The 288,358-nt window shown below is 35.9% G+C and overlaps 7 protein-coding genes and 1 long non-coding RNA gene across 20 annotated transcripts; 7 read left to right on the forward strand and 1 right to left on the reverse strand.

Annotated features, from left to right (window-relative positions):
• The first annotated feature begins 59,100 nt into the window (after nt 1-59,100).
• LOC127835461 (uncharacterized) lies at nt 59,101-62,499 on the forward strand. Its single transcript, XM_052361910.1, has 2 exons — nt 59,101-60,438; nt 60,641-62,499. The coding sequence occupies exons 1-2, from the start codon at nt 59,278-59,280 to the stop codon at nt 60,674-60,676; spliced, it is 1,197 nt and encodes a 398-aa protein (XP_052217870.1). The 5' UTR covers nt 59,101-59,277; the 3' UTR covers nt 60,677-62,499.
• A 5,995-nt stretch (nt 62,500-68,494) lies between these two features.
• On the forward strand, nt 68,495-125,777 carry LOC127833248 (importin-5-like). Of its 7 annotated transcripts, XM_052358405.1 has the most exons (35): nt 68,495-68,706; nt 78,949-79,029; nt 80,004-80,196; nt 82,101-82,203; nt 85,126-85,327; nt 87,214-87,339; nt 88,138-88,258; nt 88,692-88,886; nt 89,260-89,384; nt 92,303-92,392; nt 92,530-92,703; nt 96,739-96,839; nt 97,185-97,249; nt 97,370-97,422; nt 97,483-97,542; nt 98,143-98,202; nt 98,263-98,382; nt 98,503-98,562; nt 98,623-98,682; nt 98,743-98,862; nt 98,923-99,063; nt 99,286-99,366; nt 101,016-101,099; nt 102,045-102,177; nt 103,644-103,705; nt 105,654-105,810; nt 106,533-106,705; nt 108,417-108,528; nt 110,109-110,164; nt 113,884-114,006; nt 114,570-114,644; nt 117,079-117,223; nt 119,381-119,609; nt 120,291-120,432; nt 120,732-125,777. In XM_052358405.1, exons 1-35 carry the CDS (start codon nt 68,572-68,574, stop codon nt 120,825-120,827), a joined length of 4,053 nt encoding a protein of 1,350 aa, XP_052214365.1. In that variant the 5' UTR covers nt 68,495-68,571; the 3' UTR covers nt 120,828-125,777. The 7 variants fall into 7 exon arrangements, with proteins under 7 accessions (XP_052214365.1, XP_052214369.1, XP_052214367.1 ...); XM_052358409.1 differs by lacking the exons at nt 97,370-97,422; nt 97,483-97,542; nt 98,143-98,202; ... (4 more) ...; nt 98,923-99,063; nt 99,286-99,366 and adding an exon at nt 97,310-97,362 and having other exon boundaries at nt 68,508-68,706; XM_052358407.1 differs by lacking the exons at nt 97,483-97,542; nt 98,143-98,202; nt 98,263-98,382; ... (3 more) ...; nt 98,923-99,063; nt 99,286-99,366 and having other exon boundaries at nt 68,508-68,706.
• LOC127833251 (uncharacterized) lies at nt 92,813-94,783 on the forward strand. Its single transcript, XR_008027279.1, has 3 exons — nt 92,813-92,871; nt 93,765-93,884; nt 94,365-94,783. It is a non-coding gene; the product is annotated as an uncharacterized LOC127833251 (long non-coding RNA).
• A 4,826-nt stretch (nt 125,778-130,603) lies between the features above and the next one.
• LOC127833250 (cAMP-dependent protein kinase catalytic subunit PRKX-like) lies at nt 130,604-205,435 on the forward strand. Of its 4 annotated transcripts, XR_008027277.1 has the most exons (10): nt 130,604-131,010; nt 150,527-150,695; nt 152,586-152,849; nt 170,483-170,602; nt 173,076-173,171; nt 185,669-185,726; nt 188,252-188,329; nt 192,161-192,223; nt 196,095-202,492; nt 203,484-205,435. XR_008027277.1 is itself a non-coding variant. In XM_052358413.1 (9 exons), exons 1-9 carry the CDS (start codon nt 130,890-130,892, stop codon nt 196,218-196,220), a joined length of 1,095 nt encoding a protein of 364 aa, XP_052214373.1. In that variant the 5' UTR covers nt 130,604-130,889; the 3' UTR covers nt 196,221-205,435. The 4 variants fall into 4 exon arrangements, 3 of the variants coding, with proteins under 3 accessions (XP_052214373.1, XP_052214374.1, XP_052214375.1); XM_052358413.1 differs by having other exon boundaries at nt 196,095-205,435; XM_052358415.1 differs by lacking the exons at nt 130,604-131,010; nt 203,484-205,435 and adding an exon at nt 150,043-150,288 and having other exon boundaries at nt 196,095-201,160.
• Nucleotides 205,436-206,826: 1,391 nt separating this feature from the next.
• On the reverse strand, nt 206,827-232,737 carry LOC127833249 (PCI domain-containing protein 2-like). The gene is made up of 14 exons (XM_052358412.1): nt 232,669-232,737; nt 228,312-228,353; nt 227,458-227,579; nt 226,572-226,637; nt 226,045-226,141; nt 219,963-220,066; nt 217,608-217,683; nt 216,902-216,996; nt 215,773-215,819; nt 215,405-215,505; nt 213,841-213,914; nt 211,735-211,860; nt 210,457-210,580; nt 206,827-209,180 (listed from the first exon to the last, which is right to left on the reverse strand). The coding sequence occupies exons 1-14, from the start codon at nt 232,702-232,704 to the stop codon at nt 209,091-209,093; spliced, it is 1,200 nt and encodes a 399-aa protein (XP_052214372.1). The 5' UTR covers nt 232,705-232,737; the 3' UTR covers nt 206,827-209,090.
• Nucleotides 232,738-257,266: 24,529 nt separating this feature from the next.
• On the forward strand, nt 257,267-266,546 carry LOC127835385 (2'-5'-oligoadenylate synthase 1-like). Of its 4 annotated transcripts, none has more exons than XM_052361780.1 (11): nt 257,267-257,370; nt 257,659-257,798; nt 260,588-260,668; nt 260,929-261,093; nt 261,595-261,790; nt 262,178-262,335; nt 263,661-263,808; nt 264,044-264,163; nt 264,636-264,802; nt 264,906-265,105; nt 265,821-266,546. In XM_052361780.1, the coding sequence occupies exons 3-11, from the start codon at nt 260,645-260,647 to the stop codon at nt 265,972-265,974; spliced, it is 1,332 nt and encodes a 443-aa protein (XP_052217740.1). In that variant the 5' UTR covers nt 257,267-257,370; nt 257,659-257,798; nt 260,588-260,644; the 3' UTR covers nt 265,975-266,546. The 4 variants fall into 4 exon arrangements, with proteins under 4 accessions (XP_052217740.1, XP_052217743.1, XP_052217741.1 ...); XM_052361783.1 differs by having other exon boundaries at nt 257,270-257,336; XM_052361781.1 differs by lacking the exon at nt 257,267-257,370 and adding an exon at nt 257,425-257,520.
• A 9,324-nt stretch (nt 266,547-275,870) lies between these two features.
• LOC127835646 (uncharacterized) lies at nt 275,871-277,199 on the forward strand. The gene has a single exon (XM_052362082.1). It carries the CDS (start codon nt 275,871-275,873, stop codon nt 277,197-277,199), a length of 1,329 nt encoding a protein of 442 aa, XP_052218042.1.
• Nucleotides 277,200-278,116: 917 nt separating this feature from the next.
• On the forward strand, nt 278,117-279,451 carry LOC127835647 (uncharacterized). Its single transcript, XM_052362085.1, has one exon. It carries the CDS (start codon nt 278,117-278,119, stop codon nt 279,449-279,451), a length of 1,335 nt encoding a protein of 444 aa, XP_052218045.1.
• The last annotated feature ends 8,907 nt before the right edge of the window (nt 279,452-288,358 follow it).

Below are 288,358 nucleotides of genomic sequence, written 5' to 3' on the forward strand. Positions count from 1 at the left end.
ATCGATGCCGAGTTCGAATCCGGGTCATGTGTATCGGAGCCTATTTCACTTGTCGAATCTTTAGTTCAGGTGTGTGCAAAAACATGGTCACCAGGTCAAGTATCGACAATTAGTTAACCTGAATCTCAGGTGAGCGCTACAGGGCCATCATGACCCTCTTGTTCCTTTTTGTTCCATTTTATGCGTTTTGTTGTTTTACGATCTCCGTAATTGATATAGCCTTATTGCCAACAATTTTGCTTATTATGAAAATCGCTTATAAGCTTCTTATCAAACAGTACTTTTTTACGTTCTAACCTAAAAGCGCCTTAAAAAACTGCAAAACTATTTTACTTCATTGAAATCTCAATCAGGCACCTCTCTCTCTCTCCATATATGTAGTTAATACTGAAGTTTGTTATGGTAGCCATATGTAATGGTGTGTCGTAAATAAACAATAACATGTAAGTTTTCAAGATATATATATATAAATAAGGTAGGTATCTTTTGACACGGGAAAATCACCTTCATAAACATTTTTAAGCCATTAAGTGCCTAAATGGCGGTCGATTTTCATAAACTATGTACCATTTTGTTGGGGAAGGTTGCCTCGTGACGAAAAATGACCACGAACGGCTACTTGCCAACATAAACTAAAAAAAAAAATTCTCAACTCGTAAAAATGCTTGGTCGGCTCTCGTCTGATCGAACGTTCAGTGCCGATTTTTACAAGAGTTAGTATCGAAATTCCCAAGCTTCAGATTTTTTTTGTTGAAAATTATGAATTAATGTTGTTTTATGACATATTGATAGTGTTTAAGTGACTTGGCCACGCGCCCAACACCTGTGGCTGCTACTAATGACAATTTGTACCCTAACACCGGTTGACTTGAACATGCGTTATAAAATGTTGAATTGTGATTCGTCAACTTGTATTCTGTACAATTGTATATTGTACAGTTGTTAGATGATGACTTGTAGCAGATTTCTAAAACCGATCGTTCAACTTAGAAAATATTCAACATGCTAATGTAGTTTGTCATCAACTTACTTTCAGATGGATCTATTATATTTTATTTATTATTATGACTACAATATTAGGTACATGAATATGTAGACTTTATATATGTCTTCATTTTCAGATCTGTAGTTTAAGAAGTTACATGGTTGTTTTTTAAACATTTAAACATTTTGTAGAATCGGAACATACAGCATTTTACACTCTACAATTGTACAAAACAGATATTAAAATGTTGCATTTTAAAAATTCTCTGTTAAACAAATGAGCTGCATATTCAACACGTGCAACATTTCTGGTGATGAATAATATTGGCGGTCTTTCCCTTCCATATTAAATCGCTAAAGACATCAAACAATTGCGTACAACAAATATAAGATCATGCATGTTAAAAAATGTTGGCTTCTTGCCGACGTAATAGATAAAATTGCATTTTTCCACAAGAAATGAAGCCAATGCTAAGAAGATGGCGCTAATGATAGGAGGTGGTGCCAATGCACAATGTATCAATTAATAGTCGAATCGCAATGACATTTTTTATTTTTTACCTTATTTTTCAACGTACAAACGAAGGCCCAAATCTTTACAGAACATAAACAAATTCTATAATAAATAAAATGTAGTTTTCTAATATATAAGTTATCATTTCAATTAGAAAGTCACCAACATGAATTAAACATATTGTACAATATATACCAACAAATTGTAATACTAATACAACCAATAACTAAATTCTCAATAATATCAAAATAGTTCATCGACAGGAATTTTTGTATACAGTTTGATAATTCACGAAATAAATGTAAGATAAAACTTCTTATTGAAACGATGATTTGTGACCCTTAATCTAAATGCCCAATTTACTAAAAGGCCAATGTTCACGACTCTTAATTGAGCTAATATATATTTTGTTTTCCCACTATCAACTCCAAAAATTGAAGATAGCTCGGTCTTTTTCCGTTAACTTTTTTGTATAATACATGTTAAATGTTCTTATTCAAAAGACGAACGTTAAAACCATCAAGGCATTAAAAGAAAATTACTTTTTTATGTCCCCCAGTCTATACTGCGGGACATATTGTTTTTGCCCTGTCTGTTTGATGGTTTGTTTGTTTGTTTGCGTCAAACTTTACCCTTGGTCATAACTTTTGCAATATTGAAGATAGCAACTTGATATTTGACATGAATGTGTATCTCATGCAGCTGCACATTTTGAATGGTGAAAGGTCAAGGTCAATGGTCAAATATATGGGGGGGGGGCATTGTGTTTCACAAACACATCTTGTTCTAGTTAAAAACGCACGCGATTTAAATGTGCTGAAGTCGTCAACTTACAAAAAAAAAAAGTAAGTCCTGTAAACATAATAGAAACCATTACACAAAATTTGTTACTTTAAAATACCTATAAACGTGCATTGGCGCCACCTCATATTTTGAGCGCCACCTCCATGACATTGGCTCCATCTCTTTTTGAAAAAAAAATGCAAATTTATCTATTAGATCAACTAAAAGCCGATGGTTTTGTGCATGCATTAACTGGTAAATGTTCAAAGCAATCGTTCTATGTAATGAGCGATTTAATTGGCTAGGAATGTTCTCGTCACACAGGCAAAAGACATCGATTTGCTTTTACGAATTCTACCATGCCACAATGTATAAAGGTCCTCACGTTTCCAAATGGGTTATGATTGTATGTTTTTGTTCATTTGTTGATGAATTTTTATCTTCGGTTAATCGCAATACATTGGTCGATTTTTTAAATAATGCAAAATATGTTGAAAAAATAACACCCTATAAAATTATCCGTTACATTTCAAAACATCCGGGCCTGAGAGCACCCTCGGAAGTAGTATTGGTTCATTATTAACGCATGTATTGATTAGTGTATAAAGTACCAATAATTAAATAAGAATGTGCATATTGTATGGTAGAGAACTTTATCGAGAGAAGAAGTTTAAAAAATACGGCGAATTAAAAGAGGACAGGCAAGACAAATGATAATAGATGAAGAAAAGAAGGAAAAGGAACAGATTAAACGTGACTAACGGTACGCAAAATAACGACAGATCAACGTTGTCAGAGTGAATTCTCCAAGAATGAGTCAGTAGCATGAGCACAATCATACAGGTGGATCGGAACGACTAAGCAACATATCGGAATGGGTCAATATAGATGAGTTTCCCCATGGTGTACATCAAAAAATGTTATGGAAATGTCAGATGATAAATGTTCAACATCACGGTTAAAGGTATGTGATGACGTATAAAAACATACTTAAATTTCATCGATGATCATATTCAAAGTTTTGAAAATACATTGTTTTGGTCAATGCCCCGGCCTTGTTCGGTGGAAAAAAAATCTCATTTTGAACCGGCAACTTTGGACAATTAATAGCGTACACTCAATTTGGACCTTACAGACCTACAGCTGGACCGCTGTTAGAGATGTTTACCAATCACGAGCTTATCTTATCCTCTATGCTTATTTTCTCAAATGTGTTTGACAGGTCCATCTGATTTGGTTATCAATAAAGTCAACATGTCTGAATTAGTGCTTTTTGTTTTGATTCAACAAAAATCAAGAACTATAATCGGGGGACCATGATTCTCGATAATATATGTCGGCTGCTGCAATTCGTTAACGAAGGGTCGTCTTTTATTGCCAGGAAATGTCCTTTTTTGCCGTGTACCAGCGCGGGATCACACTATGACTTCACTGAATACATTTTACTCTTACTGACGCATGTAGGCTATCTGGTGCAAATATTTATGTTTTGAATGCTTTTCAGATTATGAATCTCTATTTTTGCTAAATGTAAATATTAAAATATGACAAAATTGGCTTAAAATTTTACATACAACAAATTTACTTTAATTTGTTTATGTTGCTGACACATACTGATAAGTAAACCTACATGTTTACACCTGTTTTATTATTTTATGCAAAACAATGAATGGTTGCTGGTCCTCAAATACCTGTGAATAGACTTACTTTGTAATGAGCTTGATCTTAAAAAGAATCCTATATCAAAGCTGACCCATTTAAATATAATTATCTGATTAGCACTGCCATCGGTAGATTAAATGAGTCACCGTTTTAAGTACTAACGGATGAAATGTTGTTGTGTTGTAAAAAAGTGCAGTTGCGGATAACATTTATACATGAGCCACTGTCCTGTTCATATAATCACACCTCTTTACTTTATACTCATAGGACTTTGAACATAGTTAGTACAATTGCGTTTTCGATAAATCGTAAATCTGATAATTACATCTTTTATACTTTGAATACAAACAACGGGGTCGAGGCAGTTATTCGAAGTATAGCTTCGTTTCGTTTAACACGATTTGCATTATTACCATTCAACTGTTTTCAATCACATGGATGGTGTGCTTCAAGCATTTGTAAGATTTCGGTTGATTATTTACCCATTTATGCGTAGTGGACTCTCCCATCCTGCTAAATTGGATCAATTTATTTCCAAAATTAGGGATGTTTAGTATATTTATTTCTATATTTAGAATATTTCTTCCAGAAATTTATTTAAGCAAACAGCGCAGACCCTGATGAGACGCCGCATCATGCGCCGTCTCATCTGGGTCTACGCTGTTTGCTAAGGCCTTTTTTCTAGACGCTAGGCATGAATGGGTTTACCCACCGAAAGACGGAGCATATAATAAAAATATGCTGTAATTGTCATGCTAAATCGCTTCAATGTACTTTTTTATAAGAGATGACTCCATAATACGAAATTCAAGACGACCTTGCTATTTTACTGAAATGTGTTGATATACAAAACGCATTTATCGTCGTATGACCAATGTTACACAAGTTCCACTTAAAATTCAAGTCTAAAATATATTGTTACATGGCTGAACATTGATACTTGTGCGTGTCTGAATCACCAGATTGGACTATGTCAACCTCGCTGATGTCTTGATGCAAATAATATTACACGTATTTTTATATGGATGGTTTTGGTAAGTACATACATCAAACTAGACGCAATATAAAAATTCATTGCATTCGATTTACAAGTACATATTTCTATAACTTTACCCCATGCGTTTGCATCCTCATACAAATTGAATTTTGCGTAAACAGAAAATGCTTCTTTCAATCAACATTTATTTATGCATATATCACCAACATAAACACACTATATAACATGCGCGTCAATTGCTTGCTCATTCAAAGTGTCCGATGTGTTTTGATATCATTGTTATACAATCATGGTTTGTTTTAAAATAACCGATATCTCTCCTGAAAGGCGGAATAAGTGCCAAACTGATAAATTGTTGTGCTTACGTAGTAACGACATTGCATACATCCTCCATGCAAGGTATATCCTATTTTCCAGTTCGTAACAATGACCTATCATAGCCAATGTAGTCTCAATGTGAACTTTGCAACTAACCGTCTCAGAGATAAAGCAATTTTTCAGTTTATCGAAGTCAGAAGTTGCTTATCTCGAAGCTCCAGCTTGCGGAAAGTTAAATATTGAAAGTAGAAAAGAAATGGTATCAAATCCACAACATCTAGATTCAAATACGACAATTTTAATTTTATATTCGATCCCGCTTGAATGTGGTTATGCAGTTCAAATCGTAACAACCAAGGAATGCCGTTCCTCTTGTTGTAGCAAAAGACTAAACTTACTGCTATATTAAAGTTCCGAAAACGGAAAATAAGTGATAAACGTTGGAATATTATATTAAATCGAATGTCGTTGGCGATCAATTGAAATTTGTAGAGTAGTTGGCGTTATAATGCGTTCGGCGCTGTTAAATAAATCGGCTGCTTCGTGACACTATCCATTGCAATAAAGGAATGTCGGAAAGCGTATGTTATTGAAAATCATGCCCGAGCTAATGGACGATTCATACATTTGTTAAATCTGTTCAGTGACTGTCTGGTTTTTCTCAATGCACGAAGAAGCAACCAGTGAAACCGAAACGGACAAAAACATATCGGCCACCATATTACATTCCTGAGCACGTTGTGGGACAGTATCTGCAAATTCTTTGAAATTTTGTGAGCAAGCATTCAGTAATGACCTAAACTCAGCTAGACCAGCCTCATCCATTTTTTACTTTTGTTTCAAAAGAATACGGATTACATTGATTAAGTGGTAAACAACTTGCGAAACAATTAACTCGCTATGACGTATTGATATCCGTATCGTGAAAGCATGTGGTAGTCATGTCGTAATCGTACCTCTGAGGTACAATTGCAATCTTACCCCAATGTTGTCCATAGTTATTGCATTCAGACATATCAGCCGCGTTTCTGTTAATCCGTCGATTCTCTTAATCAATTTGTTATATTCGTGCGTTTGAATTTTGTCTTCAAACAGGTTGACTCCTGCAATTGTATAGTGCGGACAGTAACGCTTCTGCAACAAACGTTTAAGAGTTCTGTGGCAATATATTACACATTGTTCGAGATTGGCATGTCTCCACAAGTCTAGAGGGAAATCTTCTACTGTGACGAACAAAGCCGTTTTGAAATGAAATGTGCTCAGTCGACCCACTACCTATGGTGGAAACAGTTATTTGCCAAATTAATGTTTGTCACTGCATATGCTTTTAAATGTATTTCGTTCAAATCAAATATTATAAGTCGCACAATGAGGTTTGTGGTAATTCTCCATTGTGTTAATCCTGTAGTGGTTCAAGAGTGCAATTTAACAAGCATCGTGTATGTTTTACTGCTCTTTTCAACGGTGCAATAAGTGACACTTTTAGGAGAAAAATGACTGTGGCACAAAAAAGACACCTGCCAGTTCGGCCTTTGCTAATGTTTCCGGTTTTGGCCAATGTTCAGGCCTTGGTCGTTGGACAAAACTCTCATATTGAAACTGCAACTTTTGACAATGGATAGCAAACACATGATCTTGACCAAACATATTAAGAGCTGGTCCACTGAAAGAGATACCCACCACCCACGAGCAGTCCGTGTCATCTCTCATTAACGAGCATACACAATCGAATCGTTTCTTGTTACCATATGCTGGACAGAAGAAGCTGATGGTTCTTGTTCTCCATAAATTCAATATCTCTGAAGTTAAATTCAGTATATCTGAAGAAGTGCTTTTCGCATTAACTTAACATTCGGCAAGAACTGGAATTGGAAGACAATCTTCATTTTTTTCATAATTAATTGTAGACTGTAGCATTGCGTTAACGAAGCGTCGTCTTTGATTGCCGTGAAATTTAATTTATTTGCCTGGTTCTCTGTGATAGTTAAAGAAACGCACATTGATTTACGACAACAAAAGAAGTCGATGTCAGAGAGCATCCCCACTGTAGTTGAACTTTCATTCTGAAAATATATGCTTGACAGTTTAACATAATCGAATTAAGTTCGTCAAACAGTATGTGGACACATCTTCTGAGATGTGAGAAAGAGGCGAGAATTTAAGCTATCTTGAGGGAATGAGTTAGTCAACCAATCAAATTTTGCGTAACATGTAAAAATATTCTGTAGGTATATATATAGCTGGCCAAAGCGAGCTTTTACTGTGTTGATTACTTCCCATTGTATACCGATCAACATGGACGACCATATGGAACACTTTGGTTGGTTGGCTAACTCGTTGCCACGAGTTAGCTACGTCGATCCGTCGAGATAGATAAAATTTTCTTCCTCTTTAGTTTAATCTTTTATTTACTGCACCGCTTTTTTTAATTACAATCCTCTTTTATTTAGTTGTGCATTCCTCTTTTTCTTTCTCGTGGCCTCGACTAGTAACTCGAGGTCAAGACATAGCTAACTCGACGAGGTAGTAAGTCGTGGCATCGATTTCCTAAGTCGAGGTCACGAGAAAGAAAAAAAAGAGGAGTGCAATTTAAAAAAAGAGGAGTGAATATCACCTCTATGCCACCATAATTTTACCATACCACATCTGGCGTTGAAATTGTGGCTACTGCTATAAGGAGCACTTTTTATGTGTTAACTTAATTATACGAAATATTTTACGAAATATTCGTTAATTTTGAGTTTTAAAGGGTCTTTAAGAGCAAGATAGGCACTAAGCAACAAAGAACACGTACATTTAATTCACAAAGCCGATAACATGTCACATTATGTGGATAGAGCTTCCTTGTTTGTCCTTACAAAACAAATCCTGAGTTCCGCTGATAACTTTCAATCAGTTAAAGAGTGAACATATGCATAATCATACATTACAGTCTTCATAAAAAATATTGAAAGCATGTTTACTAGAAACTCGTACTTATTTATACATTTAAAAAATTACGTGTTTTACTGTTTGCTTTCTAATTTTATTATCTTCATTTGCATATGTTCACTGTCAGTAGTTGAATTACTGTGTCTAGTTTCAAAATAATTGAAGCATCTGTGATGCTGTTCATTTGTACGTATATATCAAGCTCTGCAGTTAACTATAACATGCAAATGTATTCGATATTTATTGCAAAACGTGTGATATATTTGTCATTTAAACATGTTTTTGATAATGCGTTATTCTGTTCAGAGCAAAAAAAAAAAACAAGTTCATTTTTTGTATTGATTAACTATCGTGAATGGTGTATTAAACATTCCCTTTCTTCATTATACTGCCATGAATTTAATTATATTAACATTTTTATGAATAGTGTTTCTCGAAATTAAAGGTAACTATAGTAACTCTTGGTTGGTCAATTGAGACCTATGAGCCGAGGAAGTGAAGTTGTTATGTAAACGACTTGGTTTTAGATTCGTCCACAAAGTAAGCATTTACATATTGTAATATATTTATCATTATTCATATATCATTTAACTAACACAGTGAGAACATCGAATAAAATATAAGCAATTTAACTAATTTTTATTCACACTGGGTCTATTTAACGATTGGATTTTGGTAAAATATTTTGATGGTCTTTCCATTGTTTAATTCGAGTTATGCATGACATATTTAAATGAGTTACACTCTTCGTTCTTTATTCATGTTCACATCATTCAGCCTTAACAAATGCACTTAAGTTGTTCGGTATTGCATTATTTAAGACGCAACTCATTTTTCAAAATTAATCGCAAGTTTGAAATGAACACAAGCCCTTCACGTTTATAAAGATTGTGTCTTAACGCACGGGTCGAGATATGTGTGCACTTTTTATAATCCTATTTGTTTTATAGAGGAAACTTAGACAACATGACAAAACATGGCCCTTTTTGACGTTCTGAAGCATAGAAAGTTTGATGAAAATGTTAAAGGGAACTGAATATAAAGACAATTTGCAATCACCATCATATTAAATGAATATTGTTGGAATATTTAATACCTATCTCACTAAGAATATAATTTCATGATGAAATTCAAAACTTTTGATGTTTGACACCATATAAAAATTCAAAATATACAATAAGATAATTTATTAAAATAAATTAAAAATAAATATGCGAGAAATACTTTTTACTCACGAATTAAGGTAGTCATAAAGATAGCCCGGTTGATCCGTACTTTGTTGTTTATTACTTGTTACCCTAGCAGTTCACACGGTGTCAACAACTCTGACCTAAACATAGGTATAGAACACTAATGCGCTTTTTCGGCGTAGCTGTTTAACCCAGCTTTTCACCTTAAATGACTTTTACATAACGCCAGCAGACACGCATGAATATATTCGAATATTTCATAGACTGATTCGAGATAAAAACCTCTGAACTTTCGCTACTTCACTGTTTCTGTGCTCAGCGTAAAAGATGTAAAACTGTTCAAGGTAAGGAATACCGGACTACCCAATGTATGTTCAAACGACATTTATTGAAGCCCAGTTACAATTACGCGCTTAAATCCATCTCACAGAATTTCAGGGTCAGTACTCGTTCAATAAATCGTCCGGGGAATATATAATTGACTATCGATAACACAGTTTTGTTTTTAAGATTAGAAAACAAACATTACCGAAATAGTATAGTGTCACGATAAGAGGAAAATCGTTTAATTATCCAAACACAAATGTTTGCCGTACTCGGTCAGCACGTGTGGATATCGTTCCTGAACGTCAGGATAGGCTGCCCTTGTTTACAAGTTTGATATTTTGAATTCAATTTTGTATCGAAAAGCATTGTTCTAAAATGTGCCATTTACAATTCGCAATGAGATTTTTAATGACCCTCATCATGCGAAAATGGGTCTTATTCCATGCGCCCATAATATATAATATAATATATATATAGCCCACTCAGCCTGCGCAACAATCAGTCTGGTCAGGAGATACATAATGAGACCATAACACATTAAGTGTTGTTATAGCGAACAGCATCGCCTCCTACCAGACTCCGCAAATGCACAGGTTGGGCTGAAGATACGCTGGCCGAAACACATAAGACCCACTTTCGCATGACGCGGCTATGAAAGTGTGATTTAAATGTGTCAAAGAAAACTGCGTGTAAATTAAATATTAACATACGATATATTTCGATGGTGAAGAAATACACTCATAATACGGCATGTGAGGACACAAATGATGTGCACTCCCGTAGTATAATTTTTATCTACTTACACTAATGTGTGGTTTGACCATGATAACACACTTTTCATGCGGTAAATATGCGACTAGCAAGTGACAAACACAAAAGTTGAACTTTTGTTTTCAATTTAATTATTTAGAAACGTAAACTGCAAACTTTTTTAAAGTCGGTTATTACGCCGAATACCTTTTAAAAAGATATTTCTTGTTATATTTAGTTGTTTTTATATACGGTTTTAGCGATTATAAAGCGTTTTTGTTGTTGTCTATAGTATACCTGTAGTAATGGTACTAATTAGTGGACTCATGTTGAACGTCTTCTTAATTGAGAACTGTGAATAGAAAGCAAACTTAACCTTCTACTATTGCGTTGTTAGCACCCGTGAATACAAAAGATCGCCCTTATCTGTTGAGAACAAAAGAACGTTTCCCAGACTTATCAAATTTAACCCCGCTGTAGTAGCATGCACCATGAAAGAAGTTACGCAACATCCCACTATATTTGTTTATCAGCAGAAGTTTTATTTTCAGTTTTATATTAATAAACTCAGATTATGAATGACCTGTGCTGAGCAAAAATACTATGTCATTAAGACGCAGCAGATAGTGGACTATTTTAATCATTCATAAACATTCTCTTCTGCGACACGTAAAATAAAAAACGTTGTTTATTGATTTCTCTTATATATACGTTCCGTTCAAAATTATTCCATTGAACATGATATTCACATTATGTTTCCATTTGTGAAATAATATAGTTGAAGAACTCAAACCTCTTGCAAAAACTATACAACTCTTTCCCGCGCGGTTGCGGCGGATGCAGCAATTATGAGGTTTATCGTACTTCAGAGCGAAATGTTTGGTACTAACATTACTTGTTCGCAAGCGAACAACTAAAAATGATAAACTGCATTATCTGCATTTCTTTCTTGATTTTTTAAGTTCGAATTTGTCTAGGTTATCAGGGTGCAGGATCATGTAACTTTGTGGGAACAGGTAAGTTGTGTTTTTTCGAATATTTTTTTTAACATTTTTTCTTAAGAATTTCAACTAGTGCATAAAAGACAGATTTTAATGCTGCTTATGACTTTGTGAAATACATCAGAATTACTTTATATAATTAGCATATTTTAGTCTCCATGTGGCCACAAATGTGGTAGATTGTAAGTTTGAGTTCAATGTTAAATGAGCATTTCAGTTCCTCGGCAAGGATGCAAGCTGAAGCACTCAGAGGTGAAACATCTGGCAATTTGGCAGTATTGCAATTTGTATTTATCATTATTTTTGAAGGGTATGGTTAACTATCGTTATTTAAGCGCTTTATAAATTATATGCCATACAATATACCATATTCATACACCAAATCATCACATTGACCTATCGTGTCTCGGCAAAATATTAGAAACATCAGAATTTCACGTCTTTTACATTATTATTTTTGTATATTTTATGATCATTATACTTATATCTCAACAGTTTACAAAATTTGATATAGCTACTTTTAACAATTTACTGTCTGTGTTCATTTACAAACTGATCATTTAATATTATTTTTAATATAACACTGTGATAACGAACGATTAGGCGTCATGGCGAAAGTGTTGAATGGAGAACCGGGCGCTTGTAAAACGATGATTTAATAGATTTGGCTAATTAATACAAATTATTTATATGTGTTTCCTTTGTTCCGGTATAATATGATAAAGCATTAGTTGGGCGATATTGCTATCTGTCAAACCTCAAACAATTGTGTGGTTCAAATGCATTTCCTCGGTTTTACACTAACCTCACCTCGGATGAAACATTAACCTGTTTTTAAGCTGCATGGCGGCAAAGGTGCAATATACGTGTTAGCAGCCGGAAACGGAAGCTCAGATGACGACTGCAACACAGAAGGCTATGAGAATAGCATCTACACTAGTGGCATATTTGGTGTCGCTTGGGACCATAGCGCCTGGATATGCCGAGCCGTGTTTCGCCGCACTAGCCAATACATTGAAGGGAAGTCTGTTCGAAAATGTGTAATATTCAGATTGCATTTGGATCGGTTCATTGACGAATACCACAACTAAAACATTTTATCTAATACATGATTGGGGGTTTTCTGAGCCTGTGGACCACACATGCAATCGTGACGATCTTAAGCGACTTACATAATTAGATTTAATGATACATAATCTTTACAATTATTTGAAATACGCATTTAAGTGTCCCAACTTTTCTGACATAATTATAAAAATTCAAATGTTGACGAATAACAAGGAGGTAAAAAATTAATAGCACCGCAGATTGAACTCGTTACCAAACCACTCAGAACCATAGACATGAATATTCACCTGTTACAAATATTATCTCGTAAGGTCAACAGTGTTGTTTGTTTATTCTAACATAGCATACATTCCTTCTTAAGAATCCAGTTACTTTACTAGTACAATACTATGTATTTGTTGACGAATATGATGCCAATACCAATAAATGATGAATTTTACCTGCTGGTGGGCATATTTTATAGGCATAAGATAATATCCTTTGAAAACGTAATTAAATGTTTATGCCTATATATATATATATATATATATATATATATATATATATATATATATATATATATATATATATATATATATATATTTATTTATTTATCTCTAGAGTTTGACTTCGTTGTTGCTTTGCTGTGCCCTATAAATCGTGGAATATGTTTGTGTTTTTGCTTTGCATCACGGCTGTTCTTGAATGTTAATTGTTTCATCAATAATTTATCATGGTGAGATGTACAAGAATTACTTGTAAGGACATCCAGATTGGACACATTACAATACACTGAGGCGAGGTTGAATGGAGTACACCGCAATGATATGTCGTCCACAAGATTTTCGGATTCTCTTATTTTTTGTGTCGATATTTTTTGTTGTTTATTGTACGTTGTGGTAAAGTAACTGTCTGTCAAGCAATGTGCATAACAGTAGCCAAATGAAATGTTATATTCTCTTTTACGTGAATCACTGGTTAAGTTACGGTTTATTGGACATTTCTGCACTAATAAGGAAAGAAAATTCATGGACATCTCTTGGAAAACAAAATCTATTCAAGACGCCAACCCAAGTCGTGAACAAGTGGGTTATTTTAATAAATGATATAAATAACATGACTTGATTTCTGTCTTGTTCATAGGTAAGTTGGTAAGACTTGTGCTTTATGCTTATAAACCAGTTTTTTCCACATTGTCATCCAATGCAGTCTAGAGCCTCATTACGATCAATGGTTGCAATGCGACAGCCAACTGCGTCAAGCGTTTGGAGCACGTCCATGCACGTGTTAAAAGCGGAGCTCAGTCAAGCCTAAGCTGACGTCACCATTGGGCACACTTATCACACTTCTGTCACGACGATCGCTGGTTACCGACACGAATTCTTAGCAGGAGTGGGACCCGCTTGGAACATGGACCCTTACATTCAGGAATGGGTATTATTATGTTTTACATGTCGGCAACACAGATTGTATATTTTTCAAAGGTTGTGGACATAATGCTTCATAGATAATACAAATGCTACATTATGTTAACTGTGAATGTTTGATTATTAATATATTAGCATCAATATCTTAATATAAGGATAAAAATCTAAATCTAAAATTATAAATGGATGATATAATTAATCTTATTAGTGCTTTATACTATATAAAACGCATAATATACATGTTTGGAGGTTTCTATCTTTACAACCGATTACGATTTCTTGACCAAAATGAAGAGAACCATACGTTTATTTTTCTGAAATTGCTCTTAATAGCTATTAATATCGGTGTAGTTGTTGCTGTTAAGTCGTTCGTATACTGTTAAACATATTTTCAGAAAATAGAATCATCCAAAGGGACATACAACTTCAAATATGTTAAATTACATTTAATTGTTATTATAACAGACCAAATGCATTTTAACTATATTTACCTCTAAATCACATTAAACACATTAATTAATTGTATTCAACATTACCTTACCTGAAACATACTTAAGAAAATGTGTGTCCTTGTAATTGTCCTTATGACATCTTGTAGATTTAGGAAAGCTTGAAGATTGGGATCGGGGGATGTTCGGCAAAGGAGATACATGTACTGTACAGGAAAGTACAACAGGTAGAGTTAACATTAATATGAAAGCTGCATTTACCTCTTATATTTCGCTCCTTGCATACATGTGTTGTCCTAATTGTTTAGGGACACGACAACAGATTCGTAAAACAAACAAAAAATAATCAATTATAAACAACATTCACGCTTTGCAGTAATTTCAACCAAACTGAAATCAAATGTGTCTGTAGACATAGCCACGCATATTTACATAAGTACGTAGTTTAGTTATGTCACAAATCGTTATTTAAAAAAATTAAATGTCCAAAATCATTATGTACCAATCTCAAATTGATCATTGCAATTATTTGTTTAGTGGCTTTTAGCCTAAAAGCAACATTGTTTTTCACAAAAGGCCGTCGTTTTCATATTCGGGTTTATGTGTTAATATAAAAAAAACAATATCCTTATAGTTAACTAGTGAATATAATAAATATAGTTATAAAAAGTATAGCATATTCGCGATAGGATTGGTCGTTTGGTTTTATATCTTCGAACAACAAATTAACTGAAAAGCCAATATTTTGTCTCAGCATAGTTAAAAAGCAGCTGTAACATAATTTCCCTGTAGTTAAAGACATCAACTTTTCAAATCTGATTCATAATATTTGTGTTAAAAAAAACACAATTCATATATTAGCATATGCACACGTAAACAAACTGTGATCAACAGTAGCTGTTAACATGATCGGTATGTAGAATTGTGTTAACGAGCTCAATGATGTTTTAAGAAATCCAAATGTTAACATGTTAGGAATGTGAATCGTTAATTGCATATTCAAAGTCGTGTCTTTCGTTTATTCATAAATATTCGGGTTCATAACTCGAACATACATCTTTACACTATTATAAGAATGATGTTATATAATAAGATGTTATATTGATATTAATATATTTATGCTTGTCTCTGTTTTTCATTCCTATATAAATAGTCATTTACTGTTCCGTCTTTAAATAAACACGTCACTGTCTAGTGTTTGAAATGTATTATATCAAAATATTAAAGAAAGAGAGTTTTAGTGAAATCATGATTATTACATTTCATTTTATCAGTTTTGGCAATTAACAAAGTCAAAACGTATTCAGTTATTGTATTAAGTTTTTATGGGGTATTTTTTTTATGCAAGCAAGCTTTTACAATATAGTTTAAAATGAACATGTCATCAGAAATACGTCATATTTTTATCGTTGAACACCAAGGGACAAACATTATGACGAACGCTGACTTACTTTCAAGTGGACACACGGAATGGCATACAATTAATAACTTTCAGGTCGACACACGGAGGGACACATGATGACTTAATATCGAGTTGACCCACGAAGGGACACACTATGACTTTATTTCGAGTGGACACACGGAGAAACACACGATGGCTTACTTTCGAGTGGACAAACGGAGAAAACACACGATGACATACTTAAGAGTGCACTCGCGATGACTTACTTAAGAGTGGACTCACGATGACTTACTTAAGACTGGACTCACGATGACTTACTTAAGATTGGACTCACGATGACTTACTCAAGAGTGGACTCACGATGACTAACTTAAGAGTGGACTCGCGATAACTTACTTAAGAGTGGACTTACGATGACCTTCGTGAGACTGGACTCACGATGACTTACTTAAAAGTGGAAACAGGATAATTTACTTAAGAGTGAACCCACAGAGGGGCACACGATGGCTTACTTAAGAGTGACCACACAGAGGAACACACGATGACTTACTTAAGAGTGGACACATGATGACTTACATAAGAGTGGACACACGATTACTAATTTAAGAGTGAGCAGAGGTTGATTTACTTAATAGTTGACATACAGAGGTAGACAAGATTATTTACTTTTCAATGGACAAACAGAGGGTCATATGATGAATAACTTAAGAAGGGACACAGGATGGCTAACTTAAGAGTGGACACACGATTAATAACTAAAACGTGGATACAAGATGATTTACTTAAGAATGACCACACACAGGTACACACGGGTGGACACAGAGGGAAACAGGGTGGCTTACTTTCCAGTGAACACACAGAGGGACACACGATGACTTACTTTGGAGGGGACGCACAGCGGGACAAATGACGATTTACTTTCCAGTGCACACACAGGGACATACGACGACTTACTTTTGAGTGGACACACAGATGGACACACGATGACCTTCTTTCCAGTGCACACACAGAGGGACACACGATGACTTAGATGTACAGTGGACACAATATTACTTAGTTTAGAGTGGATACACAGAGAGTCAAACGATGACCAAGTTTAGAGAGGACAAGCAGAAGAACACACGATTACTTATTTTCGAGTGGACACGATGACAAACTGTCCAGTGGACACAGGATGTCTTACTTTATAGTACACATTCAGAGAGACACAGGATGACTAACATATCAGTGCAAGTGGAAGGGACACAGGTTGACTACCTTTAAAGTGGGCTTAAGGAGGGACACACACGATGACTTACGTTCGATTGGACACACAGAAGTACAGACGATGACTTGCTTTCTAGTGGATACATAGAAGGACACAAGATGCCTTAGTTTAAAGTGGACACACGGAGGGACATACGATGGCTTACGTAAGAGTGGACACAGTGGGACGTACGATGACTTACTTTTGAGTGGACACACAGAATATGACACGATGCCTTAGTTAAGAGTAGACACACAAAGGGACACATTATGACTTACTTTCCAGATGAACATGATGACTTACTTAAGAGTGCATATATAGAGGGACACATGATGATTTACTTACTAGTGGATCCGCCGAGGGACACCCGAGGGCTTACATTAGATCGGACACAAGGAAGGACACACGACGACTTACTGTAGAGTGGACATACAGAGGAACAAACGATGACTTACTTTCCCTCGGACGAACGGATGGACACACGATGACTTACTTAGAGTGGACACACGTACGGACACACAGAGGGACGCTAATAGGGACTCACGATGACTAACTATCCTGTGGTCACACAGCAGGGGAACACTTACTTTCCAGTGAACCCACGGCGGAACACTCGATGACTTACTTTCCAGTGGGCACACGGAGGGACACACGATTACTCACTTTCAAGTGAAAACACGCAGGGACTTACGATGACTAACTTTCCCTCGGACCCACGGAGGAACTCACGATGACTTACTCAAGGATGGACACACAGAATGAGATACAAAGAGACTTATTTGCCAGTGGACACACAGAAGGACAAACGATGACTTACTTTTCAGTGAACCCGCGGCGGCACACTCTATGACATACTTTAGACAGACACACGAAGGGTCGAACGTTTGCTTACTTTAGAGTGGACACACAGAGGGACACACGATGACTTCCTTTCCAGTGGAGCCGCGGCGAGACACTCGATGACATACTTTAGAACGACACACGGAGGGTCGCACGATGACTTACTTTTGAGTGGAAACACAGAGGGACACAATGTGGCTTACTTTCCCTCGGACACACGGAGAGAGACACGATGACTTACTTCCAGTGGAAACACGAAGGGATTTATGATGACTAACTTTCCTTCGGATACACGGAGGGACTCACGATGAATTACTAAAGAATGGACACACAGAAGGAGACACAAAAAGAAGAATTATTTTCCAGTGGACACACATAAGGACACACGATGAAATACTTTTCAGTGGACCCGCGGCGGGACACTATGACATACTTTAGAAAGAGACACGGAGGGTCGCACGATGGCTAACTTTAGAGCGGACACATAAAGGGACACACGATTACTTACTTTCCAGTGTACCCGCGGCGAGACACTCGATGACATACTTTAGAAAGACACACGGAGGGTCGCACGATGACTTACATTACTTTTGAGTGGACACACAAAGGGACACAAGATGACTTAATTTCCTTCGTACACACGGAGGGGCACAGGGTGACTTACTTAAGAGTGTACACACAGATGGACAAACATAGGGACTCACGATGACTGACATTCCAGTGGACAAACAGAGGAACACACGATGACTTACTTTCCAATGGATATACAGTTTGACAAACGATGACGTACTGACCAGAAGAAACACAGAGGAAAGACGATGACTTACTCAAGAGTGTGCACGCGGAGGAACACACAGAGAGTCTTAAGAGTGGACAAACAGAGGGACACACAGAGAGACTCACTCAGGATGACTTACTTTCACTCTGACACAATGAGAGACTCGCGATGACTTACTTAATAGTGGACACACGGAGAGCCATACAAAGAGACTCACGATGACTTCCTTTCCAGTGGACACACTGAGAGACTCACGATGACTTACTTAAGAGTGGACATACAGAGGGACACACAAAGAGACTCACGATGACTTCATTTCAAGTGGATACACGGAGAGACTCACGATGACCTACTTAAGAATGGACAGACGGAGGGACACATAAAAAACTCACAATGACTTTCTTCCCAGTGGACAAACGGAAGGACACACGATTACTTACTTTCCAGTGCAAACACGGTGGGACTCACGATGATTTACTTTCCCCCGGACACACGGAGGGACTCACGATGACTTACTTTCATCAAACACACGGAGAGACTCACGATGACTTACTTTCCAGTGGAAACACGGAGGGACTCACGATGACATACTTAAGAGTGGACACGCGGAGGGACTCACGATGACTTACTTAAGAGTGGACACACGGAGAGTCTCACGATGACTTACTTAAGAATGGACACACGGAGGGACTCATGATGACTAACTTTCTAGTTGAAACACGGAAGGACTCACGATGACTTACTTAAGACTGGACACACGGAGAGACTCACTATGACTTATTTAAGAGTGGAAACACGGAGGGACACACGATGACTTACTTTTAGTGGAAACACGCAGGGACTCACGATGACTTACTTTCCCTCGAATACAAGGTGGGACTCACAGAAGGAGACACAAAGAGAATTATTTTCAAGTGGACACACAGAGGGTCACACGATGACTTACTTTTCAGTGGACCCGCGGCGGGACACTCTATGGCATACTTTAGAAAGACACACGGAGGGTCGCACGATGGCTGACTTTTAAACGGACACATAGAGGGACACACGATGACTTACTTTCCAGTGGACCCGCGGCGAGACGTTCGATGAAATACTTTAGAAAGATACGCGGAGGGTCGCACGATGACTTACTTTTGAGTGGATACACAGAGGGACATAACACGACTTACTTTGGACACAAGGAGGGGCACACGATGATTTACTTTCCAGTAGAAACACTGAGGGACTCGCGATGACTTACTTAAGAGTGGACACACGGAGGGACTCAAGATGTCTTACTTAAGAGTGGACACACGAAGAGACTCACGATGACTTACTTAAGAGTGTACCCACGAAGGGACTCATGATGACAAACTTTCTAGTGTAAACACGGAGGGACTCACGATAATAAGTAGAATATGTGTATGAATCTGACTATTTACAGATCCCATAACATATAAATCGAACCATGTTTGTTGCTTGCCATTTTAACCAGGAATGTGGACATCGTTCTTTCTTATTTAGGTTGACTTGGAGACCGTCTGTCCCGAGACGCACTTTTACTGAAGGTTATTTATATTGTAAGCGAATTGTTTATAACTAAAAGCACTGTATTGGGTTAATGAACACATATATTTTATAAATCCATAGGTATGGCACAATTATCTTCGTTATTCTGATTGTTAGTTGCATTTTTCACAAAAAATTGTCATGTCATTTCTCCACTGTCCGCCATCTTGGAATGCTGACTTATGGGTACTTCTTGCATAGCAACACATTGCTGTGTTTAAATTTATATCGCAAGACCTATTTGTAGGCATTAGGTAAGAAATCTACGCTATTATTAGCATGTGTAAGGTTAACTTTTAGTTCATAAAGTCTGTTTTAAATAAGTCGATCATTTAAAGTCTGTTAAATGTTTAAATATCGGTTTCCATGCTAGCGTTCCATGATTGGTCACAGCCGTTAGTGTGACCAGTTTTCAGTCATACCGTGACCAATATGTGGTCACAGTGACCAACTTTGGGTCACAGTGACCAATATTCGGTCACAGTGACCGATTTCTGGTCATAGATGGAACACCGAGGGTATATAAAGTGACCAAATTTCGGTCATAGGGATTCATTCTAGTTCAACATCTTAAAGAGGTAACATCTATAGCGTTTTTCTTTAAAAGTAATATGACAGTTTTACAGTAGCAACGATTGTACTGAGAAATTTAAATAGTCATACATAGAGTAATCCCAGTTTTTGATGTTATTAATAATTTTCAACGAGAAGCGTCATTGAATCTTAGCTATAAAGTACTAGATATATTTAAATGGTGTACAGTTATATATTTGTTAGAGTACGCTACCGTATTTAAGTAAATTGAAAACAGACTGTTTTAATACAGGACGTTCATGTCTAAGAATTGTACAGTTCGTAAATATATTTGAAGTCTTTATTTGCATGTCCGTGCGAATTTGTGAACGCTATGGTTTAATAAAATGGTTGAAAATTTGGAACGAGACTTGCGTTAGTCAATCGTCTAGTTGTCACAACGGAACGCAACAATATTGAAGTTTGTCATTAACTACTTTATATTGATAAATGTAGACATTTGATCTACACAGCTCCAGTAAAAAAACAAGAATAAAATTAAAGAAAGAAAAAAAGTAACCCTCAACTGAGCTCGAACCACTGGCCCCGGAGTAAAAGTCTATAACTTAGACCACTCTCCCATCCTCGCTCATACAATGAGTGATGAATTGTATACTAAATATTATATAAAGAAGTGAAACTCCAGCTGCTGGAGCAGTATTCAATTCTCATTTTAAACAATTAGTTGGTCCTTTATTTAAGACAAGTGACAAATTTCCAAAACAGTATGAAACAGCACAATACGAAACAACATACACACATAGAAGAATAAAGCTGGGGTCCCCGCCTTGCAACGGTCAACGCAAAGCATTGGGGTTTAAACCGGTTTTAGAGCGCTCAACCTTACACTTTGACAAGCAATATTCATGATACAAGTGTAAATAAAATTTGAACTCATAGCATTGCAACTTAAATTAAACAATAATAAAAGGGAATTAAAACGCATTCAATTTAATTACCATTTAATTTCACAATGGTAGGAAGGAGACCAGAGCAACGGAGTTACAACTAATTGAGGAACAGCAATTGTATTAGTAGTATCACAACATTATCCAAATTATTAAATCGTTTAGCTTTTCAACGCTTTATAATTTTCAGATTTTTAAATCATCAAAAGATGCATATAGTGGATATTTTAGTAAATGTTCATTATTACTGTTTCCTCACAAATATCATAACTACAACTAAAATTTGCGAACCTGAAACATTTTTTTTTAATTTTGTCAACTAACCGAAACGTAAAAATGCCCATTTAATGGACATTGATACAGTATAACGGTTATCACATGGTTGAACGTGTAGCGTAATTCAAAGGGATAGTTTCTTTTATTAAAAAAGTCATTTTGTATTATTGACTAGTGTTAATTATACTGAAAGATGAAGACAAACATTAAGTGACAGTCTACCATTTGTGATTTTCTACTATATATAGCTGGTTAAATTACTGAAAACGAACCCATATACAGTTTAATTTAATGATCAGGGACAAGAACTTATTTGGTTAGTACAAGTGATATTGAACGGCAGAAACAGCCCTGTACAAGTGGCTTAAAAAGTAAATATCAAGACGTGTTAAGTCGGTCAATCGTATGCAAATAATACAAATACGTTATTATCAGTTAATTAATAACAAAATATATTTTTTAAAGAGACTTCTACTATAGTCACAGCTTTCGAAAAAAACTACCAAGTGCAGGTAACGGCCGCACTCAATCTTCCAACGTATCTTAAGTACCTAATAATTAAATGTTTTATTACTTTACTTTGCAAATCATACTCAAAGGAACACTTTTTCAGTTTACTTTGTACACAGAAAAACGGAACAAAATTTATAACTATATTCTTCAAAAAAGTTTTTGTAAATATTGCCAGGTATCTTTTGTTTGATTGCTTTGTGATTTATTTGTTCTTTGAGATTTCTTGTGGGATGTAAGGCCTGGTATATTGATACTTCTAGTGTCTAAGTTAAGTATTTTAATATTTGTTTAGTGCTTCCTTAGTGTTTCAAAGACATGGGTGTTTACTTAATTCTTTAATATATTGCTTTTATATGTAATTTACTCGGGAAAGTCCTTTTATTAGACGCAACTGGTTGTAAAATGTTAACTTCACATCAGTTGAAGTGTTTGTTATCCAAAAATGACATTTTAAAAGCTAAATATTTATGCTTTCACACGAACACTTCATGTCACTTGATATTGCACAGCCAGTAATTAAAATGTGTCTACCGAGCTGAACACTTTTAATATATAGCTCTAGTATATTTATGAAAAATGAGGCAGTTTTCCCATATACAAAAAGAAATACAACCGTAGATATTTTACATTCAACCACGACTCTTACAAAGAATGAAAATATTTGTGGTAAATATCCCAACAAACAATGTTGTGAAAGTTTTTAGGGCAATCCTTGTGTGTATTTTGAGAGTTGTTGTTTTTGAAAACTTGAACAACAAATCATGTCTGATTTATGCTATTGCAATTAGAGTTCAATTCGTATGCATGAACTACAAAACCTTCAGTTATTAGCACAATTATCAACACTTAGCAAAAATAATTTCTCAAACAAATCATGGTCCGAGCTTTTGAACACGGTTATTGACGCTCTATTTGAGAGAGCAATTTATTTCAATATTCGGAACTACCCGGTATTTTCAAAATATAACGATTGTTCCCTTTTTGATAATGTGTGTTTGATGTCCTGTAAACTTGCCCTGAACGCAACGGGATTTTCATAGTAATAAATATGCATCAACTGCGCATTTGATACTCTAAGTATATTTTCTTTACCTTTTCTGCATTGATTTCACAACATTGTATTAATTCATAAAATTATAGTGAAATACTCTTAAAATGCATTGACGCATGTTTATTTTATGGTAAATATTCATTTATTTCCCTTAAGTGTAATACAACTGTGTTAGTATAACACATGTTCTATTAAGTGAAGTTCACAACAGAAACTTATGTTTTGTCAATTTGCTTATCATTTGTATAAGATAGCGTTATTTGTTACAATATTACTATTGTATTTATCAATAATTTATAATGGTGTCCAATTGATCATTTCCGCATTGTTCATGAACAAATCTGATATCGTTTTGAATTGAATATGTATTGACGAGACGAAAATTCGCGTGTGAATTTTATTTCGAATGAAAGGCTTGGAGTGTAAATTAATACCGTTCTCATTCATAGCCTTTAAAGTAGAAGCACATTATTTATAAATGCATAGTAGAAGCTCAGTTATTTATTATATTCGTACGTTACCGTAGTTAATAAGATGTTTGGACGGCTTTGTGTGTTTACTCGATTGAGCTCTCACCGTGATGGCAGAAGGTCCCGGCTTCAAGTCTCCGTCTTGATGCACACTTTGTACCACCCGGCGCCGTAATTATTCCAATGACTTTAGGGATGGCAACACATATTTGAAATTGTAAATATTCTAAATCGAAACACTATTCGCATACAATTTCTGCATTCGAATACCTGTTCATTTACATGTTCCATCGTGCATCAGGCGTCTTTATTTCCAACTTTTTATGAAACTTGTTCAGAACAAGTTTTACAATTATATACGGCTCCCGTTCGAGACGAAACTGGGTTACGTTTGATATCAACATGGTCACCAGGTAGAATGAAATACAAATCATGTGAACACTCAACATTATTTGACATCTTAATGAAATTTCCTTCAGGACATTTGTTCCAGTTATATCTCGGCAAAGTTTGAAATTTGAATTACTACTACTACTACTACTACTACTACTACTACTACTACTACTACTACTACTACTACTACTACTACTACTACTACTACTACTACTACTACTACTACTACTACTACTACTACTACTACTACTACTACTACTACTACTACTACGACTACTACTACTACTACTATTACTACTACTACTACTACTACTACTACTACTACTACTACTACTACTACTACTACTACTACTACTACTACTACTACTATTACGACTACTACGACTACTACGACTACAACTACTACTACTACTACTACTACTACTACTACTACTACTACTACTACTACTTCTACTACTACTACTACTACTACTACTACTACTACTACCACTACTACTACTACTACTACTACCACTACTACTACTACTACTACTACTACTACTACTACTACTACTACTACTACTACTACTACTACTACTACTACTACTTCTACTACTACTACTACTTCTACTACTACTTCTACTACTACTACTCCACTCATATTACTACTTCCAATACTATTACTACTTCTGCTGCTACGATAACTATTACTTCTTTTCCTACTCCTACTCCTACTTCTACTTCGACGAAGACGACTTTTACTACTACTACGGCGAGTGTTGTGTCATTTCACTTATGCTGTATCTTTTATTTAAATTTGCATACGTGAGGAAAAGATATTTCTACAATATGTGATCACTTTAATTTGTTGACATTTTCAATGATGTCCTTTTAATGTATTCTTTTAGATAATCCCATAATCAGACATACAATTAAGTCTTTTCAAATTCAATCCACAGTTTATGCATCTATATAGAACACATTATATATTGAATGAATATATATATCGTGTAGGCTTGTAGTGAAGGAGGTGAAAATATGTCCATTCACCAACACAGTCCTGTGATAATACCAAAACGTCTAATCAATGACATCAAAGTAAACAAAACTCACCTGTAATTGTGAATATGTTATAAAAGTGTTATATTAATCGAAGTAAAAATAACGAATCAAATGTGTAATATCACATACTTGTCGCGAATGTTCCATTTACCCAAAACAAACAAAATCACATCATCATTGAGCCTGTATATAAACAGTACGTAGACGCATTTGTTTATCGAAGTTTTTGGTATTATGCATTGGTATTATGCATTTAAAAAGACTTAACATGGAAGTTTATAACACTCATATAAGTATATACAACTGACCCACGGCACTCGTAACAACTACAACTACAACTACAACTACAATTGTGCACGAAGGATATGAACAGCAAATGCGTTTGTGTTTGTTTATCATCAAAGTTAAACTATTTCTTGCTTCAATTATCTAAAGCGATTGAAGAGACTGCACTTCGTTAACGAAATGCTGCAGTCTGCAATTAATAGATAATAATATACTATAATGCTATATTATAAAGTTACTATAATGTAACATCCGCGTCAACTGCTTTTTGATGCTCTCTTTTCTAATTGTTTTGACTAACTTGTTCAATTAGCATGGCCTTGTTTTCGATGTAATGAAATCTGCGGCAAGTCGGCACAAGTGCCAATTTGCTGCATTTGGGTGATTACGTAATTGGAGAGAGAATGCATACATTTTCCATGCCACATGTATCAATTTTTCCTGTTCGTAACAATGACCTATCATAATCAAAGTAACCTCAATGTGACCGTGGTTCGCAGTATGTTTTCTGAAACGACTGTTCAATGAAATGCCCTCAGAGTTAAACCAATTCCCCAGTTTAATTAAAGCTAGTAGTTGCAGGTATCGAAGGTTCAGCTGTTTGAACGTTATATATTGAAGGTAGAAAAGAAATGGTATCACATCCACAGAAGTTAGATTGGAAAATAAACATTCAGATAGCTTCGACGGCCTTTTAGCTATTTTGTGCAGTTCAAATTGTAACAACCAAGGAATGCAGTTCCTTTCATTGTAACATAACACTAAGCTCACTGCTGTATTTTTCAGAAATTCCGAAAAAGATGAAGACATGTGAAACGTTGGAATATCGTTTGAAATCCAATGACGTGCACGCTCAATTGAAATGTGAAGAGTGGTCAGCGTAATCATGCGTTGAGCCTTGTTCAATAAATCGACTCGAAATCGTCCGTTGCAATAAAGGAATGTCGCAAAGCGCACGTAATTTCAAATCAGGCCCGACCTAATGGACGATTCGTACATTCGGCAAATCTCTTCAGTGACTGTCTTTTATTCATCAATACACGAAGAAGCACCCACTGTATCCGAAACAGATATGAACATATCGGCCAGCATGTTAAATTCGGGAACAAAGTCTTGTGAAACATCTGCAACAGCTTTTAAATTTTGTGAGAATGTCTTAAAAGTAGCTAGGGCAATCTTATTCGTATTAGGTACGTTTGAATAAACAAACAATATGGAAAGGCTGTATGAAGCTCTAAACAAAAGGCCAAACCAGGAACTCGCTATGCTATATTGATTTTTCTTATTTCGAAGCGATACGGCTTTTATGTCGTTGGTACATCTTAAACGTACGCTTGTTATCTAATTCAAATGCTGTCCATAGTTATTGTATAAAGACAATCCAATTGCGTGTCTATGAATCCGTCGATTCTCTTGATTAAGTTGTTATATTCGTGCGTTTGAATTTTCTCTTCAAACAGGTTGACTCCTTCAATGGTATAGTGCGGACAGTAACGCTTCTGCAGAAAACGTTTAAGTGTTCTGATACAATATATTACACATTGTCCGATATTGTCATCTGTCCACGACTCTGGTGAGAAATGGTCAACTGTAAAGAGTAAAGCCGTTTTGAAATGAAATGAAATGTGCTCAGTCAATTTCCTTCCGATGGGGCAAACAGTACTTTGCGAATAATTTTTGTCACTACATATGCTTTTATCTGAATTTCGTTCAAATGAAACAAGAGAAGCTTTTCAATGAAGTTTGTAGAAAATCTCCACTGTGTTAATCATGCAATGCTTCTAGAGTGCAATTTCACAAGCATCGTTCCTGTTCTACTGCTCTCGTCAAATGCAAAATTATTGCCACTTTTAGTCGGCCCATTTGGCACCAAAAAGACACCTTTCACTCTTGCCTCTGCTATGGTTTTTCGGTTTTGGGCAGTGCCCTGGTCTTGGTCGGTTATAAACATTCTCACATTCATACGGCACCTATGGACAATACAAAGCGAACACATTATCTGATTTAAACATTTGTACAGCTGGACCGCTTAAAGAGATGTCACCCAACCCAGAAAGATCGCTTATAAAAATGTCCTCCTCCGGTTCAAAATGTTCATGTTCTTTCTTCAACAATATTGCGCCATCCACATTACTCATTCTTGTAATATTGGTTGACAGGAGCACCTGATGTTTCTTGTTTACAATAAATGTACCATCTCCAATGTAGTTATCTTTGGATTGTGCTAAATGGCCTGCAACAATCGGAATTGGAATACCATTATTCCAATAATTAATTGTTGACTGCAGCATTACGGTAATGAAGTGTCGTCGTTTATTGCCAGGAAATTTGATTTATTTGCCTGGAACTCAGGTATGGTTAAACAAACGCACCTTGATTCATCCACTTTAAGATTGTCATAGTCAGAATATATCCAATGTGTAGTTGTACCTTCACCTCTGACGGCCAAAACAATACATTTCCCGACAGTCACCACAAGTCTTAAACAAAGTCGAATAAATTTTCTCATTCAGCAATGTGACACGTCTTCTAAAAGTCACTACGTCCTCTGACACGCTGATATCATCTATGACAGTGGAAAGTGCAATCGACTTCATTCTGCACGCATCCGTAATATAATTATGCCTTTTAAGGTTTACCTGTATGTAAGAAAGAACTCGACGCGAATCAACGATCATTGTACACATTCAAGGCCAATAACTTCGCCAAAAATCAATGGACCACTACGAAACTCACACTTAATCTATGTTTTTTTTTTATATAGAAATCCTGATGATATTAAGGCCAATTTAGAAGGTACACTCTTTTAACTCTCCCTTTGCATTACAACTACATGTTTTAAGCACTGAGTTATTGGGCTAATCCAGAAACACCTTAGTTCCTGACACCTGCACCAAATCACAACACGTTTAAGTCAATAGGGGGCACAATCAAATGTTAATAAACATATATCATTTACTTCAACACCAATACATTTGTCTGAAATAGATATTGGCAACGCCACTACTAGTAAAATATCTGACGGTTATATTCTGGCTGCAACAATGCCTATCCAAACTGAATAACATGACTGCACGTCTAATTACACTTTTCTATTTATGGTAGACAAGTCTTGCAAGATTATGATATCCATCCTGACCTGTTGACATTCTGGACAGCCATACAGTGGGGTTATGGATATTGTTCCAGGATTAATCCCTGTATAATCCCTAAAAAATAACCCTTCTTCAGCCGATTTTTAGGGATTATTCCGTTTTCACCCCGTTTCATCCGAATTTATCTGTATTAAACCTTTTCCAGCGGTTTTTAGGGATAAATTGCGATGAATTAAGCCCTTAAATGGATGAATTTATCGCAAGAGATGAATTCAGCGCAATTTAGCGCTAGAGATGAATTCATCTCTTGAAGGGATTAATTAATCTCTACGTATGCGCAGTCGATGTCAGCAGGGAATACGGATGAAAAGGCGGAGTTAATCACTGCCGTAAACGAGTAGGAGGGGCGTGGACAACTATTTTTAGATGAGGATTTAATTTGGTCGGTTTAATGCATAATACAATTTATTAATTGTCTACCAGTGCACATTTAGGTATCATTGGCCATCGTACACTTGTCTATTTTGATCAAAATTCTTTCTTTTGCGAACACCCGGGCAGCCGAGGTAAATTGGACCTACTTTGGCTCAAAATTAATAATTTTCCACTGAAAGGGCACGTTATGTAGTCGTAAAGACTCAGCGACGACCTGTAAATAAACTCTGAATTACAAACACACACATGCATAATACAATGTATAAGCTGCATACAACATAGTGTTTGATAGCCTTAAATACACGTGATTTTTAAACTCAACAAAGAATTTGTTTGTAGTAACACCGAATAATCGAAAACGAAACTGTGTGTGTTTTTAACACGGTACAAGTTGGATTATACGTAATATTTGCCGTGCTGCAACAAAGATTCGTGTCGGCAACCGATATTTCAGTCCAGTGATAAAGATGACACATCTTATCGTTATAATCTTATCTTTACATGTGCCGGCATGTGGTGTCACAGGCATACCAGAAAACGCTTAATCAAAAATTGTTTCGTACATCAGCCACCCCACAACCCATATTCTTTAAAATCAGTGAATTGATTCAGTTGGTCGGCAGGTTTTTTTGTACATCATTTTTATAATTTTACTGTAAAATGATTAAGAAAACACCTATATTGTACCTCATAAAATGCTATAAAACTATAATATTGAAGTAAACATTAATCCGGTGAAGTACACCGGATTAATGTTTACCGACATTTTTTATACAGATTTGATATAAATATTATAGAGTTGAACAAAAATATTCATTAAGCCCTGTTTTCCCGGCACACGCGCTGGACATACACCTTTAAAAAACGCTATACCAATTTCAGTACTTGTGCACTGAATTGATTGTAAACAATGACGGTTGAAATCCGTGCGTGGGAATTTTTCTGGTAACCAAGAGCGACATCAACGTTCATGGAACCTTTCAATCATAAATGTATATGCGTAGGGTGTCAAAACCAGCATCACCGGATGTAAAATCTATTTCCAACCTGGCATATTATCCGCAGCTATGTGCACCCGCCAATTAGTTTAAAATGGATTCCTAACCGGTAAGTCGATTGCATAACATCAGAACATAATATCCTTTACAAAAAGGGCGCTATGCTGCTTAATAGTACATGTTTATTGCAAAACCATGAAGCTCCCCACATATAATGTCGCAGTTTATAACAATAAAAGTTATGTTTCATCTTTTGTAATGTAGCTTGAGATTTTGTATCTTTGAAAAGAATGAAAGAGGTATATATTTAAACAGAGGAAACGTTCTTTAAACCATTCATATCAATGGTATATTCATTCACGTCAGAAAGTTCGCGTATTACCTTCTTACATGGGTATGAGCTGTGTTGGTCATTTGGAAGTCATGTCCCAAAATGTGTTTAAAAGGAAGTAAAGTTCCAAAAAGAGGGGTGAAAACTATAGTTTTTGGCAATAAATTATTTATCAGAGATCAAACGGCGTCAGGAAAAAGAAATAATCATGATTTTAGTTATATTTTACCGCACACGTGCGTCAATACTGTGTATTATAAGAGATAATGATATTTGTACATCCCATTTCTCGAATGTCACGTAAGAAGACAACAGATTTGTAGACGGTTTTCCTTCAATAAGTTTTTTATCCCTTGATCGGTGTAGAAGGATGAATCTTGCAGATAATAGCAGCTTCTTTTAACAAGGAAATGTTTCACAATTGTAAATTAATAATATTTAAGCAACTTAACGTGATCGATGGACGTTGGGGTCGTCCTGTGTGCACTTTGGGTACCGGCGGGGATCAGTTTATTCAAATCGTAACATTTGATTTTAGGTATATACTTTCCGTCGAATTGTTATGAATATATTTTATAATTTTCACATGCCACACATGTGCATGTTAAGTATTAATAATGATATGCCCTACATAATTTAAATAGTATCGTTTCAGTTCTTTAGACATCTGAACAAGGATGTTATCCCGTCTACAGTCGTCTCGAGATTAATCAACTGAGCGGTGCCATTGAGGTCGATCTACGTTGAACATGGATAACATACGGGCGTCAGAAGAATTGTTTTTTTTGCATTTAAATGTCGAAGTCCTGTCAAATACAAGCAGTCACCCCTATTATGTATTTGGGATGTTATTTGTACGATAATGATAATGATGTTGATAGGATGATGATGATATTGTTGATAAAGATGAGGAGAATTCAATAGTATTTTGAGAATACATAATAATAAATGTACTCATAATTATGAGTGAATTGTCACACGTAACAATGTTTAACAGTTTATTTACACAAATTGTTTGCAGTAAAAAGGTGTGATGATGATCAAAGATTTATAAATAAACAAAGATTAGTGTTATTGGGTGTTCACGCCCGGCGACGAGATTTCAATCGTCTTATCGTGATTATCTGAGTCACAGACATAAACACACTTAATTCACATTGGGGACGTGGTCTCCCTTGAAGAGAAGTGTATTCAAAATGTTAATTGTCTTGCTAATATTATTTTTACGTAATAAACGAAACTAAAATAAATATATTTGTTTTCTTTTTTATAGTTTATTCTAAAATTAACACTTGAATTGGAAAAATTAATACATAAATATATCAGTTTAGGAAATATAGAGAACATCACCAGAACAGTTTAATATAAATTAGTTTCTTTTCGGCCATAGCTTTTTATATTTCCTCTAAATGTTCCAACTTGAAATGTTAATTTAGAAATATTTAAGTTTAAGGCAAAGGCGGATATGTACTTTTCAATAAGAAAAACATGCATCGGTAATGAATATCTCCGAGACTGTTCACGTTAAAAAAAATCTTAGTCTTGTACATTGTATATTACCTTTAAAATGATATGTAAAACAGACGTATTTATATGCTTTTAAATTGTCTAACTTCGCCGATAATCTCGCAAAGTATTTTGAGATTACTTTTATACTTATTCTTGATTCATTATTTCCAAAAAGAAATAATTAAATTAAGGCAAATGAAAGGTGTACTTGTTAAAAAGCTAAATCGGCCTAAGATACCATTCTTACGTTTCATTACTTTATATTGGTTCAGAGATTCATGTTTTGAAATCTATTATGTTTAATTTTAAAATCACGTTTGATTTATCAACGCTGCTATTAATATCGAAACTGTTTCATGTTTAAAATGTGTTCAGTTCTATTGTGCGAAGTTATAAAATGTTGTGTATTGGAATTAAGCAGGCAAACTCGCTGCAGAAGCGAACGATAACGCCAGATAACAGAGTGAGACTACCGGCTGCTTGATGTCACGTGATATTGATCTCGTTTTCGTTGCGCGAATTTCATATACTTTCTATTGGTCCGAATTGATGTTTCCCATCTGTGTTTGTTTATAGATCGTTGCTTTAATACATTAAAGTACTGAGCATGCGTAGGGCTGAAAAGGCGGAGTTATTATCGCGAGTAACAGCTCGCGATAATAACTCCGACCTTTCAGCCCTACGCATGCGCAGTCTTAGCAAAAGCTCACATTCTAAACTCCGCCTTTTAACCCGTACGCATTCGCAGAGTGCTAGCATCGCTAACAATCCCAAATAATCCGTTTTCAACCCCAAAATTCCCTACAAAACCCTAGAAGGGATTGATAGGGATTAATCCCTAAAAAACCCCGGATTCTTAGAGATTAATCCCCAAGAGTATTCATCCCTAAGCAACCCCTTATTTGCGGAACAAAATCCCTAACCCCACTGTATTTAATCATCCGTATATTAGCTCTATTTGTTAACTGCTCTTTTCATTTTGTTATATCAGAGACAAGTTTGGATATTGTTAATTTGCCAATAAGTGACCAAGTGCAATTAAATTGTCTTCTTTCTTATATTTTAAATACATTATTATTCAGACAGATGTTAATGATCAGATTATAAAAATGTTTTACCGCAGTTTCATACAATATTTGAATACATGAAAGCCTAATGAAAATCTAGATAGACTTATGTTCGACACTAACACATTTCCAATAGATCATTTTTAATCAAACTGAAATGTCCTATAATAATTACTGAGGCTGTGAGACTCATGCCAGGCACAAGAACTCAATATTTCTTCAGCATTGGCCTTTCATGTCCTTAAACTACTGGAACGACTCTTTCCACAATATTCCCCTCAATCACAATGCTTTTATGAACACATTCTGTTTTCTTTGAGATCTTTTCATCATTTTTAGTGTCTAGACCAGAGACTGGCAATGTCTTCTGGTGGCAATATAAATCACCAATAAAGCACATTACTTCTCGGTAGCCCGGCATGTTATACCTGGCATCATGTCAGTATGTTAGCAACTACATGTAAACATTCATCTGATAATCAATCATTTAGATACCATTTTAATGGCCATGCCTAATGCTTTCCTGAAGAATACATGTGACCCTATCCATAATTTCTTTACTAATATTCTAAAGGAGTACTTTTCCTTATCAAAGTTTCATTAAAGGTTGTTCCTATTTTTGCAATTTAAAGTTTCAATTTGCCTAAAAGCATAATATATATGATAAAGAACAATAAATATATATTATTAAGAACAAGAGCTTCTGTGAAAATGCGAAATATTCTTAATTAATACCATATGTATTTATTAATTTATATACTTAATACTTCCAGGCAAAGAGAATAAGTTGCTAAGAGCAACTAAACAAAGGATCGTTCAAACATAACCAACCTTGTGCGAATTTATTCCACTATCCACCATTTCCGAATTCAAATTTTATGTTTTTAAGGTTTTTTTCATTGTTTTTACTAAAAGTTATCGTGTCTTGCTTTACAATTTTGATTCATTGTGTTTGGCAATGGTCAAATTGTTCATAATTGATGCTTTTAATTTCAGCTGTTGATTTCTTCTCAGTTATAACTTGTGACAAATTGTGCTCCTAAATTTTTACATCATGATGATTCATAGTAAAACATTCAGTGGCTTCCTTAGGTGTAGGAACTTAAACTTCCTCTCTGCCAACCATCACATTTCTATTACCAGTAATGACTGCAAGTCCTTAGTCTTTCCTTGGTTGTCTTGGTCAGTAGATAATTTCAATACCTGGTTAGACTTGTCTATTTCATCTGTCAGTTCTTTACTGCTTTAAGTCTCATCTAGACGTCTTGTATCAATAAAAGTGTTAACTACCTCCATAACACTCTCCCTTTCCTTGCATTGACAGCTACCATTTTTAGTACCTCCATTTTTGGAAGGTATGACATTTGTACATATCATTAGTGCCTTCCTTGACTGCATTTTCATTTCCAAGATTATGGTTATTCATTTCACCGTCTTCTATCATGTCTATCAGTGCCCTGTTGCTTTAGCAACCAAATTCCTAAGATTCCTAGTTTATTCTTATGCAAATTATTTGTTACAAACGAAAGTGTGTAGTTCTGATCCTTTGCCAACAAAGCAAATTGTAAGCCATTAAATCTGTCATGTTTATTCCAGAATAAATCACTAATCCACAGGAAAAAATAATAAGTTATTCAATTAATTCTTAATAAACCTAAACGATTCAGCCCTAAACAATTCAGTTATTCCCTCAGCACATATCATACAATAACCACTGTTGCTTGTGCCAGAAGAAAACAGTCTAACGGATACGTTTCAGAACAAAACTACACTTATTGATCGCGCTGCGTTTGTGTACATTTAATAATACATCTAAGATTTCATTTCATCCTGTATTATCACTGGAGCACGTCATATTGTCCGTTTAATTTGATATCAGCAAGCGCTCCGACAATATCCTCACGCTGGCTGCGTTCAATAGACGATGTATCACTTTTTACAGAGATTTCATTATTTTCCATGCACGAACATGGATTTTATTGGTCATCAAAAGAAAACGAATATATATATATGCGGGCAAATCTCTGCCAATCTCTCTTGACAAACTAGCAGAGAGAAATAAATAGAAATATGAGAATGGAATGAACTGCCACAGTAAGAATATTAATCCTTATTCAGAAATAGTTTTATCTCTGTTAAAAAGTTCATATAGATGGGATTTCGATAGGTTACTAAGTCCATTATAACTACAAAGGTTTATGAGCTTGTAAGATTAAAGGACAGCTTTGCTATTTAATAACCATAAGCACAAATTAAATGTGTTAGTTGCTAAGAACTTCAACATTTCATTTGATACTTACATTAAGGACTTAATTTACGGATTATCATATGAAACCACAAATAAGATAGAGACATTGGACGAGGTTAATGACCATCTGTTAAAAATGGCGTTTAACAAAACCTTAACAATCATTTTGTTTTGGTTGCATTCAGACAAATGTTCACAAAAATATAATTAAGGGGAATTTTAAAGCATTCAATACTTAATGATAGAAACCTATTTCAGAACAGGCCATAAAGTGTTGATCAACTATCATGAGAGTAAAACATGCATGAATTATACTTGTGAACTATTTTAACAAAACAGCCAAAGTCAAACTCTATTGAAATACAAGGGGACTCCTACAAGCAAATTATCTGCTGAGCTGATAGTTAACATCGAATGCCAATTTATCACATGAAATTGTCTTAAAATACCAAGATTGATCTTCACGATTTAAGCTGGCTCCTGCATACTAGAGATAAGCCAATAACCTTGTTGACTGTGGCTAATCTTACCATTCCAAAAGTGTCTTTTTAACCCAACATGGACCCTACAAAGTGAATTACCCATATAAATTCAACAGATTTGGAACCAAACTTGAGTAATGAAACTTGTGACTAATATTGTTCATATTTTTCAAAAACCTCGCAAGTCACTCCTTGAAACATTTTCTGCCAAAATACAAAAAATGATATCCAATCACAAGGCAAAGTTTTAGGCAGGTAAGAAAACCCTGCATCTGATTTGGTCAACCACCAGTATTAAATATTTTACACTTAAAAGATTACATAGTAATTACAACATGCAAATGGGGCTAGTCATGACATACCAGCATTGGTATGTTTGTTAATTAATCCAATAATTGGTAAAGATTTGAATTGGAAGTTATTAATTTGAAAACAAATGACAAAGACAGATAAACATTTTAACAAGCCTACCATATTGTCACAAAATAAGCTTGTTCATAAGGTCGGGATTAGATTGATCAAGTAAATAAAAAAATACATATATAGATGTTTTATAGCATACAACAATAATTTGGTAATTGAACTTTGTTAAGATGATATGCCCACAAAGATTATCACCATATTACATATATTTATAGGATTTTAAATATTTTAGTTAATGAGTAGACAAAGGTAATTTGGCCTGTTTTGTATACTTCAAATACTGGACGAAAAACTGGAACATATGTGAGATATCGTAGTAAGACATTTTCAGAGCATATTTCTAATTTAGGGAAAATATATGTTACTTCAAGAGTAACGTCAAGAGTGTTTACCAGTTTCCAACTTGGCCAAGATATGATTGGGACAAATGTTCTGACCAAGTTTCATGAAGATTGGGCAATAAATGTGGCTTCAAGAGTCGTCACAGTGCATTAGGAACAATAGACAAAAGATGATCACAAAGCTCAACTCATTTTACACAAAAATGATGGGATACATAAAATAGCAGGTATGTGTTTATCAGAGGTAACTTTTTTGTCTGTGTAAGAAAACCTGAACCACTCGCCAATGCTCTGTGGTAAAGGCTCTGTGGTGAAGGCTATGTGGTCAAGGCTCTGAAGTCAATGATATAAGGTCAAGGCTATGTGGTCTAGGCTATCTGGTCTACGCTCTGTGGTCGAGGCTCCGTGGTCAAGGCTCTGTGGTCAAGGTTCTCTGGTCTTGGTTTGCTAAGCCTTGGTTAAAAAAACGAATCTGCTCTGGACAGTAATCTTGCATTCTCTATGTATTCAAAACTCCATTACCGAACAGCTTATAACAGTATATGGCATATTATAAATTTGAATGCAAGGATTTGCCAGATCATTGCATACTTTGATTGACCTGAATCACTCGCCAAGGCTCTGTGGTAAAGGCTCTGTGGTGAAGGCTATGTGGTCAATGCTCTGTAGTCAATACTATAAGGTCAAGGCTATGTGGTCTAGGCTATCTGGTCTAGGCTCTGTGGTCGAGGCTCCGTGGTCAAGGCTCTGTGGTCAAGGCTCTGTGGTCAAGGCTCTGTGGTCAAGGCTCTGGTCTTGGTTTGCTAAGCCTTGGTTAAACAAACGTATCTGAATTTGAATGCAAGGGTTTGCCAGATCACTGCATACTTTGATGGTATAAAATAAATGCATGTATTAATATCTCAATAATTGTTTTGATTACCTTTGCAAAATTTTCTATTAAAACTATGTCTTTTTTAGTATTACAGTGATTATCACCCCCACCCCCCTTGGTTACTATCAGGAATACACAAAAAACTGCAATCCCAGCAAAAGGATGATCATTATTAATTTACAAACAAACTGTAAAAAATGCTCAACAAAATTCTTGTCAGTTACTGAGATTCTATTGATTCGAGGATTTAATCACTGATCTAGACAGATTATACAAGGGCCAATGTGACAAATACTTTACCTAATCTATAAACGTTTTGAATAGCGGGTCACATTTGATTGTGTAGTGTGGCTTGTGTAAATGGCTTTCAGACTGCTAGTCAAATAAACAGCTCTTCATTACAATCAGTTGTATTCTCTTTGAAATGTGAGAAAATAATCTCCAATCTGCCAGCATTTCCAATTTGCTTTTTTGGGCATTTATTTGCATTGCATTAGAGATAAGGATGTGTTTTTTTTACATTCAGAGAAACTTACAAATTGCATGATTTTGTAAAATAGTGGCTAAAATGATCATGTAAACTAATCATACAGAAAAAAACTTAACTTTCAGTACTTGTAGAAATCAGTTTCACTGGCATGATAGTATTTAAAATACACATTTATGAATTATGAAATCAGATCAGTTATCATTTAATATTTTCTATATTGAAAACAGTAAGAATTATTTTTTATTATTTTAATTATAAATATCTGAAAATATCTATATAATTTACTTTTATTTGGCAAAGAAACATGAGGAAAAGCATGACACCTGTGTAGGGGTGATTTCTTAGGAAGACAAAAAGACATGTCTCAATATAAGCATCTCTAAATATAACTATTATTATTGACATAGTTTGGCAATATGAACCCGACACTTGCTTTTATGCATTGAATTTATTAACCCTTTACCACTGAAAAATTTATTTTGATGCATTTGTAGTCATTTTGAAAGTAACATTTAATTAAATACCTTTCTTACTAAACTCAAGTTTTGAAGGCTTTATTTCCAACCCTTCGTTACTGATTAGTAGCAAACAGCATAAAACCTGAACAGACTGCGAGTTACTCGTAGGCTGTTCTGGTTTTATGCTGGTTGATAAAGCCATGTTCACTTTGCTTCTGATCGGGGAAAGGGTAAAGGTACTGTTTATGATTAATATAGTGTTTTCCATACTGGAAGCAATTTTTATTTATTGAAAAATACCTCACCAAGTATACTGTTTTTGCATCATTAAAATCCTTGAACATGCACATTAACAATACTGAAAGCAAACAAAGGAAAAAATCCAAGCGTATAATTAATTTTAATAGAATTTACAAGAGCTAGGTTAATGTTTTCGAGCAAACTTCCAGGAAAATACTCTTATTGACATCAAAGCAATATAAAAGTCAGAGCCAGGCAGTGAGTAAATCCGCACGACTTACAATGCCATTCCTTATGAAGTAAATGTCTATTAGAACTTCAAATGAAATTATGTATGTAGATGTATTAACACATCACCATAAAATTAATTGACAGTTCATCAATATACATAATTAATTTTACTTCAAAGTACAAATAACTGGGAAACAATTATTCTGACTTCAACAAATGTTTCTTCCAAATGTTGTTTTTTAACATTGTCTTATTTTTGCTAATTTAAGATAAAGACTTTACGATCATGCCTTTCATAGTTTGAATTATTTAATCAAGGCAAGAGAGCCAATGTCTAAAACTTGACCTGGAGACCTAGTTTTTGACCCCAGGTGACTCAGTTTCCGACTTGGTTTCGATTTTTTTATGATAAACATTATGACAAAGATTCGTCAAGTTTGAGGGATAAACGTGATGTAGCATCTCTAGTCACGTAACCGAATTCAAACTCTTAATGTTTCCACAATGAACCATGTTTTATCAACATCGGAAATAATCTTTAAAGTATTAATGAGCTCGATATTTTCACGATAAACATGCTGACAAAGATTCGTCAAGTTTGATGGATAAACGTGATGTAGCATCTCTAGTCACGTAACCGAATTTAAACTCTAAATGTTGCCACAATGAACCATGTTTCATCAACATCGGAAATAATCTTTAACGTGTTTATGAGCTCAAACTTGACAAAACATGATGTCAGACATAGTTACCACAATAGCTTACCATGATGGTCCGATTTAAAAAGAGCTTTTCTCTATGAGCAGAAGCTAAATCGTTACACTACCAAAATTAGGCCTTTGAATTTGGATGGTAGTTTTAAAGCATGTATGCCAATAATAAATTTTTGCTAAATTATTAATAGTGTTATAATCGTCTGACTTTGATTGATGATATTATTATAACTATTTATTAAACTCTCTAGTGAAAAAACAAACAGTTTCATTTTTTACCCATTTTTACTTAATAAAACTAAGTCTTCAAGTTAATTAATATTCTATGATATTGGGCCCTAAAGTCCCTTTAAAGTCCCTATAAACTTTTTCCGATACCAGGCCTAAGCGTTAGTTAGTCGTCATCCGGAAACCATTTTACTGCTTCCGGTCACTGTGACCTTGAACTTTAAACTTGTGACCTGATTATCAATGGGGATCATCTGCCAGTCATGATCAATGAAAATATGAACTTTCCTGATCCCAGTCCGAAGAGTTCTTGAGTTATCATCCAGAAACCATTTTACAATTTCGAGTCACTGTAACCTTGACCTTTGACCAAATTACCTGAAAATCAATAGGAGTCATCTGCCAGTCATGATCAATGTCCCTATGAACTTGCCTGCTCCCAGGCTTAAGCGTTGTGAAGTTATCATCCGGAAACCATTTTAATGTTTCGAGTCACTGTGACCTTGACCTTTGACCGAGTGACCTGAAAATCAATATGGGTCATCTGTCAGTCATGACCAATGTCGCTATGAACTTTCCTGATCCCAGGCTTAAGCGTTCTTGAGTCATCATCCAGAAACCATTTTACTGCTTCGTGTCACTGTGACCTTGAACTTAGACCTAGTGACCTGAAAATCAATAGAGGTCATCTGTCAGGCATGACCACTGGCCCAATGAACTTTCCTGATCCCAGGCTTAAGCGTTCTTGAGTTATCAACCGGAAACTATTTTACTGTTTCGAGTCACTGTGACCTTGAACTTTGACCTAGTGACCTGTAAAACAATAGGGTCATCTGACGGTCATGAACAATTTCCTTATGAACTTTCCTGATACCAGACCTAAGCGTTCTTGAATCATCATCCAGAAACCATTTTACTGCTTCGAGTCACTGTAAGCTTGACCTTTGACCTAGTGACCTGAAAATCAAAAGGGGTCATCTGACGTTCATGACCAATGTCCCTATGAACTTTCCTGATACCAGGCTTAAGCGTTCTTGAGTAATCTTCCGGAAACCATTTTACTGCTTCCGGTCACCGTGACCTTGAACTTTAACCTAGTGACCTGATAATCAATAGGGGTCATCTGCCAGTCATGATCAATGTTCCTATGATCTTTCCTGATTCTAGGCCTAAGCGTTCTTGAGTTATCATCCGGAAACCATTTTACTGTTTCGAGTCGCTGTAATCTCGACCTTTGACCAAGTGACCTGAAAACCAATAGGAGTCATCTGCTAGTCACGATCAATGTACCTATAACTTTCCTGATTCAAGGCTTAAGCATTTTTGAGTGATCATCCGAAAACCATTTTACTGTTTCGAGTCACTGCGACCTTGACCATTGACTTAGTGTCCTGAAAATTAATTAGGGTCATCTGCCTGTCATGATCAATGTACCTATGAACTTTCCTGATCCCAGGCCTAAGCGTTCTTGAGCTATCATCCGGAAACTATTTTACAGTTTTCAAATCACTGTAACCTTGACCTTTGGCCTAGTGACCTGAAAATCAATAGGGGTCATTTGCCAGTTATGATCAAGGTACCTATGAACTTTCCTCATCCCAGACCTAAGCGTACTTGAGTAATCATACGGAAACCATTTTACTGTTTCGTGTCACTTGGACCTTGGTTTTCGAGTAACTGTGACCTTGACCTTTGACCTAGTGACCTTAAAATCAATAGGGATCATCTGCCAGCCATGGTCAATGTACCTATGAACTTTCCTGATCCCAGATCTAAGCGTTCTGTAGTTATCCGGAAACCATTTGGTTGACGGACCGACCGACGGACCGACTGACATGTACAAAACATTATACCTCTCTTTTCGAAGACACCCTCATAACCATACCTTTTCTTAAAGAGCATTCCAAGCCCAATTGATTTAAACAATAAAAAAGATAGGTCAGTTGGTATGTAAGAAAGAACTCGACGCGAAAATCAACGGTCAGTGTTTTAAGGCCATGTTTTTACCAGCGTCTCTCCAGTTGATGAGGGTTTCCGGCCATCTGTCAAAGTCTCCAACCTAAAAGCAAAACACTAAATTTGTCGTATACAACAATGTTTTTCCTACCACATTTACACATAATTATTAAGAAAGAAGAGCACCGACTAGCGGGTGCAGACCGCTCATCTATTTATATTTTAAAGGTGATGGGACCCTTCTCAATACTTCAATCAAAAAGGGGGAGGGGTGGGGATGGAGAGGGATGTATAGTGTGAGGGTGTGGTCATTTATTACATTATCTTTCAAAAATGAAAAAAAATGAAAACAAAATGTACGGGATGAATTCTTGGGTGGAATGGTTGGACTGTCTTTCAAAAATAAAATAATAAAAATAAATATCTCTGTTTTTTAAAACCATGTTAAAAAAAAAATGTTTTGTCGGGGGGGGGAGGGGGGGGGGGAGGAGGGAGGGATTGAGAGGGGGTTATAGTGTTGGGTGTGGTCATTTATTAGATGATCTTTCAAAAATAAGACAAAAATGGAAAACAACCAGAAGTATCGTTGAAAACGATGGATACTCCCCCTATACAGTCAAGTTACCATTACCGGATCAGTAACGTTATTAAGATGTTCTGGTGAAAAGCAATAAATGTTTTCAGACTTCTTTTACCTCGGTTTGATTAAATATTACCTTTGCTTACTGATTAAGCACATGGTCTTATTTTTTTAACGGAGACGAAATGTATTTGTGATACTTTTTTTGCCGCTGAATTAATGCATTAACGGATCTGTTGTAGCCATAACGGATCACGTGACTGAAACCACTCAGGGGCATCTAACACGCTATTTCAACTGTCGAAACATGAAATGTGTTGTTTACAATGACCAAGTTACATTGCCAGTTAAAACTATACTTATTTATATTTACTATATGTGTTCTTGTATCCACACTTTACGCATGGTGTACTTGTGTGAATTATCTGTTGAAAATCCTAAAAACATCGAAAAGATATGGGCATTTTTTAAACCATGTAAATTGTTTGAATCATATCTAATCATCGATATTGAACATGGAGCATAAATAAAACATTAAAATTGAGATCATTTATTGTAAGAATCAACAAGATTTGATTATCACGTTTGATCCGTTATTGCCCTAATTCTTCATTTCATTTAAGGTGTTGCAAAATCTTAAACACGAATCAAAACTGAAATGGACTTTTGCAGGAAGAAAGACTACTTAATGGCCTTTAAATTAATACGTAAACTTTTTTCTTTCCAACAGGGTTGTAGCATGTGGCCGTGAAAAATGACGGAAGTCAACAAAGTCGTATATACATGTCAGGAAAACATGCCAAAATGTTTGACAAAGAGTAGTTCCAATTGAGACTCAATCAATGCGTTTTAAAGAACAGGCCTTGAAGATGCTGTGTGCAAAATATCATCTAAAATGTCAACTATTTATCGCGATACGCAGTCTTGAACATCAAAGTGATCCGTTATGGGTAATGATCCGGTAATGGTAACATGACTGTATGACATTGACCTTGACCCCAACCTAATCAAAAGGTAGAGGTCCATGCAAGGTACCTACATGCTAAATATGTAAGATATCGGTAAAATACTGATGAGCAGCAAACAGCATAAAACCTGAACAGACTTCGAGTTGCATTTAGCCATTTTAGTGGGAAAAGAAACCAAGTTGTCTATAATTAACCTTAATTTACCTTATTTGTGAGGACACCATTATTTCCAAAATCATGATAAAAGATGTGTTTTCCAACGTGGGTATCCACAGCGATGTGCGGGTCGTCTAGATGTAGATGTCCCTGTCAAAGTAGACGTCTGTCGCCCAGCCGCCCAAGCCAAACTGACTCGGATTGCACAGGCTAATCTCGGATGACACTTTTCCCACGTGCATTAAGCCCCATTTTCCCAGAAAACAATATACCCCCGATCATTCATAAATTAATCTGTTCAGTGCGGTATATGCTTTATTGAATATTTTACTAGTCCAGTTTCTGAAGAGTCAGTGGACAATGTGTTACAACGAAAACTAGTAAACCTTTACGCCAATTTCTGTAAGATCACCAGCTGGCAACATATCATATCTGGCTTTAGTGCGCTGGCTTTAACCACCTTGTTATATTTGGACTCCTGGAAATCGTTCTCGATCAAGATGTTTTTCAGAGACATATTTCTGATCCAGGCCTGTTGGGCGACATGGAGGGCACCATACTGCTTCAATGCAAGTCAGAGTTGTGGAACTTGGTATGTCACCTCACACAGTGACATTGACTATATGTGTGAAGTTTCTATTTAATACCTGTAGTAGAACTAGTAAAATAAAGATGTTGTACAGTAATCTTAACCTGAGCATAACATAGACCTTGACAACAAAGCCGACATGTAGGTGAGTAGTTAAGCTCAAACTTATTATTGAAAAGTCAAGCTATAAAAGGTCATTTTATACCTGTTTTTTTTCTGGCAGCGATCGAAAATCGAAACAGGCTTTATAAAACAAACGCGGCCCAGCCTGAGAAATCAAACATGTTAATATTTGCCTAATAGCTAGAATGATATTGGTGCTGGTGACCTTATAGAAGTTTATGTAGAAAGGTTTACACAGTCAAGTTGAGCATAAGTAGAAACAAACTTTTGACACGATAAAGTTTGATAAATAACACTCAAGCTATGACAAGATAATGCCACATGTGGTAAATCTGCTTGTCAAGACACGCAACCGCAAACAATGTTTTATCGATGAATATTGGCAAATAAATCAGACAGATACTTCATTTTAATGCTGTGTCATCTTTGAAAAGCTGTGATTCGGCGCGTAGAGCCGTAGATTTATATAGGGGTTGGTTCTTCAATCGTTGTTGGTTTATACTAGTTCACTCTGTATCCTTTTGAAATTAACAGGAAAATCACGTGCCTACGATTGCTTTTTTATCAGCGTAAACTATGATGACTTTGAATTTGAATTTTTAGATTGAACATTCACCAAGTAGTTCAAGCTAAATCACTCAACCATTTGTATGCTTTGGAAACAAGTGGGTCAATAATGTTGTGCACACAAATAACACATAAGGCTAATAAATACAAATAAAAGCAAATTAACAAAAGAAAAACTTTGTATTGAAGCGTTTCTGAACTTCAATATCACAATTTTGTAGTCTAAGATTGTGAACAGAAGAATTGTGCCAACTAAGGCAGAAAGGATTTGTTTGTAACAACATTGCTTAAAAGAACTTGCATTTTTCAGAAAATTTCATAAAATTACTTTGACCTATTTGTTTTAACATAAGGCTCAGCACTTGATTGAGTGGTTTAATAACATATTCCTTCTATTAATATTGGAAAATATGCATGTGCTGTGTTAGAATATTAAATATACAGTGTTTTGCTGGTCAGACACAGGGCGTTATTCTGACATTCAGTTTTCTTGTGATCAAGAATATTATAACCTTGAAAATGTCAAGTGTTGATGACAAATCTTTTGCTTGTCTGAGTAATCGCATTTTCATATAAAATGACAAAGATCCAATAAATCAATGGTTCATGTAAGCTCTTACGTTTTCGAGGCACTCTTGGAAAATTCAACAAACCTTGCAAATATTTTCTTAAGACACTTGAAGCATCAATAAACAATGCCTAAAAGCCCACACAAAACTCATAAAACAGATTAATCACGGTACAAATAACCAAAAGATATTTTGAAATGTTTACAAAACGTTTTTAACTTCAATGTAGTGCTATCTTAAGTATAAGTGTTATGATGGAGAACATAAATATACAAGAAGTATCGTTGAAAACGATGGATGCTCCCCTTATATTTGTCCTTGACCTTGACCCCAGTGACCTCAAACCTCATCAAAAGGTAGAGGTCCATGCAAGGTACCTACATGCCAAATATGTAAGAGATTGGTAAAATATTGAAGGCGCTAAAAGAAACTGTAACCAAAGTGTGACCTTGAGAAAATCTATAATTAGCCTCAGTGACCTTGACCCCAGTGACCTCAAACCTCATCAAAAGGTTTTTGTCCAAGCAAGGTACCTACATGCAAAATATGTAAGAGATCGGTAAAATATTGAAGGAGCTATGAGAAACTGTAACACAAAGTGTGACGGAAACCTTGAGGAAATATATTATTAGCCTGGGTGACATTGACCCCAGTGACCTTAAACCTCATCAAAAGGTAGAGGTCCATGCAAGGTACCTACATGCCAAATACGGGGACCATAAAAATATTTTTTTTGGGGGGGAGGGGATTCTGTCTGTGGTGGGGCGTGGGAGATGGTTAGGGTGGAGTCTATTGTGGTATGTCAGTTAAGTGTTGTTTTTTCAAATGATGAATCAAATGTGATTATAAATAAAGAAGTTATGGTAATTTTAGCAAAATTTAATACTTCAACCTTGAGAGTCAACTTCAGTCAAGGTCATTCAAAGGTCAATGCCAAATTCAACTTGCCAGGAACAGTTAGGTTAGGGATTTTGTTCCGGGATTAATCTCTTAAGAATCCCTAAAAAATAACCCTCATTCAGTCGATTTTTATGAATTAATCCGTTTTCACCCCGTTTCATCCGAATTCATCTCTATTAGGGATTAATTGCGATGAATTAATCTCTCTAAGGGATGAATTCATGTCTAGAGATGAATTAATCCCTACTATAGATGAATTCAGCGCAAGGGATTACCTATAGGTAAATCCTTGAAAAGTCGGACGACTTTAAAAGTCGGACAATTGACAGTGAAACACATTATAAACCATCCAGTAACAGACTTGTAAATCCCCAGTAACATGCATTTAGTGACACCTAGTCACTCACTTTGAATAATACATTTGTACAGTAAACAAATCTACATCATTTATGTCAACACAAAACCAACGATGTTGCACACACAGTTTATGACGATAAGCACATGATTGTTTCTACAAAGCGTGCAATTTGAATGCTAAGGTTTGTTCAGTGATTGTCATTGCTCTACGGCGATACGATTGTACATGCATTAAGATATTGTTTTAATGTTAAAGGAGATAATATTAATAATTATATGGAGAATATCGGGAAAATAATTGTGTATTTGAAGAAATTTAAAGTGTCCGACACTTAACTCATATTTTGTATTGCAGTTAAAACACAGGCATGCGAATTTTTTTTTTTGAAATAAGCATGTCTCAACAGACCTCTTTTATGTTACACTTATATTCACTTATGCACACGTTTTATGTTCATATTCAGAACATAAAGTAACTTAAATTAATGTGTTATTATTATTATTATTAGTAGTAGTATCTAATAACAAAGAAATAACAAACAAAATATCGAGATATATAGCGAATTATTACTATGAAATAAAAGCCAGTAACTTTCTCCCTAATATGGCTAGAAAGTGAGCGGAATAAAAAATAATAATACAAGTAATAAAGCGTACCAAACGACGAAAAAAACCTGCCTCGGCATGGACGTCGCCATCATGTCTGTCACGTGATTACCCTGTCTGATATATGCCAATGATCAACGAACAATATATGGCTTTCTTACAAGTTTTTTATCTGAACTATATATTTTCTCAACTTCAGCAGGGCTCAACATTAATGGTTGTCCTATTACGGTTGGGTGCCGGCAATTTATTTAAAAACCTAGTCGTCTGGTCCGGCTGTTCCGGGCAAGTAGATATTCAAAGTACTTGCCTGGCAAGTCAAGTTAGTTATCAGTTGAACATCGAGCCCTGAACAGTTTTGCATGACAATTATAATGTTCCTTCTTGATATTATTCATACTTTATATAACGTATAATAATTTTTCGAGAGCAAAAAAGTCTAATATGATTTCATGTTTTTCATACCTCATTACAGAAAAGTAAGATTCAAGGTGCTACAAATACAAAATGAAGTCTGCACTGACACAAAGACATGTCTCGAGACCAGCCATAAAGCTGAAGCTGTTCAATACAGCATTTTTCCCCTATTGTTTTATGATAATGAAAGCAAGGCCTGAACATTAGCTGATTTATAGCCAATGAACAATTGGAGTGTATATATAATTGTGTATTAAAGAAAATGAAGAAAATGTCATCAACAAGGGTTTACTATACACAATTGAACAACACAAATGGTAATTATATTAATATTAAATATCCATTGTATGTTTTGCGTTTTTGATAAATTGTATTACTTTAGTTGTTTTTATGCTCCCGAGAGGGTGGCAGTGGCATATAGCAGTACTTTGAACTGTCAGTCAGTCAGTCTTTCCGTCCGTCCCAAAACTTTAACATTGCCCATAACTTTTGCAATATTGAAGATAGCAACTTGATATTTGGCATGCATACGTGCATCTCATGGAGCTGCATATTTAGAGTGGTGAAAGGTGAAGGTCAGGGTTTCCTTCAAGGTCAAAGGTCAAATATATGGCTTCGAAGCGGCGCAGTAGGGGCAGTATTGTGTTTCTGACAAACACAATACTTGTTTTTCATTTTTATAGTAATTGTCTAATGCGAGTTATACTTGAAAATACATACCATATACATATGGTACTATAAAATTATTACTGGTATACATAATTAGGGATCTTTTGTAATTTGAAGACTATAAATTTAAATTGGGTGTAAACAGTATTCGTGTTAGAAAAAAAAGTTAATCATTTAATAATGGCAGTGGCAAGCCCTACGGCCCCGTACGACTAGCCAATAGGCTAGCCGTATGGCCCCGAACGGCCAGCCTATAGGCTAGTCGTACGGCTCTGTACGTATAGCCTTTCCTTTAGAGACTGTCTAGCCGTACTTCTTAATGAAGTATAGAATTATCATTCGGTGCTGTTAATCAGTAATAAGATTGTTTAAGCTCATAAAAGTATACAAATTCCTCATCTGTTTCAGCTTCCTTTCATGAAATACGGTTTCTAATTTGATTCTTTAATTAGTCGACATTCCTAAGTAAGGAATGAAAACTGTTTTAAAGAGTTGCAACATTGATATTATGAAATTCAATGACGGAAGCCGCCAAAGGGATGTCTTAGAAATTGAGTTACACAAATAATTTAATTATCATTTAGACTGTTAGACAATTGATTAATAGATGGTTTCATACATATTTCAAGTAGCGTTGTATTACATATTCTTTATTGATTATACAGTATAGATAACATATTTCAAGTATCGTCAACACATATAGAAGGTAGAACGGATAATCATTTTCAACATGAGCAATAAAGTGCGTAGATGTATAAACGAGGCGGGTAATCAAGTGAAATTTGTATAATTTCTCGTGCATCGCGCTAAGTGGTTCTTTTCAGTTACATGATTTAAGATATGAGCAACCTCATGTGTCATACATGCAAAAAACGAAGACACGGATAAGCCTGTGTATTCACACTGTCTAATCAGCGTCGTTTCACGTAAATTTTCCTTTTATTTGTTTTGTTATAAACTTTTCTGATTGTGATGTCGCAATTTTCATTGACTTAGTTAAGATTATTTACTATATATTTAATGTATGCATTTGATACAGGAGTTTTCCTCGCTTCATTGGAAAGAGGCCCTAACCTATGGATTTTGGGAAGAAATTGCTCATTTAGGGAAAAATTCTCTCTAAAATTACTGCTTTGGGAAATGAAAAAGCTGATGTAAGTTAGGATTTTGGGGAAAACTGCATGCTTTACAAGAAATTTTCATTTGGGAAGGGGCCTTTTATAGGCCCCTGTTATAAAAGGCTGAAAACCCCTGTGATATGTGCATGTACAATGTGTATTTATATACAGTACAGGCACCGTGTACTTAAACAAATGCCACTCGACGCGGTGTTCATTTCACTATGTTCGCTTACCAATATGAACCCCACAATGGGTGTTCAGATCAAATGTCGCGGGGGCTGTTTTCGATAAGGCGAAAACTGCGAATCACCGCGGACCCATAATATCTACCGCAGTGTCCATTGTGTCCGCTAAAAATAATAATTGAACATAAAAGTATTGTATTGATCCCTTTCATTTAAAAGTGATAATGAATAATGTATTTCACACCCATGCTCATGACAGTGTTTTCTGTCTCTTTAAACGCCGCGTATAAAAGAAAACAGTGTTCGCACCTAGCTGTAAGAAACCGCACCTGGAAGAGTGATAATTGCGTGTTTGATTATGCAATTCACAGTTTGAAGCCATTGAGAACTCATACCTGATTGCAGTAATCGTATTATCCAGAGTCTCTTGATTCCCCGATACATACATGCCAACCGTCTCAATCGCATACATGCAACTTCTCCCATCTTTATCCATTACTCGATAATGCCATATATGCCCGATTTTCATTTTTAAAAGCAAATTTAATATGGGTGTGTAATATAGACGATAATATTGACAAGAATGTAAACAACACAAACGTTAGCAATTTTGGAAAGTATCAAATGAATTTCAGCATATGATTCTATTTAAAAAACTTGATGGAAAAGGCATCCAATCGGGCCAACGTGCGTAAATAACTTAAATTGGTTTGGCGCATAGTGTACAGTTCGTGTTCTGTTACAAATTTTAGCCACAAATTAATACATGTATATGCCCATGAGATTTTCGTGTCCAGTTTTTGTCTTCACAAAAAGCGCGCGAAAAAATAGGCATGAGTTTACTTATTTATACACACAAAACTGCAAAGAGCAGACAACATTTGAAAAGCTTCGTTGCGAATTTCAATTTAAGTATCGGGGTATCTCGCAAATGATTTAGAATTGGCATTGCACATAAAGTGCCGTGTACAGTTCATGAATATTCTTGGACAACGACCAATGAACAGCCTCATCTATATTTAGATTTCATTCAACATGTATATGGCATTTTCTGGAAATCGGGAGAAAAATAAAGCGATATTTCGATAATAAACCAACTTTAAAAAAAATAATTTGTCATTATTATTTATATTTTGTGTTGTCTCTGTACGTTTGTTTGGTTCTCATTTGTTTTCAGCAAATCTTGTATTCGATATCATAAACGAGAATTACTTCGATATTTTAAATGACATGTGCAACCATTGTTTTGACAGAAGACACGTGTTTATATGAAGTTTGTGTTTCGAATACATAGGGTATTGGATTTTCGGTGCTTGTTTGGGTAATAAAACAAAGACGCATTCTGCGGTTTTCTATAGGCCTTTTGTACTGACCACCCACCCCACGAAATGTCACCCATCGGGAAAAGAGAACACAGCGGACAGGCGTTTTTGTTTAAGTACACGGTGCCTGTACTATACTCCATTACTGTGAAATAAATTTACCTGTCCATACCTAAAACAAATGTACTGATTATCTTGCAGAACGTTCATGTAGCGAAAAACAATCATCATTTAATCACCCTGCGTGGTAGCACACAATTTTAAGTACATGCATTAGCATGTTTTCTAATGATGCGTGGAATAGAAATCTGCACATAGATCAATAAATAATCGGTATATTTTTGTTATGACAGCTGTACGACTAGACAGTTCCTATATATGAAATGTGCGGCTAGCCTATTGGCTAGTTTTACTGGGCCGTACGACTAGCCAGTCTTTAATAATATGCTCAGGTATTAAAATATAATTGTAAATCAATTAGGGTCTACTTTATTTGTACACTAGTGATCAGTCCAAATTTACTGGATATGACCACTAGAGCTATTTCCATTTGTTTATAATGTAAGGAAAAAAAGTTTGGCTTGAAATGAATTACATTTCTCATCCATTTTAAGCTCTACTATTATTATTAAATATATATAGTGGAGCTATCCTACTCAATCCGGCGTCGGCGTTCCCGTAAGCGTTGTAATATTAGTTTTCCTACCACCTCAAATTTTTCCTATGTCCCTTGACATATTGCTTTTGTATTTTGCATACTTTTTTACAAACATGATCCCAACCTATTAACAAGAGCAGACAACTGTATCAAGCATATGGTAAGAATTGTGGCCCTTTGTTCACTAAGAACATGCATCTTATTGATAAATCTATGTTAAAATTTGCGTACCACCTCAAATATTTTCTATGTAACTTGACATATTGCTTTCATATTTTACATACTTCTTAACCAACATGACCCCAATCTATAAACAGAAGCAGACAACTGTAACACGCATTGTGTAAAATTTATGACCATTTTTCCACATAGAATATGCAAATTATTGATAAATCATTAAATATAAGTTTGCGTACCACCTCAAATGTTTTCTATGTTCATTAACATATTGCTTTCATATTTTGCATACTTCTTTACTAACATGACCACATTACTAACATGACCACAATCTATAGACAAGAGCAGACAACTGTATCAAGCATTTTCTAAGAATTATGTTCCCTTTTTTAAACTGAGAAAATTCAAATTTGGTTAAGTTTTGTGTTTAGGTTCACTTTATTCCTAAAGTATCAATGCTATTGCTTTCCTACTTGCAACACTAACAAACAATCATAAGGGGACAGTGCAGGCAAAGTTATGTAACTCTGACTGTCATTTTGACAGAATTATGGCCCCTGTTATACTTTAATCTGCCAATATTGCTGGGAGTTGGATTATTGCAACTAATATATGAGCAAGACTGGGCTAGAATTTGTTAATGCACTTTGTTGGCGATAACTAGTATACTATATAGTGTAAATAACGTGCAAAAATGAGAATTAATGGTGGAAATTGAGTATTCCCATTTTTTGTTTAAACAATTGAGTACAAAGTGATTTAATTAAAGACTTGAGATGATGTGAATCATTGTTGTAAAAGCATGGTTGGAAATGCCTGTTTACTCCTGTTTTTCCTTTGATAAGATATTTGAAACTTGTTCTGTTCCTATGCAGTGTTTATTATGCGGTGACATGATACATTGTTTTTGTGTGGATATACAGATATTTATGGCTTTAATAGATCTTTACCGGAAAAGCACGAGTTTAGAAAAACCCCACTTATCATCCCCGGTACAAACAACGCTGGTCCATTAAATCAACCATGATAGCTTACTTATAACAATTGATAAGGTGTGTGATTTTGAAAGGATTATAAATGGGTCATGTTTATTTGTACCAGCAGATCAGTGTGTTTTTCCAAAAAGTTGCTTTTTCCGGGATACATTATATTGAAGAGATATAAACACAATAGCATCTTATTGATCACATGCTTATACATGTAAAATGGAAGGCACATATGAACTGAATTTCAATTTTTATACCAAAGTACAAAGTACAAAGTAAATGTCCATGTTGGTGGGTTGAGCCATTGTACAAATGGCTCGTGTCCTTAGGAGATTTAGTGAGTTAAAGTTGTTTAAAAACATGTTTGTAATTATTTAAATGGTAGGTTTCACTTTGAAGAGGATTTTGGTTATAAAAATGTCAATGTTGAATTAAAACGTTCAGTATGTTGCAGGCTACCTCAATATTATGGCCTTTAAATGTTACCATTTCCCTGTATTTAAACAAGTAGATTATCAGATAACCCCAAGATAGTGCATCACAAGTAGTTCATTTCAGCATTTTATTTGGAACCCTACGGTGCCCTGTCTGTGGTCCCAAATCACTGAATCGCTGGCCCCAAGCAACAAATCAACTACAAAATCTGTGTATTTTAAGCTTCGGCAATGAGCTGTTTAATCTCTCTAAAAATGGTCTTTAATACAGCTGGTATTGGTCAGCTTTTTTATTCCCTTTTAATTTCCCATGGAACAACTAGCTTTCATGTTCAAATTTGATTTCAAATGAATTACAATATGTGAACAGTCTTTTAATGGAAATCCATTTTTATTTGTCAAGCAACAATACATTTCCAGTGTCAAACAATGTGACACAGCCTTAGGGAATACCAACTTTGACTCTGCCTCATAATTGTAAACAAAATACAATTTCTGAAGAAAAAAAACGCTTTCAAACACAGGAATTAGTTATATGTTAATTTTTACGTGCATTCACTGCATTGTGCAATGTGATCAGTCAATCAATACAAATCACATAAATATATACATCATACAGGCCTTTTCCTGACCATTTTGAGAAAAAAAAAATGAAATTTCGGGATTGGAAATGTTGTGGAGCAAAAAGTCCATATGCCGGTAGCTCTTTATTAGAATTAAAATTTGAAGAACAAAATGATATTAATTATAGTTATAATTTGTTAGATGGAAATTAAACATAAAATTAAGACATAATAATCAATATTACACCTCAGGGATATTGGTCCTTCTATATCTATATGACTGGTTTCAGTCTGTAAAATGCGATATAGAAACCTATAGGGGTCATATGTCATCCTATGGTTACAGCCCTTGTTTCTAATTTCTTACAGTGCATCATTATGTTCTTTTCTTTAACCATTGGTGAGAATTCAATGAAACACTCTAAGAAATAAACATTGTGCGACTTATAATCTCTTTCAACTTTGTGCAAATTAGTCCCATCCATTTGCATACTATTAATAAAAGTAAATTAGAGATTTTTCTTAGGGATTATTTGGGGCAAAAATTACTGTATGATGTTCAATGATCAGACATGCCTCAGGAAACTTTTTTGGTGTACGGAAGAAACCTCCTTCGGAAGAAACCCCCTGCCCGAAAAACGGCATAGCGGAACAAACTCCCTTTCATATTTTGCATACGCGGAATAAACCCCCTCGCTAGTTTTGCATATGCGGAATTTACCCCCTTCCATAGCGGAATTAACCCCCTTCCATAGCGGAACAAACCCCCTTCCATAAAGAAAGAATATGCACGTTTTTGTAAAATATTTTGTAAATACGCTAGCTATTCTTACGACACAGGAGCAGTAAGTCCGATCCTAATAAAAAGACGAATGCTTCGGTTATTGTAGGAAAATATGTACGTAATATTGTCGTCACGATCGGCGCGGGGCGCTAATTTGTCGTTGCTGCATTTTATTAAATTTGTCTTCAATGTAAAAAAAATTCTTGCTTATTTTGGGTTATAACACATGATTCTAATATTTCTTTTACTTTGGATGGCTCTGAAATTAAATGTGACGAGGAAGTCAAACTTTTGGGTGTCACCATAGACTTCCGGCTTAATTTTGATACTCATATTTCCAATATTTGTAGAAAAGCATCAAGACAATTAAATGTGTTAAAAAGACTAGGGAACAAACTATGTAAATTAGGGAAGATAAACATATATTACTCATTTATTATGTCAAATTGTAATAATTGTCCGTTAACATGGCATTTCTGTGGCAAAGTCAACACTAACAAAATTGAAAAAATACAAGAGCGCGCACTTCGTTTCATCTACTCGGATTATACTTCTACCTATTGTGAACTATTATCCAAATCTAAATTACCATCTTTGAATGTACGTCGCTTAAGATCTATAGCTTTAGAATCTTTCAAAATAATAAATAGAGAGACACCTTCATACTTACATGACCTGTTAACTGTTAAACAGTCTTCATATTCTTTCAGGTACTCCAATACTGCTGTTATACCTAAGGTAAGGACCACAAGATACGGCATGAGCTCTTTCCGCTTCAGCGCGGCCAGGCTTTGGAATTCTCTACCGCAAAACATCAGAGACCAATCGAACTACAGTTGCTTCCGAAGTCTGGTCAGCGCATGGCGTGGAGAGAGTTGCGCTTGTTCTTGCTGTTCCGCAGCTTCATAGCCTTATTTATTTACTAAATTTAGTTGTATTTCTGTTTGCATTTAGTTTTATTTGTACTGCTTTTTATTTATTTTTGCTTGCATTTCCCTTGTTTTCTTCTATTTGCTTTGTATGTGTAGTTATCATCCCTTTCCAGTCTCTATAACCCTAAGAGCGTTAGTCCTTTTGTTTTTGCCTAAATTGTGTGCATGTATTTGCTGCTTTTTATGTTTTAACTATGAAATATATTCTAATTTGTGTTATGCACTTGTGAGGAAGTTGCTGATCAGTTCTTTCCAAATCTGATTTGGGGGATATATGTTTTTTAGAATTGTCTTATTTGTCGCACTTTTGTGCTTATTTTCCTATTCAGTTTCTTATTTATTTTGTTTTCTTGCAGTTTTTAGACCTAGGTCAAGATCAGCAACTTCAACACAAATTTTAATTTAATGTATTATTTCTGCCAATTGTATTTGTGATGTTTGTAGTCTGCCAGCTCTTTAAATTTTGTCTCCGCATGAATATATTTGTTTTAAATACCTCATGTCATAATAGTCTATAGGATTGATTATGTATCATTTAATGCTGATGTTTGTTTTAAATATGCATGTTATTTATTGTTATTATTGTAAATGTCGGTTAATAGCTATTCATAGCTAATGTTTCTTTGTTACACATGTACCGACTTAAAATAAAATTTGATTTGATTTAATTTGATTTGATTTGAACTGCCGGTACACTTCTTTAATCAGCACAAAGCAGTTTGGAAATAAATTTAATTAAACAGACGAATTAACAACTTGTGAACTAACGACCGGTACACTCCTTTAATCAGTTTTCCACAACTTCTTTTAAAGTGATATTATGCGCGTTTTTCACTGTCGAATTGTCAGAACGAAAGTACGGTTTATATTCCAATGCATTATTTTCTCTTTCCTGGATATTGTTTTGATATGTTGATGCTTCATTTACAAGTATTAGTATATATGAACAGAAAACACCAAAAAATAAACAACGTTTGCGATACACACTCATAAAGTTTAAAACATAGCATATGCTGCTAGATGCGCATAACACGTTAATAATGGATTTTTTGGATACCACTTCGGAAGGGGTTTATTCCGCCTGTCTAAAAACTTGATGGGGGTTTGTTCCGCTATGGCGTTTTTAGGGAAGGGGTTTCTTTCGCTATGGAAGGGGGTTTGTTCCGTGTATGCAAAATATGAAAGGGGTGTGTTCCGCTATGCCGTTTTTAGGGAAGGGCGTTTCTTCCGAAGGGGGTTTATTCCGGTAATCAACTTTTTTATTTCATTTTTATCTTTACATTACTTGTACACAGATCATTCACCAAATCTATTATTTAGAAAAGTAATACAAGTGTAGCATTTACACAGAACTATTGCAGTCAATTTTGCCATACAATTATTCGCGTTTGCATAATCATGTTGTTCACCGGAAAATAATGAATGGTACTTCATCTAATGTTTAAAATTAACATTTGGTGCAAATATTATCATCTTTTTTTCATAGCAAAAGAAGTATACCCAGATTTATACAAGTGATATGGCTAGTTCTTATTAATACAATGTATCACTGTGCATAATTGCTGCCATGTTTTAAAATACACATTTTGTTGTGTTTTAGAGCACACAGTGATTTATTTTATTGTGAAACCAAGCCACATTTGTAACAATACATTACACATGTTTTTATTTTCATGATGAATTACAGTATGCATTTTGAAAATTACACTGAAGAAGCTCCAATTTACAATAATTCATACACAGAGGAATCAAATATTACCAGTAATGTAAAATGTATTTGATGTTGAATAGTTTACTACAATCTTTTTTTTTTTAAGTTATTGTCAAAATTAAGGCATAGATGTATACCCTGTCAATAATTATGCTACAGGAAATGGTCCTTAGCCAAGAGGTATGAAAGTGTAGGACCCTTCTCACTGTTGTGGGTATTGTTAGAACAACGTGTCATAGTGAGAAGAGAAGCCCCAGTTCCCTTTCTTATTGTTATAACATTATGTTTATAATTTCACTGTCTAGGTGTCAATTAAATTGGTGTTAGATGAGAATATTTAAACCAAGTTAAAATAAAGTTACTTCATTGCAAATTGCAACCAAACGTATACAGCTAATCTTCAAAATAATGCTTAACTAAAACATATGTTGACAATTACAATGATCATGTTAATTTAGTATCAAATTTACTTTAACATGCGATATTTCAGATCATATTGAATGTACAGTGATATTAGAATAGTGTAAGAATAAGATAAGTCGGTTATTGTCTACACAAGGTTTTTTTATTATTTGACCTAGTGACCTAGTTTTTGACCCCAGGTGATTCAAATACAATCCCAACCCAGATTTCATCAAGATAAACATTCTTATCAAATTGTATAAAGATTGGGTGAAAACTTTGACCTCTATTGTCTACACAAGGTTTTTCTATTATTTGTCCTAGTGACCTACTTTTTGACCCCAGATGTCCCAAATACAATCCATACCCAGATTTTATCAAGATAAACATTCTGACCAAATTTGATAAAGATTGGATGAAAACTGTGACCTCTATTGTCTATACAAGGTTTTTCTATTATTTGACCTAGTGACCTAGTTTTTGACCTAGTGACCTAGTTTTTGACACCCATCAACCCTGATTGACGAAAAAAGAAAAGTTCTAAATTACCGTATTTTTTTACAATTATTAGTTTATATTGATTAAAATATCACGACTGGTATATTACATTACTTGAAAAAAGTTGTTAAGTTTTCATATTTTCAGTATATTCGGTAATACATTTTACTGGGTATGTCTACCAGGTAACTACCAGTTAACTATAAATAACGCAAGTAGATTGATCATCATCGTCACGTGGTAAACCCAGGAATGCAAAGTGTGCATGCGTAGTGAATTGTATATATTTTATATATAAAATGATCAATCTACTTGCGTTATTTATAGTGTGTATATAGTTATGTCTCATATTTTCGCGATGTACTTTCGATTTCACATCGCGAAATGTTATTACCGAATATACTAAAAATATTAACTTTTTTCAAGTAATGTAATATTCGTGATAAAGTCGTGATATTTGAATCAATATAAACTAATAATTGTAAAAAAAATAAATAATGTATTTTAAAACTTTTCTTTTTCCGTCAATCGCGGTTGACAGTCCCTTTAAACAGCTGTGCCGAAAAAATATACCCGCCCATAGCATGAGCATGGATGGTCGAGTGGTCTAAGCTGGAGACTTTTTACTCCAGGACTACAGGTGTCAGTGGTTCGAGCCCTGTTGAAAGTTACTTTTTTTCCTTTTTTTAATTGTATTGTTGTTGTTGTTTTTTTACTGGAGATTTTTAGGTTTAAATTCATAAATATAGAGCATTTAATGACAAGTTTCAATACATGCCAAAATCTGTGAAAAGGCCCCTTTAACGAATTATTCCACATCGTCGATTGTTATTTTTTAAATCGCTGTTTTATTATCATAACAATACAGTTTTAATACCAGTTTCTTATTGCAGTGACAGACGCAACCAAAGCAGCTGCCACTTAATATGCGATTTGACACCTTTGAGACGTCGGAATTCCGATGTTTGCCGAACTGTTAAAACTTTAATATTGATAACGAGTTGACGAATAGGATGAAGGCCAGGTACACAGCTTTATGTTTTACATCCTATTTAATAGTTCAGCGGTGTATCGTGACATGTATAGATGTGCATATAAAATATCATGTAGCAGTTTGTTTATGATAAATACGACGAGCAATTACATGGAAGTTATGAATATATGTAGCAAATAAGTTATGTCTGTTAACAAGGGAGCGCAGTGGGAGATGTCGTTGTTAATTTCTTCTGTGATGGACGACATCGGTGTCAATGAGGAAGTAATTGTGCTCAGAAGAAATGTCCACTCGTTCAGAGAGAAAGTCATTTCTGTGATTTATGAAACACTCATGTATCCCAAATCAGAATGGACTATCTATAGTGTGGGAAGTCAGGTCGAAGGATCTACCACCGATGGAATGTGTTCAGATATTGACCAGTTACAGGTCCATAACAATAAAAACGTGTGTTTAACTGAAGCCGATTACAAAGAAAATAAGAAGAACGTTCTTGTCGTTAAAGACGAACGATGTTCACCTCAATGCTGTCTGTTACAATTGTTGATTAAAATTCGAGATAATGCTCCTAGACCAGCATCCTGGAAAAATTCTGAAGACGTCGGTGCAGCTAAAGAACAATTCAGAGACACTGAATACGCTGAGTACGTGACAGGACAAATGCTTATGTCAAATTTGATAGAGAGACTCAACATTATAGAAAAATTAAAGATTAGAACGAGGGAAGTTTCGTACAGTGGTCCAGCAATAAATCTCGGACTCAAACATGATTTCGTATACGCAATAACGTGTCCAAATATTCCGAATTGTTGCAAAGTAATATTCGACCGACCTAGACCTGGGCACTGGCCGAAACAGGAAACCTTGAAAAAACTGAAAGAACTGTGCATATTTCTCGTTCCAAATGGACCGCCCAGTCTTGGTAATCCTTGTTTATTTCATCGGGATCAGAGGTGTGGATTGATGACAGTGAAAGGACAACCTAATTCACTAAGAGGTTCTCTTCTGTGGCGATATACAACGAACTTATCAGAAAAATGCCTCATGTTTGATCTAAATATTGTGCAAATGAAGGCTTATGTCGTCACAAAAATGATAAGAAAGGAGTGTTTTGCTCCAATTATAGGTGATTCGTTAAGCACCTTTCACTTAAAGACAGCCTTACTGTTCACAGTTGAACTTTTTCCGCCAGTTATCTGGACGGAACCGTGTCTATTAGTTTGTGTAATGAAATGCCTTTTAACTCTGAAACGGTTTTTAAACCGTCGATACTGTCCTCATTATACAATATCCGGAGTCAACTTATTTTCCGAGAAATTATCGACGCACGAATATAAAAAAATGGTAATAACAATCAATACGATTATATCTGACAACTTGAAATGCATGTTTGAAATGAAAATCGATAATATTGGCGAGAGATTAAATCAGTATTGTTATTTACCACAAACAATTATAGAAGACTCTCTAGTTTTGCCAAAGTTTAGGACAATACCACACATGGTTGTATTATTGAATCAATGTTTTTTCTTTTACATGGATGCAGCCTGTGAAATTAATTTCACATTCGATGAACAGATGAAATTAGATCTGATCGATTGTGCCCGGAAACTTCAGATCGCTGCAGAAGAAGATATCAATCGCCCAGAACTCAGCATGTTTTCTCATATAATGTACTCGTTCTTGGCGTCATTGGGTGCGTCTTCATGTCTAGAAAAAAAACAGAAGATCTCTAAGTGCATTTCTGACTGGTACCAATCATCAATTAGTTCGAATCTGATTTGCAATAGATTAAAATATGCGTCATTTCTTTATTGTAGCAATTCAAACAACAAAGCTGCAATCCAATTGGATAGAATCGGTAGGAATGTTACACCCAACATGGTGCAAAGTTCGGTGCCTTGCTCACGTAACATGTCAGCAAGTAAGCAAAACAATGTCGACTTATCAATTTCTTTGGCAGAACTAATAAGAAACACTGCCATGTGTGTATATTTCACGAAGCAAGAGATAGACTGCATTCTGTGGTTATTGAAATTTGAAATGTTTCGAACTTTGACCCCAGCTGATAAGGAGATAAGAGATTCCAATATTCATTTAAGATACATGGACCTGGCGGTTGTGGATTCTATACCATTCCTGTATTACCTTCAATATTTAACGTTCAGAAAGTTGGGCAATCAAGAAAGACGAAAACGAGCTTTACAAAAACTCAAAAGCTATCAAGTGTCCGAATTATATTATGCTACCGTAGATAACCGTTATATTCACGGTCACTTCGAAACCACTTCGAATATGCTTGGTCATTGTTTTGAACTAGAAGGCCAAGTCTATGATGCAATTCAGACGTACAAAATATCTTTGAAATATCGTTGCCTCAATAATGCAGCATCCTGGCACATATTCAGACTTCTCTTTACTATATACCACTCAGCACAATACCAACGATAGACATATTAATGTATTGGCAGTGTGCTAGCAAATGCGTAAAGCGCAAAATAAGTTTACATTTTTTGACACGACACAACTTTGAGGTTTGTCTTAAAATTGATAGATTTTAAATCATGTATTAAAAGGGACCTTTTCACGTTTTGGTGAATTGATAAAATTGAAAAAAATGTTTCAGGTTTGCAAATATTCGTTGTAGTTATGAAATTTGCGAGGATACACTAATACCGAACATTTACCATGCTCTAAAATATCCATTTGACGATTTTAATACATGAAAATTATAAAGCGTCACAATCGCAAACGATTGAACATTAAAATATAAGAAGTTTAAAATTCACTGCGCACTATATGGGAACGGATGGCCGAGTGGTTTAATTGTAATACTTTTACTCTGGACAGTGGTCAGTGATTCGAGCCCAGTTATTATCTTTTTGTTTTTCAAATTTTATTTTTGTTATTTACTGAAGCTATTTAGTTCCAATGTTACATTTATCAATGCCAAGCATTTAATGACAATACTTCAGTACACGCCAAAATCTGTTAAAAGGTCCCTTTAAGTTTCACTATAAAAACATTATACTTTTGTGACTGAACTCGTGATAATTACACAAAGTTCAAAATATTAGTCATCCAATTTATTATCAGATACAAATGAACCTTCAAATTCAGAGCGATAAAATATATTATCCACATTTTGTATTGCTATCTGATAACGTTTTTTGCGTTCTTCAGTAAATTAATTAATTCGAAGAAATCGACGTTCTTGGGCGCGTTGATTATTTGGAAACTAATGCAAAGTACATGTGTAGAGTCAATTTATAGCTCCGACGAGGACACATGTTTGTGCAATGTCCATGTTATTTGCTTTTAAAATAATGACCTTTTGTTTAATCAATGAGGTAAAAGTATACGGAATGTATTTTTATGTGCATGTATAAAAATGCTAGTTCACAATTGTTGATTATGGTATAGTATGGTTTCGATCACATGAACTTCTTAACCGCAATCTCTAATACGATAATGTTTTTCGAACTTTGAAAGATGTATACTCTTGTTACACATAATCTATTATTAAAGAAATAATCGACGGGTAACCGTTGGTTATTGCGGTAATAACCAACGGTATGAAGTTCCGATGCGTAGAATTTAAACCACGAGGGCGTAGCCCGAGTGGTTTAATGATAACAAGCATCGGAACGACATACCGTTGGTTATTACCGCAATAATCAACGCTTACACGTCGATTATTTCGATTCTAACACGATTTCATTAATAAATTATCCGCGATTTAAAGGTTATAAATGTGAATTATCAATCTCTTGCACGACGGTTACATTACATTCACCTCTGTGTTGGGCTCAGAACGGACTATTGTTATGAATCCGCCTCATTCATGTCATGATCATACCAAGCGTTCATCATTGAGGTTACAGTATACTAAACAATCTCTTGCACGACGGTTACATTGCATTCACTGCATTAAAGAAAACCATCTCATACCATGATATCTTATATCAGTCTTTATTCATTATTATAAAATTGATATGGTTTCTTGATGTTAAGAAACCAACATACATACACCCTTCGAAGCAATTCCTAACGTCACTCAATAAACATTATGTTCAATTGTTGACATTTGTAAAGTGCGTGAAATGATTCCATCTGCGTAAATGGGGCAATAAAATAGTTCCAAAGAGTTGCATTAAAACTCGCAAGTTTTTGCACGATTTATCGTACATTTAAAGGTCATATTTCTTAATTTAATGCATGCGATCTTAAATATCCAATCAAATATACATTTAATGCGTTTGTTCGGTTTTAGCTATTTTATAGACAAAATGGCGTGCTGAGCCTTTCGCAGAGTTGTATGTGAGAGCAAGGAACGACAACTCTGCGTGGAGATTGGTGAATTATATTAAACGAACGTCCTCCACTTTTCCGCGAAAACGTGACGTCGCCACAACAATGACGATCAAATGACGTCGTCTGCATTCATAAACAGTGCGCGGACAATCAAAGTGACGTCATACTTATCTCCGTTGGTATATCGGGGTAATAACCAACGGTATGGAGTTCCGATGCGTAGGAATTAAACCACGAGGGCGTAGCCCGAGTGGTTTTATAACAAGCATCGGAACGACATACCGTTGGTTATTACCGCAATAACCAACGGTTACCCGTCGATTATTTCGATTCCAACACGATTTCATTCATATGTTATCCGCGATTTAAAGGTTATAAACGAGAATTATATTAACCTCTTTTCCGCGAAAACGTGACGTCATCCTAACTATGACAATCAAATGACGTCGTCTTCATTCATAAACAGTGCGCGTACAATCAAAGTGACGTCATACTTATCCCCGTTGGTATATCGGGGTAATAACCCACGGTAGTTTTCCTTCTTTGTATATAGAAAACAAGTTACGTGCCGTGGTAGAATTAAGTAATAATCGACGGGTAAGCGTTGGTTATTGCGGTAACAACCAACGGTATGGAGTTCCGATGCGTAGGAATTAAACCACGAGGGCGTAGCCCGAGTGGTTTGATAACAAGCATCGGAACGAAATACCGTTTGTTATTCCCGCAATAACCAACGCTTACACGTAGATTATTTCGATTCTAACACGATTCATTAATTAGTTATCCGCGATTTAACGGTTATAAAAGAGAATTATATTAACCGAATGTCCTCCAATTTTCCGCGAAATCGCGACGTCACCACAACAATCAAAATCAAATGACGTCGTCTTCATATAAAAAACAGTGTGCGGACAATCAAAGTGACGTCATGCTTATATCCGTTGGTATATCGTGGTAATAACCAACGGTAGTTTTTCTTCTCTGTATATAGAAAACAAGTCACGTGCCGTGGTAGAATCTGTATTCATCTGCCAACTTGGATGGATTAAAAATACGTCGCTTTTTGATCACGTTCGGTGTGACCAGTGGACTGGACGCACAACATATATGTGAACCTTAGCGACCAGAGCAGACGACAGCTAAAATTCGTCCATTGCTTTTACCTGTTTTTAGCATAGGTGCAACGCAGCTATGCTTAAGGTATAAGCTACATTTCGAAAACCCACATCGATCGGTTGACCATTATAAAGCCTTACCTGATCAAAAATCAGACGAAATATCTATTTAATTTAGTATATGGTAATTCTTACATTTTTTTTAAACGTTTTTCTAACGTTTTCTTCCAAGAATATTGCTGACACCGTTTAAGTGAATTTTTCTAAGACCGTTTTACGTGAAAAAAAACCTTCTAAGAAACTAAAACAAATTTCCTTCGTAAAACAATTCTGTTCTTGATGATAGTGACCTCACACCTAATTTCTATTTTCTTTGTTTACTGTTCTGTGAGAGGTCAAATATTTACATAACTGAATTCATAAGGCCCTGGTTTAAAGATATGTAACATTTCATCGGTTAAAGAAATTAAAACATATTCTCAGCAGGAAGTGGGGCATAAAGCACTTTTATTCTTTGAAAATGTGTAAAAAATGGCGGAGTACGATGAATGTTTTCTAATTTATGACATGGATTCTGACCTGCCTTTCTATGGATTTGATGAAGTAGAGTTTGAAAGTAATAGAGATGTGTTAATTGAAGTTAAAATGATTTAGTTTGCGCCAGAAATTAACGTTACGAGTAGAGCTAACGGTTTAAATGTGGCATCGGATTTAATGGATTCGCGCGAATTCTGGACGAGTGTTGTGTCTGTAAAATATTAAATGGAAAGCTGTTAATGTATCAAGTCGGAAAAGAAAACGGATGGTTGCATAATGGTATGCGTGAAATAATGTAATTCTACGTATTTATTTTCATAGTTATGTCATTTTGTAACCATTCACATTCGTCACTATTTGGAATTCCTGTTTTTAAAAATAGAACATTATGGTAGCAACAACAAGGGGGGGGGGGCGACTCGTGATGTCAGCAATCGTTAAGGCTGTACTCTCTAAACAAATCATCATATTTTCCTCGAAGGCATGTTATACACTTTAGACTGTTGTTCTGGTTTTATCGTTTGTTGATATTGATAGGGTAAGCATAGGTGTATACTACTAAATCCCTGAAATAGGATAAAGTTGGATATTAAAGTAAAAAATGGCACTGCAAAAGGTTACAATCCACTAGAAAACGGCCGAAAAAAAGGCGCCAAAACAGTCGATTTTGATTTTAGTCGAATTCTTTTTTGGTTTGAACATGACATATCTTTTTTATTGCTTAAATCGATTCAGCTGAGAATGCCCGTCAAGAAAAGGTATGGTTATGGGGGTCTCTATGTGCAAAATGTTGTATTTATTTTCGCTCAAAGTTGTCGCTTTTACATCGAAACATATAAGGAAACTATTTAGTATATTTTGACCTAAACATTTACTTCAGCAGCAACTTCCCTGTATCTTGCAACTATGCTTTCAGCGCCATCGGCGCTCTCGTTAGTACTGTGATACCGATTCTGTCTGGTTCAATTCCGCTACATGGCGATGTGAACCGCCGCGGGGGACTACCTTGGAGATCTCCCAGACGAGATAACTGACAAAAAGATGACAATGTATAATTAAAGTATACTTATACAACTTGATAAATACTAACAAAAAAGAACAAAATGAAAGTACGAGACATCACTCTGAAATTTTAAAGCACTTTTGATATTAAACTTCAAATTGAATCATTCAGTACATGTATTACTTTACACAACTCTCACAAAAGCTTTTGCTCGTTAATAAGGGAGAACATATTATCATATTATAAATTCTAAGTTGTAAAAAGAGCATAACTTTGTGTATTCAATAGGGGAAAATTAAAACACATACAATAACATATAACAAGGAACGATTGCATGCATTGAATGATGAAAGTTAAAAAGTATACAAGTTATCCGTTAGGACAAGTTATAGACATTGTTAGTTTAAAAAAAAAATAACTTGTGGAGAGGGTCATGAAAGGCCAACGTCTACAAAATAAATCTTTTTACAAATAAAAATATCATGGCATATAATAACGGATACAACTAGCGATACAGAGAAATTAGTTGATATTAAAAATAATTGTATAGTTTGGGTCCTGTATGTTTGGTCCTTTGGTGTTTAAATATTACGTCATCATAGCGCAGTTGGCTAAAGGCGTGTTTTTGTGTGAATAAAAATAGATTTAAATATAAATCTTTCAAGCACATTTTGAACAAGAAGTGCAGTATGAAATAGTTTGTGTAAGGTAACTTAGCCCTACCCATATCTGAAAAGTGTTCAACTTTGCTTTGTACGTTGATAATCACGCTTCTAACAGTAAGCAACATCCAGAGTAAACATTCTCCCTATTAATACATACCAACCTTTTTATCAGGAATCTCAGTAAACTGTAATAGACACTGATTCAGGGCATTTGGCGAACCGGCTAAACCAAATAAGAATCTATCACTGTTGACCACATTCATTCTACTCTGCGGCGACATTTAGTCCAGCCCTGGACCAACAGCAAATGCCCAAGTATATCCGGGAGATTTAAACGACATCCGTGTAACGAGAGAACACACAGACGCCATTTGTTGTGATGGCTGTAATATATGGAACCATCGTTCGTGCCTCGAACTGTGCTCTGCTGATTACGACCTTCTAACAAAACACTCACATATACAATGGCTATGCTGCGATTGCGAAGCCATTCTCCAGCTTTACATTCAGGAGTATCGAATTGAGCTCAAATATTTACGAACCGCTGTCAAATATTGATTGTGCAATAGACCCATTCACGTCGGGCTCCTTAATCAGCCCCCCCCCCCCTGCAATCGAGCAGCCCAACAGTAAATCAAGGCAAAAAAGCTCTACTTCCACTACCCAGTCAACAACTAACAGCTCGTCCTTGTTCTTCGTCTCTCAGAAACGGAGCCTACGCATCATGAACATCAACTGTCGTAGCCTTTGCGGTTCAAAGGCTCAGAACGTAAAGCTGCTCTCTACTACATAAAACTGACATAGTCTGTGGCACAGAGTCATGGATAAAAGATTTAAAACTAGGCATGGCAACATCGACAGATGGCATACAATCCAGCGACGTTTTCCCCTCTCACTATACGGTATACAGAAACGAATTTAACCAACGCGTCTTTAATCAAATCAACTGCCAACTCCCCGGTATATCATATCATGACATTGTTTTAGCTGACTCTCACACAAATCGTTGTATATAAAACAGAAACCGAAAGGATGCTTCACTTTCCTAACGGCAAATTGGGACCAACTGAAGGCCGACGTCACCGACATAACCAGACAGGTAGTACATCTCTACAAAACAACGACAGCGCCCTACATCTGCAGGATACATTCATATCCAAACTTCCGTCAGCCATTCAGTCCAACATGTTTAATGAAAACTTCGAATAACTTCGCTCAATAGATCACCAAAAACATCAACGTACGTATATATGCTTATAATATGTTAAATGTCTAGTAACAACGCTGTAACAGTTTTATATATGTTTTCTATACTCAAAATATTTGTTTAAACCTCTTATTTATTTTCAAGAAATTTAGTGGATATTTTATTCTTTTTTCTTAAATTATCTGACTTTTAAGCAGACTTATCTAATCTGTTTAAATTACCATATCTGATGTTATAATGTCATTCTATATATTTTATGTATGTTTATCTTATTTAATTACAAATTGGTTGCAGTCTTTCAGCTTTTATACACTTGTTTTCTTTATTCATCATATTTTATAGTCGGTTGTACAAGCTGTCTAGCTTATGTTTGTTGTTTTATTTTACTTGCCGACTTAAAATAAATCTTATCTTATCAAACGTCAGCTGAATGCAACGCGAAAATCTACAAAAAGGCAAGACACTCTAATTATTGGGTTACCTATTGAAAGAACCCAAGAGAGCGATACGCAAAGCTGAACAACAAAAAATATCAACAAAATTAGAGGAGGGCCTCCAAAACAGCATCTCAAAACGCTAAGTGGATAACCACGAAGTACCGTTTGGGCATTCTATAACCGTTTTGTACCATACTCAATGTCAACAGTACGGTGGTGCTTTTGGAAATTCACGAGAACAGACAAAATGGCTGGCCAGTCGGATCAGAAACAATTTGAGTCTCTTTTACAGACTCTTATGAACCCTGATAATGAAACAAGGACGAAAACAGAAGTATGTATACATACCTTATCGATTTATATAAATAAACGTAAAGGACATTCTGAAAAATAAGAGGAATTTAGCTTTCTTTAGTTGATTGCATTCGGAAGCCTCGGATATATTCCTCATTTTTTGACAGGTCCACGTGAGATCTATTTTGAACGTTTCATTTAAATGCGGGTTGGAAAGGCGGACTTGGTCTGAGACCTGGGAGCTTGATTTGTAAATGCATATTTTTTATATTTTATGTTACTTTTATCTCTAATAAGTAAAGAATTTCATATTCTCAAAATGAGAAAACATTTTTTTAAACAAATATGTCTATATGATCAAAAATATTAATCGTGTACTTCGCTTAACAGCTTTAGAAATAATATGATTATAGGTGCTACCTAATTTACGGGCAAAAGGTTTTTAAGTTTTTTTGATAACCATGTATTTTTAATAAATATATGGACATGATTGTGTTCAAAATATTATAATTTGTTGCAATAATTAAGTAATGCATCCAAAAAAATCAATCTTAAAACGAGTTACATGTTCCAAGCTTACAGATCTAGCATCTGATACTTTTTTTGTTTTCTAGCCATAGGAATTTATAGCTGGTTTGGTGTCTGTGGTATAGTGGATGGAGTGTCCGCTTACTGGCTTAGTCACTGGGAGGTCTCTGTATTGATCCCTTAAGTGGGTAATTTATACCAAATTATGCGACTATCGACCGCTAACTCATATTGTGCGTATTTGGTATAAATTATAATAATAATAATGTTTAATAAATACGCACAATATCTATGAGTTAGCGGTCGATAGTCGCATAATTCGGTATAAATAATAATAATGTTCAATGTCAAATATCTCTAAAAGCAACAGACGTAAGGTGTCTTCTGATTGGCCAACACTCAAGGGTCGGTAAAAATTGTACGTCGAAGTACATTACTCTTTCTACCTAGTAGGTCTTGTAGACTTTCGACGTCATGGTACATCATATAGAAACTAAGTACTGGTCCTATCCAGGAAACAGTTTGTTTCATCAAATGTCTCAATTCAACTTGACAGCTTGCTAAAGGGGTTATGGAGGTTTCGGTAAATGACAAGTTCGGTAAATTGATTTATATAGTAAAAGCCGTGGAGGTTTCGGTAAATTGATTTTATAGAGGAGGTATACCTACAACGAGGTGTTAATGACACCTATTATCGGCTTACAATAACATTAGGGGCATTTATTTGCAAACTGTGGATTAATTTTGATGTACATTAATTGAGTTGTTTGGCACTAATTAATTTATCTGTTTAAATGTACGGACTTGATTTTATCAAATTAGAGATGTTTGCAAAGTGTTATTATTAATTATCCAGGCTTGCAACCTATTGATATTCTAATCGATGGAGGTAAATTATATATTAAAAGTTTATCTTTAGGTCATGATCGTTTTGTATTTTATATATGTTTTTAAACAATTAGTTGATAAAAACCTTAATTAAAGCGTATCAGTTAAAAAAATATAATAATGTGGCTCTTACAAGAGGTGGCCTCCACGTGGCAAGAGCTGGGCAACATATTCATTATGTTAGCAAACTACCTCATGTTTATATAATGGTTAAGTTTCGATGGTTTAAAATACTAAGATCAAATATGTTTGTTTCTTATATAAATAAATTTCTTGCTTCTTTTTCCTACAATCAGGTCAGCACATAAGGTATTATTCTTAAAATAATCTAGATATGTATGTTAAGATCGTGAACATGCTTTAACACTGGTGGCCGAGTTTTTACATACACGACCAGTAACTTTCAAACTGTGAAATAAACAAACGTTTTCCTTCTTTAATCATGTTTACCAAAAATACTGGTGGTGACATCAAAGGATGTTTATTTGTGGTAAAAATAACATTATTATGTAATTGGGTAATTATAAAATTATAATGGCCATTGTCAAATAAGAAATGATCATCAGCCACATCAATGCCCTGGGACCATCCACAGCGGTCCACCACATGCTCGCTGACGACGAGTCTTGAACGATGAACGACTGATATGGTTGAAATGTAACATTAAATTGAATTGTGTCGTACATGTATCTCATTTGTATTAGAAATGTAATTAAATTAAATCAGCATGCGGAAAATCTGAATGATAATAATGTGTCGTATTAATATTGTAGTGTGTCAAAAATGTATCTTATTAATATGTGATTACTCCCTCATTATTGTTTTAAATGACATGAAATATTCAAATATATATATTGCATCCATGTTTTACTTGTTGCTAAATAAAACGGATTACAAAGAAATCAGTTATTATTTTTTATTGAACCGATTTGTTTAGGCAAAAAATGATATCAGTTATTTTGGCCGTAAAACCCATTGTTCCAGTACAGTAGCCAGGTGCCTGTGTATTAAGTTGATAAGATAATGATCATCACAGCAGCTTGCTATTACACAGTGTATTCATTCTGCTGGCGTTGTGTTAGATGTCATTTTTATCAGTTTTCAATTATGTGTACCTCTTCGCTTAACTCAACGTTCAATGGCACGCGCACTTAACATAATTATAAAACATAACGCGTATCATTATATCACTTTTTATTAATTACGTACACATATTAAATTTTATATATTGTTTTTTTTTCTTGTGTTTTTCTCAACCAGAAAGAAATAATAAAACATATAAATAAATATAAAATTCAACATAAAATCATTTTTATTAAATCATATTTTACAAGAAACTTTTTAAAATAGCATTAAACTTAATTGAAGAGCTTACATTGATTCCGCCATAAATCATTACTTCTTATTACTATTATGTTATTTAAATAAAAGCACCAATTAAAAAAACAACAGTATTGCGTTATTTAAATCGTAAAATTAACCAAAAATTTCCTAACAGAATTCGTTTTTCAGAGGTAGCTCATTCATTTCCCTTAATTCTTTACCTTAGGCATAGCATTAATTACTCAACTCAAAATTAATCCACAGTTTGCAAATAAATGCCTCTAATGTTATTGTAAGCCGATAATAGGTGTCATTAACACCTCGTTGTAGGTATACCTCCTCTATAAAATCAATTTACCGAAACCTCCACGGCTTTTACTATATAAATCAATTTACCGAACTTGTCATTTACCGAAACCTCCAGCACCCTGCTAAAGCAGTTGCATTTAGCATACAGTACACTGATTTAACATAATCAAATTCATGTGATGTGTCAAATCAATTTTGATTGACAAATTTGACAGGATTTTTTTTAATCCAATAAGTTTTAGACTGTCAAATAACACACACTACGTATTGAAAGCCATACTTGGAGCTTTCGTCTGTATATCACTTGCTTCATCAGAAGAATGATTTCTACTGTTGGGAAACGTTTACACCACTAATTGTCTTCTTATTTATTATCAATGTATAATTATGTGTAACAGAATAACAACATACTTGTTTTGCAATTAAAATATTTAATAAATACAGGTATCTTGCGCAGGTTTCTAAATTTCTTTCGCAAACTATTGTTGAATAGTTTAAATTTTGTCGCCACTAAAAAACTAGCCATTTTGTAGCAATTCTAAAATCACAGTCTAAACTGCATACACTTAGCTCTATGGTTACAATTTGAATGCAAATATTAGAATGCATCATGTTATATCATCCATATTTTTTAATTTAAACATTCAAATAACACATAACACAGTACATATCTAAAAAGGTATGTGGTATTGTGTGGAGATACAAAACACTTCACATCATTTATTTGCCCATAAAATAATAGTTACAAAATAAGTAAAACTAAAACACTGTCATCAACCTACATTTCAAGAATATTTACGTATATGAAATTACAAAGTGGTGTTATTGTATTACCTTTTACAAAATAACATTGCTGGTTTTGTACTAGCCATAAAACATTTATCATGGATTAACAAGTAACAACCAATTTATTAATTACACAATAGAACGAAAATCATATTAATTGCATTATGCATTTACTAAACAAGCTATTTGCTACTGTTTAGAATTACACTATCTTACTAAAAATGATCACTGGTACTTAGTGCTTTTACATACTTGTGGTAAGTTTTTGTATTACTAGTTTGATAATTATCGGCAGACACTTGTCGATATACAGACAAAATTTGCATGGGAACTTTCATATTTTTTCAGCATAATTGCCTTCAAATTGTTAATTTAACAACCCTTTGACATTGTTTGCACATCTGATCTTATTATACCATAGCTGATTTTTGTTTATAGATAGACATATATAGACTTTTCAAAGTTCTATAAAAGTTCACACATGTTCCATCCAAGTAAACAAACAGAACCAATAAAGATCACCATAAATAATAACTGTGTGTATAGCTTGGAAGTTTTGATAGTTCAGAAATCCCTCCTTTGTTGATTTCTGTAAACCAAAACTGTCAGTTTTGCTGGATAGAATGACTTGTATGATGTCCAGCTCTTGCCTTGGCAGAACAGCTTCTAAAAACAGAAAACCAACAAATATCTTAAAATTTGATCAATAATGCAGACAATTTATAAATGTCTTGTTTTTGTTGATTTCGAATCTGGAAGATTTTTTTACGTAAGATTGTGGTACGAAAATCCAACGGTATCGGATTTTGTGGTTTTAGGCCTAAACTAATTATAGTGATATGTAACCTTTCGGGATATTGGTATAGTGCGAGCAGACGAGGTGTAAATACGTTAAAAATTAAAGCTAAAAGACTAAAAAGTTAGATTGAAATATCTTTAAATTTTGTGAATAAATGTGTTTCTGGTGGATAACAACGACAACTTACCAGAATATTGCTCATGATCACACGTTAAACTTCTTTCTGAGAGCGAATGGAAAATGCGTCACAAATTCTGACAAATAAACAGTAGGGTGTTGTTATTGAAATACCGCGAGAATACTGGAAGAATAGAGATGCCAACTATAATGTTTAAAACAAATATTTTTTTACAAGCGTTTGTGATTTGTCAGGATAATAATAACAATAAGATATCGAAAAGACCAAAGCAAATAAATTCGACAGAAATCTGAGATTCGGCAATATATTAAAGACGGGTTATGTTTTCCTAAATTGTGTTTGGTAAGGACTGTCACTATATGTAGTGAACCAGTCTTTGGCTTATACCCACTGAAGAAGAGCATTCAGGGGAGATAATTGAGTAATGACTTAATTCTGGAACGTTTGCGAAGAAAAACAAATAATGCGAGAATATTTAGTGCGATTCGCTACACAATTATGATGTCATTGATATAACTTTTCCTGAGGTATGTATGTACATGCGATTTAGCATATGTCAAAGTGTTTTTGATTTGTTTAAGTTCATAAATAGCATCGCGAAAATATATGTCGCGTGGCAAATTTTTTTGAGACGTATCCATATGAGGTATTCTTATGTAATTTTATGTATAAATTCCCATATGTATGAACGGTCAACGCCCGCTTTGCGGGCTTTTGCCCGTATAAATAACATCATATGCTGTACGTGGTTCTTTGAAAGATGAAACTAAATACTGAAAGCCTGTTTGTCAGTATTTTAAAAGAAAATTGTTACATGTGCATAATGTAACATAAAACCATTGCAGTTTTCACGCTCACTTATTTTACCCTAACAAGACTTTTGCTACAATACAAACTCGAAGTTTAAAAATGTTACTGTGGTTAAAATCAACAAAATATAAGATAGAAGTTTTATACACCATAAGTTATGTTGCACAAAAGCAAATAATACTTGAAATTTCCTACTGAAGTAAAAATCACTCCCAAACACAACATCTTTCAGTTTTGCTATGGGTTAGTGACCGGTCTAAGTCATTTTGTTAAAAAAGTGACTGTTAACAATTGTCTTAATGCTGTATTGTGCTGATATGTTTTTCTAGGATTGAGCCTTTATTTGTGTGTAAACTGTTAACATATGAACACTTACAAAATATACGTTTTGTTTTGTATTTTCACAATTTAAAGGGAATAGGCTGTAACCAAAAAAAAAACTCCCTGTTCCACTAAGAGGAACATAAATATTAATGACTGCATGTTTACTCATATCACAGCAAACTTACCTGTACTCAGGTAGCCTGTTAGCTTTCCATAGGCGCATCCAGAGTCGGACTGAGCGAGTGCTTCCGTGGCGGGGAAGGCGATGTGTATTCGCTAAAACGCTCGGCGTTCCGCCTAGTTAGATAATACCCGCGGCGTGTATTACTTTAGCCTAATCCATCAATGCAGACAATTTTCATTCTTATCAGGACACCGCCACGCAACACCGCCGTAGCAGTGAGCTACTGTGCATGCCAAAAAATAAAAAGATTGTAATTAAACATTGTTTAAATACTGTGGCTAATAAACTGAATCGTATCCATAACTGTTTACGGCTTTTCTTATGTTCACATTTATCCGATAATCCAATATAATTACAACATCACTTAAGAAAAAATAATCTTAAACATTTATGACGATAAATATGTTTGAAGATTTCATAAACACAACCTGGGCCCGTATTCACCAAACAATTCTTAGACTTAAGTCTAAGAATAAAGAAAATTCTTTAAATTAGAATATTCAAGAATTTCTTTAATTTTGAGTCAAACTCTGCAGTAAACATCTCTATCTATATTATTTTTCATATAGAACATTTTGTTAATGACATAATCACCAGTGGAGGCCTGTATATGTTCAAACACTGAACACATTTGTCTTGGTTCTAAGTCTATTCTTTATTCTTAAGTCTAAGAATCGGTTGGTGAATACTGACCCATATGCAGGCCATTTTTCAGAAGTGTAAAGAGTACAGTGCATTATGGGACACAGCTTTTATTGGACGAGTGAATTTAAATTTAGATTAAATGCAATACAATAAAAATGTACAAAAAATGTTTTATTGCATCATACGCAGTAGACTATGTAAAAGCGTGCTTCCTGGGGACTCCCTGATAAAGGGCAGGGCCCTCACACTACTTTGGGGGAAGGGGTCCGCAGCCCTTAGGAGGGGGAATTTTTGTGGCGTTTCCCTTTTTGGGGGATTTTTTACTTACTCTCTCATTATTTCATTTGTACATGTTTGCACTATATTCATTGTATTTTTCATAATTTAGTATGTTTGAAAAGATTAAATTGAAATAGAATTGAGATATAATAATCATTAGACACATCTTTCTACCCCCAAAAGGGGAAAAAAGTATACTTTTCAGGTGGGGGACTGCTGCTGGGGAAAAAAGTATACTTTTCAGGTGGGGGACTGCTGCTGAAATTCGGCGGCAGATTTGATAGATTGAGGGCCCTCTAACAAAACTTATATTAATGGTCGATCCCGGCTTTAAGTAGAGAGTTAACCCTGTACACTTGTTATGACTACCGTAACACGTTATTTTGCGACACCTAAGATTCACTTACCATTAGTTGTAAGACGGCAACCGCGGTAATCTATGTAAGAAAAGGTTTTAACGTTCATGTCGTTGTTTAACTTTGGCTTTACGGGTGGGGATGGGAGTTCCTCGGATAAGAAAAGAAAAGGGAAGGTGGAAAGTAAGAGAAAGTATGAGGAAAAAAGAACAAGAAAATTTCTCCAGAAATGGCGTGAAAATTACAAATAGATGAAGATAGTCATAAGTAGATGAATATTGAATTCATTAGCATTAGTAAGGCAAGCTATTAAGAATGATTAAATCATAATTGCGCATCTCCACACACAAGAAAATGCAAGTTTAATGATAAATCAGGGGTTTTTCTGCCTACCGTAGGTTTCCACGTATAGCGCGCCCCGTGTAAAGCGCGCAGGCTGTTTTTTAAATGCAAAAATGGAGAAAAAATATTATAAGACAATTAAACCAACAAATCCGACCGAAAATGGCCGCCATTTTACTATTGCACAATCCAATAATCCGGGGCATTGGAAAGCTTAATTAAGCATCTAAAATAGGAAGCGTCATTATGATTAGGAGCATGGGTTGCATAGCACTATACTTTTCTGACAATTTTGTAATTTTCTAGCAAAAGATAAACAGTCCACGTGCATTTCGTGAAAAACATGAGAAAATAAGAATAAGTGTACATCGTGTGATTTTTCCTCGGGGAAAGCATGGGCATTACCGGTAAATTTGAATGTCGCATGGGAGACAGGGATACAGTTGTTGAGGTACACCACTATTGAACGTTCAATATTTATACACACAAAATGCAATTGCATATCTTCACGTCCTCAAGTGTCAATTAGTGTCTCAAATGTCAATTAGCGTCTTAACAAGTCGTGGCACATATTACTCAATAACATCTGCCAATTACGAAGTGCAAAATGACCTCCTTTCACACCTACCGTTACCTGCAAAAAAGACCTCGTTCGCACCTACCCTTGCCTGCTCTCCGGAATGTCGACAGCAATCCCCATCGGAATTCATCAATAAAGAAGTGTAAAAACACAAACAAAGAAATGTCCGCAAGTTTATTCAAACATATTTATTTTTGACCAAAACTTCTTCTACCGCATTCATATCTACCAGTAGCGACTTCTTGTTGTTTCGACAATGGCCCCTCAGTCTGTACGATTATATGGTGGTAGTTTTCTGGAAAAAAACATGGCGGCCATTTTGATTATTTACGATTACACAACATATTTTTTACCAATTTAGCAGCCAGAATAGCGTTGTATCAATGTATAGCGCGCACCAGCTTTTTAATTTGAATTTTGGAGGTAAAACACTGCGCGCTATATGTGGAAACCTACGGTACTTTGGGAAAAGGAGTCTGACCAAATTGGGAATTTTTTATCAACAAAATTGCCCATTTTGGAAATTTTTGTATCGTGAAACGGCTCATTTTGGGAAAAAAATTGAATTAATCATGCTTAAATAAGTCTGTTGTTTAACAATTTTCTTTATATAAACACATGCAAAACAAACACTGCCCAAACACAAGTTACAGCAACATTTTTGGCAGAGCTAAAATAGAGCCATGGGTATTTCATTTCATACTTTAATGTATTAAATGACGATTGAACTACAGCTTTCTTACAAGGCTCTGAGCATTCAGTTGCAGATTTTGTGATTGACGGCCCTGGCATTACTTCTGTTGCTGTTACATTTTGCTGCGTATCGTCCGAGCCTGTCTGTTCAGGGTTACTCGCGGCAGTAATTTCGGAAGATTCTGAGCGTTTCTAAAACATTGATGATATCGTTACACATCCTTTAGCGTCTATTTTTCGTGTTTTTTTTTAATGTAATATTTACTATTGTGCGAAGCCATGATTGAAAATAAGCGTCTACAGATATGGTATAGAATGTGTATTGTGCGGCTCTATATACTCTTTTGTATAATGCGGAACAGTTCGAACGTCATCGCTGAGAGTAAATGCATCTGGCAAATACACCATAAAATCTGTGTCACTAAAGGTTTTATTACGCCGCGAATGAAGGGAAGTCACTCTTTCGATATAAATTATGTTTACTTTTTACGATTTTGGAAGATTTTATTTTTTTGGAATTGGGAAAAATGCAATCAAAATTCGATTGGGAATGGGTCCGTTTGCTTTGGGAATGCCTCCGTTTCCCGGAGGTGCAGACAGTGCTGAAAAACCCCTGTAAATATAAAGGTTTTGATAATGCTTGGGTCAGGGCACATGAAAGATTGGTCAGGGCTAGTAGGTTCTGCATTTACTAGCCCGAATGGGTTAGTTGAAAAAAAAGTTAGTGTTAAGCCCTGCATCTTTGTATCGGATTGCCGAATTTCAGATTTCCAGTTTGCATAGTCATTTTTTGCCAATTCCCATTTTTATTATTTCGGTTATTTACAATTTATCCTAATTTGCGGAATGCATATTTCCGAAAAATTGTGTTTATGTACTTGTAATAAATGTAATTTTATTTGAAAATCAGGAAGTCAAACAAAGTTAAATTGATCGTAATCTCGTTAAACACGGTGTTTTCTCCGCGTTGCCCAATGCCGACGGCCGCCTCGTTGGCTTATCAATTTGCTGATTGTTAACCTCTGAGACCCCAATCATGCAAACTCCGCGTATCGCGGGACGTTCTTAATCTACCTCCATAAGCGTGCCCGCCGAGTAGCGAGGAAAATTGGGGAAAACGCATAGACTGTACTGTATCTGGTCCGTCAACAATTATATAAGCATTAGGGGCTTGCTTGGCAAAGTTCTTCTGCTGTTGATAATCAATTTAACATTTATGGACAAAACATATGTTAAATATAAAAAGAAAATGCAAAAATGTTGTAGTTCTTGTTCATCATATTTTTTTCAATTGCAGGAGGTATATGAGAAGCTTCCAATTGCCCAGAAGGTGACTTTCCTGGTCACTTCTTTGAGAAGTGCTGACAATGCTATTGAGGTAAGTGCTGTAAATGAGCTGATGTTAATAAAATTGTTTAAAGAAAATGGACCATGCTCTGTGGAAAGAGTGTTAAATGCATGCGCGTAAAGTGTCATCCCAGATAAGCCTGTGCAGACTGCACAGGCTAATCTGGGACGGCACTTGACGCACATGCATTAAACCCTTTTTCACAGAGCAAGGCCCTAATATAATATTATAATGCTTTCACTAAGAACCATGATACTGGACCTGATCAACCTTTTTTATAAAAATGTTTATGAACAAAGGACTGCTTTTTGAAGCTTAAGTAAAACTAAACATCAATCCCCTTATAAAGCCTCCCTCTTACTTGAAACTAAATAAAACATCTCATAGTACATACTTCTGAGAGGAACAATGCTTATATATTATAGCGAATAATGTCTGATAGTTAAAGAATTGTTTATTTGTAGTTGTAGTCAGCAATGTAATTTTAAATATCACATCTCTTCTTGTTTAATGTTTAACGTGAGCATGAATGGCAAATTCAATTTTCCAAAATCCATTGTCCTGGTTGGTCACGAGCACAAAGTTTTAAGTAAAACATTGACATGACTGAATTTCGATTTAAACTTGTCAACCAGCAAAATAAGACAACATAATTTTTCAGTATTTATTTTAGATAACTAAGCTCTATCAGTATGTTAGCAGTACTCCAGCTTGGCCTAAATGTAAGGGCGCAGCAAGTTCACAGCATGGTCCCACACTGCTCTTTCAGAAATTTGTGATTTTTATTGTCTAACATGTTTTCTTGATTAGAGAAACAATGATTTGAATGAAATGCATTAAATATGCAATATAAAATATAAACATATACATGAAACAAATGCTGTAATGAAAATGGGCCACAGAAATATTATGAAACAGAGCATCCTACCTTTTTTATATGGCGCATTGTTAATCAATTTAATAGATATTTACTTAAAATGCCTCCATCTGCATGTGTTCCACAGATCAGAACATTGGCGGCAGTGTTGCTAAGGAGACTGTTCACCAACGATTTCTCAGAATGGTGGCCAAAGCTGCCCCCAGAGATTCAGGAGGGTCTGAAGAAAGAACTCATGAATGCCATTCAAGAGGAGTTAACTCCCCCTGTGAAACGCAAAATCTGTGATGCAGCAGCTGAGTTGTCTCGAAATCTCATAGGTAATAATTGCAGCTCCCTCACACTACTTTGGGGGAAGGGGTCTGCAGCCCTTAGGAGGGGGAATTTTCGTGGCGTTTCCCTGTTTGGGGGATTTTTTTTACTTACTCTCTCATTATTACATTTGTACATGTTTGCACTATATTCATTGCATTTTTCATAATTTAGTATGTTTGCAAAGATTAAATTGAAATAGAATTGAGATATAATTATCATGAGACACATCTTTCTATTAAAAAAAAAACCCAAAAAAACAAACTTTTTTTTAGGGGGAATTTTTATCCCCAAAAGGGAAAAAAAATAATATACTTTTCAGGTGGGGACAAATTCGGCGGCAGATTTTATAGATTGAGGGCCCTGAATTGTGTGTCGACTCTTGAGTTAAAATATCTCATAGTAACTGTAATAATTGTGTGTCGACTCTTGAGTTAAATATCTCATAGTAACTGTAATAATTGTGTGTCGACTCTTGAGTTAAAATATCTCATAGTACATGTAATAATGTGTGTCGACTCTTAAGTTAAAATATCTCATAGTAACTGTAATAATTGTGTGTCAACTCTTGAGTTAAAATATCTCATAGTAACTGTTATAATTGTGTGTCGACTCTTGAGTTAAAATATCTCATAGTAACTGTAATAATTGAGTGTCGACTCTTGAGTTAAAATATCTCATAGTAACTGTAATAATTGTGTGTCAACTCTTGAGTTAAAATATCTCATAGTAACTGTAATAATTGTGTGTCAACTCTTGAGTTAAAATATCTCATAGTAACTGTAATAATTGTGTGTCGAGTCTTGAGTTAAAATATCTCATAGTAACTGTAATAATTGTGTGTCGACTCTTGAGTTAAAATATCTCATAGTAACTGTAATAATTGTGTGTCGACTCTTGAGTTAAAATATCTCATAGTAACTGTATTAATTGTGTGTCAACTCTTGAGTTAAAATATCTCATAGTAACTGTAATAATTGTGTGTCAACTCTTGAGTTAAAATATCTCATAGTAACTGTAATAACTGTGTGTCGACTCTTGAGTTAAAATATCTCATAGTAACTGTAATAACTGTGTGTCGACTCTTGAGTTAAAATATCTCATAGTAACTGTAATAATTGTGTGTCAACTCTTGAGTTAAAATATCTCATAGTAACTGTAATAATTGTGTGTCAACTCTTGAGTTAAAATATCTCATAGTAACTGTAATAATTGTGTGTCAACTCTTGAGTTAAAATATCTCATAGTAACTGTAATAATTGTGTGTCGACTCTTGAGTTAAAATATCTCATAGTAACTGTAATAATTGTGTGTCAACTCTTGAGCTCAGCACAACGTACACTTTGCCACTGTTTGGTTACCCAGTGATTGTCATCAGGTAAACTTGAATGGCTGTTGACACTTAATTCTATTTTAAAACACTACACAATCATTATTACAATTATCTTTACCACTGTCATGCCTGGATATCAACTTTAAATCTTCAAATTGATTCATATCTGTGGCAAACACTTGTGTATATGAAATTCTTAACATTTGTTGGAGCAAATAACGGTTTTCTGGTGTTTTTTTACGAAACGCTTTCAGATATTTAGCTAGCAGACTTTTGGTAAGTGAGTCTACCTACATGATGTACAGATAAAGTGTCCGTTTTGTTTGGGCCCATTGATTTTTAGCGAAGTTATGGGATTTGGACTTATCCATTTTCTCTAAAATAGCTGCTGTGCCGCTTCAAAGCGCAGTAGGGGGCATTGTGAACAATTATAACATGTATGATTCTGTGCATAAGTAAGAAACCAATCTCTGCGATCGTCAGACGAGTATAAATTAAATTTCTGTAGACTAAAAATATTCAACTATATCTTTATTTGCTTTCCAAGTGTGTTTCCTATTTGGACAAGTTGTATTTCAGATGATGATAACGCCCAGCAGTGGACAGATTTCTTGAAGTTCATGTTTGACTGTGCAAACAATGAAGACCCCAGTCTTAAAGAAAGTGCTTTGCATATATTTAGGTACAGTAGAACATTATGTCCTTGAGTGTTGACTGTGCAATATATTTTGCGCTTCCAATATTTTAGATCCTTTAATAGGTTCTAAATATGCACATCTGAACTGACATTATATGCAAATGTGTTAAGCTTAGTTTCTTACAACTAATATAATATACATAATATAAAAAGTTTTAGCTCTTCTGAGCACATTTATATAGTTAATAACTTTTATTATACGCCCGTTTTAAGCTCACCTGAGCTCATGGTGAGCTTTTGGGATCGCCTTTTGTCCGTCATCCGTCCGTCGTGCCTGCGTCGTCAACATTTTGCCTTGTGAACACTCTAGAGGCCACATTTCTTGTGTGATCTTCAGGAAGCTTGGTCAGAACATTTGTCCTAATGATACCTCGACTGAGTTCGAAACTGGGTCATACTGGGTCAAAAACTAGGTCACTAGGTCAAAAAAATAAAAACCTTGTGAACACTGTAGAAGTCACATTTGATGCCCAATCTTCATGTAACTTTGTCAAAATGTTTGTCTTAATAATATGTTGGTTGAGTTAAAAAATTGTTCCGGTCCGTTGAAAAACATGGCCAACAGGGGGCGGGGCAGTATTCCTTGTATGGCTATAGATAAACTTTGTGAACACTCTAGAAGTCACAATTTTTGCCCAATCATCATGAAACTTGGTCAAAAGATTGGTTTTATTGATATCTTGGATGAGTTTGAAAATAGTCCAGATCGGTGAAAAAACATGGCCACCAGGGGGCGGGGCAGTTTTCTCTATATGTGTATAGTGAAAACATGTAAACACTCTAGAGGCCACATTTATTGTCCAATCTTCATGAACTTTGGTCAGAAGATTGGTCTGTATGATATCTTGGCTGAGTTCGAAAATGGTTACGTTTGCTTGAAAAACATGGCTGCCAAGGGGCGGGGTATTTTTCCTTATATGGCTATATATGGCTATAGTAAAATCTTGTTAACACTCTAGAGGCCACATTTATTGTCCGATCTTCATGAAACTTGGTCAGAAGATTCATCCCAATAGTATCTTGGACGAGTTCGAAAATGGTTTTGGTTGCTTAAAAAATATGGCCACATTTATTTTCCGATCTTCATGAAACTTGGTCAGAAGATTTGTCGTAATGATATCTTAGATGAGTTCGAAAATGGTTTTGGTTGCTTAAAAAATATGGCCACCAGGGGGCGGGGCATTTTTCCTAATATGGCTATATATCATGCTTTGGTAAAACCTTGTTAACACTCTAGAGGTCACATTTATTGTCCCATCATCATGAAGCTTGGTCAGATGATTTGTCCCAATGATATCTTGGATGAGTTCGAAAATGGTTCCGGTTGGTGGAAAAACATGGCCACCAAGGGGGCGTGGCATTTTTCCTTATATAGCTATAGTTAAACCTTGTTAACACTCTAGAAGCCATATTTATTGTACGATCGTCATGAAACTTTGTCAGAAGTTTTGTCCCAATGATATTTTGGACAAGTTCGAAAATGGTTCAAGTTGCTTGAAAAACATGGCCACCAGTGGTCGGGGCATTTTTCCTTATATGGACTTATGAATCTTCATGAAACTTTGTCAGTATATTTGTTTAAATGATATCTTAGATGTGTATGAAAATGGTTCTGGTCTGTTGAAAAAATGTGGCTGCAAGGGTGTTAATTATTCATGAAAGTTGGTAAGAACATTTTGTTCTAATGACATCTTGGGCTGCACAGAACAGGTCAGTTCCTTTGAATCTCAGGTGAGCGACTTTGGGCCTTTCAGGCTCTCTTGTTTAAAAACGGGACGTATTATAGTTTCACCCTTGGCGGGCGGGCGGCGGATGGGTGGCGTTCACAGCAGTGTCCGCTCTCTAATTCAAATAGTTTTCATCCGATCTTCACCAAACTTGGTCAGAAGTTGTGTCTAGACAATATCTAGGTCAAGTTCGAATATGGGTCATGCTGGGTCAAAAACTAGGTCACGGGGTCACTTAGTGCATTTCAAGGATTAAGCATGGTGTCCGCTCTCTAATTGAAGTAGTTTTCACCCGATCTTCACCAAATTGGTCAGAAGTTGTGTCTAGATGATATGTAGGTCAAGTTCAAATATGGCTCATGCCGGGTCAAAAACTAGGTCAAGAGGTTACTTAGTGCATTTCAAGCATTTAGCATGGTGTCCGCTCTCTAATCGAAGTAGTTTTCATCTGATCTTCACCAAATTTAGTCAGATGTTACATCTAAATGATATCTAGGTCAAGTTCAAATATGGGTCATGCCGGGTCAATAACTAGGTCTTGAGGTCACTTAGTGCATTTCAAGAATAGAGCATGGTGTCCAAAACCTTCGAACGGGCGTATCTTGTGACAGTTTGGCACTCTTGTAAAAATCTCTGAAACTGCAAGGGTCAGGGGTTTAGTATTTGGTGTGTAAGATTTTATAGTGCATCCCCACCCATCAAGTATGTTTAAACATGCCTCAGGGTCGGAACTGACCACACCTTAGGGGCCACATGTTATACAAAGACTTGCATAGCAAACGACTTAACAAAATCTCAGAAACAACAAGTTCAAGATCTTAAATATTTGGTATGCTACATCAAATAAGTTGGCCGTGGCGTAATGGACATGGATGTCTGCCTAGCGATCGGGAGGTCACGGGTTCGATCCCCACTCGGGGAGCGTTCTCTAGATCTTCCCCAAAGACACCAAGTACTGGTTATAGGCCAAGGAAACAGACTCGAGAGCGTTACTATTAGCCTGAGGCTTTCGCTGCAATCAAGCTAAAATAAATAGGTTTAAACTTAATAGAGGTCCTCTAAAAGGTTGGTTCAAATCATGCCCCTGGGTTAAAAACTTTCTACGCCATCAATCTAATCTAGTGAGTTATCTATGGTCATCTTTTACTAATACTCACTCTATTCTTGCCCACCATACCAGCGTGGTGCCAGGTATATTCGGTGACCAGCAGACCCACTACCTCGATGTGATACGGCAGATGCTGCACCAGAGCCTGGCCTTCCAGGACAGTCCCGCCGTCTGCTTCGAGGCCGTCAGGGCCACCACAGCATTCCTCATCAACAATGAGGGAGACTCCCAGATTGTGTCACACTTCAGAGACCTGCTGCCAGGAGTCATTCATGTATGTACATGGGGATAATGTTTTTTTATAACCATTTTGACCAAAATCAGTAACTAGAATCTTTGAACATATTTATAAAGTGAATTGGTTCATTAACCTTCAATAATATCTGTTTCAAAACTTAAAACATATTAAATTTATACCATCACTTGGGATATTGTTAACTGGATTTTAAGAACAAATTTGAAATTTAAGCCAAGAGCATTTAGAAAATAAGTTTAGAAAAAGCGCTGTGTGTTTTTTTTCCTCGTGAAATGAGGTCATCAATGCATAAACATTGTTTACATTACCTAAGTGAATCTACAATTTTGATAAGGATCCTTGAAATAATTATTCATTTTTTATCTCTTTAATATATCTGTTTTGTGTTTTGTATGGCACCTGAATTTCATTTAGTTTTGTTATCCCCTGCCATAGGCGATGGGATATTGTTTTGGCGTCAATCCGTCTGTCCGTCCATCGGTCCAGCACTTTTGTGACTGGAGCCATATCTTGGAAGTGCTTTGGCGGATTTTATTGAAACTTGGTATGAGTATATATTTGGAAAAGAGGATAATGCACACCTAGTGGCGATGTACACCATCTGTTAATAACAGAGTTGTGGCCCTTTGTATCTTGAAAAAATGCTCACTTTTGTGTCCGGAGCCATATCTTGGAAGTGCTTTGGCGGATTTCATTGAAACTTGGTATGAGTATATATATGGATAAGAGGATGATCCAGGCCAAATGGCATTGCACACCATCTGTTTATAACGGAGTTATGGCCCTTTGGATCTTGAAGAAATGGAGTTATGGACATATTGATCTTGAAGAAGTGCTTTTTAATATAAGCTCGGAGCTTTATCCCCATTAACACATGAGCCAGAGCAATGAAACTTGCCATAGTTGTTCTCAATCATCTGGGGGTGCTTTACATTCAACATCCATAATCTTAGGGGCTAAGGTCAAGTTCACAAATTGAGGTCAAAGGTCAAATTTTTTATGAATTATTCATTATTTAGTCATTCCTTTACAATGCATCAAGTGATTCTGTAATAACTGACCACAATTGTTCTCCATTATCTAGCTGCGTGTCAAATATAAGATCCAGGTTGCTAGGGTCATGGTCAAAGTCACACACAAAGGTCAAAATCACAAATGTTGATGAAATATGCCTTATTTGGTAAGGATTCTACCATACTAAAATGGATTTTCAAAATGTCCTGATGTCATCGTTCTCAATTATCAGGCACAACCCTTCACTTATACCTTTTCTTTTAGTTCTACACCCATCCATAAGCAAAATTTATTTGGTGGGGGATATCAATTCAACGAATTTGCTTGTTGTCATTTTCAAACTTGTTCTTATATCAATTACAAAGTCAGAATTACTTTTGAATAGGTCTCTTGCTAGGAATACTTTAGCAATTAAACATGCCAATAGTATAACTTGGTCAGAGGATAAATGTGTGTATGTCTATACACATTTACATTTTATCATTTGGTAATTCAACATAAACCAGTCTTGCAGGCTCAATTGGCAGAGCGGTGGACTACAAATCCAAACCTCACAGGTTTTATCCCCAGCCCGGCCACATAACTTGTGTTGGAATAAGTAATACATTCCTTTTAAAGGCCATTCTCCCTACCTCTGATTCAAGTTTGTCAGTTGTCAGTTACTGGCATAAGTACACCAACTATTCCAGGAAAAGTGTTAGTAAAGTGACCACTGGGAAATGACTTACATTCTTTAGAAAATTGCTAAAAATCCAAGTAAAACAAACTAAGAAATAATTAAACATCAAAATTGCTGTGCTGCATTTTATAGAAATACTTATTTGATATGTTGTGTTGCTATGCTGTATGTTCAGGGTATTACATACAGTATGTTTTGTTCACTATTTCAGGCTGTATCAGAAAGTGTTAATCAACAGGAAGACGACGGTATTCTAAAATGTTTAATTGAACTCGCAGAGAATGTCCCAAAGTTTTTGCGTCCCCAAGTAGAGAATGTGATCACATTTTGTATGAAGGTAAGCCATTTTTAGATACTAAATATCCACATATAGATATGAACCAGGCATGTGTCTTATCTTGCATTTAAGTATGTATATGCATTAAAATGGATATATATTTAATAGTGAATGAAGAGACCTTTTGATTTGTAAGTATGTTTACAATTATCAAACGTAAAATACTTGTTTAAGGAAAGCTGTAAATTTTCTAATCTTTGTCAAACAAACTCAGTTTTCTTAGGATGAAATAGACTGTTAATACATGAATATGATTTATCACTGAAAAGTATTCCATTAACATGACAATAAATTGTTCATTTGCCTTGAATTTTCTAAATATATCAATTAACTTTTGCAATTTAATGACTATCCCTTGTATAGATATTTGCCATGATCTAATGTCAAGAAGGGAAGTTGTGGGTAACTTAAAATGCGCTTGGTACAGGTTCACTACTTCTTAAAGATAAACTTTTAAGCTTGCCAAAGAAAAATGTGAGATGGTTAATTGACCACCGTTATGTAAATGAAAAGGACAAGTTTAAGTTATATCAAGCAAACAATAAACCTTGCTCTGTGAAAACAGCTTAATGCATGTGCATGGGCTTATCAGGGACAACACTTTCCCCCTTTCCGGTATTAATTAGTTCTTTACTTAGCGAAAATCCAGTTTTTGCAGAAAGTGTCGTCCCTGATTAGCCTGTGTGGACTGCGCTTGCTAATCTGGGATGAAACTTGAGGCACTTGCATTAAGCCCCATTTGCCAGAACACGGGCTCAAACCACAATGTAACAATCATTACATTTTTCTGTTCTACAGGTATTGTCCGACACAAATCTTGAAGACTCCTGGAGACAGCTGGGACTGGAGGCCATCGTGTCCCTGGCTGAGACTGCCCCAGGCATGGTGCGCAAGTGTGCTAAACTACTTCCCATGCTTGGTATGTGTGCAATGTGTGTATTTCAAGATTGAAAGGCCTTTCATGTCTACAGCAGCATTAGTGAGGACTTATATAGTAATATATTTGTAGAAAACAATGCAATACATTTGAAAAAAAGAGTAAGATAGGAGACTTCAATCAGTATTCACAGTGTCGTGATGCTAGTGGTAGCCTTTTCTACTTTTCTTACTACGGGTACTGGATACGGTTATCCGAATACCTATTTTGGATACAATGCCCATACTTAAATTTAATATGGAAATTACTTTTATTCTCATTTGTTAAGTATTTGTTAGCAAAAAAAAACCCCATGAATTTCCCAATTTAATACAAAATGCCGCATTTTTCCCACTTCAAATGGCTTCGACCCCATTCCACAAAAAGTGAAAAATCCTTCACCATGACCTCCATTTAACCGATGTTAATGTTGCAGTGCCCCAGGTGCTGGCTATGATGGTGGACCTGGAGGACGAGGAGGACTGGGCGGTCAGTGATGAGGTAGAAAACGAGGATGATGATAGCAACGCTGTTGCTGGAGAGAGTGCTCTGGACCGGCTGTGCTGTGCCCTGACTGGTGTCACCATGCTGCAGCATATCCTGGCCAACATACCACAGATGTTACAGAACAGTAGGAGACTTTAGACAAGGCTATTTTTTCTTCATTTCAGCAGTCTGAGAAAAAGTTTATAAAATATTACTGGCCGCTAGGTTTGGTATCTCATAACTTATTCTTGACCTAATTCCAAATGTTTACTACATGTGTTCAAAAAGTTTGTCCATATTTTATTGAGAATATCTGAATCCAAGGCCTGTACCATCAGGCATATTGTGCAAATTTAATAAAAAGTTTGCAACAGCTTTAATGCAAATGGTAATTAAATTGAAATATTTTTTTCTCTTTTATTAAATTGACTTGTGATGCTAGGAGGTTAATTATGTTCACTTAACATTTATATGAAGAATAATGGGCAAAGTTTAAGTTCCTCTTAACTATGCCGTAGGTGACTGGCGGTACCGTCATGCAGCCCTGATGGCTATATCAGCATGTGGGGAGGGCTGCCATGCTCAGATGGAGACCATGCTAGGCAACGTCCTTGACTGTGTGCTGCCCTTCCTTAAAGATCCAGTGAGTGATGACATGTGCTTCATCCTTTAGTTTACTGTATTTTACATTGACCTCCAGTGCCTTCCCCAGGAATTTTTTCAGGCGCCCCGGGGCCGATCGGGGTGGGTTCGGGAGGGGTGTCCCCTCTATACGTTGATTTTTTATTTATTTAACGTGTCAATTCACGTTCTGTGGTGCGTTATAACTCAAAGAAAAACAGCGTCAAAAGACGTCATTTGGTGCGCTATGACTCTTAAAAAAAATCCCCCAGTCATTTAAAAATCTATTTTTTTATATTGTTTAATTGTTTTAAAACTTTTCCGCACAGATAGTAAAATCCCGCCTCGAACGATTCCCCAATACATCCGTTTCAACCCGACTCTATTCCTGTATACTTACTATTTTTCAAGTTTCTATTTATTACCCGATAATCCCGTTTATTCCGTTGTTATCAATCTCTTTCTAGTAAATATTTACGATAAAAGCTTTCAGTTATTTCTTTAACACAAACCTTGCCATTTTTTAAGTGACTATTTATAGATTTGATGAAATATTGCCTCTGAATATGCCTCTGAATATGCGTCAATCCCCTGACCTGTTGTGTGCTTGTTAAAACGCTCAATACACGCCATTTGTATGCAATAGACGCGACGTTGTACATGCTGCATAATTTTCGCGCTCTTTTTAATTGAGAAAAAGATTCGGCACAAAATAAATTTGCACTGCTAATTTGAAGCAAAAATATTTAACGTTGCGGTAACATTTACATTCGGAAGTGTGTTTCGGATTAAAAACGCGTTAACATCGACTTACGGGAATGGGTTTCGGATTACAAATTGAATTATTTCCATTTGAGATTTCAACAAATATTAACCGTTGCGTTATAAATTCAACGATAATTTGTTTAAACACTTGACGAGTCGAATAAATGTTTTGACGGAATAATGCATGAAATTCACGTTGTCCACGAGGATCACGGCCGGTTGCCATCATCAGCCTTCTTACTATCGATTATCGGACGAAACATTTACAAGTGTGCGTAATTAATTCAACGAAAATTTGTTAAAGCGCATTACGTGTCGAATAAATGTCAGAAAAACGAGGTGAATCAGTTCTATAAATGGACATGTTGAAATATACATGTACTGGAATTAAATAAATTGTTATCACATAATTGTAACCGGGAGTCATTTGCACAACTTACTCGCTATAATAATTAATTGTTTACCACTTGCAATTAATTTCTCGTATTAATTATGAGTCATAGGTAACACTTGTTTACAGTAAAAAAGGTGTGATGATGATGCCCGAAACCGTCTTTAATGTTCTCTACTGTACTAATTACCGGTTTTATATTACTCAAATGGTACAACTTCTTGCTAATCAAGCTGCGATAAACTCTTACTTCATGCCCGACGTCAATCAAAAATAATGGTCGATAGTTAACCCCGCCCTCATAAGCATTCGCGTAACCGATTGGACGATGAACTTCACAGTTTGACGACTGGAAAGTTACCAGATGCATCCTTGTCAGCATTTAAATGACCGTGTAATGTGGCTAGAATAATCGATACGCGCGTCATGCTATTCTCTTATCAGTGGATTACTCATTACCCCATGTGGTGTTTATGGCGATTACTTGTGAAAGTAGGTACCGAGTGCTCATTTAAAACAGGAAATATTGATACACTGATAGGGAAACCTTGATTTTTTTGGACAATCTCCACTTCCTTTTACTGAAGAATACACTGATCGGAAAATTTCAAGCGCCCCCGGGACTCTGATTTCGAAATTCAAGCGCCCCGGCAAAGGGCGCTTAAATGGCCTGGGGAAGACCCTGACCTCATACAATGCCCCCACTAGTTCAACAGTATATTGTGAACGTAGAGTGTAAACATGTTTTAACTGTAAATTATTTCAGTATTTGATGCAATATTGAGCACTCAACTTTTGGTATATTTTGTTGATAATATATTAAGTTCTATGATGTCTTTTTATACGCCCGTTTTAAAAAACGGGACGTATTATAGTTTCACCTTGGCGGCGGGCAGGCGGTGTCCACAGCAGTGTTCTTCTAATTCAAATAGTTTTCATCTGATCTTCACCAAACTTGGTCAGAAGTTTTATCTTGACAATATCTGGGTCAAGTTCAAATATGGGTTATGCCGGGTCAAAAACTAGGTCACAGGGTCACTTAGTGCATTTCAAGCATTTAGCATGGTGTCCGCTCTCTAATTGAAGTAGTTTTTATCTGATCTTCACCAAACTTGGTCAGAAGTTGTATCTGGACAATATCTAGGTCAGGTTCGAATATGGGTCATGCCGGGTCAAAAACTAGGTCACGGGGTCACTTAGTGCATTTCAAGCATTTAGCATGGTGTCCGCTCTGTAATGGAAGTAGTTTTCATCTGATAATCACCATACTTGGTCAGAAGTTGTGTCTAGACAATATCTAGGTCAAGTTCGAATATGGGTCATGCAGGGTCAAAAACTAGGTCACAGGGTCACTTAGTGCATTTCAAGCATTTAGCATGGTGTCCGCTCTCTAATTGAAGTAGTTTTCATCTGATCTTCTCCAAATTTGGTCAGAAGTTGTGTCTAGATGATATGTAGGTCAGGTATAAATATGGGTCATGGTAAGGTTATCAAGTTGTCCAAAACTTTCAAACGGGGTATCTTGTGACAGTTTGGCACTCTTGTTTATATTGTATAATTTAATTCTATCATCAAAAACTGAGATATATCAACGGTCTGAATCTAAAAAAAATAAGCGGATGATGCACAAGTGCTTCAACAAGAACACTTTGATAAACCATGCATGCTCTTGGGTTTAATTAAATGTTATCAAATCCCTGTCTGACTATGAATTATTCCATACATTTTCAGGACTCAATTTATATTACCTCTCTATTATTGCTCACATGTCATCCATATTTCAGCATCCTCGTGTCAGATATGCAGCCTGTAATGCAGTGGGTCAGTTGTCAACAGATTTTGGGCCAAACTTTCAGAAGAAGTTCCATAGCAGAGTAATACATACTAGCATCATATTTGTTATTATCTTCTTTATTTGTAATATATTGTACATTTTGGTATTTCCTACCTGTGTTGTTAGATTTTATCACAAACTAGCATAATTTGTAACAGTCCCTACCTCTATTGTCAGATCGTCTCAGAGCTGCTCCTGGTGATGGATGATGACGCCCATCCCCGGGTTCAGACTCACGGCGCGGCGGCGCTGGTCAACTTCAGTGAAGACTGCCCCAAGTCAATCCTGGTCGTCTACATCAATGACATCATGGACAAGCTGGAGAAAGTGCTCTCCAATAAGATGAAAGAGGTGAGCACAGAGTGGATGAAAGAGGTGAGCACAGAGTGGATGAAAGAGGTGAGCACAGATTGGATGAAAGAGGTGAGCACAGAGTGGATAAAAGAGGTGAGCACAGAGTGGATGAAAGAGGTGAGCACAGAGTGGATGAAAGAGGTGAGCACAGAGTGGATGAATGAGGTGAGCACAGAGTGGATGAAAGAGGTTAGCACAGAGTGGATGAAAGAGGTGAGCACAGAGTGGATGAAAGAGGTGAGCACAGAGTGGATGAAAGAGGTGAGCACAGACAGGATGAAAGAGGTGAGCACAGAGTGGATGAAAGACAGGGCTTTTCATCCTTATATAACAGAGGCCGATATTCGGCTCCTTCCCAATTCTAAAAAGCCTTATTTTTTCCCAACTCTGGCTGAAAGACTTCCCAAAAAAAACGATTGAAATTCCCCTGAAAATCAAAAAAATAAACACAGCGGATAGTGTTTTGTAGCCAAGTTACTATTCGGTATAGTTTTACTGGTCTTGTAGATGATTGTAATTTCATTGAAAGCTTCCACGAGCGATAAACAAAGATGAAGGTTTATTTTGCGTAATTGTTGTCTGGTATCGATTTTTTCGCTACCAGTTCAGTTCAGGTATTTCCCCACTACCGCTAAGCCGAATTTTAATTGTATTTGTGTACCAGTCTAGAACGGAATATTGCGTAGTATGGGTTTTATTGTCGGTTTTTGTACGAGGGCCGCAAGGGAGGTCACCAGTGTTATCGCTGAATTTTCAGTTTGAAAATGTCACATAATGGTAAATATTACCTAAAATCAACTGCTGTTACCTGTTGAAAAGTTTATCTGTTTGAAAATATAGCTGGCCAATCTTTGAAAAGAACATTTCCAGGTCATTAATTCATAACAAAAATAAAGTTCAAACCATTATTGTGACTGTTTAAAATTGATTAAATGATTTACCTGTGATGAAATGCTTTAAAAGTTTTTTTCCCAAAATGGCCATTTATCGCGCTTAAATTTCCCAATTTGCAAGGCTAGGGCTTCTTCCCAATTTCCAGATGAAAAGCCCTGAAAGAGGTGAGCACAGAGTGGATGAATGAGGTGAGCACAGAGTGGATGAATGAGGTGAGCACAGAGTGGATGAATGAGGTGAGCACAGAGTGGATGAATGAGGTGAGCACAGAGTGGATGAAAGAGGTGAGCACAGAGTGGATGAAAGAGGTGAGCACAGAGTGAAAGAAAGAAGTGCGCACAGAGTGGATGAAAGAGGTGAGCACAGAGTGGATGAAAGAGGTGAGCACAGAGTGGATGAATGAGGTGAGCACAGAGTGGATGAAAGAGGTTAGCACAGAGTGGATGAAAGAGGTGTGCACAGAGAAGATGAAAGAGGTGAGCACAGAGTGGATGAAAGAGGTGAGCACAGAGTGGATGAAAGAGGTGCGCACAGAGTGGATGAAAGAGGTGAGCACAGAGTGGATGAATGAGGTGAGCACAGAGTGGATGAATGAAGTGAGCACAGAGTGGATGAAAGAGGTGAGCACAGAGTGGATGAAAGAGGTTAGCACAGAGTGGATGAAAGAGGTGAGCACAGAGTGGATGAAAGAGGTGAGCACAGAGTGGATGAAAGAGGTGAGCACAGAGTGGATGAATGAGGTGAGCACAGAGTGGATGAATGAGGTGAGCACAGAGTGGATGCTTGTTGGAGAATGATAACAATAGCTGTGCTAGCAGGTTTCCTTTCCTCTTAAAACATTTAACACTTTCTATAGTAGAACCTGTTCTTTGGCATTGTGGTATAATTTTTAAAAATAATGCAGATTTCCTTAAATGCCTAAAATATGGTTATTATCACTTTTATCCCCCAAATGAAAGATTTTTCTCACAATGTGAGTACATGTCCTAGAAAGAATTTGTGTAGAAAATCATTCCTGTCTCACAGTGACCTTTACCTTATTGTAACTCTGTTAAATTCATCTGCAATTGTTAGGTTACCCTTTCATACAATATTAAAAGTTTGTATGTTTAGTTTGATGTATACCTACCGAGCAATAGACCGTCATTAGTGTCAGTGACTGTTCAGTGCAAGCAATCCTGTCTAGTATATTGCTCTCACTTTTCAAATAAGTTTAAAGCAAACCTGGATTATACATGATGCATACTTCCCTGGGCTACAGAGAGACTGGAGTCTCACTGACTGTACCCGCTAGATAGTATCTGACACAGCTCTAAAAGAATTATTGATATATTACAATATTTAAGTATTGTACATGATGCAGACCTTACTGGGCTACAGAGAGACTGGAGTCTCACTGACTGTACCCGCTAGATAGTATCTGACACAGCTCTAAAAAAATTATTGATATATTACAATATTTAAGTATTGTACATGATGAAGACCTTACTGGGCTACAGAGAGACTGGAGTCTCACTGACTGTTCCCGCTAGATAGTATCTGATACAATAAGCTCTTATTTTTATGCCCCCGGTAGGGTGGCATTTAGCAGTTCAACTGTCCGTCAGTCAGTATGTCAGTATGTGTGTATGTCAGTCTGTCCGTCCGTCCGAAAAAAACTTTAACATTGGCCATTACGTTTTCACTATTGAAGATAGCAACTTGATATTTGGCATGCATGTGTATCTCATGGAGCTGAACATTTTGAGTGGTGAAAGGTGAAGGTCATCCTTCAAGGTCAAATGTCAAATATATGGCGTCTGTCCGTCCGAAAACTTTAACATTGGCCATAACTTTTTCAATATTGAAGATAGCAACTTGATATTTGGCAGCATGTGTATCTCATGAAGCTGCACATGAGTGGTGGAAGTTCAAGGTCAAGGTCATCCTTCAAGGTCAAAGGTCAAAAAAAATAAATTCAAAGCGGCGTTCTCATGAAGCTGCACATTTTGAGTGGTGGAAGTTCAAGGTCAAGGTCATCCTTCAATGTCAAGGTCATCCTTCAAGGTCAAAGGTAAAAAAATAAATAATCAAAGCGGCGCAATAGGGGGCATTGTGTTTCTGACAAACACATCTCTTGTTTATTTTATTATTCTTTTCTTTAATTTATTGTAACAAGTTTATTCAGTCATGATCCATCACAATACAAATTTACATTACTGAAGTACTGGGTCCCCCTTTTTTTCTAATCATCAAAACTGCTACATAATTTACATTGTTTTTGCAGTTTCATGTGCCCTGGTAATGCTTTGAATAACATTTGGTCAGGACTTGAATTAAATTAATCAATACAATGTAATATGTTTTTGATACCAGCCCAATCGTATTGACCATAAATATGTGAGGGGCAAAATGATACAAATTGTGGCCACATGATACTGAATGATAATTGAGAGGACATTTTCATGGTTCCACGTAGTATGGCCATCATTTTATGATTGGTAGTTCTGTAAGGGATTTAATGTATAATGTATGATAATTTTGTTTCAACCTATACAAAAGAAAAAAGAGAAAAAATCTCATATACGCACTCATATTAGCCAATTGCATTGCTTAGAGCATATAAATGGACAACCATTGTAATTCCTGAACATTTTGATTTCATGTTTTAATCCATGTAATGTGTTCATTCTCACCGACATGGTTTGTAATATTGTTGAGGTCATAAAAAAGAATCAATTTGAAGCGTACAGTTGTATATTCATATATAAGCAGATACCCATTTTATCTATAATATCATCTTTTCCACATGTGACAATTGTTTGTAAGATATCAATGTATATGTTTTAGTCTACCAATATTTAACACATTTCAATGATGGTTTTGTCCTGTCTTATGTGACCAATATTTGAGCTGTGCTCATGGAAAACTGGGCCCAATGTATAAGCGTAAAGTGTCGTCCCAGATTAGTCTGTACAGCCCACACATTTTCGGCCTACACTTGATTTTTGTGTGGAAGAAACCTCTTTGAAAGTGTCCTGCCTGATCAGCATGTGCTGACTTAACAGGCTAATCTGGAGGGACACTTTATGCATATCTTTAAACTTTAAGCCCAGTTTTGCCAGAACGAGGCTCATGTGATGACTGTTATATTGTCAGCTGATGGAGAAGGGAACCAAGATGGTTCTGGAGCAGATGGTCACAACTCTTGCGTCTGTAGCCGACACAGCGGAGGAGAAGTTCATCACATACTATGACAGGTACTGAACTGGTGGACAGTGGCCTAAACTCTTTATCAAGCAAAATCTTGATTTATAGAAACTTGGCTTACTGTAAATACAAATTATATAGAAACTTGGGTTACAAATTGTACCTACACCTTTGTGCAAAATTAAAAGTAATATAAAATGTGTACTGTACAAGAAAATGCCAACAATTTCCTGTCAGTTGAACATATTTAAGTTAAACTTTAATCAACGTTGAGTAATTTCTGTACATCTTACTTAAAATCATATACTGATATACCGGTATATAATAGATGTATTATTGAAATGCCTTAAATGAACAAAAAATCTTCATCACTGAGTATGGGTATGCTATTTTAGGTTCATGCCATGCCTGAAGTACATTGTACAGCACGCAGACAACACAGAGTACAAGCTGTTGAGAGGCAAGACCATAGAATGTATTAGCCTAATAGGGCTGGCTGTAGGCAGAGATAAGGTGAGAGGCAAGACCATAGAATGTATAAGCCTAATAGGGCTGGCTGTAGGCAGGGATAAGGTGAGAGGCAAGACCATAGAATGTATAAGCCTAATAGGGCTGGCTGTAGGCAGGGATAAGGTGAGAGGCAAAACCATAGAATGTATAAGCCTAATAGGACTGGCTGTAGGCAGGGATAAGGTGAGAGGCAAGACCATAGAATGTATAAGCCTAATAGGGCTGGCTGTAGGCAGGGATAAGGTGAGAGGCAAGACCATAGAATGTATAAGCCTAATAGGACTGGCTGTAGGCAGGGATAAGGTGAGAGGCAAGACCATAGAATGTATTAGCCTAATAGGGCTGGCTGTAGGCAGGGATAAGGTGAGAGGCAAGACCATAGAATGTATTAGCCTAATAGGGCTGGCTGTAGGCAGGGATAAGGTGAGAGGCAAAACCATAGAATGTATAAGCCTAATAGGACTGGCTGTAGGCAGGGATAAGGTGAGAGGCAAGACCATAGAATGTATTAGCCTAATAGGGCTGGCTGTAGGCAGGGATAAGGTGAGAGGCAAGACCATAGAATGTATTAGCCTAATAGGGCTGGCTGTAGGCAGGGATAAGGTGAGAGGCAAAACCATAGAATGTATAAGCCTAATAGGACTGGCTGTAGGCAGGGATAAGGTGAGAGGCAAGACCATAGAATGTATTAGCCTAATAGGGCTGGCTGTAGGCAGGGATAAGGTGAGAGGCAAGACCATAGAATGTATTAGCCTAATAGGACTGGCTGTAGGCAGAGATAAGGTGAGAGGCAAGACCATAGAATGTATTAGCCTAATAGGGCTGGCTGTAGGCAGGGATAAGGTGAGAGGCAAGACCATAGAATGTACAAGCCTAATAGGGCTGGCTGTAGGCAGGGATAAGGTGAGAGGCAAGACCATAGAATGTATAAGCCTAATAGGACTGGCTGTAGGCAGAGATAAGGTGAGAGGCAAGACCATAGAATGTATAAGCCTAATAGGGCTGGCTGTAGGCAGAGATAAGGTGAGAGGCAAGACCATAGAATGTATAAGCCTAATAGGGCTGGCTGTAGGCAGAGATAAGGTGAGAGGCAAGACCATAGAATGTATTAGCCTAATAGGGCTGGCTGTAGGCAGGGATAAGGTGAGAGGCAAGACCATAGAATGTACAAGCCTAATAGGGCTGGCTGTAGGCAGGGATAAGGTGAGAGGCAAGACCATAGAATGTATAAGCCTAATAGGGCTGGCTGTAGGCAGGGATAAGGTGAGAGGCAAGACCATAGAATGTATAAGCCTAATAAGGCTGGCTGTAGGCAGGGATAAGGTGAGAGGCAAGACCATAGAATGTACAAGCCTAATAGGGCTGGCTGTAGGCAGGGATAAGGTGAGAGGCAAGACCATAGAATGTATAAGCCTAATAGGGCTGGCTGTAGGCAGGGATAAGGTGAGAGGCAAGACCATAGAATGTACAAGCCTAATAGGGCTGGCTGTAGGCAGGGATAAGGTGAGAGGCAAGACCATAGAATGTATAAGCCTAATAGGGCTGGCTGTAGGCAGAGATAAGGTGAGAGGCAAGACCATAGAATGTATAAGCCTAATAGGACTGGCTGTAGGCAGAGATAAGGTGAGAGGCAAGACCAAGCTGTTGAGAGGCAAGACCATAGAATGTATAAGCCTAATAGGGCTGGCTGTAGGCAGAGATAAGGTGAGAGGCAAGACCATAGAATGTATAAGCCTAATAGGGCTGGCTGTAGGCAGAGATAAGGTGAGGGGCAAGACCAAGCTGTTGAGAGGCAAGACCATAGAATGTATAAGCCTAATAGGACTGGCTGTAGGCAGAGATAAGGTGAGAGGCAAGACCAAGCTGTTGAGAGGCAAGACCATAGAATGTATAAGCCTAATAGGACTGGCTGTAGGCAGGGATAAGGTGAGAGGCAAGACCATAGAATGTATAAGCCTAATAGGACTGGCTGTAGGCAGAGATAAGGTGAGAGGCAAGACCAAGCTGTTGAGAGGCAAGACCATAGAATGTATAAGCCTAATAGGGCTGGCTGTAGGCAGAGATAAGGTGAGAGGCAAGACCAAGCTGTTGAGAGGCAAGACCATAGAATGTATAAGCCTAATAGAGCTGGCTGTAGGCAGGGATAAGGTGAGAGGAAAGACCATAGAATGTATAAGCCTAATAGGGCTGGCTGTAGGCAGGGATAAGGTGAGAAGACGTGTAGCAGGGCTCAAACAATTTATGACCCACATCATGCTAAAATTGATCTTATGCGCAATTATGTGGCCATCATTTGCGCAGTCTTCACAGGAGTTACACTGTCCCCTAGTAAATCACTTAAGGTTTCAGGGACTCATTAGAAGACAGGGCAGCTTCTTACCAAACTGAGCAAATGCGCAGGCTGGTCTATAGCTAAGCTGGCTGCAATTGGCAAAGGACTCATTTTTAGCTCGGCTGTTTTCGGAGAAAACCCGAGGTATTGTCATAGCCAGCTCATCGTCCGATGTCTGCGTCGTGCTAAAACCTTTACATTTTGTTAAGGTTTTGAACATTTGCTCTAAAATCAAAGTGCTTCAACTTACAACTTTTAAACTTCACATGTAGCTGCACCTTGATGAGTTCTACATGCCACACCCAATTTTGGGTCACTAGATCAAAAAAAAAAATCTGACAAGCTTTCATTCATTAAAAACTGCACCCGCAGCCGAGCATGGCACCCGTTATGCGATGCTCTTGTTTTACAAGTCATGACAAGCTTTCATTCATAAAAAAATGCACCCGCAGCCGAGCATGGCACCCGTTTTGCGATGCTCTTGTTTTACAAGTCATAAGGTCTTTTCCAAATTTCAATCATGAATCTGATCTTTTAGTTCTGTAAAACTATAGTTGTGCGTTATTTAGTAAACCATTTTGTTCCAACAGTTTCTGATTGTACTCTAGAATCTCCCACTGAGAAATCACACAGTAAACTTATCCTGCAAATCTTAATCTGTCAGGTTGATTGTACATGATGTATAAATTAATGGGCTACAGAGAGACTGAAGTCTCGCTGACTGTACCCGCTAGATAGTATCTGATACAATTAGCTCTTATTTTAAGTTAATATTTACAAAATACAGTATTTAACTATTGTACATGATGTATACCTTATTGGGCGACAGAGAGACTGAAGTCTCATTGACTGTTCCCGCTAGATAGTATCTGAAACAAACAGCTTTAAAATGTGTTTATTTGAGTAAAAGAAAATGGAAGTATTGTACATGATGCATACCTTACTGGGCTACAGAGGGACCGAAATGTCTCAATGATTGTACCCGCTAGATAGTATCTGATACAAACAGCTATAAATTTTTTTATTTAAGTTCTAGAATACTTAAGTATTGTTCATGATGCTACACAATGTAATCCTGGTTACTGTTTGGGCCGGGTTCTGGGAAATCTGGGCTAAATTCATGTGGGCAAGTGTCACCCAGATTATCCTTTGCAGTCCGCGCAGGGACAACATTTTCCACTTAAACTGGATTTCGGCTTTGAAGATACTTCCTTTTATTAAAAAAAACTCCATAAAAACAAAGTATGGTTCCAGATAATGAGATAAACCTGTGCAGAATGCAGTGGCTATTCTTGGATGACAACTTTACGCACAAGCATTCAGCCCAGTTTTCCCAAAACGCGACTCATTTAAAACTACAGTGTTGTGTGTGTGTTTGTGCCAGTTCATGCAAGACTGCAGTGATGTGATGCAGCTGTTGTTGAAGACACAGACGGACATGAAGGACCTTGCAGACGACGACCCTCAGGTAACCATAGCAACCCACAGGTAACCATAGCAGCCCACTGACACATGGTCACAATGTATATTGGGTTATTGCAAAGACTTAAGCATTAACTGGGTCGGCTAGCTCGGTAGAGAGCTTTTCTAGAAATAGGAGGAGCTCAGGTTTGATCACCAGCCTTGCCACATAACTTATGTGGGGGTTGGTCATGGAATCATTTCTACAGCCATTCTCTCCCTACCTCTGATACAAGTAGGGCAGTGGTCAGTTACTGGCAGAAGTATGTGCACTTAGCACCAGTAAACTTGCTATCCAAGGAAAAGTGTCTGTTGGTTAACTTACTGTTGTAATATGACCCCTTCAAAAGCAAACAAAACCAATGATAATGATGCAAGGCTACGTGTAACCACTCGTACATTTATCTCATGAGCGTCGCCTCAGCCTGTTCTTTGTTCACTGTTGTAGATTGTGTACATGATCTCAGCCTGTTCACTGTTGTACATTGTGTACATGATCTCAGCCTGTTCACTGTTGTACATTGTGTACATGATCTCAGCCTGTTCACTGTTGTATATTTCCTACATGATCTCAGCCTGTTCACTGTTGTATATTTCTTACATGATCGCATGCTGTTCACTGTTGTATATTTCGGACATGATCGCAGTCTGTTCACTGTTGTATATTTCGTACATGATCGCAGCGTGTCCACTGTTGTAGATTGTGTATATGATCGCAGCCTGTTCACTGTTGTATATTGTGTATATGATCGCAGCCTGTTCACTGTTGTATATTGTGTATATGATCGCAGCCTGTTCACTGTTGTATATTTCGTACATGATCGCAGCCTGTTCACTGTTTTAGATTTCATACATGATCGCAGCCTGTCCACTGTTGTACATTGTGTATGTGATCGCAGCCTGTTCACAGCAGTATATTTTGTATATGAATGCAGCCTGTCCACTGTTTTAGATTTCGTACATGATAGCAGCCTGGGCCAGGATGTGTAAGATTCTGGGCAAGGATTTTGAGCAGTACCTGCCCCTTGTAATGGGCCCAGTATTGCAGGCAGCCTCTCTCAAACCTGAGGTCACACTGCTAGACAGTAAGTGCAATTTAACCACGCTAGAAGAGTCAGGACTACAGGGTTCGCCAAAACTTGAAAAATCTGTCAGTCATTCGTACTGACAGACTTGAAATTTTTGTCAGTCCGAATCAGTTTCTGTTAGTCCCACTGTCCGACTAAACTATAACAGCAAAACACAACAAAAGAGAGTACCTTTTTGATGTTTATTGGTTTTGATCACATTAAAATACAATAAAAACATGTCCAAAGTCGATATTACTAAACAATTATTATATTAATAATAAACCACATATAAACCAAAGGTATTCTTTTTAGACTTCTTTTTGTCAAACTGTTTTATAGCCTGCACAGCTCTACAAATCCGTGTTCTTGAAAAGTTAGGGTGACATCCAATCAAGTTTGACTTTATTGCACACACCCATTTACACTACTTTGGATGACTTCAATTTCTGTTTATTAGCCGATTTCACAAGTTCTAAAACAACACCTATTGTTAAAATATTTTCTCTTAGCTGAGGTGGTTGATTTCCAGGTTCAATTAAATGAATGTCTTTCACACCTATTTCTTGATAGAAAGGCCCATGATAATTACCACCATCCATTCTTGTTGTCTGAAATAACACAAAACATATTGCTACAAACTATCAACAACAAATCAAAACATAAATATCCCTATGTCCGAATTTTAAAATATCCGAAATATAGTACATCGGGTGAAAAATCTAATTTTGATTTCAGAAATTGTTGGTGTGTAAATTAATATATATCCTTCCCAGAACAATATAATAATTAAATTATTTAACAGAAATGCTCGCAAATGCCTGTTGAAACAAGTTTTCATGCGGTTTTTGTTGTGGAGAAATTAAATGGAACAAAAAAATGGCGGACACACTCGATTGCTTTTTTTAACAAAGACCAAGATTTTGAACTCGCATGTGATAGTAAATTAAAATCCAACTTTAAACATCAAAATAAAGGTAAGAAAAAAAGGATTTTGACAGAAGTTGAACAAAAAGCATTTACCTTCTATTAATCCAATAGCATATTATACACTTTGAGTGATCTTTTTGAAACCATTTCCATCCGATTGTGTCGGTCAGTCGGACCAATTATCTTAAATCACTTGTCGGTCCTTAGAAAAATTTGCCGCTCAGGACCGGCGGACCGACGGTTTTGGCGAACCCTGGGACTAGGAAACAATTAGATTTCTAAACTATGTGATCCGCTCTGATAAAACGGGGCTAAATGCATGTGTGTAAAGTGTCGTCCCGAAAAGCCTGTGCAGTCTAATTTTTTAGATTCCTGTGCAAATTGTCATAAATTTTACAATATTAGTAGAATGTTTATATAGTTAAATGATAATTGTAGCTTGCGAAAGGATGTGTCTAAAATATATATCTCTTAAAGAAACTTAAGATATATCTTGTTCTGAACAATTTTAAAATAAAGTAATGATTTCAAGAGTCGAACATTTTGTGTTGCAGGTGAAGATGTTTCAGAAGTGGAGAACGACACCGATTGGCAGTTTGTAACCCTGGGGGACGCGGTAGGTTACATGACTTCGATATGGATTTCAAAATTTAGAACTTGTGTACCCAGTCTTCAACAGAATCATGTTGTGTGAATGTTTGTGTGTGTGTGGGGGGGGGGGGGGGGAGAAATATGAAATTCTTCAATCAAATTTAATGAAGTTACTAAAATCGAATTAGGTTATAAAATTTGTTTTAAATCCTGTTGTTTGTTACACTGAACCATTTATATTTATACTTACACAGGCAAAAGCATTATTATTATAAACAAAATTAATACTATGTCTATGTTTTGTTTATGTCTTTTTACATTTAATTGTTTAAAACAAGTAAATATTGTTTATTGATTAAGTAGAAAATTTAGAATTTCATAATTTTTTCTTTTGTACAATACTTAATACTTTACTTACAAGAACTTAGTATAAAGTGTCCTTGTTACTATGTAAATAACGGTCCCGGTTCCGATATGACTTAAATAATTTTCAACGTGGCACACATTCTCAATTTATAGAATAATAATTTGTGTTATTGATTAATTCAACATTAAATAGTTATATTATGGTAATATATTCAACCAAATTTATAGACACTGATGATTGCATTTAACTTGAATTTCAAGTTAAGAATCAACAATTTATGCTACTCACAATTTGCTAATGATCACTTTTTAGCTCACCTGATTGCTCAGGTGAGCTTTTGTGACCGGTCTTTGTCCGTCTTCCGTCCGTCTGTCCGTCGTCCACATTTGGTTTGTAAACACTCTAGAGGCCACATTTCATGTCGGATCTTCATGAAACTTGGTCAGAAGATTTGTCAGATTGATATCTCGATCAAGTTCGAAACTGGGTCATGCTGGTTCAAAAACTAGGTCACTAGGTCAAAAGAAATAAAAACCTTGTAAACACTGTAGAAGTCACATTTCATGCCCAATCTTCATGTAACTTTGTCAAAATGTTTGCCTAAATAATATGTTGGTCGAGTTCAAAAGTGGTTCCGGTCCGTTGAAAAACATGGCTGCCAATGGGCGGGGCAGTTTTCCTTTATTTTGCTATAGAGAAACCTTGTAAACACTCTAGAAGTCACAATTTTTGCCCAATCATCATGAAAGTTGGTCAAAACACTGGTTTTATTGATATCACGGACGAGTTCGAAAATGGTCCAGATCGGTGAAAAAACATGGCCGCCAGTGGGCGGGGCATTTTTCTCTATATGTATACAGTGAAACATGTGAACACTCTAGAAGTCACACTTTTGGCCCAATTTTCATGAAATTTGGTCAGAACATTTGTTTCCTTGATATGAGAGTTGAGTTTGAAAATGGTTCCTGTCAGTTGAATGACATGGCTGCCGGGGGGAGGGCAGTTTTCTTATATTTATATAGTAAAAAAGCTTGTGAACACTCTAGAAATCACATTTTTTGCCCAATCATCATGAAACTTGGTACAAAAATTGGTTTTATATATATCACATTATTAATGCCATAATTATTGCCCTTAGATTGTCCAAATTTTCATTATATTATACTAAATCCTTGTAAACACTCACAATTTTGATTCAGATTTTATGAATCTTGGTCATAATATTTTTTTTTGTAAGCAAAGTTTGATGTTTGGTAAGGGGGGGTCAACTCAAAATATAGGTCACCAGGTAAAATCTTACAAAAACAGAAACACTCCATATGCCAGAGTTTTGGTTCAATTATGATGAAACTTGACCAGGATGTTTGTCTGGACAATATCTAGGTCAAGTTTGACACTTGGTAAAGATTGAATGAACCGATTCCTCTCAGGTGAGCGAACTAGGGCCATCTTGGCCCTCTTGTTATAGTATGTGTAATTTGAAGTTCACCCCTAGCTAGATTCAGCCATATATTAAAAATGGAGTTCATAAGTTTTACAATTGTTACTGTATTAAGCCGAGTAAATTGGAGCCTTGGTAACTTACGGTAACTGTTCATGATTATAGCAAAGTTTCGGCATCAAGACTGTGGGTCTGGAGGAGAAGTCGACGGCGTGTCAGATGCTGGTCTGCTATGCCCGGGAGCTGAAGGAGGGGTTTGCTGCTTACACACAGGAGGTGGTCAACCTCATGGTGCCTCTACTCAAGTTCTATTTCCATGATGGTGAGCAGTTTGGAAATTTAAACATTCTTTTTTCTATTTTTTGGGTGGGTGTGGGTCAAGGAGAGGTGGGGGGCTGTTTTGTATATAACTTAATATATCCTTGTGGCGCCCCTGAACCATGTACTCAAATGATCAAATAATTTGTTTCATGAGGTGGCTTAATAGCAGGAAATGGCTTTTCTGACAGCTGGTCTAAACGTGAGCTTGCACTGTTTTAGGTTGGTCACATTCAAATACATCTTAAAATGAACTTCAGTTTGTTGCATTTAAACATGCAGCACTGATTTTTAAGTCTGTGATTAGTTACTGTCATAAGTATGAGATCTGAGTACTGGTTAATGATCTAACACAAGAAAAGTGCGAGTTGGGTAACCCTTTCCCTCTCAGGGGCAAAGTGAAAAAGGCTATGTGCAAACAGCATTAAACCAGAACAGCCTGTGGGTAACTTGCAGTCTGTTCAGGTTTTATGCTGTTTGCTGCTCATCAGTATCTAAGGGTTGGAAATGAAGCCTTTGAAACTCGATTCTAGTAAGAGAGGTCTTAATTAAAATAAATTCTTAGGGACTACAGACCCGTCAAAATACGTATCTAAGTTGTACAGGCTAAAATACGTATCTAAGTTGTACAGGCTTTACTGACTGCAGTGATTTGACTGAAATTCTGTGAAAAATTTGAAAAAACACACAAATATAACTGTAAAACCATCTACAATTTCATTCCAGAGGTGCGAATGTCGGCAGCAGAAAGCCTTCCATACCTAATAGAGTGTGCCAAGATAAGAGGGGAGAGCTACGTAGTCGAGATGTGGAACTACATCTGCCCTAACCTGCTGCATGCCATCAAGATGGAGCCAGAAATATCAGTGCTTCCTGACCTCATGGGGTCACTCGCAAAGGTCAGTGAATAAAATTGTTTTCTGTGACTTGTGACTTGAGTTTTAATTATCAACTTGTGTAAAGGTGCTTTTAGGGGTTTCATTTATACCTTGGAGGGGGGTAAATTAACGTGCTTCTTTGAACAAGCATAGCAGATGTTTTTGTTGTCAGCATAATGTAAAAAGCGGTGACTAAAACGAGCACAATTCTGTCATTTATGGAAAAGAAAGTTTGACATTTTTTAGCTCACCTGTCACGTAGTGACCTGGTGAGCTTATGTGATTGTGTGATGTCCAGCGTGCGTGCGTCCGTCGACAATTTGTTTGTGTAGACCGTAGAGGTCACAGTTTTCATCCAATCTTCATGAAATTTGGTCAGAATGTTTATCTTGTTGAAATCTGGGTTGGGATTGTATTTGGGTCATTTGGGGTCAAAAACTAGGTCACTAGGTCAAATAATAGAAAAACCTTGTGTAGACAATAGAGGTCACAGTTTTCATCCAATCTGTATGAAATTTGGTCAGAATGTTTATCTTGATGAAAATTGGGTTGGGGTTGTATTTGGGTCATCTGGGGACAAAAACTAGGTCACTAGGTCAAATAATAGAAAAACCTTGTGTAGACAACATAGGTCACCGTTTTCATCCAATCTTTATGAAATTTGGTCAGAATGTTTATCTTGATTGAAATCTGAATTAAAATTGTATTTGGGTCATCTTGGATCAGGAACTAGGTCACTAGGTCAAATTATAGTAAAACCTTGTGTAGACAATAGAGGTCACAGTTTTCATCAGATCTTAATGAAATATGGTCAGAATGTTTGTCTTAATTAAAATATGTGTTTGGATTGAATTTGGGTCATCTAGGGTCAAAAACTAGGTCACTAGGTCAAGTTTAAAAAAAACTTGTGTAGAAAGTAGAGGTCACAGTTTTCATCCAATTTTAATCATATTTGGCCAGAATGTTAACCTTGATGAAATCTGGGTTGGGATTGTATTGGGTCATCTGGGGTCAAAAACTAGGTCACTAGGTCAAATAATAGGAAAACATTGTGTAGACAATAGAGTGTATCTTGATGAAATCTGGATTGGGATAGTATTTGGGTCACCTAGGGTCAGAAACTAGGTCACTAGGTCAAATCATAGAAAAACCTTGTGTAGGCAATAGATGTCATAGTTTTCATATGATCTTAATGAAATATGGTCAGAATGTTTATCTTGATAATATCTGATGTTGGATCGTATTTGGGTCATCTGGGGTCATAATTAAGGTCACCGGGCCAATTCTAATAAATCCTTGTGTAGATGAAATAGGTCACAGTTTTCATCACATCTTTATGAAATTTTATTTGGCCCATTTGTACTTCATGATATAGCTAGCCATAGTCTGATAGAATTTTAGTTGATGTAACAAGGTTAGTCAGGTGAGGGATTCAGGGCCATCATGGCCCTTTTGTTTTTAAATACAACTTCTTAATTTCCTAGTTGTATTTGCACAGACTAATTTAGACCATGCAATAATTAAGGCTTTCTGCTTATTTTAATGACTTGGACAGCCTTTGTGTTGGCTGCATTATGTCAGAAAACTAATATTTTATATTTGATCAATTTGGATGTGTTGAAGTTTGCAAAAGTTTGGCTGTTTATTCTACAGAAACATTTCTGTTTTCTCAACATGTATTCTACAAAAAAGTTGCAACATTTGTGCAGATACCTCCTATGTTTTAATTTAGTGTGTGGAGATACTTGGTAAAGGCTGCCTGACTGCTGACTACATGCAGCAGACACTGGCCATACTGGACAAATATCTCGTGCAACACTTCGAAAGGCAGGCTGAGAGGCAAGGTAAGATGGTAGGAAACTAGAAAATGTGGTCGAGCAAATTGGAGAGGTTGAAGTGGTTTAATATTAACAAAAATGCTTGTGAACTTAAGTTAAATTTTGTATTTTAACACAACCCAAAGCTCAGTTTTGAAGTTTTAATTTAATTTGTACATGATGTTAACCTTACTGGGCGACAGAGAGACCAAGTCTCACTGACTGTTCCCGCTAGATAGTATCTGATACAAGTAATTCTAAAAAATTGTATTTAAGTAATACACTATTGTACATGATGCAGACCTTATTGGGCGACAGAGAGACCAAGTCTCATTGACTGGACGCTAGATAGTATCTGATACAAGTAATTCTAAAAAATTGTATTTAAGTAATACACTATTGTACATGATGCAGACCTTATTGGGCGACAGAGAGACCAAGTCTCATTGACTGTACCCGCTAGATAGTATCTGATACAATAAGCTCTAAAAAAAATATTATTCACGAAATAAATTATTAAATATTGTGCATGATGCATACCGTACTGAGGGGACAGAGAGATTAAAACGTTCATTGATTGTAACCACTCGCTAGATAGTATCTGCAGCAATCATAAAAGAAAATTTTTATGAAATATTTACCTAAATTGTTGTCAGTTTTACTTGTCTGTACATTTGGATCTTTGATAGGGCTGATTCAATCATAAACTAAGCAAGTGCAGTAATTCTATTCTCTATATATAGGATCAGGCACTTGTTGTCATATCATACCATATTTTATTAAACGAGTTCAGGAATTTTGTTAGTAAGCGAGCCTTTGGCCAGCTTACTAACGAATTTCCTGGACGAGTTTATTAAAATATGGTATGATATGACGAGTGTCAGATCTTTTGAACACATGCTTTTAAATGAGCAAATTAAGTAAATATTTACGCAAACATAATGATAAATCCCGAATGTTGTTTACATTGCGTGACGTCATTTGACGTTGCAACGTCATTTCAGCAAAATAACAAAATGCGATTGGTAATAAACGAAAACTAAGCCAATGAAAACGCTTACAAATGTTGTATTACACATGTGGAATGTAAACAAATATGTAATGGTTGTATTACATGGGAAACAGGTGTATAGCATGTGATAAATAAACTGCATATTACATGAAGTATATTGTAGAAACAGAACTTGTGAAACACTGAGACCAGAGTAGATAATACACTGTTCTTAGCCCTGGAAAATTGTTGTAGAAATGGTGATATATGGTTCTTTGGTGGAAAGATGTTATCACTATCTGTCAACAAATACATAAAGAGTGTTTGTTATACTCCCACAAATGAAGTTTTAGAAGGCATTATATTGTAGTTAATTAGTCCATAAGTCCGTTAATTTGCTGGTCCTTTGATTTGGTGGTCTTTCAGCATAATATGTTATCAATTTACCAAGTATCGTAATTCTATTTTTCTCCATCAAAATGTAGGGCTATTAAATGTTTGATTTGATAGCCCAGTGGTGATCTGATAGCCCAGTGGGCTACATAGACATTCAGATACTGAATAAATCTGAGTGATGCATGTTCCCAGCAGGAAGTATTGTTTGTGTATTGTACAGAAAAACGGATGGATGAGGACTACGATGAAGTCACAGAAGAACAGCTCTTACAGGAGGTCAGTGTTGGTTTTTAGCTCTACTGGCTAAAGGCCTGAAGAGCTTCTGTCATGGCGTGGTTTCTGTCCGTGCGTGCATGTGTTTAGACTTTTTCTTGTTTACGCGATAAAGTCCACAGTTTTCATCCGATTCTTTTCAAACTTGTTCAGTGTCTTTATATTAATGAGGTCTCGAACCCTATTGAAAATGGGTTACATCAGAGTAAAAAGTCCAGAATTATCTCCCATTGAATTTGAGAAAATTGTGAAATAAGACTTGTTTATGCAATAAAGTCCACAGTTTTCATCCAATCATTTCCCAACTTGCACAGTGTCTTTATCTGAATGATGAGTCAAACCCTATTGAAAATGAGCAATATCGGAGTTATAAGTCCAGAATGATCTCCCCTTGAATTTGAGAAAAAAATGAAAATCTTTAACATTTTGCCATAACTTTGGCAATATTGAAGATAGCAACTTCATATTTGGCATGCATGTGTATATCATGGAGCTGCACATTTTGAGTGGTGAAAGGTCAAGGTCATCCTTCAAGGTCAAAGGTAAAAAAAATAATCAAAGCGGCGCAAAAGGTGACATAGTGTTTCCGACAAACACATTTCTTGTTTGTTTACATATAAAACTCTATCCTTTTGAAACTACAACGCATGTTTTATATCATCATGGGCCAGAATAGAGTAAAGAAAATTTGTCCAACTTATTGTTGAAAAGGAGCAATTTGAAGTTTAAATTTTACGTTTCTTCTTGTTTATGCGATGAATTTCCCATTTTGGGTCTGTTTATTTAAAAGTTACTCAGATTGTTCAAACTATCAAGGGCTTGAGTCCTATTGATTCCAGCCAGTAGAGCGATTCAGGCCCTCATGGGCCTCTTGTTCTGCATCTCTAATGCAGTGTATTTATCACCAGTTTGGGAATGGGGCCAGGTCTCTATGAATTGGGAAAATGTCTATTTGACTAAGATTCGGAAATTAATACTGTTTATTTTATGCTTACAAATAGTTTAAAGTTGATAGTAAAAGTGATTTCAATATTATATTTGTAAGGTTCAACCAAACAGAGCTTGATTTTGAGATAATTGGCATGTTTAGACTTCTTTTAATTTAGCTCACCTGATTACTCAGGTGAGCTTTTGTGACCGGTCTTTGTCCGTCGTCCGTCCGTCCGTCTTCCACATTTGTTCGTAAACACTCTAGAGGCCACATTTATTGTCGGTCTTCATGAAACTTGGTCAGAAGATTTGTCCCAACGATATCTTGATCGAGTTCGAAACTGGGTCATGCTGGGTCAAAAACTAGGTTACTAGGTCAAAAAAAAAAGAAAGCTTGTAAACACTGTAGAAGTCACATTTAATGCCCAATCTTCATGTAACTTTGTCTATATGTCTGTCTTAATGATATGTTTGTTGAGTTCAAAAGTGGTTCCTGTCCGTTGAAAAACATGGCCGCCAGTGGGCGGGACAGTTTTCCTTATATTGCTATAGAGAAACCTTGTAAACACTCTAAAAGTCACAATATTGGCCCAATCATCATGAAAGTTATTCAAAACATTGGTTTATTGATATGTCAGACAAGTTCAAAAATTGTCCAGATCGGTGAAAAAACATGAGCGCAAGTGGGCAGGGCATTTTTCTCTATATGTATATAGTGAAAACATGTGAACACTCTAGAAGTCACATTTTTTGCCCAATTTTCATGACATTTGGTCAGAACATTTGTTTTCTTGATACGAGAGTTGAGTTGGAAAATGGTTCCGGTCAGTTGAATAACATGGCTGCCGGGGGGGGGGGGGGGGCAGTTTTCTTATATTTATATAGTAAAAAAAAGCTTGTGAACACTCTAGAAGTCACATTTTTTGCCCAATCATCATGAAACTTGGTGAAAAGATTGTTTTTATATATATCTCAGATGAGTTTGCAAATGGTCCCGATGGGTCAATAAACATGGCTGCCAGGGGGGTGGGGCAGTTTTCCTTATGTGACTATATAGAAAAAAACCTTGTGATTGAAAACTATAGAAGTCACATATTTTGCCTAATCATTGTGAAACTTAGTCAATACATTGGTTTTATTGATTTCTTGGACAATTTGGAAAACGGCTCAGATCGGTGAAACACACTTTTTAGCTCACCTTACTACCTGATTGCTCAGGTGAGGTTCTAGGATTGGTCTTTGTCCCCTGTCTGTCCATCCACATTTGGTTTGTAAACACAATAGCATTCACATTTCTCAAGCATTCTTTATCAAAGTTGCTGAAAGATCTCTGTCAAGTTTGATGATGAGTAAAATCACATAATTAATGCCATAATTATTGCCCTTAGATTGTCCAAATTTTCATTTTATTATATAAAATCCTTGAAAGCAAAGTGTGATGTTTGGTTAGGGGGGTCAACTCAAAATATAGGTCACCATTTCAAATCTTACAAAAACAAAAACACTCCATACGCCAGAGTTTTGGTTGAACAATGATGAAACTTGACCAAGATGTTTGTCTGGTCAATATCTGGGTCAGTTTGACATTAGGTAAAGATTGAATGAACCGACTCCTCTCAGGTGAGCGAACTAGGGCCATCTTGGCCCTCTTGTTTAATGAAACCTTCAATTGGGAATTTTAGGTCCCATTTGGGAAAAATATACTTTTTTCAATTGGAAATGGGACCCAAATTTGAATGAAAAAAAACCTAATGTGACGCATGAACTCTCAATGTAGAACCATGTGTTCATGCACTGATTAAGATTGTTTGTATATTTTTAATCCCCGGGTAGGGTGGCATATCGCAGTGGCACTGTCCGTCTGCCTGTTCATCTGTCATTTTGTTTTCAGGAATCTTTTTTCCAAAGGCTTTCAAGGTGTCAAGAAATTTATCCTTATATGGCTATAGTGAAACCTTGTTAACACTCTGAAAGTTACATTTATTGTTCACTCTACATCAAACTTGGTAAGAACATTTGTTCTAATGATATCTTGGGGCTGCACTGAGCAGGTCAGTTCCTTTGTATCGCAGTTGAGTGACTTTGGGCCTTTCAGGCTCTCTTGTTTTAGTAAGTTAGCATCATGTACATGTATATTGAAAATAAGTCACTTTTGACCACCAAGAAAAGGAGAGCATTGTGTGTATCATCCATCAGTTAAGGTCACATTCATGGGTAAAAGGTTAAATCTATCCATAGAACAAATTGTTATAACCCCACAAACAAAGTTTAGGGGGTATATAGGAGTGAGCTTGTCTGTCTGTTGGTCGGTCGGTCAGTCGGTCGGTCTGTATGAAATGTCTGCTCTCTATTTCAAGTTGTTTTCATCCGATCTTCACCAAACTTGGTCAGATGTTGTATCTAGATGATGTCTAGGTCAAGTTCGAATATGGGTCTTGCCGGGTCAAAAACTAGGTCACGGGGTCATTAAACATTGAGCATGGTCTCTGCTGTTTTTTGTGAAGACAACATGCAAAATATTCTGTGTCAATTTGGCATATGGGAGTATTCGTCATGTCTGTGACAAAGCTCTAGTTTTTGACATGAGTGGGTGGAGTTTTGAGACAAAAGCGGGACGTGGGGACATCCATGCTCTAACGGACACATGTCTTGTTTTTGCATCTGTATGTTTTTGAGAATGTGTACATACTGAGCAAAACTAATATATTGATAAAACTAATGTTTTTAACACAATTATAAAAAGTTTCAATCATATCCCAATAAGAGCTGCACATGTTTGTGTGTGTTGCCAGGACGATGAGGATGTGTACATACTGAGCAAGGTCTCGGACCTCGTGCATGCGCTGTACGGAACACACAAGGAGGAGTTCAACATACACTTCGAGACTCTACTACCTCACTTTGTCAAACTCATTGTAAGTATCTGGCTACATTAGTAGAAAAAGGTTGCAAAATTAGTAATTATCATCAAAAGTACTAGTAATTTGTGGGTAGTTTCAACGGACCTTCTTCAACCTACTCTAGTTATATTTATATTGGAAAGTTTTTTTGTCTTAAAATTGATAATGTTTGCTGGTAAAATAGTAAAATAAGATGCATCTGTTAATTTTTTCAAATTTGAAAATTAAGAAGTTGCATGCATTTAGAAAAAGATGTTTTTTAAGTCTGTAAAATAAAAGTCAATCACTTCAAGGCATGAAATAATACATTGATTAAAAAAAAGTTTTGCAAGTCTAAAATAAACAAATAGGTTTTGCAAGTCTGAAAAGCACTTTTGATTCAAGTTTGGGCTTTTTCTTTTAATATCCTTATCTATTATAAGAGTACTATTATCCATCTAATTGTTCCGCCAATATTAAGTTGGTGCTAACCATTAATTGTCTAAAACATGTTCAACAAGAAAAACTCAGTTTGAGGTATGACCTCTATTATCAATCATTTCAATGTTAAATGAAAGAATGTACTTTGACATTTTCAGTCGCCAGAAAGACCTTGGCCAGACAGACAGTGGGGCCTGTGTATATTTGACGATGTATTAGAACATGCTGGTCCTGTAAGTAAACACAATTCTTGCATTTCCCTCCTTAAGTTTCTTAAAAAATTGTATTTTAGCATTGATTGGTTTTTGTTTTATTAATAAAAGACCAGGGGTAATTTTTAGCTGACCTGATTGCTCAGGTGAGCTTTTGTGACCGGTCTTTGTCCGTCGTCCGTCCGTTAACATTTGTTCGTAAACACTCTAGAGGCCACATTTCTTGTCGGATCTTCATGAAACTTGGTCAGAAGCTTTGTCCCAATTAAATCTTGGTCGAGTTCGAAACTGGGTTTGGTCAAAAACTAGGTCACTAGGTCAAAAAAAAGAAAAACCTTTTAAACACTGTAGAAGTCACATTTCATGCCCAATCTTCATGTAAATTTGTCAAAATGTTTGCCTTAATGATATGTTGGTTGAGTTCAAAAGTGGTTTGGGTCCGTTGAAAAACATGGCCGCCAGTGGGCGGGGCAGTTTTCCCTATTTGGCTAAAGAGAAACCTTGTAAACACTCTAGAAGTCACAATTTTTGCGCAATCATCATTAAAGTTGGTCAAAACATTGGTTTTATTGATATCTCGGACGAGTTTGAAGATGGTCCAGATCAGTGAAAAAACATGGCCGCCAGTGGGCGGGCATTTTTCTCTATATGTATACATTGAAAACATGTGAACACTCTAGAAGTCACATTTTTGGCCCAATTTTCATGGACTTTGGTCAGAACATTTGTTTCCTTGATACGAGAGTTGAGTTCAAAAATGGTTCCGGTCAGTTGAATAAAATGGCTGCCGGGAGGGGGGCAGTTTTCTTATATTTATATAGTAAAAAAAAGCTTGTGAAAACTCTAGAAGTCACATAATTTGCCCAATCATCATGAAACTTGGTGAAAAGATTGGTTTTATATATATCTCAGATGAGTTCGCAAATGCACCTATCAGTAAAACAACATGGCCGCAAGGGGATGGGGCAGTTTTCCTTATGTGACTAGAGAGAAACCTTGTGATCGAACACTATAGAAGTCACATTTTTTGCCTAATCATCGTGAAACTCAGTCAATACATCGGTTTTGAATGATTTCTCTGACAAGTTGAAAAATTGCTCACATCGGTGTAACACACTTTTTAGCTCACCTGATTGCTCAGGTGAGGTTTTAGGATTGGTCTTTGTGCGCCGTCCGTCCGTCCACATTTGGTTTGTAAACACTCTAGCATTCACATTTCTTAAGCTTGCATTCTTTATCAAAGTTGCTGAAAGATCTCGGTCAAGTTTGATAATGAGCAAAATCATATAACTAATGCCATAATTATTGCCCTTAGATTGTCCAAATTTGTATTATATTATACAAAATCCTCGTAAACACTCTAGAGGTCACAATTTTGTTCCAGATTTTATGAATCTTGGTCATAATATTTATTTTTGTAAGCAATTAAGTTTGATGTTTGGTAAGGGGGGGTCAACTCAAAATATAGGTAACAAGGTCAAATCTTACAAAAACAATAACACTCCATACGCCAGAGTTTTGGTTCAATAATGATGAAACTTGACCAGGATGTTTGTCGGGACAATATCTTGGTCAAGTTTGACATTTGGTAAAGATTGAATGAACCGACTCCTCTCAGGTGAGCGAACCAGGGCCATCTTGGCCCTCTCGTTTATTTTTCTCAAAAGATTTCATTCTTTAATCCATGAAAGGTGCTGGAAAAGTAATGGACATGATACATGTATTAATGCAAGTCTCTTTCTTCCTTAATTTTAAGACTGAATTTTGTAATAAAATTTATTACTAAACTGTTTATGACTTGCAATTACGAACTTTTGAAATATTTTTCACTCTTTATGCCCCCGGATGGAATGATCGGGCGTATATTGTTTTTGGCCTGTCTGTCATTCTGTCCCAAACCTTTAACCTTGGTCATAACTTGTGCAATAATGCAGATAGCAACTTGCTATTTGGCATGCATGTGTATCTCATGTAGCTGCACATTTTGAGTTCAGAAAGGTCAAGGCCATCCTTCAAGGTCAAATATATGGCTTCAAAGCAGCGCAGTAGGGGGCATTGTTTTTCTGACAAACACATCTCTTGTTTCCTTTCAAACTCAGAGTCGAGTAAAAAATGTACTTTGAAACTTTCAATTTAAAAGTTATAAAAGCCTCATTTAATGTAAAATACACCATTTTTGTGACTTGGTGTTGTTTCCTGTATATCTAATGTATATCAGCCTTGCCCTGCAAAAACAACAACAACCAATGTTTAATGCATGTGTGTCAAATGTTGCAATGTTTAATGCATGTGTGTCAAATGTTGCCCCAAATTAGTCTGTGCAGTACGCTTAGGCTTATCAGGGACAAGATTTTCCGCTTTAAATGTGTAGAATTCACAGGCTAATTTAGGAGGACACATTACGCACATGCATTTATACCTGTTGTCCCATATCAAGACTCGTGTTTGTTCGCAGAGTTCTATAAAGTATGAGGAGTTTTTCCTGGAGACCCTGCTCCAGAGTGTGTGTGATAAGCAGCCCGAGGTACGGCAGGCTGCGCTGTTCGGTGTCGGAGTCATGGCCATGTATGGAGGGGAGGCCTACGCTAAAGTCATCCCTGGTAACCATGGCTGTGCTTTAAAGCACCTTTACATATTTCATGTTGATTAGCATTAGCCGGAAATCACCCATAATTGTGCTCCTAATTGGAGCTTACACACATTTTGCTGTTTTAAGCCTTGTTTTGGAATTACAGTTTTGCAGTTAATTTTTAGCTCATCTATTTTTTGAAAAAAAATTATGAGCTACTGTCATCACCTTGGCGTCGGCGTTGGCGTCGGCGTCCGGTTAAGTTTTGCGTTTAGGTCCACTTTTCTCAGAATGTATCAATGCTATTGCATTCAAACTTGGTACACTTACTATCATGAGGGGACTGGGCAGGCAAAGTTAGATAACTCTGGCGTGCATTTTGACAGAATTATGTGCCCTTTTTATACTTAGAAAATTGAAAATTTTGGTTAAGTTTTGCGTTTAGGTCCACTTTTCTCAGAAAGTATCAATGCTATGGCATTCAAACTTGGTACACTTACTTACTACCATGAGGGGACTGGGCAGGCAAAGTTAGACAACTCTGGCGTGCATTTTGACAGAATTATTTGCCCTTTTTATACTTAGAAAATTGAAAATTTGGTTAAGTTTTGTGTTTAGGTCCACTTTATTCCTACAGTATCAAAGCTATTGCTTTCATACTTGCAACACTTATTAACTATCATAAGGGGACTGTGCAGGCAAAGTAATGTAACTCTGACTGGCATTTTGACAGAATTATGTGCCCTTTTTATACTTAGAAAATTGAAAATTTGGTTAAGTTTTGTGTTTTGGTCCACTTTACCCCTAAAGTATCATAGATATTGCTTTCATACTTGGAACACAAGCAAACTATCATAAGGGTACAGTAAAAGGACAAGTTGCATAACTCTGGTTGTCATTTTTACGGGATTATGGCCCTTTTTTGACTTAGTAAGTTTGAATATATGGTTAAATTTTGTGTTTCGATCCACTTTACTTCTTAAGTATCAAGGCTATTGCTTTCAAACTTCAAAAACTTTCATGCTATCATGAGGTTACTGTACCTGGCAAGTTGAATTTTACCTTTACCTTCGAATGACCTTGACTCTCAAGGTCAAATTATTAAATTTTGCTAAAATTGCCATAACTTCTTTATTTGTGATTAGATTTGATTGATACTTTGACAAAACCACTCTTACCTGACATACCACAATAGACTCCACCCAAACCATCCCCTTTGCCCTCCCCCCCCCCCCCCCTAATTTTTTTTTTTTTTTTTTTTTTTTTTTAAGATCATGTCACAAATGACCACCACACCCTCACACTATATCCCCCCCCCCCACCCCACCCCCCCCTATTTTTTTTTGAAACGGTTAAAAAAACACAAATACCCCTATTAATTTTTATTATTTTATGTTTGAAATACCGTCCAACCATCGCATCCAAGAATCCCCCCCCACCCCCCCTCCCCCCACCCGAATCCCCCCCCCCCCCCTAATTTTTTTTTTTTTTTTAAGATCATCTCACAAATTACCACCACACCCTCACACTTTACCCCCCCCCTCCCCACCCCCCCCACCCAATTTTTTTTTTTTTAAACAACACAAATATTTATTTTTATTATTTTATGTTTGAAATACCGTCCAACCATCGCACCCAAAAATCCCCCCCCCCACCCCCCCACCCCCGATTTTTTTTTTGTTTTTGCGTTGTTTTTTTACTTTTTTGGAAGATAATGTAATAAATTCCACACCCCCACACTATACACCCCTCTTGTTTGTTTCCTGTACAATTTTGTAATAGATTCACTATGAAAAGTAGTGAGCCAAGTCTGTTACTTTGTTAAAATAAAAATGCTTATTGGTAAGCAGATTGCTTAGCTGAGCAGCACTGTTTGAAATTGTTTGATGATTTTGCTTTGATTTTATCAGAAATCCGGCCAATAAGGCCATGTTACCCATGACGTCCTTGAGACTTAATATGTTTGGATAAAATACGGATCCACAAAATGTCTGAGTTATAAGCATTTGAATATAATTTCAGAAAGCAATGCAGGATATTGGTCTTGTGAACATAACTAATTTTAATTATTTTTTTTTTTAACTGAAAAAAGCAGTGTGGGGAAATGCCATTCATTTTAACATTAACTGGTGAAGAAATAATGTGATAGAGCTCTAGTAAAATGTGTTTAACAATCATTTCACTTCAGATGTGATGCCACGATTACTGCAAATAATTCAAGCCCACGACTCACGCTCTGTTGAGAATGCAAATCCAACAGAGAATGCTATCTCCGCGGTAACTAAGATCTGCAAGTACCATAGCAACGTGGTGAACGTGACGGAGTTACTCCCCCTATGGTTGTCATGGTTACCGGTGACAGAAGACGAGGATGAGGCTGCACATATCTATAATTACCTCTGTGATCAAATGGAAGGGTAATTGGATCATATTGTTTGTTACCATTTTTGAAATAAATTGAAGGAGAATAGCACAGAAAAGGTCGGTTAATTCAAATAAAAATTGTCCGATACATGTACTTTCATTGTCAACCTTTTTTATGAGGTATTTCTTTGCTCCTGAAAATATGCATATAGTATAGCATTGTTTGTCTTTCTGCCTATCAGTCCATTCCTGTCTTGTGCGGAGTGTGTGTCCCTAAGTATTTGAGGGGTTCAAATGAAACTTCATCTAATGATAGAGGGCTTGGAGGGGAACTGCAGAGCACATGGACCCTAACTCTCACTTAAGGATTTACAGAGTTATTTCCCTATAGTTGTCTTCTTCAGAGCATAACTCCCTTAGTATGAAAGGTATTTAAATATAACTATGTACATGTATATTCATAGAAGACATTGAGAGTAAGTGCAGAGTAAAAGTAACACAATTTTCTTGTCAGTGTTTGTCAAGGTATTGCTTTAGCATAACACTTGGTATGAAGGATATTGCTATGAGTCTTAATTTAATGATACAAGGCTTTACGAGAAATGCCAAGTAAAAGCACCATTATTCTCTCTTCAGTATTTACTGAGTTTTACTATTAAAAAGATGTTAAATCCAAACTAAAACAAATTTTCAAGTATTATAATTTTATTGTTTGTGTATGTTTCTGTTGCCAGTGGTAACCAGCTGATACTGGGAGAGGCCAATTGCAACCTGCCTGTGTTGATACAGATCTTCTCCCAGGCCCTAGCCTGTGAGGTGCTGAACGCAGACGAGGACGTGAAGACGCGGGTTCTACAGCTCACTCGCACTGCACTGGTATGGACATCACTTATGGACATTACTGTCAGTTTGTATGGACAGAGTGTCTAAGAAATGTAAACTTCCAGGCGTATTTACGGGAAATGTTTAAAATCTAATCTTGCATATAAAACTCTGTATTTCTTTTAAATACCTGTACTTTGCTGTTAAAAGCTTGACATGCCTAAAGGGAACAGGGATTGCATCCTTGTCATTGGTCGCTGTTTTGTAAGCATAAACAGAAAAAAGTAAACATTTTACATAATTTTAACAAAAGTTCATTAAGAATTCTTCACGATTGTTTGTTTCTTTTCTAGGACAACCAGGAGATAGCCCAGGCCTGCCTTAGTATACTGACAGACGAGCAAAAGTCTGCTCTACAGAAAGAACTTTCCAAACCTCTACAGCACTGATGAAGCACACACTAGGTTTGCTGCGGGTGGAAAGTAATGTGGACAGAAATGTCTGTTTCCAGTCATTTGACTCCAGGTGGATGGCTGATTGTTAAGATATTCATAAGACTCCCATTGACATTAGTTATTCACATAAAACAGAACATTTCTAAACAGTGAAGTAACCTGACTTTTCAAGGAGGGCTGATTATCAAGGTGTTTATTAGATTCCTATGGACATTATGGACTTACATTTAAAGAGCATGTACCAAAAGATTTTGTATGCAAATAAATATTGTGAATGTGTCAAAATTTAATAAAAAGTGTGATATTCAGTTGATATAAAAAGAAATTGCTAGTCAATACCTTTTAGAATTTGGTTGTTTAAATGCGTTAAACACTCAATCAATGTGATGACTACATAAGAAATTTGATGACAACAGTACACAATGAAACCATTATGAATTATTGTAGTTATCGGAGTGTCTGTTTTTCTCCATGGAGATTTATGCATATTTGCCAAGATGTCAGTTTTTGAAGAAATGGTCAATGTTAGGGATGTTTGTTTCTCTCCTGTGCTTATCTTTGGAATGAACTGTTGGCTTGCTGTTGAACATTACAAGCAAATTGTTTTCATGTGTTCATTACCATAAGGTGTGGGCATTGAATATTGCGATGCCTTTCTTATATGCATGTTGAGCTGCTGATATGTACAGCCTACCACATGGAAACACTCTCATCAAAGTGGGATCATTTTGTATCAAGTTGTTATGGATACAACTCAGTTATTAATGCAATAGTGCCTAGTGACCCAAGTATAGGAAAATGGTTCTTATGCAACATGTGGACGCTGTAGCTCCAGCCCAGCCTGCGCATCCACCGGTGTGAAACTACACTGGAGCTCCTGCGTGCGCATCCACCGGTGTGAAACTACACTGGAGCTCCAGCCCAGCCTGCGCATCCACCGGTGTGAAACTACACTGGAGCTCCAGCCTGCACATCCACCGGTGTGAAACTACACTGGCCATAAATGCCAAAATACCGAGTTTGAATCATTTGGGTAGTATCACTCAGCATGAAAAGGGCTTAATACAACATTGGATACTTATATGAACGTTTTAAATCCATTGATATCATCTAACCTTTGTTTGAACTTGACCTAATTTTAATTCATTTAAATGGGTTGTATAATACCACATTTGGACATATATGTTTATGGAGGACAGTATTTTTTATTACATTTGTTTGCTTATTGTTGGAAAAAAAATGTTGTGTTGTTTCAGCCATTTTATTGTTAAGATCAATTTCTTTATTTGGCATAATTTCAATAATTATGTGGGGACAAAATGTAATAAACTTCACTCTAGAAAGACATTTTCTAGACAGAAAAGTTTTTATATTTATGGAACAGAACCTTTCAAGCATTTTTAAGACAAGTCATTTGTTCAAATGCTACTGTTCAATTTCAGAAACCTTAAATATATCTAGAAATTTGAGTAAGATATTATTTCAGTGTTCACACAAATGATTGTATTTCACTATTAGTCACTCCATTTTCTTGGCATATTTTTGTGTCATTATTCAGTTTTCGTATTGGCAATTTTAGGAAAAGAATATGATGGGGGAAGGAACTCTGGTTCTGAATGGTTTACCACCAATGCAATTTAATTAATTTTTACACAGTTATATTTTATTTTATGGCGATATTTCAACCCAACAGACCCAATTTTAAAAGAATGGTTTTCTCCCCCCATATTTTTTTCATGGAATAGCCCATAACCATAACCCATGTATTCTTGTGGCATTGATTATTTACTTTATATACGTGTGCTTAATAATTATATTCTGTTTATGTACTGTTTATTTTTCTTTCTTTTATAACTCAGTATAACTAACAAATGTCTAATTGAAGAATCGCAAAACAATATTGCAGCAAATCTTTGCAATAAATTTAAAGTTATAAAAAATATCACAAAGTTAATATATTTTGACAATATTATTTTATTCATAGAAGTGTCATTTAAAAGAATATCTTATCCAATGGATTATATTTTATTCATCCAAAAAGATATTGAAATGTTAAATATATATGTGTACAGGTTTAGCTTTTATAAAGCTGTGTATAATTTTGGGATATTTTGATTTGTATGATGTATAATTCCATTGTATAAGTATCGACACCATATTTCTCAGAATTATACAACATGTTCCTAATGAATGTGCATCAAAGAGATTGAATGCCCAATCTGTACTAATGGGTAGTTTTTGAAAAATGCACATGTATTTCATCAACTCTTGTAAAATGTTATACATTTCAGAAATCACAATTTTCAAAATTAGCAATTGTTGGACTTACTACTAGAAGATGAAATTACGTGAAACAATCCTAACTTGCAATTAAAAGAAATTGCACTCTGGGAAACCAGGCTGAATGCATGTGAAAGAGAGTATCGGCCCAAATAAGCCTGTGAATTCTGCACAGGTTATGCGGGGACGACACTTTGCTTTTATGAAATTTTTCCTCAAAAGAAAGTCTCTACAAAATTATAATCGAGTCCGGGCGGAAAGAGTTGTCCAATATAAACCCATGCGGAATGCAATCCAGTCCAGGCGGAAAGATTTGTCCCATATGAACCCATGCATAGGCTAATTTGGGAGGATACCTTGCACTTATTTACATAAATAGGTATCTTGAGATTTAAAAACTATTGAGCAAATAAATGTTTTAAAATCTGCGTGACTAAATGGGTATTTCAAGGTTAAGAGTTTGTATTTTTTACACTGCCAAAAATTATGTTTTATTTGGAAACTAATTGGTGCACTGAATTTATATGGTATAAAACCATTGATGAAAGTTCTTTAATAGTATGGGAGAATACTGCAGAAAGTATTGTGTTGTGTAGAAATGATCTTCGTTTAATCTTGCACTTATCAATAATACCTAAAAAGGTTGGAATAATTGATAAAACGGTGACGTGGAATTAGTAGGTTTTATTGTAATTGGTTTTGTGGACATGATTCTACAGCGTTTACTGCAATATTATGCAATAAACAGATGTACCGGTACAAAGAATTAAAATCTGTGTATCATGTTTAAACCAAGGTTAGTAACACTCGATTGGTCATTGTGGGCTCAGATACTTCTTAAATGTACCCTGGGTACTCTTAAGTATACTTACATGTACCCCGGGTATGGTAAACATACTAAAGGTACATGTACACAGGAATTTTAACGCTTAATGGGTCGTTGTCGGCTATTTTTAGCTCACCTGTCACAAAGTGACATGGTGAGCTTATGTGACCGTGTGATGTCCAGCGTCCTTATTAGTGTAGAGGTCGCAGTTTTCATCGAATCTTTATGAAATTTGGTCAGAATGTTTATCATGATGAAATCTGTGTTGGGATTGTATTTGGTTCATCTTGGGTCAAAAACTAGGTCACTAGGTCAAATAATAGAAACACCTTGTGTAGACAATAGAGGTCACAGTTTTCATCCAATCTTCATGAAATTTGGTCAGAATGTTTGTCTTGAAGAAATCTGGGTTGGGATTGTATTTGGGTCATCTGGGGTCAAAAACTAGGTCACTAGGTCAAATAATAGAAAAACCTTGTTTAGGCAATAGAGGTCACAGTTTTCATCCAATCTTTATAAAATTTGATCAGAATGTTTATCTTAATGAAATCTGAGTTGGGATTGTATTTTGGTCACCTGGGGTCAAAAACTAAGTCAATAGGTCAAATATTAGAAAAACCTTGTGCAGACAATAGAGGTCACAGTTTTCATCCAATCTTTATGAAATTTGGTCAGAATGTTTATCTTGATGAAATCTGGGTTGGGATTGTATTTGGTTAGTCAGGTGAGAGATTCAGGGCCATCATGGCCCTCTTGTTTTTGAATTAATTATGTTAACATTTATGTCAATTGTCTGTTAAATGGCCTCTGTATTATCAAAACTCGTACACAAAAAGCATGTTGATGCATTTTATTTTTTTTAAAGAAAAGTTGTTTAAGATAAATAATATAATTTTACCATAATCGGTAGCGTGTTTTACGACATCGGATTTTTGGCGGGAATACAACTCTGGTACAGTAATATGGACCTGGGGTACATGTAAGTATACTTAAAAGTACCTGGCATACATGTAAGTAGTTCCAGAGCTGACAATGACCAGTCGAGAGTTAGTAACTACTTAACCTCATTAAGGACTAGTCCATATTTGTTTCACTTTTATGACTCTGTTATAAAAATATTTGCATGGTGTTCTGTCTTCTATTTGAATATTTTCAAGTGTGGTTTTGTTTATGCTTTGTCTGATTTTATGGCACAATTTTTGTGTGAAATAACCATCCCTTTTTATGGCAGTTTTTTTTCCCTCAATTTATCTGCCTAGCTGATGTGCTTTCATTTTGGGAAACAGTCTGATGCGATGCCTCTCAGTTAGTGTATACAACTATATATATGCCCCCCTTCGAAGAAGAGGGGGTATTTTGTTTTGCACATGACGGTCCGTCTGTTGGTCAGTCAGTCCGTCCACCAAATGGTTTCTGGATGATAACTCAAGAACGCTTAGGCCTAGAATCATTAAACTTCATAAGTACATAGGTACATTTGAAGGGCAAATGACCCCTATTGATTTTCAGGTCACTAGGTCAAAGGTCAAGGTGTTTTTTTGGGGGGGGGGCATATGTCTCCGACCGCGGAACACTTGTTTAGACTGTATGTTAGAATGTGGAAATTGATTTACTAGAATGAAGAAACATAAACATTTTGCGTTCAAATTGTAGATAATGTATCACTGTAAATGCAATATGCAGATTATTTTTGTGCTAATTGTTAAAATTTTGATTGAATGTATTTATGTATTCTTCGTAGTAATATGTGTTGTGTGTTGGTCAAGAAGAATATTGAGATTTGCTAGAGTGAGACTGTGTTTTTGCTATAACCACACAATAAAAATTGCTTTACCTGACAGGCTTGTTTGTTATTTTTAGCTCACCTGTCACGAAGTGACATGGTGAGCTTATGTGACTGTGTGATGTCCGGCGTCCGTATGTGCGTGTGTGCGTCCGTCAACAATTTGTGTAGACAGTAGAGGTCACAGTTTTCATCCAATCTTTATGAAATTTGGTCAGAATGTTTATCTTGATGAAATCTGGGTTGGAATTGTATTTGGGTCATCTGGGGTCAAAAACTAGGTCACTAGGTCAAAAACTAGGTCACATAATAGGTCAAATAGTAGAAAAACCTTGTGTAGACAATAGAGGTCGCAGTTTTCATCCAGTCTTAATGAAATTTGGTCAGAATGTTTAACTTAATGAAATCTGAATTGGCATTGTATTTGGGTCATCTGGGGTCAAAAACTAGGTCAAATAATAGAAAAAACCTTGTGTAGACATTAGAGGTCACAGTTTTCATTCAATCTTTATGAAAGTTGGTAAGAATGTTTATCTTGATAAAATCTGGGTTGGGATTGTATTTGGGTCATCTGGGGTCAAAAACTAGGTCTCTAGGTCAAAAACAAGGTCAAATAGTAGAAAAACCTTGTGTAGACAATAGAGGTCACAGTTTTCATCCAATCTTTATGAAATTTGGTCAGAATGTTCTTGATAAAATCTGGGTTGGGATTGTATTTGGGTCATCTGGGGTCAAAAACTAGTTCACTAGGTCAAATAATAGAAAAAACCTTGTGTAGACAATTATAGAGGCCACAGTTTTCATGTATTCTTTATTAAATTTTGTCAGAATGTTTATCTTGATGAAATCTGGGTTGGGATTGTATTTGGTTAGTCAGGTGAGCGATTCAGGGCCATTATGGCCCTCTTGTTATTATATTCTGATTGTGGCATTCCACTATCATATGAAACATGAAAGAAATAAACGTCATTGAGCACTGGTAATTTGCGTTGCAACATTTGTTTTTAGACCGTTTGTACCGATTATCATTTTTTTGCTGACCTGTGGTCGTTTTATGAAAGGCTTAAATGATTTGTGACCGTTTTATTTACGGTGTTACTGATTTGTTCCCAGTTTTGACCTGTTACAATTTTGTGTTGATTTTGTAAGCGACAATAATGTCATCAATATTTTATTGTGTTTTTGCCCATGACTGTTTTGCGACCGGATAGATCTCTGTCACTCAGGTGAGCTTTTGTGACCGGTCTTTGTCCGTCTTATGTCCATCCGTCCGTCCGTTAACATTTGTTCGTAAACACTCAAGAGGCCACATTTATTGTCCAATCTTCATGAAACTTGGTCAGAAGCTTCGTCCCAATGAAATCTCGGTCGAGTTCGAAACTGGGTCATGCCGGGTCAAAAACTAGGTCACTAGGTCAAAAAAAAGAAAAACTTGTAAACACTGTAGAAGTCACATTTCATGCCCAATCTTCATGTAACTTTGTCAAAATGTTTGTCTTAATGATATGTTGGTCGAGTTTAAAAGTGGTTCCGGTCCGTTGGGCGGGGCAGTTTTCCTCATTTGGCTATAAAGAAACCTAATAAACACTCTGGAAGTCACAATTTTTGCTTAATCATCATGAAAGTTGGTAAAAACATTGGTTTTATTGATTTCTCGGACGAGTTCGAAAATGGTCCAGATTGGTGAAAAAACATGGCCGCCAGTGGGTGGGGCATTTTCTCTACATGTATAAAGTGAAAACATGTCAACACTCTAGAAGTCACATTTTTGGCCCAATTTTCATGAAATTTTGTCAGAACTTTTGTTTCCTAGACACGTGAGTTAGGTTTGAAAATGGTTCCGGCCCGTTGAAAAACATGGTTGCCAGGGAGAGGTGTCAGTTTTCCTTATATTTATATAGTAAAAAGGTTTGTAAACTATCATGAATTAAGGTCAGGTAACATGCGAGACAACTCTTCTAAATATTGCATTTAAGTTTACAGTAGTTACTCCCCTTTGATTATTAGTGTTTTCATAATAATACAGTGTAGTTGTGTCATTTATGTGTTAATTGTTATTCGAGGTTGGATGTTTTTATGCCCCCTTTCAAAGAAAAGGGGGCATATAGTGATCGGACTGTCCGTCTGTCTGTCTTTCAGTCAGACTTTGCGTTTAGGTTTCGAAAAATGCTCATAACTTCTATGTCCCTTGAGATATAACCTTCATATTTGGTATGCATGTGTATATGGACAAGGCCTTTCCATACGCACAAATTGTTTTACCACTGTGACCTTGATCTTGAACTTAGGGTCCGCGTTTAGGTTTCAAAAAATGCTCATAACTTTTATGTCCTTTGAGATATAACCTTCATATTTGGTATGCACGTGTATATTGACGAGGCCTTTCCATACGCACAAAATTATTTACCCCATTGACCTTGACCTTGAACTTAGGGTCTGCATTTAGGTTTAGAAATCTGCGTTTAGGTTTCGAAAAATGCTATAACTTCTATCAAAGCGTTTATAGGGGGCATATGTCATCCTTGACAGCTCTTGTTTTTAGCTCACCTGTTGCTTAGTTGAGCTTTTGTGACCAGTCTTTGTCCGTCCGTCCACATTTGTTCGTAAACACTCAAGAGGCCACATTTATTGTCTGATCTTTATGAAACTTGGTCAGAAGATTTGTCCCAATGATATCTCGATCGAATTTAAAACTGGGTCATGCTGGGTCAAAAACTAGGTCACTAGGTCAAAAAAAAAGAAAAAGCTTGTAAACACTGTAGAAGTCACATTTAATGCCCAATCTTCATGTAACTTTGTCTAAATGTCTGTCTTAATGATATGATGGTTGAGTTGAAAAGTGGTTCCGGTCCGTTGAAAAACATTGCCGCCAGTGGGCTGGGCAGTTTTCCTTAAATGGCTAAAGAGAAACCTTGTAAACACTCTAGAAGTAACAATTTTGGTCCAATCATGAAAGTTAATCAAAACATTGGTTTTATTGATATGACGGAACAGTTCGAAAATGGTCCAGATTGTTGAAAAAACATGGCCACCAGTGGGCAGGGCATTTTTCTCTATATGTATATAGTGAAAACATGTGAACACTCTAGAAGTCACATTTTTTGCCCAATTTTCATAAAATTTGGTCAGAACATTTGTTTCCTTGATACGAGAAATGAGTTGGAAAATGGTTCCGGTCAGTTGAATAACATGACTGCCGGGGGGTGGGGGGTCGGTTTTTAACCAGGTTTTCCGAAGGAAAAAACTGGTTATTAGATTGGCGAATGGGGGCGGGCTGGCTGGCGGGCTGGCTGGCTGGCGGGCTGTCTGAACAAGCTTGTCCGGGCCATAACTATGTCGTTCATTGTCAGATTTTAAAATCATTTGGCACATTTGTTCACCATCATTAGACGGTGTGTCGCGCGAAATAATTACGTCGATATCTCCAAGGTCAAGGTCACACTTTGAGTTCAAAGGTCAAAAATGGCCATAAATGAGCTTGTCCTGGCCATAACTATGTCATTCATTGTGAGATTTTAAAATCATTTGGCACATTTGTTCACCATCATGGGACGGTGTGTCGCACAAATGAATCACGTCAATATCTCCAATGTCAAGGTCGCCACGACTAAAAATAGATTTTTTTTAAAAACAAACTTACAAAGGGGGTTAATTTTGTTTGTTCATTTCAAAAGTTCAGTTTGAGTTTTCTCCCTTTATCAGATTTTTTTTTCAATTTGAAAGCCTGGTTTTGTGACAATTTTGTCCCTTGTCTTATATTTATATAGTAAAAAAAAGCTTGTGAACACTCTAAAAGTCACATTTTTTGCCCAATCATCATGAAACTTGGTAAAGAGATTGGTCTATATATATCTCAGATGATAATGGTCCCGATGGGTCAATAAACATGGATGCCAGGGGGGTGGGGCAGTTTTCCTTATGTGACTATAAAGAGAGAAACCTTGTGATCGAACACTATAGAAGTCACATATTTTGCCTAATCATCGTGAAACTTAGTCAATACATTTTATTGATTTCTTGGACAAGTTGGAAAATGGCTCAGATCCGCGAAACACACTTTTTAGCTCACCTGATTGCTCAAGTGAGGTTTTAGGATTCGTCTTTGTCCACTGTCTGTTTGTCAACATTGGTTTGTAAACACTCTAGCATTCACACTTCTCAAGCATTCTTTATCAGAGTTGCTGAAAGATCTCAGTCAAGTTTGATGATGAGAAAAATCACATAATTAATGCCATAATTATTGCCCTAATTATTGTCCAAATTTTCATTATATTATACAAAATCCTTGTAAGCAAAGTTTGATGTTTGGTAAGGGGGGTCAACTCAAAATATAGGTCACCATTTCAAATCTTGCAAAAACAAAAACACTCCCTATGCCAGAGTTTTGGTTCAATAATGATGAAATTTGACCAGGATGTTTGTCTGGTCATTATCTAGGTCAAGTTTGACATTAGGTAAAGATTGAATGAACCGACTCCTCTAATGTGAGCGAACCAGGGCCATCTTGGCCCTCTTGTTTTAATTTGTTATCATTTTTTGTTAATTTGGCCGATTCAACCTGTAAACCGTTTTGATTTGGGGTTAAAATTTCTTATGACCGTTGTGAAATAGGGTCGTCTTGACTTGTGACCGTTTGAACTCTAATGTGCACAGTTGTATGACTTGAACGTTATTTCTGATCGTTTTTACGTGCGAACTTTTATTGCAGCTGTTATATCCTGAGACCATGCTTATAAATTAAAAAATCAAACGATGGTGGAACGAATCGTGATTAAATGCAGGCCGTTTTCATTTAGGATGAATCGCTGATGCTGTGAATGGTATAGTTATAGTTGTATGTCGCCTATGGCTAATTGATTTTCAGGGGGGACAATCCTAGTAAACAATCCCATTCTAGCATTACCTGAATAATTCAGTTGTCGGCTGGCAATAAATGGAATAACAATCTGTGCTACCGACAGGATGATAATCTAAATGTGAAGCTCTTCACAACAAACCCGGAATAGTTTGTGTTCATTAAATATGAAACAGCAGTCTTGTCATTTTGTCATAAGGAAACGCGGTATCGAGTGAAATTAATTAATATGTTCCAATTGTTGATGTCTGCGATTAGGATATACATGTAGATTAAGCTAGATACACTTAGAAGATATCGAAACTTAATAAAATGGCATCTGCGAAGGTTGCCAAAGTAAAGAAACAATCCATCCCAGGATCAAAGAAAGATGGGGACTTAGCAGACGAGAGTTCAAGAAGCTTGTCGGATTATGAAATTCTCTCTACCATTGGTAAATGTTCTTGTCATTTAAGGAATTAAATAGAAAATGCCATTTAAAAGGGCCAGAGCTCATCATTGTTGGCTCGGGTACTACTTACATGTACCCTGGGTACTCTTAAGTATACTTACATGCACATGTACCCCAGGTATGGTAAATATACTAAAACGTACCCTGGAACTTTTACGCTAAATGTTCATATCATGGTTATGTATCACTTTTCTTTTTCAGTGTGTGTTTTATGGACCCCATTGGAAATAAGCTTTCAGCTTAAAAGGGCCTTTTCACAGATTTTGGCATGTTTTGAAGTTATTCATTAAATGCTTTCTATTTATAAATGTAAACGTTTGATAGTAAAAGCTGCAGTAAAAAAAAAAAAAAATTAAAAAAAGAAAAAAACTTGGCCGGAGCAGGTTTCAAACCAGTGACCCTTGGAGTCCTGCCAAGGTCCTGAAGTAAAAACGCTTTTACCCTCTCAACTATTCTGCCAAGTATACATAGGTGACGTATTTATACCTTATAAAAGCAATCTTCGTAGTGTCACAAAATTTAACGACAACAACAGAACTCTCCAAATTATTCAATCGTTTCGCATTGCAACGCTTTATAATTTTTATGCCCCTCTTCGAAGAAGAGGGGGTATATTGCTTTGCACATGTCGGTCGGTCAAGGTCATTCGCCAAGGTCATTCGTCAAGGTTAAAGGTAAAAAACAAAATAATTTCAAATCGGCATTATCATGAAGCTGCACATTTTGAGTGGTGGAAGTTCAAGATCAAGGTCATCCTTCAAGGTCAAGGTCATCCTTCAAGGTCAAAGGTCAAAAAAATATTTCAAAGCGACGTTCTCATAATGCTGCACATTTTGAGTGGTGGAAGTTCAAAATCATCCTTCAAGGTCAAAGGTAAAAAAAAAAAGTAATAATTTTAAAGCGGTGCAATAGGGGGCATTGTGTTTTTGACGAACACATATCTTTTTTTTTCAATCATGGTTAAAAAACACAAATAGTTATATTTATTATTTTTGAAATACTGTCCAACATCCAAGAATCCCCCCCCCCCCAAAAAAAATTATTTTTTTGGCATTTTTATGCCCCCCTTCGAAGAAGAGGGGGTATATTGCTTTGCTCATGTCGGTCGGTCGGTCGGTCTGTCGGTCCGTCCGTCAGGTGGTTGTCAGACTGTTCTTACTACCGGTATATCATTTGGCAGATTGTAATTATGCCCCCCTTCGAAGAAAAGGGGGTATTTTGCTTTGCTCATGTCGGTCTGTCAGTCGGTCTGTCAGTCTGTCGGTCTGTCCACCAGGTGGTTTCCAGATGATAACTCAAGAACGCTTAGGCCTAGGATCATGAAACTTTATAGGTACATTGATCATAACTCGCAGATGACCCCTATTGATTTTGAAGTCACTAGGTCAAAGATCAAGATCACTGTGACCCGAAATAGTAAAATGGTTTCTGGATGATATTTCAAGAACGCTTATGCCTAGGATCATGAAACTTGATAGTTAGATTGATCATTACTCGCAGATGACCCCTATTGATTTTCAGGTCACTAGGTCAAAGGTCAAGGTCACGGTGACCCAAAATAGTAAAATGGTTTCCGGATGATAACTCAAGAACGCTTATGCCTAGGATCATGAAACTTGATAGGTATATTGACCATGACTCGCAAATGACCCCTATTGATTTTGAGGACACTAGCTCAAAGGTCAAGGTCACGGTGACCCGAAATAGTATAATGGTTTCTGGATGATAACGCAATAAAGCTTATGCCTAGGATCATGAAACTTGATAGGTAGATTGATCATGACTCGCAGATAATCCCTATTGATTTTCAGATCACAAGGTCAAAGGTCAAGGTCACGGTTACCCGAAATAGTAAAATGGTTTCCGGATGATAACTCAAGAACGCTTATGCCTAGGATCATGAAACTTGATAGGTAGATTGACCATGACTCGCAGATGACCCCTATTGATTTTGAGGACACTAGGTCAAAGGTCAAGGTCACGGTGACCCGAAATAGTAAAATGGTTTCCGGATGATAACTCAAGAACGCTTATGCCTAGGATCATGAAACTTCATAGGTACATGTACATTGATCATGACTTGCAAATGACCCCTATTGATTTTCAGGTCAAAGGTCAAGGTCACGGTGACCCGAAATAGTAAAATGGTTTCTGGATGATAACTCAAGAATACTTATGCCTAGGATCATGAAACTTGATAGGTAGATTGATCATTACTCGCAGATGACCCCTATTGATTTTCAGGTCACTCGGTCAAAGGTCAAGGTCACGGTGACCCGAAATAGTAAAATGGTTTCCCGATGATAACTCAAGAACGCTTATGCCTAGGATCATGAAACTTGATAGGTACATTGATCATGACTGGCAGATGACCCCTATTGATTTTCAGGTCACTAGGTCAAAGGTCAAGGTCACGGTGACCCGAAATAGTAAAATGGTTTCTGGATGATAACTCAAGAATACTTATGCCTAGGATCATGAAACTTGATAGGTAGATTGATCATGACTCGCAGATGACCCCTATTGATTTTCAGGTCACTCGGTCAAAGGTCAAAGTCACGGTGACCCGAAATAGTAAAATGGTTTCCCGATGATAACTCAAGAAAGCTTATGACTAGGATCATGAAACTTCATAGGTACATTGATCATGACTGGCAGATGACCCCTATTGATTTTCAGGTCACTAGGTCAAAGGTCAAGGTCACAGTGACAAAAAACATATTTACAAAATGGCTGTCACTACAACTGAGAGCCCATATGGGGGGGCATGCATGTTTTACAAACAGCCCTTGTTAGGTTTTAAAATCGTCAAAAGATGCATATAATGGCTATATTAGACCATGGTAAATGTTCAGTAATACTGTTTCCTCACAAATATCATAACTAAAACGAAAATTTGCGAATCTGAAACAACTTTTTTCAATTTTGTCAATTTACCAAAACGTGAAAAGATCCCTTTAATTGGTTATCCATGGGTCCTCAGCATTCATGCTCATATGAACGTACTACTGTTTAAATAACTCATGTATTGTTAAAAGTATGCATATAGTAACAGTGTTTTATTTGTTGCTCTTAAATTGTTACCTTTTTTTAATCAGCCTTGTCTTAATTCCTTGATATTTGTGATATATTCTATGTTAATCTGTGTGAATTTCTATGTCTTATGTGTCATATATGTGTATGTGCAATTGACCTTAAATGTAAATAATAATATAATAATAAAATCAGTCGTTGTCGGCTATTTATTTTTTTAAATAATTATGTTCACATTTATGTCAATTTTCTGTTAAAAATGGCCTCTATATAACCAAAACTCACAGGGCCCTCAATCTATCAAATCTGAATTTCCGCGGCAGTCCCCCACCTGAAAAGTATACTTTTTTTTTTTTTTTTTTTTTAATAGAAAGATGTGTCTCATGATAATTATATCTCAATTCTATTTCAATTTAATATTTTCAAAAATACTAAATTATGAAAAATGCAATAAATATAGTGCAAACATGTATATCGGCCTCTGTTATATAAGGATGAAAAGCCCTGGTTTTAAAAGGCATTTTTTGTGTGTTTTGCTCCTAGGTTGAATTTGATACCCATTTGATTTTGTATTACTTTTTCTAATGTGTCTTTCAAATGTTTCATTTTCTATTATATTTGATTAACTTACTGGATTTGTTTGACTTAAGAGCATTTAGGTAAAAATATATTATTAACATTGCTGAAGGAATACCTACCAGGAATATGAAAAGGAACACAGTATTTGATGAGCAGGACAAAATGCATATAAACATCAATGAATGCTTTTATCAAATGTATCTCTTGTTCAATAATACAAGCTAGTCTGTTTTTAATTTTTAACACCCTGGTCACACATAGTGTCTAACTAATCCCGAAAGTCATGATTCACTTGTCATGATAGATGTTAGCTGTGTCTAAAAAATTTCTAGGAGCTAATAAAGGTGGGTCACTTCGGGACTAGTTGTCACCGCCTTTTTTTTTCAAACCCATTTTGGTTGCTGATGGTCGTGTCAGTTGCCACACAAACATACAGGCTTTTTCCGCTCCATTTTAGGAATACGCCACACTGGAATTTTGGGAATATCGCGTCGTGAAAACCCCCATTTTGGGAAAAAAAATATTTGCAAAATTGGCTCAATTGGGAAAAATTATCGCATGTAAATAGTGTTTCTTATATTTCAAAGAAGCCGTTAACTGGTAAATAACGACTATTTTGATAACTTATTATTAAAATTTTACAAAGTATTATGAACATGTGAGATAAGTGCAGGTTTTTTAATCTGAATTTGGGGAAAAGGCCTGGCCTTTTTTGAGGTGAAAAAAATCGTGTGAAGCGCCGGATTTTGAGGAAAATAAGGAAAGTCTTAAATAATCATTAACATATTTTACAGTTTTTAAAACAAATTCAAGGCAACAGATAATTTAATTATGCAACACTTTCTATTTTCTACACCATATCAGGTTAACTTATATATTTTAAGGTAAAAAAAACAACAAAAAAACTAATCTTTGCCAGTCTCCAACTTTTCACAAACCAAGTCGGAGATGTTTCAGACTAATTACTTTCATTTTGAAATAAATACAAATGCAGGTTTACTTTTCACAGATTATACAACACTTGCATGCATTCATCAAAATGAGTGGTTCATCTAAGCAAGTCTAAATTCTTTATTATTTTTATTACTACTTGATACTGAGGCAATGTAACAAGCCCTCTTATATTAAGCTGAGAATCTGAGGAAGCCTGAATAAAAATTTACAAATGCAGGATTTGTGGGCGTTTGCTTTGTTATCACTGTGCACACCATTTTGTTTTTGTCTCAAAACAAAACTCAAAAGTGAACACCATTTCACACGTTCAATAATTTTGTTGGTGTGGATAGAAACTTTGAAAGAACTTTGATGTCCAAAAATGTTAATGGTTGAGATTGGCAAAAAAACGTATGTCATGTGAATCTAGATTATTCATCTAAACTTGACAATAATGACGGTCATTTTATTTTGTTGGCATAATCCACAAACTGTGGTCGCCATAATACCCATGGCCTAATTGGATATAACCTACCTATTGTCACCTATTCCTTCTCATTCTGTGATAAATTAGTTTGTTTCGACACAGCCTTTTCATCTTTTTCTGCCTAATTGTAGTATACTATAAAGATTATTACAAAAGCAATCCTTTTTGAAAAAAACTAACACATGCTCATCAAACTGACCAAAATTAGTTGAAAATTACATGTTCCAATACCACACAGTTGTCATCTTATTAATATTAGCCCAGCTCATTATTGTTGGTTTTTGATGGGGAGATGTCAATTGTAAACTTGCTAAGAAATTATTACCATCAGTCTCTGATCACCAACCAGTCACCAGGCAATTGTATGTAAAGTAATTACATGTAGCACTAGGGTGCTAATCTTAAACTTTCATCTGACTGATTGTGGCCCAGTTTCAGATCAATTGCATACTAGTCTCCAATCACCAACAAGTTGCATGCTAAGATTCTGTTGTGTTCTTCTTAGTTTAAGGTTTTAGTTGCAAAATGTTGCTATACATTGTAGATTGCCAATGTAGTTTTTGGACATTTGGTTGTTGGTCAGCAACATTTATTCGCTTTGAAATTTTAATTGCTGAAATGTATGTCTTCAAAATAAGCTAGTACATACATGTTTTTCATTTGTACATAAAAATTATTGCGTTTATGAAATGTGTCCCATTATATATTACCTTTTAAGCGTAACAGAGCCGGGCATTATGTTCTCATGGTGAGCTTTTGGTAGTTTTCCTTTCAAGGCTTTAGTGACATAATACATGTACAGTCCAGTTTATTTCTTTTGAGTCTAGATGGGCTTCTTAGGACCTTAGGCCCACATGTCTCAAATAATTGTTTTTTTCCCTTTAACCCATTTATGCCTAACGTCTAGAAAAAAGGCCCTGGCAAACAGCGTAGTCCCAGATGAGACGCCGCATGATGCGGTGTCTCATCAGGGTCTGCGCTGTTTGCTTAAAGGAATTTCTGTAAGAAATATTCTTAATGTAGAAATAAATATACTGGACATTCCTAATTTTGGAAATAAATTGATCCAATTTAGAAGGATTGGAGAGTCCACTAGGCATAAATGGGTTAATGCTGTTGTTGTCTATTGATTCTCACATCAGTTCAGATTTGAGCCAGAGAATATAAAATACAGCACCTCTGTTCAGTTTATATTAAAAATATATCATATATGATTTATTTTCCTCAAAATAAATAATTAGAAACAAAGCTTTGCATGCTTTGAAAGTAAACATTGGCCTCCAAGTCTGACAGGAGCTGATGTAAAACACCTCTGTTTGATTTCAACATGTGTTCTCTGTTGTAAAACAAACATTTTGTTGTAAAACATATGTTTCTCTGTTGGGCCTATTTCAAACAGTGGATCTCTGGCATTCCTAAGTGCTTGTGCAATAAAAATGAGGGCTAAGACATTGATTCTTTGTAGTTTAATGATGGGCCATTAATAATAATTGCAAAAAAGTAGGTCTTTAATCATTGTGTAATTTTACTCGTAAACAAAATCAAGTTACATGTAGTTGTCATTCCATTAAAACCAGTACTGAGTAGGCCTAAATATTTTATTTTTTTTCACTGACCCACACTACGCTTATGACTAACCCTTGATGTCCAGCATGTTATATTGAAATTGAATGGTCTCAACCATTTTCATATTTATTATGAGTATCTATTTTCTATACCATTCTTTGAAAATTCCCATCCTTTGAACAATTTAAGCTTGTGCTTCTTGCAATCTTATGCTATTGATTATGGTGAATGCCTTTCTGCTCAAGAGTCAAACTTTACAACATAATTATGTTGGGTTCATTCAGGCTAAAGGGCCAGGCCTCAGCTATAAGGGCGATGTGGACAATAACTTTGCCCAAGACATATTAACACAGCCCTTCAATTACATAAGCAAGAAGTGACTTACAAACCCTGTTAATGATTTATTTTTTACAAGAAATTAACTGATTAAAATCAAGCAGATGTGGAGAATGGCTGGAAAAAGGAGTCTCTGCAATTAGTAGGTTGACAAAGTTGAACATTGGAATAGACAGTCAGGAGCCAATAGACTTCTTGAAATTGTTAATAGATTATGCCTGGATTGAGTTACTTGAATTAAAAAAACATAACTACCAAATGAGGTTATGGGAACACATAACGTCTGTTTATATACATTATTTATACGGTAAAGGTTTTCCTTGCACTGGCAATAAATGTGCAGCTTGTTTCCAGGTCAGTTTTGGAAAAATTCAAACAAGTCTTTGTCACAAAATGTAAATTTTATTAAATGTTTAATTGCTCAAAATTTACAAGGGAGTAGATTTTTTTTTAAGTGCTCCATAAAGAAGTGGCAAAAGCAAATTTTGATAAAAAACAGCAGTTCACATACAGTTATAGCAGTAATATGTGTAACACTGCATACTGATCACATTAATTGTTCATGAAATCATTATGGTATTAAAAAGCTTAAGCACTTTAGACTTATGTGTTTCATATCAAAAAGAGATTTTATTTGACAGGTTAATTCTGTTCAATTTTTAATAGATTTATATAATGCCATTGTTAACAAATTTTGAAAATGTAATCTATTATGACTGGTGTATGCATTATTTGAAGGTTTTAAACTATATTTTTGTTCTCTAAATGGAGTGCTATTTACTTTAAAAGCTGTATTGGGCTGTTAGTTTAATGGATGAATCAAGCCATTGCATTGATGAGTTAAATAATATTCATACACATACAAATAATAAAATGTGTCTTTATTCACAGAGATATACATCTTTGTTATTTCTTTTTTGACTGTGGCACATTTACAGCATACATCTTATTGTCATACGTTAAAAGGATCCCAGACTTGTGCCAAAAGATAAACTCTGCAAATCTGTCAATAGCTACCTTTGGCTTTAGCGTAAAATAAATAGAACATTTTTCAAAGGAGAAACCAACACGTATATTTAAAGAGATAAATGCAAAGTTCTGAAAGAAAAATGTCCACGTCAACATGTTTTTCTAAATTATAATATATCGAGGGGAAAGATATATTTTTTGACTTATTATGACATATTGGACTGACATGTAGCTAAATGCTGTCACAATGCTATTTGTTCATGTTTTGTTAAATAGTTTAGGGTGAAGTTGATTGAAATGCATGTTACAGTCTGTTGAAATAATGCGTTCCAAAACAATCAATAACTTTGCATTGTCAATATTTAATATAGCCAACTGGTTGCCATTTTGTCAAGTGAACTGTTCTTACTAACATGTGTACATCATCTAGCACATTGTAATTTATTATTGGATTTAATTGGTGGTTGTGAACAATTCTGATTAAAATGCCATTAGCCTGTTGCATTCAATATTGTTCTCCATTATACCCAGCAACACACTATATCAAAGTGCTGAAGGCACTTTAGGTGTTCGCTGTTGTATAGGTTTAGACACAACTCAGTTTTAAAAATTAGGTTATAGCTATTTATATTGCAAGTTTTAAATGAACACAACCCATTCAAATTTATAAAGAGTGTGTCTTAAAGCACAGGTCCAGATGTGTTTTTTAAAATCATTAATAAACAGTCAATATAATTTAAGCTTCATTTTGGGAAAAAAGGGCTTAATCCATATGCATTAATTGTCATCCCAGTACCAGAGAATCTTTAAACGAAAAACATTATAAAATCAGAAATGTCGTCCTTGATTAGCATGTGTGCATTGCACAGGCTAATCAGTGTGCACAGGCTAATCTTATTTGACATGCATGAAGCTCCGTTTTCCCTGAAAGCAGCCACTATATACAAATTTCAATGATAAACACTAGACTGGCCAAATTTGTCTTAAAAGCTGTTAAACACTATTAGTCATATACACCCACTGCTGTGAACAGGCATATGTGGTGGTCATCTTTCCTAGCAGAAGATTCTAGCATAAATTTGTGGTCTGCATAATTTAACTGCAACAGGCAGTGGTTGTCTTTCCATAGCTAGTTAAGCAGTTCAGCGCATACTGATTTGCAAAATTTGGTCTGTTAAAGTAGTTAGAGCTAACGCTCGCACTAAAAATTGTATGAAATGCTATGACAGCCTCTACCTGGGAATACAGGGCTTAATGCATGTGCATTATATCCCAGATAAGCCTGTGCAGACTGCACACATGCATAAAGCCTGTTTGCCCATACTGAAGTGCATAACTAGAGGTTTGAAAACCATTCACACATCATCCAGTAAGTGATTGTGTGTGTGTGTTGGCAGTATTGCTATTTCTGGCAGCACATATGTAGATAGATTATCAGAGATAATCACTGCAGAAGTACACATCATCTTCTAAGTTAATTGATCACACCTGAGTCACAGATTGTAGGTCTGCTACCTTGCAGAGATTCAAAGCATGTGCATTTCAGAAAACTGTTTTTCAAGAACTTCTTTATACATTTAAAATCTGCTTTATTGTCTTTTAAGCTTTTTTCTCGCTTGTGAAATCCTTTATAATCCTGCTGAATTGATAATTAGGCCAAAAAAAAAAAAGGTCTGTTTCGGGTCTCCCGACCGTGTTTCCCAATTTATTTATTTTTAATTTGTTCATTTTCGTTCATATAAGATGTAATATCAAGCAAACGAAGCATATATATATATACATGTATTTCTTATAATAAGCTTTAGTAGCCTTCCATTCTAGTACCCGAAAGACAAAAAAAAAGACAAAACAAGCCCTACCTACCGACCCTGTTTTTCTTTCCAAGGAGACCCCAAACGGACCTATTTCTTGTGTGGCTTTACATTCTCTTACTGCTTGAACTGCTGATAGCAATGTTTCACTTCCATCAAGACTTGTTTCAAGTATAATTTTTGCATCTTGAGTAATTGTCTATTTGTCATGGTGCTGGCAATTTTGGCACTTCTTGAAATCAAAGGTGGATATAATCAGATACACACATCTCTCAGAATAAACAGTTTAAGGCTACTACAATCATACTACATACTTCTAGAAAAACATACATTTCATCGATGTTTATCAGATAACCTAGCAAAATGAGAAAGATTCTGTGATATGTATAGCAGATAAAAATGGCAAGCATGCTGTCAAAAGATGTGGGGAGGAGTTTCAATGTAAATGAAAGGATTTTTGCTGGTGATATTCATTATAAGCTGGCCCATTAAATCATGAACATAATTAAACCAAATTAAGTTAATATGATGTACGGACTCAGCTGACTGTTACCAATGGGGTGGTGAGCGATAGTTGCATACGGAGCCACATTGTGAGACAATGGGCCTTATGATATATCAGAAAAGTGTAGATCCAGATACGCAAATGCCTCTTCATCTCTATACTGTTGTGAGGAGTCATAATGTCCGCTAATGCAGTGTTTTTTTTCCCTTTTTTGGACGGGTCCGGTAAATGGACCCGTTCCCAATGACCTACGGACCCGTTCTCAAAATGAACCGGACCCATCACAATTGCCAAAAAAATACAAAAACCCAATCAAAATCGAGTAAATAATCCCCGAAAACACCAACTTGACGTATTTCGAGACAGTTTTAAGTGTTGGCCAATTTGGCTTCTCAATCAATGACTGGTTTAAACATTTAACGTTACATTTGTACATTTAATACGTGTATGTTATCAGAGACTACCCTACGGGGAACAGATCAATAATTTTATTCTAATGCCCATGATTTCGCCCTACGAGCCCAGAAAAGCAAAGATCAAGTCACCCGATTTTCTTAAGTAAGCAAGACCGGAAAAGCGAAAATCAAGCTGCGTGATTATTTTTATAAAGCGTACCACCACCCGCAGGTGATTAGCAAGTTTATTGTTTATCTAACAGTTACACAATTTAACCCCCCGCACTGATCGCTAATTGACCGTGACAAAGCAGTCGCTTAATATTGGTTGATATAACAATACACTAGTGCCTCTTTGCGCGTTCCGTAAGTCGTCTAATGATTACATGATAATTGATTGACCATCCAATAATTGCAGGTTTTTGGCAGACGGCAAGGTTAAAGAAAGTCAAAAAAATTATTCAAGAAAAACATAATTGATCAAAGGTTTATTAATTACGTAGATCCACTACTGTATTAAATCCAGCGAGTTTTGTCAGTTTGTTAATCAACCCATAATTACGAGTAACACCCATTTTATATTAACTGGAATCACAGTTCATGTTTATACTAACAAGTCCTAAGATAACATAATAGACATTGAGAAAACACATTTCCTCAATTAGATATAAATTATCCGAGTAGAATTAAATTGCTACGTCATGACCTTTGACATTGCAAATGGCGGACGTACACTGCAACAAAAATAAGGCTTTGCAGCCTGGGGGTGTCTGGACTCTCATCAGCCAACAAAGATGCCATTCTTGATATACTTAAAGCCGATAAAAACACTGAGAACTCTTTCTGTAACAATCTGTGTTCCGATAGCATGTTGTTGTTTGTGGAAGACTGTGAATAAAAGTTACTGTTGCTTTCCTGTGTCATTTAATGCTGACAAAAGTTAAACAAAGTCATAAAAATACCATACAGTACACTCCACGCCTTTTCCCCAAAAAACGCGCTCCCTCAGCGGGTTTTTTCTGCTAGCGAGTGTTATAGCCGCGTTGAGAGAGCGAGGTGAACTGGATAAAACGCTCGGCGTTACACCGCGTTCGCTAATTCCCGCGGCGTGTATTACTTTAGCCTAGTCGGTAAATGCAGACAATTTCCGTTCTTATCAGTGACCGCCGCGCAACGCGGCGTTAGCAGTGTGCTACTGGGCATGCCAAAAAATAAAAACATTGTTATAATAAATTGTTTAAATATTGTAGTACATGTATAAAAAAGATAATTGTATTGAAAATTAATGCGTATACAAATTATGTTTTTAAATTCACAGGTACGTCTACAATATGAATGAATATAAGACATTTGACAAATTAATATTGAAATCATAACACATATAAGACGAGAATAAATGTTCCATAAAATTTCCAAATGAGAATAATAATTAGTAATCTAAAACACACTACGATTTTTAATGTTAACACGACATTTACAAATGCTTCCAGTATACAGTCGTCATGTTATTTCCCGACAAAAGCGCGCGAAAATTATGCTGCAATGTACAAGGTATACTCCTGCAAAGCGTGCGTGTATTGATTTTTTTTATACAATTTTATAGCGCAGAGAACATTGAATTTTGTTGATTTCGGTATTTTTAACAAAATTATATAGCGAATAAGTTGATATTTCCTCCAAAATAATTTCAAATCATACTCTCCGAATCTTTATCGTTACGGTATTTTAGTAGAGTAATTATTTTAACAGTAATTGTACTGTAAACTGATTAAAGAAGACATCTGGGCGGAACTGGATTTTAAGTGTTTGAGGTTATGAAAACACGCAAAGCTTGTCAACTGACCTATTGTGTAGACTGCTGTCTGCTGTGTTTTGACAAAAGGGATTAACATGTGTGAATGTCACTCTGCCGATTTGGTCCATAATTACTGGTAAACATTGTTTTGAATGTCGATGCAACAAGAATACAACTGTGAATATTAAATGCAACTATCAACTCAATAGTTACCACCTTCTTTTAGCAATCAATGGAATAACCTTACTTCAAAGAGAAAAAAAATGCATTAGCGAGCAGAGAATTGACTTTGTTCCGACAATTAAAACCATTCCTTATGCATTCGTTGAACGTGTTTACTTGAGTAAGTTATGCCTTTAGACAGGAAGCGGCTTTTCTTTGATTACGTCAAATTCGTCAATTCACACAGATTTGCGAGATTTTTAGGGTCCTTGGTCATTTGTTTAGTATAGAAAATCACCTGCTAACATGAAAACTTTGGATTAAATTATCAAAATAAAAACAATGTTGCAAACTGTGTTTATATTAATTGGTAAGTATTAGTTAAAAGACGACGTTTTGTTTGTTGTAAATCAACGAGTTTTCTATACAACAACAACTACTTCTACAACCACGTCGGGATTGATCTATCTTGGTTGTTTTTTTTAATTGTAAATATTATACTACATGTACATTTATGTCCTTGTAATAAATGTAATTTTATTTGAAAATCAGGAAGTCATACAAAATTAAATTGATCGTTATCTCGTAAAATGCGGAGTTTCCCCCGCTTTGCCAACGCCGAGGGCCGCCGCGTCGGCTTATCAATTTTGCCGATCATTAACCGCCGCGTCCAAAATCATGCAAACGTCGCGTCTGGCTGGATTTTCTTAATCTCCCTCAAGGTCAATCACCGCGGAGTATGGAGGGAAATTGGGGAAAACGGGTGGAGTGTACTGTACTTCAATTGGTACAATTCACAACTTGATTTTTCCCCAATTGGAAGATTTCGCGACTCATTTTTTCCCAATTTGGTGATTTCACGACGCGAACAATTCCCAATGGCATGGGTACAGGACTCGTTCCCAATTGGTGAAAAAAATCACTGGCTAATGAGACCACAAACACTTGCATGACTTTATAAGGAACCGGGTAGCTCCTGAGTGAATGCCCATTTTTGCACGACCTGGCTCATATTTACATGTACTTGATTACATGGACAATATTTGACCCATGTATGGTGAATGAACATGTGTTCTGGATTACATGGACAATATTTGACCCATGTATGGTGAATGAACATGTGTACTGGATTACATGGACAATATTTGACCCATGTATGGTGAATGAACATGTGTACTGGATAACATAGACAATATTTGACCCATGTATGGTGAATGAACATGTGTACTGGATTACATGGACAATAATTGACCCATGTATGGTGAATGAACATGTGTACTGGATAACATACATGTAGACAATATTTGACCCATGTATGGTGAATGAACATGTGTACTGGATTACATGGACAATATTTGACCCATGTATGGTGATTGAACATGTGTACTGGATAACATAGACAATATTTGACCCATGTATGGTGAATGAACATGTGTACTGGATTACATGGACAATATTTGACCCATGTATGGTGAATGAACATGTGTACTGGATAACATACATGTAGACAATATTTGACCCATGTATGGTGAATGAACATGTGTACTGGATTACATGGACAATATTTGACCCATGTATGGTGATTGAACATGTGTACTGGATTACATGGACAATATTTGACCCATGTATGGTGAATGAACATGTGCACTGGATTACATGGACAATATTTGAACCATGTATGGTGAATGGACATGTGTACTGGATTACATGGACAATATTTGACCCATGTATGGTGAATGGACATGTGTACTGGATTACATGGACAATATTTGATCCATGTATGGTGAATGGACATGTGTACTGGATAACATGGACAATATTTGACCCGTGTATGGTGCATGAACATGTGTATGGATAATTGGGCTGCATCTACAGTCTTTGCTTCAACAATTCTAAGTTTGATCATAACATGATAAAATTCAGAACACTTGTTTACCCTTTACCCCTTAGATACGTATTTTCACACAATTCTAGTCCCTCAGAAAGTTAAATGTTATTTCCAACCCTTAAATACTGATGAGCAGCAAACAGCATAAAACCTGAACTAAGACTGCGAATTACTCGCAAGCTGTTCTGGTTTTATGCTGTTTGCACATAGCCATTTTCACTTTCCTTCCGAGTGAGAAAGGTTTAACCTCAGGCTAAAATAATGTTTATTTTTTATAGGCAAGCTTGTAACAATGCCTATGTCTCAAGTAATAAGATAAGAATTTAGGCTTGCTTGGTCACACTTCTTATTTGGATGACTGTTTCCTAAATTAGAGTTTGCCTTCTAAATTTGGCAAATTATTATGATTCAGTGGTCATGAATCTCTTCTTATACCATACTGCTGACTTGTAATGGCTGTCTCATGGTTCATTTATTTAACCCTTTGCATGCTGGGAAATTTGTTGTCTGCTAAAATGTCGTCTGCTGAATTTCTTAAATTAGAATTTTCTTCTATTTTTTTTTAGCTCATGGTGAGCTTTTGTGATCGCCTTTTGTCCGTCGTGCGTCGTGTGCGTCAACATTTTGCCTTGTGAACACTCTAGAAGCCACATTTATTGTCTGATCTTCATGAAATTTGGTCAGAACATTTGTCCCATTGATACCTCGACTGAGTTTGAAACTGGGTCATGCTGGGTCAAAAACTAGGTCACTAGGTCAAAAAAAAGAAAAACCTTATGAACACTGTAGAAGTCACATTTGATGCCCAATCTTCATGTAACTTTGTCAAAATGTTTGTCTAAATGATATGTTGGTTGAGTTCAAAAATGGTTCTGGTCCGTTGAAAAACATGGCCGCCAGGGGGCGGGGCAGTATTCCTTATATGGCTATAGAGAAACCTTGTGAACACTCGATAAGTCACAATTTTTGCCCAATCATCATGAAACTTGGTTTAAACATTGGTTTTATTGATATCTCGGACGAGTTCGAAAATGGTCCAGATCGGTGAAAAAACATGGCCGCCAGGGGGCGAGGCAGTTTTCCTTACATGGCTATAGTAAAACCTTGTTAACACTCTAGAGGCCACATTTATTGTCTAATCTTCATGAAATTTGGTCAGAAGATTGGTCTGTATGAAATCTTGGATGAGATCAAAAATGGTTACGTTTGCTTGAAAAACATGGCTGCTAAGGGGCGGGGCATTTTTCCTTATATGGCTATAGTAAAACCTTGTGAACACTCTAGAGGCCACTTTTATTGTCCAATCTTCATAAAATTTGGTCAGAAGATTGGTCTCAATGATATCTTGGATGAGTTCAAAACTGGTTACGTTTGCTTGAAAAACATGGCTGCCAAGGGGTGGGGCATTTTTCCTTATAGGGCTATGGCTATAGTAAAATCTTGTTAGCACTCTTGTCCGATCTTCATGAAACTTGTTCAGAAGATTTATCCCAATAATATCTTGGACAAGTTCAAAAATGATGCCAGTTGGTTGAAATACATGGCTGCCAGGGGGCGGGGCATTTTTCCTTATATGGCTATAGTAAAACCTTGTTAACACTCTAGAGACCACATTTATTTTCCCATCTTCATGAAATTTGGTCAGAAGATTTGTCCTAATAATATCTTGGATGAGTTCGAAAATGGTTTCAGTTGCTTAAAAAACATGGCCACCTGGGGGCGGGGCATTTTTCCTAATATGGCTATATATCCTGCTTTTGTAAAACCTTGTTAACACTCTAGAGGCCACATTTATTGTCCGATCATCATGAAACTTGGTCAGATGATTTGTCCCACTGATATCTTGGATGAGTTCGAAAATGGTTCCAGTTGGTTGAAAAACAATGGCCACCAGTGGGCGGGGCATTTTTCCTTATATGGACTTATGAATCTTCATGAAACTTTGTCAGTATATTTGTTTAAATGATATCTTGGATGTGTATGAAAATGGTTCTGGTCTGTTTAAAAAGGTGGCTGCCAGGGTGTTCACTAGTCATGAAAGTTGGTAAGAACATTTTGTTCTAATGACATCTTGGGCTGCACAGAACAGGTCAATTCCTTTGAATCTCAGGTGAGCGACTTTGGGCCCTCTTGTTCAAAGAATACTATCAGAATAGCAAACAGTTTGGATCCTAATGAGACATCACATTCTGTGGCAAAGGCCACAAAATACGGTTCCAGCACTTAAAGTCAGTTAAATGCTATGAGGAGGGAAATAGTCAAACAGTAAAAACAAAATGCACACATAATTTTGTTATGATTCATGGTATATCCCTGCCAATGAACTATCTCAGTGGCTACAATGTGGAAACTGTATCATCATTAACCAGGTTTAACCTGTCTAAGAGGCTGTAATTGCCCCTGTAGCCCACATTTACTGGTCTGACAATAAGAAAGATGTTGGCTGTAGGAGCACAGGTGAGCCACAGAGGAAGTTTAGCAAACAGTTATTGTTGTATAAGGCTGATAGTAATAAATGGCTACAAGTTGGACCACTTATTGATCTTACCTACCAATATGTACACCCCTGAGAAATATCTGATGTTTAAAACTAAATATCAAAGCCCTAGGCCTGTTGTTGCAGAGATTTGAAAACAATAGACTCCTGGGGCATGTTCAGCTTTCAAACCTGAACAAACTTTCATGAGAATCTCAAGATTTAAAAAATATTTTCCCGATTTAAGTCTATGTAAAATTTGGAGACCCAGGGGCCCAACAAGTTTTAACCCCAGTGACATTATTTTAACAAACTTTGTCGAGAGCCTCGATTTGATGCTATATACCAAATATAAAAACCCGTCGGTCAGTAGCTTTTCAAACAAGAAGTTTAAAAAAAGCTTTCCCTATATCAGCCAATGTAAAACTGGTGACCTCCGGGGCGGGCCAGTTTTGACCCCTAGGGTATAATTTGAATACACTATGTATAAAATCTATAGATGATGATTCATAACAATGGCACGGGCACAGGACATATGCCTCCCGACATGCACTGACCATTATAATTTATAGCTGATGAAAAGCACTACATGCTGAAGTGAGCTATAAACAACATGTTGATCTTATTATTCAGAGAATTTTTCGGGATAGCTGTTAAACGTCACTTTTGACCTTAGAAGACCTTCATTCATGATAGGTCTGAAATGAATAAACCCGAATTGTCCATTGGATAATAATACAAAAATCACCGTAAACATTGGTAGTCTGGTTCCCAGACTAAAACATTGGATGCATATCATTTGAACTGAAATATTATATTGTAAATTACATGTAAATTACAAAAAAATTAAAAACTGTCATGATACAAAACATCCTCTAAACATTACATTGAAAAGTTTTCCCTTAGTTTACAAAGCAGTATAGCATTAATCACATGTCTCTACAATTAAAAGAATCTATTGTTTACATGCTGTAGCGGCCACACTAAACACTACAAAAACAGGCTAGATTGCACTTTACCGGTACGCAGTTGTTTACCACTATCGACAAAGTGGGGGTTTGGGGGCGGTAGCCCGCGATACTAAGGAAATATATAGGTGTTTGAAATATATCTGTCTTTGATTTATTATAATCCATATTTGCGTTTGTTAGTGTAAATATGTTTCTTTGTTCTTTGTTTTGTTAATTTTTTATATAAAGTTCTGTTTTTCTGCAAAAAATTCATATCACTATGATGCTTGCAATATTGAGTCTTTTATGTTTACATTCTACTAACATCTGAACACATTATAACACATTATCTTTTATTTCATTCCAACATTATGTTCATAGTATTTCAGTGGCGAATATGTTTTCTTTTCCTATTGAATGTATTACTCGTTCAATTATGAAAACCTAGTCATTACAATACTTATTGACCATAAACATACAATTTCACCTCTTCTTGTTCTTCATTTTTATTTGTTAATACATACATTAAAAAAGTCTATTTTATTATTACTCACTACCCTCATTAAAATACATGGTCGCTTCATTCCATCTCCTTTCACTGGGCACAAACATTACAACATCAACGCTGTATATCTTTTTAAAGATATATTTTTTGTTTAGTATTTCAGGGTTCATAAATATGAGATGTAAATTTAAGCAAAAATGGCTATGCTTTTGAAAAATAGCAAGTGCTTGCAAGTGTTTCTGTCAAAAATTGAATTCACGTGTACTGCTGTCATAAACACTGTGAATAGTTTGCGATTTTTTTAAGTAAACATGCGCTTGAAACCCATGTGAATAGCATTATTAGCCTGTATTTGACATCCAACCACAACTGGGGTATTCCAATTGTGTACGTAAAAACATGATTTGTGAGCCTTTAAATGTACATTTAATGAGGCAGCACGTACAAAATATTTTCTGAAAATTTGTGGAAAGTGAAAGTGGATTTCATTGAAAAATTAACTTGCATTTATCTGCATTTAAATTACTGATCTTTTAACTGATGTATACAATATGTTTTCACAGATGATACATGCGTATCTAAACCTCATGACAAACCGCTAAACCTCATGACAAACCGTATAGTGACAAGAAATTAAGGACTTGTCTACCTTTATATTTCATATACGGTTTACACAAATAAGTTTAATCTGGTAGTATACATTTGATGGCTCTTTGTGTCTGTTTATACTACTGAACAGTTGTGTCTGGCCCTGCCCTATCAAAGCTCTGTGTCTGCAGAAAGGTGTCTTATCTTTCATCGAGAGTGCTTATTGGCACTAATAGTTTTTCCTCACGTTTAGGTGTAGATTACTTTGTTGCCCTCCTAGTGGTAAGTTTTCTTTAACCGTTTGCATGCTGGGAAATTTGTCGTCTGTGTAAATGTTGTCTGCTGAATTTCTAAAATTAGCATTTTCTTCGATTTCTTCGATTTTTTGTGGCGTCGTATACAGGTACGGGTAAAGGGTCTACAATGAGCTCTCTGTTATCAGGTACGGGTAAAGGGTCTACAATGAGCTCTCTGTTATCAGGTACGGGTAAAGGGTCTACAATGAGCTCTCTGTTATCAGGTACGGGCACGTTTGGCAGGGTGGTGCTGGTCCGGAACAACGACACTCGCAACTACTTCGCTCTCAAGGTCATGGCCATCACAGAGGTCATTCGGTTGAAGCAGATCGAACATGTGAAGAACGAGAAAGAAATCCTTGCATCCATATCACATCCTTTCATTGTTAACATGTAAGTGGCTTATTACTTTTTCGCCCTTTCTGTAATGATTCAGTTTTCATGTTTAGAATGACTGGGGGAAAGTGTCACACATTTTCTTACCCACAATTGATTAGAAATTCATGAAAGATGTAGAATGCATGATTATCGATTTCATATATATTTATAGGTTGTAATAATTATTTTTTTAACGGTCTTTTTTGTTATGGAACAAGTTCATAAAATTTATTATCCCCTGCCATAGGCAGAGGGATATTGTTTTGGCATTGTCCGTCCGTCCATCTTTCCGTCCGTCCGTCCGGAGCCATATCTTGGAAGTGCTTTGGCGGATTTCAGTTTTGACAAGATATTTCATTCTTTTATGAATTTATTTCATGGTTCAGGGGATTGACATTTCTATGCATATATAATCTCAGATATGGGTTATTTAACCATGGGACAATGTAAAATTTCCGGTCAGTGGAGGCTTACAATAACAGTATACATTTTAGAAAATAATTTAAGATGAAGTGATGACATATTGTAAGTTTTTATAGAATTGCATGAGAAAAATGTATTAGTTTGCTCCACAAACTTTAGTGGAAAGACTTAACAACTCCAATATATTCCTATAGCTCTGTATGCGGGGATGTTAAAATAAAGAATTGGAAACCAAAACATTTCATACATGTTGTACTCGCAAGTTGAATGTTTAGTAAGTAAGGTAAAAAGAAACAAATGAGTCGTTATTGTTAATGTTATTATGGTCATTTCATGGCAAAAAGCCTGCACAAATTATGCTGCATGTAAAATGCCTTTTGAAGTTATAATATATAGCAAACATTCTAAAACATTGTATTATGTGAATTGGGAATAAGACATCAATTTGGGAATAAATTGTGTTTTATCAAAAGTGCATAATATGCAGTTTTATATGTTGTATTTATCTACTTTGACAAATTATAATTAAAACAGATACTTGCATATATAATAGCATCATTTAAATTGATTTTACTTCAAAACTGGATTTTTTATTAATTTAACAAAAGATCCTCATGAAATGAAACTGTGTCCATACCGCGCAGAAAGTCATGGAAAATTGCTTATTAAGCTTCAATTATAGATAATATATTACAAAAATAAATGTAGATCATGAAATGAATAGTTTTGTATGAGAAAATCACCAAAATGATGTCTATTCCCAGTTTGATGTCTTATTCCCAATTCACATAATACAGCGTTATAAGTAACAAGAACTTCAAAAATTGATGAAAACAAATTGTGTAAACAATTCTTGAAGACATTTCTTATAATTATATTAATTACATATGATCATGAACCAAATGTTAATGACCATGTAGTAAGTTCATATACAGCACTGTTAATTTACTACATACTGCATAGTTTATGATTTTTTTAGTTTTTGAACTACATGTGTACACATTTATGGCCAGTTCATGCATTGGAACAAGAAATTTATAGACCATGTTTTGGGATTCATGAACCATGTAAGAGTTTATTAAAAGTTCCTGAAATTTTCATTCACTCTGAAAATAATTTATGGAGTTATTTTAAGTAACTCCCAAAATGGTTCATCAAGTAATAAAACCTTTTCATGGTAGCAGCCTACACAGTGTTTTTCATCAATGAATTAGGTGGGAAATGTTATTTTGGGGGTGAAGGGTACATTTTCTCATTCGGTCAGGTTCTGTGCTTATCTTGTCAAGAAAGACAAAGCCACTTATTCCTTGCAAAGTGTTAATTTAACACCATATTTCGGATATTGTGTACATCAAGACAATGATTGCAAATTATAAATATTCTCAAATGTAAGCATACTGTTGATTTACCCCATGACAAATACATTGAAATCAATCTTTATCTGGAGCAATTGGTTAAAGCATCTCTATTTCTATTGGTCAGGTACTGGGCCAATCATGACAACACATTCCTCTACATGTTGATGGAGTATGTTCCTGGTGGAGAGGTATTCTCGTATCTCCGTAACTACGGACGATTCTCCAACTCCATGGCCAACTTCTACGCCAGCGAGATCGTATCGGCTTTGGAATACCTCCACTCACGCTCAATAGTGTATCGAGACTTGAAACCAGAAAACTTGTTGTTGGATCGGGATGGACATTTGAAAATCACTGATTTTGGATTTTCCAAGAAGTTGTTAGACAGGTAGGTTTCTATAGGATTTCTTCAGTTTACGTCATATTTTGTTTATTTAATATACTGCCTTCAATATCATTCAGCAAGGGAGGGAAGCAATCTCGGAGACAATCAGAACCTGGAAACAATCTTGCTCTCACAAGTTTATATTATGCGTAGGTTTTATACTTAGATTTGAAACCATTATGTGGCCATAGATTTTCATTCCAGCACAATCAACTACCTGGGAACTATAATGTTAACATTTCGTTCATTTTAGATACCAAAATATACCTGCATCTGTTCTGAGCATAATTTTATATACCAGATAATAATATTATTTACAAATGAATGTCCTGGAGTGTCATAATTTATATAGAATTTGGCATTTAGATTGAAGGTAAACTAAATTAATGTATTAAATACATGTACTTTAATTTTGTTAGTTCTTATATATTTTATGAAAATAACTCATCATGTTATTATGATACATTGTCAATGATCAGAAATTTACATTGTTGTTCATTCCATTTAAATACTAATGACAAATATCAACCTGTCTTAATTTTAGGTTAATAATCACAAGGTTATTATCCCCACAGAGATGTGTATATACCCTTATCTAGTTTGGAAATAAATTACACAATTGTGAATAAGATTTATTTTAAGACAATCGTTTAACTTATATATGTCATAAACCATTTTATTGTGAATAGATTTGTTCATCGATAAGCATTAGATTATAACAATGTATTGTGATTATATCATAGGCTACAAACAAATCTTCTGAAATCAGGCTACATGCTACTGAATCTAACTTTAGCTTCAAAAAGCTCATGTTACAGTATAGATTTTATCGCGAAATTTCTTTTGTTTATGATAATATGCCACTGTATCTAGCGCATGGGGTATATTTAAAATCCCCTTTAATGGCTTCTTTGTTTTAGGTTGTCAGTATTTACCAAATAACCTGATGATGCGAGAGCCATTTAATATTATGAGGGTATAGAAAAGCATAGAAATAAGTTTAAAAGGAAAATGTTCTTATTACTTTTTAACTGATTGAATGTTAACATTTCTATTTTTTTTAACCTTTTAGGGAACAGACTATTCTTATAATGTTGGCAATTTTGTTTTCTTAAGTTGAGTATAGTACATTGTATACTTAAAGCTTTGGTTTCATGTCTTTTTATGGTATTTCTTCAAGATCCATAAATGCTCAAAATCAACAAATGCTTCGTAAAATAAAATTAGCCCATAAAAAAACAGTGTTCTTTTAGCTATGGTCAAAATTTCAATGCTACATTTGGTCTTGTAACATTGATTTAACGAGATATTATAATGTTGACGATATCTGAATTTCTAATGCTAGTTTATTAATTTGATCCGGACAGCTGCAGATTTCTGGGTTAGCTTGCATAAATAATGCAATTTAACACAAACCGAATTAATCTGATCCTGACTCGAGTTCATCCAAACAAAACAAGATGACATTTTTGCGGAATGTTTGTATTATCACATTTTTAAACCAATGTTATATGTTGTAGGGTCTTCATATTGTAATTATCCTTTGTATGGCAGTTCTTGTTGTTGGAAGTTTTTATATAGTATAAAAGTATTGGGCAGTGCACAGTTTATGGATCTTTAACCCTTATGTTTACTAAATAAATTCCACTTAAAAAAATCATAAACATGTATATCCAGTCTTCGAAATTAGCTTTGAAAAGTTACATGCCAGTCGGGCCAGTTACTTAAGAATTTTTACATGCCCAACATATTTTTTACATGCCCAAACTTTTTTAACCAAAATTATAACAAATCACAACATTTTAACACTTACATGCTACACATAGTAAAGCAGAACATTTGTTTCAATAGTAGTGAATACAATTACATCTAATCAGTCACTAGAATTAAGACGGTCGATCGTTACACCAGTGCTCTTGAAAAGAGCGTTCTCTGGTGTCCTCGTACCATTTCTTGGCTTCCTTTTTCTCTCAATCATTGTCAATTTTCTATTTTGGAAGTGCTTTATCGGGCTTAGCCCCATCAACATACCTAAGATACTGCATAGCCTCTATGTCGACAATGACATTTGTTTACATTGACAAAAACGGAAGCGTATTACTTGATTGGAATGATCGATTCAAAAAGCATCTTCTCGATTAATGTCTAGAGAAACTGTCGATAAGAACCGAATGTGACCGAACTGCATCGGTAAAAAAACAATAACGATGACGTGTGCAAGCAGGTGCGTGTTGTTAAACCAATCGAATTTCATTGTTTTACAACTTACGGCAAGGTGTTTGTTCGCAAACTTGAAAAATAGATCTGCAAATATCAAGAACCGCTTACGATTTTTTTATAAACTGTCAATTGGCTTCAATAATTTACATGCCCGGCGGGCCACAAACGTGAATTTTTGTATGTGCCCGGCAGTAATTTTACTCGCCACGGGCGATCGGGCGTGTGCTAATTTCGAAGACTGTATATCTGAGAATCTTTACCTTGTCTTGAGCTCTCTTTAATGTTGGATTTAAAACCACGATGAATTTTTAACCAGGTTTTCCGAAGGAAAAAACTGGTTATTAGATTGGCGAATGTGGGCGGGCTGGCTGGCTGGCTGGCGGGCTGGCGGGCTGGCGGAACAAGCTTGTCGGGGCCATAACTATGTCGTTCATTGTCAGATTTTAAAATCATTTGGCACATCTGTTCACCATCATTGGACGGTGTGTCGCGCGAAATAATTACGTCGATATCTCCAAGGTCAAGGTCACACTTTGAGTTCAAAGGTCAAAAATGGCCATAAATGACCTTGTCCGAGCCATAACTATGTCGTTCATTGTCAGATTTTAAAATCATTTGGCACATTTGTTCACCATCATTGGACGGTGTGTCGCGCGAAATAATTACGTCGATATCTCCAAGGTCAAGGTCACACTTTGAGTTCAAAGGTCAAAAATGGCCATAAATGAGCTTGTCCTGGCCATAACTATTGTCATTCATTGTGAGATTTTAAAATCATTTGGCACATTTGTTCACCATCATGGGACGGTTTGTGGCACGAAAGAATCACGTCAATATCTCCAATGTCAAGGTCGCCACGACTAAAAATAGATTTTTTTTTAAAAAACAAACTTACAAAGGGGGTTAATTTTGTTTGTTCATTTTAAAAGTTCAGTTTCAGTTTTCTCCCTTTATCAGATTTTTTCACAATGAAAACCTGGTTTTGTGGCAATTTTGTCCCTTGTTTTTAATTCCGGTGAGGATTTTAATATTACTTTGGATCAGTGTTCCATTTAGGCATAAATGTGTCTGAATCATGCATTAAAAAGTGTACCCCCCAAAAAAATCCTTGCACGTGTACTTGCGTGCACTTAATGAAATTTCTTTTCATGAAAGCTTTATTTAAAAAAACTCATTAACAGTGCTGAATTAGCACATTTCCAGTACAAGTGATTAACATTAGAAGTGTTGTATAGATAAAATCCTTATTTTTCAATGTACTTTCAAATGCCCACTAGAACCCCAATAATTATAAAGCAAGGGGTTTGTTCTCCCTCAAATTGTAATTGTAATAGACACCAGAGCTCCATATACAGTACAGTAATAAGCATAATGACGTACAAATTAGACACAAAAATAGCATGAAGATAAGCATTGAAAAAAAAGAGAAATTCTAAATTTGCATTTGTGCGTAATGTAATAAAACATAAATAAACCAAGGCTGTTTGCTATTTGCCTAATTAGCCAATGGCTATAAATAAGGGTTTCGCTTCAAAATTACTTTCGACTACAAGGTTTTCTTCATTATCACCCATAAAATATCCAAAATAATTACAATTAAGACATAATTACGTAAATTTGGCTACAGAAAATTTTGAGCCAGAGGGAACCCTGTAAACACACTTCAATTGTCAGACAGTTCTGACTTGTATAGTTGCTCAGTAAAGTACATTGTGAAATCAAGTGTGTTCTGTACAACATCTGATAATTGCTTTGTAATTGGTATGAGAGCCTTGAGAATTCTAAATCATGGCTAGTAAAAGGGCTTTTACCGACCATGAACAAAAATTGTCCTGTCTCAGGCCATGCAAGCGTTTTCAGAGTTTATGAAAAGTGTATGAATTCAAAAATGTTTATCAGTGTTCATAAACCATAAATAAATTGAAAATGTATGTTACTTTCCTTGCTTTGGTGGGTACATCTGGTATCTTGTGACAATCCTAATGTTATCATTTAATATGTTTTAACTTTGTGAAATATTCAAAATATTTGTATTCACCCAATAGTTGACATAGGTTCACACGAATCCTCTAAAAAACATGACAGTTCAACAATCAAGTCAGCCAGATGTTGGGTTGGACAGGCATATATCTCCCTAGAATCAGTCCAACAATCAAGTCAGCCAGGGTCCTGTTTAATGAAAAACTACAAAACCCCACTGTAGTTGCACAATTGTGTGGTTGACCGACACTCGTCGGTCACCAACTGACAACTCGTCGCGTTCCAGGAGCAAGTTGCCGTGACTGTGGTCGCACAACGGTGTGGTAAGTCGACTGCGGTCGTGGTAGTCGCTATTTTTAGGATTTTTATTTTGATTTATTAATAATTTATTAGCATTTCGGAGATAGAAATTGCCGTGACTAAGGGTACTAAGCCCTGAATAACCCTAACGAGCAAAAACACCCCCAGTTGGACCGCGAAAGAGAGGCCTGAGCGAAGGCCTCTCGCGGAACCAACGACGGTCGTGGTGGAAGCTGTGATTATTCTCCGCCAGTGGTAGTAGGGGTAGTCGAAGTAGTAGTACCAGTAGTACCTGCGTACTAGTGGCGCGGACTTACATTTTTGAGCTCGCGAGGTCTCGGTGGGCCTGGCTTGCGGGAGCCGCTGACTTGCTCGCATGGTCTCGGTCGGACTGGCTTGCGGGACTTGCCGCCCTGGTCTTGCTGCCTCCTCGCGGCGGCCAGCGGGCTTCCGAGCTTGCGGAGCATCGGTCGGTCCACCTTGCGGGACCCACTAGCGGGACCCGCTGACTTGCCCGCGTGGTCTCAGTCGGCCTGGCTTGCGGGACTCGCTAGCTGGCCCGCCTGGTCTCGCGCGGGCCAGCCGGTTTCCGAGCTCGCGAGGCATCTGTGGTCTCCCATGGGACCGCGGACGCCCTGCCAATCGCGAAGGTGGCTTCATTTTTTGCCTGCCATCGTCCGGTGTCTGCGATTTCGTGTCCCGAGAGGAACTACGGAACCACTGGCAAGGTACAATACTGTTTGAGACGGTACCGCTGAGGACAAAAACAGTCCTATATATATATATATATATATATATATATATATATATATATATATATGGTGGAAACAATAGTCTCTTGTCTCACGCAGCCAAAATGTGCCCATTGCCCAGCCACGAACACTCAAGCCTAACCAACATCGGATCAGACGAGATTACCCGCTGAACTTAAGAATATCAGTTATTTATTAGCATTTTGCATAAGCTTTGGATGCCGACAAAGTTTCAAGCGACGAGCAGTCGTGGTGTGAGGGGTGGACTGCCGTCGCTCAACAGTATGTCGAACAAAGCGCGGTTGACTGACGATCGTCGCTCTCCATTAAATCGGTTATCGTCGCACAACGATTAAATTCGCTGGTACAACCTTAGTCATCCGACCATGGTCGCTCTCATTAAACCGTACCCATATGTTGGGTTGGACAGGCATATATCTCCCTAGAATCAGTCCAGCAATCAAGTCAGCCATATGTTTGGTTGGACAGGCATATATCTCCCTAGAATCAGTCCAGCAATCAAGTCAGCCAGATTTTGGTTGGACAGGCATATATCTCCTTAGAATCAGTCCAGCAATCAAGTCAGCCATATGTTGGGTTTGACAGGCATATATCTTCCTAGAATCAGTCCAGCAATCAAGTCAGCCAGATTTTGGTTGGACAGGCATATATCTCCATAGAATCTGTATAACAATCAAGTCAGGCATATGTTGGGTTGGACAGGCATATATCTCCTTAGAATCAGTCCAACAATCAAGTCAGCCAGATGTTGGGTTGCACAGGCATATATCTCTCTAGAATCAATTAAACTCGTGAAAGCTACACGTGTATTTGTTTAACAGTGTTTTTTAACCATTTTGGGAATTAGGCTGGCTCGCTTTGGATTGGGAAAATTCTTGGTGTTTTGACTTAAATTGGGAATTTAATTAGTGTTGTTGTTGTTTTACTAAAATATGCTTTAAAATTGAGAATACAAGTGTTATAAGTATTATATTTACTAAGGTTGAACTTGTATAGCTGGATGGAAAATGAACAAAATGTTGAGATCTAAAAAAAATAATTAGTTTGTTGTTTGGAAAACTTCAATGAAGAATTTTTGGTCCCATTTGGGAAAAATATTTCTTTTTTCCAATTGGAAATGGGGCCAAATACTGGACCCGATTTTGAATGAAAAAAATACTGTTTAAAGATTTCAAAAATGTTCCTTGAGAAAAAGTTATTTTTGCTACATAAATTGTTGTAAGGTTTAGCATTAAAAAAAATTGTACTTCTAATTTATCAATGAAATGTGTAGTATGTTGTATGAGATCATCTCTTTTACATTATAAAGCAGTGAGACACTGGCTGTTAATTACATGCATCAATTTTTTTCTTATAAACACCTGTAACAGTAAACGAACAAAGGTCCATAGGTAAATTATTCTGTTTACAGAGGTAATTTGAAGCTCAGAATATCCTCAATAGGGCTGTTTTAATTGGAAATATTTAATGAATTTGTCACATAAAAAGTATCAGTATCAAATAATATCAGACAATAACAGCCCATAATGCTAAGACAATCCCAATATATTATAATACCTTTGGTTGTGTTTAAATAACGAGCATTATTATCAAGTTTATGAGGTGCTGACAGTCTCGGGGAAAAAACAACAACAATTATAATGAAAAAAATCTGGACTGACACTGTGAAAGAACTCGGCGCTGTTGTACTTTATTTGTTTCTTAAAAAGATTGCAAAACATGATATGGAGGTTATTAATATCGATGTTTAAGATTTATTGATTTGGGTGGCTTAAAATCTGACATTATTTTATGAGTATTTGTGAAACTGCTGAAATTGGCAAATTTTGCCAAGGAATAGTGTAAGAAGATTAATTTGCTATGGTTTTACCATTACTTACTGATACATCATAATTTGATGTTAATAGTGAAAACCACAAAATAAATCCCAAACGAACAAACTCATAAGTGTTTATTTAAAGAATTTTTAACAACATCATGAATAAATAAATCCCTCTTATAATAATACATATTTAGCTCACCTGATTGCTCAGGTGAGCTTTTGTAACCGGTCTTTGTCCGTCGTCCGTCCGTCCACATTTGTTCGTAAACACTCTAGAGGCCACATTTATTGTGCGATCTTCATGAAACTTGGTCAGAAGATTTGTCCCAATGATATCTCGAACGAGTTCGAAACTGGGTCATGCTGGGTCAAAAACTAGACCACTAGGTCAAAAAAGGAAAAAACTTGTAAACACTGTAGAAGTCACATTTCATGCCCAATCTTCATGTAACTTTATCAAAATGTTTGTCTTAATGATATGTTGGTTGAGTTCAAAAGTGGTTCCGGTCCGTTGAAAAACATGGCCGCCATTGGGCGGGGCAGTTTTCCATATTTGGCTATAGATCTCAGACGAGTTCGAAAATGGTCCAGATCGGTGAAAAAACATGGCCGCCAGTGGGCAGGGCATTTTTCTCTATATGTATATAGTGAAAACATGTGAACACTCTAGAAGTCACATTTTTGGCCCAATTATCATGAAATTTGGTCAAAACATTTGTTTCCTTGATATGAGAGTTGAGTTTGAAAATGGGTCCGGTCAGTTGAATAACATGGCTGCCGGGGGGGGGGGGGGGGGGTCAGTTTTCCTTATTTGGCTATAGAGAAACCTTGTAAACACTCTAGAAGTCAAAATTTTGCCCAATCATCATGAAAGTTGGTCAAAACATTGGTTTTATTGATATCTTGGACGATTTCGAAAATGGTCCAGATCGGTGAATAAACATGGCCTCCAGTGGGCGGGGCATTTTTCTCTATATGTTTATAGTGAAAACATGTGAACACTCTAGAAGTCACATTTTTGGCCCAATTTTCATGAAATTTGGTCAGAACATTTGTTTCCTTGATATGAGAGTTGAGTTCGAAAATGGTTCCTGTCAGTTGAATAACATGGCTGCCAGGGGGGGGGGGGGGGCAGTTTTCCTTATTTGGCTATAGAGAAACCTTGTAAACACTCTAGAAGTCATAATTTTTGCGAAATCATCATGAAAGTTGGTCAAAACATTGGTTTTATTGATATCTCGGACGAGTTTGAAAATGGTCCAGATCAGTGAAAAAAAAATTGCCGCCAGTGGGCAGGGCATTTTTCTCAATATGTATATAGTGAAAACATGTGAACACTCTAGAAGTCACATTTTTGGCCCAATTTTCATGAAATTTGGTCAGAACATTTGTTTCCTTGATATGAGAGTTGAGTTTGAAAATGGTTCCGGTCAGTTGAATAAAATGGCTGCCAGGGGGGGGGGGGGCAGTTTTCTTATATTTATATAGTAAAAAAAGCTTGTGAACACTCTAGAAGTCACATTTTTTGCACAATCATCATGAAACTTGGTGAAAAAATTGGTTTTTATATATATCACATAATTAATGCCATAATTATTACCCTTAGATTGTCCAAATTTTCATTATATTATACAAAATCCTTGTAAACACTCTAGAGGTCACAATTTTGTTTCAGATTTTACGAATCTTGGTCAAAATATTTATTTTTGTAAGCAAAGTTTGATGTTTGGTAAGGGGGGTCTACTCGAAATATAGGTCACCAGGTCAAATCTTACAAAAACAAAATCACTCCATATGCCAGAGTTTTGGTTCAATAATGATGAAACTTGACCTGATGTTTGTCTGGACAATATCTCGGTCAAGTTTGACGTTTGTTAAAGATTGAATGAACCGACTCCTCTCAGGTGAGCGAACTAGGGCCATCTTGGCCCTCTTGTCTTTTTTCAAAGGGCTTTCTTTATAAAATTGTATGGGAATTTCAAGGTGTCATTGGTGCATGTAGCAAGATTTCAATTCTTAAATTTGTGCAAGAAACAGAGGCAAAAATCTGAGATGTTCTAGTGCTAATTAGTCATTACAGAAGTTCATGCTGTGAATTTGCATTAGTCTGGTACCTATGAATGTCTAATATGTTTTAAAGTTTCCCGTTTCAACCCTGCTTTAATGTCACACTGGAACTTAAATACATAATTATCTGATGTATTTTTTTTTTTTTTTTTATTTAAACACAATTTATTATCATGGTATACCTTAAGATTGATTTTGAGAAAGCAAAAGTAAAAATATTATCCATGGACTGATTCAGGTGTAGAATGTATTGAGTAAAATTTAATAGCTTGTTACAATGTATACGAAATATCTTGAAGATGTCTTGAATCAACATCAAACTATCTGTGTTTATACATTTCTTGAATTCATTTTGCCAAAATGGGTTGTTAATATTATATATGATTATTTTATTTATAAATTTTTTATTGTATTGAAGTGTATGTCTCAAATTCTTAAGACTCTGTTTGTAATGATCATTATAATTATCAACTGAATGATGAGTAAAGACTTGAGCTTGTTTTCATCTCAAAATGTACAGAGAAGCTTTTCATTATTAAAACCTCACCTATTCTTCAAACGTAAACCTGTAATTTATCAGTTTTAATGTTCCAATACAAACACCATTTTAAATATCTTTGATTTGCAATTAATTCTCTTAATGTGCTAGTTATGGCATAGGGGATTATGTTTGTAATGTAGAATTACTTTACCAGGCCTATTAATCATACCGCTAATAGTGAGCCATGCAAGGGAAGTAGAATGATTTTTTCAACTGGTTATCATGATATTACTTACAATATACAAAGAGTAATCTTCATTTGTTACAAAATGGCTCATTTATTCACGTAGGATGAGGCCTTTTATTGCTGGGTTTAACTGGTATCAAATATAAGTTGTAATTTATTATGAAGCAGAATAATGATTGGGAAAGAATACGTCCCAGTCTATAGTAGTAGTTATTTAAAACAAAGCTGTTTTTTGTTTGTTTGGAGTGCCTGACTACTTTAATAATACTTAAATAAATAATGTGGAAATATGTTAAATTTTGCGCAGTGCTTGTATAATGCCTGATTTCTGGCATGCTTTGTTTGAAACTTTGAAAGGCGCTAGACCAGCAAATACCTGATTTATGGTAGTGGTGTACTTATTTACAAATTTTCAGGCATCAAAAAATCCTCTTGTCACTAAAAATTGTTAGTGAAGATGAAGGTTTGCTTAGAAAAGTTTTTAAACTACTCGACTTGCCAGGTGAATGCTTTTTACTGGAAATATTAATCCAATGCTGCCACACCAATTAAAAGTGTTAACTAGACAGTTAATTAAAAAGAAACACAAAGAAACTGCACTTTTATTCTGATAATTTTAATGACATATTAAAACAAAAACAATAGTCCAATTTGGGTGGATCAAATGCCCTCAATTTGTGGATGACGATGTTTTAAATAGTGTTTATACAGTGGAAAGGACCATAGTTCTTTCTGTGAAGTATTGATAATTTGGGTTATGTATGTTTCAATCAATTTCCTTTTTACTTTACAATTGACTTTTTACAATGTTGGTTAAAATATTATTGAAAGGGAATAATTCATGATCAACAGAGTAGCCAAAGTTTACCCAGATAATTTGTCAATCAAGCCTGTCTTTGAAAAATTGTCCTGTTTGCTTGTTATAAGATAAAATGTTTTTCTAAAAAAAGCAAGCACAGAAAGCAGATTTATCTGAAGGGCAAGACTAGATGGATTGTTGGGCCTACCCGCCCTGCAGGGCCAGTGGCTATGAAAAAAGTGTAGATGCTTTAAATTTGTATTTGGCACAACAGCAACAAAAGAGTAAGGCATTAGTAGTACAAACAGGTTGTATTACCCGTTGTGACATCATTTATATGTAACGTCACAACTTCGGTCTCAACTTGTACAATATTTAAGGAATTAGTGAATGTAATAGGTTATATTGGTAGTATAGATATGGTTACTCGGGAATTGTGTATATGTTTTGGATATGGCATTATGTATATGTAATTAAATTGTCATTAAATTACAATACGAGTTTGTCTTTGTGATGTATATTTAACAAAACTCAAGATGCCTCACTCTTTTGTTGCTGTTGTGGTATTTATTAATAATGTTGAAACCTCAGACTGTCATTCTTGCATATCTGCACATTTTCATTGTAACCCTTCTAAGGTGCCAGCTTGCCAAATATATATAGCAGCAATCGGCGACCATAATTATGTTGGCCATCAGGCAATTCAAAATAAGCTCAACTTTTTATGTCCCCCACTATAGTAGTGGGGGACATATTGTTTTTGCCCTGTCTGTTGGTCTGTCTGTTGGTCTGTTGGTCTGTCTGTTTGCGCCAACTTTAACATTTTGCAATAACTTTTGCTATATTGAAGATAGCAACTTCATATTTGGCATGCATGTGTATCTCATGAAGCTGCACATTTTGAGTGGTGAAAGGTCAAGGTCATCCTTCAAGGTCAGAGGTCAAATATATGTGGCCAAAATCGCTCATTTTATGAATACTTTTGCAATATGGAAGAGAGCAACTTGATATTTGGCATGCATGTGTATCTCATGGAGCTGCACATTTTGAGTGGTGAAAGGTCAAGGTCAAGGTCATCCTTCAAGGTCAGAGGTCAAATATATGTGGCCCAAATCGCTTATGTTATAAATACTTTTGCAATATTGAAGATAGCAACTTTATATTTGGCATGCATGTGCATCTCATGGAGCTGCACATTTTGAGTGGTGAAAGGTCAAGGTCAAGGTCATCCTTCAAGGTCAGAGGTCATATATATGTGGCCCAAATCGCTTATTTTATGAATACTTTTGCAATATTGAAGATAGCAACTTGATATTTGGCATGCACATTTGGAGTGGTGAAAGGTCAAGGTCAAGGTCATCCTTCACAAGGTCAAGGTCATCCTACAAGGTCAAACATCATATAGGGGGACATTGTGTTTCACAAACACATCTTGTTTCATTTAAAATTACATGTAACATTTCATATGGTTATACTTTTAATAAGTGTGTGTACACATTTATTAGCAAACATTTATAATGCCAAATATGATGATTTACATCAAACACATTGCAATCTATAATAACAATGGCTATTTCTTATGACAAATAAATATGATACTGTATTGCCTTGGTTGAATAGCGGTAATATTTATTGTACTCTGTTGCCACCTAAATTCAGGACAAAAACGTATAAATATTTTGTTAAGTGGTGTGAAACAGTTGTATTTATAATGCCAGCTTATGCAAATATTAAATGCTTGAGAACTAATTACTTGGATATTTCTCAAGACTCTAAATAGAGTATTTGCTTTTGCACTGGTAAAATGGAATTTGTAGATATTGAAATTTCGTACTTTAACCTCTGAATGCTATTTATTTACACAAGAATCTAAGGACATTTTGTATAAGTGAATTGTACTGATCAGTGAAGACTGACACCAAACGTTTTATTTACATCCATCACCTATTTTAAAGGCAACGCAGTGGTCAACATTGTTTAGTTTTTGTTCCCATATTTTTGTATGAACATTATGCATTTGTTTAAAATGGTTTATCATTGTAGTTTTTACAGCTGACATTCTTAAAAATAAAGAGAATACAAGATTACTCTTTTCATTTAGTGTGGACTCAATAAAACCTGTTGTTGTATTTATGCTCTCTTTCTTTGTTAGACTGTCTTTAAAATGTTACAACACCATCTTTGGCCTGTGGCAATGATAATTTGGAAGAAAATTGAATCTGTGATCTTTGGATTTGTAAAGTCCAGCACTCCACCAACTGATTACTAGCTGACCCTCTTAGCACTGCAGCGGTAAATTTCAAAGGGCGCAACATTTTCTTCCTTTTGGGTTGTATAAATTTGGCCCGTTCCGGCTTTCAAAGCCTATAAGGGTTGATCCGACTGTGGTTTTGATTTAAACTCTGCAGAACTTGGACATTGTGCGGTACTCCAGAATATCTCGCTCCTGAGATCATTCAAAGTAAGGGTTACAACAAGGCAGTTGATTGGTGGGCCCTAGGGATCCTCATGTATGAGATGATCTATGGGTAAGATTAAGGGACAGCAATGACAACAGTAGTCCTGCGTTGTGTAAGGACTGGCATAGATACTTGGTTGGATACATATTATACTTAATTTCTGCAAAATATTTTCCTTATGCCAGCCCTGACTAACTCATGACAACACTGTGTCCACAATGTTATGGTAATTAGCGTTATTGTGCCTTGATTGTATTTGATAATTGTTGCTTATGAGTTGCTTCATTCAGGATTTTGCTTTTGACCAATGTCTGTATTTGTGTCGTGTTCTGAGAAAATTGGGCTTAATGCATGTGCATAAAATGTCGTCCCAGATTTGCCTGTGCAGTCCACACAGGCTAATCAGGGACGACACTTTCCGCTTTTATGGTATTTTTAGTTTCAAGGGAGTCGCTCCTTACCGAAAATCAAGTTTAGGCGGAAAGTCTTGGATGACACTTTATGCACATGCATTAAGCCCTGTTTTCTCAGAACAAGACACATTTATAAAAATGGCTTTGACTTCCGAAGGCTTTCCAACTGCTGATCTTAATTGTCTCACTGAGCGTTTGAGAAGTGGTACTTCGATAGGTTTGAGCATCATGCAACAATGATTGACAAGTCGCTTAGCACTGTTGTTTAAGGGCACGTACTGCCCGCAATGTCTGCATGAAAGTATGAAATATTTCTGATATTTGTTATGATATGTGCTTTATAATAATAAAACAATAGACAAGTCAAGTAAAGACATTCAATTTGCCAAGCTTGTCTGTGTTAACTTAGGTTCAACTTGCACTAGCATGAACATTTAAGATTTCTTTTATTTTTAACCAGGTTTTCCGAAGGAAAAAACTGGTTATTAGATTGGCGAATGCGGGCGGGCTGGCTGGCTGGCTGGCGGGCTGGCTGGCTGGCTGGCGGGCTGGCGGAACAAGCTTGTCCGGGCCATAACTTTGTCGTTCATTGTGAGATTTTAAGATCATTTGGCACATTTGTTAACCATCATTAGACGGTGTGTCGCGCGAAAAAATTACGTCAATATCTCCAAGGTCAAGGTCACACTTTGAGTTCAAAGGTAAAAAATAGCCATAAATGAGCTTCTCTGGGCTATAACTATGTTATTCATTATGAGATTTTAAAATCATTTGGCACATTTGTTCACCATCATGGGACGGTGTGTCGCACGAAAGAATCACGTCAATATCTCCAATGTCAAGGTCGCCACGACTAAAAATATATTTATTTTAAAACAAACTTACAAAGGGGGTTAATTTTGTTTGTTCATTTCAAAAGTTCAGTTTGAGTTGTCTCCCTTTATCAGATTTTTTTTCACAATGAAAACCTGGTTTTGTGACAATTTTGTCCCTTGTTCTGTGTTATAATATATAAATAATTTTTATTATAAAATTGTAAGATTCATAACATCAAAACAATATGTATTCATTTGTAACAAGTCAATATAAATGAGTTTTTGATTTCTCATACTTTCAGATGATTTCCAAAATTTACCGTTTGAGTGCAATGGTATCTTCAAAAATAGTTCTCAACTTGAATTATTTTGTTAACCCTTTCCCACTCAGAAGCAAATTGAAAATGGCTATGTGCAAACAGCATAAAACCAGAACAGCCTGCGAGTAACTCACAGTCTGTTCAGGTTTTATGCTGTTTGCTGCTCATCAGTAACTAAGGGTTGGAAATGAAGCCTTAAAAACTTGAATCTAATAAGAAAGGTCTTTAATTAAATGTAACTTTCTAAAGACCTACAAATGTGTCAAAATGCGTATCTAAGTTGCAAATTGTTAAATAATGAATAGTTTTCTTGGGCTCTGATAAGGGGGCTATGGTTTTCTAAGTTAAAAATTTCCCAAATCACATAATTGTACAGGGGTTCTTAAAAAACAATTTTAAGCATGTAAAAATGTGCTTGTTGACATTTACCGGTATATAATGTGGGGATATTGGGCCCAGGTTGACATTAATGATTTACCGGTATATAATGTGGGGATATTGGGCCCAGGTTGACATTTACCGGTATATATTGTGGGGATATTGGGCCCAGTGTGCTTGTTGACATTTACCGGTAGATAATGTGGGGTTATTGGGCCCAGTTGTTATGAAGATACAAGCAGGTCTGTTGGAAGGCTGGTCATTCGTTCATCTGCATAAAGTATTAAAGTATCTTCCAAGATTGACCCTTTGTAAGTCCAGACCAAATTTCAGCTTTTATGGAGTGTTTCATTTTGAAGAAGTCTCTATCAAATGAAAATCTCATCTCTGCAGAGAGTGCAGGCGGCAAAACTTAATCTGGACAATACATAACCCTTTACCACTTAGATATGTATTTTGACGCATTTTAAGTCCCTTAGAAAGTTACATTTATTTAAAGACCTTTCTGACCTGATTCAAATTTTAAAGGCTAAAGCCTAAAACCTGAACAGACTGTGAGTTACTTGCGAATGGTCTTAGCAGGTTTTATGCTGTTTGCTCAAAGCCATTTTCACTTTGCTTTTGAGTGTTAAAGGGTTATTAGTCACAGTCATGAATAAAGTCTGGTTTTCATAGTGCAGGGCTAAATGATCAACTGTCTTCATAATGTGTCTATTTTTAGAACTCAGCACTAAAGAGTACCTTTATATTTTTCATTTATCTGAAGAAAAAAACCCATGACATTTTCTTTTAGCCAAAGAACATTGCCTTTGCACTTCTAAGGCTTAAATGTAATGGAATTTCATGTAAAGAGATTATTTTCTCGTCTTAAGATTGTTTTTTCTGTGTCAATTTTCATCTAAAATTATCACTGACATTTACAATTGTAAAATCTGTTAGGTGTTCATTAGAGATTTGTTAGGGCTATTTATTTTTCTGGGTATTTTGTTGAAAACAAACATTACTAGTTTAGTTCAATTATTATTTTAATAAAGTCCACTGAGATTTGCCTTCAAGATATTCTGTAATTTATTGGAACACATTATGGTTTCATAAATACCAAATATTGCATAATTTTATTGTTTCAAGAAGAAAAATTGAGAAGGGAATGCATTATTTTCTAATTTAGGTGAATGCTATTTTCCTTTCCATTTGATTTGTTTAATTTATTGATGAAAATAATTTGTTTAATTTATTGATGAAAAACATAAATTGCATGTACTTTTATGTCAGTTATATTTATCAGTAAAACTGAGGTTAAAGTACACTCAATTATAAATTTATTTGTTCAAGTCCTACCCAATATACAATAATTTAAGTCAAAGACATGTCACATAACATATGTGTTCGAACAAAGTAGAAAATGTTAAAAGACCCATTCAGAGACTGTTATGTTAAGTAAATAATAAAATAATTAAGAAGACAAGTTTATTGGGGCTGCTATTAAATACTTAATGATGTTTGTGTGGTTATTGACGCAGGCAGATTTCTAAAGTTTGCCTCGTCATTCAGATGACATTTCACATGGCACATTCTTATATTGATCCAAACATTTATCCATTTATTCATTAATAAGGAAAGGCAGTTTTAATGAATTTGTTGACAATTTTCTTCTCAGTAAAAGCGTGTCGATGATTTAAATGTCAGCATTTTATTTTCTAGATCGTTTAACTCTGCATGAATATGAAAGAGGCAAGTTAAATAAAATATTTAAATTATCTTAGAATAATGGTACCATGAAGGAAAATGTTGTGTAATCAATTGAAATTCAAAATGACCAAGTTTAGGCCAATACCGACTTGTTTCTTTGTATTTGCTGTGGAACTAAAGAATATGTCTATGTGTCATATGAGCAAATCTGTACAGAATGGTGGGACATCCCAATAGTACATTATCATTTGTACTGGAAATTGAGCCTTTGACTCAAAAGTACAGCAAACAATTACATGCAATAGAATAAAACACCAATTAGTTGATTTTCCAGCACCACTTCTTTAGAACTTTAATTCTTGGTTTTTAGTCATCAACGTTTAATCTGTTTTGATAAAAATATTAAAAGATTGTATTTTTAGTAGCTCATTATTTGCTAGGACAGACTATCATTAATATTCTATTTGCCTTTCTAATGTGAAAAGGATACATTCTACATCATCTTGACCAACTCCAAATTCCTTTGGACATGTCAGAGCATATTTTAGAAAGTATTTTACAATTATATAAGTTGATTATTTTAGTATAAACTCTTGAAGCTATTTCTATCTTGTTGATTCAGACTCTTGTATCTAGTACTCCTGAACCATATGAATCATCAACTGAAAAAAATCCCATTCAAATGATTGTTTCCAAAGCTTGTTTGCTGGAGCCATTGTTGTGCCTACCTACACAACACCGTCACCACTTGGATTGCAAGAACAGCATGTTACTCATCACTGTGCGTATTTTTGCCATGTTTTATGATGACCTCCGTAACACTGTATACTAACTGCAAGGCTGACTGCATGTGTTGTTTGTGTGTCTTGGCAGGACTTGGACATTGTGTGGCACGCCAGAATACCTCGCACCAGAGATTATTCAGAGCAAGGGCCACAGCAAGGCGGTAGACTGGTGGTCATTGGGAATACTCATCTATGAAATGATCGTGGGGTAAGTGTGAACATAGATGGTCTCTGGCAATACTCATCGATGAAATGATCGTGGGGTAAGTGTGAACATTGATGGTCTCTGGGAACACTCATCTATGAAATGATCGTGGGGTAAGTGTGAACGTAGATGGTCTCTGGCAATACTCATCTATGAAATGATCGTGGGGTAAGTGTGAACATGGATGGTCTCTGGGAACACTCATCTATGAAATGATCGTGGGCTAAGTGTGAACATAGATGATCTCTGTGAATACTCATCTATGAAATCATCATGGGGTAGATGGTCTCTGTGAAAATTCATCTTTGAAATGATGGTAGGGCAAGTGTGAATATAGATAGTCTGTGTGAATACTCATCTTTAAAATGATTGTGGGGTAAGTGCGAACATAGACGGTCTCTGGGAAAACTATTCTATGAAATGATTGTGGGGCAAGTGTGAACATAGATGGTCTCTGTGAAAACTCCTCTATGAAATGATTGTGGGGTAAGTTTGAACATAGATGGTCTCAGGTAATACCCATCTATGAAATGATCATGGGGTAAGTGTGAACATAGATGGTATCTGTGAATACTCATCTTTAAAATGATCATGGAGTAAGTGTGAACATAGATGGTTTCTGTGATAACTCCTCTATAAAATGATCTTGGGGTAAGTGTGAACATAGATGGTCTCAGGTAATACTCATCTATGAGATGATCTTTGGGTAAGTGTGAACATAGATGGTATCTGTGAATACTCATCGATGAAATCACCATGGGGTAAGTGTGAACATAGATAGTCTCTGTGAAAACTCATCTATGAATAATTGTGGGGTAAGTGTGAACACAGATGGTCTATGGGAATACTCATCTATGAAATGATCGTGGGGTAAGTGTGAACACAGATGGTCTATGGGAATACTCATCTATGCATAATTGTGGGGTAAGTGTGAACATAGATGGTCTATGGGAATACTCATCTATGAAATGATCGTGGGGTAAGTGTGAACATAGATGGACTCTGGGAATACTAATCTCTGAAATGATCATGGGATAAGTGTTAACATAGATGGTATCGGGGAATACACATCTATGAAATACCTCCTCAGGTAAGTGGGAACATAGATGGTATCTGAAAATACTCATCTATGAAGTGGTCCTCAGGATAAATTTGAACATAGATGGTATCTCGGAATACTCCTCTATGAAATAATCCTTGGGTAAATGTGAACATAGATGGTCTGTGTGAATACTCATCCATGAAATGATGGTAGGGTAAGTGTGAACATAGATGGTATCCGGCAATACTCATCTATGAAATGATCCTCAGGGTAAATTTAACGAAGATGGTATCTGGGAATGCTCATCTATGAAATGATCCTCAGGTAAGTGTGAACATTATGATGGTCTGTGAGAATACTCATCTATAAAATGATGGTAGGGTTAGTGTGAATATAGATGGTCTCTGGGAATACTCATCTATGAAATGATTCTCATGTAAGTGTGAACATAGATGGTCTCTGGGAATACTCATCTATGAAAAGATCCTCAGGAAAGTGTGAACATAGATGGTCTCTGGGAAGCCTCATCTATGAAATGATGGTAGGGTTACTGAGAATTTAGATGGTGTCTGGGAATTCTCATCTATGAAATGATTTTCATGTAAGTGTGAACATAGATGGTCTCTTTATCATGAAATAGGTAGAGAGTACCTTGTAACATAAAGACTCAAAATCACATAACAAATCCCATCTACATGTACCTGACACAAATATGCCTACTGCTGAGGTAATTTGTTAGCATATTTCACTATCTAACAAAATCTGTAACATAATGATTGAACAATCAAAGCACCAGGGTTGTTCTTATACATGTACAAAGATTTAGTGGATTTCTAATTGGTTGTATTGCATGCTGGCAAGATTGTTGTGGGACTGTTGCTCGCTTGGTGTCAGAATGTTCACACTGGGCTGTGTTGGCGTATCACTCAATTGGATTGCTCTGCAAGGAATTTGCTGCATATGTTCTGACTTCATGTTTTATATCTAGTTATCATAGGTGTTTTTAATTGTATTAAATGTATAACAAGACAGAAGATAGATGATAATACATACATATTTTTTTATTACATATAACCATAGATAAATCTACATTGTACTTGCTTACAAAAAGGGTTTCATGTAAGTTTTATTGAAATATATTATCTAATACATAATTATGTGAAGGTAATTATATTTATTTTAACTTCAGTTCATGTAAAGAATTGTTTGATTACGAAATTTAGTTGAGTTATAATTGTACTATTCAAAGAAAAGTTATTATTGAACTACTCTTATATCATATTTAGGACAAATACAACTTGTAACCCAAAATATACATACATGTATCTTTGCTATTAGTGAAACTTCATAAAAAGTCCCCTTTAAATAATCCTAGATTTTTTGTAGGTTTTCTCCATTCATCTGACATATTTTGGACTATTCTTGTACATGTAGGTTTCCTCCATTCTTTGATGATCAACCGTTTGGCATTTACGAAAAGATTCTGGCAGGGAAAATTGACTGGCCGAGACACATAGACCCAGTGGCAAAGTATGTACAATTTATATGATATATTATATCTTGCGTAAGCAAAACTGGGCTTAATGCGTGTGTGTAAAGTGTCGCCCTATACATGCCTGTGCACTGTTGGGTTTTAGCTCACCTGAGCACAATGTGCTAATGGTGAGTTTTTGTGATCCTCTTTTGTCTGTTGTCCATCGTGATCGCCTTTTGTCTGTTGTCCATCGTGCGTTGTGCATCATGTGTTGTGTGTCGTGTGGCATCAATATTTGCCTTGTTAACACTCTAGAGGCCACATTGAATGTTCAATCTTTATGAAATTTGGGCAGAAGATTGGTCTCAATGATATCTTGGATGATTTCGAAAATGGTGGTTACGTTTGCTTGAAAAACATGGCCACGAGGGGGCGAGGCATTTTTCCTATTGGCTCTTTATGGCTATAGTAAAACATTGTTAACACTCTAGAGGCCACATTTATTGTCCGATCTTCATGAAACTTTGTCAGGAGATTCATCCCAATAATATCTTTGAGGAGTTTGAAAATGATGCCAGCTGCTTTAAAAACATGGCCACCAGGGGGCAAGGACTTTTTTCTTATATGGCTTTATATGGCTTAAGTCAAACCTTGTTAACACTCTGGAGGCCACATTTATTGTCCAATGTTCATGAAACTTGGTAAGAAGATTTGTCCCAATGATATCTTGGATGAGTTCGAAAATGGTTCCGGTTTATTGAAAAACATGGCCGCAAAGGGGACGTGGCATTTTTCCTTAAATAGCTATAGTAAAACCTTGTTAACAATCTAGAAGCCACATGTCCGATCATCATGAAACATGGTCAGAAGATTTGTCCCAATGATATCTTGGACAAGATCGAAAATGAATCCGGTTGCTTGAAAAACATGGCCACCAGGATGCTGGGCATTTTTCCTTATATGGCTATATATGGCTTAAGTAAAACCCTGTTAACACTCTAGGGGCCACATTTATTGTCCGATCTTCATGAAACTAGGTCAGAAGATTTACCCCAATGATATCTTGGTCGAGTTTGAAAATGGTTTGGGTTGGTTGAAAAACATGGCCACCAGGGGGCGGGGCATTTTCCTTATATGGCTATTGTTAAACCTTGTTAACACTTTAGAGGCCACATTTATTGCCAGATCATCATTAAACTTGGTCAGAATATTTGTCCCAATGATATCTTTGATGAGTTATGAAATAGTTCCGGTTGGTTGAAAAACATGTGCACCAGAGGGCAGGTCATCTTTCCTTATATGGCTTTCATAATGGCTATAGTAAAACCTTGTTAACACTCTAGAGGCCACATTTATTGTCTGATCTTCATGAAACTTCGTCCGAAGATTTGTCCAAATGATATCTTGGACGAGTTAAAAACTTGTTCCAGTTGGTTGAAAAACATGGTCGTCAGGGGGGGGGGGGGGGTGCATTTTTCCTTACATGGCTATTGTGAAAACTTGTTAACACTCTTAAAAGTCACATCACATTTACTGTGTAATCTTTATGAGACTTGGTCAGAATATTGGTTTAAGAGATACCTTGGATGAGTATAAAAATGGTTCTGGTCTGATAAAAAAACGTGGCCGCCAGAGTTCACTATTCATGAAAGTTGGTTAGAACATTTGTTCTAATGACATCTTGGGCTGCACAGAATAGGTCAGTTCCTTTGAATCTCAGGTGAGCTTTAGGCCTTTCAGGCCCTCTTGTTATGGTATTTTTCATTTAAAGGAAGTCTATTCATAGCCTGTTTAATCTGTAAGTGTTTTTGTCCCTGACAGCCTGTGTGGACTGCACAGGCTAATTTGGGATGACACGTTATGCTCATGCAATAAGCTCTGTTTTCAGAGAGCTAGGCAGATATATATCCAATTGTTCCCATGTACTCTATAATAGTTCCAGCAGCACCTAGAAATCAGTTCTTTTGTTATGGCATTTATTTATAGTTGGAACATTTCTCTCTCTGTGAGCAATTACATGGAAGATGTAAAGCGAAGTAAAAATGTGCGTGTGCCTCATTCATTAAGCTATAAATACATCGTAATAATGAACATGGTATACTGTCTTGTTCAGATGAACTTTTCTGGCTTGAACAAATGCTAAGAACTTTTCTTTAAGGTTTCATAGCCTATTAGATTCATAAATTGTAAAAAGATTCGTGAATAAAAGACAGATAAATGCCTAGGAATATAACTTTGGGCAAGCAATCCATGAAAATTGAAACTTATTCTTAAAATAGAAGCAGCAATGATGGTTACAAACATTAAGCAACACATGAGTTGATAGAAGTCTTTGAAAATGCATAAATAGTTTATAAAAACTGATCTTCAAAGGCATGAATATTTGATAGCGACTGTACAGAATCAAATGTTATTCAACAGCTCTGTAAATCATAATCTTCCATAGATGGCCTAATTTAAGTCTGTGGAAACGTCATTGATCTTGTATAGAGAGTTGGTGTCACAACCAGATGCATGCCATTCAAAAACACCATGTAGGAGGACGTCTTAAAATCACTGGCGATGACACGCTAGAATCAATATTTGTGGAAATTGGTTGCAAAGCACAGTCGGATATAAACTGCATGAATTGATTTACTGTGGCAAGCATACATGGAACTGTGGGATATTTTTGTGTGGTGATGATATACTGTTTCTTCTTGTTGTTTGAATGATTCACTTTGACACATTTTAACCATTTATGAGAAGTTACAACACCATGTCTAACATAAGTAAGCTGGTGTATCAGTAAAGTGTTTATACTGCAATAGTTGAGGCCACAGTAAGGTCAAAGGTCAGTGGGCAAACTAGAGCTTTCCCTTACTGTTACCTGATCACTAACTTGGCAATTTGAAAGTAAATTGATTCATGATCAGTGTGTGGAGAGGGCATGTCATGCCACAAACCTATGCCAGTAGTCAAGGTCACACTTAGAAGTCAGATGTTGCATATGGGCAAGATACTGGTGTCTTTCATACATATTTATGTTTAGGTGTCTGTTCTTTGTCACATCTTAGGTTTAAATAGTACCGTAATTAATCTATGTTTTTGGACACTTAAAAATAACTTTTAAAATTCGTGTCCGAAAACTTAGATACGAAAAATATTCACAAAATACAGGTGTCCGAAAACTTAGTTCGAAAATGGAAGTGCCCACAAATAGCGTCAATTGTATCAACGACTACCGGTAATAGCACACGCTTTTAAAATTATGCCGTATAGTATAAATTACAGCTATATATGTTTGCAATGCATTTTAAATAATTTTAAAATGACAGAAAGTTACTACAAGGTTGTACTTTGACCAACGAGTTTAAAGATGAGCATGTGATGTACCTCTACTCGCTAGTATGAACCTGTAATAAACGCAATTAAAAAAGCAAACTATGAATTCTGTGTTTGTTCATTTCCGATAGTTGTCTAACACCTTCCATTGTTCGCAAAACTTGCAATATGGTTCATCACACTTAGAAGCGTTAAGTATTTGTCACAGTTATTTTACTGAGAAGGGTTAGTACCATTGCGGTTTGAACCTTTTGGCCTAAAGTGAGAGATTTATTTTTTCTCAGAAATAGAGTTAATATGACTTTATATATACCAGATTGATGTCATAGATATTACTGGTCGATTACTTTACTTTATAAATAGATGTGGCGAGTCTGGGTTCTGTGTTAGGTTGGAAATAAGCAGCTTAAAAATGTTTTGATTTTGTTCTTTCATGCCAAGTCCAATAGAACACATGTGAATCTGCGATGGTTTGCTAGTGAATAAGCTGTGATATACATCAGTTGGGTTAAGTAATCTATCAGTGGAAACACCTGATTACAAAAGCATTCCTAGAGGATTGTGAGATTTTTTGTATGATTTATTCTCAGAAATATCAAGATCGTGTATAAATTACTATTTCATAAGTGTTTGCTGCTAATGCTATAATAATTCACATTTTTAAACACACATTGGCAGACAGAACTTCACTCTTTAGAAATAAGTTATTTGCTTTAACAATTATATGATAATTTTCTATTATATTAGAGCTATTAACAGCAAAGAAAAGACGGCTTTAGGTGGCAAACAAGCATATATATCACACATAATATAGCCAGCGTCATCAAAATGAATCTTTTGTCAAATGCAGCCAGTGTATCTACAGACCAGTCTGTGTATGACTATATAGTGGACAGTGTACATGTGTATCTACAGACCAGTCTGTGTATGACTATATAGTGGACAGTGTATCTACAGACCTGTCTGTGTATGAATAGTGAACAGTGTATCTACAGACCAGTCTGTGTATGACTATATACATGTAGTGGACAGTGTACATGTGTATCTACAGAACAGTCTGTGTATGACTATATATTGGACAGTGTATCTACAGACCAGTCTGTGTATGACTATATAGTGGACAGTGTATCTACAGACCAGTCTGTGTATGACTATATAGTGGACTGTGTATCTACAGACCAGTCTGTGTATGACTATATAGTGGACAGTATCTACGAACAGTCTGTGTATGACTATATAGTGGACAGTGTATCTACAGACCAGTCTGTGTATGACTATATATTGGACAGTGTATCTACAGACCAGTCTGTGTATGACTATATAGTGGACAGTGTATCTACAGACATACATGCTATACGTCCCGGATTGTCCGGGACAGTCCCGGAAATGAAGAACTTGTCCCGCTGTCCCGGAAATCTGTCAAATGTCCGGGAATTAACAAAATCCATATATGCATGTACCTTATCTTAGGCTTAACTGCACCTCGAATCTGTGTATATCTGCAGCGTCTCCATGACAATGCCTACCCGAATAGGCAAACTACGCTGCGTGTCAAAATCAATCAATTAACAGGGGTCCTGTTATCATATCGATTGTCTCAAGTTCGCGGTCAAATTGAAAAGGCGGCATTGTTTAATGTGGTTGTTAATTGACTTTAATCTACTACGTCATTATTTCCCGCTGCGTAAGGGCAAAGGATAGTTGTTCACACATCTGAAGTCCAACATCGCTGAGTAAAAAATTAAAAGCAGTTTAGGTATGCACGTTTAACCGACAAAGAAGTTGAGTAAAAAAGTAAGCATATAAAAACATCATCCTCACTAGGTTTATTATTGTCTTGTTCTAAACCCCCAGTTAACATAACGTTAAAAATAATAAGTGAATTTGAATTGCGTTCGCCATGTCAAAACGCCCAGCAGATTCGTCCACTTGTCCCAGCAGCAAATAAGTGAAATGCGTATGTAAGGTTCAAGACAAGTGGACGACCCGGTCTTAATTACAATAACGCAGTGACGTCACCATCTATGTTTAGAACGCTTACACTGAAAACACGTGGCTTGTATCTCGTAAAGGAAGTAGTAATGTTTAATTTGACGTTAACAGATCAAGTGTATTTCGGATAGGCTTTCGAACTTTTGCAATAAACGATGCGAAACAAAAAAAAAAACGTACAAAAAATGCATATGTCTATAAATATCGCTACATTTTATACATGTCCCGGAAAATCGGCAAAAGTCCCGGACAATTTAACTCAATGTCCCGGAATTGGTCTGAAAAATTATGGCATGTATGCTACAGACCAGTCTGTGTATGACTATATAGTGGACTGTGTATCTACAGACCAGTCTGTGTATGACTATATAGTGGACAGTGTATCTACGAACAGTCTGTGTATGTCTATATAGTGGACAGTGTATCTACAGACCAGTCTGCGTATGACTATATAGTGGACAGTGTATCTCCTGTTTTTTTCTGGAGCTACCATGGCTGCAAGTGGCATATGACCCATTTTAGCACTTTACCATGGGAGCTACCATGGCTGCAAGTGGTATACGACCCATTTTAGCACTTAACCATGATGCAGGGCATTTTATCTAAGTGTGAACTTAAATTGCTTTGAAAAGGATTAATTGTGTATGTGCATGATACTTTATTTTACATTTTAATTAAATTCAAAGCTTACTGATACAATGATAGTGACACCTAATAATGTTTGCAATACAACAAAACGGAGTTATACTATGCAACAAAACTGATTAATAATGAATTATGTATCAGTATAAATTGTTAAAGGTCCATGTGTTTTTATTTTATTAACTATACAGTGACCCATCCAAAATCAGATAAGTTCCTTCTGCTCTCATCTGGAATCCTTTCTCAACCGGACATGTCTTAAGGACCCTGGGATATCGAGTTTGGAGGGTTATCATTGTATGTTGATTACATGCAAAGCATTCATATGAACATTTTAACATTCAAACATGTACGGTTTTTACCAGTTTGAAGACAAAAATTGAAAACTTTCTTTAATAAAGGGTCAGGTCTATGGTTGCTTCCAGGTGTTAAGATTTACTTAATACAGGATTATTTGTGTGTTTAACAGATTAATTAAAGATTATTTGTTCAATGTGACAGTACCAGTTTCATTGTGAACAGGTCATTAAGTTTGATTAAATGCAATCGAAATGATGAAGTTAAACTGCACTATTGTAGTTTTAAAAGTAAAAGCTATTTATGCTGAAGCAGTTTAATTTTCATGAAAATATGTATTTGAAGTGCATGACCAAAGGTTTATTCTTTCATATTGAGACAGTTAAAATATTGACTGATATTATGAAAGGTTTAATAGAAAATAAATTCGCTGTTATTTTTAGCTCATTTATTTTTTGAAAAAAAATTATGAGCTATTGTCATCACCTTTGCTTCGGCATCGGCATCCGGTTAAGTTTTGCGTTTAGGTCCACTTTATAATAAAGTATCAATGCTATTGCATTCAAACTTGGTACACTTACTTACTATCATGAGGGGACTGGGCAGGCAAAGTTAGATAACTCTCGCTTGCAATTTGACAGAATTATGTGCCCTTTTTCTACTTAGAAAATTGAAAATTTTGGTTAAGTTTTGTGTTAAGGTCCATTTTATTCCTAAGTATCAAAGCTATTGCTTTCATACTTGCAACACTTACTATCATAAGGGGACTGTGCAGGCAAAGTTATGTAACTCTGACTGGCATTTTGACATAATTATGTGCCCTTTTCATACTTAGAAAGTTGAAAATTTTAGTTAAGTTTTGTGTTTAGGCCCACTTTTTTCCTAAAGTATCATAACTATTGCTTTCATACTTGCAACACTTACAACCTATCGTAAGGGGACTATGTAGGCAAAGTTATGTAACCCCGACTGGCATTTTGACGGAATTATGGGCCCTTTATACTTGAAAATTTGGTTAAGTTTTGTGTTTTGGTCCCACTTTACCCCTAAAGTACATGTATCATAGATATTGTTTTCATACTTGGAACACTCGCAAACTATCATAAGGGGACAGTAAAGGACAAGTTGCATAACTCTGGTTGTCATTTTTAAGGAATTATGGCCCTTTTTTTACTTAGTAACTTTGAATATATGGTTACATTTTTTGTTTAGATCCACTTTACTTCTAAAGTATCAAGGCTATTGCTTTCAAACTTTCATGCTATCATGAGGGTACTGTATCAGGCAAGCTGAATTTTACCTTGACCTTTGACCCCCCCCATCGAAATCCCCCTCAATCCCCCTCGAATCCCCCCTCTCCAATTTTTTTTTTTAAGATATATACCCCCCCCCCCCCCAAAAAAAAAATACAATTTTTTTTTATTCCCCCGGTAGGGTGGCATGTAGCAATGAACTGTCCGTCAGTATGTCAGTCAGTCTGTCCGTCCGTCTGAAAAAACTTTAACATTGGCCATAACTTTTTCAATATTGAAGATAGCAACTTGATATATGGAATGCATCTTTATCTCATGGAGCTGAACATTTTGAGTGGTGAAAGGTGAAGGGCATGGTTATCCTTCAAGGTCAAATGTCAAATATATGGCGTCTGTCCGTCCAAAAACTTTAACATTGGCCATAACTTTTTAAATATTGAAGATAGCAACTTGATATTTGGCATGCATGTGAATCTCATGAAGCTGCACATTTTGAGTGGTGGAAGTTCAAAGTCAAGGTCATCCTTGAAGGTCAAAAAAATAATAATTCAATGCGGCGTTTTCATGAAGCTGCACATTTTGAGTGGTGGAAGTTCAAGGTCAAGGTCATCCTTCAAGGTCAAGGTCATCCTTCAAGGTCAAAGGTCAATAAATAAATTAAAAATTTCAAAGCAGCGGTCTCATAAAGCTGCACATTTTGAGTGGTGGAAGTTCAAGGTCAAGGTCATTCTTCAAGGTCAAGGTCATCCTTCAAGGTCAAAGGTCAAAAAAAATAATTTCAAAGCGGCGTTATCATGAAGCTGCACATTTTGAGTGGTGGAAGTTCAAGGTCAAGGTCATCCTTCAAGGTAAAAAAAAAAAAAAAAAAAAAAAAGCGGCGTTCTTATGAAGCTGCACATTTTTTGTTTTGGAAGGTAAAGGTCATCCTTCAAGGTCAAGGTCATCCTTTAAGGTCAATGGTCACACAAAAAAAATTCAAAGCGGCGTTCTCATGAAGCTGCATATTTTGAGTGGTGGAAGTTCAAGGTCAAGGTCATTCTTCAAGGTCAAGGTCATCCTTCAAGGTCAAAGGTCAATTATTTTTTTTAATTTAAAGCGGCGTTATCATGAAGCTGCACATTTTGAGTGGTGGAAGTTCAAGGTCATTCTTCAAGGTCAAGGGCATCCTTCAAGGTCAAAGGTTAAAAAAAAATCAAAGCGGCGTTTTCATGAAGCTGCACATTTTGAGTGGTAGAAGTTCAAAGTCAAGAACATCCTTCAAGGTCAAGGTCATCCTTCAAGGTCAAAGGTAAAATTTTTATAAAAAAATCAAAGTGGCGTTCTCATGAAGCTGCACATTTTGAGTGGTGGAAGTTCAAGGTCAAGGTCATTCGCCAAGGTCATTCGTCAAGGTTAAAGGTAAAAAACAAAATAATTTCAAATCGGCATTATCATGAAGCTGCACATTTTGAGTGGTGGAAGTTCAAGATCAAGGTCATCCTTCAAGGTCAAGGTCATCCTTCAAGGTCAAAGGTCAAAAAAATATTTCAAAGCGACGTTCTCATAATGCTGCACATTTTGAGTGGTGGAAGTTCAAAATCATCCTTCAAGGTCAAAGGTAAAAAAAAAAAATAATAATTTTAAAGCGGTGCAATAGGGGGCATTGTGTTTTTGATGAACACATATCTTTTTTTTTCAATCATGGTTAAAAAACACAAATATTTATATTTATTATTTTTGAAATACTGTCCAACACCCAAGAATCCCCCCCCCCCCCCAAAAAAAAATAAATATTTTTTTGGCATTTTTATGCCCCCCTTCGAAGAAGAGGGGGTATATTGCTTTGCTCATGTCGGTCTGTCGGTCGGTCCGTCTGTCGGTCCGTCCGTCAGGTGGTTGTCAGACTGTTCTTACTACCGGTATATCATTTGGCAGATTGTCATTATGCCCCCCTTCAAAGAAAAGGGGGTATTTTGCTTTGCTCATGTCGGTCTGTCAGTCGGTCTGTCAGTCTGTCGGTCTGTCCACCAGGTTGTTTCCGAATGATAACTCAAGAACGCTTGGGCCTAGGATCATGAAACTTCATAGGTACATTGATCATGACTCGCAGATGACCCCTATTGATTTTGAGGTCACTAGGTCAAAGGTCAAGGTCACGGTGACCAGAAATAGTAAAATGGTTTTTGAATGATAACTCAAGAACGCATACGCCTAGGATCATGAAACTTCATGGGTAGATTGATCATGACTTGCAGATGACCCCTATTGATTTTGAGGTCACTAGGTCAAAGGTCAAGGTCACGGTGACCCTAAATAGTAAAATGGTTTCCAGATGATAACTCAAGAAGGCATACGCCTAGGATCATGAAACTTCATGGGTAGATTGATCATGACTCGCAGATGACCCCTATTGATTTTGAGGTCACTAGGTCAAAGGTCAAGGTCACGGTGACCGAAAATAGTAAAATGGTTTCCGGATAATAACTCAAGAACGCATACGCCTAGGATCATGAAACTTCATGGGTAGATTGATCATGACTTGCAGATGACCCCTATTGATTTTGAGGTCACAAGGTCAAGGTCACGGTGACCCGAAATAGTAAAATGATTTTCGGATGATAACTCAAGAACGCTTTTGCCTAGGATCATGACACTTCATAGGTGCATTGATCGTGACCCGCAGATGACCCCTATTGATTTTCAGGTCACTAGGTCAAAGGTCAAGGTCACAGTGACAAAAATCGTATTCACACAATGGCTGCCACTACAACGGACAGCCAATATGGGGGGCATGCATGTTTTACAAACAGCCCTTGTTGGAAGATAATGTAATAAATGACCACACCCCCACATTATACACCCCTCTCCACTCCACCCCTCCCTCCTTTGTGATTGAAATTGAGATAGGTCCCTACACCTTAAAAAATAAAAATAGATGAGCGGTCTGCACTTGCAAGGCGGTGCTCTTGTTCTCTCTTGGGCATGTGCAGAAAACAAATAAAATATCTTCTGAGATAAATCTGGCTTTTAAAACAGTTAATGTAATTCTAACATTGAACTTAAGTTTATTCCTGAATTTTATCAAGCTTTCGCAAGCCCTCTGAATTCCATGACTCATTCACGTATAGATTGTTTTATGTTTTAATACAGTAACTTATATATGGTTATTTCATTAAAAAAAAAAAGTTTCCCGGTTAACCCCCCCCCCCCCCCACTCCCCACCTTCATTCTGTATGTTTCAAGCTTCTAGTAAGCAAGCAGTTTTCAGTGAAACAAAACCATAAAAGTGTAAACAAAGCATAAGCATATTACAATGTTAGGAATTAGGTTCCATGAACAGAAACTTTGGTTTAGTTTAAAACTATTTACATAACCTTAATTGCATTGAAACAATAAGGTTTATGGCTTATTGAAACAACCTCAAGTCCGTTTCCTGGATAGAACCAGTAGTTTCACTAAGTCTCACTGGGGTGATGTAAAGGACGCTGCCAGTGAGTCTCACTGGGGTGATGTAAAGGACGCTGCCAGTGGAGATCAAACCCATGACCTCCTGGTCGCTTGGCGGACGACTTTTTATCCCACTTTTACAGTGAAATCGGTTGATTAAAGCCCCGTTGATTAAATTTCATCTATAATCAACGGCAAGGCTATAATCAATGGCACGAAATGACGTCATCAACTGCCGAACCGGGACTACTTTTTCCCACGCACCTCGTCACCTGTATTTGCCAAGTGCATCAATAATAAAAACAATCTCAAATGTGTGTCAATCTTAATGACTTTAAAACAAAGGAAAGTAGCAAAAAACGAGTTTTTTGGCATTTATTGTCATTAAAACCTAGTATTAGGTAAATTTAACACTATGCAAATAGGTTCTGTTGTTGTTGCTCCCCTTTGAAGAAGTCAGTTCGAGTTGCTCCCCTTTGACCGTAGAAAACAATCATCTGGACCAAGAAATCCTGTGTTTATTTACAAGCTGTACTCGGATATGCGTCCATCTGATTTTTCTTCAAAGCATCTTTTCTACCTGGCAATACGCACAAATGACACTGCATCCCGGTGATTCTTGCGTCAACAATTGGGTGTCAACAAGTTAGGTCAGATGCTGAAGGCCATGGCAAAAGACGCCGGCTTTCTCAAGCACAAGAGAATAACGAACCACTCAGTTCGCAAATTACTGGTCCAAAAACTTCGAAATGCAAACATTCCAGCCACTGAAACCATGGCCATAACAGGGCACAAAAATGTCCAGTCCATAACCAATTATTCCAACATATCTGTTGAACAGCAGCAACAGTGATCATTCTTGCTCAGTCCAGTAAATGTAACAATCCAACAGATTCCTCTTGTTCACCTTCATGCACCGAAACTATGGCCGAAATGCAGCCTAGACAACCACTGTCTACCGTCGAACAAGTTGATCTTGATGTTCGCCCCACCCAGTCACTTCACCAGCAAATGTCTTTCTCTAGTTCGAACAACTTTGCCTCACAATTCTTTGGTGCCACTTTCAACATTCAAAATGTTAATGTATATAATTAGCTTAAATCCAAGTAATCTTTGTTATTTCGTCACGAATAACCACATATTATAACAAAGAAGCAAATATTGTGCCCCTCGTGATCGACTCGATAGTTTGATATCGAAAGTGAATTGTGTGTGGTGTTAGGCTACGTTGTAAACAAATGTAGTTCCTTGTATATAACAACTTAATGTCATATTGATATCATAAAACTTAAAGATTTGCAATTCAATATGATTAAAATTGTAATTAATAACGCTCGACACTTTGTTACAGAACGATATTCTGATTAAAAAAAAATGATTATTTGATCAGCGGTTATTTTTGGAACGCGGAGTAATACACTGACCTTGGTTACAGGTTTTAACTCGCCAAGGCTCGTGCTTTTTGTTTTCTAAGCCTCGCATGATAAACCTGATCTATAATCAACACTAACCTATTATTCTCTATGTATTACATTCCAGTGCTATCATACTTTTACTTTATGGCCGTAATGTCATCACTTATTGTGTTTCTAGCGTCAGCTTTTGAAATGTTGTTTCAGAGATCTCATCAAGAAGTTGTTGGTTCCAGACAGAACAAAACGCCTCGGAAACATGAAGGTAAAACATTCTGTCATCGAAATAATCATTCCCTATTTTTACATGAGGCTCATTCTGTATATTTGTATGGTGTACCATAAGGTTCTTATTTGTATGATGTATCATAAGGTCTTTGTTTGTATGATGTACCATAAGGTTCTTTTTTGTATGATGGACCATAAGGTCCTTGTTTGTATGGTGTACCATAAGGTCCTTATTTGTAGGGTGTACCATAAGGTCCTTTATTGTATGGTGTACCATTAGGTCCTTATTTGTACAGTGTACCATTAGGTCTTTATTTGTTTGGTGTACCATTAAATCCTTATTTGAATGGTGTACCATTGGGTCCTTTATTAAAAGGACCTGGTCCAACTCAATGGTACATGAGGTAACTACTGTTACAATCTGCTTAAAGCTTTGTCAGACTTTACTTCATATTTATGAACCACAAAATCTCGGTTTATTTTACAAAAGATGTCTGACTGGGTCATTCCTCAGGCAGGGGCAGTGGTAAGGCCTCATTTAATCAGTTTCAACTTGACATGAGAAGCTGATCCAACCATGTCGATTTGGGACATATTGGTACAACTTTCTTTATACTAGTATAACTACTGTGACAAATGGACAAAGGATTTTATGTAGAACTATTTCATGTGTTCTGATACTGGGTAATATGAAGGTTATCTGCACTCCATTGAATGTATTGTATTATGTGAAGTGATAATTAAATTGTTGTATTATTCTCACACAAAACTGTTCAATTTGTGTTGTTAATGTACATTATGTACATTACATACAGTCCTGAATGACTTATTCATTAAAAGTAATTGGTTTGGGCTCATTTTCACCATTTTTTATGCCCCCGGATCAAAATATAGGGGGTGTTTTGTTTTTGGCCTGTCTGTCATTGTAAGTGTCTGTGTGTGTGTGTCCCAAAACTTTAACCAAAACTTTAACCTTCGTCATAACTTTTGCAATATTGAACATAGCAACTTGATATTTGGCATGCATGTGTATCTCATGGAGCTGCACATTTTGAGTGATGAAAGGTCAAGGTCATCCTTCAAGGTCAAAGGTCAAATATATGTGGTCCAAAACTTTAACCTTTTTTAATATTGAACAGAGCAACTTGATATTTGGCATGCATGTGTATCTCGTGGATCTGCACATTTTGAGTGGTGAAAGGTTAAGGTCATCCTTCAAGGTCAAAGTTATAAAAAAATATTCAAAGCGGCGCAGTAGGGGGCATTGTGTTTCTGACAAACACATCTCTTGTTTTTAGCTCACCTGTCACGAAGTGACATGGTGAGCTTATGTGACCGTGTGATGTCCGGCGTCCGTATGTATGTGCGTGTGTGCGTGCGTCCGTCAACAATTTGTTTGTGTAGACAGTAAAGGTCACAGTTTTCATCCAATCTTTATGAAATTTGGTCAGAATGTTTATCTTGATGAAATCTGGGTTGGGATTGTATTTGGGTCATCTGAGGTCAAAAACTAGGTCACTAGGTCAAAAACTAGGTCAAATAATAGAAAAACCTTGTGTAGACAATAGAGGTCGCAGTTTTCATCCATTCTTTATGAAATTTAGTCAGAATGTTTATCTTGATGGAATCTGGGTTGGGATTGTATTTGGGTCATCTGAGGTCAAAAACTATGTCACTAGGTCAAATAATAGAAAAACCGATAACAATTTGTTTGTGTTGACAGTAGAGGTCACAGTTTTCATCTAATCTTTATGAAATTTGGTCAGAATGTTTATCTTGATAAAAACTGGGTTTGGATTGTATTTGGGTCATCTGGGGTCAAAAACTAGGTCACTAGGTCAAAAACTAGGTCACTAGGTAAAATAATAGAAAAACCTTGTATAGACAATAGAGGTCGCAGTTTTCATCCAATCTTTATGAAATTTGGTCAGAATGGTAATCTTGAAGAAATCTGGGTTGGGATTGTATTTGGGTCATCTGGGGTTAAAAACTAGGTCACTAGATCAAATAATAGAAAAACCTTGTGTAGGCAATAGAAGTCACAGTTTTCTTCCAATCTATATAAAACTTGATCAGAATGTTTATCTTGATGAAATCCGGGTTGGGATTGTATAAGGGTCACCTGGGGTCAAAAACTAGGTCAATAGTTCAAATATTAGAAAAACCTTGTGTAGACAATAGAGATCACAGTTTTCATCCAATCTTTATGAAATTTGGTCAGAATGTTTATCTTGTTTAATAAAATTTGCTCAGGCTTGCATGGACAAAGTTGTAATTTTTTTAGATTTTTTTAATCCATAAAAGAGTTCAGTTTTGTGGTCAAATCAGTTTTAAAAAATGCATTTATATATGCTCATGTCCATTTAATGCATAAGTTATCAAAACTCATCAATAAAACACATACAACTGATTATAAATCATTGTTGCTATAACACACATGTTATTTTAAGATTGCTGTCTTACTAAGTATTCTTATACAAGTGTGTTCCCAGGGATCTCCATTTGTAGGAGTCTGCCACTGCTGCTTGCAATCTTGTCAAAACCTTGTAGTATTTGTTGTAGAATGGAGCAGATGATGTCAAGAAACACAAGTGGTTCAAGGCAGTTGATTGGGACGATGTCCTAGCTAGAAAACTCTCTGTAAGTACACAAGTTGAACGCGTCCAGCTTAGTAGACATGCGTGGGATATTACAATTTTCCAAACACTGAATTTTAAATGACTGTGCTTGTTCCTTTGTGAAATTTCAAGAACTTGTGACTGGGTTTCAAGAAACCGGTTCACATATTAATATATTGTTTAACCATTGAAGGTTGCTATTACTTCACAATAATAGGTACTGGTTGCTCTGAACGAATTTTGTAGTGTTTATTTTAAATGTTAGATGCAATTGCTGTTAAAAACATTTGAGAGGAACAGGCATGGTACACTTTTTGCTGTGTCACTTTAATAATCAATTTCAGACGAGTATCTTTCAAATTGATCACTGTATTGATTAAAGAAAGAAAACTTTTTTTGCATAGTTTGTTTGTTGAATAACCAATGGACAGAACCAAAGATTTGTATGAATAATGGTCTTTCTGTCAGAAAGTTGTTCTATTTTATGATAATCATCTCTCTAAAATTGCTGTGTTCATACATGTTAATTCACTATGCACTGTTAGAGTAGTCATCTCGTTCTTAGTCTAAGGCACACTCTTAAGATTTTCCTCAACCCTGAACCTAGTTTTTTTAGACTATTATATTCCACGTATGTAACCAATATTCCTTACTTTCTGCACTCTTTCTGTCTAATTCTCTTCCAATTGGCACCTTTGATCATGGGTAAAATCTCATATTTTTTTGACAAATTTCATCTAATCATATTGCAAGAAAATCTAAGACATTATCAATATGGATAAGCAAAACAGTACACAGGTCATTATAATGCAGTATTTTTTAGAATAAAAGGATTTTGTTAATGAGTCCATGGTGCAAAGAAGCCCTGAGTTGTTTCCCAAACTCTTGACATATATTCATGCTTCATGAACAGTCTTAACATTTGTCTAAATCATAATTTAACATTCAATTGAAACAGGCATTTCCATTAGTCAGCATTTAGATCATTAGTTATTTGAATCATGCATTTCAATTGACTAAAATTTGAAATCAAAGCTTATATAGGAAATTCCATTGGTAAACATTTCAAGTTGATGTTGATTGCGAGATTCAGAACAATCCACTTTTATGCTCAATTGTGTCTTCATTTAAAACTAACCAATGAAAATCAATTTATTGATGTTAAATGTTTTCCAGTGGTCTATAAATTAAAATGAGATAAAGTTGATGATTTAAAAAAGTGTCCTATAATCATTAATAAAGGTTCTGGGTTTTAGTGTTTGTGGTGAAGGCTCATGCAACACTTCTTTTTTGTGTATTGAGTGTTCCCATGTTTTTATGCTTTAGAGGTGTACACATCTTTTAAGTGCAAATATGTGGATACATTGTTTATTAACAGTTTATTTGAATTCCGGAAAGATCTTTATAATAACTTGCTTAAATGCACAGTGTTTACAAGTTTTTTTCGCTCGTCACATATGAATAATGTGACAAAAGTAACAGCAATGTTCACACAAGTATATATGGACTACCAGGTGGAAGGGGTTTCCATGACAACAGTTTATTATTGCTCCTTTCAATTCTTTACAATTCTAATCATTGCCTAACCATACAGGTTTATTGATTTGGCTCAGTATGTACATCTGTTTTTGAATGCATTCTTCCACATTACCATGAGCATAACTATCTTTACAATATTTATAAAGTAAGACACTTAAATACACATACTCTTTTATTTTTGTTAATGATATGCATGATTTAGAGTATATCAATTGAGATTCCCAATAGTATTATTTGATGAAGTAATTGTATGTTAATGCTAACACCAGGAATCCATCATTAAAACACAGTGCTTTAGATGTTCTTAAATATCCATTTATTTGATGGGATATTAGCCTCTAATGCTCAATATCAGTTCAATTTATCTGTTGTTGCAGAAGACAATAATTGACATTAACACTCAGCTAGTCTGGTTTTAAGATATGTGTGAACACTAAAAACTTTATGTGGAAATGTGGACTAATGCAGCATGGGTGATAAGTTGCCCTGTTTACATTTGATTACCTTTTGAAAGCAAGATATCACTATTAGCATATGTAAAAAGATTGATGTAAGTGCATTGTTGCTTACCTGGAATTATAACCTCATTAATGGTGTCCATTTTTAGCTCCCCTGAGCAAAAGGTGCACTTAGCGGGCTTAAATGCTTGCCTTTTGTCCAGCATCTGTCGTGCATAAAATTGTCCCTCATCCGTAGTTACGTTTTTAACACTTTAACAAAAGGATTTATTTATTGGTATTCAGAACATTTTTCTAAATTATATTGTGGTATAGATTTAAAAAATTAGATTACTCTGTCAAATTAAATTAAAAGCTTGTGAACAATTTAGAGTTTAGATGTCACATTTTTCAATCAGGATGAAGCTTGCTTATAAGTTTATTCTGAGGATTTCTTGGCAGAGGTTGAAGATGGTTATGTTTTGTTTAAAAAGTTGGACGCTTGTGAGTGTGGATGTTTTACTTATATGGTCAAAGTAAAATCTTGCCAACGCTCTAGCAGTCTAATTTTTATACCCAATCATCATGTAACTTGCTGGAAAAATGTGTTCTAATGTTATCTTTGTCGCTGTTCAAAAATGGTTCCTGTCCAATTAAAACATGCTGGTAGTTTTCCTGATATATTGCTTTAGTGAAACCTTGTCAACACTCACCTATATAGGTCTGCAAACCTCTTATTTATTATGTCATAAATGTTCAATTGGAAGCAACAAGGATGGTTGCATATTAAATCCCACCTGTGGCATGAGAATGAATAACATTAAATTTTTGTCTAAACGACAAAATAGAATTTGACTTCCAGTATTTCTATAATTGATTACTAAAAGAAATTTAAAGCTATATCAATTTGTTTCAGATATTTTTTGTCTTTGACCACACCTATGGATATAATTTTATCAGAGTCTGAGAAAAAAAAGTTCCTGAGAACATCTTTAACAATTTGTAGACAATATTAAAGGGTATATATTTATGTGAAAATACAAATAGTTGTCATAATTATTTTCTGTTAGGACTGTTGCTGTTTTGCTCTGCGTGTTTCAGCCACCGATTATTCCTGTGATCTTATATGATGGTGACATTTCTAACTATAGCGACTCTGTTGTAGTGAGTACTGGAGTTGTACCCATTATTTTGGATTCTCAGTTTTCTACCCTGAATTATTGACGAAATTTTGAACCTTTACAATTGTGTTGTTTGAATTGTTCTATTTGTAAATTCATTTGAAGAAAATGATTCAATAATACAATAATATTTTTTACTTTTTGATTTTAGAGGAAAAAAACAACATTTTATTCTCTTTACAAAGATTTTATTTCCTCAAACGTATTATAAGTATTTTGTTTTATTCCCCGTTTTATTTCCCAAAATTGTTAACATACATTTAGTACAAAAACTTGTAAACATTAATTGTAGATGTATATCTTTGTGTATTTAATTTAAACTTTGAACATTAAAAACAGGTTATGTCAATGTTTTAGCATATCTACTACCCTCTTTACAGCATGCTTTGATTGTCTTTATTATTTAAGTCGTTTTTTCAAGACTTTTAGTACTTCAGGTTTTTATCATAAAAAAGTAACAATATGCTATTCTTTTTCTCCATTAATGACATATTGAAGTAAAGTGACTGAGTATTTTTTCTTTTCTGGACATGTGTTTACTTCTAGAAATTATTTCTTTCACTTTTTATACTCTGCAAGTTGAATTCAGACCAAGGAAATATAAGATTTTAAAGACACTTACAGCCATTTTGGTACTTTTTTTTGTAGTTTTCAAATGCACTGTACCTAAGTGTGATAGATAAATCTGATTTTCAGCCTCCCATAATTCCAGATGTCATGTACGCTGGCGACATTTCTAACTATAGCACTTCAGTGGCAGTGAGTAGAAATGACATGGTTGCCCCCCTTTCATATCTGTTTCACCTCCATTGGCAAAGGAAAACAGGCTTATTGCTAGTTATTATGTTGAGTTTTAGAACTTATTATTGTTTACCTTAGTTTGCCTGAAGTTACTTGGAATGTGATTGTCACATAAATAACTTTAAATTGTACGCATTCAATACATGACAGATTTGTATAAGAGCTACTAAAAAGATGTTTGCTTAAGTGAAATTTAAAGACCAATTTAATTGTTATATAAAAAAAAAGTACATCAAAGGACAAATAAAGATAAATTGGATATCTTAAAATAACCTTAAATGATGAGGTATTCATGTAGTTCAACTTAAATGTGATTTTTTTTAAGGCAACATTTCCAGCATTAAGCGTAGCACAATAAATATTGCTTTTTTGGTTATATTTTGGAAAGTATTCGTATTTTGAGCAATGATACATTTCAAAATCTGCATGCAGCTTATAATTACCATTTTCCAAAAATCAACACAAAAAGTCTTATTGAAAGTTATGTGTTAGCTTTCCAACAGCTTATACCGTAGTCCATGCGCTTATGCTACTGTTATTAGTTGCTTTATTATTAAATATATTATTTCCGTTTTATGTATACATATTTTGTGGACATCTTTCGGTTTGTTATACAAGTATGCTTCCTCTTCTTTATTATGAGGTGTAAGCAATATTAGCTTCAGATTAAACAAATTTTATAGGGTTTTACAGAGATTTATCTTTTTTATTCTTGTTTAATACATGTTTTGTTAGCTCACCATACCAACTTGTCCATCTGTTATCATTACAAATGACAGTTGCAAAAACTTGCATATTTTGCGGGTCTTACCATGGGATCTTGGACCCTTTTCATATTGGGCATAATTGGAGCAGGAGCACCTGAGATATTGCCCCTTTTTTATTGCACCCCCAAAAAAAAATTTGGGGGATGCACAAAGTTTCCGCTTCGTATGTCCGTGCGTGTGTCCGTCCGTCCATGCACAATTTTTGTCCGGGCTATTTCTCAGCAACTGGTAACCAGAATTCAATGAAACTTTATGGGAAGCTTCACTACCAAAAGGAGATGTGCATATTATCAGCCAGTTCTGGTCGGATGATTTTTCACAGAGTTATGGCCCTTTGAAATTTTCCATTAACTGTACATATAGTGTAATTCTTGTCCGGGCTATTTCTCAGCAACTAATGACTGGAATTCAATGAAACTTCATGGGAAGCTTTACTACCAAGAGGAGATGTGCATATTATCAGCCAGTTCTGGTCGGATTATTTTTCAAAGAGTTATGGCCCTTTCAAATTTTCCATTATTTGTACATATAGTGCAATTCTTGTTCGGGCTATTTCTCAGCAACTAATGATTGGAATTCAATGAAACTTTATGGGAAGCTTCACTACCAAGAGGAGATGTGCATATTATCAGCCGGTTCTTGTCGGATGATTTTTCACAGAGTTATGGCCCTTTGAAATTTTCCATTGTACATATAGTGCAATTCTTGTCCGAGCTATTTCTCAGCAACTTTTTACGGGATTTCAATGAAACTTTATGGGAAGCTTCACTACCAACAGGAGATGTGCATATTATCAGCCGGTTATGGTCGGATGATTTTTGTTATGGTCCTTTTAAATTTTCTATAAACTGTGCACATAGTGCAATTCTTGTCTGGGCTATTTCTCACCAACTTCTGACTGGAATACAATGAAGCTTTATGGGCAGCTTAACTACCTTGAGGAGATGCACATGTTATTAGTGGTTTCGGGTTAGATGATTTATTTAGAGAGTTATGGTCCTTTGACATTTTTAAGTTGCTAAAGCATCCATAGTATTATTTTGTCCAAAGTTATCCCCCTCAAGACGCTTCCTTTTATCTAAATCTATAGTTCAATATTGTGACAAAAAAACTTTGGGGAGCATCACCCGTCTCCGACGGTTTCTTGTTATGAGAAAAGTACTGTGTGCAATATACTAGCTTTATTTTTAATTTAACCTTGGCCCGTTTTGACCAGTATTTGGTTGCTCATTAGACTTCAACTCAGTGGAAAATTGTTGAGATTGAGGTAAAAATACCAGAATTACCCTGTCATTGCTACAGGGGCCAGTCGAAAAAAAAAAAGTATATGTAGATTCTTACATATTCATTTTATTTTTTTTGACTGGCCCCTGTGGTCATTGCAAGGAAAATGCTTAAAGAGGACATGTCTGCAATAGAGGCTGACCTTTTCATATAAGCTCTACTAAACTTACACAGGTTTTGTAGAATTGTTCATGTACGAGATAAAAATATAATTTAGAGATATAAAAATATCCATAATCACCTTTATTTGTGTTGGCCTTGAAAATCGGAAATATAAAAAATATTTGTTTATACGCATAGCTAGTATTTTTGCTTTGTCTTATTTTATTCCCTTTGACTGCCACGGTCAAAATCATGACATTCCATTCGGGCCGTGCTCTGTGAGGCTTATCAGGGATGACACTTTCCACCTAAACTGGATTTTTGCTAAGAAGAAACTTTTAGTAAACGAAAAAGACCATAAAAGCGGCAAGTGTCGTCCCTGATTAGCCTGTGGGAACTTCACAGGCTAATCATGGACGACACTTTACGCACATGCATTAAACCCCCTTTTCACAGAGCTTAGTCCATTTGCTTCATTCTGTTCACTGCAGTGGTCAATGTACTGGTCATTTTTACAACATGTACTGGCTGCATATGAACTGGAGTCACACTTCATCTTTATATTTTAATTGTATGATGTATTATATAAAAAATGATGTGTTCTTTGATTACAGGATGTAAATACAATGGAACGAAATATGATAACAAACACCATATTGTTTAAATAAATTTATTGTATGAAGTGACGATTGGGATTTAGAAAATGTTATCAATACATGTGTGTTCATCAGAAAATTAAATTTATAACCAGAAACATCTGCAGCAAAATACTTTTGGTTTAAGGTCAAGTTGCCATTTCATGATAAAGTGTATCTGGTTAACATGATTACTTTGAGAGGTACTGATTCGCTTGTTCTGAATGACTATGTCTGCTAGAAATAATGTAAGTGTTTAGTTCTTGTAATCAATGCTATGTTCATACCTTGCTCTTTTTCTGTACCCAGATGTTGTAATTGTGGCAATTGTGGTACCAGTAGCTAGTCACATACAGCAACTTTAACTCTTTCAGTGCTGGAACCGAATTTTGAAGGCCTTTGCAAACAGTTTGGATCCAGATGAGACCCCACAGAACGTGGTGTCTCATCAGGATCCAAACTGTTTGCTATTCTGATAGTAATCTTTGAAAAAAATCGAAGAAAATGCTAATTTTACAAATTCAGCAGACAACATTTTAGCAGACGACAAATTTCCCAGCGTGCAAAGGGTTAATGTAATAACGGTCAATGTTGATATGCCTTTATTAATACATTCACTAATAAAGCATGGGGTATAGAATGGTCCAAAATTAAAGCATTTTGTGATAAAAATAATTCACACATATTTTTTTGTCAAAACGATGTCAAGTTTGCTTATAATTGTGCATATCATCTTTTTCACAGTAATGTTAGGGCTATGACATATGATTTCAAGATTTCATGATTTTTATGGAAGGATTTCAACATGATGACTTCAAAAAAGGGAACTAAAAATCACATTTTTGTTAAAATAGAGTTATCATAAAAAATAAAACAAAAGTTGTAGAAGAAAGATAAAAACAATCAAAAGCCAGCTGCTGTTAATTACAGTCTTCAAAAGTACCGTACTTAACCTGCACTGAAGAGAAATACAAATGTCGCAGAACTGTATGAACTACGACCTTTCTGATCATTGACACATTCACAACTTTCACATTTCAGCCACCCATAATTCCAAAGGTGACGCACAACGGAGATACCAAAAACTTCGACACCTACTCAGAGGATGATTGGCAGAAGACGGCCCCAGCTGCTGAGAAAGACGTGGAACCATTCCTGGACTTCTGAACACATTGCCATAGCAACGGTCTCCATAGGAACTTCCTGTTGTCGTTTATCGTGTGTATAGATACAGTATAACCTCTACATGAGGTTTAATGATGAACATGCTTGAGTTATCAAAGTTATTGATATGGAAGTAGACTTCTTATTTCCATACTGTGAATTGATGAATGTTTTCCAAGAAACAATATGTTCATCAAAGTATTATTTAAAAAAAAATAATTATGATACATCAGTACTTTACTACCGTAATTACTTTTTAAGTTTGTAGACAGTCTTAGTTTTTGAACCTCTTTTGTAGTCAAAATACTTACAAAAATAGTGTTTTGCTCCGCAGATTTTCTCCTATAATAGACATTCTATATTTTTGGACAGTTGCATAATATCAGAATTCTATCATTTTGCGTTAATCCAACCTGGTGACAGTAATTAAACAAACTGGCAAATTAATGAGAGGAGTCAGTAGATTCATTTTCATAAATGAGCACAAGTACCTGTCACAATTTTTCTCTAATTGTTTCATACCATTTTCAAGTGTTTAAGGTGATTGATAAAAAAGAAATCACCGGTATGTGAAATAATGTGTGAAAATGTTTTACATGTGAATAATCTTAACAATGCTTAAATAGATGATATTATGTTTATATTTGATTGTAATATTTAGTAACAACATGTCTATGTGTATGATGTAGTGCTTTTTCAAAAACCATGTGAGGTTTTGAAAATATCCTTTGGTTTTCTCCCTACGCCAAAGGAATTTGAGGTGCGCTTTGAGACACTAGGGCTTAATGAAGTTGTGTCCAGTATGGTCTCAGATAGGGCTTAATGAAGGTGTGTCCAGTATGGTCTCACTTTGAGAGGCTAGGGTTTAATGAAGTTGTGTCCAGTATGGTCTCAGATAGGCCTTTCACAGTCTGCACAGACTTATCAGGAACAACATTTTCTGCTTCAATGGAATAATTGTTTTAAATTGTGCAAGCTGCAGAGGCTAATCTGGGAGGATACTTCATACACAGTCATTCAGCCCGGAGTGTGGCCCATCCGGAGTGTGGCCCATCCGGAGTGTGGCCCATCCGGAGTGTGGCCCATCCGGAGTGTGGCCCATCCGAAGTGTGGCCCATCCGGAGTGTGGCCCATTTTATGGATGTTTATTTTGGGACCTGTTACCAGAATATAGAATTAAAGGGGTATGTTAATGTGTGGAATTGAAATAACAACAAAGAATAATACTGCAAAGCCATTTGGTTGATGAATACTCATTTGTTGAAATTGATAACATGGATACACATTTGAAAGAATTTGGAATGTTTGTAATGTGTCATACACTGTCATACATTTTTTAGTTATCATTAAGAAAGGATATTGATGAATGATTTAAAATTATTTAAAAAGAACACACACACTAAATATGTTAATCACGACGATTGTTTTTTCAGATCTTTAGAAAAAGATTTGTCATTAATTCTTGTTTCAACTGAAGATGCATTAAAACACAAATCTAAAAGTAAATCCCTGTAATATCTCAAATATGTAACATACATTTTACGTATGTGTCAGCTTAAAAACAGTGTAATCTATTCAAATATAGGTATTTAGAAGGTAATATCCAGCAATATCCACAGCAATATTCATCTTGTTTATTTTGTTATATTCAGGTGTGATTTTTCCTACTTTCAGCTGATTTTATCCCTTTATATTTATTTATTTATTTATCTTCAGTTCTATGGAGACAGAAGTATTTATTAATTTTTAAATTCATATTTGATAGTTTAGTATTTATACTATAGCTAGTTAAATTTACAGTTGTACATGTAACTGACATGTTTATATACATAAATGGTAATGATACTTGACATAACCATACTCTGCATTGTGGACTTCGCAAATAAAATATTTAGACATGTTAACCTTGTTTCAATCAACACGTCTATTTTTTTCTGCTGAGAATTTAAGCTTATTAAGACCTGTATTATATTTTGAATGACATGACCTCCGGTATGATGTGTTTATATACATTTTAGTGTGATGAACTTTTCTGGTTCAATGTCTTATTTGAGCTTGATTTGGGCATTGTTTGCTTGGCTACTTAAAAGTACCCCTGGCAGGTACTATTAAGTATACTTGAATGTACCCATGGGTATGGAAAATGTACTAAAAACCCAGGAATACCGGTACTAACACTGAATTGGTCATTGTTTGCTTTTTTTATGCCCCCCCTTCGAAGAAGAGGGGGTATATTGCTTTGCTCATTTCGGTCTGTCGGTCCGTCTACCAGGTGGTTGTCAGACGATAACTCAAGAACGCTTAGGCCTAGGATCATGAAACTTCATAGGTACATTGATCATGACTCACAGATGACCCCTATTGATTTTGAGGTCACTAGGTCAAAGGTCAAGGTCACTGTGACCCGAAATAGTAAAATGGTTTCCGGATGATTATTCAAGAACGCTTATGCCTAGGATCATGAAACTTCATAGGTAGATTGATCATGACTAGCAGATGACCCCTATTGATTTTCAGGTCACTAGGTCAAAGGTCAAGGTGACCCAAAATAGTAAAATGGTTTCCGGATGATAATTCAAGAACCCTTATGCCTAGGATCATGAAACTTGATAGGTACATTGATCATGACTGGCAGAAGACCCCTATTGATTTTCAGGTCACTAGGTCAAAGGTCACAGTAACCGGAAATAGTAAAATGGTTTCCTGATGATAACTCAGGAAAGCTTATGGCTAGGATCATGAAACTTCATAGGTACATTGATCATGACTCGCAGATGACCCCTATTGATTTTCAGGTCACTAGGTCAAAGGTCAAGGTCACAGTGACAAAAAACATATTTACAAAATGGCTGTCACTACAACTTAAAGCCCATATGGGGGGGCATGCATGTTTTACAAACAGCCCTTGTTTCTCAAATTAATTATATTCATATTTATGTCAATATTTTGTAAAATATCAAAACTTCTTCTCGAAAAAGAATGTTGAGGCAGGTTTTGTTCCAAGAGAAAATGTTTTGTATTATGTAGCCCATTTTTACAATGTCCTATTTAGGGCGGAAATAAAACTCCGGTACAGTCTAAATTGGCCAGGTATGTTTTAGTATATTTTCCATACCTGCAGGGTACATATAAGTATACTCAAGAACACACGGTCGGGATACATTTAAGAAGTACCAGAGCCAAAAATGACCAATCGAGCCTTCTTTGATATATAATGCAGCAGCATTCTGGACAAATCAGGCATAATGTTTGTGCATAAAGTGTCGTCCCAGATTAGCTAGGGCAGTCAGCACTTTACTTAATGTTTGTGCATAAAGTGTCGTCCCAGATTAGCTATGGCAGTATGCACTTCACTTAATGTTTGTGCATAAAGTGTCGTCCCAGATTAGCTAGGGCAGTCAGCACTTCACTTAATGTTTGTGCATAAAGTGTCGTCCCAGATTAGCTAGGGCAGTCAGCACTTCACTTAATGTTTGTGCATAAAGTGTCGTCCCAGATTAGCTAGGGCAGTCAGCACTTCACTTTACATTGATTTAAATTGTAGATCTGATTGTTTAATGATATTTCCAATTGTGGTCTTATTTTTCTCGGATATCTTTACTTGAAGGGCTTATTTCATCCCTTGTTATGTATTAAACAGGGTCATGTTTGTCCGTCCACAAAAGAGCTACATATTATTTGCTCAGTATATTTTGGGTATTATTAATAATGATTTTACAGATCTGTTTTACATATATGAAACATATTCAAGAATATATCTATATTTTTATGGTTATAACACTTTATACATGTACATGTATTCAAACTATAAACAGTTTGTTACAAGTGTTTATTTTAGTATTTATTAATTGTGAATTCCAGTATTAAATAAACAGTAAGTCCCATTATAACTTATTACACTGAATGGATGGTGTATGTTTTTGTATCCGTTTTTGTGATCGGGGATGTCATATGACACCTTCATTTAAATTCACGTGCTACACCTGCATTTACATAAGAACAGTTGTTTTATTAAAATCTTGAGTATTTATAAATGTATTGTTTTGAAATTGTGTATGTTGGTATATGCAAACCTTGTTTTGGATTACACAACTAATAAAGTGAAAATCATTTACGTGGAAAAGTTAGTTTTGTGGCGTTATTTAAGATCTAGCACAATGTGATGCATTTTTTTGCCATTGAAAGAAATTAACTCCAGTAAATCAAACTTTAAATTTCATTGTCATGAAAGACTTTTTATGAAAAAACTTCAAATCTATGATTACCAGTAATTTTTCTAAAATAGCTTTCTTATAAAATGTTCATGTATTACATATCTTGCATTTTAGTAATACATTTTAGTAATACATTCGTTTTAATGAAATATGGTTAAATATACTAACACTTTCTTTGTGATCATCTTGTATACATTTTTTGTGCTGTATCTTTCATCATTGAAAAAATTACCTCTACATAATTGTTTAAATCTTTTTAGTGTTAAATTTTGATCTTCTTATTGGACAGCTGAACTTTAGCATTTATGTATTTGTATATTCATGTGTGGTCAGTATAATTTGTTCAGCATAGGGTACTAAAATACATTTAAAGTGTAAGTGCATTTATTGGTAGCGCAATGTCGGGTAATTCAGACAGTCGTCTAATTTCGACACTTTTCACAATATTTATCAGACCTGTCTTAAATCATCATCATCCCGTATGATTTCGTTGTAAAATGTGACGTAGTTGGTGTTGTGACGTCACCAGATAACATCTCTCTATCAAACGTCTCGCTGATTGCATGTAAGTGAGTCATTTAAAATACGTACATTGTATTACTTAGAGAATTTTTATAGCGTTATGAGCTTCGCTAAGGGAGATTACATAATTGTCAATTACGTCCCTTCAGGATTTCGCTGTATTTCTGGCATTTGTACAAGTTCTAGTATAAAATTTGTTTCACTTGACCTTGTATTTGTGTTGGAATAGTGCCAAGCGTTTGTTAAACTATGATTTGTGGGGTGTCGAAATTATCCTCCGATATTATACGATGGTGGGTAATTTCGACACTCCAAATGTTTTCAAGCATTCCCAGCGCATATGGAAAGATAGATTTGTTAAATAGAATTACTCTTTAAATGGTTGACGCAGCTTATTGAATATTATATTTAGCTCTCTCTATATCTTGTCAAGCAGATTACATAAAATTAGAGCTTTATAAAGATTGTGAAGGTAATTAATTAATGAAAATGTATTTATTTTTTTTACTTAATTATATCTTTAATTGGATCAACTGTGATCACCGCGGATGCTGCGCAACCACCGTAAACACCTGTCTGCGAGGGTCATTCACGCGTTTTAAATGTACACGTAGAAAAGAAAATCATAAACATGTGTACTACATGTAGATATTATATGTATGTGCACACGTATGCACTTAAATTTGTTCAGTACATAACGTCGGAAACGTGAATAAAGCTTTTAGATGATCAATACTATTAACTCTTAATCGCAATACCAAATATTTCGCGAGATATTTTAACTTTAGTTGAAATTCACAACATGACATTCTTGAGCACTCTTATCGTCTATATTACCCTCACATAATTTGCTTTAAAAACGGAAATCGGGCGTATATGGGATTATCGAGTATAAATGGATAAAGATGGGAGAAGTTGCAGGTATTCGATAGATACAGTTGACACATATGTATTGGAGGCGTTTGATTGTCGCCAATATATTTTTAATACTTATCACATCCTTTCGACCAGCATGTACATAAAAATAGAATTTATTTATTCATTATCACTTTTAAATGAAAGGGATCAATTCAATACGTTTATGTTCAATTATATGTAGCGAACACGATGAACACCGCGGTAGATATTATGGGTCCGCGGTGATTCGCGGTGTTCGTCTATGGCAAACGGCCCCCGCGACATTTGATCTGAATACCCATCGCGGGGTTCATATTGGTAAGCTAACAGTGAGATGAACATTGCGGCGAGTGGCGTTTGTTTAAGTACACGGTGTTTGTACTGTATATTGAGTCAAGTGGAAGCACAATACGAACTCTAAATACAATTTATTTATAATTTTCTGATTTGAAAATTAACACTAGTTTAGTATAATCCTATTTATTTAAGCTCCACTGCATGGAAAGCCTACGACTTATTGAAACACTCTCTCCTGATCGCTAGGCGGACACCACATCCACTAAACCACCACAACCTTATTAACAATCGAATGGTCATTGTCGGCTCGGGTACTACTTACATGTACCCCGGGTACGCTTAAAGGTTACAATACACTAAATGATCGCATCATGAAGGGCTGTACTCTCTAAAAAAATATCATAGTTGACAGGAAGGCATGTTTTACACGTTTTACCATTATTCGGGTGTTATCTTGCGGAGATAATGGTAGGGAATGAATAGGTGTTCACTACTGAATCCCTGAAATATGATACACGTGAAGACTATAGTGAACCATTGCACTAGAAAAGGTTACATTCCACTAAGAAACGGCCGAAAAAAAAAAGTTGCAAAAACAGTCGATTTTGATTTGTGTCAAGTTCTTTCTTGCATTGTACATGACATATCCTTTTTATTGCATAAATCGATTCCGCTTAGAATGGCCTTTAAGAAAAGGTATGGTTATGGGGGTCTCTATGTGCAAAATGTTGCATTTATTTTCGCTCAAAGTTGTCGCTTTTACATTGAATTATATAGGGAAACTATTTAGTGTATTATGACCTAAACGCAAAACCAGGTCAAGTCTCAAAGGAGCTGTATTTACAGAAAATCATCATTCTTTTAGTGGGATATGACGCGTTTTGGCGAATTTCACGGAATAAATGAGTTTGTTTCACGAATTTAAGGAGCATCGTGAGTTTTTAAGAAGAAAATACGTTTTCAGAGGAAAATAAGAAAAAAAAACGTACAAAAACTCGTCTTGAGCATCTCAAATCGCAACAATTTGTGCTGAAAGAGCTCATGAACACGTTTTAATAGTTGTTTACTTCTTTTTCTACATAGCTTGTAACAATATTCCAGTATTTTGACCGATTGTAATTACTTAGGGTAATCGCTTAACGCCTGAACGCCCGTTATAAATCAAAGCTCCGAACGCGAAAGCCACATGGCTTATCAGGCGTTATAATAAAATGCATTTTCAAGCATTTCTACGTGAAAGATCGGTCTGAAAATTGGCATGCACATAGAAAATAGGTTTATACGTATCGAGAAGTTCTTATTTTTCGCGATGTTAACAGTAAACGTTGTCTTATAGGTTACAATACACTAAATGATCGCTTCATGAAGGGCTGTACTCTCTAAAAAAATATCATAGTTGACAGGAAGGCATGTTTTACACCTTTTACCATTATTCGGGTGTTATCTTGCGGAGATAATGGTAGGGAATGAATAGGTGTTCACTACTGAATCCCTGAAATATGATACACGTGAAGACTATAGTGAACCATTGCACTAGAAAAGGTTACATTCCACTAAGAAACGGCCGAAAAAAAAAATTGCAAAAACAGTCGATTTTGATTTGTGTCAAGTTCTTTCTTGCATTGTACATGACATATCCTTTTTATTGCATAAATCGATTCCGCTTAGAATGGCCTTTAAGAAAAGGTATGGTTATGGGGGTCTCTATGTGCAAAATGTTGCATTTATTTTCGCTCAAAGTTGTCGCTTTTACATTGAATTATATAGGGAAACTATTTAGTGTATTATGACCTTAAGTATACTTACTATACCACGGGTACGGTAAATATACTAAAACCTACCCGGTAATTTTTACGCTAAATCGGTCGTCGTCGGCTATTTTTTTAAGATTAATTATGTTTATATTAATGTCAATTTTCTGTTAAATTGCCTCTATATTATCGGAACCCAAACTCAAAAAGCATGTTGATTCAGTTTATAAAAACAAATAATAGAAGTTTGTTTCGTAATAACGGTAATCGGTAGCGCGTTTTACGACATCTGATTTGGGGCGGGAATAAAACTCGGGTACAGTCTATTTCGACCGGGTACGTTTTAGTATATTTACCGTACCCGGGGTACATGTTAGTATACTTCAATGTTCCCGGGGTAAATGTTAGCAGTACCCGAGCCGACAATGACCAATCGAGCCTAAGTAACACTAGACATTAAAGAGATCGTGAAATTCTATTAATTGAGAGATACACTGCAAATAACTGATTAAAACAGTTGTTGAAAATTAATACAAAGACAAGTGTCGAAATTAGCCGCTAATTGTCGAAATTAGCCGCTTACTGTCGAAATTACACTCCGCTGCATTTAGTTAAATCGCTCGAAGTTTTGAGTTATGCCGGCAACGATAATAACGTTCGTTAGCAAATATCAACAAGTCAAAACGGTGTTTTTCGTTAAGTTTGGGCACTTGGAGGGTAATTTCGACACATCAGGACTAAATCAAATTTTACTCTTAGGGTGTCGAAATTACCCGACTTAGCTCTACAGAATAGTATTCTGTGTATTTTTGAACTTGAACACATGGTAGCAGGATATATACAAGTTATTGTATTTTATTTCCAGATTTGTTCACATGGTATTTAACAGTGTATTAATGTCTGAATATTTGTGTTTGATGAGAATGAGATTTTCATTGCATGTCTTCAAATTCTTAATTATGGAATTTGACACACGTTGGGGTGAGGTATGCATTTTACAGATTACACAAACAAGAAATACACTTGTTTTGTATATATTGAGGTTATGAATAAAAACCATAGTGTTGCTGCGTTAGTAGATACATGTTGTATTTCAAATATTTTGAACAATTTTTATATTGAATCTGATCGGTAAATGGCATTTTTAAAGGAATTATTTTTAATAACAATCAATTTAACATAAGACACAAGTAACCATAAGTATGTCAAGAAGTAGAGCTTGTTCATAACCATGGATAACAAACAGAATTGCTTTTATTAAAATATTGTTTAGAAACTGCTATTAATAAAAATATGTTGTGTTTTTTTGTAGGTTTTTATGATATAGTGAAGTCAGATCATGTTAGTTATTGAAGAAACCCGTAGATGTTTGTGTGACCCGATACATATTATGTCTCATTAAGTCTTGTATGTTTTTATTATTTACTGTTTTTCCTCATTGTGTTTGTTAAAGAATGAATACTGTTATCGAGTGTCTGTATTGTGTATATTTTATTATTTTTGTTGGATTGCGAAACAATAAATCCAAATAAATTGTTGTCTTGTTTGAAGCTTTTCATTCATATATTTCCCTACTGTATTAAGCAATAATGTTCAAGTAAGTTGTTAGTATTGTATAATAACTATAAGAGACCAACTATGAATAATTACATCATGGTCTCAAGTAGGCAATAAACAGTGTGCTGACTTGTTTGATGTCTGAAGTCTCTCAATGAAACCTGTTATAAACTCTGCTATACATTGTTTAGTTATGACACTATAAAGTTCATTCAGTGCAGTAGTTCAACCTACAATCCTCTATTTATGCCTAGTGGACTCTCCCATCCTTCTAAATTGGATCAATTTATTTCCAAAATTCGGGATGTCTAGTATATTTATTTCTATATTTAGAATATTTCTTTCAGAAATTCCTTTAAGCAAACAGCGCAGACCCTGATGAGACGCCGCACCATGCAGCGTCTCATCTGGGTCTACGCTGTTTGCCAACGCCTTTCTAGACGCTAGGCATAAATTGGTTAACATTTGTGCACTTTACTAAGAACTCTTCAATGCATGGTAAAGACAGCACATAGAGCTGTAGTCTTGACTGTGATGATATTGAAGGTTGGCCTTTGTGTCTTGTGCATAACATGCAAACTAATATAGGTACATGTGTTCAAATTATTTTATAAGCCTTCACTGCATTGCAAATAAGACAATAACCATTTAGACATTAAAGTGCTGCATTTGGACCTCAAAGCATGATCTGGATCCTACAATGTTTAATAAGATGGGTCCAAAGTTGAAGGATGAAAACAGTGAAGGGAAATAATAGAGCAAGGTCAACTTGGGGCCCATCGTAGATATAGAGAATACTAGGTCAGCGTTGAATAGAAAGAAGTTTATGTCGCGAGGCTTAGAACGCCCGGAGTGCATGCCTTGGCGAGCGCTTTTGGTGTTTGAGCCGAGCAACATAAACTTCTCTCTATTCAACGCTAATCCTAGTATTCAATTTATCCCATCGCATTTTTACTAAACAAAAAAAATGTTTAAAAAAACCCATAAAATTAGATCAATGAACAAAACAATATCAACTTAATTTAAGCGCATACCGCATGATGTCATTTGACACACAACAGGTTTATTCAACAAGGTGGGATAGAGGCTAGTCTATTCCATGGGGTGTTATACCGTCAATGTCGCGGTAAAGATGGGATAGAAGATTGTCAGACATGTTTCAATTATGACAAAAAACAATTTTTTACAGTTTTTATTTCTGTAATTTTATTACTTATCTTTGATTTTGTTCATATATACCAAAAATAAGGAAAATACAGGATAATTTTTCAAAATTCAGTCGTAAGTTAAATTTTGTTTCAGGATCTTTGTTAATACAATGCCTAGAACCAAAAGGCAAATATGAAAAAGATGTGTATTACAAACAAAATAAAGTTTTGTAAATATTTAATTTTCAGTATTTCACAGTAAATACATTCATAATGCATCAACGTAAATGAATAACATGTGTGATTGAATATACAATACCCATGACACCATCATATCTGAATGTCCCAAGTTCATTCATGAGATCGGTACAAACAAAACTCACAAAGAAAACTGTTGAGAGGTCTGCTACTGTACATGTAATACAAATGGGCCTTGCTCTGTGAAAAAGGGGTTTCATGCATGTGCATAAAGTGTTTTATTATTTACCTGTTTAATGCTTTTAACAAAATACAGGTTGTTTCAATCGTTGAAATAAAAAAATTGCGCTTCTCGCTGTTTCCAATTCCGTATTACCATACTAGCCAGACTACTTCGACCCATTTAATGACCTCACATTACGCGCACCGAAAATAGAAATATTTTATATTACGAAATATATTAGGTAGTACATCGTGCGACGTCATTTCTGCGACGAAACACAATATTTTTATCTTAACTCTATGGAATTTAAGGACCTGTCCGACATGGTGTTTTTTAACAGTAAACTATTTGTTAAAAACATCGAACGAATTCAAAACGTATTTTGGAGTGTGTGTTTATCATGCATAAATGTATAAGAATACAATAAAATAGTGTGGTTTAAACTAAGTTTCGATCAAGACATGGAAGATAGAAGTGGAAGTGCATATTGTTTCAACGTTTTTGTTATAAACATCGGATTAAAGTTGTCAACTTAATTGTTATAAACATTTGATTAACGATTGCATTAAGGTAAGCGTGTCGGAAACCTGTGTTTTCCCGTTTCGTATGTTTACACGTTAATTTACATAAACTGTATTCATACGCGTCTTAAATAAACTATGGCGTACCGTTTTAGTCATTGTTTTGTTAAAGTAAAAAATACAATTGTTAACTGTTTTTGTTAGTTGTTGTATATAATGAAAGGAATATTACGCTAGTCAATTGTTCCAAGAGTTTGTATCACTCTCGTGGCTTGTGGTATTTCGCATCACACTCGAGGCTCCGCCTCTCGTGTGATACGTCATCACACAAGTTACTCGAGTGATACAAACTCTTGGAACAATTGACAGGCGTAATATTCCGTATGTCCCAGATTAGCCTCTGCAGTCTACACAGGGACAACACTTTCTGCATCAACTGGAGTTTTGCTAATAAGAGACTTTCTTTAAACAAAAATAAACAAAAGCAGAAAGTGTCTTCCCTGATTAGCCTGTGTGGACTGCACAGGCTAATCTGTGAAGACACTATGTACATGCATTAAATCCCCTTTTCACAGAGCAAGGCCTAGCAGTATTAATATTTAGAAAAGTGCACATCATCCAACAAACATTGCAGTTGCAAGATTTATATGTTTGGTGCAAAACAATTCTTCTCAGTCACATCTGTTGGAAATAATAAAGAACCTTAAAACTGGCAGCAGAAATAAATATAAAATTTTGATTTCTGAACAGCTGAGTTTTTACGATTCAGAGAGAACAAAGCTGGCATTGTTATTGGAATTTCTCTAACAGAATTTAAGCTTAATGCACCAAGTAATATCTTCTCACTTAAAACAAACCGATAAAAACATTACATTAAAACGTTCATTACATAGCAGCTGAGAATCAAATTTGAAGTTAACCCATTTATGCCTAGTGGACTCTCCTATCCTTTTAAATTAGATCAATTTATTTCCAAAATTAGGGATGTCTAGTATATGTATTTCTATATTTAGAATATTTCTTACAGAAATTCCTTTAAGCAAACAGCGCAAACCCTCATTCGGCGTCTCATCTGGGTCTACGCTGTTTGCCAAGGCCTTTTTTCTAGACGCTAGGCATAAATGGGTAAATATTGAAACATAATGGAAATAATATCTAATCTAATATGCATGGTGTTAATTATCTGAAATGCATAAAACTATTCATCCAATATTTCCCATGTTTTTTTGTATATTATTCAATACAATGGCAACACATCATTCGACATACATAGTTTGTGTAACACAAGTCCACAGCTTTATTACTATAATTGGGCAATGTATTGGAACTTCTCTTTTAGGAATATATAGTTAAGTAAAATACTTCTTTGATCTTTAATGGCAGTTGAACACTGTTCTTGTGATGCACCAATATCAAACACTGGTAAAACAGCTAATACAGCGTCTGGGTCACCCAGCTGACTGTGTTCTGGGCTACACACTACCAACTGTGGACACCAATTGCAAGCTTCTGTAAGACTGATAATCAATCATGCACAAGGTACGCTCAGATGACTGTGGTGAGTTGTGGGAAGGGGTTTTGTTTACTGACGACAACTTTCTGATGCTGATATGAGATGTAACCTTTGATCTTGTTCTGAAAAAACACACACTAATTATGTATATGAACATCATGACTACAATTACTACGGTTACTATTAACAGACATATATTACATAAACCTGTTAACAAATATACTGTAACCATTTTTATCACTTTTTTATTTATGCTTATCTTCATAAAGATTATATTGATCTACATTTTTAAATGTGAAATATTTTGTAGACCATGTAGTGAAATCGAGTCGCTCAAGTTCTTTAAAATAGGATTGCAAATGTCTTGTTTTATAAAAGCACAGAACCATATAAAAATAATTTTACACAAAAAACCTTAATCAATATTCAGATAAAGTAAGGTAACTGAAATACATTTCAATAAAAAATTCAACCATTGCAGAGGGCTTGAATAGTACATATTCACTGATGAGGTGTGCCTGAACATACATCACATATGAGGTTGGTGATGATACATACATCACATATGAGATTGGCCATGATACATACATCACATATGAGGTTGGAAATGATACATACATCACATATGATGTTGGCGATGATACATACATCACACATGAGGTTGATGATGATACATACATCATATATGAGGTTGGCGATGATACATACATCACACATGAGGTTGGCGATGATACATACATCACACATGAGGTTGATGATGATACAAACATCACACATGAGGTTGATGATGATACATACATCATGTATGAGGTTGGCGATGATACATACATCACACATGAGGTTGATGATGATATATACATCACACATGAGGTTGATGATGATACATACATCACATATGAGGTTGATGATGATACATACATCACATATAAGGTTAATGATGATACAAACATCACACATGAGGTTGGCGATGATACATACATCACACATGAAATTGATGATGATACATACATCACATATGAGGCTGGTGACAATACATACATCACATATGAGGCTGGCGATGATACATACATCACACTTGAGGTTGATGATGATACATACATCATATATGAGGTTGATGATGAAACATACATCACATATGAGGTTGGTGATGGTACATACATCACATATGAGGTTGGCGATGATACATACATCACATATGAGGCTGGCGATGATACATACATCACATATGAGGCTGGCGATGATACATACATCACACATGAGGTTGATGATGATACATACATCACATATGAGGTTGATGATGATACATACATCACATATGAGGTTGGTGATGATACATACATCACATATGAGGTTGGCAATGATACATACATCACATATGAGGTTGGCAATAATACATACATCACATATGAGGTTGGCGATGATACAGGCGGTCTCGTCATTATCAATCTGGTCCACCTCCAGCCACTGGAGAGCTGCTGTGAATGCAGACACTGGCAACTGGTGGGTCTTCTGAATCAGGTACCTGAGGAACAGAACACAGCAGAACACTTCAAACCTACAACTCAATATTTCAGGTTATCCCTTTGCATGCTGGGAAATTTGTCGTCTGCTAAAATGTTGTCTGCTGAATTTCTAAAATTAGCATTTTCTTATATTTTTTTCAAAGAATACAATCAGAATAGCAAACAGTTTGGATCCTTCACATTCTGTGGCGTCTCATCTGGATCCAAACTGTTTGCACAGGTCTTCAAAATTCGGTTCCAACACTGAAAGAGTTAAGTACTGATACAATAACAACCACAAATAAGTATTACTCAATGTGCTTAATACAATTAACTAAATGAACCCAATAAACTTTCCAATAGCGTTTTGTAACTAAGAGGTAATCTATTTTAGTGCACTTGTGGGCAAATGCTCTGCTGTATTCAAATTATAAACAAATAAAAATGTCTCATTTTTCTGGCTTTTCCCATCTACTCATTGCAACAGCAAATAGAAACAAGCAAATACATCAAATTGATATTCCCACCAAATGATCTTTGACCATAATTTGTGATCTTGACCTTGCCTCTAAGGTTATGAGTCTTGCATGTGACTTAGCCTTGGATGATTGAGAACAACTGTGGTAAGTTTCATGGCTGTGGCTACATCTGTGGTAAGTTTCATGGCTGTGGCTAACATGTTATTGGAAAAACAGCTCAAGACAGGAAAAAGCTAAAGTAAAAAGTGTATCTTCAAGTTAAAATTGGCCATAACTTCGTTACTGACAAATGGTTTGCGTGGCAATCAGACATGCCTCATCCTCTTATCTGTATATATGCTCTTACCAAGTTTGGCCCTAGCAGTTTTGACACAAAAGTGTTGCAGACAGACGAAAGGTTAGAAGGACGGACAGACAAGCCCAAAACTATATCCCTCCGTCTATGGAAGGGAATAATACACAAACTGGAGAATGGGCTAGATTTTGGAAAAACAAATAATATGTGGGTACAAACAATGCTGGCACATTTAAATTCTTTTCAAAATAACACTATTTATCAATCACTATTATTTTAATGAAACTATCATTGGTGGTAAAAATGGATAAGCCTACAAATTATTACTATTAAGTTATGGAATCCAGATAACAAATCTTAACATAAAGCTCTAAATATCTAAAATCCTCGGCCCACATACACTTTCTTAAAGAGGTTCCTGTATGCTATAATCTTGAGTTTCTCCAATATGAGATATATGCCACACTTGATAAAGTAGTGCTCGTGTCTCTCCATAACCTCATTCAGCTGGCGGATGTTCCCAGACCTGCAATAGACAGTATATTACATGTCTGACAGAGTGACATTAAATTTGTCAACTTGAGGAAATACTGTCAACCGAGGCGAAGCCAAGGTTGACAGTATTTTTCCGACAGTCAGGCATGTAATATTAATTTTATTATACCGAACAAACTAATCAAACATGAACAATTTATATGAACCATGAACAAATTTAATATTCAATAATTGTATTTAATTTCAGCAATGAACAACCATTAATATGTTGAGTGGTTCAGATTTTCGGGCCGAGCAAAATGAACTTCACTATATTCGGAACCGACCTAGTAATCGATTTATCCCATCAATTTTCTTAGTCGTCAATTATTTCTTTAAAAATATATTACCGAACCAGCTTTCCGTATTTTATTTTCATTACTTGATTACGCAATTTATGACGTACTCGTGTGACGTCATTTCGGTGACAAAACATTTAGGGACAACAATATGGACGTGGTTTTTTTTTTAACAGTAAAATATTTGTTTAAAGCATTGAAAGAATCCAAAATGTATTTCGGATTGTGTGTTTGTCATGCGTAACACCTTAAGAACAGACACTGGAAGTGTATATCATTGTTACTTTATTGTTATCAGCATTGGATTAAAGTTGCCATTGAGGTAAGCGTGTGGTTTATACTAATTTGATTTTTATGACTCCTGTCAAAGCTTAAATAATGGCATTAATCTATTCTTCAGCAAAGCTTCAGCTGCAATCGATATTTTAATTATCCAAATACAACGGAAATGCAAAATTGCGTACCGCGCATGCGCGAATGGGACAGCATAATTTTTTTACCATTCCACACGTGATTGCTAAGGTAGACGGCGACAGTATTTTTTGGACAGTAATTTTTTTCCCGCTGGGTCTGACAGTATTTCTATGTCACGATGGCCTATGAGAGTTTAGCATTGTGAATAAAAGTGAGGTATAATAATATTTTCTATCATTACAAGTAAATGACAAGAAACCGTCAGAGACTGGTGATGCTCCCCAAAGGTTTTTTTTGTCACAATATTGCACTATATATTCAGATAAAAGGAAACGTCTTGAGGGGCTTAACTTTGGACAAAATAATACGATAGATGGTTTAGCAACTTAAAAATTTCAAAGGGCCATAACTCTCTAAATAAATCATCTAACCAGAACCCACTAATAACATGCGCATCTCCTCAAGGTAGTTAAGCTTCCCATAAAGCTTCATTGTATTCCAGTCAGTAGTTGGGGAGAAATAGCCCGGACAAGAATTGCACTATATGTACAGTTTATAGAAAATTTCAAAGGGCCATAACTCTGTAAAAAATCATCCGACCATAACCGGCTGATAATATGCACATCTCCTGTTGGTAGTGAAGCTTCCCATAAAGTTTCATTGAATTCCCGTAAAAAGTTGCTGAGAAATAGCTCGGACAAGAATAACACTATATGTACAATGGAAAATTTCAAAGGACCATAACTCTGTGAAAAATCATACGACGAGAACAGGCTGATTATATGCATATCTCCTCTTGATAGTGAAGCTTCCCATAAAGTTTAATTGAATTACGGTCATTAATTGCCAAGAAATAGCCCGGACAAGAATTGAACTATATGTACAGTTAATGGAAAATTTCAAAGGGCCATAACTCTGTGAAAAATCATCCGACCAGAACCCGCTGATAATATGCACATCTCCTCTTGGTAGTGAAGCTTCCCATAAAGTTTCATTGAATTACGGTCATTAGTTGCTAAGAAATAGCCCGGACAAAAATTGTGCACGGACGGACACACGGACGGACGGACAGACGAAGCGGCGACTATATGCTCCCCCCCAAATTTTTTGGGGGAGCATAAAAACTGATAAGTCTAAAAAAATAACCAAATTTTTTTTGGTGATATGATGAAACAGAACAACAAATTTCATTGTCTGATATTTGCCTATAAACCAATGGAAAGCAAGCAACACACGTTCACAACAGCTGTATCACTCACCGTACAGCCACTGCCACCTCCTGGAATGCCATTAGATCATACTTTTTCAACAGATCTGGCTTTGGCATCTGACCCTGTGGTAGACAACAGCAAACAAACATGTGGAACAAGCTATATTTGATAGTTATGTCTGATGGTCAAGTATTGTGCATAAGTCCATGTGGAAATTCAGAAACTATCAACAATAAGCAAATTAATTGAATTGATATCCCCCACCGAATAAATTTTGTTGATGGATGGGTGCCAAATCCTTGATATACTTTATAATCGTAAAAAGGCTTGTGACTGACAGACAGATGGAAAGACAGACAACCCCAATTCTATATCCCTCAGCCTTTGGAGAATAACACAATTTTAGATACAAGATAGATTTTTTTTGTTGCTAGTAAAATTAATGTAACTATGTCGGTAATGTTGTTAAATTTAGGCAACTCTCATTATGAGTAGGGCATGAATGGAAATGTAAAAATTATCAACATTAGATACAACTATATTTGCTTATCAAATTTCGTGGGTAATAAAAAGACTATTTAACGTAAATTTTAGGATTTCTGCTTTTCTCAAAAACAAACTGAGGACTTTGTATCAATAATTTGTTTATGTGTTTGTACTTGTCCGCGATAAATCACAGTAGGGAGAGAGTGTCACTTGGGCAGGAGGTGGGCCCAATTTATCACATAGCAATTAACGAATACATTGTTGTGATGTGATAGTAAACAGACTGAATAACTGCTGAATAATGAATGTTTGATGCCATGAAGCCAACTTACAAATATTCTTATTCAATTACAATCATGGCCATCCTGACGTGAATCTTACCTTCTTCAGCACAAATAAGACACTGGGCATGAAGGGTTGTTACAATTAGCGCTAATCTCTACTATTCTAAATGAATGAAATCAATTATATTGATACAGCTTAACTGCATCAGTGTTTCACAGAAACTGTAAAGAATCTGCTTGTAATGTACTACCCTTTGGATAGTATCTGGATTTATCTCAATCTTGTACTACCCTTTGGATAGTATCTGGATTTATCTTAATCTATCTGGATAACAAATAAAACGCAGGATGTGTGCGTGGATTATGAATAATATCAATGATTTAATGCCTACAGAATTTCAGTCTTCACAAATTTAAACATTGGACATGATGTTAGTTGGGATTTAATATTCCTGGATCGGTCTACCCCAAAAAATCAACAACAAACAATGTCCCACCAATAATAATGAATTAACAGTATGTAAGCCACCATTACTTTCTGGACGATTTTGTGGTCCCTCAGGAGAAAAATGACCAGCACAGTTTTCTAATACTGATGTAAAAACAAAACCTTTAAAGTTATTTTTTTTGCAGACGCATAACTTTGGATTATGCTACAGGATTGTACTGTGGCTCTGAAGCAGTCCAATCACCCAATGAAAATATTCACACTAACTGTTACTTCATAACAGATCCATGAAATTATCACATGCTTTTACATATAATTTTTACACAGAAAATTAGGAAATCCTGTGAAAGGCAGAAACTATTTACCCACAATGGTACAACAAACAAGTACCTACCAGGAGCATTTTCACAGGAACCAGGAACTGTAGGATCAGTCGCTTGTTTCTTCTGCACATCACATGGCAGCGTTCAAACGCGAACGTAAGGTACTCATCAGCTGTGACAAAGCAGCAACAAATAATTACGATAGGTATTCCTGTGAAATAATCTTGTGTAAAGCACTTAGTCAGAGAATTTTTTGCAACAAGCCAGTCAGATTGTTCAGAGTTCAATTAACCTGAATTATTGGGATATTTGTATAATTTGTGTTATAATTGAATCAGTTTTTCAGCCCATAATGAAAGCCTGGAAATACAAAAAAACTGGAAAAAGTATTGGACATATTGACATAGTGTATTTCACCCAGTATGAATATGAATATTACCTTTCTTGAAGTCTCCATCAAACATTGCTTTCTGTCCAACATAGTATCTGAAATAAAATTAACATGCAATATGACAAACAGAACAAATCATCTGATATCAAACGAATAACTATTTTGAAAAGTGTATCACGTGTGAATGAAAATTTAAGAAACAGCCAATTATAACCACCTTCCATTATATTGTAAGCATGATCATAATGATAATACAAATACACGTATCAATCTTTGAGAAAGTCATGAGAAATACAAGTCTGTCTAAACTCAGTGACAATGGAAAATTCCAGTCTGTGTTAATACAATGATTAATCCGAATAAAAAAATAATCTAGGTCTGTGTAAAAGCAATAATTTATCAAAGTCTCTGTAAAAGCAATGATATATTAAAGTCTGTGTAAATGAAAGGATATATCAAAGTCAGTGTAAAAGCAATGATATATCAAAGTCTGTGTAAATGCAATGATATATCAAAGTCTGTGTAAATGCAAGAATATATCAAAGTCTGTGTAAAAGAAATGAAATATCTAAGTGTGTGTTAAAGCAATGAAAGATCAAAGTGTGTGTAAAAGCCATGATATATAAGTCTGTGTAAATGCAAGGATATATCAAAGTCAGTGTAAAAGCAATGATATATCAAAGTCTGTGTAAATGCAAGGATATATCAAAGTCTGTGTAAATGCAAGGATATATCAAAGTATGTGTAAAAGCAATGATATATCAAAGTCCATATAAAAGTTATGATATATCAAAGTCTGTGTAAAAGCAATAATATATCAAACTGTGTGTTAAAAAAATGAAAGATCAAAGTGTGTGTAAAAGCCATGATATATTAGTCTGGGTAAATGCAGGGATACCCCGGTATATCAAAGTATGTGTAAATGCAAGAATAAATCAAAGCTTGTGTCAATGCAAGGATAAATAAAAGGCTGTGTAATTTAAATGATAAATCAAAGTCTGTGTAAAAGCTATGATAAATTCAAGTCTGTGAATTTACTAATAATACATCAAATTCGATTATGGATAAATGACCAAATGAGTCTAAGTCTATGTATATGCGATGGTAAATGTGAGGCAATGAGAATGCAATCATAGAATAGAGGATGTAATAACACAGTAATAGAAAACATGCTCACCTAAATGTGATGAGATGCGACAGTGCAAACTTATCCTTCATGGGTAGACTGTCTATGGCACGAATCAGAGGCTTGCAAAGGTGCAGCTTGTTGATCTGTAATGGAAGTGTGCTGATAAACATAATCAGAGAAACAATATAAAAGTAGCAATCAAATTTAGCTTAGCTACTCAATGCAATAATATTAGTTATGAATTTATCATATTGAGTACAAGTATTTCAATCAAACAGGAAAAAATTAACTTAATTAAGCGATACTGAATTGCATCATCTTGTTAACTCATGTGAAATCATTTTTATTACTGACTGAAAAGCTACTGGTCTCATATAAACAATACAAGGGTAGCATGTGACATGGCTTTGTCAATAAAAAGAAAGTATTTTATACAAGGTTGATATGTTAAATGTAATTTTTGCCTTTAAAAAAAACTTCACTATCACTCACATATTAAACATTAAAATATTACTACAACATTGCATGTAGCAGTAAATAACTTTGTGTGGCTTTTCTCACTAATGATAGATAAAATCAATTAACACATTTTAAGAACCCCATAAGTTATCTCAGTATTTAAGTCATGGATTTAACAAGAAAATATTTCAAAATTACCTGACAAAGCATTCCTACTTTTCAAATTCAAAATGTCTAAACCATTGAGATGAGCAGTTTGCAAAAGTTCAATTTTAAATATCCAGTTTCCACAAACCTTGAAATATATTTTAAAGAGCTGATTCACAAGGTTCAACATCCCCCACTTCTTGGTGTCCTCAATGGTTGCACGGCTGAAAACAAACACTTTAAACTTGATATGTTTACTTGAAATTTTAAGTACTAGGAACACAAAAATGTGTGCTCAATGCCGCAACAATGTTTTCATTATACAGATTAATTTTATTAAGTCATTCTTTTCAACACTGCACCTTTTATTACTTGCCACAAGCATGGAGAAGTAGCTTACAGGGAATTATTCACTAAAAAAAAGTCAAAAAGGTTTGCTGCCTTACACAACTAACATTACATACAAGGATAAACAAGCTTGAGAACTGGACTACTTAAATATGATTATGTGTTGGCTTGCAGAACATGAAATACACTTGAACCAGAGGTATTTATAAGGCAGATCGTATAAGCCTCGAACTGGGTAAACTAAGATTATTTCATGCGGGTTAAGTGTCATCCCTGATAACCATGTGCGGTCCGAAAAGGCTGATCATTTTCATTTAGAAGAGACTTGCTTTAAATAAAAAATTCCATTAAGTTGGAAAACTTGTCCCTGACAAGCCTGTGTCAACCGCACAGGCTTAACTGGGATGACAATACCCACATGCATTAAACCCCATTTTCCTAAAGCGATGCCCATTTGTTTCCTTATAGACATTCACATGGAACCCCACTTTCTTGTCACTGGCACACACTCTGAAGCAGCCCCTACATTCTTGTCGCTAGCAAACACTCTGAAACAGCCACTTCTTACTTGTCACTGGCACACACTCTGAAGCAGACCTCCACTTACTTGTCACTGGATCCACACACTGAAGCAGCCTCCACTTACTTGTCACTGGATCCACACACTGAAGCAGCCTCCACTTACTTGTCACTGGCACACACTCTGAAGCAGACCCCACTTACTTGTCACTGGATCAACACACTGAAGCAGCCTCCACTTACTTGTCACTGGCACACACTCTGAAGCAGACCCCCACTTACTTGTCACTGCACACACTCTGAAGCAGACCCCCACTCACTTGTCACTGCACACACTCTGAAGCAGACCTCCACTTACTTGTCACTGGATCCACACACTGAAGCAGCCTCCACTTACTTGTCCTTGTCACTGGCACACACTCTGAAGCAGCCCCCACTTACTTGTCTCTGGCACACACTCTGAAGCAGACCTCCACTTACTTGTCACTGGATCCACACACTGAGGCAGCCTCCACTTACTTGTCACTGGCACACACTCTGAAGCAGACCTCCACTTACTTGTCACTGCACACGCTCTGAAGCAGCCTCCACTTACTTGTCACTGGCACACACTCTGAAGCAGACCTCCACTTACTTGTCACTGGATCCACACACTGAAGCAGCCTCCACTTACTTGTCACTGGCACACACTCTGAAGCAGCCCCTACTTTCTTGTCGCTAGCAAACACTCTGAAACAGCCCCTTCTTACTTGTCACTGGCACACACTCTGAAGCAGACCTCCACTTACTTGTGACTGGATCCACACACTGTAGCAGCCCCCACTTACTTGTCACTGGCACACACTCTGAAGCAGACCCCCACTTACTTGTCACTGGCACACACTCTGAAGCAGACCCCCACTTACTTGTCATTGCACACACTCTGAAACAGCCCCTTCTTACTTGTCACTGGAACACACTCTGAAGCAGACCTCCACTTACTTGTCACTGGATCCACACACTGAAGCAGCCTACACTTACTTGTCACTGGATCCACACACTGAAGCAGCCTCCACTTACTTGTCACTGGCACACACTCTGAAGCAGCCCCCACTTACTTGTCGCTGGCACACACTCTGAAGCAGACCCCACTTACTTGTCACTGCACACACTCTGAAGCAGCCCCCACTTACTTGTCACTGGATCCACACACTGAAGCAGCCTCCACTTACTTGTCACTGGATCCACACACTGAAGCAGACCTCCACTTACTTGTCACTTGCACACACTCTGAAGCAGACCTCCACTTACTTGTCGCTGGCACACACTCTGAAGCAGACCCCCACTTACTTGTCACTTGCACACACTCTGAAGCAGACCTCCACTTACTTGTCACTGGATCCACACACTAAGGCAGCCTCCACTTACTTGTCACTGGCACACACTCTGAAGCAGCCCCCACTTACTTGTCGCTGGCACACACTCTGAAGCAGACCCCCACTTACTTGTCAAAGCACACACTCTGCAGCAGCCCCCACTTACTTGTCACTGCACACACTCTGAAGCAGACCCCCACTTACTTGTCACTGGCACACACTCTGAAGCAGCCCCCACTTACTTGTCACTGGCACACACTCTGAAGCAGACCCCCACTTACTTGTCACTGGCACACACTCTGAAGCAGCCCATGAGCAAATCTGCAGCCTTCTCCAGCCTCTCTCCGTACTTCCCACGACCCATGTGCACTGCCTGGTGGTCACCCTGGAAACCAAACAATCTCTTTTTTGATAAATCATAATTAACATATAGCAAATGATCAACAAAAAGTACAAGGCATAAATACATTTTAATGAATTTTGACCCGATTTGGCAGGACAGCTCTGCTTTTGACATGTTTGTGTTGCTGTCCTAACATGAGGCGATTTGTCCCAACTTTCAAAAAGAAAATGGTTGTTTTATAAGTTAACTATAAAGGTTGCATTTTGCCAAAAACTTACCATCACTAATCCTGTTATAGCTGTTATTATAACAGCACTTGTGAGCAATGTGACACCTTAACAGCAACAAGGGCTGTTTGTAAAACATGCATGCCCCCCATATGGGCTGTTAGTGGTAGTGGCAGCCATTGTGTGAATAAGTTTTTTGTCACTGTGACCTTGACCTTTGACCTAGTGACCTGAAAATCAATATGGGTCATCTGCCAGTCATGATTAATGTTCCTATGAAGTTTCATGATCCTAGGCCTAATTATTATTGAGTTATTATCAGGAAACCATTTTACTGTTTCGAGTCACTGTGACCTTGACCTTTGACCTAGTGACCTGAAAATTGATAGGGTTCATCTGCCAGTCATGATCAATGTACCTATGAAGTTTCATGATCTTAGGCGTAAGCATTCTTGAGTTATCATCCAGAAATCATTTAACTATTTCGAGTCACTGTGACCTTGACCTTTGACCTAGTGACTTGAAAATCAATAGGGGTCATCTGCCAGTCATGATCAATGTTCCTATGAAGTTTCATGATCCTAGGCATAAGCATTTTTGAGTTATCATCCGGAAACCATTTTACTAATTCCAGTCACTGTGACCTTGACCTTTGACCTAGTGACCTGAAAATCATTAGGGGTCATCTGCCAGTCATGATCAATGTACCTATGAAGTTTCATGATCCTAGGCCTTGAGTTATCATCCGGAAACCATCTGTTGGACGGACCGACGGACAGACAGACCGACATGTGCAAAACAATATACCCCCTCTTCTTCGAAGGGGGGCATAATAAAGATCTATTGATGTTGGCATGCTCTCATGTTAAGGCATATGACAGCAGTTGCTAATTGCAATCAGTAGACATATTCTTATTGTTAACCCTTCCAGCACTGGAACCAAATTTTAAAGGCCTTTGCAAACAGTTTGGATCCAGATGAGACACCACAGAACGTGGTGTCTCATCAGGATCCAGCCTGTTTGCTATTCTGATAGTATTCTTTGACAAAAATGGAAGAAAATGCTAATTTTAGATTTTCAGCAGACAACATTTTAGCAGACGACAAATTTCCCAGCATGCAAAGGGTTAAATGGCTTGTGGTTGATGACCACATGTTACTTACATCCCATGTGTTATACTAACTCACCTAAAGGCTAAGATAAGCTTGTGAAAATAGCCTAAGAAATAAGCAATTAAAAAAAAAAAAAAAGGCGTTTTTCATAGAAATTTACTTTCATGTTTGCCCAAACTACAAAAAATAGCTTAGACCTGCTGGACTCACTTTAAATTCACTTGGCTATTGGTCAGTATAACTAAATAAGAAAAGTGCCTTATATTTGAACATCAGGTTAGGTGTTCAGTTGACAAATGTTCATTTGGAATATCATTGAGCAACTGAAAGCCAATTACAATGTTAAAATTGAAAATGGAAACATTCCCCACAATGTACACCTCCTTAAAAGGAAAAGGTTTGTGGTAATGAAATTTAAAAAGTAAACATTGTCAATATTGGGCAGAATGCAAGTGGTTTCTCTTGAGCCTGTATAACAGACAGAAATGATCATTTTTAGATGTCCTGCTTCATAAAATTTATCAAGAGCTTTGTCACAGACGTGACGAATACCCCCAACTGCCGCATTGACACATAATATTTTGCATGTCGTCTTCACAAAAAACAGCGGACACCATGCTCAATTTTTAAAACGCACTAAGCGACCCCTTGACTTAGTTTTTTACCCAGAAAGGCCCATGTCCTAACTTGGCCTTAAGATCATCTCCATTAAACTTCTGACCAAGTTTGGTGAAGATCAGATGTAAACTACTTGAATTAGAAAGCGGACACCATGCTGAATGTTAAAAAACGCACTAAGTGACCCCGTGACCTAGTTTTAGGCCCGGAATGGCCCATGTTCAAACTAGTCCTAGATATCATCGAGATAAAACTTGTGACCAAGTTTGGTGAAGATTGGACGAAAACTACTTGAATTAGAGAGCGGGCAACATTGTGATGTTTAAAACGCACTACGTGACCCCGTGACCTTGTTTTGACCCGGCATGACCCATATTCAAACCTGCCCTAGACATTATCAAGATACAACTTCTGACCAATTTTGGTGAAGATTGGATAAAAACTACTTATATTAGAGAGCGGACAACGTGGTGAGGTTTAAAACACACTAAGTGACCCCGTGACCTAGTTTTTGACCTGGCATGGCCCATGTTCGAACTTGACCTACACATCATCTAGTTACAACTTCTGACCAAGTTTGGTGAAGATCGGATTTAAACTACTTGAAATAGAGAGCGGACACCGTGCTCAATGTGTAAAACGTACTAAGTGTCCCTGTGACCTAGTTTTTGATCTGGCATGGCCCATGTTCAAACTTGGCCTTCAGATCATCTAGATAAAACTTTTGACCAAGTTTGGTGAAGATCGGTTGAAAACTACTTAAATAAGAGAGAGGATACCATGCTGAATGTTAAAAAACGCACTAAGTAACCCCATGACCTAGTTTTTGACCCGGCAAGGCCCATGTTCGAACTTGGCTTTAAGATCATCTAGATACAACTTCTGACCAAGTTTGGTGAAGATCGGATGAAAACTACTTGAATTAGAGAGCGGACAACATGCTGAATGTTTAAAACGCACCAAGTGACCCCTTGATCTAGTTTTTGACCTGGCAAGGTCAATGTTCGAACTGGGCCTAGACATCATGTAGATACAACTTCTGACCAAGTTTAATGAAGATCAGATGAAAACTACTTGAATTAGAGAGCAGACAACATGCTGAATGTTTAAAACGCACTAAGTGACCCCATGACCAAGTTTTTGAACCGGCAAGGCCCATGTTCGAACTTGGCCTAGACATCATCTAGATACATCTAGATTGATATAACTGTATATCTTATCGGCAGAATTTATATTCAGAATTCAGATGACTGCATGGAGATCATGCATATCATAATATGCATGAATTTCATTCAACGTGTACATCGGTAATTTCATAGTAGAGTGTAAACAAGGCTACACTATAAAGCCATTTAAAGCCATGTTTTTCAACAGACCGCAACCCTAAAGGAACTTGGCCTAGATATCATAACAAGATATCCATAAAACCAATGTTTTGACCAAGTTTCATGATGATTGGTAAAAAAATGTGACTTCTAGAGTGTTCACAAGTTTTTTTGACTAAACAAATATAAGGAAAAAGACCCACCCCTGGTGGCCATGTTTTTTTTACCGATCTGAACCATTTTCCAACTCAACTCTCGTATCAAGGAAACAAATCTTCTGACCAAATGTCATGAAAATTGGGCAAAAAATGTGTCTTATAGACTGTTCACATGTTTTCACTATATACATATAGAGAAAATTGCCCCACGCCTGGTGGCCATGTTTTTCAAATGTTCACGACTATTTTCAAACTCATCTGAGATATCCAAATAACCAATGTTTTGACCTAATTTCATGATGATTAGGCAACAATGTGACTTCTAGAGTGTTTACAAGCTTTTTACTAGATAAATATAAGGAAAAAGAACCCCCTGGCGGCCATGTTTTTTACCGATTTGAACCATTTTCGAACTAATCCGTCGAATCTAGGAAACAAATGTTCTGACCAAATTTCATGAAGATTGGACCAAAACTGTGACTTCGAGAGTGTTCACATGTTTTCACTATATACATATTGAGAAAACTGCCCCGCCCTTTGGCGGCCATGTTTATTCACCGATCTGGACCATTTTCGAACTCATCCGAGATATCAATGAAACCAATGTTTTGACCAAGTTTCATGATGATTGGGCAAAAATTGTGACTTCTAGTGTTCACAAGAATTCTCTTTAGCCATATAGGGAATACTGCCCCTCTCCCTGGCGGCCATGTTTTTCAACGGACCAGAATCATTTTTGAACTCAACCAACATATAATTAAGACAAACATTTTGACAAAGTTACATGAAGGTTGGGCATCAAATGTGACTTCTACAGTGTTCACAAGGTTTTTCTTTTTTTTTGACCTAGTGACCTAGTTTTTGACCCAGCATGACCCAGTTTCGAACTCAGTCGAGGTATCAATGGGACAAATGTTCAACCAAGTTTCATGACAATCGGACAAGAAATGTGGCCTCTAGAGTGTTCATAAGGCAAATGTTGACGACGGACAGACGACGCACTACGGACAAAAGGCGATCACAAAAGCTCATCATGTGCACGTTGTGCTCAGGTGAGCTAAAAAGCATCTGTTAGCACATCATTTAATTTCATTTAAGTTTTCCAAATTTGTCTCCAGATACTCTGCTTAACAGGGATAGTTACAAAGAAATCATTAGATTCTGATCAAATTTCAGGACCACTTATTTCAAAATCTAAATACATCTCAATGAAACAATCAATTTTATGACCAGGAAAAAAGCAATTACCTGGTTTATTATTTTCAACAATAATTTTTTATCATATCACTGATGATGCTTATAATCAGTATTACTCAAGTTCAATTGAGCCACATCATGCCAAAAATGGGTCTTATGCCATACATGTATATGGCCAGCGTAGCAAAATAGGCAGTATGGTCTGAAGCTACCCAGTCCGCTATAAACCTGCCCAAGGTTTCGCTGACCCCATATGGCATAAGACCCATTTTTGCATTAGGCTGGTCATTTAATCGCAATCCTACAACATGATGTTCCACTTTCAAAGCAAGTTGCAATCTTACACACGCCATGCTTGTTTCTTTAAGCATCCTTCTGGGCCTGACGATGAATACCATAATCATACTCTATTTAATTTACAAAGAGATCTCCTTTTTGGCCCGATTGCAAAAAATTAAATGGCCAATTGAGGTAACAGTCTGTTAACCTCAGACCCAAAAAAATAATAATTAACAAGATGTGTTTGTGAAACACTATGTCCCTATATATTACGCTTGACCTTGAAGGATGACCTTGACCTTGACCCTTCACCACTCAAAATGCGCAGCTCCATGAGATACACATGCATGTCAAATATAAAATTGCTAGCTTCAATATTGCAGAAGTGACATTACATGAGCAATTTTGACCCATATATTTGACCTTGAATGATGACCTTGACCTTGACCTTTCACCACTCAAAATGTGCAGCTCCATGAGATACACATGCATGCCAAATATCAAGTTGCTATCTTCAATATTGCAAAAGTACTCATAAAATGAGCGATTTTGGCCACATATATTTGACCTCTGACCTTGAAGGATGACCTTGACCTTTCACCACTCAAAATATTTGCAGCTCCATGAGATACACATGCATGCCATATATCAAGTTGCTATCTTGAATATTGAAATATTGCAAAAGTGTACATTAAATGAGCGATTTTGACCCATATATTTGACCTTTGACCTTGAAGGATGACCTTTCACCACTCAAAATGTGCAGCTCCATGAGATACATATGCATGCCAAATATCAAGTTGCTATCTTCAATATTGCAAAAGTTATTGCAAATGTTTAAGTGTTGGCGCAAACCAACAAACCAACCAACCAACAGACAGGGCAAAAACAATATGTCCCCCACTACTATAGTAGGGGACATATAAAGCATTTATATTATCAAACATATGCAAATTATTTGAGCAAATCACATTTGTTTACATTTAACGCATACATTAAAAAATAAACACTTCATTCACATAAAAAAACTTAAGCAACAAATTATTGGCTGTTGTCTTCACTGGTCATTCACGTTTTGAGCAATCATGCCCAGAACTCTGTACCTTGTTTGCAAAGAGGCGCAGGTCAAGGCAGATGACAAACAACAGCGAGAGGGACCAGTTCTCATCCTTCTGACTCTGAAAGATCTTCGTGAATGATCTGACACAGTGGCTAAGGAGTGATAAGGGACAATTTGAGCGACTCAAGACTGAGGCAATAAAATTATTTTGACTGGGGATAATCATAATACAATTGGTTGTTAGCTGGTAATTAACCAGCTACAGTAACATGCACAAAATGCAATTCTTTTTTGCAGTTTGTTTCAATGAAGTTCATAAAGAAATCAAGTTCAAAAGAAATACAAAGATTCCATCCAAATAGGATTTAGAACATACATGTAAGTTTGTTTGTTTTATTTTGAGGAAACTTTATAGGCCCTTGTGATGTGGAATTTTATGACAAACATAAGTTTGTTTTTTTATTTTGAAGGAAGGTTATAGGCCCTTAAGATGTGGAATTTTATGACAAAAAGGGGAAATTTAAACCATCTTCATAAATAAACAGTTGCAGCAAATTATGTGAAGGATACTGTACGACGGCCGCCTGGCAGTTGTAAGCCTCTATGAAGTCATGGTTACCTACAGCCCAACAGCATCTGGGGAAACATCAAACATTGAATTCATTGATTAAGAAACCTACTGCTATGATATGGCATATTTTATTCCTGAACAAGAGAAAATAGTGCATATTTTATTCCTGAACAAGAGAAAAATAGAGTATATTTGTTAGATTTGCTGGAATATTGATTTTAATTCATTAGCGAAAATAAAAAATAATATTCAGCGCCACTCAGTGAAAAAAAATAATCTATGATCACAAGTGAATTAAAATCGATATTCCACCAAGTTTGTAACAGTGAACTATCAGTTTTAATTCACCGATATTTCTCTATAAACTGTTGAAAAGCATAAAATAAAATTTATTTATGTCGCAATTTTTCATATATTTTCACATTTGCCTCATATTCCGGAAGTAATAAGAAAAATGATTACATTTCCCAAAATAAACAGGAGAAGCTTGAAATTTATAGTAGACATGAGGTCATTCTACAAGATGTGTAAACAAAACAATTACAGTTAAAATTACCAGTAACACCTTAGTACAGCCAATAACTTATTGGTTGCATATTCAAAATCAGCACTTATTGATCTCTTAACCATTTCCCACTCAGTAGCAAAGGGAAAATGTTCACACAGCATAAATACAGAACAGCCTGCGAGTAACTCGAAGTCTGTTCAGGTTTTATGCTGTTTGCTGCTTATCAGTATCTTAGAGTTGGACATGAAGCTTTTAATACATGTAATTGATTAAGTAAGAAAGGTCTTAAATTAAATTTGATTTTCTAATAGACTATGAATGCGTCATAATATTTATCTAAGTGGTAACGGGTTAAGTTGACAATGACTGTTACTGACCTGAGATGGCCAGCCACAAGGTCGTCCCAGGGCGACTCAAACACCCGACCTACAAGGTTCTCTGGGTTCTCGAGCTGCAGCTTACTGTTGGCCACGTGGGGATGGTTGAAGGAAAGTAGCTCCTGAAGCAAACGTGCAAACTGAAGATTCCATTTTAGCCTCGCTCTGGGAAAACGGGGCTTAATGCATGTGTGTAAAATGTCCTTCCAGATTAGACTTTCAGTCCACACAGGCATGTCAGGGAAAACACTTTCCGCTTTTATGTAATGTTTTGTTTAAAGGAAGCTCTAATTAGCATAAATCCAGTTTCGGCGGAAAGTGTCGTCCGTGATTAGCCTGTGTGGACTGCACTGAGTGAGGCTCATTTTTATTCTTTTTGATCACATGTACATTTTGTGGAGAATTAAACTCTTGATAAAAAGTTAATACTGTTTCAGTGTGAATTGTGTAATCTTTTAGTGCAACCTTAACTATGTATTAAAGTGAGTAATGCTTAGCCAACAGCAAACCTTTAAGACAGGGATACCCCGGTAGTCACCAAACTGTAATACTTCTTGGTTTCCAAAAATTACATCAACCAAATGATTCTTAGCCAATTTGATGGAAAGAAGCCACAACCCTGAACACCTGCATTTTGCTGCAGGATATAAACATAATGTTCTGCTCGTTTTTTGCCAAATTATCTTAAAATCTTTTTTTTTAAATTGTTTATAGAATTCATTAACTTCTAAAATAGAAAAATATACATTGCTTTTTCAAAATGTTTATGTTGCTTTTGAAGATTAATTATTTGTTTATGCCAGGCCAACTTTTGGTAAAACTAATAAGACGGGTAATAATCTGGTGATACTAACCCCTGCTTTTTCGCCATCATACTGTTGTAAACTATCATACAACTGAAATGTACAACATATAAACTTTTAGAGACATTAATGCATAAATGATAAAAATAAGAATGTAGGACAAAAGCTCAATCAGACAGTAGCTTACCTGTCAATGTGACAAAGAAATCCAAAAACTCGCTTGCAATTTTACTATCTTGGAAAATGCTTACCAGTTATTTTTTCAGACCCACAAGTGTGCTACAGTCTCAATCTTGTTTATTTGTATTTGTACTTAATACTTTTGTTTTCATGCAGATTTTAAATTACTTCCACATGATTTTCAGATTTTAATTTATAATGATTCGGACATAATCCTGGCAAGTGTCAATACATTGTATATTAATACAAGAAACCGTCGGAGACGGGTGATGCTTCCCAAAGTTTTTTTTGTCACAATATTGCACTATATAGTCAGATAAAAGGAAACGTCTTGAGGGGCATAACTTTGGACAAAATAATACGATGGATGGTTTAGCAACTTAAAAATTTCAAAGGGCCATAACTCTCTAAATAAATCATCTAACCAGAACCCACTAATAACATGCACATCTCCTCAAGGTAGCGAAGCTTCCCATAAAGCTTCATTGTATTCCAGTCAGTAGTTGGGGAGAAATAGCCCGGACAAGAATTGCACTATCTGTACAGTTTATAGAAAATTTCAAAGGGCCATAACTCTGTGAAAAATCATCCGACAAGAACAGGCTGATAATATGCACATCTCCTCTTGGTATTGAAGCTTCCCATAAATTTTCATTGAATTCCTGTAATAAGTTGCTGAGAAATAACTCGGACAAGAATTGCACTATATGTACAATGGAAAATTCAAAGGGCCATAACGCTGTGAAAATCATCCGACAAGAACCGGCTGATAATATGCACATCTCAACTTGGAAGTGAAGCTTCCCATAAAGTTTCATTGAATTCCGGTCATTAGTTGCTGAGAAATAGCCCGGACAATAATTGCACTATATGTAAAGTTAATGGAAAATTTCAAAGGGCCATAACTCTGTGAAAAATAATCAGACCAGAACCGGCTGATATTATGCACATCTCCTTTTGGTAGTGAAGCTTCCCATAAAGTTTAATTGAATTCCGGCCATTAATTGCTGAGAAATAGCCCTGACAAGAATTGCACTATATGTACACTCAAATGGAAAATTTCAAAGGGCCATAACTCTGTGAAAAATCATCCAACCAGAACCCGCTGATAATATGCACATCTCCTCTTGGTAGTAAAGCTTCCCATAAAAATTCAATGAATTCCGGTCATTAGTTGCTGAGAAATAGCCCGGACAAAAATTGTGCACGGACGGACGAAGCGGCGACTATATGCTCCCCCCAAAATTTTTTGGGGGAGCATAAAAAGAACTGAAAGCACTATGGTTGTTTGCTTATGCATATAATTGGATAAAGCTCACTTTTCAAAATAAAATAATGTTTTTTTTAATCAAAATTTGAATAAAACAAAACACATATGGCGGCAAGTTAACTTTATATGTCATTAAAAAAGTCTTTCAGAGTTGTAACTCCCAGCGACCCGGAGGGCCAGTTGCTGGGAGTTGGATTATTGCAACTAAACCACAGGTATACTCTTTCCATTACCGCATACCTATGACTTCCCGTCTCTATCAATAACCCGATAATCCGTTATAACCACAACTTGCATTTTAAAAGCAAATTCTGGTAAATATTGAAAATAAAAGAGCTCAAGAATTTCACAAACATTCGCCATTTTTCTACAGTATCAAATGGATTTTTGCATATGTTACTATTAAAAGATTTGATAAAATAGACGTCCAATCGGGACCTGAGTATTCCAACTTATCATGCGTAAATCACCTAACACACAATGTGTGCTAATCGTGTACTGTTCATATTCTTTTACAATGACCAATTGACAACCATATGTTTACTTAGATTTCATGCAATATATACAAGTCATTTTCTTTAAATAGGAAGAAAATGAAAGTATTTTTTTTATGAATAAACCAACATTTGTTTGTATTCAAAAGGTCACAATTATTAATATTTTGTGTTGTCTGTGTACATGTATGTTGGTTTGGTTCACATGTGTATTTTAGAAATTCTTACGAACACAAATACCGTTATTTTCAATTTGTCAAGCAAGTCTTGTTTCCAAGATCATCTACGGGAATTTAACTGTGCAGGCTACTTTGATATGTTTACTGACCTACAAAATCCTTGTTCCGACAAATGACTTGTTCTTATCTAAATTTCGGGTGATATAATTATGACACAGAACGTTTGATGTTTGGGGTTTCATTGGGGTAAAATTAAGATGCAAATTAAAACACATCTGAGTATATAAAATGCAAGTGCTTTCCACAGGCCATTTAACGGTTCTTTGCCGGATCGTTTGAATTTCAAAATTCAGCGGAGTCAGCGGAGCGCTTGAAATTTACTGAATAGTGAAGTTTTCTGCAACTAGCCCTTCTTAAGATCAAAGCGATATTGACTTTGCCGAATATTTTTTCAGACAATTTACAATCCTCTGTCAATAACATATATCTCTTTTCCAAACTAAAAACCTGCCTAAATGTATAACGGAGCGTCAATGTATTGGAAAATCGATATTGGCCATGAGAGCGCATGCTTTGCATGAGCGACAGCACTTATAGGCAGTCAATACCTGCAATAGAATAAGCAGACGACGTGTGATGTAATTGCCATAAATGTTTGATTTTGTTACAGTTTGTTGGCTTTGTTTTCTGCCACACTCATCGGTCCCTACGGTACATCTCAAAGATGAAATCTCTGCAAGTAACTTAGAAGACTGATGATGGCAACTGGGTGTAATCCTTGTCACAACATTTATTTGACTCGTAAAGTGTTTTAACAAAGTATTGTTGAATTCATTACACACATCTATAAATGTTTTGTTGAATTCTTAAATGAGCATAATTTAATGTGTAATCCGAAAAATGTTACCAAATTTTAATGTTAACTCCACTTTAATAAGTGCTAGCTTCAAATAAAGAGCCCTTCGTCTATTTCATGTTCCTTTGTTTCAATAAAAAGCGCGCGAAAATTATGCAGACATGTACAACGTAGAGTGGAAGGTGTTGGTTTATTCATTGTCCTATAAAATCATGAACAGCACGCCAGGCACTAAATGCGTGTTCAGTGGGAAAATCCCCATCCCGATTGGACGTTATTTCGTCAAATCTATAAATAGTCACAGAAGCTTACATTCATTTGATACTTAATAAAAATGGCAAATGTTTGTGTTAGTGAAATTCTTGAGCTCTTTTATCCTCAATATTTACTAGAATTTGCTGTTAAAAATGGAATATACTGGATTATCGGGTAACAAAAAGCAACAGGAAGTAAGTATTCAGTAATTGAGTCTGGTTGATACAGATGTAATTGCAGGGAATCGATCGCATGGGGATTATGCATAACTAGGCCTGAAAGATTTAAAACAACTAAAACAATGTTGTTATGATTGACTTCATAGCTTGGGGGTTTTCTTGAATAGTCCTAATGCACAAGATAACGTCAAAAAATAAAATAAAAAATGATAACATATGGAGGGGGCCGCCCTACCAAACCAACACCTAATGGCCCCGGGGCGTCTGAAAAAAATCTTGTGGTAATCACTGCTGCCAACTGTAAATTTGATCAATAAGGATCCTGAAACCAAGTAACCTAGCAGCAAATTGATAAACGAGACAACAGGCATTTGCAAACTAAATGCATATTTCGCCAGAATGGCTTGTTGCATTTCTTGAAAAAAAATCTGATTGAAATTTAAGTGCCCCAGCAAGGGCCATTAAATAACTTGTGGAAAGCACTGGGTTATAACAATCAAATCTATGATTATGAGATAAGAGGATAGAATAAAAAATATAATTGTTTCATTTTGTGTTTCCATTACTTTTTAACATTTAATTTATTGCAGAATGAATAGTTATACACATTGCCATTTAATAGTAGCAGATTACAATTTTTTTTGGCGAAATGGTAAACACAGAGGTCTCTGGCTATATTTTGGGTTGTATTGTCACCAAAAAAATGATTTTGGCTTAAATTTAGGCTGTCCGAAAATGTAGTGTATGAATAAAAGACTTATTTAGGTAAATCAGGATTTACACATTCTTGTATCTTCTTTTCTTAATCTTCATCTGAAATGCTTAAACTTAAGGACATTGTATTATTCCTTTTTCCGGACTAAGATATCCGAAAAATATGGCTGTTAATGTCTATGACTCAAACGACTGACTTTAGACAAATAAACAGATAAGAACGAAATATTTATAAAGTCAATAAATAATTCTTTCGAAATGTACAAACATATACATATTACCACGTTGAAATACTGGTTTAAACTCCACTGTGCCATTTTTATGAAATTTTATTTCATAGGCGCAGACATCACTCTGGATCAGCAGACGATTTATTTCATAATCTTACGGAGGAATCCGAGATAGCCGATGTATCACGATTGGCGCCAATCGTGATACATCGGCTATCTCGGATTCCTCCGTAAGATAGGCCTCGTGGCTAACGGTCGCCATATTGCCTTGTATTACTACTTTACTACCCAAAAGGTTGTCAGTCTATTGTTATGAGGCTGTATACATGCGCGTTGAACTAGCGCCAAACTTTTTACCGAAACTTTGATATTAAGAGCACTATTAACGTTCATTTGTGTTGCATTTTGACCTATTATCCAAGTGATTTACTTTTCCATTATTATTTAATCACCCTACCATCCAATTTTTAAGATGAAATTACGGTGTTTACAAAACCAACCAAACCGAAAGTGAAACTGGATGCATTACGTTTCGCGATGTAAACATTAAATATTTGTTCAGTTTGAGGAAGCGAATCGATAATAGACGTTGGAATATGTATGCAATACAGACTATCATTGCCGATTGTAGTACTGGCTAAAAAATACCTTTTATGACAGGTCATGTATAGAACGTTAATCAAATAGTGACCATAAATCACTACAAATGTCTGGGTTGTTCATTAACCCATTTATGCCCAGTGGACTCTCCCATCCTTCTAAATTGGATCAATTTATTTCCAAAAGTAGGGGTGTCTGGTATATTTATTTCTATATTTAGAATATTTCTTACAGAAATTTCTTTAAAGGGATCTTTTCACGCTTTGGTAAATTGACAAAATTGAAAAAAAGTTGTTTCAGATTCGTAAGTTTTCGTTTTAGTTATGATATTTGTGAGGAAACAGTAATACTGAACATTAACCATGCTCTAATATAGCCATTATATGCATCTTTTGACGATTTTAAAACCTAAAAATTATAAAGCGTTGCAACGCGAAACGATTGAATAATTTGGAGAGTTCTGTTTTTGTCGTTAAATTTTGTGAAACTACGAAGATTGCTTATATAAGGTATAAAATACGTCACAAATGTGTACTCGGCGGAATAGCTCAGTAGGCTAAAGCGTTTTTACTACAGGACTCTGGCAGGACTCCAGGGGTCACTGGTTCGAAACCTGCTCCGGGCAATGTTCTTTTCCTTTTTTTATTTTTTTTCTTGATTTTTTACTGGAGCTTTTACGATCCAATGTTTACATTTATCAATATAAAGCATTTAATGAATAAGTTAAAAAATGCCAAAATCTGTGAAAAGGCCCCTTTAAGCAAACAGCGCAGACTCATCTGGGTCTACGCTGTTTGCAATGTCTTTTTTTTCAGGACGCTAGGCATGAATGGGTTAATATAATTAATGCACGTTTCTGATCTAATTGCCTGTATCTAGTTGTAATTACCATGATATTGATAAAATTAAAACGTTTTTTTTTCATAAATTAACATTACATGTTTTATTTTTATCATTTAGGGAATATATAATTGTATCATTATCATCATTAAATATTCTGAAAATGATCTAAATTATCATGATTACTTTAAAGTAGAATTTTAAAATTTTACTCATTATTTTTAATGAATTTGCACATTTGCTTGATTCAAAATAAAATGTATTAATAAGGGTTTCAGTTGTTAGTTTTAACGCTTTTTTAGTTCGATTAAATTTAAAGTACTAACTACGTACATGTATGTGAAATGCTCTTGAGTTCGTTTCCTGGGCCTCGAACCAGTACTTGGGTGTCTCTTGGAGATTTCTAAAGAATGCTCCCACACTGGGGATCAAACCAGTGACCTCCAGATCATTAGGTGGACACCACATCCATTACACATCAGCGACCTTTAATTAGTAAATTACTTTAGTATTGCAGCATTATATAATGTAATGTTGCTACATATTTTTGGAAAATGATTAATGTGCAGTTCTAAATAAATCTAAATGCATACAATTTTAATTGTGTATATTGTGTGATTATTAGTTACAAATTCCCTTTTTACAGGTATACTGGATTATGAAAGACTGATAAACATAAAATTGACAACTCATCTCCCCAATGATACTTTGTGTGGCTCATTCTCAGAACAAACCCATAGTCAGTGAGAAAACTACAGTGTAAAAAGACCACTTGATTGTGACAATTATGGCTGACCAAGCAAATGTTATCATTTAAAATAAAGAAAACTTCCAGTTCAATATACATTTTATACCAATTATGACATTGGCCAACACAGAAAATAATTATAAGGTTGATTTTCCCAAAATTGACTGTTACAATTGGATACTGTTTTAAGCTTCACTCTACTTTGTCTGAAAATAAGTCCTAAATGATGTAATAGAAACAATTACATATTTAATTTTTAGTTTTACAAGGATATATATATATATATATACATACATATATTATAATATTTTTTATCGATGGTCAATCAATTTAAGTTTAACTAATATATACATACACATTTTATACATGTGTATGCTTTGATTCTTTTCTATTGAAGCCAAATTAATATCCCATTAGATAGATAGATAATATCACAGCAGTATTCCTATTTTGTCTGCAAGTACTGCAGAAATCATGGATTATTATTTTACTGAGTCAGCCTTAATCTTTATATTATAATTGTTAAAACAGATTAAGATGTGCATTATACAATTGAGGATGCATCAAGATTAAAAAATGGTACATGTATAAATTAATAAAGAATCAATAACAATCAGAAACTGTGCATTTTTTTTCAGTATTGTGTGAAAGGATTTGAAGTAATGATGTGTTTTTGAAATATGATTTATGTGAATTTGAATAAATATATAAAATGTAGTGATTTTCTCAGACAAAAACTGTTAATTACATACTAAAGTATTCAAAATGTATTATTGTAATATTCATTCGAATTTTTTAGTACAAAAAGCACTTTTCCCTGGCATTTGTATTTATAGTAATTGCATATTTTATAATTCTGACAGAATTTATAAACTGTGTTCATGCAAGCATGAACACGGTTTCATTTTTTGAGTATTTAAACAAGAGGGCCATGATGGCCCTATATCACTCCACTGCTGAAAAAAAGGCTGAAACAAATTTCTCTGCATGTGCAAATACTTAAATATAGGCCCTATTTAAGCACAAGTACACTTTTGTGACCTTCTGGGCTGGGTCAAATTTAACCCCAGGGGCATAATTTGAGAAAACTTTGTACAGGACTACTATATCTCACTACATACAAAATGTGGTAGCCCTAGGTCCTAGAGTTAAGGACAAGAATATTTTTTAAGTTTTCACAAAATAAGCAAGATATAAGCGTATATAATGTTCAATTTTGTGACATGCGGGTCAGGATCAAATTTGACTCAAAGGGCATAATTTGAACAAACTTGGTAGAGGGCTATAAGATGTTACTGCATACCAAATTTGGTAGCCATAGTCCAAATGGTTTTCGACAAGAAGATTTTTAAAGTTATCACAAAATAGGCCCCATATAAGCGTATGTTCAGTTTTGTGACCCCGGGCAGGGTCAAATTTGACCCAAGGGGCATAATTTGAACAAACTTGGTAGAGAACTATAACATGTCACTACATACCAAATTTGGTAGCCCTATGCCTTATGGTTAAGGACAAGAAGAGTTTTAAAATTTTCACAAAATAGGCACTATATAAGCATATAATTGATTTTGTGGCCCCCAGGGCAGGGTCAAATTTGACCCCTGGGGCATAATTTGAAAAAACTAAGTAGAGGACTATACAATGTCACTTCATACCAAATTGTGTAGCCCTAGGCCTAATGGTTATGGACAAGATTTTTTTTTAAGTTATCACAAAATAGGCATTATATAAGCATATGTTTAATTTTGTGACCCCCGGGGCAGGGTCAAATTTGACCCTAGGGATTAAATTTGAACAAATTTGGTAGAGGACTATTAGATGTCACTATATACCAAATTTGATAGCCCTAGGCCGGATTGTTATTGACAAGAATTTTTTTGAAGTTTTCACAAAATAGGCCTTATATAAGCATATGTTCAGTTTTGTGACCCCGGGCAGGGTCAAATTTGACCCAAGGGGCATAATTTGAACAAACTTGGTAGAGAACTATAACATGTCACTACATACCAAATTTGGTAGCCCTATGCCTTATGGTTAAGGACAAGAAGAGTTTTAAAATTTTCACAAAATAGGCACTATATAAGCATATAATTGATTTTGTGGCCCCCAGGGCAGGGTCAAATTTGACCCCTGGGGCATAATTTGAAAAAATTAAGTAGAGGACTATACAATGTCACTTCATACCAAATTGTGTAGCCCTAGGCCTAATGGTTATGGACAAGATTTTTTTTAAAGTTATCACAAAATAGGCATTATATAAGCATATGTTCAATTTTGTGACCCCCGGGGCAGGGTCAAATTTGACCCTAGGGATTAAATTTGAACAAATTTGGTAGAGGACCATTAGATGTCACTATATACCAAATTTGATAGCCCTAGGCCAGATTGTTATTGACAAGAATTTTTTTGAAGTTTTCACAAAATAGGCCTTATATAAGCATATGTTCAATTTTGTGACCCTCTGGGCAGGGTCAAACTTGACCCCAGGGGCATAATTTGAACAAATTTGGTAGAGGACTATAAGATGCCACTACATACCAAATTTGGTAGCCCTAGGCCCAATGGTTATGGACGAGAAGATTTGTAAAGTTTTCACAAAATATACCCTATATAAGCATATGTTCAATTTTGTGACCCCACCGGGGCAGGGTCAAATTTGACCCCAGGGGTATAATTTGAACATATTTGGTAGAGGACTATTAGATGTCTCTACATACCAAATTTGATAGCCCTAGGCCCAATGGTTATGGACGGGAGATTTTGAAAGTTATCACAAAATAGGCCTTATTTAAGCAAATTTTCAATTTTGTGACCCCCAGGGCAGAGTCAAATTTGACCCCAGGGGCATAAATTGAACAAATTTGAAAGAGGTACACCCCAGGAACATTCCTAAGAAATTTCATCAGAATTGGACCAGTAGTTTAGAAGATGTTTAAAGGAAAAGTTTATGCATGGATGCACGATGGACACAGGACCTTTGGCCAGTGGAGCTAAAAATCAAATGGAACATTTAGTTTTGATTTAAAATCAGTTTTTATATGCAAGTGTCTATTTCACTTATAAATTAAAACAGCATATTATTCATTATTGAAAAGATTATTCCAAGCTTGATGTCATATTTCAACTTTGCATAGTGTAGTTAATTGAACATTGTATTGAACTGTATGGGCAGCTATATTTTTTAATTTATGTATGTTGTATTATACAAAATGCATTATTTCTACCACAAGTAGACCATATAAGGCCTACTGCTACTAAATAGGCACTGGTATGAATTTGACACTGTTTTTGATGCTCATACAAAACTTTAATTATTACTACACTTTAGTATATTAAATATTTTCAAGTTTTTGTTCAACATTTTTTGCAAAAGAAAAGAGTGTCTTAATGCATTGAAAATATACTTAAAACAAACTAAAAATGCATTGTAACATACCTTTTTCCTGGTAAAGTGTATTTGGGATGATAAAAAATACACTTGAAGAGTATTAATGCTGGAAAAATGCAGAAAAAATACATTTGTTTCTGTTAGAAGTGTGTCTTGTCTGCATTTTTAAGTGTATTAAATGCACATAAAATGCAGATAAATACAATGCCAATACTGTTACATGTATTGTAATGGACATAAAATGCACTTGTTCTTGTAATTAAATGCTTTAGTGAATTGAAATAACCTTTTATAACGTTTTAACAATTAATAATACCTTTTTATATAAATTTTCTTTTGAAATGTGACACTTAAATGATTTTTGCACCACTAGTAAGAGATATAATTTGTGCTCATAATGCTTTATCATTACACTACATAATATCATTTGTTGTATGAAAATTACCCTTAAAATTCATGTGAAAGCTCAAGAGATCAATAGCAGCGTGGTATACCCTGCTCCTTTTTACATGACTTGATGGTATTTAGTCCCCAATTCTACATGGCTAAGGGAAAATTAATGTGCAGATTTGACAAATAAGTCTTAACTGCAGGCTTTTTCCGCCCTATGCCACGGGTCCGAAATTCGGCCCCATTCCCAATGCAAATCTGGTTGTTTTTTTCCCAATTGAAAAAAAAATTCCCAATTAAAAAAAAAAAAAAAAATTTTTTTTTTTTTTTTTTTTTTACCCTTTAAATATATAAGTTGACCTGATCTGGTGTAGAAAATAGAAAGTATTGCATAATTAAATTATCTGTTGCCTTGAATTTGTTTTAAGAACTGTAAAATATGTTAATGATTATTTAAGACTTTCCTTTTTTTCCTCAAAATCCGGCGCTTCCCGCGATTTTTTTCACCTCAAAAAGGCCAAGCCTTTTCCCCAAATTCAGATTAAAAAACCTGCACTAATCACACATGTTCATAATATTTTGTAAAATTTTAATAATAAGTTATCAAAATAGTCGTTATTTACCAGTTAACGGCTTCTTTGAAATATAAGAAACACTGTTTTAAATAATTTACATGCGATAATTTTTCCCAATTGAGCCAATTTTGCGATTAATTTTTTTCCCAAAATGGGGGTTTTCACGACGCGAAATTCCCAAAATTCCAGTGTGGGGTTTTCCCAAAATGGAGCGGAAAAAGCCTGAACTGGGATCCAATAGGCAGACTTTCATATTACTTGTATTTAATTTAAATCATGATCTGAATTGCTCTTTGGCAAATCTTTGTTGGTCACAGTATTCAACTGAATTTTGTTCACTTTGTAGTGATTATATTTTCTATATTTATCAGACAACATCTTTCTTCAAAAGTTTAACATGATTGCTTGGTTAATTTAGAAACAAGATCAATGCATCATTACATAAAATGAAAAAATGTGTAATAGTAAAAATGGCAGCAAAAAAGCACTAGATTATCTGCCTTAAATCTGAGATGATATGTTGATGTATTGGAATTTCTCATAAATAATGTGCTCCATAGTTGTATAATTGTATAGTCGCATGCATGAGTGGTGTCAATGTCACAATACCAATTAAAGCCTATAATTTACTAAAACAATTTGAAGTTTGATGTGAGTTTTTTTCAAGATCTGTTATATATAATTATATATACATGTATATATATATATATTGTTGAAAAGTTAACATGCAATAAGTTTACTGTAATTAAGTGACAAATAGTTTTACTGATTTGGTTGGAGGCATATATGCAGATATATCATGGTTTGTGCAGAGGACAGTAGCAAAAACAAGAGCTGTCTCCGTAGGATGACATACGCCCCCGATAAACGCTTTAATAGAAGTTATGAGCATTTTTCAAAACCTAAAAGCCGACCCTAAGTTCAAGGTCAAAGGGGTCAAAATTTGTGTGTGTATGGGAAGGCCTTGTCCATATGCACATGTATACCAAATATGAATGTTACATCTGAAGCAACATAGAAGTTATGAGAATTTTTTCGAAACCTAAATGCAAAGTGTGATGGATAGACAGACGGACAGTGCGATCACAATATGCCCTCCTTTGGGGGCATAAAAATGTGTTTCACATTGTTTTGGTAAATGAGTAATGTAGTTAAAAGAACAGAATCATCAATTATAAAGTTATTGATTATAAAGTGTTGCTGGCATATTTGATGCATTCATCTAGCTATAAGAAGGTCCCTGTTTTATCCCCACTGGCACCGAGTGAGGGTTCTCAAAATCTTTATTACACAATATTAATAAGTACATATAGGGTCGAGAGCCGTGTTGATATGGGGGCTAAACACCTGAAATCAAAGCGACCCAGGTTAAAGGCCGAGGCCAAATAAATAAACCAGAGGCCGCATGAGCCTGCTATACTCTGAACTAGTCCAAATTTTTGACGCTCTTAAATATTAAGCTACTTTTTATATGGGTAATATTTGGAGCCAAAGAATTTAGCCCATAGAAAAAGTATCTCTAAATTCTTTGCGCGTCTTATAAATGAGACTAACTCTGAACAAGTATTGTTTCTTCTCAGAAAACTGGCTTAAGTGTCTTACTAAGATTTAGACTTTGAGTTTCAGTGCAATCAATCTAAAATAAATTGGTCAAATTAAATAATAATTTGTAAAAAATAAACATTCTGCACAAATTCAATTATTTACTTTACCTGTGTGCATGAATCATTTCAGTCTTGATGGTTAGTGAACTATGTCAAAAGCACCATATCTATGAAACACTTGTTTTTTGAATAGTGCAATGTTCCACAGAAATGATGCTGATGATTATTCTACACGATGATGAATTATTAGATATATTTCTAAATTCTATTTCCACCAACAATTCGGTTACTCCACTCCATGCTTCATACACAGTTGAAAATAACACTATTTCACTCAACAACCGTGACACATGTACTCAATTTTTCAACTTTTCGCAATTAAAATTGTCTTCTACTGTTATTGTTGTTGTTGTTGTACTTTTGAAAGTAGTTCGAAAGATGGCGACCATTAACCCAGAGATTGACATTTATAGGTTACAATACACTAAATGATCGCTTCATGAAGGGCTGTACTCTCTAAAAAAATATCATAGTTGACAGGAAGGCATGTTTTACACGTTTTACCATTATTCGGGTGTTATCTTGCGGAGATAATGGTAGGGAATGAATAGGTGTTCACTACTGAATCCCTGAAATATGATACACGTGAAGACTATAGTAAACCATTGCACTAGAAAAGGTTACATTCCACTAAGAAACGGCCGAAAAAAAAAGTTGCAAAAACAGTCGATTTTGATTTGTGTCAAGTTCTTTCTTGCATTGTACATGACATATCCTTTTTATTGCATAAATCGATTCCGCTTAGAATGGCCTTTAAGAAAAGGTATGGTTATGGGGGTCTCTATGTGCAAAATGTTGCATTTATTTTCGCTCAAAGTTGTCGCTTTTACATTGAATTATATAGGGATACTATTTAGTGTATTATGACCTAAACGCAAAAGCAGGCCAAGTCTCAAAGGAGCTGTATTTACAGAAAATCATCATTTTTTTTAGTGGGATATGACGCGTTTTGGCGAATTTCACGGAATAAATGCGTTTGTTTCACGAATTTAAGGAGCATCGTGAGTTTTTAAGAAGAAAATACGTTTTCAGAGGAAAATAAGAAAAAAAACGTACAAAAACTCGTCTTGAGCATCTCAAATCGCAACAATTTGTGCTGAAAGAGCTCATGAACACGTTTTAATAGTTGTTTACTTCTTTTTCTACATAGCTTGTAACAATATTCCAGTATTTTGACCGATTGTAATTATTTAGGGTAATCGTTTTACGCCTGAACGCCCGTTATAAATCAAAGCTCCGAACGCGAAAGCCACATGGCTTATCAGGCGTTATAATAAAATGCATTTTCAAGCATTTCTACATGAAAGATCGGTCTGAAAATTGGCGTGCACATAGAAAATAGGTTTATAAGTATCGAGAAGTGCTTATTTTTCGCGATGTTAACAGTAAACGTTGTCTTATAGGTTACAATACACTAAATGATCGCTTCATGAAGGGCTGTACTCTCTAAAAAAATATCATAGTTGACAGGAAGGCATGTTTTACACGTTTTACCATTATTCTGGTGTTATCTTGCGGAGATAATGGTAGGGAATGAATAGGTGTTCACTACTGAATCCCTGAAATATGATACACGTGAAGACTATAGTAAACCATTGCACTAGAAAAGGTTACATTCCACTAAGAAACGGCCGAAAAAAAAAGTTGCAAAAACAGTCGATTTTGATTTGTGTCAAGTTCTTTCTTGCATTGTACATGACATATCCTTTTTATTGCATAAATCGATTCCGCTTAGAATGGCCTTTAAGAAAAGGTATGGTTATGGGGGTCTCCATGTGCAAAATGTTGCATTTATTTTCGCTCAAAGTTGTCGCTTTTACATTGAATTATATAGGGAAACTATTTAGTGTATTATGACCTAAATACATAGATGGTGACGTCACTACGTTATTATCACCTCTATACTTAGACGCATCACGCACCTCCATTTGGAGGCATTTATGACTACGACAAAAAGAAGTCCGCGGATGAATGAAGAATTTGCTTTATAAGTAAACTTTCATGTTATGATTTAAAATTTAAGTATAATTTTGTTCAGTCTTACGGTCTTATGTAAGTATCAATTAAAATTTTCGTAAGTTTTCAACAATTTCGCTCTTTATTCATTTTTTTTTAAAACTGTACTTTCACTTTCGGTTGTATAACAACATTTATCCTTTATTGACGAAAGTTTGCAATGAAATAGCGTTTTCAAAACCGCTTAAAAAGTTTCAGAAGGTGTATCTGATGCATGTTATGAATAGACACACAATGTCATAGCTATATTGCCGACTAGTATGGGAACAATTTGGTATTTCAAGTGGCTCCATTTGAATTGCAAGAGAAGTTCAAATTGACTTGTTCAGTTTGTTAAATTTTGACACCCTAATTATATATTTTTTTATAAGTGCCTGATAGATTTTTTTCTTTAAATAATTGAGATCAATGAAAATTTTAGTAAACGCACAGCATTGATGTTCTATGATGGTCATTTTTTAGTGGAATAGTATGTTACAATAAAACAATTATAACTATTGTATAAATGAATTTAGATTAGGTGTCATCTTTAAATGGGATAGTAATTCATTATATGAGATTAGCACATTACATAGTTGAAAAATAAATAACACTTTAATGACTTACCATAGTAAAATAAAGTAGCATAGAATATGTTGCAGGTCATAAAATGTAAAACTGAAATTGAAGAAGCTTTACAAATATTTTACACTGACAACACTGCTGGTTTTCCAAAAAAAAAATCCTTCCTATCTACCTGCCCTAGTTTTTTGGGGCAAATTTAAATATTATTAATATAATTGAGTTAAATTATTAAAATATCAATATGTTTTGATTACATTAGCTTATTATATTATTAATAATAAATACTTTGCAAGGAAAGTCCAATTCTGTTTTAATTAGTCTTAATTAGGTACTAGTAAAATTGAAAATATCAGTGACATCCAAAACTTGGCTTATATGCGTATGAATGCATATTTTCTTTGACAGTTACATAGTACCCTATTTAATTGGATTAAAAACAACAAAAAACTATAGTTTTACAACCCAGCCCAAGTTGACTCAAACTGAATTAATTCATCAATTGATCCTATTTAATTATATTAAAAACAACATGTGTAAGATTTTGAGAATATCCCATGTATTCCTCTAGTATTCCTCTAGTACACCAACATGCACGTCTTTCTAATGATTTACATGCACTCCTTAAACAGTTTAACAAAATAATGAATGATTAATCCAAAGAAAACAACAAACAAGCTGCTTCATATAAAAAGTTTATTACATAAGATTACATAAGCAAAATAATCATTTTGATAATAAATCAAGATTATACTTCAACCAAACCATTATAAATTTATTGTGGGGTGGGGGGGGGTAATGTAAGCACTAAAACTAAAATGGGGGAAATGTCTGGGGAGGGAACATCTTAGGGCGGGCGTCCGGAATTCCTGCTAAGGGCGACAGTGTTGTTAATGTGTCTTTAGAAGAAATAACTGAAGGAAAGTACTTATTGGTGTATTCCCATCCAGAAGCATTTCTGAGCATATCAATTGGAACAGCAATATTGAATGCATTTGAAACAGATATTACTGTTTCATGAATTGCTTTTGTTGAAGCCCACAAGTCATGGTCCTTTAATGGTAGCTTTCCTATTAGGGAATTTTATACTTATTTTTTACTCTACAATCTAGCTCTTTTGTCATAAAATGAGAAGTTTTATTATCCAACAGGTTTTGTGTTTGAACCTCACAAATTTTATAATACCAAAGTCCCATCATATAATCATCATCACAATCAGCAGCAGCATTATCATATTCATCATCATCATCGTTAGCAGCAGCATCATTGTGTTGTATTATCAGAATTCAATACAAATACAAACACAACCATTACAACTCTTACTACTACTACTACTACATGTACTAATTAATTAATTATCTACTACTACAACAAGAACAACAACTACGACTACTACTACTGATCTTACTTCTACTACTACTAGTCTACTACTACTACTACTACTTCTACTACTACTACCACCACCACCACCACCACAACCACCACCACCACTACTACTACTACTACTTCTACTACTACTACTACTACTACTTGGTACACCAGAACTTGTTGTCCATGGAGACGATAATGAGAACTCCCAGAGTATTGATCGAACCCTCGCCTAGCGGACATCATTCTCTACACCATAGCGACCATGAATTAATATTTGATGCCATGTACAACATAATTCACCTTATTACAGAAAACATGGAATACACAAAATGAATGAAAATGCTTTAAAATAAATGCAAATTTGAAGTTTGAAACAAAACAACCTAAGCAATACATAATAAGAAACACTACATTATTGAAACACTGATACCATGAACATTTTAGGGTGTAACACCTTATGTACATGTACCAGACCTTTTATGTACTACCGGCACTTTGAAACTTTACGTACCACCTACATAAAATATAGGTGTTATTTCCATTCATTCATAGCAGTCCTAATGAATTAAGGTCATTCTCTAAACATGCTTAAAGTCTAAAGAAGGAAATAATTTGATTTTTTTACAGTTTGAACATTAAGATCATTCTCTCTTCTCTTCAAAGTATCACATTTCAATTATACAATATAATACAAACATTTTAGACTTTATAATCCTTAGTCAGGATAAGATAAGAGACAAATGAATTTTTATAATTTACTTCAATTTCAGGTAAGACTAATAAATCATTTATTAAGTACTACATGTACTTGGGCTAATAAATTAAACTAAGACACTCAGTGACACTTAGACAATCTGACAAAATATAAAATCTATGGCCAATATAGATCTATAAGTCTAAATTCATAAATACTATCACACAAAATACATTTCATCAATAACACACATTCATATTAAATTAGTTATCTCTTTATATTATAACTATGGTACATAAAGTGTCAGATAGTGGTACATACAGTGTCGGTACATAAACGGACTGGTACGTAATGTGTGACATTCAACATTTTAAAAATCAGTTAACAATATATGGACTTCATTGTTTTGCATATACGCATTCAAAGCATATTTATTAAAAATTAAAACACACTGTTCATGGCTGTATCTTTTTATTTATACATGCATCAACTATTCTGGTTATTAATACATTTTTAAAATTATATATAAACAAGAGCACCACATTATGGGTGCCAAGCTGGGCTGCGGTGCAGTTTTGAATAAATGAAATTTATTAAAAGAATTTTTAGAGGTTAGTGACCTTGACCTTTGACAGAGTGACCCCAAAATGGGTGTGGTGTGTAGAAATCATCAAGGTGCATATACATGTGAGGTTTCAATGTTTTAGGTGGAAGCACTTTGATTTTTGAGCCTATGTAAAGGTTTTAGCACGACGCGTACGTCTGACGACGAGCTGTCTATGACAATACCTAGGGTTTTCCCCGAAAACAGCAGAGCTAAAATTGAGCGCCATTAGTCCAATTTTTTGACGCTCTTAAATATTAAGCTACTTTTTATATGGGTAATATTTGTAGCAAAGAATTTAGCCCATATAAAAAGTATCTCTAAATTCTTTGCGCGTCTTATAAATAAGACTAGAGCGCCATATAAATTAAATGGAAAACATACATTATGTCATTGTCAAGAAAAATAAAGCTGTAAAAATCTCACCTGCTCGTCTTTGATGTTGCAATTAGCACATTCAGCATTTTCAGTATCTACTAAATAAATATATGAAAGTGCCAAATGTCCAAGATACCATGACGTCCTCCTCAAAATGTTAGATCCTTTGAACTCCATTTATTTTATCCCTGATTAATCCTCTCACACATGAGGCCTACATGTAAGATTCCTTGTAATGTTCACAGCGTTTATTTTAAATTGTTCACGTTCTCAAATTTTAGCAGGTATTTAATTATAAATATTTATTTATGATTTTGATTTATTTACTATTTCGAAGATACAGTCTTGCAACGTGTTTAGTTAGTCTAAGTTACGTGTTTAGTGATTCTTACAAACAATAGACTGACATAAAAAGTGGCTCCTTTTGAAGCACAAACTGCATCCATGTATATATTACAGCTGGCCCGGTTTGATGGGGCCTGTTTTTGATAATAATTACCATTTTTGGATTATTGACGCAAAGCGGCAATAATACACAGTAGCCAATCTTCAGCCTAATTTGCATATTACTGCAAACTTCGGAGCACTTCTGTCTACGCCGCAGAACTTAACTCTCTGTTAACGCAATTTGATTGGGTGTTGTGAAAATGTTAGTACATGCGCATTGAAAATGCACGGAAATAGCCGATATGAAAATGCACGGAAATAGCCGATCATATCGGCTATTTCCGTTATTTAACGGTGAATAGGTTGTCAAATAGTGCGGGGTTAACATGTACACAATGTCTTGCTAAGCTTTTCTTTTTCAGGATATGTAGTAACAAAATGACAAACCCAATTATTTTTTAACGTTCAGTCTATCTAACATTCCAATCTTCATGATACTTGGTCAATTTGCCTCATATGATACTTTGAACTAGTTCGAATCTGGGTCTTGTGGGGTCAAAAACTAGCTCACATGGTCAAATCAAAATAAAGATTTACATGAGCGTGCCACAAAAGCCTCTTCTGTGTATGCAGCAGCACGCAAACGCGCGTAAGTAAAATACGTGTTCTTCACCAGCTGGTCCGAGACTAGTAACACACTAAACATCGCAGTGGCGAAGACAGGGTTCAGAAACTTGAATGTTTTTCTAAATGAACTTAGTTTCCTTTTGAATCAGGGCCACGTTGTGAGATTTCATGTCAATAATCCACCAGTACTTTCAGTGCTTTGATTCACTTCCGTGTTTATTATGTTTACCAACGCCATGATGGAAAAAAGTCCGTTTCCCACAATCCTTAGCGCGCATTCACACAGGTCAGTAAGACCGGTGTGACACAATGAGAGATTGATTTATGAAATAAATCGTCTGCTGATCCAGAGTGATTGGCGCAGACATATTCTGCTGTCTAATTTGCGGATTGCAAGTCAGTACGTCCCGAAATCCTTGTTTGATGTGCGGCTGCTTGAAGCACGGCATAAGCGTTACTTCATTAGTACCATGAAATTTATCTTTACGATGAACTTAATACGTTGAAGTATATGAAATTCATTTTCATTCAACATTCTAAAATTGTTTCTTTGTGCAACGAATGCGCATTTCCGATCGATGAAGTTTCCTGTTTAACTGACCATATACATATGCTATATATAACTTCCCCGCAGCTATATATGCTGCATATAATCATAGGCGCTCATATTAAGCGGTAGGGAGCGACATATATTCCCACTGTAAGATCAATCTCCACGCAGAGTTGTCGTTTCTGCTCTCACATACAATGTAATGTAACCGTCGTGCAAGAGATTGATGTAAGATATAATTTTAAAATTACAATTGGCAAAAAGAATTTCGTTCTAAATTAATAACCGGCCTTAACAAATAACAAACTTAATTGCAAACAATTGTAAATGTAGCAGATTATTTATATCGTGATGTGTAAATGTAATATTCTTTTTTTTTAAGTTTACATATATAGATTGATTAAACTGTAGTTAATGTCGCTCGTTCCTTCCCGTCTCCTTCCCTTCCACGGTCCATCGACTCGATCCGCGCTCCTTTCGCCGTCCATTTCGCACTCTCTTCCTTCATTTGGCGTTAACGCCCTCCAATCCGTCCATTCTACGCTACTGCCGTCAATAATGCACTCTGGTTTATAATTATGACACTATTGTGTATATGACTTATATGAACGTCAACTCTAATGAGTATTAACTAATGTTAATAACAACACAACACGTGCTTCTGCTAAGACGTTTAATATAGAAGTGCGGCATCAGAGAACTGGGTACAGGGTTAACGTTGGCGGGAGCCGTAGTCTGTTTCACAATATAAATAGTGGTGGCTATAGTCTATTTCATAGTAGAACATTTCATAATAGAACATCTCCCTCTTTTTCTTAAAAGCAAAACCAAAATATGATTATGTTGTTATAATACATTACATGTTTGTATAATACATATGGTATGATAATATCAAAACGTTGAAAATAAATCAAGAGTTTTCAACAAAATATTGACCAATCATAAATGTTAGTTTATAATCAAACTATGGATTCAAATGCCTTTCTTTTGTTAGAATTTAATTTTCTCTTCTCTATTTCGTCCATTCATGTCCTGCATATTTACGGTTGCCAATCACTAATCGTCCTGCCCGTGTTCTATATCCTGTATCTGGGTTATTTCGGGGATCTGGGATTGACACTTCAACTTGGGGGGTATTATGAGGGTGTTCATCAGGCTGTAAGACTAAGGCGTCGAATGGCTCAATATCGCTGGTATTTTCGCGCGTTTTGTGCAACACTGACCTGTTTCTGCGATACGTGCCACCATCGGCAGTTTGAACTATGTACGAGCGGTCACTGTGAACTTTCATGACCCTTCCAATTTTCCAGATTTTCCAACTTAATACGAACGCTGTCATTAACTGATAATGGCGCAAACGTTCGCGATGTTTTGTTGAAGTTTGACTTTTGCTGTGCCTTAGATTTTTGCATTCGTGTGCGTAACTGTTTGTCATTGATTGCTGCAGGTTGCAGCGCTTTGTTTGTGATTGGTACAATTGATTTGTTTCGTCGACCAAGTGCTAATTGACTAGGTGTGTAACCGCACTGTAACGGGGTATTGCGATATTCGAGTAGTGCTAAGTATACGTCGGTTTTCGTATTTAATGCTTTTTGCATCAGCTTTTTAGCTGTCCCTACTGTCTTTTCGGCCAAACCATTGCTTTGTGGATGACCTGGTGATGACGTTCTGTGTTCGAATCCCCAAGAATCGGCGAATTTCTTAAATTCAGCACACGAAAATTGAGGGCCATTGTCCGATATCAGGATATCGGGAATTGACATTCTTGACATGTGTTTTTGCAATTTCGTTATCACTGTATGTGATCGTGTGTTCGGTAAATGGTCAATTTCAAAGAACCTACTATAGTAGTCGACCGTTAACAGGTATTCCTGTCCGTTAAAGTGGAACAGATCAGTGGCGATTTGCTGAAAGGGTCTGTCTGGGAATGCGGTCGTTATCAGAGGTTCTGGGGCATTTGCATCTCTGTGAGTAAGGCAAGTCGGGCAATTAGTGACGTAATCAGTAAACATGTTAGTTTATAATCAAACTATGGATTCAAATGCCTTTCTTTTGTTAGAATTTAATTTTCTCTATTTCGTCCATTCATTTCCTGCATATTTACGGTTGCCGATCACTAATCGTCCTGTGTTCTCTGATGCTCGGTATTTGCATTTGAGATTTATTTTGCAAAATACATGTATGTTATAGCCTGAGTAGGAAGTAAGTCTTGTGTCAGGGGCTTTTAATGGGGCTTTGATATTGAGCGATTCGAAATGTTTTTGAGATATTGTGTTTACGCTTGACCCAGTATCAATTTTGAATTGTATGTTCTGCAAATTGGGACCGATGCTTACGTTTACGAATGCCTTAGGAGCAGAGGAGTGGGCGGACGATTGCGGTTGACTTACCGTATCTATGGAGTAGGGTTGTATCCACGAATCACACGAATCATCATCCTGTGTATTTTCACTGTCACTATTATCGACATCGTAAACGTATTTTGATTTACACACTCGTCCCCAATGGTTTTTCTTGTGACATCTGTTGCATGTCTCTCCCCATGCGGGGCATTGTGTCCGTTCTTTGTGCGTTGGGTTGCCGCAGCGCTCGCACCGTCGATCCCGTCCATGTCCACGATTAGGGGCTGTTTGCTGTGCTCTCCTATACGATGGTTGATCTTGATCGGCTTTTTGCTGAACTTCCCTCTGTGCTGGGTATCGATCACGTTCTCGACCTCTTCTTCCGCCACGAAGGTGCCCTTTGTCACGTGAGCTAATGAGGTGTACGTCTTTTTGGTTGATCAGCGACATTTGTTGTCTGCAGTATTCGAAGTTTTGAGATATCTGTATCGCTTTGTCGAGCGTCAGATTTTCGCCTTCATTTATAAGCTTCTCTCGAAGTTTTTGATTTTTCACACCGAACACAATTCGATCTCGTATCATTTCATCATTCACTATTGCTGGAAATCGACAGTCAGTAATTTTAAGTTTTAGCCTTGTTATGAATTGTTCAATGTTTTCATCATTTTGGTCTTCCCTGTAAAATTGATATCTTGCAAAGACCGGATTTAATTTGGGTTTCACGTGTTTTTGGAATTTGTCAAAATATGTTTTTAGTTGAGCTTTTTCTTCTTCTGTCATTGCCCATCCTTGTGAAATATCTTGGCCTTTTTCGCCGACCCATATGAGCAAGAACGATATCAGTTCCTCTTCTGATTTTTCTTTTAATGGTCCGGAAAATATTAATTTGATGTGTCGTTCGAATTTCTCCCACGTGGATGGTAGGTTTGAGCTGTCCCAGTCCATAACTGGTGGTGTTATTCCAGATAGAGCCATTTTGTAATTGTCAGTAGGTTATTTATTTACAAATAAGTTCACTAGTTTTAAGTTATCCGATTTTTCGTAGGTACATATTTCCGTTCTGACACCATGTTTTATAATTATGACAGTATTGTGTATATGACTTATATGAACGTCAACTCTTATGAGTATTAACTAATGTTAATAACAACACAACACGTGCTTCTGCTAATACGTTTAATATAGAAGTGCGGCATCAGAGAACAGGGTACAGGGTTAACGTTGGCGGGAGCCGTAGTCTGTTTCACAATATAAATAGTGGTGGCTATAGTCTATTTCATAGTAGAACATTTCATAATAGAACACACTCCCTCCCTCGATTCATCGTTCCCTCTATCAATTCGCGTTCCCTCCATCCATTCTGAGCTACCTCGATCCATTCTGCATTCCCTCCATTCCTCCCAATTAAGCTTCCTCCTTCCATTCCGCGTTTCCCGTTATCCATTCCGCGATCAATCCGTCTATTCCACGTCCCACACCTTTCCGTACTCAATTCGTCCATTCTGTGCTCCAAACTCCATTCCTCGCTCACTGTTAATTCTGTGCTCTCTTCCTCTACACTGCGCTCTCTCCACAAATCGCTCTTGAAAATCCTCAGCTGAATGTACACGATGAGACCCGTTTAAGGACATGGCAGTTAAAGGGAAGCCCAACATAGACCTCACAATGATGGTGTCCAGTGATAGGTAACCTACTGTGGCTGATCTAGTCAGGGGACTCAAAACCAATTTCAAAAGACTGATATGACTGATCAAGTTCAGGTACAAAGACAAATTCAAGGTAAATATACTTATGCAAAAATGTAACAATATACATTAGAACAAAATATTTTGATAATAACAGTGGGGCATTAGCTAAAGAAGCGGATCGAGCGCTATGCAGCACCATAACGTTAAGTTCACAATGTCAAAGACTAAGGTTTCAAGTAGTTCGAAAAGTTGAACAATCCATGTCATTCGAAGTCTCGATTACTGCAGCTCGGTATTGGAATTTAACAAGTGTCACCACATTGACGGTGTACAGAATCATGAGATGTGGTATTTTCTCAGTGTACACTGGTCAACCTCAATAATGGCAATGGTTTAATATTTCGGTTTGCTGCATGGAAAATTAAGATCCTGGAGATCAATATTGTGTCTCTGGAACAGGTTTGTATTAATAGACGAACATTGCATCAAGAAAATTGCGTTCCACATGGACCACGCCACATGCGAGGATATTATTTCCCCGTTATTGGCGTCGCTCTGGAGAGCGACCACTTGTATGTAATGCATTTTTTTTCGCCTATGGGAGGAGAAGTTATTTTACGGATCAATGTATATATTTTAGTTTTAAGAATATCTTGCATAGTGGTGATTTTTTTGTGTAAATTATTGTAAATAAGTACTGCATTTGTGCCTATTACATTTATTACAACATTTATTGCCAATAATGCAAAGCTAATTGTTTTAATTAATAACTGATCCACAACTGATCACAGGGGAAAGATCACAGGGATTGGGCAAATACGCGAAACTTTCTGGTTTTGTAAGAAAACAAAACATAATCAAAATATATTTATTTTGTGGTTTTTCTAATTTGCTTATTTAGTAGAGAATCAATGTAGTACGATATATGACGACCTATCGCGCAAGCAAGTTTATTGGAAGGCGTAGTGGTACGAAAACGTACAATGTATTAGTTTATTAATAGACATATAATAACAATCGCTATACACAACTTCACCAAATAGCAGTACACAAATGATGTCAGCCGGAATAGCTCAGTTGGGAGAGCGTTAGACTGAAGTTGTTTACGCAACAATAATCTAAAGACCCCCGGTTTAATCACGGGTTCCGGCACGAACGGAACAGTTCGGCGGCTGACAATTTTTTTCAGTCAGGTAAATAAATATAATAAAGCTTTATTTTATGTAGACATTTTAAATGCCATTTTACTACAATTGGACATTTTTATTTAAATTAATGGATGCCGCGTGATGACAACGTTAATTAAAATTTCTTACATCACTTAAATATCTTATAAAACATACACGTGTTTTTATATTAAAAAATAAATGCAAACAACACATTTATTATCCATGTATTTTTATGGTTGTCTATCATAGGCCCTAAGTACTATCTCACCACATATAGAGCGCGAAGCGCGACGCGTATTATTGATTGTAACAATGAGTTGCGATAAAGGAAGCAGCCGCTTATCAAGGAGGAGCTGTGTCCCAGCAACCCGTTTCCCTAGAGTCAAGCACTCCTCGGAGTTTTTTTTAAGAACCACATATAGAGCGCGAAGCACGACACGTATTACTATCCAGGTGGTATGGGCCCTTTAGCATTATCCGACCATTAAGTCCATAGTTATCTGCCTTAGAATTTGAGAAATTTTGAAATCGTTGTTCGAAGTCCAAAATTTCCATCCGATTGTTCCCAAACTTGCACAGGTTTTTTTTATCAATGAGGACCCAACCCAAACTCTATATGAGCAATATCGGACCATAAGTCCAGAATTATGCCTCTTTGAATTTAAAAATAAAAGTGAAAAACTGCTTGGTTAGGTGATTATGTCAACATTTTTCCTCAGATTCTTTCCAAACTTACAGTGTCTTCATATCAATGAGCATTTTTACCTCATTTAAAATGAGAAACATCGGGACAATAAGTCCAGAATTTTTTTCTATTAAATTTGACAAAATAAGCAATTTCCACTTGTTTAAAGATTTCACAACTTTCGTCTGAATCTTTCCAAACTTGTTAAGTGCTTTTATATCAGTATTACTCGAACCCTATTGAAAATGATGAATATCGGAGCAATAAATCTATTATGATCTTTTACTGAATTTCAAGGTATTGTGAAATGCAGCTTCTTTATGCAATTTACAGTTTTCATTCATTTTTTTTAACTTTTACAGTGTTTTTATATCAATGATTACTCAACCCCTATCGTAAATGAGCAACGTATGAATAAGTTCAGAATCATCTCCCCTTAAAGTTGAGAAAAATATGAAATTACGCTTTCAAGATGAAGCAGATTTTTTAAAACCTACACAGTTCTGTTCCATTAATGAAAATTGCACACGGATGCCAGTAAAAAAAGGAAACCAATGTAAATAAAATTAACTATGAAATATTTGGGGGTTACAACACAAAATCATCGATAATGGTTATTTGAGGGTTATAACACAACATCATTAATAATGGTTATTTGGGGGTTATAACACACAATTATAGATAATGGTTATACCAGTATCTTTTTCTATTTTGTTTAAAATAATCGGCCAATATATTAATATTTACAGAAGAAAAAAATCGTTCCATGTAACTTCATTGAGTGCCTTTTACACTGAAATTCCCGACGCCCTTTGATGCTTTGCATCAATATTTATCTTGTAATCCTATTAAAAAAAACTTTTCGACACCATAGTACTTACTTTCATGTTATATATTAAAGCAGTTACCGCAATGAATTTCTTTAATCGCACAATAAACACACAATTGACCGTATTAATTTTAAACAACGCGGTTCGATTTGTATTTAACGCCTCGTCTGTCTCCTGTTTACTATCGATATATCTGCTGTTTCATTGAAGTGATGTGGGTTAAAATCATATAATAATATTTTCTTATAATAGTATGTTGTGTGCTTGCCATAATATGCTGTGTGTTTGTTTTTGGTATGCTGTGTGTTTGTATTGGTATGCTGTGTGTTTGTATTGGTATGCGGTGTGCTTGTGATTGTATGCTGTGTGTTTATGATGGAATGCTGTGTGTTTGTGATGGTGTGATTGGTGTTTGTGATGGTATACTGTGTGTTTGTGATGGTATGCTGTGTGTTTGTGATGGTGTGATGGGTGTTTTTTGTTTGTTTGCTGTGTGTTTGTGATGGTATGCTGTGGTTTTGTCACGGCATGCTGTGTTTCTGCGATGGTATGCTCTGTGTTTGTTTTGGTATGCTGCGTGTTGTGATATTATGTTGTGGGTTTGTGATGGTATGCTGTGTATTGCTCTGTGATGCTATACTGTGTGTTTGTTTTGGTATGCTGTGTGTTTGTGATGGTATGCTGTGTGTTTGTTTTGGTATGCTGTGTGTTTGTGATATTATGTTGTGGGTTTGTGATGGTATGCTGTGTGTTTGTTTTGGTATGCTGTGTGTTTATGATGATGTGCTGTGTGTTTGTCATGGCATGCTGTGTTTTTCATGGTATGCTCTGTATTTACCATGTTACGCTGTGTGTTTGTTTTGGTATACTGTGGGTTTGTGATGGTATATTGTGTGTTTGTTTTGGTATGTTGTGTGTTTGTGATGGTATGCTATGTGTTTGTCATGGCATGCTGTGTGTTTTTCATGATATGCTCTGTATTTACCATGGTATGCTGTGTGTTTGTAGTACTATCCTTCGGGTATATCCTACATGCTGTCCTTTTCATTAGCTATTATTTTAATTGGCGTTGTTGTCAAAGATCTAATTGTTGCGTCAAACGTACGTCCGTCCGTCCATATGTCCATATTTCCGTATTTCCTTATATCCGTTTGTCCGTGGGTGCGTTTGCCAAAGTCTGCTGTGTTTGTCATGGTGAGCTGTTTGGTTTTCATGGTATGCTGTGTTTGTCATGGTCTTTTTGTTTGTCTACGTGTTTGTCTATCTGTTTATGTGTCTGTCCGTCCTAACGTCTGTCCGTTTGTCTGTCTGTTGTCTGTCGGTGTGTCTATTTGTCTCTCTTTTCCTCCGTCCATCCGCGTGTCCGTCCGTCCGTGTGTCATTATTTTCCTCAGCCTGTCTTTCCGTACGTCTGTGTGTTTGTTAGTCTGTTCGTATGCTCGTCCGTCCGTATGTCAATTTCTTTTTTCCGTCTGTGTGTCTGTCTGCGTGTGGCTGTCTGTGTGTTTGTGTGTCTGTTTGCTGTCTGTCTGTTTGCTGTATGTCTTTCTGTTTGCTGTCTGTCTGTATGTCCGTCCGTCCGTATAACCGACCGAATGTCCGTCCGTATGACCGACCGTGCGTCTTATGGCCATATGTTCATATTTTCGAAAAAAGGACTTTATGAAAGTCAGACAGACGGATATACGGACGCAGGGAGGGACAGACGGACAGACATATGCACGGACATGCGGGTATGCGGACAGAGAGAAATAAGGACACACGGACTAATAGACACACGGACCAATGGATATACAGACGTACGGACGGACGGACCTCGTTTTACGCAACCATAAGATCTTTGACAACAACAGAGTATTCCGAATGAAAATAACGCCAACTTACATATTAGCAAATGTAAATGACAGCATGTTAAATATGCCCACAGGATAGTACAACAAGCACACAGCGTACGATGGCAAACACATAGCATACTATGAAAAACACACATAATGCAATGACAAACACAGAGCAGACTATGGCCAAAACACAGCATATCATCACAAACTCACATCATACCATCACAAACACACATCATACCAAAACAAACACACAGCATACCATGGTTAGCACACAGCATAATATTATATACCATATATCATATTATATATCATATATCATTTCACATCATATGATTTAAACCCACATCATTTCAATGGAACACACATCATACCATCACAAACACACAGCATACCTTCACAAACACACAGCATACCTTCACAAACACACCGCATACCACGAACAATACATAACACCGATGACAAACACACTACAGACTATCACAAATACACAGCAAATCACCACAAACACACAGCATACCACCAAAGCACACAGCATACCATCACATACACAGAGCATAATATTTCATTCACACAGCTTACTATTATAAACACATATGATATGATTTAAACCCTCATCTTTTCAATGAAACGGTCGATATATCAATAGTCATCAGGAGACGGACGAGGCGTTCCATATATTTGAGTGTTTACTTTGCTTGTGCCGCGTGATAGATAAACGAATGTGCAAAAAGGCTTTCGGTTTAAATATATACTGCCGTTTTTCGAAAATAGGTGGGCGGTTTTGACTAGCGTCACATAATTACCGGTAGTACACATATATTCATAAAATAGTTTTTTTTTATTCGAATGCAAGTTGATGCTGCTGCAGTAAATACTTTAATTTAATATTTATTTAATGAAGTTTAAATATACATTAATTGAATAATTTGAAAGGATATTAAATAAAAGTAGATATGTACGTAAGTACTGCGATTTAACATTAAATTAATTCAATAGTTAACGATGTAAATTATCTGAACTTGTCTGATTCATACAATTGCGTATACTTCCTCTAAAAAATATTTTATAATGTTTGATCGTACGCATTTTGTAGACCGATGGCAATGGAAAACCCAACACAGTCGGAAATCCAGTATATTGCGTAATAAGCTTGTTCGAGCACATTCTATGATTGTATTTAAGCGATACAAAATATATCGAACCTTTCAGAAACAGGCGTTCTTCAAATATTTGGTGAGTTAAAATTATTGTTCAATTGCGGCGTTTTCTTAACTTGCATTTGATAGTTATAATAGATTGATTAATGTCTGATGTTGTAAATAAAAACACCCTTAGTTTATCGCTGAACCAGTTTATATGCATGCAATCGAAGGTTAATAATTTAGTGGTAATTAAATGCTAATGATTTGTTTGATATTGGTATATTAAAGTCATTTGTATAACAAGATACGTGTATTTTATTTGAATACGACTTATTTATTGATGATTAATAACTATTACATCGAAGTGAAAATACATTAATTCGATTACTAGCATACTTTTTTTAAAAAACGGATTTGAAAAAGATCGTATTTTATGAAGCTTCATTCTATTCAAACATATTAATATACCATGTAAAATTCCATATTGACTATAATTAGCCCGCGTTGGGAAGCCTAAATAGATCATTTATATAAACAACAAAACAAGCAGGTTTTCCCAGGCTTTTGTGTCGCTTTAAACTTACAGGTAAAATATTTGGGATGATGCAACGTTATTGGTTTTTTTCATAAGACAGTGATATAATTACCTGAGTATTTTTGGTGTTTTTTTACGTATGCAGAGATATGGCTTTTTAAAGAAAAAATGAGACATTTTCGAAGTTGCGCGTAACGTGTGAAGTGTGACTGCTATGTATATGATTATTTACAAACCTATTAACCAGCATGTGCACGATGGCGCATGAGTTTTTTTTAATGTATTGTTTTAAAATTGTTAGAATGAGAAGTTTACATGTAAAAGTCGTCTTGCATCGGTTGCAGCGCAAGTTCAACCGATAAGAGTGCACATCGTTGAAGTACAATATTGATAATGATGACGGCTGTAGACATTTATCATACCGCAACATCGATATCTGCCTGATATAATGCTTTTGCTATTTTTTTTTTATCAGTTCAACCGGAAGTTGTTAGCCTGGCGATACCACGTTTCGGTGTATTAAGCCTTTGTCTTCATATATTTTTTTTTTGTAATCGTAATAAAACAAACAAAAAAACATCGGTTCGTTGTTATTTTATCCTTTTGGTGAAGAAATACTGTTCCTAAATGATATGATGGGCCATTTTATCTCGATATCGGCTGGGTTTTGCTTACGGTCGGACGCCATTTTTATTAATTATGAAGAGTACTGCGTATCGGTGTATTAACGGTATATTGGTTCTCAACAATGCAGCGGGGAGCCCGTTGTGTCAACATCGGTCTTTATCATGTGCCAAAATGAAATGGCAATCGTCTTGACTGAGGAGTAAATAAGGTCGGGAACCACATTCTTTACATAGATGGTGATGTTACTACGTTTATACCGATGTGGACACAATGACGGGAACCATGAATTTATATATGCATGTATCAACGGCTAATACGCATTGAAATTGCACACGATGCGTAATCCGAATTTAGCCAGGAGTTTTTTTACTCAACACAATTTTAAGTCATGCGTATTTTCTTTTTTTTGCATGCGTATTTTACGCAAATACGCATCTTATCTGGCCCTCTGCCTACTTACTCGTAGATAGGCCATCGGATATTTTTGTTTATAATACAGTCGGAATTTTTTAAAAAACAATCGGCACCGGAACTAAGAAGTTTTGGGGCAGATATTCGGCCTGTTTCGGATTACATCGATACGTCGTACCCACCGATACGCAGTTCTCGAACTATATATCAGTGACAGTTTGCGTGTACTTCATATTAATCGGAATCAACTATAAAGTTATCATTTTTGTTAAAACAGAGTCAGATTCAGCAGAAAAACAGTTTTTTCCCAATATTATTATATATTTTATACACAAAAATAAATATAAACAGCAAAAACATCATTTTTTTTTACAAATATTAAGCGCAAGTACTCATGACGTCATTATTAACACATTAAACGTCAAAATCATATTATTTCCCGCAAAAATGCAGTGTCGTAGCGATTATTTTTCACTATAAAATGGGGGACGAAGAGGTATGACAAACAGTAAAACATATTATGCCTACTGCCCGATCTGTTGGTAATATATCATTCGAAGATTATAATGCAATTAATAGCGAGGCTTGCCTTTCATTCACGCGTGATATGTCTTTATTTTGCAAAAATAACATTTTGAAAATGTTTCGCGCGTAATTCGACAAGGAGGGTGGCTGATTATGCCATATCAAAAATAGCGACAAATGTCATAATTGTCGTAATGGCACCCTTTGTGTCGTTCCAGGAGTTATATTTGTCGTACTCTCGGCTTTGCGGGTTTAAAAGACTCGGTGTACAACATAACACACACGAAGGCAAATATATCTGCAAGAGCGACAAAAAGGGTGACAATTGTCATAATTTTTGAATTTGTTTGGTTGTCGAAATAAGCATAGACTCAATTATACACACTAACCGTAACTACTCGACCACTCTGGAATGGTCAATGTGATCGGAAAGTTGAAGAGCTTCATTACCAACTCTTTCGCTCTTTAAAGGAACGGTGTGCATATGTGGTTGAAAATATAAAATACCAAGGTATATTGCTATTCTAAATACGTTTAATATTTTTGAAACGGGCACACGCGTACAACAGGTTATATACGTAATCCAATGCCGAGGATGATATGCTGGAAAATATCAGCATAATGTTGATCTAGGTCGAGTTTACAATTTCAACATGTTCGCACCTAAGTTAAAATTATCAAGAGAGTTCTTAAAGAATTATAATCGTAATACATTACATACAAATTTCAACTTCATCTGATTTCTGAGTAAGTTATTATACGCATAATCTCTATTTTTGCAGGGTTTCTTTCATTATTGTAACTGACTTTCACAAGAGCTCAGACGTTATCTTGAAACAATGGCAAGACCAAAACCTCGACCTGTAAGTATCAGTGCTTTATCGCCATGATCATTGAAACAATTTAAACTCAGCTTTAAAAGTTATTGATGTTTTTAAACGATTCCAAAATATGTCCAAAGCTGAATTCAAATGTATTTATTTGCTAATAACTAAGATAAATCATAAAGCTTGGTTTGAATAAAAACTATATATATACATAAGCACATATATAGCACATGTACATCTTGAACATCTCGCTTATAAAATATAGTAAATTGTTCTTCTAACATATTGCTATTCAGTGTCCACACGGGTGCAGCAATCGTTTGTTCTGTAGCAACAAGGCTCGTCGTCGTCATGTTCACAAACACCACGGCCCAGTTCCAGACTTCTGTAACGAGTGCAAGGAACCGTTCCTTTCAGAAACAGCGCTTCAACACCACAACAGAGACAAGCATGATAATCCGGTATTGATTAAGCCTACTAACACGTTTGATACGATTTTTAAAATATATTTTTTGTATGTTCTTAATTTTGTAAGACAATAATGTCGTACATGAAAATAAAATATTAATATCTCAATATGTCCGATAACAGTCCTACTAGTCGTTCTTGTATTTATTTATTTTAACTACATTGGCCACCACCGGGGAAGGTGGGTGTTGACTTCAAATGTACTTAATTCGGCTCTGGGTTTCGGAAATAACTAATGGGAAGAGCCATTAAAAAACTGCAACAGTGTTGTCCAATCAATTGCAAGACCTTTTCTACGACATGGCGTTTCTGAAGTTTATGACACGTCTGCATGTATTGTAAAATCTAAAGAGTACCGACATGATTCTAGTTTCTTTATCGAGTGGGTTCCAGTATTATACTTCTTACTAGTGTTGATAGTCCCGATTCATTAAGTATGTATTTGAAACATACTTAAAATATTGAATTTTAATGGTAAATTAATCTCGTTGCAGCTTCCGCTGATTCAGAGAATATCGACTCTCTCCTTGACTAACCCAGCTTTCGGCATCAGCAGCACCTTTTCTACTGGTTTTGGTGGCGGATTTTCTAACGGTTTTGGTGGCGGGTTGGCTCGCGGTTTTGCTGGTGCCAGTGCATTGAGTGTTGGTTCAACGAGCTCTGGTCTTCGCACAGTATCGTCAATTCCTTGTGAGAATTGATCGCATATAGATATTTATAATTGTTAATGGGCCGTTAAGTCCATTATAAACTTGCACTTCATTGTTGTCTCATGTACACTCATTTATTATCTGCTTATGGCGTTTCGAATTATGTTGACGTTTATTGTAATCATACAGAGTCTCGGCATTCGATTATGATCAATCTCCGATATAAATCGTTTACAATATTCTAAAGATTGGCATATCCTTCAACCAAATATAGCACGGCTAGATTAAAGACACCATTTTAATTATACCAATGTTGTGTATAAATAAATGGATAGTACATTTTACACATACTTGGAATATTGTTTGTTGTATTAAAATTCACAAATATATATTTGATAAAAAACAACAACTCGTGTTTCGATCACAGGCGATCTATATTGTCAGACGAACCTAGATAACTATATAGAGACCACGATACAACCCGACACTACATTCCTTGTGAATGAAAATGCAGCAGTGGATTCATTAGTACATATGCTCCAACACAATGTTCCCGATGAAATACGACCAGCGCGTGTAATAAAGGTAATTTCTTATTTTATTAAGAACGCATAATCTTATTTTATTAGGAAAATATAATCTTGTAACCATAAACTACCATACGCACGTGTGCCCGATCATACTTAAATGTTTCGACATGCATATAGGAAATATGAAAATGGTTAGTTAGTCAACAGAAATTACGTTCCTGTCTAAGCAATAGATTTACACAAATCAGCTTGAATGATTTAATACATGCATTTTTGACGATGCTGCTTGAGCGAAGCAGCTCGTCTAAGTTATCATACCGTGAAAAAATTCTTCACAATTGCGACCTTTGTAAAAGACCGAGCCAGTCCGATTGAGTTAGCCAAATTTTCTCAATCGGCATACCTATCTAAGTATCATTGATAAAGGTAAAGGCAGATTGGTTCCAGTCCTCTTTCAAATTTATCGAGAGGTTCGGGACAGGAACCAGACACCCCAATTTGTTTTCGTACCCAAATTGTTGGTACCCAATTTTTTGTTTGCTTTCCCATTTTTTTTCGTACCCAAATTGTTTTCGGACACAATTTTTTTTTCGAACTCAATTTTTTTTCGTACCCAAATATTTTATCTATAACAATATATGTACCGGTACTTAGGCTGAATGGGTCAAGTTCCCGACGGGTACTTCTTCACCGTACCACGGGTACTTGAAGTATACTTCACCGGTATACTTACATGTACCCCATCTTTCCTAATTCAAAAACATTCGTACCTAATTTTTTTTCGTACCCAAAATTGTTCGTACCCAATTTGTTTCTTTTCCAGTTTTATTAAGTAACCAAATTTTGTTTCGTACCCAAATTTTTACGTACCCTAATTCTTTTGGCATATTTTTTTCGTACCCAAAATTGTCGTAAATAATCCTTTTTTTTTTCGTACCCCAAATTTTCGTACCCACATATTTGTCATACCCAAACTTTTCGTACCCACATTATTTTCGTACTCATATGTGAACAATGTGAGTATGAACATTTTTGGTACGAAAATAAATTTGGGTACGAAAATAGATTTGGGTACGAAAATTTGGGGTACGAAAAAATTATGCAAAAAAGCCTCTTGTTCTTTATAAAGTTTTACAAAGAACTGTGGATTGTCTTAAAGTCCATGTACACTTCAGCTATGCCAAATCTTAAATTAAGGATGCGGGTAAATGACAAGCACTAAAAATTACACTATTGTGGTGATGTAGATTAACTTAAATTGCTGCTTTTATATCCATCCTCTTATAAAGCATCGTCGAACCAGTACTGTCAGTACTTTGATTATTAGTTGGCAAGAAGATGTTTGTTTTAATATCAAGAAATGTTAAATGTGCAATGAAGGGTGGAAGCCTGGGCAAGGGTACGGCAGTGAAAGGGAAGTCCGACATTGACCTTACAATGATGATGTCCTGGGAGAGATATCCTAATGTGGCTGCTTTAAAGGCAAACATGAAAATGGTTCTGCCTACACTTGAGAACACACTGAGGCGTAAGTAAACAAAGTTAATCCGAAATGTTAGCCAATATTACTGAGCTATTAGTTAACCTAGTGTATCTGAAAGTTCTATTAAGCCAATCAAATTGACATGTACGCTACCCAGTCAATCTGAAATTATAAATACGAAATTTAAAAAGTATTTCACATTAAAATCAGATCACACCTTGTTTCAGAAACAATCAATTGCTAAATCTCGATGACATAGAATTAATAATTTTCTTAAAAGGTATGCCGAATATCCGTGTTGACGGATCAACAACACATGCTGTTCAGGTGACAATGACAGACTGCTCAGGGAAGGAGCACGCCATCGACATACTGCCTGCTGTGGATCTCACCCAATACGGTATGGACTTCTTTCCTGTGTATATTCAGGTTTCCTCTCACAAGTAGGAAGAAGACGCTATGGAAATCACTTCCAAGTCTATATTTCAATCCAAATTTAAATGTTCTTAATATATGCTGTCTGGAGCAATGGTATTTTTTTAAGACACACACACGTCCACAGCTATGCCTATCTGTAATTAGATCATTATTTAATAGAAAATGACGGAATACCGTGTTCTTTATTCATAAGGATAATGAAAATTACTAATTTACCCTATTATTCTGATGAAAATTGTCTTTTATGTGGAAACGAAAGCGTGATAAATAAACAACACCATAAGAAAACTAGTGGGTAAGAGATTGTGCAGTTGTATGATTTAAGTATGATTTAAGTAGTTGGTGTTATCGTTGTTGGTATTGTTGTTGTTAATTACCATGTGAGAAAATTAACTAACGTTTTAATACACTTCACTGTTTATATCTGCATACAGAATCAAATGAAACAATCTTTCGGCGCATGCTTGGACCCGACTCCTCGATCAAGGCCTTCTATTCTGCCAGTCTGGCCCCACTGCAAGTGGATTTGGTCAGGGGTCTCCCAACCAAGGTCAAGTCACTGATTCGACTAATCAAGTTTTGGAACAAAGACAAGGTTAAGGTAGGTGTACTTAGGTGACACAAAAATATACACGTCGCATGTCAAATTCATAAACTGATTTATTTACTGCAAATACGATTGAACGGTTGAACTTTGTCTTCAGCCAATTTTAGAAGATCGCTGCCCCACCTCGTATGTCTATGAAATTATCATCATGGATGCCTGGGTGAACGCGGGGCGCCCGCATGCGTTCGATATGAAAAAAGCTGCACACGCTGTTCTGACCAAACTACGTAATCACCGATCCCTGGAAATCTGCACTCCGGGCATTTCCAAATACCAGCGATGTGACGCTGATATTAGGTATATATTGTCAACATGAAGGAATTTAGTTGATATTTACTGTCTGTAATTTGTCTCAAGAATTTGTTATTCAAATGCTCTGCTACATAGAAAACACTTGAGTTATTAAATTACCATTAAATTGAAATGATTGCTTTTTTGCTTTTTCATTTGAATCCAGGTTTGAATCACAATGTTTATATATTTTTAACAAGTTTTTGTTTCATGATGAAGTCGGGCCCATGTTACAGGTTAGACTAGCCATTAAACCGATTTAAACCCAATTACCATTCCAATTTCATTGATCCAAGCTTCCAACATTTTTCATGTTTCATCTTGTATTATAAAGGCAATATGACACTTGCCTTAAACAGAAGATTGTGGATTTTAACCCGATTTTGTCTCTTTATCTTTTACTCTAATTATTCCTTACAATGCTCCACCTTTTTGTGTAAAAAATACACCTTACAAGAAAGTTTTTAAAGTTTTTGTGATCCGCATTAAATCTATATCAAATAGGGTCATGACAGGCTCTTCATGAAAAACCCAGGCGATTTATCTTGAGATTTCTGCGTTATATTTTGTTCAACCTACCCATTTATTTATTACTAGTCTAATTTTGTTTGGTATAACCATTTCAAATATAGCTCAAATTTCTTTAATATTGCATTTAGAATATTACACATGAACAGAAACACTATTTTTGAAAACCAACTTTGCTTGCTAAATACTGTAGACACAGCACGTACATCATGGATCCATGCAACCCGACAAATGACATCTACAACAACAGATCGTTTGACTGGGCTGGCGTCGCGGAAGAGGCAAAGAAATGGCTCGATAAACAGGTGTTCGATGGCGTAAAGAACTTCGCTGCATCGTGGTATTAGGTGCAAAGAGCCGGTCTTGATTGTTTGAAAAACAATCACGCAGTTTTGTTATTAATGTTTGCTTTTGCTTCATAAAAATGTCATCTATATTTGTTAAAATGAAGGGCCTTGAATGGTCAATGTCAGTTGTATATTGCTTGCAACAATTTTCTGATTTGTAACTGTATTTATAACACTTATATGTTTGTTCTTTTATAATGTACTTTTGTGTTATCATTTAATTTTTTACTTCTGACAATTGAAACAGTATTCTAATATCAGTAATAATAGTAGCTTAATATCAAAATGTATTCATCCGCACATGTTACAAAATACCTATGTATTTCATATAATCATTCAATGTATTTTCGAACATTTTCCTAAAACGTCTTGTACTTACATATATTCTTTTTGTGTTTTATAATATCCGCGTACATGCAGCATGCATATCTTTTAACATAACGTTATGCATAGTTCTATATAATTGTCTATTCTTGTAAGATAATGTTTTATCGCTGTTCATGTGCTTTTATTTTTGTGTGTTTTGATGACTATGTTGTACGGTTAAATACAACAGTAACACAATTCATAAATGTTTTGTTATGTATTTATCATGAATCTGATTGGTTAATGTTCAATCATGTGTATCATAGCCAAACTCTCTATGTACTTCTGCATGCTCACCACTGGTCATACGATGTAGTATTAAAATACTGTAAAGTACTGTAATGGTGTCAGTCCCATACAATGGCCAACACAAACATATGCAGTTGTGTGTTATGAAAGGTGACGGTCCGAGTCTCCTTGGTAGAGATTGGTCAAAAGAAATACGATTAGACTGGCACAAAATCGTATCTGTCAACCATTTGTCGACGAATGTGCGTCTACAATCCATGCTCAAGAAATACGCCGCTGTCTTCAATGATGGCATCGGAAAGGTAAAATACATCAAGGCGAGGTTAACGCTAAAGGAAATTGCTAGACCTAGATTTATGAAAGCCAGAACAGTACCATACTCGCTCAAACCAAAAAAAATAAATTAAATAATTGGATAACCTTGAGCGCAATGGAATCTTGACGAAAGTGAACACTAGTGAATGGGAAACACCCATTGTACCCGTTGTGAAACCTAACGGTGATGTTCGGAATTGTGGAGACTTTAAGGCAACTGTCAATCAAGAAATCAACGTTGACACATATCCTTTTCCACGCTTGGAAGACGTTCTTGTCAATTTGTCTCCCGGGCAAAAATACAGCAAGCTCGATCTACGACAAGCATTTCTGCAGCTTGAATGCGACGAAGATAGTCTTCTTAACGCGGTTGACGTTGTTTTCGGCGTTTGATGTTTGCATCTCAGCGGCGTCCCTTGTTGCGGTTTCCATCGCTATGGAGATGCCAAAGATAGCATGGAATTATTGACAATACACACCGTGGTCTGCATTGTTACAACCGGATGTTGTATGGCGTTGCGTCTGCCCCAACAATATGGAAACGAACAATCGACCAAGTTCTGGAAGGGATTCCAGGAGTACAACGCATTCTGGACGATATGGTGGTCACAGGTGACAATGACTGTACACACCTTGACAATCTCGAGAATGTTTTGAGCAGGTTAGAGCTCTTTAGAATTAAAGTCAACAAAGACAAATGTGTTTTCTTTGAAAAACGGATTACATACTGTGGTCATGAGATTGACGCTGAAAGACTCTGTAAATGTCAAGATAAGGCTGGGGCAGTGTTAAACACACCGACTACGCGAGACGTTAAATCATTGATAGCATATTTAGGGGTGCTTAATTACTATCACAGATTTTTGCCAAATCTCGCGACAACCATTAAACCGCTGACATATCTCGTTGAGAAAATTGTAAATTCATATGGTCGAGCGAATGTGAAACCGCGTTCGAAAATTCAAAGAAAATTCTGACTTCAGAACCAGTTCTTACTCATTACAGGCCAGAAATTTCGGTACGCCTCGCGACCGACGCGTCTCCGTATGGTATATCCGGTATAATGTCTCATGTAATGCAGGATGGTTCTGAACGGCCAATTGCATTTGCGTCAAGATCGCTAACGAAAGCGGAACGTAAATACAGGCAAATCGATGAGGAAGCTTAAGCGATTTGCTGGGCTGTTCAAAAGTTCTACCCGTATCTTAATGGAAACAAGAAATATCTTTAAAAAAGATATACGGCGTTGATTGTGGTCGATGTTTATGAACGATCAAAAGTTATCTCTATGAGATAAAAAGTAGCGGATGCCTTTTTTTCTGCGCAGTTCTTAGCTACATCACAAGCAAATCAATTACGGGGTGTTGCGCCAGATTGCGTGGCTTATTTTTCTGTATGTGATATTATTACTCAGATATCTATATTTACAGAATAGAAAAACACAAGAAACATGAAAATAAACGAGTGCATATAGGTCAGCCGGCAATACTCGAATCTTATTTAATTGCATAATTATAGTATAGTGAATTATTGTGCTCTTGCTTAATTAACTGGTCTAAATGGATAAATATTTCTAATTAATTTTATCAAAATTGGTCCTTATCATGCAAATGTTGAAAACATATTAAAACTCGATGATTGACATACCACAATATTATCGCCGAATATCTTTATTTAGTATCTTTCTGATCAAAACAGACTTCAAGTGCACAAAGTGTACGAGACGGCGTTTATATAAAGATTTCTGCAACTGACCGCAAACTGACCTTGATACCTTGCGGATTGGAATGCAATGCATTAAAGTTAGGTAACAATTCTGCTGCTGAAACGACGGCTTGTTTACGCCAACTGTACACGACCAAGGCAACAGCTGTGCCTAAAATATTGATATATCGACAAAGCGACTAAACGAACTATTTACTCCATCAGACAAAAATAGCATAGTCCTTCAATGAAAAGATCGCAACCCCTTCTGCGAACTCCGGTGATGAACTGTATATAAACTCTGACTTTCACACACTGGCCGCGAATTGACCCGAAACCTCGCGGGTTGAAATGCAATGCAAGTAAGTACTAAATATGAGAATATAGCCTTTAGTATAAACGCTTTTGCGCTGGTAATTCTCTGAAAATAAAAGGTGAACGCACAAACTGTATTTATGTCGAAAATTGATTGTAAAACTGTTCTATCTATTGAGCCTTTTCATTAGAGATAAAATTGTTTCATGCAGTAAAACAGTGTTACAAAGACGCGGATATGTTTCCAATGTTCTGGTGTTATACTCAAATCAGCCAATGGAATAAATGAAATGTATTCATTCGTACCTAGCCGCGGGAAATTTTATTGGAATTTACGTTGGTTCCGGATTGTCAAGCGCTAACGTCAATATTTAGCCCCAGTAAATCTATTCCCGCGACCTCAGCCGCGCGCGTACAAAGGTACGCAATGTTTCTTTCAGGGTTCGATTACGACATTCAGTACAAGAACACTAAACATCATGCAAATGTCGATGGATTGTCGATTGTCGAGATAACCCGCGCCAATAAAAGGTCAAACAAATTTCGAAACTGAAGACGTATTTTACACGTCGCAATTAGAGCACTTCCCGTGACGAGTGCTGAAATTAGCCGGGAAACAAATCGAAAGCGCGTGCTCTCGCGCGTGTTCGATTATGTACAAAACGACTAGAACGAAATGACTGATGACCCGTTGATGAAACCCTATTACTCGCGACGTTACGAATTAACAATTCACCGCACAGGTGGAAGTAACGTACCCAGGATAGTATTTTTCATATATATATTTTTTAGGAGCCCAATATATTCAAATAAAAACATAAAATCATGTTTAATGAGAAAAAAAATGACAAAAAGCCATGAAAAAAATCCACACCCTCTGATATTGGAATCATAACAAGGTCATTAACTAGACTTTATCATAGACCTGTCTTCGCGGGCCGCAAAAATGTCAAAAATAGCTTTAATCCAAAGCATCCCTTGATCCTCCTATGGGCAATTGGACAACCTTTCAAAAAAAGTTAACTTCAAAAATATCTGTCCAGCCGTTAACTCACAGTCGGTCGAAAACCGAGCAATATTTCGAGTCCGTTTGTCAACCCGAATAAATCTTCTACAGACTTTCAAACAATATTTTTGAGTTTTTGCCCCTTAATCGATAGCTCGCGTCCTATTCCTCTGAAACAACGAAGCGTGTCAAATAATGCGTGCATATGCAACCACTTACCCCTAAAAACTTATTCCAAAATGTAATATTTCCTTTGCAACAACTGTTATAACTATAAATTTGATTTACTTGAAAACGAAAGTAGCCATCGCTCTTGAACCCGACGGTTTCAAACCTGACGTAAAGAAGAAACATTAAAATGTGTTGTTTGTAGCTCGTCTGTTTCAATATTACATTCTTTAAATAATATTAAGTGTAAATCTGTGAATTCCCACAACATAATTACACTTGTTTAAATGGAAAGTTACCAGTATTGACATTGAGTACTCCTATAGTATTAATTATCAATGATGTCTTCATGTAGTCAATATAAATTGCCGCAATAGTCTTTTGATGATTTCTGTTTTGGCAGGCTCTTGGCTCAGATTTATTCTGAACGCGACTAATTTCAGCTATCCTATAAATATGAGGTCGATACATGTATACATCGGTAGATTACGTCTAATTATTTGGACTATGACATTAATTTAATTTTAAATTTTCACGTTTTGGTAAATTGAGAAAATTTTAAAACAATGTTTCAGATTCGCATATTTTGGTTTTAGTTATGATATTTGCAAGGAAACAGTAATACTGAACATTAACCATGCTCTAAAATAGCCATTATATGCATCTTTTGACGATTTAAAAGCCTGAAAATTATACAGCGTTGCAACGCGAAACGATTGAATACTTTGGAGAAATCTGTTGTTGTCCTTATATTTTGTGAAGCTATAAAGAATGCTTATATATAGTATAAAATACATCCTTCATTCAATAAGCACGGATGTTTGAGTAGTCTAATTGGTAGACTTTAAATCCAGGACTCTAGGGGTCAGTGGTTCTAGCCCTGATGAGGGCTACTTTTTTTCCTTATTCTAATTCTATTCTTGATTTTTAACTGGCACCTTTAAATTGACTGTTTTCGTTATAATTTGTGACACTACAAGGATTGCTTACATAAAGTATAAAATGCACCACTCATTGTATACGCATGGAAGGCCGAGTGGTCCAAGCGGTAGACTTTTACTCCAGGGGTCAATGGTTCTAGCCAAGTTGAGGGTTACTTTTTTATTTTATTTAATTTTATTATTGTGTTTTATTGGAGCTTTTTAGATCGAATGTTTACATTTATCAATATTGCATTTAATGACACAAATAATTTGGGAGAGTTCTTTTTTTATTGTTTGATTGTGTGATATTTCAAGGAATGCTTATACATGTATAAAGTATAAAATAAACCACTGACTATGGAAGCACTGATGGCCCATTGGTTTAAGCGCTTGACTTTTACTCCAAGGGTCAGTGGATTGAGCCCAGTTAAGGAAGACTTCCTTTATTTTTTTCAGCATAGCTGTTTAACGTCACTTTTGACCTTAGTTTACCTTTAATCATGACCAGTCAAATTCATATAAAAATTCCCGCCAGTAGGTCCAAAATGATTACATCCGAATTGTACATACAAAAATCACTGTAAACAATGGATGCATATCATTTGAACAGAAATATGACTATATTTTAAAGAACATGTACATGCTAATTACAATAAATTAAAAACATGATTAAACATTCTCTAAACATTACACCGAAACGTTTTTCCTTAGTTTAAGAAGCATTATAGCATTAATCACATGTCTCTAAAATTAAAAGAAGCTATTGTTTACATGCCGTAACGCTCACACTAAACACTACAAAAACACACACACAAAGTGTAGCAAAGGTACACAAAGTCAAACACATGCTGCAAGGTCCAATAAACCCACTGTAACTCTTGGATTGCCTTTGTTATACCTTGCCTGGAATTATATCAAAACTACTGTAGACCAAATAAAAACAGTTATTTATGTTAAAATCTTTGTTTCTCCTAAATATATTCCCCTTATAGTCTTAAATTTATTAAATAAAGGATACACTGGTTAACTTATTTGTGTTTTGATCTGACTTTACTTGTCTTTGTAGTCTTTGCTAGACTGTGTGTGTCTTTGCAGTGTTTAGTGAGACCCACTCTTATCTAAATTTGTAAACAGCATAGTTAAACATGTCAATGTATCAAGTCAAAAAAGGTAATAATTTACACTAGTGTTAGTCTATTGCAAGATTTTGTTCACTGATATATTAATTAAATGTGTTATTACTATTAATCACTTCAAGTGGCATAATAATCAATCAGTTGAGTATTGCGCATCAGACCCAAGAAAGAATCGACGCTTGCTGAAGAACTTTTTATTTCAAGATGGTGAGCATAATTAATTGTAGATTTCACCAAGCGCTTATTATATCTAGTTCTGCGGGTTTTTAAATGTACATAACATCAATAGCTTTTGCTGCCATTTTGTTTATCGGATGCAATTCAGTTCAAACACCCATATGCCAAACGATTAACTGCCCACAATGTTTACCTAATTCTTGATTATGGACATTTTATGAGCAAATTATCGCGTTATATAATTGTGTTGTTACCAGTGCAGTAAGCGCCCCTTTTTTTCAACAACGATATGTTAAGTCATTGACACTTTTAAAGTGTTTTCTGTTGAGTTCAGTAACAATGTTAATATGTGAATATCTGTAATATTATATATATATTGTTAAGTGTTTTTTTTATTAAGCTAAACTTTTCAGTACATTATACTTTCTTGAAGAAATTTTGATGAAATAATCCCAGAACTTTCCAAGCATATGTTCTGTGTACATCTTTTTTTCTTTATCTGTTTCTTTTACATTTAAAATACTAGTTGGAAACTGTGTAGAGCTATGATTGTCCCAATTTTGTACATGATCTGATGAACATGACCATTCCAAAACTCTATTTTACTGTCTGTTCATGTCAATCTACTATCTAGTCATTTAATATTTCTGTGTTTTTTGTTTAAACTATTTGGGATTATTTTGGTGCATGTTACATCAATTAAAAAGTGTTATTTCTTACCGTGCAAGTAATCAAACGTTTTATCTTGTAAAATGTTGCAACTCGGCCTTGTTTGTATATAAAGTTCGTTGAATATTATATAGATCTTAATAGTTAGTGCAGCCCAAAATGTCATATTTAGTTATTCTCATTATTTGCTACTTAATTGCTAGCATAAGAAACATACCATTGTAGTTATTTGAATATTTGTTTCGATTTAGTTGTTGCAGTTTCTTACCGCCTCACTGTCACATGTACCAACACATGTACTCACAGATGTAAATAAGCAAACACATTTTCAACAAGTTTGTGTTGGAGTTTAGCCTCTGGTGTGTAACCTTTTTGCGATATCAGGATTACCTCCCCTGAACGTAATTCTGCTACTAATCGATTTCGTTTCCCTCGTTTTGGTCATAGCGTCTTCAGAGACACTTTTTCTCCCTTTGCGGTCTATAATGATGCACCACGTCGTAAGTTCTTGTTTCTAAATAATCATTTTAATATTGCCTTATCATATACCTGTATATTTTTTGTGTAATTAAGGTTTTACTGGGTTAATACTTAAAATACATTCAAGTCACGTGGCGTCCACTTTCTTTGTTTTGATGCAGTGTAGCCTTTTATACATTGTCTATGTAATTTTACTAAAGCTATTCTCGTTTAACTAAGTTAGTACGTTTTTCCGAGAAAGTTTCTTGTGATTGTTCCCATCTTGTATTTTTCTGTTTTTACCATGCTGTACCACATTGAAAAAAGATTAAATTTGAACATTTTCGTGGTCTTGGTTTAAACTTAATGCGTCCCCAAGGCATTACAGTAAAAAGACGTGGTGCATCCAGGACCTGGCAGCCGGCTCCTGGCAACAGTAACCATGTCTAACCACCCAGACATACACACCCTCTTAGCATCCTCCCAGGAGGAATGGGACATTTTAGACTCTTTAATCAAAGACAATACTGACTTTCTTAACCTGAAAAACAAGACAGAACTTTCATTACTTCAAACTCGTGCAATTGTTCAGGGCGAACGGTACTCGAGAAGCATACACTAATGTAAGAAGCAATTAAGTACATCTGACCACCAAGAAAATGAAACATTATTACATTCACTTGAATTAGAAACAAAGAAACATGAACTTGAATTGAGAAAGTTTCTGGACTCTATAGAGAATTGTGTAACAAACAGAAGCAGTGCTTCTCTGACACTTTCCACCAGCTCCTCGCGGTCAAGATTAACAATTTTGGCTGAAAAACAAGCGAAAGCAGAGGCTGCAAAAGTTAAAGTCACTTTCGCTCAACTGCGCAAGAAAGAAGCAATTTAAATGAACAACAAGTTCTGGCAACAACATCGGCAATCAAAGAAAAGTCGCTACTAGAGGCAGAAATATCACTACTTCAAGATCAAAAGGATGCGGCTGAAGCGGAAGCGGAAGCTTTTGAAAAATTGAGCGACTCCAGCAGAAGCGAACTACCTGATGTGGAGGAGATTGGTACAGCACAACGTGTCCGTGTATACATACAACAAATTACATCAGATGAGCCGACCGTGAATATCCAACCTTTACCTATTGTGAATTCACTACATGTGAATACTCCCATAGTGAACAATCTGCCTGTGAATTTGTCCCATGTGAACAGTTCTAGTGTGAACACTCCCGAAGTGGCACTACAACGTGAAAGTGTGAACCCAGTACAGCCTGGAATAGACATAAGGAACATTACGCAATGCATACTTAGAAGAGACCTTGTTCAGGAAAGACTTTACAAATACGATGAAAGACCTGAAAATTATTTGTTGTGGAAAAGCAGTTTCAAATCGGTTATTTAGGAGCTCAGTGTGACTCCTATGGAAGAACTTGATTTGCTGATAAAGTGGCTAGGTCCAGCTTCTTCCCAACACGCCACAAGCATACGTGTAGCAAACGCCGTGAACAGTTCCACTGCACTGCAGCGTATATGGGAACGACTGGATGACAGATATGGAGCACCCGAATTAATTTATGACGCTATAAAGAATAAACTGAACAGTATCCCAAAAATAAACAAAGACCCAATGCGCTTGTATGATTTATCCGATGTTGTGTCTGAAATTGAAGCTTTGAAGGACAATTCTTCATATTCAGGTTTATTTTCACACTTTAATTCGTCATTAGGTGCCCGTGATGTCATTGAGAAATTACCACACAACCTCCAAGAAAAGTGGGTTTCCCGTGCAGCCACATATAAAATGACACATAAAGTACCTTATCCACCGTTTGGTTTCTTGGCTTCTTTTATTAGAGAAATGTGCAAGGTTTGCAACGATCCCAGTTTGAATATTCATCGGTATAGTCCAAATATACCGCCTTTTCATGCGAAAGCTCAAGTCTACGCGAAGAAAACTGATGTACAAGGACAGAGGCATGGTGACAAACCTATTTGTCCTCTTCATAAGACAAATCATTATTTGAATGAATGTAGAGCCTTCAAGACAAAATCGTTGGAAGAAAGAAAAACATTTCTGACAGAAAACCATTTATGTTTTCGGTGTTGCTCGACAACTGAACATAAGAGTTCCACATGTACCGCAATGCTATTTTGTCCTGATTGTGGCAGCACTAATCATACCTCCGCTATACATGTGAACAAGTTAAAAAGAGACACAAGCAAGAAATTGCACGCCCAACCCCAGAACGGCGGGAAGTGGAAAGCGTCACAACCATCACGTGAAAGAGGTCATGGGGTTACAGCTGTAAACAAGTGTACGCAAATATGCGAGGATAGTTTCGGCGGAAAGTCTTGCGCCAAGATAGTTCTCGTTAAAGTGTCGAACCGCCATCGTCCTAATATATGTGTAAACATGTATGCTATTATAGACGATCAGAGTAACAGAACTCTCGCAAATTCAACGTTTTTCGATAAACTTGCCTGTCAATCAGAAGTCGTACAGTATAATCTAAAATCCTGTGGTGGTGCTAGAACCAGCCATGGTCGTGTGGCAAGAGACTGTGTTATTGAATCATGGGACGGTGCGTACAAGTTTGATTTTCCTAGCGTGCTCGAATGCGATGAAGTCCCTAATGTCCGCGAAGAAATACCAAGGCCAGAGGTTGCAAAATACCATCCACATCTGCGAGACATTGCTAACCTGATACATCCCATTGATCACAGAGCAGAGATCATGCTGCTCATTGGCAGAGATTTAATAGACGCCCATCACGTCTTGGAGCAGCGAATTGGCCCCGTTCACACTCCATATGCTCAAAGATTGAAACTTGGATATGTTGTCGTTGGGGAATGTTGTCTAGGCCAAATCCACAAGTCAACAAGTGTAAACGTGAACAAGACATTTGTGGCAAATGGGCGCACAACAATACTAACCCCTTGCGAAAACCGCTTCGATGTTAAAGAGCAATCAATCTGCGAGATTTGTGATGACCCCATTTTTGTTCGCACATCTGCTGACGAGAAGCCTGCAATGTCACAGAATGACAAGTACTTCATGAAAATGATGGATGAACAGTTCAAGAAATCCCATGGTGGTAAATGGACCGCTCCTTTGCCTTTTCTGCCCGATCGGCCAAGATTACCCAACAAGCGTGACCAAGCCTTGAAACGTATGAAACTCATACAGAAGTCCATGGCTCATGATGAACAACGACAAAATCTATTCATTGATTTCATGGGGAAGGTGTTGCAAAATGGTCACGCAGAAAGAGCCCCTAAATTAGACCCACACCAAGAATGTTGGTACTTGCCTATATTTGGAGTTTCGAGTGCCAAAAACCCCAACAAGATCCGATGTGTGTTTGACTCGTCCGCAAGATACAACAACATCTCATTGAATCAAGTTTTGAACACTGGTCCTGATCTTACCAATATGTTGTTAGGTATACTCCTCCGTTTTAGGAAAGAACGAATAGCAGTTACAGCTGACATAGAACAGATGTTCTACAACTTCTGTGTGTCAGAAGAGCATAGAGACTACCTCCGTTTCCTGTGGTTTGAAGATAATGACCCACAGAAGCCACTGGTAGACTACAGGATGACTGTGCATGTGTTTGGGAATAGCACATCCCCAGCTGTTGCCACATACGGGATCAGAAAGATTGTTGAAAACTGTGAAGAAGATGTGAAAGCATTTGTGAACAACGACTTTTATGTTGAATCAATAATAATGATGGGCTGACGTCTTTACCAATAGTGCCGCAAGCTGTCAGTCTGTTGTCCCGTACCTCAAAAGCATTCGAGATGGAAGGTATCAAGATGCACAAAATTGCCTCGAACAATGACAAAGTTATGATGGAGTTTCCACAAAATGCATTGGCGGATGGAGTCAGAGACCTGACGTTAGAGCAACTTCCTGTCCAGAGGAGTTTAGGCCTACTTTGGGACCTTAATACGGACACATTCACCTACGAAAGGTCCAATGATGCCAAGCCTTATACGAAAAGAGGTGTTCTCTCCACCATAAATAGCCTGTATGACCCTATTGGTTTCCTGGCCCCTGTCGTGTTGGAGGACAGGCTTTGTATGAGAGACCTAATGACGTCACACGCAGATTGGGATAGCCCTCTTCCGCTGGACAAGCACTTGAAATGGACTCGGTGGAAGGAGTCCCTTCTGCAGCTGAAACACATAAACATCCCGAGAACCTACTCAGCATTACCATTGTTTGAAGCCTCAGATATAGAAGTTCATGTGTATTTTGATGCCTCGGAATTCGCTATAGCTGGCCTGCTGTAGCATACCTTTTAATATACCACAAAGGTAGTAAACCAGAAAAACCTTTATAATGGGTAAATCAAAACTTGCACCATCAAGAGGGAATTCTATCCCGAGGCTAGAGCTTTGTGGAGCTGTTTTGGCAACAGAAGTTGCAGAATTTGTGCTAGAACATTTAAACATAGCTGCAAGTATCAGATTTTTGTGGACAGCAAAGTGGTTCTAGGATACATAAACAACAGATGCAGGCGGTTTTACACCTACGATGCTAACAGAGTTGAACGCATCAAACAGTCGACAAGTCCTGCCCAGTGGAGCTACGTGCCGACAAATCTAAATCCAGCAGATTGTGGTACTAGAGGAGTTGCTGCTGAAAATCTGATGTCAAGCTCCTGGCTTGTGGGACCACATTTCTCTGGAAGTGCGGAAAATAAGGTGCCATATTGCTTAGTGAACCCTGATGAAGACAAAGAAGTGAGACCAGAGGTGACGACTATGGCAACAAATGTTACAGAGAAGACTAAACTTGGCACTGCAAGATTCTCAAGGTTTTCATCATGGACCCGTCTTTTGATAGCACTTTCCTGCATAAAGCACATTGCCAATAGTTTCCTCTCCCGTGAAAACAAGTCAGACTGTACTGTATGGCATGTGTGTTCCAATTCACAGGACGTTTCTCACCACAGTCAAGCTGCAGTTATTATCTTGAGAGAGGTACAGAAAGAACATTACGCAGATGAGTATACGTCATTGGAGAGAGGGAGACAACTTCACCCAAGCAGTCCAATTGGCAACTTATCTCCTCTTGATGAGCAAAAGGTCATGCGAGTAGGAGGGCGACTGAAGTTTTCTGATTTGCCCCATATAGAGAAGCACCCTGTCATTCTCCCCGAAAGTCATAATGTAGCATGCCTACTGGTTGAACATTTCCACAGAAAGGTACGTCATCAGGGACGCCACTTCACTGAGGGGGCTGTACGAGCTGCTGGATATTGGATTGTAGGAGGGAAAAGGCTTATTTCCTCAGTAATTCATAATTGCGTCACATGCCGTAAACTACGTGGATCGTTTGAGACCCAGAAAATGGCAGACCTGCCTAGAGACCGTCTAACCATTGCACCCCCCTTTTCCTATGTTGGTGTTGACACCTTTTGCCCATGGCAAGTTGTCAGCAGGAAAACTCGTTCTAGTCAAGCATCCAGTAAACGATGGGCCATCATTTTCACATGTTTAGCTGTAAGAGCCATTCACATTGAAGTTGTTGTTGAATTATCGTCATCAGCATTTACGAATGCATTGCGTCGCCTTATTGCTATTCGTGGACCTGTCAAGGAATTCCGGTCAGATCGGGGCACCAATTTCACAGGAGCAATAGACCTTCTTGAGATAAACTCAATGAGTGTGGAGCAAAAAGCCTTCCGCAAGTTCTTGAATGATAGTGAGATCATTTGGCGCTTCAACCCACCACATAGCTCTCATTTCGGAGGTGTCTGGGAGCGCATGATTGGTGTTTCCAGAAGAATTATTGAGCAAATGCTCATGAACGTGCCACATTTAACACACGATGTGTTAGTCACATTCATGGCCAAAGTATGTGCGATTGTTAATTCCCGCCCTATTACACCTGTGTCCAGCGACCCGGAGAATCCTGAAATCCTCACTCCAGCCATTCTACTTACACAAAAGTCAGGTCCCGTTACATCTTGTGCAGCATAGCCTGGGATCTAGGATACCAAAGACATGTACCGGCAGCAGTGGAGGCAAGTGCGACATTTATCTGAGACATTTTGGGCCCGATGGAAAAAGGAGTATCTTCCCACTCTGCAAAAACGTCATAAGTGGACCCATGAGAGTGAAAGTGTCTCCGTGGGAGATGTCGTGCTGTTAAAAGAAAAGCTGAAACATCGTACCGGATGTCCAATTGGAAGAGTGCTGGAAGTCTTCCCGAGTGAGGATGTGAGAGTACGATCAGTGAAGTTAGGCGTCACCAGTGATGGACAGCCTCGAGACTGCGTTCTACCTATTGTTGACCGTGTGATTCTTGTGAGGGACAGTGGGGCTTAATAGCCTGCATTTAACTATATTCATGTGTTGAAATATGTGACATTTTAAATGAGCAGTGAAGACTCGTGTGTTTGATATTTGGCATATGACTATTGACATTATGTTTATTTCAAAACAGTGACTTTCTATTAATTCTACATTTATGCCCTAGTATATGCTTATACTAATGTTTTGGTTTCATGGTTGAGTGTATTGTTTATGAAAAACATATGAGTATCATTGTTTTGATTTGTTTTGTTTGCTTATTTTGATTTCCATATTTTTGATGATAAAGGTTAAGGTTAGGGCCATTTATGTCTTACTTGTTTAACAAATTAAAGTTATGTGTGTTTTAATTTTTGGTGATATTAATGTTTTAATATCAGACGGGGAGTGTGTTGGAGTTTAGCCTCTGGTGTGTAACCTATTTTGCGATATCTGTATTACCTCCCCTGAACGTAATTCTGCTACTTATCGATTTCGTTTCCCTCGTTTTGGTCATAGCGTCTTCAGAGACACTTGTTCTCCCTTTGCGGTCTATAATGATGCACCACGTCGTAAGTTCTTGTTTCTAAATAAAAAATTTAATATTGCCTTATCATATACCTGTATATTTTTTGTGTTATTAAGGTTTTACTGGGTTAATACTTAAAATACATTCAAGTCACGTGGCGTCCACTTTCTTTGTTTTGATGCAGTGTAGCCTTTTATACAATGTCTATGTAATTTTACTGTGTCGCAAAGCATTTTGAGGAGTAGCATTTTTAATTCCATATATGTAAATTAACAAAGCTATTCTCGTTTAACTAAGTTAGTACGTTTTTCAGATAAAGTTTCTTATGATTGTTCCCATCTGGTATTTTTCAGTTTTTACCATGCTGTACCACATTGAACAAAGATTAAATTTGAACATTTTCGTGGTCTTGGTTTAAACTTAATGCGGTGGATCCGTCCCCAAGGCATTACAAAGTTGTTGGGTTATGTGTCCAGATTTTTATGGGGATCAATAATCTATTGAAATAAAAAGGCATTTAATTGTTTCTATAACAAAAAAGTGCTTTTAAATAATCTTTTTCTGATTTCAGGCTCAGTGCTTGTGGAAAAACATGACTTCCTGATCCAGAGTAGCTTTAAAGGTGAGCCCTTATGATACATGTCAATATCAATGTGACAGTTCAGGTTTTTTTTTGGCCCGATTTTATAACCGAAATTCGGCTATGTTCCCAATCTCAAAAAGTATACTTTTTTCCCAAAATGTGGAAAAAAATTCCCAATTTCCCCCCCCCCCCAAAAAATATTTTTTTTTAGAAAGATGTCTTATGCTTATTTGATCTAAATTTTAATTCAATTACATCTAATAAAGTATTATATGATTTTGTTCTTTTAATTTGAATGATTATAAAGAGTTATATCAAATTTAGTATTTCCCTAATCAGTGGACTTTTCGTGTGAAAAAAAGGCTAATGAATTTTTTTTCCCAATTTCATGAAAATGCTGATAAAATTCCCAATTCCAAAGCCATGGGCTATCTTCCCAAAAAGTGGAGAAAAAAAAACCTGCAGTTGCCTTAAAACATTGATGGAGAATAAATTGTTTTTAAAAAGCTTAAAACGTTTATTTACACATTTTGTGTCAAGACTTAATTAAAAAAATAATATAGTTGACAGAAATAATTGTAACCAATATTATTGCTGTTAATTGGAACATCCTTATAGTGTAAGCAAACACACCTTTCTATATGGAGAGGAAATCCAGGTTCAAATCCTGGTGGGGATCCCATATTAGCAGCAACTTAGATTATGTTCATATTGATTATACAAACAATACTTTTTGTTGTCAAAGTGTTTTGTATTTAATATGCAAATACAATTTTCATTGTTTTTTGATAATTTTCTCTTTCTCACACACACTTACGCAGTAATTTTGTTTTGTTTTACTTCATGTTATGTATCATTCGAATTAGGGCACCATTATTAGGTTCACAAGATATCAGATGTCAAAAACAAAGGCCCATAATTATGTCCTGGCAATTTATCATAATTATAAAACTTTTACTTTGAAAAGAAAAGGGTTCTTCTTTGTTTCTACTACAGAATCAATTAAAAACGTTATTTTTCGTACTATATTACAAAATCAGGATATACGCCGAATGTCTTTTAAGCTCCACTGGCAAAAGACCAGCAGGGCTTATCTCATGGTCCTGTGTTCGCTGTGTGTGCGTGCGTCCGTCTGCGCGTTAACTTTTCCATTAAACATTTTCTCCTAAACTACTGGTCCAATTCTGATGAAATTTCTCAGGAATGTTCCTGGGGTGAACCTCTTTCAAATTTGTTCAATTTATGCCCCTGGGGTCAACTTTGACCCTGCCCCAGGGGTCACAAAATTGAAAATTTTCTTATTTAAGGCCTATTTTGTGAAAACTTTCAAAATCTTATTGTCCATAACTATTGAGCCTAGGGCTGTCAAATTTTGTATGTAGAAACATCTAATAGTCCTCTACCAAATTTATTCAAATTATGCCTCTGGGGTCAATTTTTCACGCTGCCCCGGGGGTCACAAAATTGAACATATGCTTATATAAGGCCTTTTTTGTGAAAACCAAAAATTCTTGTCCATAACCATTGGGCTTAGGGCTACCAAATTTGGTATGTAGTGACATCTAAAATAAACCTCTACCAAATTTGTTCAAATAATGCCTCTGGGGTCAACTTGGACCCTGCCCCGAGGGGTCACAAAATTGAATTAACGCTTATAAAGCACCTATTTTGTGATATCTTTAAAAATCGTCTTGTCGAAAACCATTCGGACTATGGCTACCAAATTTGGTATGCAGTAGCATCTTATAGTCCTCTACCAAGTTTGTTCAAATAATGCCCTTTGGGTCAAATTTGACCCTGACCACCGGGTCACAAAATTGAACATTATACACGCTTATATCTTCCGTATTTTGTGAAAACTTTAAAAATATTCCTGTCCTTAACTCTTGGACCTAGGGCTACCATATTTTGTATGTAGTGAGATATAGTAATCCTCTACAAAGGTTTCTCAAATTATGCCCCTGGGGTTAAATGTGACCCAGCCCAGGGGGTCACAAAAGTGTACATGTGCTTAAATAGGGCCTTTATTTAAGTATTTGCACATGCCGAAAATATTTGTTTCAGCCTTTTTTTCAGCAGTGGAGCGATACAGGGCCATCATGACCCTCTTGTTTAATAATTAAGACTATAAATGGTTTAAAGTTTGTGTTTGACGTCCTTGCTTCTGGAAAGCAGAACTGTTTAGGCATAAATGACTACCCTTTTTTGTTAGAATCAACATTGATGCATTATTACTTAAGCAAAGTTGAACGCTTTAAAAACTCGATGACTGGGGGACTGAATTTTTCATGTTTGTTGCTTACAATTTACTGAATATATAAATGTTTATGGCGAACAAATGCCATCTCTCTTTACAGGGAGATGGTGTTTTTTCATAAATATCCAGGTTATTTTGTATAAATAAGACCACATAACATATTTATATAGTATAAAATGAATTCTGAGCTATACATCTATGATGATGCCATTATGTGTTTCGCTGTAAAAAAAAATACAGAGAAAATAGACTACAGCTGCATGTCACAAGAGTTGTTAAAGGGCATTTTGACAGAATTGACCCGGACTTTTGCCCATTTTGAAGGATAATCTTATAAAAAACTGATTCTTGGTTTAGCGTGAATAGGGGATGGAGGAGCTTTTATTGGTGCCTTTAAAAAAAGTTGTTTCATATTGTGGAAAATTGAGTTTTAAAATGTATACACGATGCCTTAAATAAGTCAAATTCCAACAATATATTTGGTTTTTCAAATAAAAACAAGAGATGAGTTTGTCAGAAACACAATAGCCCCTATTGCGCCGCTTTAAAGCCATATATTTGACCTTTAAGGATGACCTTGACCTTTTACCACTCAAAATGTGCAGCTACTTGAGATGCACATGCATGCCAAATATCAAGTTGCTATCTTCAATATTGCAAAATTTAGGGCAATGTTAAAGTTTTCAGACGGAAGGACAGACAGACAGACTGACGGACAGTTCAAAAACTATCCTACCGGGGGCATAAAAAACTGTATTCTTAATTTGTTTATAGGTGTTATTGGTGTCTCCTCATTATTGGAATAACCAATTTACACTTAAGGCTAAAACAGGGCTGATCCATTATATTCACCACGAGGTTCATTAAAATGCTTACTGGGTCAAACATGCGGCATAGGGATACGCGTCGGCCTCTGCCGCGCCACTTCTAGTTACAATTGTTGCCTGCACAGTTGACCATATTTAGTGTTTTGGTTGCCCAGCTAAAGAGTATCGGCCTGGCCAGAATAACAGCCTCTGGAATTAAGTTGCCTTGGCTGAAATATAAAAAATATCTGCCAGAAGTACTGTATGGTTGCCATCATCAAATGCACAGAAAGAATTGTTTTTCAAATTCAATCAACTAGCCACTTATTACATCCTGCGAAACCCTTTAGGTGTCTCAATACTGGTAATAGTAAACCCCACTTAGAGCCATACGGCTTTTGTCTGTATACAGTTTGTGACTGCCTGGCTTGTCACTATAATGTTGTTGTTGTGTTTTTTTTTTTTGGGGGGGGGATCTAAGTGGATTTTACTATTTCTTATATTACACCGAAGAGTTTTCCCTGTACCACTGTACAGTGTTGTACGATTGTTTATGGTATAGAACCTAAACATATGGATTAAATCTCAAAGTTTGTCGCCCTGCAGAACATCCGCAATGTTGTACCAATAATTAATGCAATTTAAGAAATACTTGTTCTTTAAGTTTGAAAAATGGTGTTGTTTACACTTCAAGAAACAACTAATTGGCTTTCTAAATATTTAATTAACATTTGAATATTTTGTATGTAATGACAACTAATGTTTAACAATAACAGAAACAAATATTCTATTATATTACTCCTCAGAGAAATTGGTCATTCTATATCTATATTATCAGTTAATTTAGTGCAAATTTAATGGTGTGTAACCCGAACTATATTTTCGGTGTAATATCTTCCGCCTAGAGGCGTTAGACATATCCTTCCACCAAATACACCCGAGAGACGATCGCCGTTATGGCGATTGTCCGAGGAGTCCCGATTGCCGCGTTGCGTAAACAATGAACAAACGAATAATGATCAATTGCCACAATTAGTTCCGCGTCCAGATACTGAAACTACTGGCATGCAGTCAGAAACACCTGTTATACGCTACCCGCTGCCTAATCGTCGTAAACCAGATCGGCTAGAGTATCATTAGTTATAACTGACACTGACTGACCACAGGAGAAAAGCCGGAATAGAAAACATTATCTGTCTGAAAAATTTAATGTTCTGATGATTTTGTTGGCAAGCTAAAACTCAATTTGATATGGTACTGGTTCCTTCCAATTGTTGAATACTATATGATATGTATCTTCTTTTATTATTTTATTTCAGGAATCAATGAATTTTAAAAAGGGGAGAATTGTTATGTATTTATCATGAATCTGATTGGTTAATGTTCAATAATGTGTATCATAGCCACGCCCTCTATGCACTTCTGCATGCTCACCACTGGTCGTACGATGTAGTTTTAAAATAGCCACCAAACGTACTGCGTTGTTCTCTGTCTATGTTAACCCACAAACACAACATGTTTTCCAATACATTATCTACTACAACGAGGTGATTCACTGCATTTTAATTATAAAAAAGGATAAAACTCCTATTAAAATGCTTTTCATATTTTACAATTCAGATAATATTAAAGGAAGTTAACAAAACCCAATTCATCGCTATGTATGCCAATACGTTTTGTACTCGTAAACGGAATTGCTTCAGGTACATAGATCTGTATTAATTGAGTTGTTACCAATGTCGGTATATTTTCATATGTTTATCCTCGTAAGAGATAAAATAATAAAATCTAAAATGATACAGATAAAGGAACAGAACAGCATAAATCGTATAATTAATAATTTTTTAAACATAAATAATCGATGTGTTGATAAAAGTCGCGGGAAAAATCTTTGTTTAAAAATTTGGGTTGTGATGAAACAAAAAAGCATTTCAAGTTACTTAACAACATTAAAGCCCGATATGCCTGGTGGATTTGGTGAAAAAACTTGACTACGTTCATCGTTGCGTATTGGAAAGCTGAAACATAAAACCACAACGCTCCGGTTTCTGGGCAAAATGATAACCGCGTTCTATTTTGACTGATTGTAATTCAAACCATATGAAGAAAACACAACAAAGTCTTAAATTGGCTCTTACTATGTGATCTTATCTTGTTAATCTTCAATATCAAAAACGACGCTCCTTTTGCATGTGAAAAAAAAAACACGGAAAAGTGATTGCATGTACACTGACTTGTTGTAAAGACTGGAAAAAGGCACAGGAATATTGGTTCAACTAAAGGCTTTGTCAATGTATCGGCTGATTGTAAGCACATGACAAAGATCATGGGGAAATAACTCCATGAGAAAATAAGATTCCAGAATGTTATCATAATATGCGCATGACCTTTTGGTACCAAAGCTGTCAAACATTTATTTAAATTGACTTAATATAGTTCCACGTGAGTTGCATGAATTGTAAATGTCCTACTCAATAAGTCAATTAAAAATCTACCTGCTAATATGCGCATGTTCAGTCTTTATAAGGACATGTATATAAAGGTTCATATTACTAAGTTACTAAACGCGAATTCAAAATCTGTCTTATCTTTACAAATAGAATTCTTGACGCTTTTATGTGCCTATTAGGTTCACAAATAGTTATTGTCTATGTTGTCACGAGCCGAGCGGTAGCTGTGATTTTTGTCTAAATTCTGTCAGATTTTTTTACAACACCTTTTGCATGCATATTTTCACTTTGACAGGGAACACAAATGGCCTATGATAAACAGAAAAATGAAGAAAACTATTTGACCCTAGTTCCTTGTGCTATTTCAAGAAATGCAAACTCAAGATTTATAATATTTTACAATGTATTCATTTATAATAACTACATTATAACTTTCAATATATATCTCAAATAAGACATACAATTCATAAATAATTCATCATAGAATTGTAGTAAAATTTAAATTGAGTTAGAACAGTAAGTATTTGCACTCTCTATCTAATATGACGTTAAACAAATATTCATGTATGTAGCCTAAATTTTGATAGCCAATGTTTATAATTTAAATGAAATGTCTTTTTTTTTAAACAAAATAAAATAGGTTTCACACCTAGAAAATCAAACTTCCGAGTCCTCAAATAAGAATTTTCAGTGCCTTTTATATTCTCCAAAAGCGCACGCATGGCATTGTGCAATATTAACATTAAAGCGCACATATGACATGTGCACAAATAGCGCACAAGAAATGCTCAATAAAACACATAAGAGCGCACACAATAATTTGAGCGTTCTTGATATCGTAAGTGTCACTCGTCTTAAAATGATATTTCAGACATATAAGAATTTAACACTGGTCAAATACATATCAATTAAAAAAATAAATCATTTATAAAGACGACTATTACCTTTTTATTAGATAATATTGGTTGATTATGAGTTTTAAGGAAATTATTTCATATGAATAATCTGTCAAAATACTGCAGTCAGCATCAGGAAATCCACTTCCTATTTATCCATAATGGCAGCCATATGAACAGACACTTATACAATGAGACATTTTAAAAAGATATTACAAATAATAAAGAACGCAAAAGGTAGGCATCGGCTGTTATCATATCTAACTAACACATAACATCTAATAAAAGCATTAAATAACAGTGACATAGTCATTAAGTTTCGAAACTCAGTAAAACGAACAATGTATATGCACATGTAAACAAAAAAGTCATGTTTAAATGATCGATCCAGGGCATAACATTATGCTATAGAAAGAGTCATTTTTCCGCATCGAAGGGTGAATACGTGTGTATTATTTAAAGGTGGAAGCCTGGGCAAGGGTACGACAGTGAAAGGGAAGTCCGACATTGACCTCACAATGATGATGTCCTGGGAGAGATATTCTAATGTGGCTGCTTTAAAGGCAAACATGGAAATGGTTCTGTCTACAATTGAGAAAACACTGAGGCGTAAGTAAACAAAGTTAATCCGAAATGTTATCCGATATGACTGAGTTGTTACTTGACCCAGTTTATCTGAACTTTTAATTAAGCGAAAGTGATTGATCTGTTAATCATTTCAATTTGGAGTGATAAATAAGGTATTTTAAATGGTTTATCACATTAAAAAAATTAACCACTCCATTCTTTCTATATCATAGAACCATAACATTTCTTAAAAGGTTTTCCGAATACCCGTATGGACGGGAGACAAAATATTCTATTGTCTACAAGTGACAATGACAGAACAGTACAGAACATAATAGTTTTTTTTACTTAAGCATGTGAAGCTCATCGTCGTTAATATACATATAAAATAACAGCGTGCGTTGTAGTACACACACAACACAAATCACTTTAAAGAACAGTTAATCAAAATAAGCAGGAAATAAACATATTTCGTGAACATTGACAGACAGCTTAGGGAAGGAGCAT

Source organism: Dreissena polymorpha, chromosome 6 (assembly GCF_020536995.1).
Source record: "Dreissena polymorpha isolate Duluth1 chromosome 6, UMN_Dpol_1.0, whole genome shotgun sequence".
NCBI classification, from domain to species: domain Eukaryota; kingdom Metazoa; phylum Mollusca; class Bivalvia; order Myida; family Dreissenidae; genus Dreissena; species Dreissena polymorpha.

What these genes read in the sequence shown, in the direction of transcription:
- LOC127835461 (XM_052361910.1), top strand. Translation starts at nt 59,278, where the DNA reads ATGTCTGTTAACAAGGGAGCGCAGTGGGAGATGTCGTTGTTAATTTCT. An exon ending in CGCACGAATATAAAAAAATG is followed by an intron (nt 60,439 to 60,640) that starts GTAATAACAATC and finishes ACATGGATGCAG; the next exon opens with CCTGTGAAATTAATTTCACA.
- LOC127833248 (XM_052358405.1), top strand. Translation starts at nt 68,572, where the DNA reads ATGTCAACAGTACGGTGGTGCTTTTGGAAATTCACGAGAACAGACAAA. An exon ending in ACCACAGATGTTACAGAACA is followed by an intron (nt 88,887 to 89,259) that starts GTAGGAGACTTT and finishes ACTATGCCGTAG; the next exon opens with GTGACTGGCGGTACCGTCAT. An exon ending in TGGCTGTAGGCAGGGATAAG is followed by an intron (nt 98,683 to 98,742) that starts GTGAGAGGCAAG and finishes GGCAGGGATAAG; the next exon opens with GTGAGAGGCAAGACCATAGA.
- LOC127833250 (XM_052358413.1), top strand. Translation starts at nt 130,890, where the DNA reads ATGGCATCTGCGAAGGTTGCCAAAGTAAAGAAACAATCCATCCCAGGA. An exon ending in TCCAAGAAGTTGTTAGACAG is followed by an intron (nt 152,850 to 170,482) that starts GTAGGTTTCTAT and finishes GTGTCTTGGCAG; the next exon opens with GACTTGGACATTGTGTGGCA. An exon ending in ACTATAGCACTTCAGTGGCA is followed by an intron (nt 192,224 to 196,094) that starts GTGAGTAGAAAT and finishes TTCACATTTCAG; the next exon opens with CCACCCATAATTCCAAAGGT.
- LOC127833249 (XM_052358412.1), bottom strand. Translation starts at nt 232,704, where the DNA reads ATGGCACAGTGGAGTTTAAACCAGTATTTCAACGTG. An exon ending in TAAACCAGTATTTCAACGTG is followed by an intron (nt 228,354 to 232,668) that starts GTAATATGTATA and finishes TGTACATTTCAG; the next exon opens with TTGTATGATAGTTTACAACA. An exon ending in TCGCATCTCATCACATTTAG is followed by an intron (nt 215,820 to 216,901) that starts GTGAGCATGTTT and finishes ATTTTATTTCAG; the next exon opens with ATACTATGTTGGACAGAAAG.
- LOC127835385 (XM_052361780.1), top strand. Translation starts at nt 260,645, where the DNA reads ATGGCAAGACCAAAACCTCGACCT. An exon ending in GAGACAAGCATGATAATCCG is followed by an intron (nt 261,094 to 261,594) that starts GTATTGATTAAG and finishes ATCTCGTTGCAG; the next exon opens with CTTCCGCTGATTCAGAGAAT. An exon ending in CACAGTATCGTCAATTCCTT is followed by an intron (nt 261,791 to 262,177) that starts GTGAGAATTGAT and finishes TTTCGATCACAG; the next exon opens with GCGATCTATATTGTCAGACG.
- LOC127835646 (XM_052362082.1), top strand. Translation starts at nt 275,871, where the DNA reads ATGTATGCTATTATAGACGATCAGAGTAACAGAACTCTCGCAAATTCA.
- LOC127835647 (XM_052362085.1), top strand. Translation starts at nt 278,117, where the DNA reads ATGTCAAGCTCCTGGCTTGTGGGACCACATTTCTCTGGAAGTGCGGAA.